General features: G+C 42.7%; 1 protein-coding gene across 4 annotated transcripts; it reads right to left on the reverse strand.

The window, feature by feature from the left end:
• Positions 1 to 35,219: 35,219 nt before the first annotated feature.
• Positions 35,220 to 222,275, reverse strand: SERTAD2 (SERTA domain containing 2). 4 transcript variants are annotated; one of them, XM_060784438.2, is made up of 3 exons: positions 221,922 to 222,275; positions 148,844 to 148,945; positions 35,220 to 36,343 (listed from the first exon to the last, which is right to left on the reverse strand). In XM_060784438.2, the coding sequence occupies exon 3, from the start codon at positions 36,337 to 36,339 to the stop codon at positions 35,380 to 35,382; it is 960 nt and encodes a 319-aa protein (XP_060640421.2). In that variant the 5' UTR covers positions 36,340 to 36,343; positions 148,844 to 148,945; positions 221,922 to 222,275; the 3' UTR covers positions 35,220 to 35,379. The 4 variants fall into 4 exon arrangements, with proteins under 4 accessions (XP_060640421.2, XP_060640413.2, XP_067325686.1 ...); XM_060784430.2 differs by having other exon boundaries at positions 221,771 to 222,275; XM_067469585.1 differs by lacking the exons at positions 148,844 to 148,945; positions 221,922 to 222,275 and adding exons at positions 63,034 to 63,205; positions 84,418 to 84,798.
• Positions 222,276 to 288,358: the final 66,083 nt, after the last annotated feature.

Raw genomic sequence — 288,358 nt, forward strand, 5'->3', positions numbered from 1 at the left:
TGTGGGACATCTTGCAGCACATTTTGTTATGATCTTTCAATAAATATCTCCTAGAGCAGTGTTTCTCAACCTTTCTAATGCCGCAACCCCTTGATACAGTTCCTTATGTTGTGGTGACCCCTAACCATAAAATTATTTTTGTTGTCATTTTGCTCTTGTTATGAATCATAATGTAAATATCTGATATGCATTATGTATTTTCACTCACTGGACCAAATTTGGCACAAATACCCAATACGCCCAAATTTAAATACTGGTGGGATTCGGGGAGGGGAATTAATTTTGTCATTTGTTAAATGTAATTTCTGGGATTTATAGTTCACCATACAATCAAAGAGCATTCTGAACTCCACCAGTGATGGAACTGAACAAATCTTGGCACACAGTTCTCCCATCACCAACAGAAAATACTGGAAGGGTTTGGTGGGCATTGACCTTGAGTTTTGGAGTTGTAGTTCACCTACATCCAGAGAGCACTGTGGACTCAAACAATAATGAATCTGGACCAAACTTGGCACAAATCCTCAATATGCCTAAATGTGAACACTGGTGGAGTTTGGGGAAAATAGATCTTGACATTTGGGAGTTGTAGTTGCTTGGATTTATAGTTCACCTACAATCAAAGACCATTCTGAACTCCACCAGCGATGGAACTGAACCAAACTTGGCACACAGAACTCCCATGACCAAGAGAAAATACTGGAAGGATTTGCTGGGCATTGACCTCGAGTTTTGGAGTTGTAGTTCCCCTACATCCAGAGAGCACTGTAGACTCAAACAATGATGAATCTGGACCAAACTTGGCACGACTCCTCAATATGCCTAAATGTGAACACTGGTGGAGTTGGGGAAAATAGACCCTGATATTTGGGAATTGTAGTTGCTGGGATGTACAGTTCACCTACAATCAAAGACCATTCTGAACCCCACCAAGGATAAAGTTGGGCCAAACTTCCCGCACAAAACCCCATGACCAACAGAAAATACTGTTTTCTGATGGTCTTTGATGACCCCCTCTGACACCCCCTCGTGAGCCCCCCAGGGGTCCCGACCCCTAGGTTGAGAAACACTGTACTAGAGTTTCAACTAATTCAACATAGCTTGTGGCAACCACAAAGACAATGTTTCTGGAGTATAACAACTACTTTCAAAATAAGTACTACACAAATAAACAGGAAATAACAATTTCAACACAGGAACAGAAACTTTTTCAACTTTTGTTACATAGTGTAATTGAACACTCAAACCACTACACCACACTGGCTCTTAAGGGGTATCTTACTGTTTTCTGAATATGATTCCTAAATGAAGAGAAATAGCAAGGTTTCAGCTGTTCTCATCAGTTTTTCCCCCCATAGCCAAAATTTGCATTTGTTAAGAATGATCCTAATCCAGTTTCCTTCTTTTCCTTACTGTATCTTTAACTCCCTGACAAGGAGACATTCTTATTAATGTTTCTCACCTGGGAAGCTGGAAGGGCCTTAGTGCACATTAAGCTTTTTTAGACAATGAAAAAAAGGCCTGGTCTGCTTTTTTCTTCCCATTATAGGATCTTTGACTTGAGCTCAACTATGACTTCTTTCCCTGCATCTTCATGGATGAAGCTTGCATAGGTTTTCAGTTTGTAGCCCCCAAAATCAGGTAAATTTTTATTTATTTACTAGCTGGAGTACCTGGCATTGTCCGGACATTGCCTAGACCTCACTACCTCTGAGGATGCTTGCCATAGATGCAGGTGAAACGTCAGGAGACAATGCCTCTAGAAGATGGCCATATAGCTCGAAAGAACCTACAACAACCCAATGAATCCAGCCATGAAAGCCTTCGACAATACATTGCCCAGGTTATTTGAAAAAGTCAATCTTTAATTATACAAAATGCAGAAGGTTGTGGGTGAATGACAACTCACATCATGCCAGGTTAACCGCAAAAAAACCTCCATCAGTACTTAAAGTTTGTTATTTTGGGCAAGTTTGCTCTAGATGCAACATCGGTGTGGGGTTTAATGGGCTCTCTGGCTGTAGGGTAAACTACAACTCCCACTATGGTGAGTCAGTCCCCTCAGACCTCCTGAGTTAGTCACAGGGATCCTGTATGCTAAGTTTGGTGCAGGTCCATCATCAATGGAGGTCACAGTTTCTCTGGTTGTGGGTGAAGTACAACTTCCAAAAAAGGAGGTCAGTTTTCCCCCAAATCCCTCCAGTAATCAAATTTTGGCATATCAGGTATGTGTGCCCAGTTTAGTTCAGATCCTGGCATGTAGCCGGGTGGGGATTTGAGGGGCTTCAGCCCCCCCGCCCCGAAATTCTCATGGTGGTCCGCGAAAAGGCCTTTTTTAAACTGTTATGTTTACATTATTTAAACTGTTATGTTTATTCATATGATCTGATCACCATGCTCAATATATCCCATATGCATGGGGGTATTGGGGTAACAATACAAAAAGTTTTCTAGGGTAGACCCTCTTTCACTCAGACTCAGCCCCCCCCCCCCCCCCCAAATCAAAATCCTGGCTACGGGCCTGTCCAGATCCATCGGTGTTTGGGTTCACAGTGCTCTCTGGATGTAGGTGAACTACAACTCTCCCAAATGAAGGTGAATTTTCCCCAAAGACCTCCACTATTTTTTGCTAGTCATGGGGGCTCTGTGTGCCAAGTTTGGCCCAATTACATCTTTGGTGGAGTTCACAGTGCTCATTGAATACAGGTGAACTATAAATCCAAATACCTACAACTCCAAAATGTCCAGGCCAATTCTCCTCAAAACCTACCAGTATTCAAATTTGGGCATATTGGGTATTCATGCCAAGTTTGGTCCAGATCCATTGTTGTTTGGTTTTGTAGTGCACTCTGGATGTAGGTGAACTACAACTCCTCTAAATCCCTCCAAAGACCTCCAGTATTTTTGTTGGGCATGGGGGTTCTATGTGCCAAGTTAGTTCCAGGTCCAGAGTTCAGAGTGCTCTTAGATTACAGGTGAACTATACATCCCAGTACCTACAATTTCTATAAATCATGGTGAATCATCCTCAAACTCTAGTATGTTCAGTTACTGATCAATTCCTCTATTTGCTGTGTGCCATAGAAAAGAATAGGAAAGGGTTATGGGAGAGGCAGTGGGTGGGGTCATGCAAATTCCACACCAATGGAGAGAGTCAGAAATACTGGGATGCCTGTGGTGGAGGAAAAACTGAAAATCTAGGATGAAATCGTCCCTGTATGAAAGCCTTTAACTTGGATGGTGGGCAGTATGGTGGACATTGGCAGGGCTCTTGACATGTTCACGGCACTCACTATAAACTATAATGCCACTGGAGGGGGAGGGCCATTGGTGTCTCTTGAGAAGTGGGAGCTATAGCTGTTTGTGGAGGCAGAAGCTTGTCTGGGAAAGTGGACATCCCAGCCAAACACATATGGATTTTGGGTTGTTGTAGGTTTTCCGGGCTATATGGCCATGTTCTAGAGGCATTTTCTCCTGACGTTTCACCTGCATCTATGGCAAGCATCCTCACTACCTCTGAGGATGCTTGCCATAGATGCAGGCGAAACGTCAGGAGAAAATGCCTCTAGAATATGGCCATATAGCCCAGAAAAACCTACAACAACCCAGTGATTCCAGCCATGAAAGCCTTCGACAATACATACATATTTTCATGTTTATTTTGTGTATAGATATATCTGAAACAAAAACTCATCCAAGTCAGATGGTGTTTTGTTTAAAACTAACTTTGGGAGCGTGTAGCATGTTTAGTGTTCCAAAGTACAACGCTTGGGATGGAGAATCTGGTTGTCCAACCATTCCTGACTGCTTACCACGCTGCCTGAGCAGAACTGATGCCCAACAAGATGCGGAAACCCACAGGTTTCTTTTCCGCTGTTTCCCTCCCAGTTATTGTGGTAAGGACTACATTTCCGATTATGATCTGCTGATAGGTTTTGTATTTGCACCCGCTGCCCAGTGTGTGTATAAATAGCTGCCAAATGAGGCTGTGCTCCATGGTATCTGATGAAGTGGGGTTGCCACTCCTGAAAGCTGATGCCAAATAAAGCTTGCTGTTAAGGTGCCAAAAGAATAACATTGGCATGTTGCCTCTGGTTATCTCTAGTTTATAATCTTCTGTTTCAGTTCATTTCCATTAGAGGCCACTTCTGATGTATGCCAATTAGTAAATATACTTGTGCGTGTATGTGTGCCTCGGGTCTCATGTTGACTACTGGTGACACCATGAATTTCATAAGAGTTTTTAAAATCTAGGAATACTCCGAAGTAACTTTACTGGTTCTTTCCTTGGAGATATAGCTTCCAGTTCCTAATTTATATAATCTTATTGGGCTGTTGTAGGTTTTTCTGGGCTATATGGCCATGTTCTAGAGGCATTTTCTCCTGACGTTTCGCCTGCATCTATGGCAAGCATCCTCAGAGGTAGTGAGGTCTGTTGGAAGTAGGAAAATGGGTTTATATATCTGTGGAATGACCTGGGTGGGACAAAGGACTTTTGTCTGCTGGAGCTAGGTGTGAATGTTTCAACTGACCACTTTAATTAGCATTTAATGACTTGGAAGTGCCTGGGGGGAGTGATTGTTGAGAGTGATTTGATGTGCCTGATTGTTTACTCTATGTTGTTTTGCTGTTGTAATTTTTGAGTTTTTTTTAATACTGGTAACCTCTAGAACAAAATGAACAAAATCTGGCCTTAAGTATTTTCTGTAGCTCATGGGGGTTCTGTGTGGGACGTTTGCCAATATTCTGTCGTTTGTGGGGTTCAGAATGCTCTTTGATTGTAAGTGAACTGTGAACAGGGGTGGCTCAACCCATTATGCAAAGTAAGCATTTGCAATATAGTTGATTTTGCCCAGGGGCGCTCTTGGGTGAAAATAGACCTTGACATATGCGAGTTGTAGTTACTGGGATGTTTAGTTCACCTACAATCAAAGAGCATTCTGAACTCCACCAATGATGGAATTGAACCAAATATGGCTCACAGAACTCCCATGATGAACAGAAAATATATATCAGTGATTGGTTGGGGGGGGGGGGGCACCAAAATACGGTTTGCTTACCGTTGAAAATTACCTAGGGCCACCTCTGACTGTGAATCCCAGTGACTGCAACTCTCAAATGTCAAGGTACTTTCAAATGCCAAGGTCTATTTCCCCCAAACTCCATCTGTGTTCATATTTGGGTGTATTGAGTGCTTGTGCCAAGTTTGGTCCAGATCCATCATTGTTTGAGTCCACAGTGCTGTCTGGATGTAGGTGAACTACAACTCCAAAACCAAAGGTCAATGCCCACCAAACCCTTCCAGTATTTTCTGTTGGTCATGGAAGTTCTGTGTGCCAGGTTTGGTTCAATTCCATCGTTGATGGAGTTCAGAATGCTCTTTGATTATAGGTGAACTATAAATCCCAGCAACTACAACTCCCAAATCATAATTTTTTGAGTGATGGTCACTGCTTCTGTTGTGAGACGTTTTGTTGCCAAATTTGGTGTGATTTCATTCATTTGTTCTTTTGTTTTTAGGGTACTCATTATACACAGATCACTGATAGATAGATAGATAGATAGATAGATAGATAGATAGATAGATAGATAGATGATAGATAGATAGATTGATAGATGATAGATAGATAGATAGATAGATAGATAGATGATAGATAGATGATAGATAGATAGATAGATTGATTGATTGATAGATGATAGATAGATAGATAGATAGATAGATAGATAGATAGATAGATTTGTGATTACAATATTATCGCTCTTGTTTGGAACCCTCATGTTACGCTTTGTTTCAGATCTGGGGATGATGCAACCAATGACACTGGACTGCAACTCCCAACATTCCCCAACATTAGTTGCATTGGTAAGCCTGACGGAAGTTGCAATCCAGGTCTGCATAATTCCCACCCCTGATTATCATAAAAAGTTCTGAGCAAGAGGTCAGGCTAGGCAACAGATCTCCGCAGGAGCATCACTCTGACCTACTCCACCCATTTCCCTACCAGTGGAGTTCCCTTTCTTGTTGTGCATTTTTGCCATGCCCTACCACCCACTCCTAGGCCTCACCCACTTCCCTCGGGCCAGGAAGCAGGAGGAGGAGGAGGAGAAACAGCAGCTGCATATGTAAAGCAGAAAAGCCAGGAGAGCAGCACCCGGGAGAGGGTGAAGGAGCAAACAGGATTTCTGGAATCGCTCCTTTGCTTCATTTCCTCACACGAGAAAGTCATGTTTTGTATTCGCAGAGTTGTTTGTATAGGTTGAAAAATGAATTTTCACTAAAGCCACACTTGAAGGACCAGCACTATGGAGACTATTGTACAGAAAGGCAAGCTAAGTATACAATATATATCCAAGTTTGTTGTTGTTCATTCGTTCAGTCGTTTCCGACTCTTCATGACTTCATGGACCAGTCCACGCCTGTCAACCGTCACCACCCCCAGCTCCTTCAAGGTCAATCCAGTCACTTCAAGGATGCCATCCATCCATCTTGCCCCTGGTTGGCCCCTCTTCCTTTTTCCTTCCATTTTCCCCAGAATCATTGTCTTCTCTAAGCTTTCCTTTCTTCTCATGATGTGGCCAAAGTACTTCATCTTGGCCTCTACTATTCTCCCCTCCAATGAGCAGTCAAGCTTTATTTCTTGAAGTATGGACTGGTTGGATCTTCTCGCTGTCCAAGGCACTCTCAGCAAGTATCCAAGTATATATTGTATCCAAGTATACAATATATATCCAAGCTAAGTAAGCCCCTGTGGCGCAGTGGGTTAAAGCGCTGAGCTGCTGAGCTTGTTGACCGAAAGGTCACAGGTTTGAATCAGGAGCGCGGTGTGAGCTTCCGCTGTCAGCCCCAGCTTCTGCCAACTTAGCAGTTTGAAAACCTGCAAATGTGAGTAGATTAATAGGTACCGCTCCGGCAGGAAGGTAACGGCGCTCCATGCAGTCATGCCGGCCACATGACCTTGGAGGTGTCTATGGACAACGCCGGCCCTTTGGCTTAGAAATGGAGATGAGCACCACTCCCCAGAGTCAGACACAACTGGACTTCATGTCAGGGGACAACCTTTACCTAAGTATGCGTACTAAATGGCCTCAATTGAGGGGATCCAGCAGCCCAAGCAAAACTGTAATGCAAAACATTGAGAAACTCCAAATGGAGACAGCACAAAAAGGGAATGTAAGGTAATAAGTAAGGAGCAAATAGCAAAGTAACTCACAATAGTGAAGGTGATTCAAATAGCCAACCAGCTTGTCTGCAATCTAGATTTTTTCAGTACTATTTTCCATGTGGACCTATGGGAACAGGTGGGGGAGATCACTCCAAACTAGTGAGTCTGATTATGGCCTTGACCAAAACAAAACAGATCCTTGCAGGTGCTAGTGATAAGGAAGCCCAAATCTGTCTGAGAAGCTTGTAGATAAAAACAGTTTTCATGGCAGGGTTCACTTTACATTCCTGTGTAGGGTCAAGATCTGAAAAAGCTACGTTTTTGGACTACACATTTCAGAAGGAATCAGAGTTGTAGTCCCAAAAGGAAGTGTTTCCAGGTTCTGATGTTTCCAAGATGTACCTATTTCATCTTCTTCCTTTTTGTGTTGTTTTTGGCTTCATTCATTAACTGGGGCTTTTTTGTCCAGTGTATGCATGAATCATAGACTCATAGAGTTGGAAGAGACCTCGTGGGCCATCCAGTCCAACCCCTTGCCAAGAAGCAGGAAAATTGCAATCAACATACCCCCGACAGTTGGCCATCCACTCTCTGTTTAAAAGCTTTCAAAGAAGGAGCCTCCACCACACTCCGGGGCAGAGAGTTCCACTGCTGAACGGCTCTCACAGTCAAGAAGTTCTTGTTAATGTTCAGGTGGAATCTCCTTTCTTGTAGTTTGAAGCCATTGTTCCATGTCCTAGTCTCCAGGGCAGAAGAAAACAAGCTTGCTCCCTCCTCCTTATGACTTCTTCTCAGGTATTTATACATGGCCCTCAACATGTCTCCAGCTTGTCAATATCTCCCTTCAATTGGGGTGCCCAGAATTGGACACAATATTCCAGGTGTGGTCTAACCAAGCCAGAATAGAGCATGGGTAGCATGACTTCCCTAAATCTAGACACTATACTCCTATTGATGCAGGCCAAAATCCCATTGGCTTTTTTTTTCTTTTTTTTTTTGCCGCTGCATCACATTGTTGCACTCACGAGGACTCCAAGATATTTTTAACACGTACTGCTCTCGAGCCAGGGTCCCCCATTTTGTATCTTTGCATTTTATTTTTTCTGCCTAAGTGGAGTATCTTGCATTTGTCCCTGTTGAACTTCATTTTGTTAGTTTTGGCCCATCTCTCTAACCTGTCAAGATCATTTTGAATTATACTCCTGTCTTCTGGAGTATTGGTTGTCCCTCCCAATTTGGTGTCATCTGCAAACTTGATGATCATGCCTTCTAATCCTTCATCTAAGTCATTAATAAAGATGTTGAACAGGACCGGGCCCAGGATGGGACCCTGCTTGTGGCACTCCACTCGTCACTTCTTTCCAGGATGAAGAGGAAGCGTTGGGGAGAATCACCCTCTGGGTTTGACCATTTAACCAATTACAGATCCACCTCACCATAGTTTTGCCTAGCCCACATTGGACTAGTTTCCTTGCCAGAAGGTCATGGGGGACCTTGTCGAAGGCCTTACTGAAATCCAGGTACTCTACATCCACGGCATTCCCCGCATCTACTCAGCTTGTAACTATCGAAAAAGGAGATCGGATTAGTCTGGCATGACTTGTTTTGATAAATCCATGTTGACTATTAGCGATGACCGCATTTGTTTCTAAGTGTTTGCAGACCACTTCCTTAACAATCCTTTCCAGAATCTTGCCTGGTATTGACGTGAGGCTGACCAAACCCAAGATCCAAAACATGATAAGTCATCCAAAAGAGCCCCAAGCTGTAGCACGTTTCAAATATTGCTCCCAACAAAGACCAAATCTAACCTGCCACTCTTTAGGTCCCATAGCACAAGTGCTCTCACCTGTTGGCCATTCTCTGTGCCAGCCGGGCAGATCAGTGCAGCTGAATAGCATGAGCCTTCAGTTGCAGTCTTTCTGGGATACTTAACTCTGCCTCATTGATCTCCTGATCCTGAGTTAACTCAGGACTCCCACTTGCCTGAGGCACTTGGCCCTGCACTGCAGGAGTAGCTTCCTCAATGCCAGGCTGCAGCTGTTGTTATTCCCTGCTTGCTACTGACTCAGATGCTGGGCCTGGCAGCCCTTCACCTTTGTCTGTATTGCAGATCCTGATGTGTGAGTAGATCAGTAGGTACCAACTCGGTGGGAAGGTAAATGATGCTTGATGCGGTCATGGCAGCCAGATGACCAGGAGGTTATTTATTTATCGTGTCATCAACAACATACCATTGTATTACATTTCTAACAGAACAAAACAAACAAACAGAAAAAAGCACAAATTTTGCAAACTTGGTAGTTGATTAAATGTCCTTTGACCAGTATCTGGCCACTTGGAGTGCCTCTGGTGTTGCCGCAAGAAGGTCCTCCACTGTGCATGTAGCAGGGCTCAGGGTGCATTGAAGCAGGTGGTCTGTGGTATGCTCTTCTCTGCACTCGCATGTCGTGGATTCAACTTTGTAGCCCCATTTCTTAAGATTGGCTCTGCATCTCGTGGTGCCAGAGCACAGTCTGTTCAGCGCCTTCCAAGTTGCCCAGTCTTCTGTGTGCCCAGGGGGGAGTCTCTCATCTGGTATCACCCACGAATTGAGGTGCTGGATTTGAGCCTGCCACTTTTGGACTCTCGCTTGCTGAGGTGTTTCAGCAAGTGTCTCTGTAGATCTAAGAAAACTATTTCTTGATTTAAGTCGTTGACGTGCTGGCTGATACCCAAACAAGGGATGACCAGGAGGTGTCTGCGGACAAGGCAGGCTCTTCGGCTTGGAAATGGAGATGAGTACGACCCCCCAGAACCAGAGATGAAGGGGAAGGCTTTACCTTTATCTGTGTTTCTGTATTTCATTGTTTCGAGGCAGTGAATGAGAGTCCCCTCGGGGAAATGGGGCAGAATACAAATAAAGTGTTATCTATATAAATAAACATGTAATGTTTGTTTGTGGGATTAACATAACTCAAAAACCACTGGACGAATTGACACCAAATTTGGACACAAGACACCTATCAGACCAATGAGCAACCATCACTCATAAAAACACTGAAAAACACAGTGGAAGGGACTTAAAAAGCCAAAAACACAAAAAGTAGCTACAGTGCATGTGCAAAAACAACTCCCCTGGCAAACAAAACACACGATAGCACATCCACATTCTCTTCCAGACTACAGCTCCCAGCATCCCCTACACCAGGCCCTTTAGTAGAGGAGGATGATCCAAATGCACTGCTTCCAAGCTGCAAGCTTTCTTTTCCTAGGATTTCTTTGATAGCATCCCAATCCCTGCGTATTTCCAATTTCCTATTCCCGGACTGCAACTCCCAGGAATCCTCCAGATAGATAAGATAGATAGATTAGATAGAGATAGGTAGGTAGATCTATCAGGAAGACTGCTGGAAGTTGCAGTCCAATAATAGGTGGAGAAGGAAGAAAGGGGAGAAAGAGGAAGGGGAAGGAAGGGAAGAGGAAGAGAAGGAAGGAAGGAGAGAATGAAAGAATAAAAGGGAAGGAAGGAAGGAAGGAAGGAAGGAAGGAAGGAAGGAAGGAAGGAAGGAAGAAGAGAAAGAAAGGAGGAGAGAAAAAGTGAGGAAAGGTTGGCCACAGCAATGCATGGTGGGTACAATATTAGTTATTAATATTGTTGTTATTATCATTATTATAAGGGTGAGAATGACCACTAAGGGGGACAGTGGCCAGCATTATATTGGTGATATACATACAGGTAACAGTGTTATGCTTGATTTTTTTTTTCATCTATTTTAAGTGAAGTGTATTTCATCTAGGCAGGTAGCAACAGCCAGGGTGTTATTGAGAGTAGTTCTATCTTCCTGGCCCTTTATTAGCTGTGAGCAGGCCTGTAGCCAGGGGTGGCGGGTTTAGGGGTTCAACCCCCCCCCCCGACATTTTTTAGGTTAAAAAAAACCCCTGGTTTACGCATGAATTTTAACTGGTTAACCAAATCCCCATGCTAAGTCTATGAGACGCAAAAAATTAAGAGTCCCTCCAGAACTGCAAGCACTATCTCGAGCAAATATTGACAATTTATTCACACTGTCATTACTTGCAGCAATAGCTGATGTAGCGAAGCAACCAGGTTGGGGTGGTGGTGTTGAATGCTCTCATTAAAGGAGGCCAGACTTGGTGGAGGTGGTTGACAGGGGCAGAGCTGCAGGCTATTGAAGGCTGCTCTGCCCCTGCTGTGCTCTTTGCTTCAGCATGACCCTAACACCCTCCCCCCCCCGAAAATTCTTTGCACATCTCGGCACTGTCAAAATGCTGCCAGCACAGAGTCCCCCGGAGCCCACCAAGTGACCCAGGGCTACTTCCGGCAAGGCTCTATTGGGCTCCCTGCCTGCACCACGCTGGCAGTGTTGACAAGCAGACCCCAGAAGAGCTAGGTATACATCCATCTCGTCATAGAAGAAGCTGTGGAAGGAAGCCAGGGACAGCAGGGAAGCATCGGTAAGGACACAAAGTTTTATGCTGTCCTTCGGCTTCTGGACCTCAATGAGATGAGGTCCCCAGTCTCATTCCAGCTCCTCTTGTGGCCGAAGTGGAGGCTGCTCCTTTTTCTTTCCATGTTCAGCTGGAACAAGTCTGGGAACACCATGGTTCTCAATGTTTAGGGAATGGGAGCTGTGCCCACCAGATCCTAGCTGTGTATATGTAGACTTGTGCAGCCAGTTTCTAACACTCCTCTCTGTGAAGCTCTCAATTTGAAGTCTACAGTGTAGACAAAATCAATTTATCTGCACATATCACATCCCTGCCAAACAGGAGGCAGCAATATTATTCCTGTTTTGTGAATGAGATAATAAGAGGCCAAAGAGGATGTATCTTGTTTTCATGAATCACCATGGGAGCGAATACCTATGGAATTTTTGTTACCTTGAGAGCATTCTCTTTTTTTACTTCCTCCTGCTCACAGCTAATAAAGTGCTATTAACACCAGGTGAAATATCCTGCCTGTCCAGTGTTCTGATCTCGTTTTGTTGCTTGCTGTGAGGGCCCTTTTGCTTGGAAAGTGGAACATACAGTTTAACAAATGAATAAATTGAACATAAAGAACAATGGCTTCAAACTACAATAAAGGAGATTCCATATGAACACGAGGAAGAACTTCCTGACTGTGAGAGCCGTTCAGCAGTGGAACTCTCTGCCCCGGGAGTGTGGTGGAGGCTCTTAAACAGAGGCTGGATGGCCATCTGTCAGGGGTGCTTTGAATGCAATATTCCTGCTTCTTGTCAGGGGGGCTGGACTGGATGGCCCGCAAGGTTTCTTCCAACTCTATAATTCTATGATTCTAGGGATCATGGAACCAAAGTATAGTAACAGTTGAAAACAGCACCTTTTCCATCTGCGACACATACAAAGTAGCCTCAGAACTTAGAAACAATGTACTTTAGGCTTTGTCTCTTGGATGCCTCACAGTTAAATGCTAAGAAACAAGTTGTTAAATTTGTTTCTGCAATGATTATATACATATATATATATATATATATATATATATATATATATAGTCAGTCTCAGCTTCTGCCAACCTAGCAGTTCAAAAACATACAAATGTGAGTAGATCAATAGGTACCGCTCCGGTGGGAAGGTAACGGTGCTCCATGCAGTCATGCTGGCCACATAATCTTGGAGGTGTCTACAGAAAACGCCGGCTCTTCGGCTTAGAAATGGAGATGAGCACCACACCCCAGAGTCAGACACGACTGGACATCATGTCAGGGGAAAACCTTTACTATATATATATATACACACACACACACACACATACACACACACACACACATATACACACACACACACACACACACACAAGCTGTCCCCTGCCACGTGTTGCTGTGGCCCACTTTGGTGGTCATGAGGGTTCTGTGTGGGAGGTTTGGCCCAATTCTATGGTTGGTGGGGTTCAGAATGCTCTGTGATTGTAGGTGAACTACAAATCCCAGCAAATACAATTCCCAAATGTCAAGATTCTATTTTCCCCAAACTCCACCAGTGTTCACATTTGGGCATATTGAGTATTCTTGTAGAGTTTGGTCCAGATCCATCATTGTTTGTGTCCACAGTGCTCTCTGGATGTAGGTGAACTACAACTCCAAAACCAAAGGTCAATGCCCACCAAACCCTTCCAGTATTTTCTGTTGGTCATGGTAGAACTGTGTGCCAAGTTTGGTTCAATTCCATCGTTGATGGGATTCAGAATGCTCTTTGAACTATAAATCCCAGCAACTACAACTCCCAAATGACAAAATCAATTTTTTTTGAGTGAAGGACATACATTGGGTTGTTAGGTGTCTTGAGTCCAAATTTGGTGTCAATTCGTCCAGTGGTTTTTGAGTTCTGTTAATCCCACAAACAAACTTTTTATTTTATTTTATTTTATTATTTTTATTTTTATTTTTTATTATATTTTATATTTTATATTATTTATTTATTTATTTATTTAGAGAGATAGAGGGATAGAGAGATAGAGATGTATATATAGTTCCAGAAGTGTATATATTACACTTCTGGAAAATGGACAGGTATGCCAAAATTCCTGTCCTCAAAAGATTTGAAGGCTGAAATGTCTAAGTATGAAATGATGTTAGTCGCAAAGGGAGAGGAAGACTAAAGTATAAAATTTCACAACATCCCTCCTAGAAACAGCTTTGTAACTTGGCTCTTTTGATTGCTGAGATTTCCTCTGGGATGACAGTGTTTTTTTCCTACAAGTCAACTGAGAACAGTGCTCCTGGCTGCTAATCTTGGATTTGTACTCCCTCCCAGCACCTTTGTATCCCACTGATTTCCCCAAATTTACATTTTCTGCCATTTCTAGGGGAGATTATCAACATGCTTGGGGAATTACGCTACTATAAGAATGTTTTTTGAATGAGTAATCTCAGCAGCAATTAGGGCTGGCCTAGATAATGCTCACCTTTAATTTGGAGGCAATGAACAATATAATCCTGTATGTGTTTATTTAGGGATAAAAGACCTACCTTATCACATTGGAATACAATCAATTTGTATCAGTACGCATCCCATTTTTTTTCTAGAACTGGCTGCATACTGTATTGAGACAGGTTGCATATTCTACTCATCGCACATCATTATTATGATTCTTAGGATTTGAAAATACTGCGTTTTGACTCATTGCGACGTAAAAGGTTGGCTCCTCCCAATCCATTCAAATACATCACGTTTTCCCCACAATATTGCACAGTGACAAGACCTAGAAGTGTTAAACTACCATGCATTGCTCATGAGATTTTAGCAGACTGAATGTATACTGGTTTTCCAATCACACATAAGAACAGCGCCACAGCAATGTATAAAATCATAGTAAATTAAATTTTATGTCTAACTAGCTATACCCTGCCACACGTTGCTGTGGCCCAGTCTGGTGATCTGGAAAAATAAAGTAATGAGAAAGTGTCGATTTCTAATATATGTAATTTCTTTATGCTTGTGGGTAAACAGTATTTTTTTCTGATTCTTTGTCAGTGTTGATGTGGAAATTGTCTGGTTTGCCTACTCTGGAACATGCAACATATAATTGTCCTTCTTTAGGGCTCCCTTTCAAATCTATACTATATCTCTCTGTGTGTGCATCATATATATCTATATATATCTATGGCTGGATGTCTTTTTATCAGGAGGGCTTTGATTACATTTTCTTGCCCTGGTGAAGGGTTTTGGACTGGGTGGCCTTACGTATTTTCTGTTGGTCATGGGGGTTCTGTGTGGGAAGTTTGGCCCAATTCTCTAGTTGGTGGGGTTCAACATGCTCTTTGATTGTAGGTGAACTATAAATCCCAGCAACTACAACTCCAAAATGTCAAGGTCTGTTCCCCCCTAAACTCCACCTGTGTTCATATATTGGCATATGGAATATTCGTGCCAAGCTTGGTCCAGATCCATCATTGTTTGGGTCCACAGTGCTCTCTGGATGTAGGTGAACTACAACTCTCAAACTCAAGGTCAGTGCCCACCAAATCCTTCAAGTGTTTTCTTGAAGGGTTTGTTTTCTGTTGGTCATGGGAGTCCTGTGTGCCAAGTTTGGTTCAATTCCATCGTTGGTAGAGTTCAGAATGCTCTTTGATTGTAGGTGAACTATAAATCCCAGCAAGTACAACTCCCAAATGACAAAATTAATATTTTGAGTGATGGTCACTTGTTGGCTTTATAGGTGTCTTGTAGCCAAATTTGGTGTCAATTCGTCCAGTGGTTTTTGAGTTATGTTAATCCCACAAACGAACATTACACTTTTATTTATATAGTTTATTTTGGGGGTTTGAAGTCCGTTCTGATGGGGGTTTTTGTGTGTGTTTTTAGGGGTAATGGACACTCATTGGCCTGATAGATGTATTGTGTCCAAGTTTGGTGTCAATTCGTCCAGTGGTTTTGGAGTTATGTTAATTCCACAAACGAACATTACATTTTTATTTATACAGATTACTCCATTGTTGATATCTGTGTGTGGTTTGGTAACTGCACAATGAGAGATAGGAAGGCACTCCAAAGGGTCACCATTTCTGCACAGCGAATCATTGGTTGCTTTCTCCCCTCTTTGGAAGAACTTTGTAAGTCCCACAGCCTTAAGAAAGCTCAGAGCATTCTTGGGGATCCATCTCACTCCGCATATTCTTTTTCTGAAATATTGCCATTTGGCAGATGGTACAGGGTGACAAAGACAAGGACAAACAGACTGAGAGATAGCTTTTATCCAATGGGCGGCAGCCAGATTACTAACTGGAGCAACATACAGGGAACATACCACCCCCCTGTTATGCCAGCTCAACTGGCTGCTGGTCCATCTCTGAGCTCAATTCAAAGTGCTGGTTCTGACCTATAAAGCTCTATATGGTTCTGGCCTAGCTTACTTGTCTGAACGCATCTGCCTCTACATCCCACCTCATAATTTAAGATCATCCGGAGATGCCCTGCTTTTGCTTCCGTCAACATCGCAAATGCGTTTGGTGGGGACGAGAAACAGGGCCTTCTTGGCTGTGGCCCTCTGCCTATGGAATGCGCTCCCAAATGAGATAAGATTGACTCCATCCCTCCTGGCTTTCAGGAAGAAATTAAAATCGTGGTTTTGGGACCAGGCTTTTGGACAACAGACATAATTATGACTTTAGTTGGACATTGACTGGAATGGCGTTACGGCTGATGATACCGTGATACTGTTTTAATTAATGCTGTATGTACTGTTTTTTAATGATTGTTTTATGTATTTAATTGTGGTTATACTACTGTAATTGTTATGTAGCGACATCGTATTGTTACTAAAAGTAAGCCGGCTTGAGGAGAGAAAAGACGGGGTAGAAATACCAGAAATAAATAAATAGTAGAGCTGTCTGAATCTTTCTTCATTTACCAATATTTTGTTTGGTTAATTGGAGTAACCTAGCTTAATCCTGTCTTAATTAATTGATTCTAGTAGCTGTCATGTATAAACAAACTCCAGTTCAGGAAACAGAGTTCTCAAACATCGAAACTTTATTTAAAACGACAGAGTTGCTCACCATACCGCGGATGTTGTTGACTCCAAGGAATGATAACAATATAATATGTTTCTAGGTAAAGTAATTCAAATATTCCATGGGTTTTCAACCCATTTATCAATAGGCAATGCCAGTCCCTTTCACCCGGCTTTCCCCCACATCTATATAAATAAAAATGTAATGTTCATTTGTGGGATTAACATAACTCAAAAACCACTGGACCAATTGACACCAAATTTGGACACAATACTCCTATCAGGCCAATGAGTGACCATCACTCATAAAAACACTGGAAAACACAGCAGAAGAGACTTTAAAAGCCAAAAAACAAAAAATACATTACAATGCATGCTCGAAATCACATATATGCACAAACACACAAATATAGACACACACAAAACACATATACACAGACTGGGCCACAGCAACGTATAGCAAGGGACGGCTAATAATAATAATAATAATAATAATAATAATAATAATCTTTTGGAGTCTCCTATGGAGAGAAAACAGCAGGGTATAAATAAACATTTTGTTGTTGTTGTTCATTCGTTCAGTCGTTTCTGACTCTTCGCGACCTCATGGACCAGCCCATGCCAGAGCTCCCTGTCGGCCGTCACCACCCCCAGCTCCTTCAAGGTCAAATAAATAAACATAATAATAATAATAATAATAATAATAATAATAATAATAATAATATGGCAACGGCGGCGAGAATGGTACTAGCCTGGAAATGGAAAAATAGAGATACCAACGGGGGAAGAATTGATGCTCAAACTTTTAGACATAATGAACATGGATGTACTAACACAGTGCGTGAAAAACAAACAAATGATTGGTGTAAACAAGACGGACTGGTTCCCAGTTAAAACATTCTTCAACATTACCCAGATATAGACACGCGAAAGACAAGATAAGAAGACAACACTAATACTAACAATGCTATAAGGGGTAAAATCAGTAATTAAAAGTACTAACTCTCCCCGCACCAAATTTCCAAACCACTACACACCCCTTCCCCCCTCCTCCTTTCCCTCCCTTTCTTCCTTTTTTTCTCTCCCCCCCCCCCCCCATACTTTCCATACCCCCGAAACCTTACCCAACTTACCTCTTTGGGCTCTGTTATTTTTAATTATAAGATATGTCGATGATTGACATCCCCTCAATGTATCCCTTACTCAAAAAATCTTCAATAAAAATTATTTAAAAAATAATAAATTTTCAGAGACAAATCACAGACACTTGGACCTAATGTGCATGTGCACTGTATTGTTGTGTATGTGTAAATTAATAATAATTAGAATAACATACATTCTAATACTAATATTAGATACATTGCCGCTTTGAGTCTCCTGATGGAGAGAAAAGCACAGTAATAATAATAATAATAATACTTTCTAATACTAATAATAGAAACCTAGCTTTGAATGTCCCGATGGAGAGAAAAAGCAGGGTATAAATAACAACAACAACAACAACAACAACAACAACAACAACAACAACAACAACAATAGTCTTCCTTCCTTTGGGTTGGGAAAACAAGGTTGACATTGTTGAAGGTGTATTGCTTCAAAACTTATATAGACAAGCATCTTTGCTGGCACTTACTCCTGCCTTTGATGTGTATGGGATCCACTAGTTAACGTATAAAACTGAAACCATACAAACATCTTTCCACTCCAGATTCTCCTGAGAATGGCCTTGGAGATGTTTGCCAGTTGCTACCTCCCTTTTGCAGCTGCAGCCATAAATCTATTTGGCATAGATAAAGGCTTCTTAGTTTTGAGAGATTCTCTAGCAGCCCCCCAAAATACAAGCACATATCAGTATGGACAAAGCATAACAATGTCCATCATCCAGTGCAGACATGCATACTTCATACAAACAAGTACAGGCAATCCCTGAGTTGCAAACATCCAACTTACAAATGACTCATAGTTAAACACAGGACAGACACAACTGGAAGTGAGAGAAGGAAATTCACTCCTAAAAGAGTTACCATGGAGGAAAGGTGTCTCCACTTAAGCTTTCTCACCAATCCTTGATTCCACAACAAGCCGAATGTCTGAAAATCCATTATCACAGGGACAGAAAGTAAAGTGAAATCTTCTGAACAAGGGAACAGACAGCAAAGCAAACACCACAGGGGTGTTCACACTTCCCTATGTTATCCAAAACTACATAGACTAACCCTAACCCCAACCCCAACCCGCAGTCTTAGTGGATAGCTGAAATCAATCATCATCAGCATCTAAATCATTGACCAAAATATTGAATATCATCTACCCCAAGACAGGAATTAACTGAGTCTAAAATGAACATTTTTTTTTAAAAAAAATGTGGCTTTCTTGGTGTAAAGGATTAGCAAAGTTTATAGTTTTCTACTTGCAATTGGACAGGGTTTATGCTATCCTTAGAGTTTACTACGATGCACATTTCAGGCAGATGTGTGAAGGAGAAGGAGCAGGAGGAAAGGAGAAGAAGGAGGAGGAGGATGAGGAGAAGGAGAGGAGGAGGAGGAGGAGGAGAGGAAGACGAAGAAGAGGAGGAGAAGAAGACGAAGAGGAGGAGGAGAGGAGGAGGAGGAGGAGAAGAAGGAGAAGGAGAAGGAGAAGGAGGAGGAGAAGAGGAGGAGGAGGAGGAGGAGGAGAGGAGGAGGAGGAGGAGAAGAAGGAGAAGGAGAAGGAGGAGGAGAAGAGGAGGAGGAGGAGGAGAAGAGGAGGAGAAGGAGGAGGAGGAGAAGGAGGAGGAGGAGGAGGAGAAGAAGAAGAAGAAGAAGAAGAAGAAGAAGAAGAAGAAGAAGAAGAAGAAGAAGAAGAAGAAGGGAAACTTACAACCATTTTGTTTTCTCAAACATGGGTTGACAAGTGATTTAGATGTTTGCTTCTTGATTAAGGTTGGAATCCACAACAGATCAGATTAGTTCTGAATTGATCTGAAAATCAGGGTCAGATTTTGGTCTTGGAATCAAAATTTGAGCAAGAGGTGGAAGACACTTGCAAAGCCCCAACCTTGTAGGCAGGCCCGTAGCCAGGATTTCGATTTGGGGGTGGGGGGAGGCTGAGTTTGTTTTGGGGGGGGGGGGGGGCTGAGTCTGAATGAAAGAATGAAAGAGGGTCTACCCTAGCAAACCCTAGCAATATATGGGATATATTGAGTATGGTGATCAGATCATGATATGAATAAACATAACAGTTTAAATAATGCACCAGTAAGGCCTTTTCGTGAACCACCATGAGAATTTCGGGTGGGGGGGGGGGGGGCTGGAGCCCCTCAAGCCCCCCCCCCCTCCCCCGGCTACATGCCTGCTTGTAGGTAAAGGTAAAGGTTTTCCCCTGACATTAAGTCTAGTCGTGTCTAACTCTGGGGGTTGGGGCTCATCTCCATTTTTAAGCCAAAGAGCCAGCATTGCCCATAAAGAAATCTAAAATTAGGAGAGTAAATAAATAGGTAAAGGTTATCCCCGGACATTAAGTCCAGTCATGTCCGACTCTGGGGGTTGGAGCTCATCTCCATTTCTAAGCCGAAGGGCCAGCGTTGTCTGTAGACACCTCCAAGGTCATGTGGCCAGTATGACTTCATAGAGCACCGTTACCTTCCCACCAGAGTGGTACCTATTGATCTACTCACATTTTCATGTTTTTTGAACTGCTAGGTTGGCAGAAGCTGCAGCTAACAGTGGGAGCTCACCCCCTCCCTTGATTTGAACCACCAACCTTTCAGTCAGCAAGTTCAGCAGCTCAGCAGTTTAACTCACTGCATCACCGGGCTCCCTTAATCTTGTACCATATCTAAAATGATGTATTGCTCTCGCATTCTAGGCTATAATCCCTCTTTCTTGGGATGAAGATCTCGGAGTAAATGGTTTCCTGAACAACCCCCCATAGAAAGCAATTAGTGGAACTTAAATGCACAAGAATAAATTAGCATTTGATTTTCATTCAAGCTATAAATATGTCACTGATAATTGTAGATCCAGTTGCTTGTAAGTCTGTTTGGTCACCAAACTATTTTTTGTTGGATGTTGAAAAACTCTAACTTGTTTCCTTGTGACCGTTCGTTAACCCTGTCCATATTAAATTGATTTTTTCTTAAATAATTAATAGTATTATTAATTATATTATTAATAAATAATTAATAAATAATTATTAATATTAATACTTATATTATTGATAAATAATTAATTTTTATTTATTTATTTACCGGGGAGCCCACGATGGCGCAGTGGTTTAAAGCACTGAGCTGCTGAGCTTGTTGACTGAAAGGTTGCAGGTTCATAATGTGGGGAGTGGCGTGAGCTTCTGCTGTCAGCCCCAGCTTCTGCCAACCTAGCAGTTTGTTTGTTTGTTTGTTTTTGAGATATGGGGTGGCAAAAAAAAACCCATTAAGTTTGCTTTGTCTGCTGCTGGTTTGTCTGGGACTTTGCTTATCTCAATTAGACATGTGGGCAACAGCTTCCCACAGTGGGCCCAGCTTGGATTTCTGAAACAACTCAAAGATTAAATGGCAGACTCAACCTGTCATAACTTGTACGTTGCTCTGTTGACTTGCTCTGCTCAAAAATCTGGCTCCTGGAATTCTGTGTGTCTGAGGCAGACAAGTTCTGCTGCTGTGTGTGGGGTGTGTAAATTGATACCTGTCTGCTGCTTGGGAATTTGAGGCTGCAAACCTACAATAGCAGCAGTCCAGAAGTTGACTGGAAGGAGGGAAAGGAACAACATTTCCCTGAAAGTAGAGTAGTACACAGATGTTTACACACAATGAGTAAAGAAGAGATTACCTACATTTTGTTGTCGAGGGCTTTCATGGCTGGAATCACTGGGTTGCTGTGAGTTTTCTGGGCTGTATGGCCATGTTTCAGAAGCATTCTCTCCTAACGTTTTGCCCCCATCCTCAGAGGTTTTGATTCTGTTGGAAACTAGGCAAGTTGTGTTTGCATATCTGTGGAATGTCCAGGGTGGGAGCAGAGGTAATTTTCAACAGTAAGCAAACAGTATTTTGGCACCCCCCCCCCCCCCCCACCAACCAATCACTAATATATATTTTCTGTTCGTTGTGGGAGTTCTGTGTGCCATATTTGGTTCAATTCCATCATTGGTGGAGTTCAGAATGCTCTTTGATTGTAGATGAACTATACATCCCAGTAACTACAACTCGCATATGTCAAGGTCTATTTTCCCCCAAGAGCGCCTCAAGAGCGCCCCTGGGCAAAATCAACTATACTGCAAATGCTTACTTTGCGTAATGGGTTGAGCCGCCCCTGGGTGAGAGAAATAATTCTTGTCTGTTTGAGGCAAGTGTGAATGTTGCAATTGGCCACCTTGATTAACATTGACTGGCCTTGCAGATTCAAAGCCTTGATGAGTGCTGTCTGGGGGCATCCTTTGTTGGAAGGTGTTAGCTGGCCATGATTGTTTCATATCTGGAATTCTGAGTGTTGTTCTTTATTTACTGTCCTGATTTTAGAGGTTTTTTTTTTTTTAAAAAAAATACTGGTAGCCAGATTTTGCTGATTTTCATAGTTTCCTCCTTTCTGTTGAAATTGTCTACATGCTTGTGGATTTATTATTTATTTATTTATTTATTTAGAGCTTTTATAACCCAGTCTTCTCGACCTCCGAAGAGGGACTCAGGCCGACTAACAGCAGAAAATTCAACATAAATATAGTAAACTTAATAGCATCATAATATATTAATACAAAACACATTAAAATACAGATCATACAATATCATACAATTACAAAAGCCAGGTCGTCAGAATAAAACCACAAATTCATCGCCATCCGCCGGTGTGGTCAGCCGTTATTGACTCGAGCATCATTCTGCAAATGCTATATTCCAAAGCCAGGTTTTTACCAGGTTTCTGAAAGTCAGGAGGGAAGAGGCAGATCTAATCTCCAACGGGAGAGAGTTCCAGAGCCAAGGGGCCACCACCGAGAAGGCCCTGTCCATCGTCCCCACCAGACGCGATTGTGAAGGTGGTGGGATCGAGAGCAGGGCCCCTCCAGAATATCTTAACAACCTTGATGGTTCATAGGGCAGAATCCGTTTGGACAGTGGTCTAACCAAAACAGAATAGAGGGGTAGCATTACTTCCCTAGATCTAGACACTATGCTCCTATTGATGCAGGCCAAAATCCCATTGGCTTTTTTTGCTGCCACATCACATTGTTGGCTCATGTTTAACTTGTTGTCCACAAGGACTCCAAGATCTTTTTCACATGTACTGCTCTCGAGCCAGGCATCCCCCATTCTGCATCTTTGCATTTCGTTTTTCCTGCCAAAGTGGAGTATCTTGCATTTGTCACTGTTGAACTTCATTTTGTTAGTTTTGGCCCATCTCTCTAATCTGCTAAGAAGTAATGGTCATCTCTATTCTGCTTTGGTTAGACCTCACCTGGAATACTGGAGCCCCCGGTGGCGCAGTGGGTTAAAGCCCTGTGCAGGCAGGACTGAAGACCGACAGGTCGCAGGTTCGAATCCGGGGAGAGGCGGATGAGCTCCCTCTATCAGCTCCAGCTCCTCATGCGGGGACATGAGAGAAGCCTCCCACAAGGATGATAAAACATCAAAAATCATCCGGGTGTCCCCTGGGCAACGTCCTTGCAGATGGCCAATTCTCTCACAACAGGATGCTCCTGACACGACCTGGAATACTGTGTCCAATTTTGGGCACCACAATTTAAGCTGGAAGATGTCCAGACTAAAATGATCAAAAGTCTGGAGACCATGTCCTGTGAGGAGCATCTTAAAGAACTGGGTATGTTTAGCGTGTAGAAGAGAAGGTTGAATGGAGACATGATTGCAATGTATACATATGTGAAAGGGTGTCATAAGGAAGAGGGAATAGGCTTGTTTTTCTGCTGCCCTTGAAAGTAGCACTCAATGGAGCAATGAGTTGATATTACAGGAGAGGAGATTCCACCAAAACATTAGGAAGAACTTCCTGATTGTAAGAGCTGTTTAACAGTGGAACTCTCTGCCAAGCTCATTCCTTGGAAGCTTTTAAACAGAGACTGGATGGCCATTTGTCAGGGATACTTTGATTGTGCTTTCCCTGCGTGGGAGGGGGTTGGACTAGATGGCCAATGTGGTCTCTTCCAACTCTATGATGTATTATTCTAAGGACCCTCTGCATTCCTACCTTGCAGATGGATCTTACACTATCCTAGAGGAGGAAAAAAAAGGACACAGAGAAGAAAGTACTGGAAACTTTCCTTCCATTAACTTCCTCAAATTGATTCAACCTAGCAGTTAAACGGTATGCAGAAGTACATATGCTGACCTTTTAAAAGAAAGCACCCAGTCCTTCATTGTAGAAAAGTTGGCACATTGTATATGTAGGTAATTTATGCTGTAAAATAAGCGTAAGAGGGCCGAAAGCCCTAACACCACATTAGATGATGTTGATAATTTCTATATTTGTGTTAAAAGATGTTTAGTACTACCAGAACATTGGCCGACCATGTAATTAATATTTCATAAATGCAAACTTCGGGTTAGCGCCTTGTACAACTACAGTACTGTAATTCACTATCCCTAATGGCCAACAGTTGATCTCTAAGGACCAAGTGAAAAGATGAAATGCAGAATCTTAGGCACAAGTGCTGGTAGTGGAAAACATGGTTGATAATCACTAGTATTGACTCCTTTTAAAGATCAGTTGTGAATTTTAAGTTTAGGGCCAGCATCTAGTTAGTGACATTTTTTTTTGGTCGTGTCAGGAGTGACTTGAGAAACTGCAAGTTGCTTCTGGTGTGAGAGAATTGGCTGTCTGCAAGGTTGTTGCCCAGAGGATGCCTGGATGATTTGATGTTTTTATCATCCTTGTGGGAGGCTTCTCTCATGAGGAGCTGGAGCTGTTAGAGGGAGCTCATCTGCCTCTCCCCGGATTCGAACCTGCGACCTGTCGGTCTTCAGTCCTGCCGGCACAGGGGTTTAACCCACTGCGCCACCGGGGGCTCCAGTTAGTGACATACACTGGCATCCTTTATTTGGAGAGAGGAAATAAATAATCACTTCCCTCATTCAATAATGCCTAAGGTTTTCCCTTGACATTAAGTCTAGTCGTGTCCGACTCTGGATGTTGGTTCTCATCTCCATTTCTAAGCCGAAGAGCCAGCGTTGTCCGTAGACACCTCCAAGGTCACGTGGCCAGCATGACTGCATGCAGCGCCGTTACCTTCCCGCTGGAGTGGTACCTATTGATCTACTCACATCTGCATGTTTTCAAACTGTTAGGTTGGCAGAAGCTGGGGCTGACAGCGGAAGCTCACGCCACTCCCCAGATTCGAACCTGAAACCTTTCGGTCAACAAGTTCAACGGCTCAGTGCTTTAACCCATTGCGCCACTGGGGGCTCCAGTGCCTAACCACCTTAAAATTTACATGGTTCCTAGAGAGGGCCAACAAGGCCTTAGTGCAGGGGTCCTCAAACTAAGGCCCGCGGGCTAGATACGGCCCTCCAAGGTCATTTACCTGGCCCTTGCTCAGGGTCAATCTAAGTCTGAAACGATCTGAAAGCACACAACAACAACAACAACAATCCTATCTCATCAGCCAAAAGCAGGCCCACACTTCCCATTGAAATACTAATAAGTTTACATTTGTTAAAATTGATCTTTAATTATTGTATTGTTTTAAAGTGTGTTTTGCACTACAAATAAGATATGTGCAGTGTGCATAAAAATTCATTCACTTTTTTTCAAATTATAATCTGGCCCTCCAACCGTTCAAGGGACTGTGACCTGGCCCTCTGTTTAAAAAGTTTGAGGACCCCTGCCTTAGTGGTTGGAGAGTGGAGGACAGCTGAGAAACATCCAACGATGTCCTTATCATGGGCCAAATAATAACTTGGACTTCCAAAAAAATGTAGTGTTGTGGGAATCCTGCAAAATGCCTTTGCCATTACATATCTTTGCTATACAGGCATAGCTGGTCATTTCTCCAAGACAGATGCAAATCTGTTATATTCTATAATGAAACAAATATATTGTAGTGTGACCTCACTTCTCTTTGTCTTGACTTCTATTTCCATTTGACAAAGGAAGGAAGTGATGGGGTGGGGAGTAATGTATCTCGGCAAGCTATCTGTTAGGTCCGTAGCCAGGATTTTGATTCGGGGAGGGCTGAGTTTGAGTCCGAGTGAGAGAGGATCTACCCTAGCAAACCTTTTGTATCATTATCCCAATACCCACATGCATATGGGATATATGGAGCATGGTGATCAGATCATTATATGAATAAACATAACAGTTTAAATAATGTACCCGTAAGGCCTTCTCGCGGATCACCATGATAATTTGGGGTGGGGGGTGGGGGGCGGCTGACCCCCCCCCCCCCCAGCTACATGTCTGGTTAGGTATATATTTCATCCTTTCACCACTCATCCGGTTTCATGTAACACTTTAGAATCAGGCTGAGAAATGTAAATTTGGAAAGCTGTGCTCCTAGTCTTCATGGCAGTGTGTGTGCACACATGCTTGAAAAGTCAAAACTCTATGCATTATGGCCAAAAAAATATTGATGTGGGAAAGGAAAGCAAGAGGATGTTCGCACAACAGTGGACTGTTGTTTATTCGTTCAGTCGCTTCCAACTTTTCGTGGCCAGTCCTTCAAGGACACCATCCATCTTGCCCTTGGTCGGTCCCTCTTCCTTTTTCCTTCCACTTCCCCAGCATTATTGTCTTCTCCAAGCTTTCCTTTCTACTCATGATGTGGCCAAAATACTTCATCTTTGCCTCTAATATCCTTCCCTCCAATGAACAGTCGGGCTTTAATTCCTGGAGTATGGACTGGTTGGATCTTCTCGTGTTCCAACTCTCAGAATTTTCCTCCAGCACCACAACTCAAAAGCGTCTATCTTCCTTTGCTCAGCCTTCCTTATTGTCCATCTCTCACATCCATAGTTTACTACGGGGAATACCATTGCTTTAACTATGTGGATCTTCGTTGCCAGTGTGATGTCTCTACTCTTCACTACACTCTTCCCTTCACAGTGGACTGACCCCCGCTTGAATTATCATGATTCCCTCCTGAATAATCTCAGGATGTATAGTTTAAGGGGCTTAACATTCTATGCTATATTTATTTATTTGACTTGTATACCACTACTCCCAATTTGGCTCGGAGTGGTTTACAGCAGATTAAAACAATACAATTAAATTTAAAATACAGTAAAACAAGAACAGACATAGTCCTGAGTTATTCACCCATCGAAAGCTTGTCGGAAGAGAAAGGTTTTACAGGCTCTCCGAAAAGCAAGTAGGTCTCGGATAGTTTGGGTTTCAACTGGCAAGGCATTCCATAAACAAGGGGCTACAATTGAGAAGGCTCTCTGCCTAGTAGAGGACAGATGATAAGTCCGGATGTTGGGGACTTCAAACAAATTTTGGTCAGAATACCTGGGCTAGAGAATTCCAAGTTTTCAGTGAATTACACATTTCAAGATGTCCTAGAATGGAGTTACACCAGTTGAATGCGTATCAATGTGCTATAATGGCAGTGTGTGGACAAAGCTGAGGATGGTGCTTGCTGGCCTAGACCTTTTTTAACTTCAGTTGGTCCAATTGTCTACTTTCTGTGTGATCCCAATCCAAGAAAGCTGTGTGTGTGAGCGATCTCAGGTTTCTTCTATAGGCTCTGCATACAAAGTCCCAAAAACGAATGTACAGAGGCAGCAGTTTGGGTAATGTATGGAGCAAGCAGGATCCCTTCCCACCCGTCTTTCTTCGGCAACCGTGGCTGTATGGCATGAATGTGTTCTATCTTTGGATACTGAAGCAGCTGTAGCTGCTCGCTTCTCTGTCCCAGTTTGCTGAGAAGATGCCTGGGTGTATTTGTGGCCGATTCTGCCCCCATCTCTCGCTCACCCTCAGTTGCCTCCCACCCCATTCTCTGTTGTATGCTGTGTAAGCTCTCCTCATTCGGTGGGTCTTTCTTTTTCACCTAAAACGCTACTTAAAAACTGAACCAGAGACAGCTTTGTTTCTTTTTTTAAACTGTTTATTGTATAATATAAAACTACAAAAGTAAGACTGCTCATTTCCATGTAATTTGCCCAACTGTATTTTTGATTACAGCCCATACCTACAAGTGAATACAGTAATCTGGTTTCAGATGTATATGTCTGTAATATTGCATAGAAAAGGCACAGCTCTAAGGTCTGTGGTTGGGAGAGGGGGGAAAGGGTGGGATGGGAGAAAATACAGCCTTCTTTTTTTGTTTTAAAACTATGCACCAAACGTATCAGACTATTTACACCTTCTTGCTTTCCCACCCCGCCAGAATCTCTGCCTTTAGAGAGTCCGGTATGGATTACACCGTTAAGCATCTACAAGATTTAATTTATTATTTTCCAAAATCCCAAATTCACATAATAGCAAAAATGAAAAAAAAAAGCTATAGAATGAGCTAAAATTTCCAAAAATAATTTAGCTGTAATATTATAAGCATGGAAATCTTAATAACAGCAAGATCCTGTTGACTTCTGTTGTTGTTTTTAAGAGACACAATTATATTCAACCCCTCTCTCAAGGGAGTGGAGTTTATATTTTTAATTTTTTTCCAATTGTAAATTTACAATTTGCATGTAGGAAAAATGATACGAGTACAATTTATTTTCAAACTGGCAATAATTTATTCTCAAGCTGGTAACTTTGAATAGTTGTGTAGACATCGGCAGCCAGAGCGAGTAAAGGTAATTTATGGCATCCACTTTCTATGCTGGAGTCTCCCTCCTGCAATGGCACCGGCTTTGGTGACTGGGCTCCCCACCCTACAAAGTCCCTGGAGTGCCACATTTGTGCCCACCAGCCAAGTATGCTTGAGCACAGTGTTGGAAGGCATCTGCACAGCCTGTTCCAGGCAACAACGTATAAATCAGAGGGCACAGATGGTGCTACTCTACAAATGGATAGTGATGTGTACCAGCTGTCATGCCTTCCCCTAAAAAATCCTGCAAATCAAACAGTGGTGAGGGCCCCGAGAACCACTTCCCACACAGAACGACTTCTCCAGGAAGAACGTATGCCTCTCTGTGTATGTCAACGTGCCATAGTGAATTCGGGTTCTGTAGCGTAAATACACAATTTTCCATCTTTTTGTCCCCTTTTTGATCAACTGCTCTTTAAAAGGTTGAAAAGATAGAAAATTATGAGCGGATTGAAATTCAGCCTAAGGAAGAGTTATGTTTGTCAGCGCTATTTAATCCTGCCTCAAAACTCACTTGAGAAAGCCACTGGAAATTTTGTCTATTTTTCGTATTTTAAATAGGAAACCCCAAATTTATACCAGCCTTTTAAATTGGGGACAAAGCGGTGTAAAGGGAGATACTCCTATGTCCAATGGGGACGTTGTTTGCTTGCTGAAATAACTTTTGTTCAATATTACCGTATTTCTTCAATTATAAGACAATACAGATTCTGAGACATACCCCAATCTTAGTACCGTCACCACCACCCAACAAAAATATGTAAAGATACACCTGTGATTCTTAAACACACATTTTATAGAGTTGTTTATATAGGGAAAAAGTGTATCTTAGAATTGAAGAAATACACTATCTCTGACTCATATAGGCTCCCTTGACCACAGGTCTGGAAGAGACCCAAGTAGGCTTGCAGTCCCATCTAAAAGGGGACAGATCTCAAAATCCCTGTGCCGGACACCTTTTCTTTTCTTTCCTATCCTATCCAACAAAACTATGTGAAGATACACCTGTGATTCTTAAACACACATTTTGTAGAGTTGTTTATATAGGGAAAAGGTGTATCTTAGAATTGAAGAAATTCGGTATCTCTCACTAACATAGACTCCCTTGATCACAGGTCTGGAAGAGATCCAAGTAGGCTTGTAGTCCCATCTAAAAGGGGACAGATCTCAAAAACCCTGTGCAGGACACCTTTTCTTTCCTATCCTGATTTTTATTACACTGCTCAGTTGCCAGACGTGAGAGTGGTCCACAAAGAGATGCACCTGCACTAATATTACACACGATTTTAAAAAGCCTTCTCAAGAAAATACTCTTTTGAGGCATGTCATATTTGTTATCCTGCCTTGGGATGGTAGGAGATGAAGGCTCACCAACTTATTTGTTTTTATGTGCAAGGTGAATATAACCGTGTCAAAGTCCTCCTTTCCAATGTAACTCCCTAACACAGTGGTTCTCAACCTGTGGGTCCCCAGATGTTTTGGCCTTCAACTCCCAGAAATCCTAACAGTTGGTAAACTGGCTGGGATTTCTGGGAGTTGTAGGCCAAAACACCTGAGGACCCACAGGTTGAGAACCACCGTCCTACCAATAATGGGCGACATTTTGTGATTCATCTGAGAAATGGAAACCAAGCCCCCCAGTGGTGCCAGTCCAACTGAGGTGCACAGAGTCTCCTAATCCCAAAGTCTGCCATTTTTCATTGGCTGCAACATGAGATTATTTTGTCACATGAGGAACTTAATTATGTGGATTGGAAACTGGCATGAAACTGGCTCGCTTGCCCTGCTGTACCCTGTTGACTGGGAAGCTGGATTGTTCTGTTGGGTCTTGCTGTGTCTTTTTGTGTGTGGTACCCAAATCTACTGAGATGGAATCTCAAACTACAAGAGAAGAGATTCCATCTGAACATGAGGAAGAACTTCCTGACTGTGAGCGCCGTTCAGCAGTGGAACTCTCTGCCCCGGATTTTGGTGGAGGCTCCTTCTTTGGAAGCTTTTAAACAGAGGCTGGATGGCCATCTGTCGGGGGTGCTTTGAATGCAATATTCCTGCTTTTTGGCAGGGGGTTGGACTGGATGGCCCGTGAGGTCTCTTTCAACTCTTTGATTTGATTCTATTGGCACGCCGTGGCAGGAGGGAGAGAAAGGCTAAACATACCCAGCCTGTTTTAAGGGGATCCCCGACACCATTCAAGCTACCAGTTGTTGAAAACACATTGCTTTAGGTCTCTAAGGCTGCAATCCTAGAATTGCTTACCTGGAAATAAATCTCACTAAATTCAGTGGGACTTGTTTCTGGCTGAGCAGATATAGGATTGCATTGAAGAAAGGTGATGTCACTAAAATAAAGGCTATATTTTGTTGAGCAAAATAGGATCTGGCCATTTTAAAAGACACGAACAATACAAAATAGCTTTGTTTTTACAACTAAGTTTATAAACCTTTTTTTTGCATAAGTCTTATCCAACCAGATCTACTCATAGGAGAGAAAAGTGGACATGGGGGGGGGGGGGGGAAGTGATCTTGCAAACGGCATGTATCCTAAACAGAACCCAGTTAATATCTCCAAACCTTTCACACCCCTCTTGAAAGGATTTTACATTCCTACAAGAGAATACATTCCTACCATACATTCTGTACATGTTACAATCCAGATGTTGTTAGCTTCACAATAAAATAAATATATGTACAACAGGAAAACAAAAAAAGGAATAAATAACTTATGGAAAACAAAATGGGAAAAAATCACTTCAAATTCCAAAAAAAAAAAAAAAAAAGCTCATTTTAATTCTGCTCTCCTCTTGTCACTTCATTGCACGTGAGTGTCAATAACATTTCCACAACATTTGTGTGCTTGGGGATGGGAGGACAAGGAAAATTTGTAACTCTGGTGGACAATTGTGACAAAAAGTTACATTGCCTGCCACAATTATCACCAGTGTGTCCCAAAGGATGTGCTAAGATGACTGACTGCGACTTCAACGCTCCAAATGGATTTACTATGCAGAGTTAGGCTAGTGCCTGAAAAACAAACTGGCTGATTTGCTCTAAAATGGTGTTTGTTTGAACACTTGCCCAACATATGGTACTTATTTAAACGCTCAATTGGCAAGTCCAGAGGAGAGGGCAATTGTTTTTAAGTTAAGTGTAAAATCGGTTTCTAGTGACTGTGAAAGTATGGTGCTTGCTTAAACGTTTTTCTTACCAGTTTTTGCAACTGCACAAACTTTAGAGTGCAAATACATATTTGAGACACTGTGGAGCTGCGTAACAGCCTGATACTTACTAGGACTGTGGTTAAATATCCTATACTATCAATACCAACATGTAGAACTAGGACCTTGCCCATCAATATCCCTGCTAACTGATCTGGAAGAAGACACTTTGGAAACTAGAAGTGAGTTGTATTGTTGAAGGCTTTCATGGCCGGAATCACTGGGTTGTTGTATGGTCATGTTCTAGAGGCATTTTCTCCTGACGTTTCACCTGCATCTCCTGACGTTTCGCCTGCACCTCTGAGGATGCTTGCCAGGAGAAAATGCCTCTAGAACAGTGTTTCTCAACCTGGGACCCGTGAGAGGGTCGCGAAGGGGTGTCAGAGGGGTCGCCAAAGACCATCAGAAAACACAGTATTTTCTGTTGGTCATGGGAGTTCTGTGTGGAAAGTTTGGCCCAATTCTATAATTGCTGGGATTCAGAACGCTCCTTGATTGTAGGTGAACTATACATCCCTGTATCTACAACTCCCAAATGTCAAAGTCTATTTTCCCCAAACCCCATCAGTGTTCACATTTGAGCATACTGAGTATCCATGCCAAGTTTGGTCCAGATCCATCCAGAGAGCCCACAGTGCTCTCTGGATGTAGGCGAACTACAACTCCCATACTCAAGGTCAATGCCCACCAAACCCTTCCAGTATTTTCTGTTGATCATGGGAGTTTTCTGTGCCAACTTTGGTTCAATTCCATTGTTGGCGGGGTTCAGAATGCTCTTTGTTTACATGTTAACTATAAATCCCAGCAACTACAACTCCCAAATGACAAAATCAGTCCCCCTGCCAACCCCACCAGTATTCAAATTTGGGCCAAATTTGCTCCCGTGAATGAAAATACATCCTGCAGATCATTATTTACATGGCGATTCATAATGTTAGGGTTATGGGGGTCACCACAACATGAGGAACTGTATTAAGGGGTCGCGGCATTAGGAAGGTTGAGAACCACTACTCTAGAACATGGCCATATAGCCCGGAAAAACCTACAACAACCTAGAAGTGAGATTTTTTTTATTTCCCATTTAGGTCACTGTTGTGTTTCATGTTATGAACACAGGTATTGGGGAGGGGGGGGGATTTGGGGAGTAGGCATGGCAATCGGCACCACTACAAGGTCTTTATGTGATAGGGTGTTTCACAATGACAGTTGGCGTCAAAGTAACACAGAAGAACAAGTCCCTGCACATAGTATCTGGCAATCTATATAAGTTACTACACCTTGCGATTAAAAACACTGACTTTTCTCTGCTCCACCTTCTCCAACACTGTAAATGGACACAAAATGTTCTCAAATAAGGACAACTTCAAAGATTCCTTTTGTGAGCATGCTGCTACATCAATGAGAGACTTTTCACTGATGAGCAATTCTCTAATTTTCACAAAGGTTTGTATAGGAATGAGGAGTTGTGTGTGCCTTACGCATAATACATTACATGTATTTAAATAAATAGATATATGGCCTGTTCTAAAGTGCCAGTTTTATACAGCTGCCTACCTAGAGGCAGACAAGACCCAATCTTTTTTTTTTAATCCATGACAAGAAGTGAGCAGAACCGACTGAATATTGCCAAATTACATAAAACATAATTTAAAATTTCTTAAATAAATATAAAAGTTATTCCTAAAGAAGCCATATGCATATCAACAATATAGTTTGTAACCTGCACTCAATTAAGTACCATTTAAATTCATATGCCATAACAGTTTCAGCAACAGGCATGATAACATTGCAAGTTTTCGTTAAAATAAATGTACATCATAATGAATACAGAAGGAAAAAAAATTGGCAACAGGTGCAGCAATGAGAAGACTTCGGCGGGAAGGAAACATGCATAGAGAGTTGCAGTTGTCTATACATTGTAAAATAGGCCTTGTAAAGTGTAAAGCAGGTAACACACTTGAATCAGGAAACCAACCCTAGAGAAAATACCAAGTGTCCAGAATGTGACCGGCTCCAGTTCTGACGGCAATGGATATTCGAGTGAGTCCATCCAATGCCAAAAAGAGATGATTTCACTGCAATAATACTGAAGTTGCCTTTTTTTCAGCACTCGTCAACACAGTGAGTAGTGATAATAACAATAACAATAACGTCCCAAGAAAAGAGCAAGGGTAATCATAAGACTAAATCAAAGGAACAAAGTATGTTTGCATTATACCAGAAGGGAGAGGGGAAGAGATTTCTCCTACACCTCAATGCATTTCCCTGGCAGGAAACTCCACACTCAACGCAACTTACTCTTAAGCAAGGCTGGCCAATACACAGCCAAAAGGAAATGGGACTTTACTTTGAGACGAAACACAAAACAAAAATTTACTGCTGCAGCCATATGGTATTTACGCTGACGCTGAAATCAGATTACTATTTGCTGTATCATGACATTCTAAAACCAGATGCAAATACAATGGCCACATCCCAAAAAAGAGTTAAGTATGCTTAAGGCCACTGATTTCTCCGGGCTGAATCCTAACTTTTCCTGCCGTAGACAGGAAGAGGGTTGCACTCAAAAAAGGGGATTTCCATGACCGCAACCCTCCCACCATGTAGAAGGCAAAAAGTTAGGATCCGAACCAATACACGTGGAGGGGCACGCAACGTTGTGCTGCGCTGTGGCTGAAGTCTTATTTTTTGTATTTTCTAAAGAAACTTCAGAAAAGGAGTCTTGGTAATTGTAGGATGGGAGAAAGAAGGAGGGAATATCATCGTAATGAAGTTTCACAGCTATTTCCTGCCAACTGTTTGACATCAGTGTTGGAATATACATGGCTCTAAGGTTTTTTGTTAATCACAGTAGTATGCAGCAGGGAGTAAATATTTGTGAAACTGGTAAGAGGAAGAGCCCTTGGCCTTTTCCTTCAAGTGCGTGTGTCTCCGTGAGGGAGGCCAACTGCAGACTGATTTGATCCAAATTTCTCTTTGCACCATTATACGCGTATAAAACACTACAAGTCTGTATAAAACTACAAGCAGTTCTTGTACATCAGAAGGTGTATGCAGGAACTGGGTGAGCAAATCCTACCAAAATAGCTATTTCCTTTTTGTTTGTGTGTGAGAGAGTATAAACAGCATTTTCTTTTGTTTTTATTTTATTTTCCTTTTTTTAAGAAAAGACCCCTCAATATCATAAATTGCAGAATCTGTACAAAAATATAAAATAAATTTGGATAGCAGTTTTCTAAAGAGCCATGTAAATGCAACATTTAAAGAGGAATCGTTAATACCTCTAAAAAGGCTGAATTGCTAAGTCAATCTAGAGAGGGCTAAAATGCCAAAAAGGTACTGCGATTATCTAAATAATATTTTAACCTCTTGCAATAAAACTTATAGAAAAAATAGACAAATATGCACATGCAATTTACAGCTTTTCCCCAACATAATCCTTGTGCTTAGCTTTTACATTTTTTCTTTCTTTCTTTCTGTCAATCATATCAATATTGTTTACAATATGCATTTTTTTCCTATATCAGGATTTCATGTCTCCCTTGAGGAACCACTTTCAAAAAAATATTTAAAGTGGTCATAAATGGATGAAGGCACTCCAACTCTGCTTGAAGCAAAAACTAGTGTGATCATTAAAAAAAAAGAAGAGAGAGAAGACAGGCAAAGATTCATGCTTGGTGGTGTGTGGGTGTGTCTGTCTGTCTGTCTGGGAAGGTCTGCAAGGAAGGGGGCGGGTGGCTGTGAAAATACTACCAAGTGTTGATACTGGTACATTTTAAGAAGTTGCTATATTTTTAAGACCCAACAAGCACCTCCATTATATGATCCAGTTCTGTAAGGTCCATTTTGAAAGGCTGATTGGGGGTTACTGGCTGGGTGCTGTAAGGAGCCAGCGTCTTTAGGAGGTCATCTGCGGAGACAGGAGCCATTTTTGAGGCAGCCCCAGTAGAAGATGTGCAAGGATCAAAATCATACATAGACGTATCAATGTCAGCAAAGAGAATGTCATCCAAGGTCAAGTCTGTAAGGAAACCTGTAGATGTCGTGATCTCAAAATTACCAGGTAAGGAGTCCATCAGTTTAGGTTCGTTTACTCTGCTCTCCTGGACGCCCTCGGACTTCTGAATGCAGGATGCACTGACGTTCTCCTTAGCGTGATCTGATGCCGTCGTGTCTGCTGTTACTGCAGCTACTACTGCCTCAGCGGAGGTAGGTGTTGGACAGAGCTCCTCAATTTCGTCCAAGGCCGAGGAGAAGCTGTCCTTTACTGGTTGGACAGTTGGAGGTGGTAGTTTCATAGGACCATCGTGGGGGATAGTCTGGGAAGTGCAAAAAGTGTCATCCTCAAGCAGAGAGGCAGGGGTGAGGCAAGACTCCAGTGGTGTAGTGCTTGCTGAGTCAGTGGGGTGGACTGGCGGCGAGGCCAGATGGCTAAAGGCAGGCTGAACCTCTCGGAAGTTGTCTCCCAGAGGATCGGTAGGCTGCGAAGGGGCGATGAACACAGGCCTCAAGCTGCCTTCCTGTTTGAGTTCCTCCTGAATTCGCCTCAACATGTTGTTAATTAAAACTGTCTTTTGTAGGCTTGGCTCCGTTAATGGCCTGTGGTTATAAAGTTTCATAAGGGAAATGTTGAAGATAGTCTGGCGCTGTAAGGTGTAAGACACCTTAGATGGACCATCAGTCGGAGACACCACTTTGCCTTCCAGCCCATCTTCATGCTCATCAAACTTCCGCTTTCCTCCTTTCCCCAACATATATCTGAAAGCAAAGAAGAGAAGAAAGTTACAGCTAATTAAACTGACATGCTTTCTTTTCCTATCTCTTCCAAAAAGAATTGTCCAGAAACTGTGTAGAATTGTCCAGTACATAATCTTTTTAGAAGCTGGTAGTATGTGAGGTGTTTGGAACTTCATCTAGTGCTGGAGTCCTCAAACTAAGTCCCGGGGGCCAGATACGGCCCTCCTAGGTAATTTACCCGGCCCTTGCTCAGAGTCATCCTAAGTCTGAAACAACTTGAAAGCACACAACAACAACAACAACAGCGCTATCTCATCAGCCAAAAGCAGCCCTACACTTCCCATTGAAATACTAATAAGCTTATATTTGTTAAAATTGTTCTTCATTTTAATTATTGTATTGTTTTAAAGTATTTTTTGCGCTACAAATAAGATATGTACACTATGCATAGGAATTAATTCATGTTTTTTTCAAATTATAATCCGGCCCTCCAACAGTTTGTGGGACTGTGACTCTGTTTAAAAAGTTTGAAGACCACTGATCTAGTGAAAGGAAAATTCTCTTCCATATTACAAATGTGGGGTCTGTAAAGTAAAGGCAAAATATTGTCGAAGGCTTTCATGGCTGGAATCACTGGGTTGTTGTAGGTTTTTCCGGGTTATATGGCCCTTTTCTCCTGATGTTTCGCCTGCATCTATGGCAAGCATCCTCACTACCTCTGAGGATGCTTGCCATAGATGCAGGCGAAACGTCAGGAGAAAATGCCTCTAGAACATGGCCATATAACCCGGAAATACTGACAACAACCCAGTAAAGGCAAAGGTTTCTCCTGACATTAAGTCTAGTCGTGTCCAACTCTGGGAGATGGGGCTCATCTCCATTTCTAAACCAAAGAGTTGGCATTGTACATAGACACCTCCAAGGTGATGTGGCCAGCATGATGACATGGAGCACTGTTACCTTCTCGTAGAAGTGATACCTACTGATCTACTCACATTTGCATGTTTTTGAACTGCTAGGTTGGCAGAAGCGAGACCTAACAGTGGGAACTCACCCTGCTCTCTGGATTCGAACTACCAACCTTTCGGTCAGCAAGTTCATCAGCTTAGCGGTTCAACCTGCTGTACCACCAGGGTCTGTAATATTTATCAAAATAGTTTCTGTGCCCCACCCCAAATCCCGGCTATGTTAAGTAGCAATTACATGCATTTTCGATTTATCACAAAAATTGTAGGTTTTGCACAAAACAGTCTTCCACACATAATAATTCATTGTGCAGATCATGCTTATTTCGCAACCTGATAGCTAGGTCATCAGATTCTGTTGACAGGGAGATGGACAAGAGGCTTGAAATATTCTTCCTTACCCGGCCTGTAGTAGGATCCACAAGACTAAGGGAAGATTAAAAAGTCTCCTAGGGTCAGATTTTTGCCCCAAGTTAACTTTAAATAACATGTGAGGACAACATCCAAATTATTGTAGGATTCCCCCACTCCCCTGTTGACTTTAACGATATTTGGGACTTTTAAGATTTAATTTATCCTTCAATTCCAACAAAAATTGAGTCAGGAAAGCAAACAGGAATGAAATTATACTTGGGGGTCTTAATCTCAAGATAGCTGATTGTTGTATACATGTTTTGATCCAAAGATATCACAGCCTTTACTTAATAAGAAATCGAGGAGTACAGTTGTACTGTATGGAAAGAGAGTTCAGCCAACTTTTCGTTATCACCAATACCGGCTTCTGATGTGAAAGTCATGCAGGCAGATGCACACGGCAATTCAGTGTTTCTCAGGCTATCTGAGGTACGGATCAACATATATTTATCCCAGGCTGTCATGATTGTGGCACAGCTGGCTGAGTGTCAGTTGCATTAAGATCACTCTGACCAAAAGGTCATGAGTTCAAAGCCAGCCTGGGTTGGAGTGGGTTTCCAACCAATTGTGTGTAGCCTGTTGTCAACCTTTGCAACCCAAAAGACAGTTGCATCTGTCAAGTAGGAAAATTAGGTACCACCTTAAAATGTGGGGAGGCTAAATTAACTGATTTATGAGGCCATAAAGAAGACTCCAGCAAAGCATTCCAGCGGGGAAGCATGCGGGGAATGCGGAAGTGCTTCATCAGCGTCGCAGATGGATGATGAAAGCGACAGCTCCCCTGGCGGCCAGAAAAAGTTAAATAGCCTCTGTGTATGTCTGTATATGTTTGTATGTCAAAAATTGTCATTGAATGTTTGCCATATATGTGTACACTGTAATCTGCTCTGAGTCCCCTGCAGGATGAGAGGGGAAGAATATAAAAGCTGTAAATAATAAAAAATAAAAAATAAATGGATCGGTATCTTATTTGTGTTTTATTTCTAGCATTACTTTAGTACAGAGAACATGAACCTTAGTGAGAAAACCTGCTTTCCAAGTTAGACTATTCAGCATCAGCATCCATCAGAGGACCATCAAGGATATGCCTTGAAATATTAACAAGTCAAATAGTAAGTCACTGTGTCTTTATTATACATACAGTCATTTTTAATACATATGAATTAGTCAGAGGTTGATCAGGGAAGGAGAGGCTCCTGTGGCTTGAATGAGTAGGAGGCAACTGTACAGCTGAAACGTGCAAAGGAGAATAAGGCTTCCATTGTCAAGCACACATGCATAAGTAGATCTGTTGTGTTATTTAATGTAACACAAGAGGAAATTGGAGCAGAAAAGTGCCTTTACTGTGATGGCCAAATCTCATAATCAGATAAGGTGACAATGCAAGAAGTTTGCTATAGCCCATTTTCCCATACCTTCTGCTACTTACAAGTGAGTGTTCATTTAAAGAATAATATGTTTCTAGCTCTGCTAAGGCTGTGATTCTAGACCAGGGGTTCTCAAAGTGTGCTCCATGAAGCCCTTGAGGCTTTGTGAAACATACTAAGGGGCTCTGTGATTGCCTCCTCCTCCTTCCTCCCTTTCTAAGCTTTCCCTCCTTTTTCCTGCTCCCCTACCTCCCTCACCCCCAGAGCTCTTTCTCCTCACCCCCTTGCCCCGAAAAACTTCCCCCCTTGCCACCCAAATCCTTTCCCCCCACCTTCCTTGCTTCCAAAACCCTATTTCCTTGCTTCCAAAACTCAGGAGCTGCTTTGATTGTGCTTTTCCGGCATGGCAGAAGGGGGTTGGACTGGATGGCCTTGGGGTTTTTCCACTGAAATACTGTTAAGTTTATGTTGATTAAAATTATCCTTCATTTTAAATATTGTGTTATTCTTTCTTTCTGACCACAAAAGAAATATCTGCAGTGTGCATAGGAATTCGTTCAATTTTTTTCACAGTTGGTTCACACAAACACTCTCCATACATCTGGTGCTGGCCTGGCACTTCTGTCAAATTCGAATACACGTGCCAAAAAGTTTGCCCATGCCTAATATATATACATTAGAAAGAAGTAACTTTTCCTTCAAAAAGGGCTCAGTTGCTGAAAAAGTTTGAGAACTTCTGATATCAACCTGGTAACCCATGGGGTGGCACTTTTTCACTTGGCACAGGTACTGCCCTTACTTTTGCTAATGGTTCCATGATCCTCTACGACAGTGGTTCTCAACCTGGGGTCCCCAGATGTTTTTGGCTTACAACTCCCAGAAATCCCAGCCAGTTTACCAGCTGTTAGGATTTCTGGGAGTTGAAACCAAAAACATCTGGGGACCCACGGTTGAGAACCACTGCTCTACGACAATCAATTGCCCTTTAGTAGGGTAGTGGGAATGTGCCAAAAACACCTCCTTTAAACCAATGACAAAATTAGGCATGTTATCATGCTTAATATAAAGGAATCAAACCCACCAATAATCACACACAATGGAGGACTGAGGTGAGGCAGAATTTGCCTCTGGCACAACCACACAAACAAGATGGAGGACAAAAGCCAAACAACAAGTCTTGGCCCAAGGCGAGGCCATTAGGGGATCAGAGCACGCACATACTCTCACTCACACAAAGCCAGTCAGTAGGAAACCTCCACTGTATATTATATTTTGCCTTTGCTCCTTCCAGTTATTTATTAGAGATTTCTTTCTTCTGCTGCCACCAATTTATTATTTCATTAGGCCACCTCCTTTAATGGGATTTTCATAGATCCACACAAAGACTTCAGTTGGAATAAAACAGGGAAAATTTGTTTATTTTGAACAGTCAATAAGCTTAATAGTTGCAGATAACTTGTCAGGCTTTTGTTCAATACAGAGGATGGTAGTTATATCTTGAGTTTCTTAGAACAGTTACACACACAGAAAACCAAACAGGAATCTTTTAAAACCTTTTGAAATCTCCCTTCCTTCACAGCACTCTAAAACACTATAGAGGCCTATTAACTACTATTCCTCAAAGAGGTATCTTTCCTATAACCACACAATTCCCAAATCTCTTCCTTCCTTGCCCACTTCACAACTACTGGTCCTTCTTCCCTACCAATCTCCTAACTGCTTCTTCTTACATCCCAAACTTCTAACTGAACTTAAAATAGCTGCTTTCTTCTTCCCTTAGCCTCTGGTCCTGCCTATCTCCAGCTATTGAGCTTTCCCCTCCAATTCTATCAGCCAATCAGGCTGCACCTCTGGCTTAGAGTCTGCCTGATTGCTCCACCGCCCAGCTCTGCAAGCTGGGCCTGGCTTCTGCCTTTTACACCATCCCATATACACCAAGCCTTTTACACACCAACCCTTTAGGGTAGGCCAATCCGTTGCACTTAACTTAATCCCAATGTGAACTCTAGATGTGTAGGCTGCAGAACTAGAAACCAAATTGCTCCAGGCTTTTAGATTCCATATATTGTTCTGAACACACAAAACCCAGGAGGCGGATTTAGCAGATTGGAAGCCTTTGTTGCTTCTTAAAACATTATATAGCAATGTGATACTTGCAACTGAAGGGGAAAGTAGTGATCTGAAGTGTGCAGCTGGTGGGAAAACAAGGGCATGACAAGAGTTTTTAATGCTAAGCCTCACTGCATTACCAGAGCTTACAATTAATTGTTTGCAAATATGCAGGCACTGTAAGTAGGGTGGCCACACCGGACTTTTGAATCTCGCTCGCTCGCTCTCTGCATGTAAATAACACCTCACTTCCCACTTCTGAAGAATACCAACTGCATTGCAAAACAAGAACTGAGATTTCGCTCATTTATACTGCTAACACTTGGGTGAAGCCAGAACCAAAACCCTGTTACTGGAGTATAGGGGACCCTACGAGAGGCACAAATGCATAACCAAGAGGAATACGATCGACTTCATAACATGTAACTTGCATCTCCATTCAATGAACAGAACACTGACTGTCTTCTGCATTTCAAATGCTGCTGCATACTTCATACATGCAGGAATTTCTGTTAAGCTCCAACTTTTGAAACTGTAGGAGTAACAGCCTCTGGGCTGTAGAGCTTTTTAAAAAGCTACTCAAGACCTCGAAGAGTAAGGTACGTCGTCCTTGGAAATGCAGCTGCAAACGTTCTTTTTGGACTTATTCCAAAGCAGAAAAGACAAGCACGCACAAAGCATTCTCTCCTCTGCACACACCCTCATATAAATTAGAAAAGGAATATTTATTAATGGGGTGGCAGAGGAATCGGGGAGGAGACTGATGCAAAAATGAGACTCAGGCTCAGAAATTCTGTTAGTGTTGAATATTTCCCATGCAGTGGCCCCTTTAACATTTCTGGAAATAGAAGTCAGTGTTGGCTGTAGGTTCTACTTTGGGTCATCTCCTTCTTTACTAAAATCTAAAAGTAGATTCTCTGTGGTGCCATTTTGATGTCTCCGTCAGTGAAAAAGTCACCAACACTGAATTGTGCTTGGAAACTGACTGGTAACTCGGTCATTAATGACCTTATGAGCCAGTGCTTGCCACAATCCTCACTGCCATATTCTGCAGCAATTGATGATTTTAAAGATTTTTCAAAGACAGTCCCACAAAGAAGACAACACAATTGAGCTGTAATTAAGGCAGATCAATAGATCACCAAGCTACTCCAAGCCAAATAAGTTGTTGGTAAAGAACAGAGTGCTTACTTTGTAAAAAGAAGATATTTAGATTTAAAAACTCAGAAGGTACAGAATACTAGAACTTTTGGATGAAGGTCAGGAACCCATCTGGGCTCCAGGCAGAGGTGGCCCTAGGTAATTTTCAACGGTAAGCAAACAGTATTCCCCCCCCCCCCCCAGCCAAACCAGTCATTGATATATATTTTCTGTTCGTCATGGGAGTTCTGTGTGCCATATTTGGTTCAATTCCATCATTGGTGGAGTTCAGAATGCTCTTTGATTGTAGGAGAATGATACATCCCAGTAACTACAGCTTGCATATGTCAAGGTCTATTTTCCCCCAAGAGCGCCTCAAGAGCGCCCCTGGGCAAAATCAACTATACTGCAAATGCTTACTTTGTGTAATGGGTTGATCCGCCCCTGGCTCCAGGTTAACCTTTATGCACTAAAGTGGATTCACTATGGTGCCATTTTGAGTTGCAGGGAACTATACAGGAGACACGTGTCTCAGCTGTGTCTGGTGCACCTTTCTGGATAGACTCATGGAGATGAGTCTGGGAAGGACCTCCACTTGCTCTAAATTGTAGTTACAATCCTGCGTGCTATTCAATGTAAAACCACAAGGAAGAGATCACTGAAGGATTGTGTCTGGCAAAGTATTATTTTTACTACATTTATATCCCACCCTTCTCACCCCAAAAGAGGGATTCAGAGTGGCCTTACAAAAAGGCAGCAATTTGATGCCATGCACATACATACAGTAAAAAATAGACATATACGTTAAAACCAAAAACCAGCAGCAATATTAAAACAATTAATAAAATCACATCATCCAGAGTCAAATCCAAGGCCATTCTGTTAGTCCAAACTTTTTAAACAGAGGGCCAGGTCACAATTTCTCAAAAGTGTTGGAGCACCAGATTATAATTTGAAAAAATATATGAATGAATTCCTATGCACACTGCACATATCTTATTTGTAGTTTAAAAAAACCACTTAAAAACAATGCAATAATTAAAATCAAGAACCGTTTTAACAAATATGAACTTATTAGTATTTAAATGGAAAGTGTGGGCCTGCTTTTTGCTGATACGATAGGATTGTTGTTGTTGTTGTGTGCTTTCAAGTTGTTTCAGACTTAGGTTGACCCTGAACGAGGGCCGGATAAATGACCTTGGAGGGCCGTATCCAGCCTTAGTTTGAGGACCCCTGGTGTAGTGGTTTGAACTTCAGAATATGGTTCTGAACCCACTGGGTGGCTTTAGGCGTCATACTCTCTCCGCCTCAGAAGAGGACACTTTGAATAAATTGTGACAAGAAAAGTCTGTGATAGGGTTGCCTTAGAGTTGCTCTAAGTCTAAAATGACTTGAAGTCAAACAACAACAACAACAACAAGACAAAACTTAATTAACTTGACTATCTCATTAGCCAAAAGAAGTGCCACACTTCCCAATGAAATTTGGGTCAGTTTAGCATGTCTAAAATTGTTCTTCATTTAAAAATTGTATTGTTCTTTATTTCTTTCACTACAAGCAAGATATGTGCAATATGCATAGGAATGCATTCATGGTTTCCCCCCCCCCCCCCAGACTATAGCCCACCTCCCCAACAGTCTGAAGGACCATGAACTAGTCTCCTGTTTAAAAGGTTTTGAGGACCCCTGAGTCAGGCTGTTGAGGTTCTAGATCAGTGCCTATCATGGCTTGATTGTAGAGAAATTAGAGACAACACAGATGTATTCCTGGTTAGGAGAAGGTCTAGAATAGGAATTCAGCCTGGTAGGTGTGGTAACTCCTACCAGGAGTTTACAATATGCATGTACTCTTGGGTGCTTTCATTAGCAGTTAAAGTCACACTCACAATGTCAATTCTGACAAGAACAATTTGAGGAAAGCACAAACTACACTTGCACTTTGCATGTGCCCAGGGGCACTGCTAATATATTTCATCCAGAACCATCATTGGCTATGTCCAGTGAACTATGACAGCAGGGCATGTTGGTAGCCAGTGATCTGTTATCCAGGCAAAGGAACCAGTGTGAAATGAGATGTTAGATATAGGCAACACTGGCAGGTGTATGTTAGGGCTCCACATTTAAAACTGGACCCATGTGCAATAATAACACAACTAGACTGGATTTTCTTGCAGAGTTATTTCTTAATGTACTAGTTTTCCCAACCCAATGTGACATATGCTCAAAATACATGGGCTTTTCTCTAGAAAACCTTAAGGCAAGGCATTTTTGCCATTAAAGTTCCCCACAGCTTGTGGTCCAACGCCCACCGTACAGAGTTCAACCAGAAAACATTTCCATATTATAGTGTGATTGCACAATCTCCAGATTTCTTTAAAACCACCACATAGTTTAAGAATAATGTCCGTTGGTCACTTTTTACACCTTCTTTAAAAAGACTGACTCAGTTCCTGAAGAAATTTTGTGCAGTCCTACTTAGGAAGACAAGGGGAAAAAATACCAACGAGGTAGAAGACAGCTTGTGCAGAAGAGATTAGGAAGCAACAACTGACCGAGTTACAACACTTTGGGAAAGTTTCAGGGGAAAAAAGATATTTCATAAAATTCACAGCCTTGCTTTCAGGAGAGAACAAGACAATTTTCATGTACTTAACTCAAAGCATAAATTAGAGCAAGCCACAATTAAAATACAAAGCAGGCCTACTTAACTTGTGGCTCACTAAGGCAAATGCAGGACAAAATGTGCTCAGCCCTTCTGCAAGGAAGCAGCAGTTGGGAGGCCACAAAACTTGGTTAATGTGAGACAATTCTTTGCAAGATAGTTTGGATCGGTTTGATGTTATAAAACATAATTATAATCAATCTTTTATGAAAAATATAAAACCAGAACTTCTCCTCACATTGATGCATGATATTGAGCATTTCATTAGTTTAAGGTGGGAAATATTTCATCGTAAAGTGTCAATCTCGTTTGGCAGAGTATTTCTTCATTTATCAATGGACAACATTCCAATGCTGTTTCCTCAAAGTTTCCACTTGCGACCAATGTGATTTATTTCCAGTTAAGACAGCACAGGATTGTAGCCTTTAAATTAATGTTCATTATGCTAACGTGTATTTGGGGGGTGGGGGGTGGATATAGCCAATGGGTTTTAAGTGAACCCCCAACATTTACATTGTGTATGTTTGGGAGGTGGTGGGGGGATTGCTTCACCTCTCTCCTGTATTTTAGTTCCTAGGGAATCCCTTTTTCTAACAGTAAATAGTCATCTTCTGGTGAAAAAAAATCCTACCCCTTGGGGTAGTATGGTATGTGTGTTCAAGTGGCACAATTGTCCTTTGCACCCCAGTGGAGGGCATCTGGATGCAAACCTTTTTTGGATTGGGTTGTTGTAGGTTTTTTCAGGCTATATGGCCATGTTCTAGAGGCATTCTCTCCTGACGTTTTGCCTGCATCTATGGCAAGCATCCTCAGAGGTAGTGAGGATGCTTGCTATAGATGCAGGCGAAATGTTAGGAGAGAATGCCTCTAGAACATGGCCATATAGCCCGAAAAAACCTACAACAACCCAGTGATTCCGGCCATTAAAGCCTTTGACAATACTTTTTTGGATTGGTAGTGGTGATGAATGCAGCCTTTCACAATCTTCTTGGAGGCCAGTGTGGCTCCCAACCCCTTACTAGTGGGCCACGGCTAATGTGAAATGGACCTCTCAGTCTGAATGAACCTGGCTGTGCTCTAGGAAGCATTTCACGCCGTATAACTGACTGGTCATCTTAATAAAATGGACCTCACAACAATGACCAGCTAATTTAAGTAGAATATTTGGATCAATGTATTTTGCTCCTGGGTTTATTAGATGTTGGCAACTTCAAGGAAGATTATCATCCATAACCCTTCTCTCTGGCAATCCCTGTTCTATGTCACTGGTAGATTCAAGGGGAACTGCTACAGAGACTGGGACTTGGGAGCTTCACAGAGCAGGAAATGTTTACTTCTGATACTCCTGGTCTATTAGATGGCTAGAGGAGAGAGGGAAGGGTGGGTGAGCTGGAACAGAAAGATTAACCCTTATCTGAATAAGCGGAAGCAAAATACCCCATTCGGACTTGCCTTTAAAAAGTCCAGAGTCTACAAATTAGAAGCTATAGCCTGAGAAAGTCAGAATAGATATCAACCAAGTTTCTATATTCACCGTGAAAAAGCTCAGAGTTAAATTTCTTCCCTGTTTGCATTGTGCTGACCAACTTTACCCGCTTGCTGGTATCAAACCTTCTTGCTGAAATGTATTGGATCTGCTAGTACAATGTAGTTCAATGAATGTGTTGCCTTTAGCTTAGTATAATCCACATGAGGTGTGTCAATGTTTCATTCACACGTTGCCCAACTCTAGAATTCCCCCCATTCCTGAACATCTCCAATTTTGCTTTGACAATTTACAGTCAGATGAAAATCCCTTATGTTGTGTCATCCTAAAGATGGCTTCAACACAGATAGCATGGATCTTCTTCTGACTAGTCTTGCCCCCTTATTTTTGCTTTCCCTTCTCCTGTCCATACAAATGAGGGTGCATTGTTAGCACCCTCATTGTGGCGTAACTGTGAAGGTATCAGTCCTGGGATAGTGGAAAGTTTCTCCCCTTCCCCCCAAAATATCTTCAATTATTTGCTTTTGTGATGATTATCCCAGGATACATGATTACTAATCCCGAGATAACAAAGACGCAAGTCATACGCCCAATTTTTTTTTTGCCATGGACCATAGCCCTTGGAGCATGAAGCTAAACAAAGTTCCACCAGCCGACACATATACGTACAATACAACACTATCTCTGTGAATACTTATGGTTTTCCACAGCAAAAATTTAAAGCACGGGCAATGCATACATACACTTACACATATCTTGAAGTACAGGCTTAAACAGTGATCCTTGATGTATTTTGCATTAGTGAGGCTGAAATTCAGGTCTGGTATTGACCCTGAGTCTGCCTGACAGATGACCTATATTAGAAAATGGGGAACATGCAACCTTATTGATTCCTATGGAATTGTGACTTGATATTATCAGTCATAGTATTTTCCTGGATGGGCTGCCTAACTAGAAATAGGGTGGATTTTGTTTCATTGATCCTTTGATTCCAGGACATGGTTCTGGGGGATAAAGAGACCCGGCTGGGTTCCACTCTGTCCCACTACAAGGATGGACAATTTTCTGACCCTAAGTATCACTTGTGGTGCTGGTTGAAGCACTGGGCCCCATATATGTTCATGCACATCTCATCAATATTTTTTCCTTGCTGGGAGGGAGAGGACAGATGTCTTTCCACTATCTACAAAAATCCCTCGGTTTAGAAAGAGTGGCTTGTATAAGCATCCCTGAGAAGATGTAAAGGAGAATCCCTAGTCCCATCCCAATTTACTCTAGCAGCAGCAGAGGAAAAAAGCAATCTGTTTGGAACCACTAAGTAAAGGAGGGACTTTTAGCAGTATAAGAGGGATCAAATCTACGTGCTCAGATCTACAGAATCTGCTCAGTAAAGTTGTCTGGAGATTTGTAGACACGTATTATCAAGATGTGTAATTCTACTTCATCTAATTCAGGTGAGAAAGTTGCTATGTTCAGCCAGGACCCGATCTCAGTGAAAAAATGGATGATGAGAACCAATAACATAAAGCTTACTACAGAAAAGATGGCGACACTACTAACACATGTTTTGGGACAGCAATACTTCTGTTTTATAAGGTCTGTAGTGTTCTTCTGCCAAACAGTGCTACAGCCTCATTAAACTATAACTTCCAGTATTCCATACAGTTAAAGTGGTATCGAACTGTATTCATTCTACAGTTCAGATACACCCAAAGATAGCTTTAACTCAGATATCCATGCTCTTATATCATTCAAGTTGGACTACCTGAATGCAGTTTAATGGGGATGCTGCTTTTGAAAATAATTCAGAAATTCCTGTTACTACATCACAAAAACTGTTAGACTATCTAGGACAGTGTTTCTCAACCTGGGGGGTCGGGGCACATGTGGGGGTCATGAGGGGGTGTTAGAGGGGTCGCCAAAGACCATCAGGAAACATAGTATCTTCTGTTGATCATGGGGGTTCTGTGTGGGAAGTTCGGTCCAATTCTATCATTGGTGGGGTTCAGAATGCTATTTCATTGTGGGTGAACTATAAATCCCAACAAAGACAACTCCCAAATGTCAAGGTCTATTTTCCCCAAATTCCACCAGTGTTCACATTTGGGCATATTGAGTATTTGTGCCAAGTTTGGTCCAGATCCATCATTGTTTGAGTCCACATTGTTCTCTGGGTGTAGGTGAACTACAACTCCAAAAACTCAAGGTCAATGTCCACCAGACCCTCCCAGTATTTTCTCTTGATCATGGGAATTCTGTGTGCCAAGTTTGATTCAATTCCATCATTGGTGGAGTTCAGAAAGTTCTTTGATTTTAGGTGAACTATAAATCCCAGCAACTCCAACATTCCCAAATGACAAAATCAATCACCCCCATCCCACCAGTATTAAATTTAAGCATATTGGGTATTTGGGATTTGAAAATACATCCTGCATATCAGAGATTTAAATGGCGATTCATAACAGGAACAAAATTACAGTTATGAAGTAGCAACAAAAATAATGCTATGGTTGGGGGTCACAACAACAAGAGGAACTGTATTAAGGGGTCGCGGCATTAGGAAGGTTGAGAAACACTGATCTAGGAAGAGTTAGCTGTATGATATTGCAGATCCAAAACTGGATCCATGATTATTTCAAAGCCCAAATCAAAGTGCTTTAAAGTCCATCACAGTTTAGAAATACAGAATTTGAAGGAACGTGCTTTCTCAATAACTTGCCTATCATTTGAGGGTATATTTACAGAATGCTCTTCACGTTGGTTCGCTTGGTGGTTACTCAATCTTCTTTCAGCACTAGTCATAAAAACTTTTGTGTTTCCTGTGCATTTAAAATGTCAGTGGGTTGCTTTCTGCTGGTTTGTGAGAAACGGTTGTTGATTAAAATATTGATATTTTAGTTCTATTTTACTGTGTTTGGCTGAAGAGTGGGGTGAAAACAGTTACAATACATAACATACACCAAGTCTGTATTAACCACATATTGGGCATGCCTTGTATATAAGACTCTCTCTCTCTGTGTGCACACTAATGTAAAAATGTGGACCTGATGTAAGAATGGAAGATTTAAAGTTGTTTGGAGGCAACAAATTGTGTAAACCTGATTGAAGTAGTTGGAATGTATTTGTGTTCACTGCTGGGTGTTTTTGTGCAGCATTGTATACAGTCATCCTATTTGGGTGTTACTGCCTCTCTGCTACCAAACTGAATATAAGAAACCCTCCTACCAGGATCCCAAGCTTTCCCCTATTTTGGACTCTCCCACAGCTTCCTTTGGTGGCCATGGAGATGCTTTGTTCTGTCATTTCAGAATAAAGCATCTTAAAGTTGCTTCAAGCAGCTGCGATTCAATTTCTTAAGAAAATTCAGTGTTGGGATGGGCAGGGAGGAGAGATTAAGGGTAATCCCAACAACATGAACTTCCTCAATCCAACATAAAATGGCATGCATGTATGGGGACACCAATTCTGGTACTACAGGAGATACTTGTGATGTTCATCATTAGGTCTCCATCTACCACCACTATCATCATTATCATACCTTTAATCCACTTTTGGACTGAAGGCTGCTTACAAACAATTCAAAAAAAGTTAAAAATTGAAGTTAAAAAGTGATCAAACTATCTAAGAAAAAGAAGTCCAGTTAAAAACAAGGAACTATAAAAAAAACATGACCATCAACACAATAACATAAAATCCAGCACATAGTACAAGGCCCATGCTGTCTAAACAATCAGTCTTCAAAGGGCTATTCACACAGAAAAGTCTTCACATGTTTATGGAAGAAGATGGGGAAGGATGACAGCCTAACCCAGGCATGGGCAAACTTCAGCCCTCCAGGTATTTTGAACTATAACTCCCACAATTCCTAACAGCCAGTAAGATGGCTGTTAGGAGTTGAAGTTCAAAACATCTAGAGGACCAAAGTTTGCTCATGCCTGGTCTAGCCTCTATAACTGTGGTTCTCAACCTGTGAGTCCCCAGATGTTTTGGCCTACAGCTCCCAGAAATCCCAGCCACTTTACTAGCTGTTAGGATTTCTGGGAGTTGAAGGCTAAAACATCTCAGGACCCACAGGTTGAAGGAAGAGAGCTACAGGCTTGGAAGCAGCCATGGAGAAGACTTCCTCTTGTGCTCCCATCAGATATGTCTGGAAGAGTGGTGGGACACAAAGAATGACGTTCATAACAAGGCTCAAATCATGAGCTGGTTGATAAGCAATGACATGCTGAAATAATTTGGACCTGAGCTGTAATGGGCTTGCATGTTACTCATGCAATTACATGTAATGGGACATCTTCAGGCAATGTACTAGAAAAGACAAGCTGACATAAAAGACTGAATTAATCTACTCACCAATACATACGTGATACAATACAAACTAGGATTTACCCAATATCTGGTATTCTTCAATACTATAAACAAATTCTTTATTATGTACGTTGCTTTTTCTTAGCAATGAAGCTGCATTATTTATCAAGGTTTTTTTTTTTTTTTGAATGACATCAAAATTGGCTCCTTTTCAGTTCTGGGAAATAACTAGGCAGCCAGAGAACAAAGGCTTGTTTAGTGTTCACTGGTCCTCACTGCAAAGATGTCAGTGCTGCAAAAAAACACGTTGCAGAGATCTGCTGCTTTACATTTAAGACAAACCTATTTTCACCACTTGCTTTCATGTAAATGACAAGTGGGTGCACAGGTTAATCAAACAGAAGTCAGCCCCCCCCCCCCAATATATAGACCAAGCTTCTCATTCCCAAAGAACATTATCTGCAGGCACAAGTCCGTGCAAACACGTTGCTCTTCAGAAATGTCTGTGGTTTGGGCAGCAAGTGTGGGCCTTTTACCAGAGCTAAAGGTCACACATAGTTATTTACTTGTGCAAATCAATTAAATAAAATTCAGGAATACTCAAAGACTTGGATTCTGAGCTCACTCAAGGGAAATTCTGTTAGTGAAGGAACCCCCCCCCCCCCCCCGGCCATTCCTTGCAGCTTCTAATGCTCCTGAAAGTCTGCTAAAGGGTTTTTTGAAACAAGGGATCCACAACAACTGCATTCATTCCCCTCCACTGGAGACCATCTTCCTTTTAACACAACGGTGTCTATAAACGGGACACAATGTAATGATTAGGAACTGTTAACCAAAGGTCTAGGTTAAAACCCCCACTAATTTTAAATGCTATGTGCCAAAATCAGCCCTGCTTGCTTCAAACTGTATTTAAAGAGATGAGACATCAACTCAGAGCAAAAAAAAAAAAAAAAAAGAAGAAGAAGAAGAAGCCTACTGTGAATTCATCTAAAAATACTCCAAGAGTTTCTCTTGCAATGGACAGAACTCTGACAATGTCCTGGGCCCAATTCTTCCTTACATTAACTGGATTGTGGTAAAGTATTTCCAAATAAAAGCTTTAAACTGCATGCCTTTGACTCTACTGATTCCAAATTAAATGGGAGAATGGCTATAGTGCAGACATAAATAAAATAAAAGTGAAACTATTCACTTTTACTCCGGCCTCCCTTTTTCAACCTGCTGATTTGTTTCAGATGAACGTTGCTGCATACAAAGGTTAGCTCAGTAGTTTAGTAATACAGGCACTGCTGCCATAATGCCCACACTTCACAGCAATGTCTATAAAAAGAAAACTACGGAGTTCCAAGGTCTTAGGTAACATCCATGTTAATTGGGAAGAAAGGGGGAAAGCCTTTCGTAACAAATAAGCAACACAATTATACGGCAAGTCAGCAGCATAAGCCAGCTAACGTGCTCCAGTGATATTTTGAAACTGTAATCTGATACTACTGTTTCCATCCTCGTGCCTCGCCTGCACTCCCTTGTTGCACACTGTACTATTTGCGGCCCAGAGGGCAAAGCCAGTGCTTGCTGTTTATTAATGATCAGATGTTGCCCTGCAAGGCTGAGCCGTGGGGGGTGGGATGGGGTGGGCGAGGGAGACTTAGGGGGGAGGTGAGTTCCTGCTCTTCCCACATTACCTTCCCCTCTGCAAGTTTGAAACCACAAAACTACGGAAGACCCAACTGTATCAAGCAAAGCCCACTTTGCTATCTCTTCCCAGCCAGATTTACTGTGCTCAAAAAGTCAAAACAAAACAGGAAAAGCCAGAGTCCAAGTTGGCCTGTGACTTCTGCAGCTTCCATGTGCTATGCAATCAGAAGCAGTTCCTAGTTCTGTGACCTCACTACCTCTGAGGATGCTTGCCATAGATGCAGGCAAAACGTCAGGAGAGAATGCCTCTAGAACAGGGGTCCCCAAACTACGGCACTTATCCGGCCCACGGAGGAGAAGCGCCCCCCCCCCCCACACACAGTGCCCCTCCCTTGGCTGGCTCACACTAAGGTTTTCCTCTGACATGAAGTCCAGTCGTGTCTGACTCTGGGGTGTGGTGCCCATTTGCATTTCTAAGTCGAAGAGCCGGCGTTGTCCATAGACACCTCCAACGTCATGTGGCCGGCATGACTGCATGGAGCACCGGGGCAGCCTCACTTGGCTGGCTCACACTGCCCATCGGGCCCGATGGGCAGCGTGAGCCAGCCAAGGGCAGCTGCTCCGCGTGGCCTACTCACGCGTAAAGCACCTTGCGAGGTGCTTTACTCGCGAGTAGGCCACCCAAGGCTGCTCCTCCCTTGGCAGGCTCACGCTATCCGTCAGGCCCGATGGGCAGCGTGAGCCAGCCAAGGGAGGCTGCCCCGGTGCTCCATGCAATCATGCCGGCCACATGACCTTGGAGGTGTCTACGGACAACGCCGGCTCTTCGACTTAGAAATGCAAATGGGCACCACACCCCAGAGTCAGACATGACTGGACTTCATGTCAGAGGAAAACCTTTAACTAGGAAAATTGTGGAAGATCCAAGATGGGAGAAAGAACTCTTGTCTGTTGGAGGTAGGTATGAATGTTTCAGTTGGCCACCTTGGCTACCATTTCATAGCCTGACAGTTTTTAGGGAGAATCCTTTGTTGAGAGGTGATTAGCTGGCCCTGATTGTTTCTTGTCTGGAGTTCCCCTGTGTTTGAGTGTTGTTCTTTATTTACAGTTATAATTTTAGAGTTTTTTTTAATACTGGTAGCCAGATTTTGTTCAGACTAGAAATAGGAAGATTTCCCATTCTCTGCTCCTGGAATTACTGCCTAAAGAGGGCTAGAAAGAACACAGCAAAACTAAGGGCCCTTCCACACAGCAAAATAAGATATGTACAATGTGCATAGGAAGTTTTTTATTGATTTTTTTTAAAAAAAAAACTATAGTCCGGCCCTCCAACAGTCTGAGGGATAGTGAACTGGCCCCTGGTTAAAAAAGTTTGAGGACCCCTGCTCTAGAACATGGCCATATAGCCCAAAAAAACCTACAACAACCCAGTGATTCCAGCCATGAAAGCCTTCGACAATACATATTTCCTAGTTCTATTAGTTGCGAAAGGGGTGGCCCTCCTTCGTCCCGGAGAAGAGGACCCTTTTCCCGTTTTGACAAATTGGGCTATGTCAAATAAAGCTGGGAAACTCTTAACTAAATATGTCCTTTAGAATAAATTAACACCAACATCATATTAAAAGAGGAATACACAAAGCGCAACCAGACCGTCCTGCTTCAGCTTCTTAAAAGTACTAATCAAGTTGCATTGAATGAATGAGACTATATTTCATATAGGTTCACAGAGTTTAAAGAAAAAAACACTATTAAGGCTGAGATCAAGAATAAGTAATTCTGAAACAGTTAAACAGCTAATGGGTTAAATGTTTTCCCAATGAACTGGTACACAAAATATTCATACAGGGGAAAATGAAGTGGGGCAAGGAGTTCATTTGGTATGAAATCAATTCTAAGCCTTCCCTTTATGTATATTCTATCTTGCACAAAAACTATTCAAACTTTTGAAACTGTGACCTGAAAACTGTTTTATGGTTTTAATAATTGTTTGATACTTGGTGATGTACTGTGTTAGTATGATTTATGTGTAATGTGTGGTTTTTACTATTGTAGTTGTATGGCATTGAATTTTGCCATTATCTATGTGTAAACTGCTTTGAGTCCTCCTAGGGGTGAGAAAAGCAGTATATAAATACTGCAAGTAAATAAATAAATAATAAATAAAATGCAATGTATAGAAATAATATGGCAGGACTTTCCTATTTACTGTCACTCATAAAAATGTTCAACACTTGGCCTTTGACCAACATTATTTTACAGTAGTTTGGATTGCTGAGGACCACTATTTTTCTGGTATTAGAGAAGTAATCGTAAACTTATTTTCCGCAAAGTGTTTTTATAGCAGTGTATGTGCACATAAAACTCAGGGTATCTACAAAGACATTTGTCTTAAAAAAATTGTTGGTCTGGAGGTCATACACACAGCACACACCCTTGAAAGAAATTACACACTCCCCGAGTTACAAACACCCAACTTACAAATGATTCATAGTTATAAACAGGGTGGGACAACAGGAAGTAAGAGAAATCTACCCCTCGGATGGGAAATTCTCTCTTGAAAGAGTGATCATGGGGAAAAGGTGTCTCCATTGAAGCTTTATCACCAATCCTTGTTTCCACAACAAGCCAAATTCTTCAAAATTGAATTCTCACCGGGACAGAAAGAGAGGTGAAATCTTCTGAATAGGGACCAAACAGCAAAACAAACACCACTTGGGTGTGAATCCTTTCTTATGTTATCCAAAATTAAACAAACATATATAGTTTTGGCTCTTGTTATACTTAAAAATGTACCTGTTACAACTTACAAACAAAGTCAACTTAAGAACAAACTTAGAGAACCTATCTTGCTTATAACTTGGGGACTATCTGTCCTGGCTATATAACCCCAAGTTGAATAGACGTACCACACAGCAGTGCAAAAGGAGAGGTCTGCCAAGACAACTGCTTACACACAATCCAGACTTTGTGGAAATCATGCCAAATCCTTTTATTATGGCAAGGCCAGTATTTCTGCATGAAGGAACACAAAATGGGTAAACAACATTTATCCAAGTGACTTAACGATCCATGCAGGCAAAATGATATGAAACTTATTTTCAATGCTGCTTTGGATCCCATTCTGGGATAAAGATGACATACAAATGAAACAAATAATAAATAAATGAATAAGTCAACTTTTAAGGTGATTCTTAGAAAGCTTGTGATCATTTACAATCTGGCTGGTAGAAAATTATTAAAGGTGTGATGGCTTAATAATGCACAGAGAAGACAGTCACTCTTTTTAATAAGGGAGAATTTAAGAGAAAGTATATTCAGGAGTAAGCTGTGTTGGCCAAACAGGAATACTCAGCAACCTCCCAAATACACAAAATAGTAATATCTTCGAGGTCAACCAAAATTGCACAAAAAGCATCATGAAAGGTTTTGATGCTTCACTGGCATTTTAATCCGGCAAAGGTGTTAAAAATCATAATTAAGAGGAGTAAGAAAAAATATGTTTGAGCCACAGGCCTACAGTTTGTCAAGATGTTGATTTGTTGTTGTCAATTAAGATGGTCCAGAGGATTATCAATGCAAATCACAAATTAAATGAAGAATCTGCAAAATCTTGAGGGATTAACCACACGAGCAAAATTGTGTTCTTTGGTTTTAAAAATGTCTGTGAAGAACAAGATGCTGGAGCAAAGTTTAATTGTTCCACTTACTTTAATTGTTCTATAGTACCCAAGTAGAGCTTTCTTTGCTATTGTGTCACTTTTTGTTTGGTGTTGTTTTATATGTTTACTAGCTGTATCCACCATGCATTGCTGTGGCCAACTTTCCCTCCCTTTCTGCCTTCCTTCCTTTCTCTCCTTCCTTCCCTCTTTTTCTTTCCCTTCTTTCTTCCTTCTCTACCACCTGTTTTTTCTCTCGCTTCCTTTGCTCTTTGGTTCCATCCTTCCTTGTCTCTTTTCTTCCTTCTTTCTCTCCCTTTCATTCCTTCTCTCCTTCCTTCCCTCTTTCACTTTTTCCTTCTCTCCTTCCTTCCTTCTCTACTTTTCTTTCTTTCCTTCTCTCCTTCCCTCCTTCTTTTCCTCTTTCTCTCCCTCCTTCCTTCCCCCTTTCTGTGTATATGTTTTGTTTGTGCATATATTTCCGTATATATTTGAGTATATGTGTATATATGTGTGTTTGTGTATATATGTGGTTTTGCGCATGCGTTGTAATGGGTTTTTTTTGCTTTTTAAGTCTCTTTCACTGTGTTTTTTCAATGTTTTATGAGCGATGGTCACTTTTTGGCCTGACAGGTGTATTGCTTCCAAATTTGGTGTCAATTTGTCCAGTGGTTTTTGAGTTATGTTAATCCCACAAACGAACACTACATTATTTATATAGATATGAACTTCAGCCCTCATTCTCTCCTGTAGATGTGCATTTCAAATAAAACTTAATGACAAATTTTGATGAGAGTGTCCCCACATCTCTCCCTGCATTATAAGAGATGATTTCCCCCCTCTACTCATCATGAATAATGACTTGGCCAGAACCTCTATTTTCAACTGTGTAAAAAATCAATTCCCTAAAGGTACCTTGTTTTTCCCCTTGCTCTGTAGACCCTTAAAAATACACAGGGGAGATGGAGTTGACACATTTTGACTGAAAATTCAAAGCTCTGTTGAAAAAAAGCAACAGAGGGGGAGCAGTTGGCCATGATTGCAACCTAAGCTAATTATTTAGAAAAAAAAACAGTGCCACCAATGGATTTCTGGGATTCACTTCTAAGCAAATGCATTAGGGATCATAGCACCAATTAACCAGAAAGGTAACAGGATCCTGCTCCCTCAAGGCCGAGAGAAACAGTAACTGTTAACAAGCTTCTCTAGAACTCTCTAATAAATTTTATTGTTTAGATTTTTTTTGTCTTTGTACAGAACACAGAGAAACTGGTTTCCAGTTAGCAAGGGAGTCAAGCAAGGCTGCATTTTATCACCCCATCAGTTTAATCTTTATGATGAACATATCACATGTAAAGAAGGATTAGGCTTTGGAGGAAGGAGATGTGAAAACTGGGAGAAAGGAATATCAACAATTTCAGATACACAGATGTCACCATAATACTAGAAGAAAATAGGAAAGATCTGGAGAAATTACTGAAGAAAGTAAAGGGGGAAAGTGCATAGGCAGGTTTGCATATTAAGTAAACAAAAATAATGACCGTGGATGATTTATATAAGTTTAAAGTACAGGATGAACATACTGAAATAGTTTACGTTTTTACTATAACAAGCTCAGTCATCAACCAGAACGGAGACTGAAGTCAAGAAATCAGAAGACTTTGAAGGGCACATATGACGGAACAGGACACTATCATGAAGTATGAAAATACATAATTGAATACTGAAGTTTGGATTGTTTCCCTTTTCTATGTATGGCTGTGAAAGATGGACAGCTGACAGGAAGAAAAGCGACTAATTCCAAGTGTGGTGCTAGAGAAGATTCCTACAAATACCCTGGACTGCTAAAAACAAATAAATGGGTCCTAGAGCAATTCATGCTAGAAGACAAGGTTACTAAACTGAGACTTTCAGATTTTGGGCATGATAAGAGAAGATTTGACTCATTAGAAAAAACTATAATGCCTGAAGTAGAAGGCAGTAGGAAAAGAGGAAGACCGCATCCCAGATGGATGGATTCAGTCCCACAGCCCTGAGTATGCAAGACCTGAGCAGGACTGTTCTGGATAAGATGACCTGGAGATCACCATACGTTGAAACTGATTCTATGACAATTGATAACAACACCATGAAAGTATTTCCAGTGATATCATTTTGCTCAAGTATTTATTTGACACTTGAGGAGTTATTTTGAACATACTTGCCTCTAGATGCAATTTGCAGTAACATTTTACTGGACTAATTGAAAGGGTATAGACCCCTTTCTACTGGAAAATGCCAGGAGAATCCACATTTAAAATGTTTGCAACTCCCATCCCCCTGCACTGCTTAATGTTATAAATTACTGCTGTTTGTCAAACCAGAAATTGGTTTCTTGTCACTTTGAGGACTTTGTTTTTTGAACCAGTTCCACTTTTAAGATCTTTAAGGGACACTTTACACCAGGGGTCCTCAAACTATGGCCCAGGGGCCAAATACGGCCCTCCAAGGTCATGTACCTGGCCCTCGCTCAGGGTCAACCTAGGTCTGAAATGACTTAAAAGCACACAACAACAACAACAATCCTATCTCATCAGCCAAAAGCAGACCCAAACTTCCCAATGAAATACTAATAAGTTTATATTTGTTAAAATTGTTCTTCATTTTAATTATTGTAATGTTTTTAAGTGTTATTAGCACTACAAATAAGATATGTGCAGTGTGCATAGGAATTCATTCATGTTTTTTTCGAATTATAATCCAGCCCTCCAACACTTTGAGGGATTGTGACCTGGCCCTCTGCTTAAAAAGTTTGAGGACCCCTGCTTTACACCTTTGGAGAAGACACAGAAGGAAGCCTTGTTGGTGGCCGCTCCTAGGCTGTCAAACAGGCATCCTCCAATGGTTTGAGATGGCCCTCCAGCTGTTTGGGCCTCCAACTCCCAGAATTCCTGACCATTTAACTAGCTGGCTAGGCAGGGCTTTAGAGTTGGGGGCCCAAAACAGTTGGAGGGCCTTCTCAAACAGTTTGAGAATGCCTGTTTGACAGCCTAGGAGCAGCCACCAAGAAGGCTTCCTTCTGTTTGAGAATGCCTGCTGTAAAACTTTCTGGCACAGACTTTGCTTCCCTTCTACCATCAGGTAAAACTTTTTTATCTGAACAGGTATTTGGCTCTAAGTGGCTATGCAGAAAAGACTTACTGGTGTATTTGTGTGCATTAATATCTGTAGCACTTTTACTGTAACTACAACATGTCTTTAACTGGTTTTATACTGATTTAAAATATTAATGTTTTAGTATGATAGTTTATTTAAATGTTCCTAAATTCTTTGTTATTGAGTCTTAATTTATGTATTTTGCTTAAATCAGTGTAGTGAGTCATCTTGGGTTCCATTAGGGTGAAACATATTAATTAGTAATAAAATTTAAAAATTAATGTGGAAGTTTTGGATATTTTTGGATGTCTAGGCAGAACCCCAAGGAGAGAAAATTGGCCTCCAGACCTGCTGCAGTCGCTTCCCCATTTTAGACTATTCAACATGCTTCACATGCATTATCTTTTGGCAGTCTTTACAAGCAACAGTTTGACTTTTTAGCATTACTGTCTCTGCACTGCAGGTAGTTCCTGGCTGAGGCAGAAATCAAATCTTTCTTTACTACGGTCATAGACCAGCATAAAAAGAGTGGGGTACAGTCTGATAAAAGCATAATACATTAAAATCTAGGCTAAATGCTAAAATACAAAGGTATATTAAAAAGCTAAAACACATGATACTAATTAATAAGAATAAATTTAAAAGGAAATGCAAAGGGAAGAGAGTCTGGAGGGAAGGGTAGGGGCATTCAGGGAATATGAGCGAGCATAAGGAGGGAGGGGGACAGTCAGGTACAGGACTAGGAGATAAGGAGCAGGAGCATTAAATATATCTATAGTTACAATTTTCTGATAAATCAGGATGCGAACTTGTGGTACCAGTCATCATCTGGTGAATGTTAACTGCTGCCATGCAAAACGTAACAACATTATAGGTTGTAACAGAGTTTTCTTGGTTTGCATCTCATCCTAGCTGCAATCTGAGAGCAACAGGGTGGTGTAAAACTGTTCTGATCACCCTGGGTGTTTGTATAGCAATGGTGAGATGAGTCTAGTTTGAATGTCTCTGTAAAACAGGCACTGGAGGAGCACATGTTCAGTTGTTTCTATGTGTTTAGAGTCACAGTCTCTCCAGACAGGGGGTATTCCAATATCGACCCTCGAGTACAGCTGATGGGAGGGCATGACATCGCACCAGGGTAAAGGCCCTCTGATGGTTGGGTACAGTGGCAGAAAGCATAGAGCCTATGGACATGTAACAGATTGCAGCTAGGATGAGATGCAAACCAAGAAAACTTTTATAATCTGTAGGACCAAACTGAATCAAACTTAAGGGAGTCACAGTGGCGCAATGCCCAATACCGAAATTAATATAACAACAACAACAACAACAACAGGCCCTAAATGAATTGCGAGCATATTTGCTGCTATTCCACTACCACTATTTTTCCCATTAAGAACAATATATGGGTATTGATACTCAACAGCACTTGGGAAGATCTCAGTAGTAACTACTTGAATGCGATTTTCCTGCTTCTTGGCAGGTCTCTTCCAACTCTATGATTCTATCCCTATATACCCATGTGTATACATCTAGAAATATTAGTTAAAAAAATATCAACACCAAAAACTGGACTAACTAATACATGAGTGAGTGTGAGTACTGTACTTTAATCTTAATTTTAAAAAAGGCATCACCCACTTCCCTGAGCAAAATGGCAAAAGGCACACACTTAGTACATCTCAGGAGAACCTGAAAGATGCACTGACACCTTCTACTCCTGAGACGTGCTATTTCGGGCCTTTTTGAATGCCTGGGTTGGGAAATGGTGATAGTGGCCAAGAGCAGCTGGCCCCCCGAGGTTGCACTGGTGCCTTCCCCTCTCTGTGGGTTGACCCTCGACTTGTTCACCAATCATTTCAAAATCCACAATTTTGGCAGCAAAACCTACCTTCAGCTTATTTATGAGGTCAACTTATATATGAGTATATACTCACATATAAGTAATAATTAAAATCATTACTTTTCCCAGTTGCTGAAGTATGTCTACGGGCACCCTACACTTCTTTAACAGTTAAGAATAGAGGAAATAGAGGAAATTGTTATAAACACAAATACTGTATTGTACGCATAAATACATTATTATAAATACAAACACAGTATAAAAGAAACACAGAGTAGAATTTCTAAGAGATGCACCACAAATAACTTCTATATTGCACACTCTGAATGCAAGTGTACTGAATTAATTGGGAGAAAAAAAGTAGCGTATGGTTGCAAAAGTATTGTGCAAACATAGTGAAAGAGCTAAATTAAATATCTCAGATGGACAAATTGTCTGTACTGTTTAAGGAGAAATCTTTGACTAACTTTCAGAAAGATTGGAACTTCTTAATCACCTTTTCAGAACAATGATGTGGATATTTATCAACAGAATTAGTACAATGTGTCCAAAATTATATGTGTGATATATTATTATTCAAAGAGAGAAAACTAATAAAGACAAAACAACCATCAGATAGAGAATGGGAAGTACTGTATGAACTTAAAAAAAACCCCAATTATTTATTTGTACTGGATAGTATGTAATTACGTCATTTTGGTAGTTTTATACATCTAAAATGCTTCAGATTACTAAAAGTTTTTTTAATGCACACTTTCCCTTAGCACCACAGTTCCAACTCAATTCAGCCTGTGACTGCTTTTGGAAGAACTGTAGAAAAAACTGAGACATTGAATCACAGATTTCAATGTCCATAGTATGACAGTTCAGTCCTTTCCCAGTTCATTACAATTCTTCATTGATAAGAGACAGTATAAGTGTATGCATGCACACAAACTTAGACTAACATAGTTGGTAGTGAACTATGCATAATTCACGGATTTCTATAATGGTAAGCATACTTTTTAAAAATATGACAAAAGAAAGTGCTTTTATTTTAATACTAATTGTTACAAGCATGAAAAAATCTACTAAGTAGAGACAGAAAAAGAAGAAAGTAGAGACAGAAGAAAGTAGAGACAGAAGAAGAAGAAAATTTGTTATCTAAGCATTAAGTAATGAGAAACAGGCAACTGAAGGGTTTTTCAGTGCAATGTACACTACAGCTCTTTCCACTATTTGACCCATGGTACACTTGCAACTTTGCTTGAGATACATTTTGGATTCTCTTATAGAGATCTTTGGCCACAGTTGATTGATGACAATTGAGGCTTACAAACTGAGTACAAATATTTGGATATGAAGGCATACTGGTTTCTATGGCAAATAGTCTGGATTAGTATGGGGCCTTAGGTCTTTAAGGAGAGCTATGTAGTTGAGCTGGTTCTCAGCAGATCATTGCCACCTTGGGCAAGGTAAAATGCATTCATTCACCTAAGATGTGTCTCATCCTCATCCCTCAATAATAAAAACAAAACCAAGACAATTTTGGCATTGCCTAATTTATTAATACTTTCACAAAACAGTAAGCATAAGTATACCCCCATTGGGAGAATACTTGTGGAAGGCTGGAGAAGCACTAGCTTTCAGTGTTGATTTTCAGCACCGTGACTGAGGTAAACAATACAATCAAGTCTCAAGTAGCAAAGAATGGGATTCTACTTTAGCTGATCCTACTGTAGCCACGAATAGCTCTCTGCAACAAGCTAAGAAAGCACCAGCTTACCCCAGAAGCCCATACTGAATCCACATGAACAGCAAAACAGAGGAAAAGGGGAATAACCCTCCCTCATCAATTACCCCCAATATATTTTAAAAGGGTAGAACTGTAGGTTTGGCTACCAACATGGAAATTGTAAGGCAAGTGAAATAAAATAGCATCATTCCTAGGTGCCTTTTGGAAGTGGTCTCCCAAAGGTTCAAAATGGTTTTGTTTACTTATGCAAGACTAACCTGACCTGGTTGTTTCATTTCACATGCATGTGTTGATAGTCCGCTGAAACTTGTTCACCTGTTCTACTTTGGGGCATAGGAACCCATCCTTCTCCTTTCCATGTTATTCTTCCCTCTGATACCAAAGAACATAAAGCCCAGGAACACATCTGCTTCATCCATTGATGTATGCCTGTATATAAATGACAAGTGTGGACCATGCTGCAATTCCTTTTTTTAAAAGTACGTATTTAAATTATAAACAACAGCCCAACCTCTCCAAATCAGAGGCCAACAATGACCTTTGCAGAAATCGCTACCAAATATGTTGGACTACAACCTTAGATATGCAGATGACACCACTTTGATGGCCGAAAGAGAGGAGGAGCTGAGGAGCCTTCTAATCAAGGTGAAAGAAGAAAGCGCAAAAGCTGGGTTGCAGTTAAATGTCAAAAAAACCAAGATTATGGCAACAATTATTGACAACTGGGAAATAAGAGGGAGAAAACATGGAGGCAGTGACAGACTTTGTATTTCTAGGTGCAAAGATTACTGCAGATGCAGACTGCAGCCAGGAAATCAGGAGACGCTTACTTTTTGGGAGGAGAGCAATGTCCAATCTCAATGAAATAGTCAAGAGTAGAGACGTCACACTGGCAACAAAGATCTGCATAGTTAAAGCAATGGTATTCCCCATAGTACCTACGGATGTGAGAGGTGGACCATAGGGAAGGCTGAGCGAAGGAAGATAGATGCTTTTGAACTGTGGTGTTGGAGGAAAGTTCTGAGAGTGCCTTGGATTGAAAGAAGATCCAACCAGTCCATACTCCAGGAAATAAAGTCTGACTGCTAATTGGAGGGAAGAATAGTAGAGGCAAAGATGAAGTATTTTGGCCACATCATGAGAAGACAGGAAAGCCTAGAGAAGACAATGATGCTGGGGAAAATGGAAGGAAAAAGGAAGAGGGGCCAACCAAGGGCAAGATGGATGGATGGGGTCCTTGAAGTGACTGGATTGACCTTGAAGGAGCTGGGGGTGGTGATGACCAACAGGGAGCTCTGGCGTGGACTGGTCCATGAAGTCACGAAGAGTCTGAAACAACTGAACGAATGAACAACAAGTCCACTGTGGCTGTGGGAAACGGCCTGGGGAAGAAAACATTTGCTTGAACATCTATCCAGCAGCAGAAATGCTGGGGGTGAGGGGAGGTGACAAGGCTGGGACACTCATGGTTCTTCCAGATTGTTTTAACTCAGTTTTCATCATCCATGGTTGGGCATATGGGAAACTTCTTGAGGGCAACTGCAGGGGAGAACAATTGACTTTTAGAGGGGTTAAATATTCTCCTCCTGATTTCCTCCTCTACAGAAGTACCCATAGGAACATCACTTGGGCAAAGATGATTCTGGGTGCATGTGTTTGCCCAATGCATGGTTCCACCTGGATAGGCTCTCTTTCAGCCAATTGGACGAGGGAAACTTGAGGAATATTTTCTCTTTCTCTGGGTGTATTCTGTTTTCATAGACATTCCATGTTAGAGGCAATGTAGTATAGTGGTCTGAGCACTGGACAATAGCTTCTGGAGACCAGAGTTTGAATCCTGCTCAGCAATGGAACCCCCCTGAGTGACTTTGGGCAAGTCACATTCTCTCAGCCTCAGAGGCGAAGGCAGCCCCTTTTTGCTGGAAAATAAAACCCATGTGTTGTCTTCAGTAAGAAAGAAGCTGGCTGCGAACAGCAGCAACAACCACCAAGTCCTTCAAGAACTTCTAAATGCAAAATAAGAGGAACTACAGTTTGAAGCTTTTAAAACACTGTTGCAATGTTAGTCATGCATAAAGACTGTCTTGCACCTTTCTGATGTTTTTCACCAACAGCATATTGTTTGTCAGAAAGCAGAATATTGAGACCGGGGAAAAATAGGTTATATATCCAAGTCAGCCATGCTTTCAAATGGGATCTGGGGCAAGCTGTACTCTTGGAGGCATGCATACAAAAACTGGCTTCTCTCACACACATTTGCTGTGAGGCTGAATATCCCTTCTTCATAATGTAGAATATCACTTATTTTTTGAAATCAAGCTATTTGTTCTGTGCTTGAATCATCCTTCATATTGACTTCAACACCAAAGAATCTCCTTGACAGAAGTTCTCTTCTCTATCCAAACTTGGTCCTCTAGGTGTCATGAACTTCAGCTCCCAGAATTTCTAACCACTGGACCAGGTGACTGGAGCTTCTGGGAGTTGAAGTCCAAAACACCAAGAGAATGCAAGTTTAGGAATTACTCTGTTAAACAATAAAAGCAATAGATTTTTTTTTGGTCGTGTCAGTATCAACTTGAGAAATTGCAAGTCGCTTCTGGTGTGAGAGAATTGGCCGTCTGCAAGGACGTTGCCCAGGGAACGCCCAGATGTTTTTGATGTTTTTATCATCCTTGTGAGAGGCTTCTCACATGTCCCCGCATGAGGAGCTGGAGCTGATAGAGGGAGCTCATCCGTGCTCTGTCGGTCTTCAGTCCTGCTGGCACAGGGGTTTAACCCACTGCACCACCAGGGGCTCCAATGAGCAATAGATGAAAAGGGATTACTATGTTGTTTAAGGGGGAGATGGAAAAGATGATGGAAGTGAAGACTAGGATAGTATCTTTCCTAAATAGCCATAAGGAGAATAAAAGGTGCTATGGAGCATTTCTCTGTTAAGACACATGCAAATTCTACCATGAGTCTATGCAAGAGAGCAACAACATGAATGACTCACTTTTCCCCCTCCTTATTTTCTCTGCGCTTTTATTTTTTCCAACTTTATGAATCAACTCTTAGTTTTAAGGCATTGGGGGGGGGGGGGGAGGTGGCGAAGTAAGAAGAAACTAAAAAACAGAATCACAAGAATGCATCACATGTACGATATTATATTCACACTAAGAGCGAGAGGCAACTACTTGAAGAAATAACATTAAAATAAAAATAAGGGATATACTTTAGTTCAGGGACTCTTGTGCATTGAGAGACTGGTCTGGAGAAGGAAATCACCACAAGACACCAGCTTTCCAGACAGATGAAGGAAACATAATCAGGCTCTGGTTAAAAGAAAAAAGGATTGCCCTTTTTTGGGGTGAGTGAGCTTTGAAACCTTGACCACTGCATACACAATGCAGTAGATCTTTTCTGAGCTACCCAGTGACAGGAGCCTCCTAACACTTCCATGTGAAGAGTGCTGAGGAAGACATCAAAAGCAGAATGTGTGGATCACCCTGCATGCTTTCAGGGTTTTAAAATGCCCATTTAATAAACGTGGTCAAACTGGATATTCAATTGTGCATGCTCCTTTTGGCAGAAATTATGAAGATGTGCCACTCAAAGCAAAAAACCAAACAAACATTAGAAAAGTTAAAATTATCAGGCTATTTTGTGTGGCTCTTAAAAAGAAAGAATATTCTCCTTGATTATTCCCCCTGTAAAAATCTGCTGAACTTTTTTAAGGATAGACCCATTACCACGGTACTATAATAACAAACTGTATTCCGCAGCTACTTGTGCTTTATTAGGACAAACCTGCCCCAGGGCATTTCAAAACTAGTCAGACCTGCTGACAGACTGGCTGTACAGTCTCCTTAAAGTAGGCCCTCTTTTGAATCCCTGCCACTGCTCCATCTCAACATATCTGTATAGTTCACCCATTACCATGGGTGTTTCTATATTGCTGCTCATGTACAGAGTCTTGATGAAAGGGAAAGAACATATTTTACACTAGCCATCCCCTGCCACGCGTTGCTGTGGCCCAGTCTGGAGATCTGGAAAATAAAGTAATGAGAACGTGTTGGTTTCTAATATATGTAATTTCTTTATGTGTGTGGGTAAACAGTATTTCTTGCTGTTTCTTTGTCAGTGTTGATGTGGAGAGTGTCTGGTTTGCCTACTTTGGAATATGCAACATATCATAGTCCTTCTTTAAGGGTCCCTTTCAAATCTATGATACTATATCTGTGTGTGCATGTGAATCGTATCTATCTATCTATATTTATGACTGGATGGCTCTTTGTCAGGAGGGCTTTGATGACGTTTTCTTGCCCTGGTGAAGGGAGTTGTACCGGATGGCCTTAAGTATTTTCTGTTGGATATGGGGGTTCTGTGTGGGAAGTTTGCCCCAATTCAGACGTTCGTAGGGTTCAGAATGTTCTTTGATTGTAGGTGAACTATAAATCCCAGTAACTACAACTCCCAAATGTCAAGGTCTATTTTCCCCAAACTTCATCTGTGTTCATATTTGGGCATATGGAATATTCGTGCCAAGTTTGGTCCAGATCCATCATTGTTTGGGTCCACAGTGCTCTCTGGATGCAGGTGCACTACAACTCCCAAACTCAAGGTCAATGCCCACCAAACCCTTCTAGTGTTTTCTCTTGGTCATGGGAGTCCTGTGTGCCAAGTTTGGTTCAATTCCATCATTGGTGGGGTTCAGAATGCTCTTTGATTGTAGCTGAACTATAAATCCCAGCAACTACAACTCCCAAATGGCAAAATCAATTTTTTGAGTGATGGTCACTCCTTGGGTCAGTAGGTGTCTTGTGGCCAAATTTGGTAGCAATTTGTCCAGTGGTTTTTGAGTTATGTTCATCCCACAAACGAACATTACATTTTTATTTATATAGATTTTGCAATTAACGTCACAGTTGCCACCATCTGCTGATGATCCTGTTGCTTTCCAATACTTACTGGAATATTGCAGAAGACTACCTGGGATTTACAGGAAAATCTCACCTAACATTTCCCCCCAGTTCAGATAAAGATTTCCTTATTGGAATTTGTGAAAAACAGGCCAGAACAAGACATTCTGCTGCCTGAGGCAAAGCAGAAGATGGCACCCTCTCAACATGGCTTGTACTGGAGTTGCCTGGACCAGCAGTTGACTCTTTCAGCGCAATGTCCTTTAGACTTAAGGAGCAAAACTTTGCGTAGAGGGCCTCAGACAGTTCGTATGGCATACACAGCTCTGTCCCACAACAGAGGGAACTAGGGAAGAAAAAGTCTGCAGCTAACATTGCGATCGCCTTCCTCTGCCTAGCAAATGGGCCAAACCCAACAGAAGTACAACCCTCTAAGTGGTACAATCCAGTCTGATAAACCCAAACAAAAAATAGAAGCACTTTTTTTGTTTTTAAAAGGCTATTTTGTTTAGAATATATCCTACTCTCAGAAACAGTATCTCATATTATTGAAAGTTTCCCAAACATGCTAAAAAGTCTATAACATTTGTAAACAAAACTGATTTTTCTCAGAATCTTAGTAATTTTGATGCCATGAAACATCACTCCTGCAACCACCCCCACTGAAACCAAGTCTTTAACACGAGAATAAATACTTACAGGATTATACTATAAACAGATTATACTTTAGAGATATAGACCTATGTGTACAGGATCCTGCTGTCCTGTTATTTCCTACAAAATGAACAATTTAAGGTTATGGAACAATTCATTTAGTTCATACAAACACAGAACATAAATTGTTTCCTATAGATAACACTAGTAACTTGCCAAACAGAATAAATATAAATCATATATAAACTACAATCAGAAGTTATGCATTGCTGTGGCTATGGTCCTGATTGTTTGGCTATCAGAAACCTGAACACAAGTAACTTCTCTTCTAGCTCTATTCATATGACCATATAAAAACGTGGGCTGTTATTTAACCATCACCAACCAAACAGAAACCTGAGACCAATATCCTCTGCAGGAGTGCACTCCTAAGTTTATCAGTCCCCATTTTAAGTGTAACAGATAAAGATTCTGTATTTGGTATATAAAGTTTAGTGCACAGGAGAATCATACCAGATCTCCTCCCAAAAGCAGCTTCAACTCCTCTCATAAGCTTTGCTACCATCATCTCCTTCCAAGAAGGCCTGGTCTGGCATTTAGAGGCACCCTGAATTTGAATTATTTTATGATTCTATGAATCCTTCATCATCTGATTAATATTTTTAGTCTCAGAGTGACCCAATAAGGACCAGATCATGTGATTTAAAATCAAGACTGGTTAGGAGGCCATATATAATATGATGGGCAATGGTTTGTCAGCCAAAACCTTTTTTTTTATCTGGGGGGAGTGGGAAGAAAAGCCGACATCATTCTGGGCTGAAGAGGGATCTGGCTATGTAACTAATGACTACTTTGTCACACGGTCACCAAGAATGGCGAACTCACTCAACAGCCATCCTGGCCTTCAGTCACCTGACTCAGTTTGCCATGAGTTTTCAGAAACAATTAAGAAACCAGCACCATGAACATCAATAAAGATGTTTTAGATTTATAAGCCACTAGCTGTCCCCAGCCACGCGTTGCTGTGTCCCTGCTGGTCGAATGGAAAAGAAAGCAAAGAGAAAGAGCATTTAATATATATTTATTTGTATTATTACTATATAGACCAGGAGTATTATTACTGTATATACTCGAGTATAAGCCTAGTTTTTCAGGCCATCTTTTGGGCTGAAAAAGTCCCTCTCAGCTTATACTCGAGTCAAGGTTATTTATTATTTTACTCTGTTATAAATACATAATAAATGTTTTATTGTTATTATTACATTTATTATTTCACTCTATTTTTATTGGAAGGGTATGCAAGTTTTATGTAAAAATTACAGTTTTATGTAAATATTCAATAACATTTAACCTCCTGATGCTTCAATTAATTTAATTTTACTGGTATCTATTTTTATTTTGAAGTTTACCAGTATCTGTTGCATTTCCTACCCTCGGCTTATACTCGAGTCAATCTGTTTTCCCAGTTTTTTGTGGTAAAATTAAGTGCTTTATTATCATTATATAACAATATACAATTGAAAAAGGAGGATAAAGAAGCAATAACAAACTTAACAATAGCAAGACTGCTCATAGCAAGGAACTGGAAAAAAGAAATAAATATACAAATAGAGGAGTGGTACAAGGAAGCATGGAAACTGGCAATAAATGATAAGCTTACATGTCTATTAAAAGTTAAAAAAGGTATATGGAAACAAAGTGATTTTGATGTTGTATGGGGAAAATTTGTTGTAAATGGTTTAAAAAATAAAGAAGGAAAGTTACCGCCACAAGAAGAATTGAGATTTTGGACAGATGATATGTAAAAGTTGTGGCTTGATATGGGGGGAAGGGAGCACAGTGGTGGGAAAAAAGGAAAAAAATGCTTAAACAGAATAATAAGCCTAGTTTTTCAGGTCTTCTTTTGGGCTGAAAAAGTCCCTCTCGGCTTATACTCGAGTCAAGGTTATTTATTATTTTACTCTGTTATAAATATGTAATAAATGTTTTATTATTATTATTATTATTATTATTACATTACATTTATTATTTTACTTTATTGTTGTTATTATTACATTTATTATTTTACTCTTTTTATTATTATTGTTATTATTACATTTATTATTTCACTATTTTTATTGGAAGGGTATGCAAGTTTTATGTAAAAATTATATGTTAAAGAGTGTGTTGAATAATATGTAACTGCTATAAACAAATGTATAACAAATGTAATAACTATGATAGAACAATAAAAAAAAATTTTTTTAAATTAAGTGCCTTGGTTTATATTCGGGTCGGCTTATACTCGAGTATATACGATATTATGATGATTATTATATAGACTATTATCTATAGAAATAAAAATGTAAATGTTTGTTTGTTCAAAACCTAAAATCTTCCAAAATTAGAAACCTGCTCTTTCTCTTTGGGCCCTTGGAATATTTTTATATTAATATTAATATTAATAATAATAATAATAATAATAATAACCCGTTCTTTTTCTTTGGGCTTTTCAAAAAAAATTATTATTATTAATAATAATAATGGAATATTTTAATATATAATAACCATCCACCACCCCCTATCCAAATGAGACTCAGTTAAAAGAAAACTTTGCTTATTCATGTTTGTTCCAAGTGCTTGCTATTTCACTCAACTTTACCAAAGGGATGTCACAGAACTGGCTTCAGGTATTGGCAGGTTCTTGGTTCCTTTGGACTCCCGTGTTGTTGCAAATTCCCAGGGCCTTTTATACAACACCATTACAGTGCTACAATTCCACTTTAACTGCCTCCTGTCCACCCTACAAAATCCTAGTAAGAGTTCCTTGGCTGAGAGCATGCTACATGTCCCTACAATTGGAATCCCAGGATTCCACAGGTCAGAACTAGACTAGTTCAAGTGGAATCACAGCACTACAACTACCTAGTGGGAAAGGGCTCCATCCAGTCCATCCGTTCCACAGAAAACCCCTCTGGGTTCTCAAGAGAGCTTTGGAACAGGGAAGTGGACACCTCTACTGAAATGAGAGCCTATAAGGGTGGAGGCAGATGATCCAACCATTTAGGAAGGTGAATAAGTGATCCTCTCTGTGGTCCCATTCCATTGTGATCTCTGGTAAACAGGTTTTTAGTATTGCTTCAAAAACCCTGTAAAGCCTGTTTGATCAGAGGCAACAACAATGGCACAAAGAATGTGCACAAACACCATAGGGAGGAAAACCACCATCCACAGGCTTTCAAACCTCTTAAGTGGAACATATTGGCATTTGTTACATATCTATCCAACTGTTCATCCAAACAAGCTCAAGGAAGTCTTATCACTGGTCTGTTTAGCCATGCTACAGCAGCAAGCGTTTGGAAAAGTGTGCTGCAGGACAATTTAACTGCAAAGGATATAAACTAGTTAGCCTGAGAGCCTATTCTTAATTCCTTAAATGCAATCCTTCCTGAATCCAGCTTCTGAGTTCGCTGCGATGCCAGTGTCCAAGGTTGGGACCTGAAATTCCCAAAAACATCCTGTGAGGGCCGGAAATTTTTTTTGTTAGGTTCGCTCAAAGGCAAATTACACATAGAAGAGATATGAGGGCCGGAAATTTCAATTGGTTCAACGGGTGGCAGCCAGATTACTAACTGGAGCATAGGTTTTTTAAATCCTTGCATGTTATTGTTTATATGTGAGTTATATTAATTGTATTGTTTTTTTATCATTGCTTTTTGTTTTATTGATGTGTTGTTGGACTTGGCCTCATGCAAGCCGCTTGGAGTCACTTGGGGAGATGGTGGCGGGGTATAAAAAAAGTATATTATTATTATTATTATTATTATTATTATTATTATTATTTATAGGGAGCTCCATTGGCTGCCGTTCATTTCCGGTCCCAATTCAAGGTGCAGGTTCTCACCTACAAATCCCTGAATGCTTTGGGACCCACCTACCTGTGTGACCGCATTTCTATTTACGAACCCACACAATCTCTTTGATCGTCCGGAGAGGCCCTGCTCTCGCTCCCGCCCCCCTCCCAGGCGCAATTTGTGGGTATGAGGGAGAGGGCTTTCTCTATGGTGGCCCCCCGACTCTGGAACTCACACCGCAAGGACATCAGGCAAGCCCCCACATTGGCAGTCTCTAGGAGGAGCTTGAAAACATGGCTGTTCCAATGTGCCTTCCCTGAATAAAGAAAACAATACCCTGATTTGACCAATTTTCTGCAAAATGTCCCCTCAAGCACTTTATCTGCCCGTTGGAGTAATTCCTACATTACCCTCAAAAAACCCCTGTTTAGACATACTCTACTGCTGTCACACACACCCCGTGTTTAAAAAATTTAATTTATTACATTTGGCCCTGCCCACAGTGCTGGATTCTTATATTTTAAATTTTCTGTTTTACTGCTTCTATATTATCCATGATGTTTTGTATTGTATTGTATTTTGCTGCTATGGCGTTTTTACTGATGTATTATTTGTTGGGATGGCCTCATGTAAGCCACCCCGAGTCCCCTTGGGGACCGCAACTCTCAGCAGTCCTTCTGATCTATCTACCTACCTACCTACCTACCTACCTATCTCTATCTAATCCAGTGGTTCTCAACCAGTGGGTCCCCAGGTGTTTTGGCCTACAAGCCAGTTCACCAGCTGTTAGGATTTCTGGGAGTTGAAGGCCAAAACATCTGGGGACCCACAGGGTGAGAATCACTGATCTGGAGAATTGCTGGGAGTTGCAGTCCAGGAATAGGGAATTCGAAATACACAGGGATTGGGATGCTCTCAAAGAAATCCAAGGAGAAGAAAGCTTGCAGCTTGGAAACAATGCATTTGGATCATCCTCCTCTCCTAAAAGGCCTGGTCTAGGGGATGCTGGGAGATGTAGTCCGGAAGAGAGTGTGGATATGCTGTTGTGTGTTTTGGTTGCCATGCGCTGTAGAATTTCTTTTGGGTTTTTTTTTGTTTTTTGCTTTTTAAGTCCCGTCTGCTGTGTTTTTATAAGTGATGGTCACTTGTTGGCCTAATAGGTGTCTTTAGTCCAAATTTGGTATCAATTTGTTCAGTGGTTTTTGAGTTATGTTAATCCCACAAACAATCCCACTTCCCGGTGGCGCAATGGGTTAAACCCTTGTGCTGGCAGGACTGAAGACTGACAGTATGGAGTTTCGAATCCGGGGACAGTACAGATGAGCTCCCTCTGTCAGCTCCAGTTCCGAATGCGAGAATGAGAGAAACCTCTCAAAAGGACGGTAAAACATCAAAATATCCGGGCATCCTCTGGGCAATGTTCTTTAGACGGTCAGTTCTCTTCACACCAGAAGTGACTTGCAGTTTCACAAAAAGAAAAGAAAAAACTAAGCTCAGTTTGTGCTGGGTCTCTGACACCTGAGCTTCACCGTTCTGGATGATAGAACCTCACCATAATATAAGGTTTTCTCGATCACCCACCCCTCTTTTATTTCTGACCCACCCACACCTCTTTTCTTTCTGTACTTCCAATGCAACCGTCAAAGTATAGTGGTCCTTCCCAACCACCAGTCTCTCTTGCAATGAGGAAGGAGGCTGCTTATAGGAGAAGTTGGATCAGCTGGCACTATTGCTAGCCTACAGCTGCTTGAACTGGACCTTGCTCTCTCCCTGCCCCCTCCCTTTCCTTTAGTGCATTAAATGATCTTTGGACTCTGTAATCAGAGCCTGCTGTTTCTGGCACAATTTCTTTTCTTTTCTCTCCCTCTCCTCTGCCCCTCCCCCTTGCCTCTTTTTGGCCAAGAATCTGTTGCAACTGGAGCTGTCTCCATTTATGTTATCTTTTTTAGACAGAAATTGTGCTTCCAAAGGAGGCACTGAAGAGAAGAGCCCTTATAAGTGGGTCAGAGGAAGACTGCCTACACTTTTGAAATGACATAATATCACTTCTGATGCACTGCATTCCCATAAATACACAGGCACGCACACAAAAGCAACATTCCCTCTCAACTACTAAATAACACCTGCTGCATATCAACCCCAGCTACTTCTGAAATATACAAAATATAAACTTTTTCAAATTAAAGGATGAAGAAATAGCATAATTGTTCCCAACACAGTAATTTAAATGGTTATTAACATAAGGTGTTATGGATATGAAATTTTAAACTTTCCACACCTATAGAATCATAGAGTTGGGCCATCCAGTCCAACCCCCTGCCAAGAAGCAGGAGTATTGAATTCAAAGCACCACCGACAGATGGCCATCCAGCCTCTGCTTAAAAGCTTCCAAAGAAGGAGCCTCCACCACACTCTGAGGCAGAGAGTTCCACTGCTGAATGGCTCTCACAGTCAGGAAGTTCTTCCTAATGTTCAGATGGAATAGTTTTGACAACTTTTGGGGGGGAGTGGGAGAGGAAGGTATGTTTTAATAAATCTGGCATCTGCATGGTTTATATGTAGTAATGCACTCTACGTGGGGCTGCCCTTGAAAACGGCCCGGAAATTTCAATTGGTACAACGGGCAGCAGCCAGGTTACTAACTGGTGTGACTTACAGAGAGCTCCACTGGCTGCCGTTCATTTTCCGGTCCCAATTCAAGGTGCAGGTTCTTACCTACAAAGCCCTGAACGGTTTGGGACCCACCGATTTGCATGACTGCATTTCTGTGTATGAACCACACGACCTCTTCTATCATCTGGAGAGGCCCTGCTCGCGTCCCCACCTCCTTCGCAAGAGCGATTGGGAGGGACGAGGGAGAGGGCCTTCTCAGTGGTGGCCCCTCGACTCTGGAGCTCACTTCCCAAGGACATCAGGCATGCCCCATCTCTGGCAGTCTTTAGGAGGAGCCTGAAAACATGGTTGTTCCAGTGTGCCTTCCCAGAATAAGGAAAATTCTCAGCAATATGCCCTCAAAATGCACTTTACCACTTATTTAAGACTGACTGTGTCCCCTCATCTCTCTTGAAAACCTTGTTCATGCCCAGTGGTTTTTTTAAAATTTTAAACTACTACATTTGGCCCGGCCATAGGTTTTTTTTTTAATGCTTGTGTGTAACTGTTATGGTTTATTGTTGTGTGATTTATATTAATTGTATTGTATTGATTGTTTTGTTATTGCTTTTGTCTATTGATGTACTGTGGGCTTGGCCTCATGTAAGCCGCACTGAGTCCCTTGGGGAGATGGTGGCGGGGTATAAATAAAGTTGTTGTTGTTATTATTATTATTATTATTATTATTATTGATTCATTACTGCATGTTGCTTCTCCAAATTTGAGGGAAACTACTTTTTGTGAAAAATAAAACAACTTTAATGTATGTGATCCAATACGCATCAGATGTAATTATTGCTCTCACTTCTAAGTAAATGTTAAGCCGACTGCAGCTTAAGCCCGGCAACTTGTTAGTCTTATGATCTGGTTTGCCTTAAACATCTTACCTAAACATGGTTGTATTGAAACAACAAGTTTTCACATCTATTTAAACAACTTCAAAGAAGGTCATGCTCCATTACACACAGCTTATGATTCAAAACACAGGCGTGGTGCAAAATTTTAGTACGTCTGCTTGTATTTCTTTTTTTAAAAAAAACATTAAATTTGTTTCCTCCGAAGTCATGCAATAGAGTTAAATGAAGTCCGATCAGACACGAAAAGGAAGCAATTCTTTGCAGCTGTTATGCTAGATGTTACAATACTTGTCTGGACAACGAACGTGTTCCCTAGGATACAGACTCCGGTACCTGTCTGGCACCACAAACTGCTAATCCTTCTCCCATCTCCAATACACATGGAGAATAACTAGCTCTTCAATGTAAAATTGGCTTCGGCGTTCTTTCTTTTTTAAAGAAATCCAGATTCTTTTCTCAGCTACAAAAGGAAGGAAATAATATCACCAGTCTCTAGGGAATTTCATTCAAGTTACTTGGAAAAAATCTCGACAACAATGCTTTGTCGAGTCCATCACTGCTAAGGAATCACCGTGTATTAAAAATGTCAACCCTTTAAAAAACCACAAAGGTGTTTTTTTTTTAATTATCAAGTTTGGGTTGCTTTCAATATTGTTCAACTACCAGTGGCATAGGTGGAATAGGTACATATCCTCTGGAACACGTGTCAAACTCAAGGCCTGCGGGCTGAATCTGTCCTGCTATGTCCTTTTACATGGCCCTCCAAATGCTGGACTACAACTCCTGTCTTCCTCATCATTAGGCATCATGACTAGAGCTGATGGGAGTTGGGATACAGTAACATCTGGAAGGTTGCCATTTGTTCTGTTTTATCAGGAGAGTGGGATTTGAATTTAGATACAAGGCTTGCGGGTATCATGCTTTAGCCTTTCCCCAACCTCAGAGCCACAAGCATGTTGGGCTGCAATTCCCATCATCTCAAATAATCAAAAGTGATTTCAATAACATCTGAGGACCCAAACTGGGTAGAAACTGAAGATGCTGATCACTATGCAATTAGATAGATAGATATTTATTTACTAGCTGTCCCTGCCACATGTTGCTGTGGCCCACATGGGGGATCGGGGTGAGAGGTTTGGCCCAATTCTATTGTTGGTGGGATTCAGAATGCTCTGTGATTGTACGTGAACTATAAATCCCAGCAACTACAACTCCCAAATGTCAAGATTCTATTTTCCCCAAACTCCACCAGTGTTCACATTTGGGCATTCGTGTAGACTTTGGTCCAGATCTATCATTGTTTGAGTCCAGTGATCTCTGGATGTAGGTGAACTACAACTCCAAAACCAAAGAACACTGCCCACCAAACTTTTCCAGTATTTTCTGTTGGTCATGGAAGAACTGTGTGCCAAGTTTGGTTCAATTCCATCATTGGTGGGGTTCAGAATGCTCTTTGATTGTAGGTGAACTATAAATCCCAGCAACTACAACTCCCAAATGACAAAATCAATTTTTGAGTAAAGGACATACATTGGGTTGTTAGGTGTATTGTGTCCAAATTTGGTGCCAATTCATCCAGTGGTTTATGAATTCTGTTAATCCCACAAACGAACATTACATATTTATATAGATTTATTTATTTATTTATTTACTTCATTTATATACCGCTTTTCTCAGCCCTCAGGCGAGAAAAGCGGTATATAAATGAAGTAAATAAATAAATAAATAAATACTGTATTTATATACCCCGAAGGAGATCCAGAGTGGCCTTACAATCGGCAGCAATCCAAAGCTATATCAACAAACATGGATTATAAAATAAGCATATACATTAAAAACATAAAATTAAAAAGCAATATAAACATTAAAACCCATTATTTAAACCAAGCAATCTGAAGACACATTTGGCCCTCTGTATCTCCGGATTCGCTGTCCATCCATTCAATAGCAACCATGATGTGACCTTTAATGAAAATGGGGGCCCCTTCCACATGGCTGAACAAAATTCCATATATTTGAATTTGAATATATGGACTCAGATAACCCAGTCCAATGAAGATATTGTGATATTTTCTGCCTGGATATTCTGGGTTATATGGCTGTGTGGAAGGACCTGGAGTTGATATCTTTGCTTTGGAGGACATGAGAGACTGGCACGCTGGTGTGTGTGTGTGTGTCCTAAGTCACAAAAATATCTACCCTGCTCCAAAACCATAATGAGTCTAGGGCAGACTTGACAAATCCCAAGCCAAAGAAAAAGCCAAGGCAGGTTTGCCCTACTATACACAGCTTGATTGTTTCCTGTTTTGAATGTTGGCAAAGTGATATCCATTTCTATGCTTCCTCCTTTTCTTACAGCAGGCAGCAGGACCTGGCTGTAAAGACCTTGAAACTCTGGGTTGCTGTGAGTTTTCTGGGCTGTAAATAAATCATAGGGTTGTTGTAAGTTTTTTGGGCTATATGGTCATGTTCCAGAAGCATTCTCTTCTGACATTTCGCCTGCATCTATGGCAGGCACCCTCAGAGGTTGTGAGGTCTGTTGGAAACCAAGCAAATGAGATTTACATACCCGTGGGATGTCCAGGGAGGGAGAAAGAACTCTTGTCTGCCTGAGGCCGGCGTGAATGTTGCAATTGGCCACCTTGATTAACACTGAATGGCCTTGCAGCTTTGAAAGCCTGGCTGCCTGGGGAATCCTTTGTTGGGAGGTGTTAGCTGGCCCTGATTGATTCTTGTCTGGAATTCTCCTGCTTTTTTAATGTTGTTCTTTATTTACTATCCTTATTTTGGAGTTTTTTAAATGCTAGCAGCCAGACTGGAACATATAATCATATAGTTGGAAGAGACCTTGTGGGCCATCCAGTCCAACCCCCTGCCAAGAAGCAGGAAATTTGCATTCAAAGCACTCCTGACAGATGGCCACCCTGCCTCTGTTTAAAAGCCTCAAAAGATGGAGCCTCCACCACACCCTGTGACAGAGAGTTCCACTGCTGAAGAGTTCTCACAGTTAGGAAGATCTTCCTAATGTTCAGGTGTAATCTCCTTTCCTGTAGTTTTCTTTCTTTCTTTCTTTACTATATTTATATCCCGCACTTCTCACCTCCCCCCCCCCCCCCCCGGGGTGTGTGTGACTCAGGGCAGCCTCACAAAAGCCAGAATCATAAAACATTAAACAATACTTTAAAAATATTAATACAGATTAAAACACGCTTATTAAAAATCAAAATTCAAAATCCAAGTCTGGGTCAGTTCATCGTCAAAAGTTACTTAAGTCTTTTTCACTTGTTGCCATTTCAGTGGTCGAACGCTTGGCCCCATAGCCAAGTCTTAAGTTTCCTTCTAAAGGACAAGAAGCAGGTGGTCAGTCTGATGTCCTTGGGGGGAAGCGTCGACATACAGGGGGCCACTGCTGAGAAGACCCTGTCCCTCGTCCCCATCAGTCGTGTTTGCGATGGAGGTGGGATCGAGAGCAGGACCTCTCCAGATGATCTTAAATTTCATGTTGAAGCCATTGTTCTGCGTCCTTGTCTCCAGGACAGCAGAAAATAAGCTTGTTCCCTTTTCCCTATGACTTCCCCTCACATGGAACATGAAAATGGGCTAAAATCGGGATACCTGTATTAAAAAAACTCTAAAATTAGGAGAGTAAATAAATAGGTAAATGTAAAGGTTATCCCCTGACATTAAGTCCAGTCCTGTCCAACTCTGGGGGGTGGTGCTCACCTCAATTTCTAAGCCGAAGGGCCAACGTTGTCTATAGCCACCTCCAAGGTCATGTGGCCAGCATGACTGCATGGAGCACCATTACCTTCCCACTGGAGCGGTACCTATTGATCTACTCACATTTGCATGTTTTCGAACTACTAGGTTGGCAGAAGCTGGGACTGACAGCAGAAGCTCACTCCGCTCTGCTCGGTCAACAAGCTCAGCAGCTTGGTGGTTTAACCCACTGTGCCACCGGGGGCTCCAGTAAATAAATATCAACACTAAAAAAAGGGGAGGAATTCCAGACAAGAATCAATCAGGGCCAGCTAACACCTCCCAATGAAGGATTTCCCCCAGGCAGGAAGCAGCCAGGCTTTGAAGCTACAAGACCATTAAATGCTAATCAAGGTGTCCAATTGCAACAGTCAGACTTGTCTCAAGCAGACAAGAGTTCTTTCTCCCACCCTGGACATTCCACAGATATATAAATTATATTATTATAATGTATAATACTATTAATAATAATAATAAATTATTATTATTATTATTATTATTATTATATATTTATATTACATGTAATATTTCTAATAATATTACAATAAAATGGTATAGTACAATATGTACGGAGCCCCCGGTGTTGCAGTGGGTTAAAGCGCTGAGCTTGTTGACCAAAAGGTCGCAGATTCAAATCCGGGGAGCGCCGTGAGCTTCCGCTGTCAGCCCAGCTTCTGCCAACCTAGCAGTTCGAAAACATGCAAATGTGAGTAGATCAATAGGTACCGCTTCGGTGGGAAGGCAATGGCACTCCATGCAGTCATGCTGGCCACATGACCTTGGAAGTGTCTACGGACAACGCTGGCTCTTCGGCTTAGAAACGGAGATGAGCACCAACCCCTAGAGTCGGACACGATTGGACTTAACTTCAGGGGGAAACTTTTACTTTTTACAATATAGTAATATATAATACTGATACTGTACTACGCTATAAATATAATATATTGTATGGCCCATGAGGTCTCTTCCAACTCTATGATTCTATATCAGGGGTCCTCAAACTAAGGCCCGAGAGCCAGATACAGCCCTCCAAGGTCATTTATCCCGCCCTCTCTCAGGGCCAACCTAAGTCTGAAATGACTGGAAAGCACACAACAACAATAACAATCTCATCTCATTAGTCAAAAGCAGGCCCACACTTCCCATTGCAATACTAATAAGTTTATATTTGTTAAAATTGTTCTTCATTTTAATTATTGTATTTTTTTAAGTGTTTTTTTTTACACTACAAATAAGATATGTGCAGTGTGGATAGGAATTCATTCATGCTTTTTTCAAATTATAATACGGCCCTCCAACAGTCTGAGGGACTGTGACCTGGCCTTCTGTTTAAAAGGTTTGAGGACCCCTGATCTATAGCTTTTAAACAGAGGCTGGATGGCCATCTGTCAGGGGTGCTTTGAATGCAATATTCCTGCTTCTAGGCACGGGGTTGGACTGGATGGCCCATGAGGTCTCTTCCAACTCTATGAGTCTATGTATATATATCTTGTAAGCCACTCTGAGTCCCCTTCGGGGTGAGAAGGATGGCATATAAATGTCGTAAACAAACAAACAAACCAATAAACCTCACTTGCCTAGTTTCCAACAGACCCCACAATCTCTGAGGATGCCTGCCATAGATGAGGGTGAAACATCAGGAGAGAATGCTTCTGGAACATGGCCATACAGCCTGGAAAAGTCACTGCAACCCAGTGTTTCCGGCCATGAAAACCTAGGACAACACCTTGAAAATCAGTTCCTTGTTGCTTTGGCCATAGAAGGCAAGAAGCAGCTAGACAACCGCTGATACAGGGACCAGACCTTCATGGCAAACATTTATGAAAACTACAAAGCAACTTGAAGGGACTTCCCTCTGGTGTGCAGGGGTGGCCTTGAGTTGGATTGAGCCAACAATGTGATGCGGCGGCAAAATAAAGCCAATGGGATTCTGGCCTGCATCAAGAGGAGTCTAGTGTCTAGATCCAGGGAAGTCATGCTACCCCTCTATTCTGCTTTGGTTAGACCACACATGGAATACTGTGTCAAATTCTGGCCACCACAATTCAAGAGAGATATTGACAAGCTGGAATGTGTCCCGAGGAGGGCAACTAAAATGGTCAAGGGTCTGGAGAACAAGCCCTATGAGGAGCAGCTTAAAGAGCTGAGCATGTTTAGCCTGAAGAAGAGAAGGCTGAGAGGAGACATGATGACGTCCATGTATCAAGATGTGAAGGGAATCATAGGGAGAAGGGAGTAAGCTTGTTTTCTGCTGCCCTGGAGACTAGGACGTGGAATAATGGCTTCAAACTACAAAAAAGGAGATTCCATCTGAACATTAGTAAGAACTTTCTGACTGTGAGAGCTGTTCAGCAGTGGAACTCTTTGCCCCGGAGTGTAGTGGAGGATTTTAAACAGAGGCTGGATGGCCATCTGTTGGGAGTGCTTTGAGTGCAATTTTCCTGCTTCTTGACAGGGGGTTGGACTGGATGGCCCATGAGGTCTCTTCCAACTCTATGAGTCTATGATTCTATCAAGGGTCTGGAGAACAAGCCCTATGAGGAGCAGCTTAAAGAGCTGAGTATGTTTAGCCTGAAGGAGAGAAGGCTAAGAGGAGACATGATGAGAGCCATGTATCAAGATGTGAGGGGAGTCATAAGGAGAAGGGAGCAAGCTTGTTTTCTGCTGCCCTGGAGACTAGGATGTCGAATAATGGCTTCAAACTACAAAAAAAGGAGATTCCACCTGAACAGGCCTGTAGCCAGGATTTTGACTGGGGTGGGGGGTGGGGGGCTGAGGATCTACCCTAGCAAACCTTTTGTATCATTATCCCAATACCCCCGTGCATATGGGATATATTGAGAATGGTGATCATATCATGATATGAATAAACATAACACTTTAAATAATGTACCAGTAAGGCCTTCTCGCGGACCACCCTGAGAATTGGGGGGGGGGGGGGGCTGAAGTCCTTCAAGCCTCCCCCCTCACCAATATCTGAACATTAGGAAGAACTTCCTGACTGTAAGAGCTGTTCAGCAGTGGAACTCTCTTCCTCGGAGTTTGGTAGAGACTCCTTTTTTGGAAGCTTTTAAGCAGAGGCTGACTGGCCATCTGTCGGGGGTGCTTTGAATGCAATTTTCCTGCTTCTTGGCAGGGGGTTGGACTGGATGCCGATGAGGTCTCTTCCAACTCTGTGAGTCTATGATTCTATCAAGGGTCTGGAGAACAAGCCCTATGAGGAGCGGCTTAAAGAGTGGAGCATATTTAGCCTGACGAAGAGAAGGCTGAGAGGAGCCATGATGAGGGCCATGTATCAAGATGTGAAGGGAGTCATAGGGAGAAGGGAGTAAGCTTATTTTCTGCTGCCCTGGAGACTAGGATGTGGAATAATGGCTTTAAATAATGTACCAGTAAGGCCTTCTTGCGAATCACCCTGAGAATTTTGGGGGAACTGAAATCCTTCAAGCCTCCCCAATATCTGAACATTAGGAAGAACTTCCTGACTGTAAGAGCTGTTCAGCAGTGGAACTCTCTGCCTCGGAGTTTGGTAGACACTCCTTCTTTGGAAGCTTTTAATCAGAGGCTGACTGGCCATCTGTCGGGAGTGCTTTGAATGCAATTTTCTTGCTTCTTGGCAGGGGGTTGGACTGGATGGCCCACGAGGTCTCTTCCAACTCTATGAGTCTATGATTCTATCAAGGGTCTGGGGAACAAGCCCTATGAGGAGCGGCTTAAAGAGCTGAGCATATTTAGCCTGACGAAGAGAAGGCTGAGAGGAGCCGTGATGAGGGCCATGTATCAAGATGTGAAGGGAGTCATAGGGAGAAGGGAGTAAGCTTATTTTCTGCTGCCCTGGAGACTAGGATGTGAAATAATGGCTTTAAATAATGTACCAGTAAGGCCTTCTTGCGAATCACCCTGAGAATTTTGGGGAGACTGAAGTCCTTCAAGCCTCCCCAATAGCTGAACATTAGGAAGAACTTCCTGACTGTACATGTCCAAAACTTTAAAACTTGTGTTGTCGAAGCCTTTCATGGCCGGAATCACTGGGTTGTTGTGTGTGTTCTGGGCTGTATGGCTATGTTCCTGGGGAACTCTCTGCCTCGGAGTTGGTAGAGTTCTTTGGAAGCTTTTAAGCAGAGGCTGACTGGCCATCTGTCAGGGGTGCTTTGAATGCAATTTTCCTGTTTCTTGGCAGGCGGGTGGACTGGTCTCTTCCAACTCTATGATCCTGCAGAGCCATTGGATGGCAGGTCCTGAGGTTCTGGCTTGGGAGGGCTGTGGGCCAGTCCCAACTTTTTTAAAGGGACATCCCAAGTGCTTGAAGAGGAAGGCTCTTCTTCTTCTTCCAGCAAGAAAAGGAAGCACACATTCCACAAGAGGGGACCCAACGCCTTGCAACTAAAAATACCCCCAAGCAGCCATGGAAAGAAAGAAAGGAGCACCCTGCATGGCTCCAAGGAAAGCCTGTACTTTCAGAAAAGGAGCAGGTTGGAAGTGAGGGGTTTTGGAGCAGGAAGTGTCAACGTCTGCAAGGCCAGAGAGGAAGAGAGAGACCCCAATGGTGCTTCCTGGGTCCCTCCTTCTGCATGAAAGCTTTCCAAGACTCGACTCATAAATAAATCTCCCCTTTTCTCCTCCTCCCTTAATTTGTTTGGAAAGAGAGACACCTACGCCTTTTGGGATCCGAAAGAAAGCGAAATTACAGGGTCGGGGAGCGCTTTCCACACTCATCTCGGGATCCAAACCGAGACAGAAACTTATCCGCGCCCGCAAAACAATCTGGGTTTGGAGGATGAGGGGGGGGGGGATAAGTAGGCATGCAAATGGATCCAAAAAGGGGGCACACCTGCCCTTAAAGATCTCCCCCCCCAACAAAAAAGTCCCTACCCATTGCTCTCAATCCCACAAGAAAGGGGGGGGGGGCAGACGGACGGGCAGACACTCCACCATCGCACCCTCCCTCCTTTCCCTCCTTTGGGGAGACTCTCTCTCTCACTCACCCCATGCAGTGGCTGCGGAGAACTACAGCATCGGGGCCCCCGTCGCGGTCGGCGCGGCTCCCTGCTCTCCGTCCTAATCTTGCGGCGGCTGCTGCTGCTCCATATGTCGCCCTCCTCGCCTCGGAGGAGCAGGAGCGGGGCGGGGAATGCAGCGCCAGCAGCAGCAGCAGCAGGAGGAGGAGGATTTAAGCCTCCGCTCTCCTCTGGCTGCGGCGATCACGAAGCATTATACAATGGAAGAGGGAGGGAGGGGGAGGAGGAGCAGGAGCCTCCGCCTGCAGCCCTTGCCAGGCGGAGCGAGTGACGACCAGGAAGGCGAGCAGGAGGAGGAGAGGAGAGGAGGCTCCTGCGCGCGCTCCTTCTTGCCCTTTGGCTCCCCGCGGAAGCCCCGCCCCCAAGGCCCCCGCCGGGCACTCTCTCTCTCTCACTCACTCACTCCTCTCCCTCCCTCCCTCTTGTTCTCCTCCTCCTCCTCCTGCAGAAGGCCGAGCCCTCCTCGCCTCGCACAAGCTCGCTCTGCCTTGGCTGGGCGGCCCCCGAGGAGAGGCGGGGCCCTTTTGTCCCGGGAGGCCGGCCAGGCCCACGAAGGCTTCTGCTCCTGCTGCTGCAGGAGGAGGAGGAGGCGCAGAGGGAGGCTGAGGAGGGGCCAAGGAGGCGGGGAACGGGGCTCCCTGCCTGCCTGCCTCTCTCTCCATCCTTCCTGTCTCTTGGCTTCCTCTCTCTCCTTCCTTCCTCTCCTTACTATCTTCTCTCTCTCCTTCCTTCCTTTCTCGTCATACTTCCTGTCTCATTCCTTCTTTTCTAGCTTCTCTCCTTCCTTTTCTCTCCTTTCTATCTTGTTTCCTTCCTTCTCTTTCTTTCCTTCCTGTCTCTTTCCTTCTTTCATCCCCTTACTATCTTCTCTCCTTCCTTCCTCTTCACCCTTCCTGTCTCTTTCCTTCCTTTCTCTCTTTCCTTCTCTCTCCTTCTGTCTTTTTCCTTCCTTTCTATCTTGTTTCCTTCTCTTTCTTTCCTTCCTTTCTCTCCATCCTTCTTGTCTCTTTCCTTCTTTCATCCCCTTACTATCTTCTCTCCTTCCTTCCTCTTCACCCTTCCTGTCTTTTTCCTTCCTTCCTCTCTCTTTCCTTCTTCTCTCTCCTTCCTGTCTTTTTCCTTCCTTTCTATCTTGTTTCCTTCCTTCTCTTTCTTTCCTGCCTTTCTCTCCATCCTTCCTGTCTCCTTCCTTCCTCTCCTTACTATCTTCTCTCTCTTCTTCCTTCCTCTCTCGTCATCCTTCCTGTCTCTTTCCTAGCTTCTCCCCTTCCTTCTTTTCTCTCCTTTCTATCTTGTTTCCTTCCTTCTCTTTCTTTCCTTCCTTTCTCTCCATCCTTCCTGTCTCTTTCCTTCTTTCATCTACTTACTATCTTCTCTCTCTCCTTCCTTTCTCGTCATCCTTCCTGTGTCTTTCCTAGCTTCTCTCCTTCCTTCTTTCATCTCCTTACTATCTTGTTTCCTTCCTTCTCTTTCTTTCCTTCCTTTCTCTCCATCCTTCCTGTCTCTTTCCTGCTTTCATCTCCTTACTATCATCTCTCTTTTCTTCCTCTCTCTCTCCTTCCTCTTCACTCTTCCTGTCTCTTTCCTTCCCTCCTCTCCTTACTATCTTCTCCCTTTCCTTCCTGTCTTTCTTTCCTTCTTTTCTCTCCTTTCTATATTGTTTCCTTCCTCGCCATCCTTCCTCTTTCCTTCCTTTCTCTCCTTCCTATCTTCCCTCTTTTCTTCCCTTCTCTCTCCTTCCTCTTCACCCTTCCTGTCTCCTTCCTTCCTCTCCTTACTGTCTTCTCTCTTTCCTTCCTGTCTTTCTTTCCTTCCTGTCTCTTTCCTTCATCTCTCTCCTTCCTTCTTTTCTCATAATCCTTCCTTTCTTTCCTTCCTCTCCTTCCTTCCTGTGTCATTCTTTCCTTTCTCTCCACTCTTCCTGATGCTTTCCTTCCTTTCTCTCCTTCCTATCTTCTCTCCTTCCTTCCTCTCTTTCCTTCCTTCCTGTCTTTTTTCTTTCCTTTCTATCTTGTTTCCTTCCTCTCTCTCCTTCCTTCTCTTTCTATCCTTCCTTTCTCTCCATCCTCCCCGTCTCTTTCCTTCCTACTTTTTCTTCCTATCTTCTCTCTTTCCTTCCTATATTCTCTCTTTTGTTCCTCTCTTCTCTTCCTTCCTTTCTTTTTCTATCCTTCCTCTTTCTCCATCCTTCCTGTCTCTTTCCTTCCTTTCTCACCACTCTTTCTGACTCTTTCCTTTCTTCCTTTCTCTCCATCCTTGATGTCTCTTTCCTTCTCTCCTTTCTCCTATCTTCTCTTTTCTTCCTCTCTCTCCTTCCTTTCTCTCCATCCTTGATGTCTCTTTCCTTCTTTCTTTTCCTTCCTATTTTCTCTTTCCTTCCTCTCTTTCTTCCTTCATCTCACCTTCCTTCCCCTTTCCTTCTTTTCTCTCCTTCCTATCTTCTTTTTCCTCCCTCACTCTCTCCTTCCTTCCTGTCTCTTCCCCTCCTTCATTTCATTCATATCGTCTTCTCTCTTCCCTTCCTTCCTCTCCATTCTTCCTGTCTCTTCCCTTCCTTCCTCTTTTCTTTCCTTATCTCCTTCTTTTCCACACTTCCTATGTTCTTCTCTCTTTCTTCCTCTCACTTTCCTTCATTCCTTTCTCTCCTTCCTATGTTCTCTCTCCTTCCTGCCTTTCCACCCTTCCTGACTCTTTCCTCTCCTTCCTATGTTCCTTCCTTCCTTGCCTGCCTCTGACTGAGGGACCCCTCTCCAGCCTGGCAGGGCTTTCGCGCCAAGGCTGCACGCGCCCGCCGGACGGCGCGAGGCCCCCACGGATTGTGCGCCTGACGGGGCGGTTCGGGAGCAGCCCAAGGGTCCCGCGTGGCCCTCGTCTCGCGCCAGGCAGGCAGGCAGGCAGCGCTAACAAGCTCCCCTTCCGCGCGGAGCCAGGCGCAACTCTGAGCAGCACGCGAGCTATTGATTCGACAACTTGGAACTGGTGGCGAAAGAGAAGGAGCGCAGTTGCCCCTCCCCCTACAACTCTTCTCGCGCCTCGCCCCGCCCCCTCCCCGTGGCATGACGTCAGGGGCGGGAGGGGCAACCCAGCCCAGAGCGCGCGCCCCCCTGCCCTGACCCCAAGGAAGCGGTGCTGATGGAGGAGGAGACGGGCATCCCCAAGACCGGCCCATTGAGACTGCCTTGGGATCCCTTCCGCTTTTCCTTCCTTTCCTGGTCCTCTTTGCAGCCTTCCTTCGTAGATTCCAGCACTTTGCAGATGATCCAAGCAAACAGTCCACCTCCCCCTCCCAACTCTCTCCCTCATTTGAGCGCCAGAGCAATTCATAGGTGCAGATGGTCAGTGGAAAGGGGGGAGGAAGGTTTTTCCCCTTCTTGCAGCAACATGGGTTTGTTGCTTTGGGGCTTTGTTTTCATGATGCCTTGGAGCATCACTTAATATTAGCTCTAGTTATTATACCTACCACCCGATCCTCAAAAGTTGGATTTAAAAGTAGTATAAAAGACCACAGCAAAGCAAACACAACCCAACCAAAAGTATATATATTCTTCTTGGTGTTCCTGGGGTTTTTTTGAGGTGCAGATTCAGAAAACAGCATCCTGGAATCAGAATTATAAACAGTTCTGGTTCAATTTACATGTCCTAAATGGTTCTGGCCCAACTTACATGTCCGAACGCATCTCCCTTTATAGAATCATAGAATCAAAGAGTTGGAAGAGACCTCATGGGCCATCCAGTCCAACCCCCTGCCAAGAAGCAGGAATATTGCATTCAAATCACCCCTGACAGATGGCCATCCAGCCTCTGTTTAAAAGCTTCCAAAGAAGGAGCCTCCACCACACTCCGGGGCAGAGAGTTCCACTGCTGAACCATCTTGGACAGGGGTCCTCAAACTACGGCTCGGGGCTCAGTTACGGCCCTCCAAGACCATTTACCTGGCCCACACTCAGGGTCAACCTAAGTATGAAACGACTTGAAAGCACACAACAACAACTATCCTATCTCATCAGCCAAAAGCAGGCCCACACTTCCCATTGAAATACGAATAATTTTATATTTGTTAACATTGTTCTTCATTTTAATTATTGTATTACTTTAAAGTGTTTTTTTTTTGCACTACAAATAAGATATGTGCAGTGTGCATAGGAATTTATTCATTTTTTTTTTCAAATTATAATCCGGACCTCTATCAGTTTGAGGGACTATAGATCTGTAATAATATCCATACATCTGTTGCCCGTTTTTGGTCAAACAATATTTAGCCTTGTGCTCCTTCTATTTTTTATCAGTTTTATACTAATTTATGCAATGCTTTTGATACGAAATAAATAAATAAATAAATAACATCTGTAATAATACCTATAAGCCTATAATAATAATATTTGTGTCGATAATAATAATAATAATATCTATATGCCTATAATAATATTTATACTTCTGTAATAATAACAATAATCTATATAAATAAAAATGTAATGTAACTCAAAAATCACTGGGAGAATTGACACCAAATTTGGACACAATACACCTAACAACCCGATGTATGTCCCTCACTCATTAAAACACTGAAAAATATAGCAGAAGGGACTTAAAAAAACCCCCAAAAGCTAAATGATGAAAAGCTAAGTAATACAGAAAAAAGGAAAGAAAGAGGGAGGGAAGGGGAGAAAAAAAAGAAAGGAAGGAAGGAAAGAAAGAGAATGAAGGAAAGGGAGAAGGAAGCATGGAAGCAAAGAAAAGGAAGGATGGGAAGAGGTAGAGAAGGAAGAAAGGAGAGAAAGAGGGAGGGAAAGAAAAAGGGGGAAGGAAGGAAAGTTAGAGAAGGAAGGAAGGAAGGAGAGAAGGAAAGAAAAAAGGGAAAGAAGGAAGGAAAGATGGAGCGAAGGAAGAGGGAATGTAGAGAAAGAGGGATGGAAGGAAAGAGAGACAGCAGAAGAGAAAGAAAGGGGGAGAGGAAGGAAAGAGATAGAGAAGGAAGGAAGAAGAGAAGGAAAGACGGGAGGGAAGGAAGGAAGGAAAGATGGAGGGAAGGAAGGAGGGAAGGAAGGAAGGAGATAAAGAGGGAAGGTTGGCCACAGCAAAGTGTGGTGGGTACAGCTAGTACCTATATAATATCTTTGAACTGAGTTATATGGCAGTGTGGACTCAGGTAACCCAGGGTCCTTCTTCACATCCCTATAACCCTTTGGCCTCGAGGACACTGAAATGGGCCTATATTAGGTTGATATTTTGCCACTTCAGTTGTGTATTGATAGCTTAGAAATCAGCTCTTCCTCTTTTCTTTCTTTCCCATTTCTCCACAATGGGCCACAGCAATGCGTGGCCGGGTACAGTTAGTCATTAATAAAGATGTTGAACAGTACTGGGCCCAAGATCGAACCCTGACGCACTCCACCAGTCACTTCTTTCCAGGACGAAGAGGAACCATTGGTGCGCACCCAATAATATACAAACCCACCAGCCCTCTTTAAAATGTTGGCTACAATCCCCCAAATCACCTCAAATAATTTTGGCCTTTAATCGTTCACAGAGTCGGGACAATAAAGCTTTAAGACCCACTGTAAAGTTGATTCTTAGTCATTAGTTGCATGACTGGCTTGGGCATTGCAGATATTCTGTAACGATTCGTAATCAATCAAAGGGATGGTCTTCTTGCAATTAAACTCCATTTTTAGAGAAAGTACAGAAGTCTTATCTGAAAAGTGAGAGTCAACTGGAAGTGTGGTTCTATCGAATGGCTTTGGGAAAGCCATTTAAATGTAGAATGACACATTACGAAGAAAGTCGGTTCCAACTACCTATATAAATGAAAATGTAATGTTAGTTTGTGGGATTGACATAACTCAAAAACCACTGGACGAATTGACACCAAATTTGGACACAAGACACCGATCAGGCCAACGAGTGACCATCACTCATAAAAACACTGAAAAACACAGCGGAAGGGACTTTAAAAGCCAGAAAAGCAAAAAGATGCTATAGCGCATGTGCAAAAATGACTCCCTTGACAAACAAAACACACAATAACATATAATAATAATAATAATAATAATAATAATAATAATAATAATAATACTTTATTTATACCCCACTCCATCTCCCCTAAGGGACTCGGTGTGGCTTACATGAGGCCAAGCCCATCAATGCAGTACATACATAATACAAAAACATAACAATAACCAGAAAATAAAATACATAAAATGCAAAGAAATATAATAGATGACAACAGACAATATAAAACATGCAATTAATAACAGAGGATTTCACTGGGCAGGGCCACCTTCACGGCTAATTTTTTTTTAAAAATTAAAAACTGGGAGATAGGATGGTGCTGATCATCAGGATGAGGATCCGAGAATGAGGGAGGATTCCAATTGCACAAACTATAAATAAAGTGCTTCTAAGGACGTTTAGTGCAAAGTTTGGTCAGGGAGTTTCTTACATTCAATCACTGAAGGCACATTGGAATAGCCAGGTTTTCAGGTTCCTCCTGAAGATTACTAGCGTGGGGGCTTGCCTAATATCTCTGGGAAGTGAGTTCCAGAGCCGGGGGGCCACCACAGAGAAGGCCCTCTCCCTCGTCCCTGCAAGTCACACTTGAGATGCGGGCAGGAGCGAGAAAAGAGCTTCTCCGGAAGATCGAAGAGATCGTGTGGGTTCATAGATGGAGATACGGTCATGCAGGTAGGTTGTGCAGGTAGGTGGGTCACAAACCGTTTAGGGCTTTGTAGGTCAAGACCTGCACCTTAAATTGAGCCCGGAAAATAATCCACACTCTCTTCCGGACTATTGCTCCCAGCATCCCCTAGACCAGGCCCTTTAGGAGAGGAGGACGATCCAAATGCACTGCTTCCAAGCTGGAAGATTTTTTTCTCCTTGGATTTCTTTTAGAGCATCCCAATCCCCTGCATACTTCCTATTCCTGGACTGCAACTTCCAGCAATCCTCCAGATAGATAGATTAGATGGAGATAGGTAGGTAGATAGATCGATCAGGAGGACTGCTGGGAGTTGCAGTCCAAGAATAGGTAGAGAAGGAAGAACAGAAAGAAAAGAGGGGGAAAGGAAGGGAAGAGAAGGAAAGAAGGAAAGAGGGAGGGAAGGTTGGCTACAGAAACGCGTGGCAGGTACAGCTAGTAACAACATAAGAAGCAACACACCATAGATTCCAAAGGATCCAAAGAACAGCTACTTGAACATAAATCCCACCATCTTCAGGGGCATTAACTCCCTGGTGAGAGCTCTTAGTACCACGACAGCCCTACTATAATTTGCTTTGCAGACCCTCATGGCAATATTTTACAGCTCAACGCAGACCCAGAAGTAAGCCCCTCTGAATTTAAATATATATGTACATAAGACTGTCTCCTGGCTTTAATCCTAAACATACCAGGGAGCGCCTCCTCTTTGAGCTTAATTCATACTTTGAACTGAACTGCATGGCTTTCAGTGTGAAAGTGAAAGAAACGGCTTTCCCCTTGCCTTCGAAAGTTTTTGAGCTTTGTCTCTATGGCCAAGGTTATGCAACTAGGATTGAACATTAATACAAAATGAAGGCATTTTCAAGAAGTGTGGAATTTATTCTCAGTGTTGGCAGTTAAGATTTGACTGATTTGGTTTCTTTGGAGAAGAACTGGGGCATTTTTGGAGAGAAATATCAAGCACCACAAACAGCCCCTGCTTACTAATTTATGCAAATCATCAAATGAACTATAGGGTTTGTCTTTAAAAAAACTAACACCAGACACAAACTCTCCACATTAGGTCTGCATCACCAAATTTAGAAACAAAGCAGCTGCCAGAAAACAACATGGGAATGTCAGATGTAGCCTAAGCTCCCATTTCCATTCTGTTCCATTACAAGAAAGTGCAAGGCCCAGTTGAATGAGCTGATGAATAAGCAAGAGACATACTGTACACTTCCATGCATTTCTCTCAAAAACAGTGCTACCTTAAAAATATATATTCTAAGTCAGTGGTTCTCAACCTTCCTAACGCCGCGACCCCTTTATACAATATAATACTAGTAATAATAATTCAATATTATAATTATAATTATATATTTACATTACATGTAATATTACTAATAATATTACAATATAATTGTATAGTGCAATATAGTAATATATACTGATATTGTACTATGCTAATAATATAATATATTGTATGAAAATATATATTGTAAGCCGCTCTGAGTCCCCTTCGGGGTGAGAAGGGTGGCATATAAATGCCGTAAATAAATAAATAAATTTATATAGATCCTCATGTTGTGATGACCCCCAACCCTAAAATTATTTTCGTTGCTACTTCATAACTGGAATTTTGCTACTGTTATGAATCGTCATGTAAATATCTGATAGGCAGGATGTATTTTCATTCTCTGGACCTTGGGAGTTGTAGTTGCTGGGATTTATAGTTCACCTACAATCAAAGAACATTCTGAACTCCACTAGAGATAGAATTGACACACAGAACACCCATGACCAGCAAAAAATAATGAAAGGGTTAGGTGAGCATTGGCCTTGAGTTTGGGAGTTGTAGTTCACCTATCTCCAGAAAGCACTGTGGACTCAAACAATGATAGATCTGGACTAATTTTGGCACGAATACTCAATATGCCCAAATGTGAACACTGCTGGGACCTTGACATTTGGGAGTTGTAATTGCTGGGATTTATAGTTCACCTACAATCAGAGAGCATTCTGAACCCCACCAATGATAGAATTGCCAGACTTCCCACACAGAACTCCCATGATCAGCAGAAAATACTGTGTATCCTGATGGTCTTTGACGACCCCTCCAACACCTCATCGTGACCCCCTCAAGGGTCCCGACCCCCAGGTTGAGAAACACTGTTCTAAATGGAATATCTGTTTTTCCCCTTAAGTTCATCAAAATAACTCCTTCAGACTGTGCCATGGTAAAATGATAAATAACCTTCATAACAACAATTATCTCAAAAAATCAAATCCACAAACTACTCCAATGGTGCAGCTTTTGTGCTTGCTGGCATTTTGATGCAGGTTCTGCACCCTAGCAAATGAACATTGTTTACCAACAGTCTATATCAGTTTATACAAGGAATGGGACCCATTGTAGATCTGTTCTAGCAACTTGTACAAAGCATACATAACAGAAATTCACAATGTGTGGGATATCCCACAAAAGAAAATTTGAGTTTAGAGATTTGGCTTTGATGGCATTGGTTTGAATGGCTTGTTCTTGGGCTGCCAGAATCAGGGCCTCCTTTGTCTCCTTTTTCAAAGTCCCATTTGTGAGCCACAGCCATGTTTTTTCTTTGTCAATTTGGCTCTCAATTTTTGCCAGGAACTGTCCATGGAGAGCCTTCTTTTGCCAGTTTTCTCTTCTGCTCTGGATTGTGTTTTTACGGTATTTACTCTTTGTCTTATGCACTTGAAGCAGTTTACTACTATTGACTTCCCTCAATGTTGGTTCTTGACTGTCTTTCACATAATCTGCCAGAGCATATTTCTCTTCTTCTACCATTTGTTTCACTTGCAGAAGCCCTCTGCCTCCTGATTTTCTGGGCAGGTAAAGTCTATCGACATCACTACGCGGATGTAATGAGTAGTGGATTGTCATCAGTTTTCTTGTTTTTCCATCCAGATCATCCAGCTCTGCTTGTGTCCAGTTCACAATTCCAGCAGTGTATATTATTTATTTATTTATTTATTTCGTGTACTTCTACCCCACCCTTCTCAACCCCCGAGGGGGGACTCAGGGCAGCTTACAAAAAAGCACAATGCGATGCCTACACAATAATACAGATAAACGTATAAAACAGCAATTTAAAAAGTTATAACAGTTAAAAACAATCAGTATATATCACAGTCAGTAAACCAGTCTCAAGCTCCGCGTTCGATAACTCAGAGTCCATACTTCATTCTACATTGTCTATTCCTACCAGTCATCGTAGTCCTTTATTTATCTGCCAGGTTGCCCAAACGCCTGGTCCCAAATCCAAGTTTTTAATTTCCTTCTAAAGGAAAGGAGGGATGTCGCTGATCTAACTTCCCTGGGGAGTGAATTCCACAGGTGAGGGGCCATTACCGAGAAGGCCCTGCTCCTCGTCCCTGCCAATCTCACTTGAGATAGAGGCGGGGCTGAGAGCAGGGCCTCCCCAGAAGATCTTAAACTCCGAGGTGGGACGTAGAGGGAGATCCGTTCGGACAGATACGCTGGGCCGTGATGGTCAGCCTATGACACGCGTGTCAGCACTGACACGCATGGCTATTTTTGATGACACGCAGACACATGTGGCCACATACAGAGAAATACACCTTATAAGAGCCAATCTAATTCCTTAAATTTGTAAAAGGCTCTACAAATTTAACATCTGCACGTTTGAGCATTATTCACTCCATAACTCAGCATGGATTATACATTTTTCTTATTTAAACTATAAATATTGCAAAATTATGGGTTTTTTAAGGAAACTCCCAGCAATATGTCCCTAAATGCACTTTATTATTGATCTAGGTTTGTCTGCTCGTCCCATCCCTCTCCGAAAATTCTATCCTAGTTATATTTCACCTGTCATGCTTAGCATTATTTTTAAAATTTTAATTATTACATTTGGCCCAGCCATAGGTTTTTAAACATCGTTGTGTTATTGCTTATTTTCTGCTTATGAATTTTATTTATTGTTTTGTATTAGTGTTGTTATTGTTTTTACTGTTGTATTGTGGGCTCGGCCTCATGTAAGCCACACCGAGTCCCTTGGGGAGAGGGTAGCAGGGTACAAATAAAGTATTATTTATTTATTTATTTATTTTTGAAGTGACACTCCACCCAAGTTATGCTCAGGTTTTTGGCAAATTTTGACACACCAAGCTCAAAAGGTTGCCCATCACTGGTATAGGGTTTTGTAGGTCAAAACCAGCACTTTGAATTGTGCTTGGAACTGGATTGGCAGCCAGTGGAGCTGACATAGCAGAGGGGTGGTATGCTCCCTGTATGACGCTCCGGTGAGTACTCTGGCTGCCGCCCGCTGGACTAATTGAAGTTTCCGAACAGTCTTCAAAGTCAACCCCACGTAGAGTGCGTTGCAGTAATCTAATCGGGATGTAACAAGAGCGTGGATAATGTCGGTGATGGTCCAGGTGTTGATAGCCTTGATTGTATTCCCTCCTTTTAATTTGCTCTTCAATACCTTGTTGTTGTTGTTGTTGTTGTGAGAGCCAAATTGACAAAGAAAAAACATGGCTGTGGTTCACAACTGAACTTTGAAAAAGGAGACGGAGGGCCTGATTCTGGCAGCCCAAGAACAAACCATTAGAACCAATGCCATCAAAGCCAGAATTGAATGTTGTTGTTGTTGTTATAGAACAAATGGAAAGGAAACCTGACAAACCTTTGGGTTTTATGGTGTAGTTGATACTGTTGTATTTTAATTACAGAAGAAACCCATTGCTGTCTACTGGAGAATATTATTTGCCTTGTGTTCAATGTTGGCCCTCTCTGAAGCATAGCAAGTCTTCCTGTGGTGCCCTCTCCTCTTGGTCAGTGTGGGCTTGGTATCATCTGAAGAGAAGGCCTCTGAGTTCCATGGGCATCATTCTAAGGGAAGCCTCTTGTTTTCAGGGAAGCAAAGCAAGGGGATCTGTTTGAACTGAGCCTTCAGAAGTTGTAATCGCGCTGTTCCTCCCTGCCTGCCTCCCTCCCCCTCTCCAACTAGCAGTTGCTGAGTAGCTAAGGTGGTTCTAAATAAAGAACTGGAGTCAACAACAGGAAATAACTCCCACAGAAAAAGAGAGCGAGCGCGAGCAAGAGAGCGGAATACAAACTCTCCCCAACTCTTGTACATAGCTGACAAGGGGCTTTTTGTTCTCTGCACACTGGATCTGAAAACATTGCTTTTTACAGCATGCCTTTGCCTTTTTATCCAAACAGTGAAACCTGCCTTTTGCACAGAAGCAGCCGGGCTTCCTCTCACAACTGCTGCTGTGCAAAGTCCGACCCTTCAAGCTCCACCTCACCCACCAAACGCCTCCCACTTGCCCACCAAAGTCTTTTCCAACATGCCCATATTGTTGCTATCATGTTTTCCCCTTCCTTCCCTCCTCGACTTACACTTTTGTGTTCGAAATACAAAAGCAAATAAATGAATATTCTATTTTTTTAAAAAAGATGTACAAAGACTTCTTGAGAAATCCTGTGATGTCTGACGAAGAAAAGCGCAGTTAGCTCCACACAAGTCGTCTCTGGTTGCTTCTGGATCGAGAGAATCGGCCGTCTACGAAGACGTTGCCCAGGGGACGCCCGGATGTCTTGCAATCCTGCGAGGAGGCTTCTCTCATGTCCCCCGAGCATCCCGAGCTCTGAGGATTACCTGGGAAGGGATCCCACTGGAGCATTGCAACACACCCAAATACCTGGGAGTCAGGCCTGTAGCGAGGGGGTGGTTTTAGGGGTTCAACCCCCCCCCCCCGAAATGTTTCAGATTTTTTTTAAAAAAACTGGTTTACTCATGAATTTTAACTGGTTAACCAAATCCCCATGCTAAGTCTATGAGAACTCCAGAACTGTAAGCACTATCTCAAGCTAATATTGACAATTTATTCACACTGTCATTACTTGCAGCAATAGCCGATGTAGTGAAGCAACCAAGTTGGGTGTGTGTGTGTTGAATGCTCTCATTAAGGAGGCCAGACTTGGTGGAGGTGGTTGACAGGGGCGGAGCTGCGGGCTATTGAAGGTTGGTTCTTGTGGGGGTTTTTTTGGGCTATAGGGCCATGTTAGAGGCATTTCTCCTGACGTTTCGCCTGCATCTATGGCCTATGCCTCTAGAACATGGCCCTATAGCCCGAAAAAACCCACAAGAACCTAGTGATTCCAGCCATGAAAGCCTTCCACAATATATTGAAGGTTGCTCTGCCCCCTGCTGTGCTCTTTGCTTCAGCATGAGCTAGGAGGCAAGTTTCAACCTCCCCCCCCCCGGAAATTTTCAACCCTCCCCGAAATTTTCAACCCCCCCCCAAATTTTCAACCCCCCCCTCCCCACCAAAATTGTCAACCCTCCCCGAAATTTTTTTCTGGCTACGGCCCTGCTGGGAGTCACTTTGGACCGTGCTCTGACCTACAAGAAGCACTGCCTGAACATCAAGCAAAAAGTGGGTGCTAGAAACAACATCATACGAAAGCTGACTGGCACAACCTGGGGATCACAACCAGACACAGTGAAGATATCTGCCCTTGCGCTATGCTACTCTGCTGCTGAGTATGCATGCCCAGTGTGGAACACATCTCACCACACTAAAACAGTGGATGTGGCTCTTCATGAGACATGCCGCATTATCACAGGGTGTCTGCGCCCCACACCACTGGAGAAATTACACTGCTTAGCCGGTATTGCACCACCTGACATTCACCGGGAAGTAGCAGGCAATAGTGAAAGGACCAAGGCAGAGACATCTCCAGCTCATCCCCTGTTTGGGTATCAGCCAGCACGTCAACGACTGAAATCAAGAAATAGTTTTCTTAGATCTACAGAGACACTCACTGGAACACCCCAGCAAGCAAGAGTCCAAAAGTGGCAGGCCCAAACCCAGCACCTCAATCCATGGGTGATACCAGATGAGAGACTCCCCCCTGGGCACAGAGAAGACTAGGCGACTTGGAAGGCGCTGAACAGACTCCGCTCTGGCACCACGAGATGCAGAGCCAATCTTAAGAAATGGGGCTACAGGGTGGAATCCTCGGCATGCGAGTGTGGAGAAGAACAAACCACTGACCACCTGCTGCAATGCACCCTGAGCCCTGCCACATGCACAATTGAGGACCTTCTTGCGGCAACACCAGAGGCACTCCAAGTGGCCAGATACTGGTCAAAGGACATTTAACCAACTACCAAGTTTGCAAAAGCTGTGTTTTTTTTTAATCTGTGTGTTTGTTTTGTTCTGCTAGAATTGTAACACAATGGTATGGTTGCTGATGATACGATAAATAAAATATAAATAGCTCCACACAGGACAGAGATATACTGGGTTGGACTGGATGGCCCTTGTGGTTTCTTCCAATTTTATGATTCTCTGCTTCTATGATTTCAAAGGAAGTTATTTCTTGTTGTCAACGGAAACTGAAATGTTATCCTCTGTTGCTTTTTGTCCTGCGTCTAAGAAAGGGACCTGCCTCTGCCTGCATTAAGATCCCTCCAAACCAAATAAGCTACAATAGAAACGACATCTGAGACAAAACACAGGCCTTTGACTCTAAGTTCATTGTATTTCTTCTTCTGGATGATTTTTAACACCTTGCCTGATGGAACTTGGAAAGCTTGCATTTTGGTTGACCATTAAAGGTATCACTCTTTTGCGTTTTGATGGTATTTTGTTGTACGGTCAACATTACAACACCTAAATATATCCCTATTTTCAGAAACAGAAGTAATTGCCAATGAAATGCAAAATGAGATACCATCCTCAGCCACACAGGTTAACAGATACAATCCCTCAACACAGGGATGGGTAACTGGCAGCCCTCCAGATGCTGTCAAACTCCAGCTCTCAGCAGACAGACAAAAACATCTGGAGAGCTACAAGTTGCCTACACTTGCATTTGATGATCCATTATAAGATAATACATTTTGAATAGTAATGGTAATAAGAATAATAATAAGAATTTATTTATTTATTTATTTCGAGCATTTCTACCCCGCCCTTCTCAACCCCCGAAGGGGGACTCAGGGTGGCTTACAAAAGGCACAATTCGATGCCAGCAATACACATAGCAAGATAAAATACATAGCAGCAACAATGATAAAATAATTAAAACAATCCAGTTATACAATCCAGTTATACCATACAACTAATAATAATAATAATAATAATAATAATAATAAGCGGCAACAACTGGAAAAGCTTACACAATACGAGGATTTAAAGATAGAATTGCAAAGACTCTGGTACACATCAGTAAAAGTAGTCTCAGTAGTGATTGGCACACTGGGTGCAGTGCCTAAAGACCTTGGCCTGCACTTAAAAACAATCAGCGCTGACACAATTACCATCTGTCATCTGCAAAAGGCCACCCTACTCGAGTCTGCATGCATTATTCACCGATACATCACACAGTCCTAGACACTGGGGAAGTGTCTGATGTGTGATCCAATACAAAAGCCAGCATAGTGATCTTGTTTGCTATGTACTAATCTTGTTGTGTTTCTGATAATAATAATAATAATAATAATAATAATAATAATAATAATACAATAATAATAATAATAATGGTAAAAGAAGGCTCTCCATGGACAGTTCCTGGGAAAAATTGAGAGCCGAATTGACAAAGAAAAAACATGGCTGTGGCTCACAAATGGGACTTTGAAAAAGGAGACGGAGGGCCTCATTCTGGCAGTCCAAGAACAAGCCATTAGAACAAATGCCATCAAAACCAGAACTGAAAAGTCAACAACAGATCCCAAGTGTAGAGTCTGCAAGGAAGCAGATGAAACAACAGATCACATCCTCAGCTGTTGCAAGAAGATCGCGCGGACAGACTACAAGCAGAGGCATAACACCATTGCTCAGATGATTCATTGGAACTTGTGCCACAAATACCATCTGCCTGCAACAAAGAACTGGTGGGAACACAAGCCGGAAAAAGTTACAGAAAATGAAAACGTCAAGCTCCTCTGGGACTTCCGGATTCAGACAGAGTTTTGGAACACAATACTCCTGACCTCACGATCATGTTAAAGAAACAGAGTGTGGATCATTGATGTTGCGATCCCAGGAGACAGCAGGATTGAAGAGAAACAACTGGAAAAGCTGACACAATATGAGGATTTAAAGATCGAACTGCAAAGACTGTGACACAAACCAGTAAAGGTGGTCCCAGTGGTGATCGGCACACTGGGTGCAGTGCCTAAAGACCTTGGCCTGCACTTAAACACAATCGGTACTGACAAGATTATCATCTACTAGCTGCAAAAGGCCACCCTTCTCGGATCTGCATGCATTATTCGCCGATACATCACACAGTCCTAGACTCTTGGGAAGTGTCCGATATGTTATCCAATACAACAGCCTGCAGAGTGTCTGCTGTGGACTCATCTTGTTGTGTTTCAAATAATAATAACAATAGTAATTTATGTATAATCTGCCATATCTCCCTGGGGGACTCAGGGTGGTTTCCAGCAAAATAAATACAATGGCAAACATTAAATGCCAAAACAACAATAACAAATCCAACCAATGGGTCAAAAACAGATTCAATAAAAAATATAAAATAATATGATACATCACAAACATTTATAACATGACAAGCTCTTAAAACTCTTTTTAATTTTCATTAAAATATTGAGGACAAGATGGGCTACAACTTCCAATGAGCGAAAATAGGTGTCCAACAATGTGTAAGAAAAAGACAATTCAAACACAGGGTATGTATAAAGATCTATTAATCTTCCTCCTCTCCGTAAGCTAGGGTACATAGGTGGGTTTTTAGAAGCTTTTGAAAGGAAAGGAAAGGAAAGAGGGTCCTCTATTTAGTTCTTTAGGAAGGGAGTTCCAGAGGAGGGGAGCGATCACGGAGAAGGCTCCCTCTCTCGTTCTCACCAACCACGTTTGAGATGGGGGTGGGACTGAGAGCAGGGCCTCCTCCACAAACTGCGGTGCTCCTGCTGGTCTGTATGTGGAGATTCAATTTTTCAAATAGTCTGAGCCTGAAACCGGAAGAAAAGAAATACAACTTGAGTCACTATTATCTAGAATGCTAACATCTGAAATGCTTAAAAATCAAAAACTATCTACATTAGTGGCTGAGATAGTGACACCTTTGTTTTTTGGTGGTTTGGTGTACACAAACTTCATCTCATGCACACAGTTATTAAAATTCTATAAAATTACCTACAAGCTATATGTATAATTTATTTGCTTAATTTGTATTACATCATTCTCCTGTTGTAGGAACTCAAGGAAGTGTTTAGATTCGAGTCCCACCTCCAAGTTTTCCCATTATGTATAGTATCCATATGCAAATGTAGGTATTCTAAAATCTGCAAAAATATGAGATCCAAAACACTTCTGATCCAAAGCATTTCAGATTTTTTGGTCGTGTCAGGAGCGACTTGAGAAACTGCAAGTCGCTTCTGGTGTGAGAGAATTGGCCGTCTGCAAAGACGTTGCCCAGAGGACGCCTGGATGATTTGATGTTCTTTTATCATCCTTTTGGGAGGCTTCTCTCATGTCCCCGCATGAGGAGCTGGAGCTGATAGAGGGAGCTCATTCGCCTCTCCCCAGATTCGAACCTGCGACCTTCAGTCCTGCCGGCACAGGGATTTAACCCACTGTGCCACTGGGATACTCAACCTGTAACACATTCATGTAGAAATATTTTTTAAAAATATAATATAATGTAATATAATATATTGTATATACATATAATATTAATAATATAATATAATGTAATGCAATATATTATTATTATATATTTATATTACATGTAATATTACTAATAATATTACAATATAATGGTATAGTGCAATATAGTAATATTTAATACTGATATTGTGCTATGTTAATAACATAATATATATATTGTGTGCGTCTATCTATCTATCTATCTATCTATCTATCTTGTAAGCTGCTCTGAGTCCCCTTTTGGGGTGGGAAGGGCAGCAAATCAATGTTGTAAATAAATAAAAATAATAAAGAAAGAAAAAATATAGAAACACCAATCGATTAATTATAAATGCATTTGAAGTAATTTAATGTAGAGGATGATTTGGAGGAGAACACATTTAATTGAAGTTGTGGCTTTTACAGAACTCCAAAAGTGTCTCCCTCTTCAGGCAAAACAACCTGAGTATACCTAAAAATACAGGCCATTTCTGTACCTTAATGTGTAAGGAAAAGACAATTCACACACAGCATGCTAAGTAGCTAGTCTTCAAAAGACAAGTCAAGCCATTAATTTGAGAGGCTCTTAAGACAATCTTGGAGAGGTCTGTTAAAAGTCTTCCAAGGCCTCTCAAGCCATGTTCACACCTTTGGTATAAATATGTACTTTTAAACCACTGAATGCTTTTTATATCTGCACTGAAGGGGAGCTTTTTTCCTTTTACTTCAGCAAAGTGGATGCTTTATCGCCTGAACATCCATGCCATTCAGGAGAAGGAAAGTACAGTAAGATGACTTGTAGATCAGAACTTTAACACCTATTCAGATACACCTAAATGGGTGTAAGACAGACCTCATCATACTAGAGAATGAATCTACTTTAAATTTGAAAGCTGTTCAGCAGTGGAATTCTCTGCCCCAGAGAGTGATGGAGGCTCCTTCTTTGGAGGTTTTTAAATAGATGGATGGTCATCTGTCAGGGTTGCTTTGAATGCAATATTCCTGCTTCTTTGCAGGGGGTTGGACTGGATGGCCATGAGGTCTCTTCCAACTCTATGATTCTATGATTTTATGATTCTATGGTACAAGTACTCGAATAATCCTCTTCCCTTCAAACCCTTCTAGCCAGTAATAATGAATGATATTCTCTATTGTGGCCCCTTTTGAACACAAAAGGCCAAAGAGAGTTGAGCATCTAGATCAGGGGTCCTCAAACTATGGCCCGGGGGCTGGATACGGCCCTCCAAGGTCATTTACCCGGCCCTCGCTCAGGGTCAACCTAAGTCTGAAACGACTTGAAAACACACAACAACAACAACAACAACAACAACAATCCTATCTCATCAGCCAAAAGCAGGCCCACACTTCCCACTGAAATACTAATACGTTTACACTTGTTAAAATTGTAGTTCATTGGTCAATCTGGCCCACCTATAAATTAATTTATTTATTATTTACCTTACTTATATACCGCTGTTCTCAGCCCGAAGGCGACTCACAGCGGTTCACAACAAATACGAACAGCAAAAATTCAGTGCTACAGTATAGAAACAGTTAACAACCTAACACATTACACAATTAATAAACAGTTACTACAATACCTATTCACTGTCGTCTCGTCATCAAAAACATGTTCCAGATTCTTCGTTCATTGTTCCATTCCAGTGTTCATTAACCAATCATTGCACTAATTATTGGAACGCCTGCTCAAACAGCCAGGTCTTCACTTTTTTGCGGAATACCATTAGAGATGGTGCTAGTCTAATGTCCGTAGGAAGGGCGTTCCACAGCCGAGGAGCCACCACCGAGAAGGCCCTATCTCTCGTTCCCGCCAGCTGAGCTTGAGAAGCAGGCGGGATCGAGAGCAGGGTCTCCCTGGAAAATCTCAAAGTCCTGGTGGGTTCATAGGCAGAGATGCGGTCGGATAGGTAGCTTGGGCCGGAACCGTTTAGGGCTTTAAAGGCCAATGCCAGCACTTTGAATTCAGCCCGGTAGCAGATCGGTAGCCAGTGGAGTTGGCGCAACAGGGGGGTTGTATGCTCCCTGCGCTCCGCTCCTGTTAAAATCATGGCTGCTGAGCGTTGGACTAGTTGGAGCTTCTGAGCTGTCTTCAAAGGCAACCCCACGTAGAGAGCGTTGCAGTAGTCTAAACGGGATGTAACCAGAGCGTGGACTACCGTGGCCAAGTCAGACATAAAGACATCCTTATCAAAAAAGATGGCTCCACACAACTGAAAACAAGGGAAGAAATTGCCCAAAGATTCAGCATAGTCTCTTGGTTCCAGTTTATACAACTAAAGGAATACTACAAAAAAGATAGAGAAACAGGCTTCATGGGAAAAGATGACTTTCAGGATAGGCTTTTAATGAAAGAAAAGAAGATCATAACCAAGATTTATAACAAACTGCTGGACTGGGCCACGGAGACAGAGATGGTCAGGGAATGTATGATCAAATGGGCATCAAATATTGGAAGAGTGATAAAACTGAATGAATGGGAAAAGTTGTGGAGAAAAAAGATCAGATATACCTATTCGACAGATATGAAGGAGAACTGGATAAAGATGTTCAACAGGTGGTACATGACCCCTCAAAAATTGAGTGTAATGTATAGAAACACCCAGAGCAAATGCTGGAAATGAGATACGCAGGTCAGAACATTCTATCACGCCTGGTGGTTATGCCCCAAAATGAAAGCCTTCTGGAAAATGGTACAAGAGGCATGCGAAAAAATATTGAGAATAAAGATCCAGCTGAAGCCGGAATATTTTTTGTTGGGTCTAACAGACGAAGAAACTGAAAAGGACCGAAACAAGGATATTCTATTTACATACCTCTCCACTGCCGCCAGAATGATAGTAGCAAAAAAATGGAAACAAAGGGAATTTTTTTTTTTTTGTCGTGTCAGGAGCAACCACTCCTGTTGTGAGAGAATTGGCCGTCTGCAAGGACGTTGCCCAGGGGACGCCCGGATGATTTCTGATGTTTTGTCATCCTTGTGGGAGGCTTTTCTCTTGTCCCCGCAAATAGCAACGAAGGATGAATGGTTAAATAAAATTCAAGAAATTTTATTAAAAGAAATAAAAGAGGCGGATAAATTAATTTTTGCTTTAAAAGAATCTTACGGAAGACCGATGCTAAAGACAAATTGGAGAATAGTAGATGAATACATCATGGAAGAAAATAGACTAAAACATTAATAAAAAGGGAAATAATAATAATAATAATAATAAATAAATAACAAAAAGAGACTATGTTAAGTGAATGCAATATGGAAGAGAAAGAAAAGTAGAGAAAGACACCATCAGATTACGATATAAGTGAAAAGGGAAGATGCACTAAAAGTAAATAAGGGAACAAACTGGCAATGTATATCTGGAGAAGAAGATTGGAAGTTGATGTGTTTACCCCTCTCCTCTCTTCCCTACACCCATTATACCCCTCACATGTTTACTTTCTTTCCTTTCCTTTTTTTTCTTTTCTCTTTTCTTCAATCCCTATCCTTGTGTATCATATACCTATATACTGTTTTTATGTATAATCAATGAGAAAATGTATTTAATAAAAATTATTTAAAAACAAAGAAATGGAGATGAACACCAAAAAAAATGTACTTCATTTTAATTATTGTATTGTTTTTGTGTCTTTTCCAATACAAATAAGATATATGCAGTTCATTTATGCTTTTTTCAAATTATAATCCGGCCCTCCAACAGAGTTTGAGGGACTGTGACCTGGCCCTCTGTTCAAAAAGTTTGAGGACCCCTGATCTAGATTAAGCATGCTCTAACTAGCTGACTAGTGAGCTGATAGTTCCACGAAGTGAAGCCTTTCAATGCATTTCATTATCCTGGTAGCCAAAGATCTGCCGCAATACAGAAGATGCCTATCTTTCCTTCAGGAACAAGATCTTTGGAAAAGGAATACCAGTTTTGAGCCAACCTAACTGAGAGGAGCCAGCCTCAATGGCTAGCCTTGCATACTTGGAAAATTTACAAAGAAGACCAAGCCAGTTTTATTTGGTAAACAGGAATTGGCTGCTAGGATTAGCGCAAAAAATAAACACCAACTCAGGAGGAGGTAAACCTTGGTAGTGGCAAATCCCTCTGGAAAACACTGCTCTACAGGCCAAAATCCCAATACAGTCTTTGTCTCAGTTGCAAAAAGGCTGCTACTGGGAAGGCCGGCAATATAACTAAATGAGGACTTTTAACTCTACTAAGCAATTTCCTCTTTTTCCTTTCTTTTTAGCAACTCAGAATCTAGGAAGAGATGCAGTAGCACTCTGGACTTATTAGTAAGAGGCCTTCAGAGAGGCAGCACACAGAGAGGGAGAGAAACAGAGAGCGCGTGCATACGACAAGAGTGAGTGAATCTGCAGTGTTTACAAGCTGGCAGCTCATTAGCTGCAACTCTTACATTTGAAAAAAGCACCGTGTTCCTGCCCACTTGCGCTGACACACACACAAAGCCTTAACAACAGCCATGATTCACGCTCGACTCCAGTCATGCTCACAAGTGATGTGGCACATTCTCGGTGCCTCCAGTGTTTGCGTAATGGAGCTTCATTTGCTCTGCCCCCAGCCTGCGTGGAGTGCCAAAAAGCAGCAGTGTCATCCGCCCCCAACTCCTCCTCCTACCTGCCTGAAGGATGAGGCACACAGCACGACTCACTCCGGATGAATAAGGGAGAACATTAAGGACGACAAAAGGGGTGTTTGGTGATCAGAAAGAGCTTTCTGACCTATCTTCCGAATCCGAGAGGGGAGTGAGGGTGGGAAAAGCACAAGAGGCTTTTAATCATGAATAAGTGTCTTTAACGCACGCAGATAGTATCATAAGAATGAGTCTGTTCTGACAGCATAAAGCAATCCGATCTTATGCATATCCTACTGAGTTCAATGCAAGCTACTACCTAGAATTGTAACTTGTGAATTTGGAAAGACGAGACACTCAGAACTTCTTGGAGGAGTCTTCTTACAGTTATCTGTCCTCAGAGGCAGGGTCACCTATGGATCTAAGACAACGGTTCTCAAGCTGTGGGTCCCCAGGTGTTTTGGCCTACAACTCCCAGAAATCCCAGCCAGTTTACCAGTTGTTAGGATTTCTGGGGGTTGAAGGCCAAAACATCTGGGGACCCACAGGTTGAAAACCACTGGGCTAAGATCTCTCATTGATGCCTGTACTGGCACAGCTGTGCCAGGAGTTTTTAATTTCTTTTTCTTGCACTGTTAGTTTGAATGAATCGATTCGGGCTCTGCATTTTGCAATTGGGTAGCTTTCCCCAGGTTGCAATCATAGGGCCAACAACCTATCAATCATCATTAGAGCCTTTAGATCCACCCCTTTCCCCAGGTTTTGGAGGGAAAGGGGGACTTTCAGTTCAGTCTCACAGTTTGAAGCCTTACAGTAGGATGTGTGGGCTTCTCTCTACCCCACCTGTAAAAAGCTTTGCTTCTTATAGCTCTGCCAGGGCAAAAGAAATAGATCTACAGCCAGCTTTGCTGAGGTTAAAGATATAGATTTACAGCCAGGTTTTGCTGAGGAAAAAGGAAAACCTCTACAGCTTTGCTGGAGAGTAAAGTTACAGTTCCACAGCCCTCGTGGAGAAGCTAAAAGGACACCAGCTTGGCAGATCTGCAGCAACCATTGCCTAGTAAAGGACCACTCGGGCTATCCATAACGCAGCTTGGAGCCGGGAGTTGGGGCCTCACGCCAGCAGGGTTAACAAAGATTGCCCAAGGAGTGGTCGGAAGGCTTCCCTAAAGAGGAAAGGAACAGTTTATCAAGCAGGTGCCTGTCCCTTGTTGGCAGATCGAGAAAGCTACCAGTTTTTCAAGATTATATGCATTTTATTTATTTGTTTGAAGATTTAAGCCAGGGGTCCTCAAACTAAGGCCTGGTGGCCGGATACGGCCCTCCAAGGTCATTTACCCGGCCCTCGCTCAGGGTCAACCTAAGTCTGAAATGACTTGAAAGTACACAACAATAACAACAATCCTATCTCATCAGCCAAAAGTAGACCCACACTTCCCATTGAAATACTAATAATTTTATATTTGTTGAAATTGTCCTTTATTTTAATTATTGTATTGCTTTTAAGTGTTTTTTTTGCACTACAAATAAGATATGTGCAGTGTGCATAGAAATTCATTCTTTTTTTTTTTCAAATTATAATCCGGCCCTCCAACAGTTTGAAGGACTGTGACCTGGCCCTTTGTTTAAAAAGTTTGTGGACCCCTGATTTAAGCCTTAATAAAGAACTTTGTTGGACTTATTCTGAGCCTCTACAAACTTTGTGTTGGGAAACCTAAGGGACCCTTTAGCTGAGGCACCCCGGCGTCCCGCTGGGCATACAGAAAACACATCCTATAAACAGACATTGTCACAAGCCCAGCACGCGACAGCACAATGCCATTCCTGCCTTCTCTTAAAGTATCTCAAGAGATTGACTCCACAAACATCTCCTGGCAATGGGCATTATGTCCCAACAGGGCTTTGTCAAGCTCTTGATGAAGAGACCTATCCATCAGCTCCATCTCCTTCACAGTGCAAGAGGTGAGCAAGTGAAAGGCTACTGCATATGTTAGTGGAAGTACTGCTCATCTCCCTCTGAGGTGGGGCCCTTAAGGACACACACACATTCCACTGCAGGTTTCTGGGAAAAGTTTTAGGAAAATGTGAGGAATATAAGGCAAACCAACAGTACTCTGCCACTGCAGAATTTACCCACAAAATCAAAGGAACAAAGCACTCTGCAAAAAATCACTATAAATTTCTGGGCTCTTGGCAAAGGACCGATTATGTCATGAATGACTTTTCAATAACTTTAAAGCATAGGTTCATTTTATTGCAATTTCCAGTGTGAGAGGGTACATCAGATTGCAGAAAAACATTTAGATATAGAGAGACATTGGACATACAGATTATATGCAACTACATTGGATTCACAATCACATGGCTAACAAACAAACAAAGGGGAATTACATTCTCACTCAACATTCACACCACATTTACACGCATTCATCCTCAGGCATTCAGATATTGCCATATCATTTCTCTCTCCTTGGAAAAGCACCTGTTAGGCCAGACCCTGCTTTCCTGCAGCCTGTCAATGCATAGTTCCATAACGCCAAAATTTCAAAATGCTGAAATGCCAAAACTTCTTTCCCTAAGAACAATGCCAAGAACCAGATCTCTGTTTTCCATACAGAAAACTTGACTACCTGCAGAAAACCCAAGGCTCCAAAAGCGAACTTCTTCCTCTTCCCTTGAGAAAGAAGCCCCAAAGTGACCAGACTGCTCCCTTGCAAATCTGCTACTGTCCATAGGTACACTCAGGCATGTAGCCGGGGGGGGGGGGGCCTTGGGGGGCTTCTCATGGTGGTTCGCGAAAAGGCCTTACTGATGCATTATTTAAACTGTTATGTTTATTCATATCATGATCTTATCACCATACTCAATATATCCCATATGCATGGGGGTATTGGGGTAATGATACAAAAGGTTTGCTAGGCTAGACGCTCTTTCACTCAGACTCAGCCCCCCCAACCCCCCCTGAAAAAAATTCAGCCCCCCCCCCCCCGAAACGAAATCCTGGCTACGGGCCTGGGTACACTATCTCTCTCCTTCCCATGGAGCAGAACATAGTGGGTGGAACAGACTCCTCAGGTCAGCCACACTTTGAGCATTATTAGATTGAGTCTTTTGTAGGAATATTCTGCTGATGTAGTCCCAAAGTTGTAAATTAATGATAGACACCTTCCATCCTGGATCCATCTCAGTTTCCTGGCCAGATGTTGATCTTCTTGATTGGTGTTGATCTTATGTTGACTTCCTTCTTAACATTGTAAACATATCTGTTATCACTGTCCCAATTCTTATCAGAGTTTACTTTTCAATTCTTATTAGCAGGTTTTAATCACAGTCCAGCAAGCAGGTACTTAGTCATTGCAGGCCTTACTATTATACTGGTGTCTCCAAAATTATTAACTCCATTTATATATCTTTCCATTCTTGCATTCATATTAAATTCACATTTATCAAATCTGTACATTATTTTTTTGTGACAACCATACAGATCTACTGCACTGGCTATCCTACATTAAGATTGTCACTGTTAATATGTTTTTTTCTCTAATAACCAGGGTTTAGGTGTCAATTGTATGTCTACAGCTATATGCAAGTTGGATGAGTACCATTGTATCATTGAGATATCAGCCCCTATGAACTGCACTCTTAACAATGGACTCGTAACAATGTATTCTTAGATACACACATTTCCTACACTATCCACATAGCAGACTGCGTGATGTTTGAATTAGTTATCTAAACTGAGTGTTATTGTTGTTATGTTCATTTATATCCTGCTTTAGCTCTCTAAAAAGAGACCCAAAGCAGCTAACAAAACTAAAAACAAAACAAAGTTGTGAACAGAATCCTATGACATTCAGCTCCACATGTGCGGTATGAAGTTGCTCACAGTCTCATGTTGCTTTAATAGGAAGAAAGGGAATGGAGAAAGCATGTCATCATAACATGCTACTGGTCCATGACACTGGTGACAAAGTGATGCACTCTGACGCACAGGCTTTCACCATGACAGTCTTCCTATTCCCACCCATTTTTCTGTATCAAGAGAAAAGATCGAGCAATTTCTATCACCACAAGCAACAAGTCTTTCATACTGCTTGTGCACTTTACAGCCCCCTTTTAAAACCAAGCCACTCCAAAATATTTTACATAACAACAGAGATAGCTGAAAACTGCATTATTGCTGGAGAAATCTACTCCATCACTCTCTCACATCCATTCATTTATGTACATTTACACCCCAGCTATTATAAGGACTGAAGCTAAACTCAAGACTCCACCTGTACTGTAGAAATTTGATAGCACTTTAACAGCCATTGCTCAATCCTGGGATTTGTAGTTTGGTGAGGTAGCAGCATCCTTTGGCAGAGAAGGCTCAAGACCTTGTAAAACTACAACTCCCAAGATTCTATAGCATTGAGCCAAGGCAGTTAAAGTGCTGTCAAACTCAATTAATTCTACAGTGTAGATTCCACATCAGCTGGAGGTTTAAAAAAGGCAGATGATGTAATTATTCCTGTTATTCAAAAAGTCTTCTCACTTTGTCCCTGTGAGCGCTGCCTCCACCAATAACACCTTTGCGGTTTTGTGCCTTTCAAGTCATTTCTGACTTATTGTGATCCCAGACAACATTTATTCAGAGGAGATTTGACATTGCCTTCCTTTGAGTCTGAGGTGTGTGACTTTCCCAAGGCGACCCAGTGGGTTCCATGGTTGAGCATCAATTTGAACCTTGGTCTCCTAAATTCTTAGTCAAACAATCAGACTACTATGCCATGCTGGATTTCCTGCATGCCACTAACTGGGCCTCATCAGAGGATCATGGCAAGAAAGATAAAAATACATGGACCTGCGTCAGCTGAAGTGTATGCTGACTATGTTTTGTGAGCAGTGTTGTTGCCAGATTCTGTAGTTGCTGCAAGTCACAAGAGCAATATTGTACACACTGAGTTTGGAATCTCGAGAATTTCAGCATTATTTTTAACATAAGAAGTTTCTAGCCCTTAAGGCAGGGATGGCAAATATTTGATCCGTTGAATATTGTCAGTCTGCAACTCCTAAGTATTCCTTCTGATTGCACTGCTAGCAATTCATCAACCCCTTCCTTGCAAACATGCAGGGTTTTATATGTTTGCAAGGACTGTCCCTGTCGAAATCTTTGGTGGTATGACCAGAGCAGTAGATGCAGAAATAAGAAAGTCTATGCTAAATTGTTTTGGTTTGTACAACTTGACTTTTTTAAATTTTATTTTGGATATACAATATACAAGGACTGTTCCATGAGAACTGGAAGCACTGAAATAATATATTCTGTAAATAAAGGGTATGTTTCAAGTTTGTTCAGATTCGACAATATATTACTTCCTGTACTTTTGCTGGGTGCAAACATAATAATAATAATAATAATAATAATAATAATCATCATCATCATCATCATCCTTTATTTGTACCTCGCTACCATCTCCCGAAGGACTCGGTGCGGCTTACAAGAGGCCAAGCCCAAATACAACAATAAAACAGCAGCAACAACAACACAATAACTCAAAAACAAAGCAATAACAATTAACAACACCCAATGACGCAATTAAAAACAATCCTTTCCTTAAGCAGTTGATTCTTGCTATCATTCCTGCTCCAATCCCACTCTTATTTTCCTTAAACGTGGCCAGCTTCTATGCCCTTAACTCATAGGAGATGCATTCCAAACCTGCTGTTGTGGTAGGTAAGTAAGGTTTTCCCCTGACGTGAAGTCCAGTTGTGTCCGACTCTGGAGAGGGGTGCTCATCTCCATTTCTAAGCCGAAGAGCCAGCATTGTCGATAGACACCTCCAAGGTCATGTGGCTGGCATGATTGCTTGGAGCGTCGTTACCTTCCTGCCGGAGTGGTACCTATTGATCTACTCACATTTGCATGTTTTCAAACTGCTAGGTTGGCAGAAGCTAGGGCTGACAGCAGAAGCTCACGCTGCTCCCCGGAATTGAACCTGTGACCTTTCGATCACCAAACTCAGCAGCTTACCGCTTTAACCCATTGCGCCACACTGATGTTGTGTAGGTACATGTACCATATTTGTAAAAAGGCCTGAATCAGCAGTTGATGCATGATTATATGTGCTCATGCACATGCATACACCATCTCATCATACAATTTATTTAGGTAGGCCATCACTTGAATTCCTGGCACCCACAGACCATCAGATCACCTTGACTGGCCTCCTAAAAATGGGGCACTCTCTATCCTACATAGTTACTGCTGTAGGATTCAGGTTGAACGTTCCTTATCTGGAATTCTAAAATCCAGAATACTCCAAATGAGTGGCTGAGAAAGTGCCACCTTTGTTTTCTCATCCTTCCATATAAACAAAATTATATATTTAATTATATCAAAATATTATATACTTTCAGGCTTTGTGTATTAGCTGGATATGATACACACATTCACTTTGTCTTTAGACTTGGGGCCCGCCTTTAAGCTATCTCACTACAAGCAGTCCTTGGGTAACAAACAAGACAGGTTCTGTAGATGAAATTGTATGTACCGTAAATTGGAACAGGTACATATGTGCGGGGCTGGATGAATGCAAAGCTGGGGTGAAAATTGCTGGAAGAAACATTAACAACCTCAGATATGCAGATGACACCACTCTGATGGCCGAAAGCGAGGAGGAGCTGAGGAGCCTTCTAATCAAGGTGAAAGAAGAAAGCGCAAAAGCTGGGTTGCAGCTAAACGTCAAAAAAACCAAGATTATGGCAACAAGAATGATTGACAACTGGAAAATAGAGGGAGAAACCGTGGAGGCCGTGACAGACTTTGTATTTCTAGGTGCAAAGATTACTGCAGATGCAGACTGTGGCCAGGAAATCAGAAGACGCTTACTTCTTGGGAGGAGAGCAATGTCCAATCTCGATAAAATAGTAAAGAGTAGAGACATCAGACTGGCAACAAAGATCCGCCTAGTCAAAGCCATGGTATTCCCTGTAGTAACCTACGGATGTGAGAGCTGGACCTTAGGGAAGGCTGAGCGAAGGAAGATCGATGCTTTTGAACTGTGGTGTTGGAGGAAAGTTCTGAGAGTGCCTTGGACTGCGAGAAGATCCAACCAGTCCATCCTCCAGGAAATAAAGCCCGACTGCTCACTGGAGGGAAAGATACTAGAGACAAAGTTGAAGTACTTTGGTCACATCATGAGGAGACAGCAAAGCCTGGAGAAGACAATTATGCTGGGGAAAGTGGAAGGCAAAAGGAAGAGGGGCCGACCAAGGGCAAGATGGATGGATGGCATCCTTGAAGTGACTGGACTGACCTTGAGGGAGCTGGGGGTGGTGACGGCCGACAGGGAGCTCTGGCGTGGGCTGGTCCATGAGGTCACGAAGAGTCGGAGACGACTGAACGAATGAACAACAACAAACATATTTAAAGTGTAACTAGTCCAGTCATATTTTTAAAGTTTTGGATAGCAAAGAGAAGGATTAACACTCCTGTGAAGTTTGTTTTGCTGCCTGTGTCCCTGTTCAGAAGATTTCACCTCACTTTCTGTCCTTGTGACAACTGGATTTTGAAAATTTGGAGTTGTGAAAAAAAGCATTTGGTATCCATTTGGTGCATACACATTTTCCCCATGATAATTGTTACAGGGGTGAATTTCCTTTTCTAGGGCAGATTTTCTCTCACTTCCTATTGTCTCACCCCCGTTTGTAACTAGAACTTGTATGTAAGTCAGACACTTGTAACTTGGGAGACTGCATGTACGTACATATTCCAAAATCTGAAAGATGGAATACTTCTGGTCTCAAATATTTTGGATAAGGGATTCTCAACCTGTCCTGTTATGACTCCATCCTATGGTTTTGAATTATCTTGTTGGCAATGGTTTTCAAATTTTGGTCCTCCAGAAATTTGAGACTTCAGTTTCCAAAAATTACAGCTATGAATTACACAAGTTAAAGGGCTAAACATCTGATGGATTAGAATTTGAGAACATTTGTACTTCTCTTACAGGATTTGAAGAGGATTCTAAGAGCACGTCACCAAACTAAAGCCCTTAGGAGTCTGTAGATAGAACCACGGCAGTTCAAAGTGTTATCAAATTGATAAAGCTTCACTTTGTTGTTGTTGTTGTTGTTCATTCGTTCAGTCGTTTCCAACTCTTTGTGACCTCATGGACCAGCCCACGGCAGAGCTCCCTGTCGGTCGTCACCACCCCCAGCTCCTTCAAGGTCAATCCAGTCACTTCAAGGATCCCATCCATCCATCTTGCCCTTGGTCGGTCCCTCTTCCTTTTTCCTTCCACTTTCCCAAGCATCATTGTCTTCTCTAAGCTTTCCTTTCTTCTCATAGAGCGTCACTACAGACATGCTATTTTCTCTATTCATGATACAGACATGATTTAGTTTTTAAACTATAAACTATTGTAGAAACGAAACCAATTAACTCTAGCTTTTAATTTTCTTTGACAAAATGGAAACTATGGTACTTCTTTTAGTTTTACTTTCATCTTCGACATGGCACATCCACTTCTATTGAACAGAAACAGCATAGCTTCCACCCACCCAGCACCTTCCAGCTATGTGGAACTACAACTCCTAGTATTATACTGGTCAGAAAGATGAGAACTCTAATACAACTCTGTTGGAGGCTCTGTGAGAGAAAGCTGGGATAGTGGAAACAAAACAAAACAAGTTAGGGAAGTTAGAGTTATAAGAGATTACCAGTCTGAGAGATGCATTCCAAACTGCAGACCTGCCAAATAAATGTAATATGTCATAGTGATGCTTAGAAATGAATACCCCATAGACACCACATCTCATCTGATCTTGAAAGCGAAGCAGGGACAGGTCTGGTGAGTACTTAGATGGGAGACCACTGAACAAGTTGTGCTGTAGAATATATTTCAGAAGACATAACTGGCAAAACCACTTCTGGTTATTCCTTGCCTAAGAAATCCTTGTGATTTCCTATGGGATCATCATAACGCAACAGGCAACTTGATGGTACACACACAATAGTGATGCTTACATTTTTGGTAACACCTGCTCTCATCCCAAGGATAAAGGCCTCCTTTTTTCAAATTAGAGTTTACAAAAGACTGCTCTAACTGATATACGTATAATTCATATACTCTGAAAAAGTATCACAACATATATTGGTTTCTAAAATATGATGCTCACGGTTTTTAAAGGATATTTCATCTCACAATGGATCTGATTCCAATCAAGGCTGGGACATCTTGCCTTTCTGTATGGAAATATATGTATTTGTGTGCATATTTTTTTCTGAAGTGCATTTATTTTTCTCATTATTTATTATCACTATTTGTAACCTGATTAAACACTTTTTCAAAGTGTTTCACACTCTTCTTTACTGCAGATTTCTGCATATATTTTGCACCAAACTAAAATAGCATATCTGTGGACACATCCCTCTCACTGAAATATAGTGAAGCCCCCAAATCTATGGTTTTTGAGTCAATATGTGTTCCATCCCAATACAGGTGTCTAGAGGTACAACATGGACATTTGCCATGAAATGTGATGTATGGTTTGAATGGAACTGTGTGAGAGATGTTTTGTTGGGGTCTATATAGTCTAGAGATGCCCTCCTAAGATTGAAGCCTGGAAAACTACAAGCAGGAGGTGAAGAATTCATGGACTATAATTAAAAGTTGCTGATCGGAACTGTGACAATGATTAACTGTTGAACTTTTGGTGAAAAACATGTATAAATTATCAGAGGAAATTGCTCTTTATGTTAAGGAAATGTTTATAAGGTTCCTCACATTAAGAAGGAAGTCAACATAAGGCTCCTTACATTTACCAACACCAATTAAGGAGAGTCAACATCTGCCAGGAACTGAGATGAAGCTAGGATGTTTCAAACTGGGAAAACATCTATCATTCGTTTTCAACTTTGGAACAACATCAGCAAGAAATATTGCTATATAAGATATCTTATAACGATTCCAAAATTGTGGCAGACCAGAGGAGTCTGGCCCATCTGCCACTCTTCTCCTTGGGAAGGAGAGAGATGGTGTAACCTTTGGGAGTGGCAGATCTGCAATGAAACACAGTTTGGTCACTTGCTCCTTTTCTCAAGTGAAGTGAAGGAGTGTGATTTTGGAGTCATGATATGTTTGCAGGGAGTCGGTTTCTGCTGTAGGGAAAACAGAAATCTGATCCTTGGCATTGTTCTTGGGGAAAGAAGATGCATTTTAGAAGTTTTGGAAGTTTTGAAACTGTGCATTGGCAGACTGCATGGAAGCAGGGTCTGGCTTAAGCAGGTGCTTTTCCAAGGAGGGCTTTTAAACAGAAGCTGGATGGCCATCTGTCAGGGGTGCTTTGAATGCAATATTCCTGCTTCTTGGCAGGGGGTTGGACTGGATGGCCCATGAGGTCTCTTTCAACTCTTTGATTTGATTCTATGGCACGCCGTGGCAGGAGGGAGAGAAAGGCTAAACATACCCAGCCTGATTTAAGGGGATCCCCGAAACCATGAGGTCTCTTCCAACTCTGTGATTCTATGATTCTATGAGGGAGAAATGATATGGTAATATTTGGATGAATGAAGATGAATGAACGTGTATGGGTAATGTGAATTCAGAATAAAAATGCAATTCCCCTTTGTTTGTTAGCCATAGCCAATACAACTGTAGGTTGTTTGTGAATTTAATGTAGTTTACAGAGAGTCTCTATGTCTGTATGCCTAAAGGTTGTTCTGTAAAAGTTCTGATACCCTTTCTCATATTGGAAAATTGCAAGAAAAAGAACCTATGCTTTAAAGTTTATTTATTTATTTATTTATTTATTTATTTATTTTTGTTATATAAAGTTATTGAAAAGCTATTCATAACACATTTCCGTAAGGGAGTACAAACCCAACAAAGTTTCTTTTCTATCTCTGCCTCCACTAAGGATCCAGCGCATGTTTTTTTCGTATTGTTCACCAAAATGTTCTGACAATTCATCTTTTATATATATATAAAAAACTAGCTATAATGTCAGATTTTCTATTCCAAGTCATACAATTCAGATCAGAAAGCTTTGTCAACGTACAAAAAGGTGAGTCAGTTTCAGCGTCAGTCAAATTACAGGTGGTTCACAACTTGACATTGACAGAGATCACCCATAATGGTGACTTGGCATTTCATTTTATAATAAAACAAAGTCCGAGCTCCATTTTAAAGCATCTGATCTAGTTAGGAAAGAGGGCATAGTTAAAGTGATTTAACAAGACATATCGTAACTGGCCAAACTATAAGGGCAGCCCAAAACATTTTGCTTTCTGAGGCAAAACAGTAAAGTAGTATTCAATCAAGGTTACTTTTTCTGGCACTTGAGGCAGGAAATTCCACGAAAACCCCGCTACATCCTTGAACATTAAATAAATAATTGACTATAATGAATTAAATGTCTGACAAGTGGCTCTTCTATGTGATATGTCAAATCAGTTGCCTGACAGAACAGTCTCAATTTACTACATGCAAGGTCAGAGAAAGCAGACAAGCAGAAGACTGAGATAAGCAAAGGTATATAGGAACTCCCATGAAAATATAGGAACCATACTGAAGTTATGGATCTTCCATAGCTGCATGTGAAGGTTTGGAGATTCATTTTTCCTACTGTATATGGAACTTCTCAATTGATTCTTAGCATTTGTCTTCATATTCAAAATCAGAGCTTTTCAAACAGTGTGTTGTGACACGTTAGTGTTTCAGCTGTAGTGTTGTGCGAACGTGATGGGAAACCTCTGGGTTTCTACGTGAAATAAGCAATAAACCATATATTTTAAAAATACATAAATGAAAGGCTTTAATGAGATGTTGTGTCCCCATATATTTCGTCATTAAAATTTGTGTATGTGTCCATATCTCTCATAAGAGGTTGATTTAACCTTTGGTTTGCTGTTGTTGTTGTTCATTCGTTCAGTCGTTTCCGACTCTTCATGACCTCATAGACCAGCCCACGCCAGAGCTCCCTGTTGGCCATCACCATCCCCAGCTCCTTCAAGGTCAATCCAGTCACCTCAAGGGTACCATCCATCCATCTTGCCCTTGGTCGGCCCCTCTTCCTTTTTCCTTCCATTTTCTCCAGCATCATTGTCTTCTCTAAGCTTTCCCTTCATGATGTGGCCAAAGTACTTCATCTTGGCCTCTACCATTCATCCCTCCAATGAGCAGTCAGGCTTTATTTCCTGAAGTATGGACTGGTTGGATCTTCTCGCTAGTAAAACTGAATTACTGCACGTATAAAAAGGTGCCACCAACATGAAATATTTGGAAACCTCTACTCAAAATAAACTTTGAAGCGGATACTCCATCATTTTACAGTTGGATGTCCTACCATCTCTAGCACTCTAAGCATTGCATATTAATACAGAATTATGAGAAGATACTCCGAGCTTCCACAAGCACATTGTATAAAGAAATACCAACAGAATTTCTGTATATTTCTTGTCATTGCGATCGGAACATCAAAAAAGAAAAAATGATATTAAGGGCAAGACCCAACTCTTATCACCTCTTGTATGAACAGAACTCAATGGATCCTGCCCAAGTAAGTCTGTGAGGATTAGGAATCCTATTCATGTATTCACAATGAGGGGACGAGAAGGGATAAAACCCTACTCTTACCTTCTTCAAGGAGGGAGAAAACCTTACTCTTATCTCCTCTTACCTCACTGTTCTTCATATGTGGAGAGAAATAGCTTGAAGAGGACAGACTCCTCCATGCTTGGAGGCTTTCAATGGGCCCCTTCACTAGAAAAGGTTGTAAAGGTTGTTCCTTGACATTAAATCCAGTCTTGTCTGACTCTGGGGTGTGGTACTCATCTCCATTTCTAAGCCGAAGAGCCGGCGTTGTCCACAGACACTTCAAAGATCCTGTGGCCGGCATGACTGCATGGAGCACCATTACCTTCCCCCCGGAGCGGTACCTATTGATCGACTCACATTTGCATGTTTTCGAACTGCTAGGTTGGCAGAAGCTAGGGCTGACAGCAGAAGCTCACGCCGCTTCCCAGAATCGAACCTGTGACCTTTCGGTCAACAAGTTCAGCAGCTCAGCGCTTTAACCCTTCATTATACAGTTGTAGAAATATGATTCCATCTTAACTACCATGGCTGCATCCTAGGGAATTCTGAGTTTTGTAGTTGGTAAGGAACTTGAACTCCCTCACTAAACATACTAAGCAACCCTCCCTAAACAGCAAATCCCAGAATTCCAAAGGATGTTGGCATGGCAGTTATGCTGAGATCATAACTGTGTCATGTGAAAGGGTCCATTGTCAACATGAGGACCAAATGCCTTCCATATGAGAATGAATAAGAGACAGCAGGTATAGCAATCTGCCCTCCCCAGGCATTCATTGAACACATGAATAGAGTTCATGTTTGTTCTAAGACATCACCATTCAACATGTGCAACATTTGCAAACTTGAGTAGAAAATATACATATTTGGCCCTGGTTTCCTTTGGTAGCCAAAGAAACATGGCAGGTTAGATTCTCTGGAAAATCTGAGCTAACCTGCTTCCACTCAGACTATAAGGTGCCAGTGGTTAGGCCTCCAGAAGTAATTTATGCTGTTCAAGATGGCAAACTGAGAAACATTTGAAACACCACACATGCCTTTCATTAATGCATCACTGCAGAGTTGTTTTGACAAAATATACCTTTGTTTTCATACCTGAAGTTTAACATTGACTTATAACATGAAATCAACAAAAAAGGGGACATGCCGCATTATCACGGGGTGTCTGCGCCCTACACCACTGGAGAAATTACACTGTTTAGCTGGTATTGCACCACCTGACATCCGCCAGAAAGTAGCAACCAATAGTGAAAGGACCAAGGCAGTGACATCTCCAGTTCATCCCCTGTTTGGGTATCAGCCAGTACGTCAATGACTTAAATCAAGAAATAGTTTTCTAAGATCTACAGAGACACTCGCTGGAACACCCCAGCAAGCGAGAGTCCAAAAGTGGCAGGCTAAAACCCAGAACCTCAACCAATGGCTGATACCAAATGTGAGACTCCCCCCTGGGCACACAGAAAACTGGGCGACTTGGAAGGCGCTCAACAGACTGCGCTCTGGCACCATATGATGCAGAGCCAATCTTAAGAAATGAGGCTACAAAGTGGAATTGATGACAAGTGAGTGTGGAGAAGAGCAAACTACAGACCATCTGCTGCAATGCAACCTGAGCCCTGCTACATGCACAATGGAGGACCTTCTTATAGTAACACCAGAGGCACTCAAAGTGGCCAGCTACTGGTCAAAGGATATTTAATTCACTACCAAGCTTGAAAACTTTATGTTTTGTTTGTTTGTTAAAAAATGCAATACAACTGTTTGGTTTGCTCCTGACACGATAAATAAATAACAAGAAAGGGCAGTAGTTGCAAACAGAAGACTAGGAATACATGGGTTCCATTTTTTAAGCACCTATAGTATGTACTTGTCTAGAAATTTCAGTCAAAAATCCTGGGTTGATTTAGTCACAGATCAATGTAAACACCAGCCTTTGTGCTTATTGAAAATCTCCCTGGGTAGGGTGGTGAAAAGTGGGAGTTTAGTTCATCTTAGGAGAAGAAGCACCAACTCTCTCTATTCTTTCCATGACAGTGCCACTTCTAGCCTTTCCGAATGCCTTGGTGGAGAAATGGCAGGGGTGGTGGCCAAGGGTGGCTGGTCCCCATGGTAGGATTCTCTTCCAAGATCAGTGTACTGCCGGTGGATCCATAGGTGGCTGTGGAGCCCTATTCTTGATCTGCATGTTCTCCAGCAGTGAGGGCATTGGTTTCCAGCTGGAAGGCAGTCCCAGTCAGGGTTGGCTTGACACGCCTTCCTCTTGGCACGTTTCTCTCTTTCACCTCCATTTGTGCCTCTTCAAATTATACAGCACTGCTGGTCACAGCTGACCTCCAGCTGGAGGTAACATTGGCCCATGGATCAAATAAAAACCATTATGATTCCCCCAAAGCCTGCTCTGAATGTTGACATCAGATTGACTTATACTTGGCTTGACATTCTTGCAGCAGTTTGACACAGTGTTGTTGTGAGACTACCCACAGAACCTTTGATAGTAAGATGGGCCATAAATATGGTTGATTTGGGTGTCCTCCTGGACTCATCACTGACGCTTGAAGCTCAGGCGTTGGTGGTGGCCGGGAGGGCCTTCGCACAACTAAGACTCGTACGCCAACTGCGACTATATCTCGTGAAGGTGGATCTGGCCAGGGTGGTCCATGCCTTAGTCACCTCCAGATTGGATTACTGTAATGCACTCTACGTGGGGCTACCCTTGAAAACGGCCCGGAAATTTCAATTGGTCCAACGAGCGGCGACTAGGTTCTTAACTGGTGCTCCTTACAGAGAGAGGTCAACCCTCCTGTTTAAGGAGCTCCATTGGCTGCCATTCATTTTCCAGTCCCAATTCAAGGTCCAGGTGCTTACCTACAAAGCCCTAAACAGTTTGGGACCCGCCTACCTGCTTGACCGCATCACTGTGCACTAACCCACACGATCTCTTCAATCATCTGGGGAGGCCCTGCTCGTGCTCCAGCCTCCATCGCAAGCGCGACTGGTGGGGACGAGGGACAGGGCCTTCTCGGTGGCGGCCCCTCGACTCTGGAACTCACACCGCAGGGACATCAGACATGCCCCAACGCTGGCAGTCTTTAGGAGGAGCCTGAAAATGTGGTTGTTCCAGTGTGCCTTCCCAGAGTAAGGAACTCCCAGCAATATGTCCCTAAATGCACTTTTTAGTGATCTAGGATTGTCTACATGCTCTATCCCTCTCCAAAATTTCTATCCTGTTTATATGTCACCTGGTCATGCCCAGCATTATTTTTTAAAATTTTTAATTAGTACATTGGCCCTGCCATAGCTTTTTAAACATCGCTGTTATTAATGTTTCTGTTTATGAGTTTATTTATTGTTTGTATTATTATTGCTATTGTTTTTGTTGTTGTATTGTGGGCTCAGCCTCATGTAAGCCGCACCGAGTCCCTTGGGGAGATGGTAGCGGGGTACAAATAAAGTGTTGTTGTTGTTGTTGTTATTATTTTAAATGTCTCAAATATTTTAATTATCTTTACCATTGTGCTCCATGATAACAGTGATCCCAAATATGTGAGATACACATTTCGTTGACAAGAAAGGCCTCTTTTCCTTGCAACACTCCCTTCTCCCCACCCGCACCCCGCCCAGGAATGAACGCCAGGCTCTTGAGCACTGATTGACACTTCCAGAAATTGGTTCTAATTAGCCAGCTCATTCATGGAAAATTTGCATGTTGAGTCTCCCCCACCATCAAAGTTTACTGTTTACTAAAATGGCTGACATTGTTAGATGATTAGATCACAGTCTCCTTATGAACAGGCGGATATAAAAGAGAGAGCGTTAACTTGCTAAATTAAGCCATCACTTCCCCAGTACAGAATAAAAATTTCACTACTAGAAGGCAGTCATTGAAATCTACAGGCACAGAAGTCTACGTGCAGTTAAGTCCTGGCAGCTTAAAATGGACAATATTTATATAGCATCCATATGTACTACATCTTAGGTGAAACAAGATCTATGTGAAATGGCGAGCACCATTATTTGTTTGGCTAGGGTAAGGATGGAAATGTATTTATGGAAGGGCAAAAGGAGTGAAAGAATGGTGATTTTCAAAATATACACTGAGATTGTTTGTCTGTCTTGCCTTCTTCTGCAATGCAGAGACCAACAAACAAACAATGACATAATATAGCAAGATATAACTTAAATTCAGTATGAAAAAAAAATGAAAGCATGTGTTTTGTACCGTTAGCCCTCCATGTCCATGGATTCAACGATAGCATGTAAATATTTTTTTAATCCAGAAAGCAAATTTTGATTTTACTATTTTATATAAGGGAATCCATTACTACACCACAAGATTTGAACATCCAGGGATTTCGGTATCCACAGAGGGTCCTGGAACCCAAAACCAACAGATACTAAGGTCCCGTTACACTAACTTTCAAGTTATTTTTAAATAGTGTGTTAGATAATGTTAAAGGCATTGTGCCAGGCACGTAGCTGGGGGGTTCTCACGATGGTCCGCGATGGTCCCTAAATTCTCATGTCGGTCCGTGAGAAGGCCTTACTGGTGCATACCGGCCCAAGATACCTATCCGACTGCATCTCTGCCTATGAACCCACCAGGACTTTGAGATCTTCTGGGAAGGCCCTGCTCTCGATCCCGCCTGCTTCACAAGCACGGCTGGCGGGGACGAGAGATAAGGCCTTCTCGGTGGTGGCTCCCCGGCTGTGGAACGCCCTTCCCACACACATTAGATTAGCACCATCTCTAATGGTATTCCGCAAAAAAGTAAAGACCTGGTTATTTGTGCAGGCGTTCGAATAATTAGTGCAATGAATGGTAATGACATAGGAATGGAACAATGGATGACGAATCTGGATCATGTTTTTTTAGTGATGAGACGCTAGTGAATGGTTATTATAGTAATTGTGTATTAGGCTAGGTTGTTAACTTTTTATATTGGTGCATTGAATTTTGCTGTTCTTGTGTGTTGTGATCCGCTGTGAGTCGCCTCCGGGCTGAGAACAGCGGTATATAAGTAAAGTAAATAAATAAATAAATTATTTAAACTGTTATGTTTATTCATATCATGATCCGATCACCATACTCAATATATCCCATATGCATGGGGGTATTGGGGTAACGATACAAAAGGTTTGCTAGGGTAGACCCTCTTTCACTCAGACTCAGCCCCCCCCCCCCGAATCAAACTCAGCCCCCCCAAATCAAAATCCTGGCTACGGGCCTGCATTGTGCATTTATTTCTTCACATATTGTTATTGTTTTATCAGTGGCCTGAAAACTTACAAAGCAATGGCTAATACAATCTATATAAATAAAAATGTAATGTTCGCTTGTGGGATTAACAGAACTCAAAAACCACTGGGGGAATTGACACCAAATTTGGACACAATACAGCTATCAGGCCAATGTATGTCCTTCACTCAAAAAAACAATGAAAACAAAAAGCAGAAAGGACTTCTAAACTGCATGTCCACCAAGGAGAAACTGCAAGCCCAGAAAGAGACCCATGGCCACACCCCCTTCTCCTCGCAGGGAAACAGCCGGCCGTTAAAGTATTAGGAGTCACACACACACAGAGAAGCGAGAGTGGGCACCATGGGAGTGGAGGTGGAGGCTTGCTGCATGGAGCCCCTTTTCTTTCCCTACTATGTCAGGAGGGCTGTCTCCTCCTCCTCCTTTCCCTGTTGGATGAGGAAGGGGCGGATGAGTGGCAGCAGCAGAGCCCCCAGGCAAGGAAGAAGGGGAGGAGGAGGAGGAGGCAAGGAAGGTCGACGGTGCTTGAGTGAAGGACCTTCCTTCTCTCCCTCACTCCCCTTTTCTTCTTCCTTCTCCTTCCTTTCCTTCATTCCCTCCTTCTCTTCCTTCCTGTCCCTCCTTTCTTCTTCCTTTCCTTCCTTCCTCCCTTCCTTTCCTACTTCTTTCCCTTTCTTCATTTCCTTCCCCTTCATTTCCTTCCCTCCTTTCTTTATCCCCCTCCTTCCTTTCCCCCTTCCTTCCTTCTTCCTTCCTTCCTTCTTTCTTTTCCTTCCTTCCCTTCCTTCCCTCCTTCCCTCCCTCCCTTTCTTTTTCCTTCCTTCCTGTCCCTCCTTCCTTCTTCCTTTCCTTCTTTCTGTGTAAGATATAAATACAATATTAAATGGGACAGTCAAGAAGTGACGAGAGAAGGAAGGAAAGGGGGAAGGGAGGAAGGAGAGAAGGGGGAAGGAAAGAAGGAAGGAAGAAAAGAAAGGTAGAGAAGCAAGGGGGGAGAGAAGGGAATAAAAAAGTGAAAGAAAAAAGAGAGAGAAGGAAGGAGAGAAGGAAGGATGCAACCAAAGAGCAATGAAAGGGAGGAAAGAAACAGGTAGAGATGGAAGAAAGAGGAGAAATAGGGAAAGAAAAAGAGGAAAGGAAGGAAAGAGGGTAGGAAGGAAAGAAGCCCCAAAGTGTCCAGAATCATGCTTTCCCATAGCATATCTGCCACTCTCCGAATACACCATCTCTCTCCTTCCCATGGAGTAGTGCATGGTGGGTGGAACAGACTCCTCAGTCTGCCACACTTTGAACATTATTAGACTGAGTATTTTATAGGAATATTCTGTTGATGTAGTCCCAACAGAATTATAGACTTATTCCATCCTGGCTCGATCTCAGTTTCCTGGCCAGATGTTGATCTTCTTGATTGGTGTTGACAAACACAAGGCTTGTGTTGACTTCCTTCTTAACATAAGGAAGGTTGCAAAGATTTCCTTTATCACTGTCCCAGTTCTTATAAGGGTTTCTCATTAGCAAGTCCAGCAAGCAGGTAGTTAGTCATTGCAGGCCTGTCATTTCTTCATTGGTGGAATTCAGAATGCTCTGATTGTAGGTGAACTATCAATCCAAGCACTACAACTCCCAAATGTCAAGGTCTATTTACCCCAAACTCCACCAGTGTTCAAATTTGGGCATAGTGAGTATTTGTGCCAAGTTTAGTCCATATCCATAGTCATTTGGTTTCACAGTGCTCTCCGGATGTAGGTGAACCACAGCTCCCCTAAATTACTGTCAATACCTCCCAACCTCCTCCAGTATTTTCTCTTCGTCATGGGAGTTCTATGTGCCAAGTTTGGTCCAGGTCTGTCGTTTGTGGGGGTCTCATTGGGCTGTGGAAGTCAGAGCTGAATCGGTTGAAGGTACTTCCAATCCGTTCATCCTTGTCCATACTCCCCCAAACATATTGTTTTTATCATTAATCACTATGCTTTAATTATGTTCATAGAATCATAGAATCAAAGACTTGGAAGAGACCTTATGGGCCATCCAGTCCAACCCCCTGCCAAGAAGCAGGAATATTGCATTCAAATCACCCCTGACAGATGGCCATCCAGCCTCTGTTTAAAAGCTTCCAAAGAAGGAGCCTCCACCACACTCTGGGGCAGAGAGTTCCACTGCTGAACAGCTCTCACAGTCAGGAAGTTCTTCCTCATGTTCAGATGGCATCTCCTCTCTTGTAGTTTGAAGCCATTGTTCCTCGTCCTAGTCTCCAAGGAAGCAGAAAACAAACTTGCTCCCTCGTCCCTGTGGCTTTCTCTCACATATTTATACAGGTTCAGTTTGTAACTATGAAAATACATCCTGCATATCAGATACTTACATTACAATTCATAACAGTAGCAGTTATGACGTAGCAACAAAAATATGGTTGGGGGTCACCACAACGTGAGGAACTGTATTTAGGTGTCACGGCATTAGAAAAGTTGAGAACCACTGCCTTAAATGAAGAAACAGCTTTCTAAGATCTACAGAGATACTCGCAGGAACACCTCAGCAAGTGAGAGTCTAAAAGTGGCAAGCTAAAACCCAACCTCAGCCCATGACTGATACTGGACAAGAGACTACCCTCTGGGCACACAGAAGACTAGGCGACTTGGAAGGCACTGAACAGACATGCTCTGGCACCACCACGGGATGCAGAGCCAACCTTAAGAAAATGGGTTACGAAGTGGAGTCCATGACATGCGAGTGTGGAGAAGAGCAAACCACAGGCCACCTACTGCAATGCAACCTGAGCCCTGCCACATGCACAATGGAGGACTGTCTTACAGCAACATCAGAGGCACTCCAAGTGGCCAGCTATTGGTCAAAGGACATTTTGTATAATGCCATGTTTTTAAAAACTTTCTGTTTTTAAAATACATTACAACTGTACAACTGTACAACTGTGTTTGTGGAAGGGCATACGAGCAGACTAAAAAAATAATATGTAACGTGCTTTGGAGGACAAAGTGCTATGGGGTCATTATTCTGGGAAGGCACACTGGAACAGCCACGTCTTCAAGTTCCTCCTGAAGACTGCCAAAGTTGGAGCCTGTCTGATGTCTTTAGGGAGTGAGTTCCAGAGTCGAGGGGCCACTACTGAAAAGGCCCTCTCTCTCGTCCCCACCAACCGCGCCTGCGATGCTGGTGGGATCGAGAGCAGGGCCTCTCCAGATGATCAAAGGGATCGTGTGGGTTCGTACACAGAGATGTGGTCATGCAGGTAGGCAGGTCCCAAACCGTTTAGGGCTTTGTAGGTAAGAACCTGCACCTTGAATTGGGTCCGGTAGATGAATGGCAGCCAGTGGAGCTCCTTGAACAGGAGGGATGACTTCTCCCTGTAAGGAGCCCCAGTTAACAACCTGGCTGCAGCCCGTCGGATCATCTGAAATTTCCAGGCCGTTTTCAAGGGCAGCCCCACATAGAGTTATAGTTATAGTTTTGGAGTTATAGTTTACCTACATCCAGAGAGCACTGATGCATCTGGTCCAAACTTGGCATGAATACTCAATGTGACCAAATGTGGACACTGGTGCAGTTTGGGGAAGATAGACATTTGGGAGTTGTAGTGGCTGGGATTTTTAGTTCACCTATAATCAAAGAGCATTCTGAACTCCACCAATGATAGAATTGGCCCAAACGTTCCACACGGAACCCCTCACGACCAACAGAAAATACTGTGTTTTCTAATAGTCTTTGGTGACGCCTCTGACACCCCCTCGCGACCCCCGTAGGGGTCCCGACCCCCAGATTCTGAAACACCGATCTAGTGTAAAGGGCATTAGAACTGCTCTGATGTAGTCTGGGGCTGCCCCCATGACTTTCTTTCTTTGTATTTTCTCCCCCCTGCCTGCCTGCCTTCTTTTTATGCTGCAAAAGACGAACATAGCTATTTTTCGAAAACTACCACAGAGTGGCAAAGAGAAAGAGAGGTGGTTGTGTTAGTCCAGTGTCCTTCCTGTATCAGTTTCTGCCTTCCATTCTGCTCACCAGCTTGCAAGCTGATGAAACACCAAGCCAGGGAACAGCTGCTTGAATCCATGTCAGACTGCATCTGGCACCCATCTATCTTCCAACCAGCTATATTCACTGCTGAAATCATACCAAAGAGCCAGCCACACAGTTCCCTCCTGAGCCACTATAACACATCAGCCTTTGTCCCACTATTACACTTCTTGCAGCAATGTATCTGTTGAATTTGACTTGTACTGTAAGTTTTTTTTATTTTTAAACAACAAAAAAGTCAACGAATTCAAAAATATCTGGCAACCTGTGTGTGTGGGAGGGGGAAGCTGAGTCCCCATCCTACAAATAAAGTCCTGTCAAGCACTCAGAGGCTCTCATTAAATCCAGTTTTGGCTGAAACAGACTGTTTAGGGTTTTCCAATGGAGACATTCTGGTGCCTGAAACTTTCAGGCAGGGAGGAGAGCCTGCCGTACAATTCTCAAATTGTTGTCACAGCCATTAAGTAAGCTGTAATAGAAATATCCAACAGGGTTGAAGGTTTGCTACGTGCTGGCTCCAGAGGGATACTTAAAAATAAAAAGGCTTACTAATGAAACATATAAACTGCTCTTGCCCAAATGCAAAACTCAGAACCTCAAGATATTAAAATCTATTCTTTAGGCATGTGTTTTATTTAACATTAAATATACTTCACATCTATCGTTCCTATTTAGGAGCTTGGCTCTCTCCAAAGTCTTTGGAAAAGCTCCTTTCCAACTTTCCCGAGAGGATAGAAACAGCTGAGTTAGACTCTGTACCTTGCTATCATTTGCACACAAGGGGAGTAAGCGGTACATGAGTCAAGCACATTACCAGGCCTTTGGGGAAGGAATGAACATCAGTGCATGGTTAGGGTGCTAATCTGTGGACAGCCTGTACTACACAAAAGAACCGAGTGTTCCTGGTTTCACAAAGAACGTAGGTTTCTGTATGTTAAGGTGTGCATTGTGTATCTGATCAGAATAATAAACCCCCCTGAACCAGTATTTTAACCATGATTCATTTGTTATTTTATTGTGCTGTGTTTTTATGATTGTGTATGGCATTGAATGAATGAATGATTGACATTTTAATTATCCCGCCTTATCCTGCACCAGGACTGTGGCACAGCTGGCTGGGAGTCAGCTTCATTAAGATCACTACTGACCGAAAGGTCATGAGTTCGAAGCCAGCCCAGGTCGGAGTGAGCTTCCGACCAACATTGTGTAGCTTGCTGTTGACCTTTGCAGCCCGAAAGACAGTTGCATCTGTCAAGTAGGAAATTTAGGTACCGCTTATGTGGAGAGTTAAATTTAACTAACTTACGAGGCCATAAAAATCTCCAGCAAGCATGCAAAGAATGAGGAAGTACTTCATCAGTGTCACAAATGGTCGGTGAAGGGGCAGCTCCCCTGGTGGCCAGAATACCCTCAAGAAAAGGCTGGAATGTTAAATTGCCTCTGTGTATGTCTATATATGTTGTGTGTCTATAGCACTGAATGTTTGCCATGTATATGTACATTGTAATCTGCCCTGAGTCCCCTGCAGGGTGAGAAGAGCAGAATACAAATATTGTAAATAAATAAATAAATAAATAAATCTCCCCAAGGGGACTCAGGATGGCTTACAACAAATACACAGTGACAAAAATTCAATGCCAACAACAATAATATATAACGAATATTTGCCCTTTGTCTTGGAAGCCACCCTGAGTTCCTCCAGGGAGAGAGGGTGGGTTAGAAATAAATTACTACTACTACTACTACTACTACTACTAATAATAATAATAATAATAATACAATCTGATTAGAAATCAGAAAGGCACAGTTTTATTATTATGAGTAGTACAGTGCTGGTCTGGCACAATGAATGGCTCCTACAACCAGATAATCCACCTATCTGCACACGTGCATACTTTGCAGTGACAGATGTAGGATCCATACGCATGCAAAGCCTGTGTAGCTTCTTGCCTTTTGGGCAAGTATGTCTTATCTACTCTAATCGGGGCTTGGCATTATAGCTACGTTTACCCTTTAATGCAGTGGTTCTCAACCTGGGATCCCCAGATGTTTTTGGCCTACAACTCCCAGAAATCCTAACAGCTGATAAACTGGCTGAGATTTCTGGGAGTTGTAGGCCAAAAACATCTGGGGACCCCAGGTTGGGAACCACTGCTTTAATGTGAGCCCAAATGGAAATGAAGGGCAAGCAGGCTCCCACATAACCACATGCCATGCCACTTAATTTGAAAAATGACAGAACTAAATTTTACGGACCAAAAAATCTGCCATCAAAACTGGAGAGGATGGGAATGCAACAAAATGTGATTGCTAGAAGATCTTTGTAGATGCTTAAAATATTCCCTTCAAGATGTAAAAGTGAACCCTGTGAATTCACAGGATGGGTGGTTGGGGAAAATCCATTCTCCCCTTTGATTTGTTGGAGGAAAGATCTGAGAGTGCCTTGGACCACCAGAAGATCCAACCAGTCCATACTTCAGGAAATAAAGCCCAACTGCTCATAGGAGGGAAGGATAGTAGAGGCAAAGATGAAGTACATAATGAGAAGACAGGAAAGCTTAGAGAAGACAATAATGCTGGGGAAAATGGAAGGAAAAAGTAAGAGGGGCCGACCAAGGGCAAGATGGGATCCTTGAAGTGACTGGCTTGACCTTATTTATTTATTTATTTATTTGGGGTTCTTTTACCCCGCCCTTCTCACCCCGAAGGGGACCCAGGGCGGCTTACACAGTAAGGCAACAAATAGATGCCAATATCACAACAATCATCACAACAATCATCACACTTACAGTAAAATTTCACAGTTAATAACGGCTTCATGCATTATTCCAGTAAAAATTTTTAAAATCAATAAAAACAATACAAACCTAAATTCCTCCCTTACATTGTCAGTGTTTGCTGTCTCATAGTTCCGCTTTTAATACCATTTTGTCCATCCTGCTGGTCTTTAATTGCCTGGTTGCCCAAAGGCCTGGTCCCACAACCAAGTTTTCACCCTCCTCCTGAAGGAGAGGAGGGATGGTGATGCTCTGATTTCCCCGGGGAGTGAGTTCCACAGGTGAGGGGCCACCACTGAGAAGGCCCTGCTCCTCGTCCCCACCAGCCTCACTTGTGAGAGTGGTGGGGTCGAGAGCAGGACCTCCCCAGATGATCTCAAGCTCCGAGGTGGGACGTAGCGGGAGATACGTTCGGACAGATACACTGGACCGGAACCGTACAGGGTTTTATAGGTCAAGACCAGCACCTTGAATTGTGCTCGGAACTGAACCGGCAGCCAGTGGAGCTGGCATAGCAGGGGGGTGGTATGCTCCCTGTATGTCGCCCCGGTGAGCAATCTGGCTGCCGCTCGCTGGACTAGTTGAAGTTTCCGAACAGTCTTCAAGGGCAACCCCACGTAGAGAGCGTTGCAGTAGTCTATTCGGGATGTAACAAGAGCGTGGACCACCGTGGCCAGATCAGACTTCCCGAGGTACGGGCGCAACTGGTGCACAAGTTTTAATTGCGCAAAAGCTCTCCCGGCCACCGCCGAGACCTGGGGTTCCAGGCTCAGCGGTGAATCCAGGATCACTCCCAAGCTGCGAACCTGCGACTTCAGGGGGAGTGTAACCCCATCCAGTACAGGCTGTAACCCTATACCCTGTTCGGCCTTACGACTGACCAGTAGGACCTCTGTCTTGTCTGGATTTAATTTCAATTTGTTAGCTCTCATCCAGTCCGACACAGCAGCTAGACACCGGTTCAAGGTCTGGACAGCCTCCTTGGTGACAGGTGTGAAGGAGTGACAGATCTGGACATCATCTGCATAGAGATAACATCGCAGTCCGAAACTCCGAATGATCTCTCCCAACGGCTTCATGTAGATGTTAAACAACATTGGGGACAGAATTGATCCCTGAGGGACTCCACATGACAATGGCTGTGGAGCCGAACAGGTGTCACCCAGTAACACCTTCTGGGACCGTCCCTCCAGAAAGGACTGGAGCCACTGCAAAGCAGTACCCCCAAGTCCCATCTCTGTGAGGCGTCCCAGAAGGATACCGTGATCGACGGTATCGAAGGCCGCTGAGAGGTCCAGCAGAACTAACAGGGACACACTCCCCCTGTCTAGCTCCCTGCGAAGATCATCTACCAAGGCGACCAAGGCTGTTTCCGTTCCATGTCCCGGTCTAAAGCCAGACTGTGCCGGATCAAGATAATCAGTGTCTACCAGAAACCCCTGGAGTTGTGCTGCCACCACACGTTCCATGACTTTGCCCAAATAGGGGAGATTGGAAACTGGCCGATAGTTGTCTAATTGAGTGGGGTCCAGTGATGGTTTCTTCAACAGCGGTTTGATAATAGCTTGTTTTAAGCTCGCTGGAATCTTGCCCTCCTGCAAGGAGGCATTAACCACCACCTTCACCCACTCTGCCAAACCCCCTCTGGCTTCTTTTATCAGCCAGGATGGACAGGGGTCTAGGATGCATGTGGTGGGTCGCACCTCTCCAAGGATCCTGTCCACATCCTCAAGCTGAACCAATTGAAAAGAATCCAATAAAACCTGACAAGCAGATGCTCTCGTTACATCCTCAGAGACTGCAGGTAAAGTGGCGTCGAAATCCGACCGAATCCGCCCAATTTTATCTGCGAAGAATCGAGCAAACGCTTCACAGCGAGCTCCCGAGCCGTCAGGGATCTCGCTTTTCGGCGGATTTAACAAACCCCTGACAACTCGGAAGAGCTCAGCTGGACGATTCTTCGCAGATGCAATATTGGCGGCAAAGGATGTTTTTTGTGCTGCCTCTATTGCCACACCGTAGGACCTTAGAAAGGCATTCAGATGTGTTTGGGCTGATTTAGTCGGATTCTTTCGCCACACGCGCTCTAGCCACCTCTTCTTTCGCTTCATTGCCGCCAGCTCCTCAGTAAACCAAGAGGCTGGATTGGCTCGGTTACTCGAGAGGGGGCGTTCCGGAGCGATTGTGTCAATTGCCCTAGTCATCTCGGTGTTCCAATGAGAGACCAAGGCATCGACAGAGTCGCCAGCCAGGGAGGTGGGAAATTCCCCAAGAGCCGTCAGGAAGCCATTTGGATCCATGAGTCTCCTGGGGCGGACCATTCTAATGGGTCCACCACCCCTGCGGAGGTTAGAAGGAACAGTCAGTCTAAACCTAATCAGGTGGTGATCGGTCCATGACAATGGAGCGATGGTCAGCTCCTCCGCCCCGACACTATCACCCCATCCCTGAGAAAAGACCAAATCCAATGTGTGTCCGGCCGTGTGGGTGGGACCAGTTACTAGTTGGGACAGGCCCATGGTTGTCATGGCGGCCATAAAGTCCTGAGCTGCACCTGAGAGAGCGGTCTCGGCATGGATATTGAAATCCCCCAGGACTAAAAGCCGCTGGGAGCTCAACGCCATGTCCGAGACCACTCCTGCTAGCTCAGGTAGGGAGACTGTCGTGCAGCGGGGTGGTCGGTACGCTAACAGAATCCCTATCCTGTCCCGGTCACCTAACCTAAAGCCGGCACACTCAAATGACGATGATTGTGGGATGGGGCACCTGATCAGGGGAATGCAAACCTTATAGACGACTGCCACTCCTCCTCCCCGCCCTCCGGATCTTGGCTGGTGCTGGACAGAGTACCCTGGCGGGCACAGTTGGGAGAGGTTCACCCCTCCCCCCTCGTCCAGCCAGGTCTCTGTTATACATGCCAGGTCGGCTTGTTCCTCCTGAATTAGATCTCGAATGATGGAGGTTTTTCCATTTACCGACCTGGCATTGAACAGCACCACCCTTAACCCAGAGGGACCACCATCCTGGCATCTCAGCTGTATCTTGTCAGGAGAATTTTTTGGAGTTGCCAATATATTCCTATTGTTTTCGAGCCGAATCGTTTGTAAAGTTGTAGTATAAGTAATCTTTGGAAATGCCAATGTTCTATTGTACTTTTTGGGCCGGGTTTGTTTTTGTCTTGCATCCTTAGAATGTTTTGAATTCGCCAGATTATTGTTAGAAATTTTGGGTCGGATTGAGTGATTTGTTCTCCCTTTCCCGTATCTCCCTCTACCTGTCACCACCTCTATAGCAGCCCCTTCACCTGCAGAACCACCCACCCCGGGGGGAATTCCTCCAAACTCCTCATTTGCAGTATCAGGTGTTGATGCATAATAGTGGTAGACATTGTTGTAATTGTATAACTCTGAACCCCTAGGGTCCTCCTCCACCCCCCTGCTTCCAACTCCTTCCCATGTGTTGGAGAACCTAAAGTGCATTTGAGTGAGACTGGCGGGGAAGGCTGTCAATAGTAACAAAATTGACAAAGATGGTAGCATCAGTCAATTACTGGTAGTTCGTAATGTGGAGCTAGGGTCGGACTGGGGGTACAGGGCTGTCTAAAGTGCTATAGTGCCAACACCTCAATAGCAGCTTATTGGTTTGGGACCAGTTGATAGCTTATAATGACCCAGGCGTTCTAAAGTGCAATAGTGCCAACACCTCAACAGCAGCTTATTGGTTTGGGACCAGTTGATAGCTTATAATGACCCAGGCGTTCTAAAGTGCAGGAATTAAAGTGCTAGAAATTAAAGTGCTAGGTGGTTTTCTATGGTTCAGATTCTAATAGTACCATAAAGTCTCAATGATGGACTAAAGTGCTCAATAGTCCAATAACTCAAAGTCAGTGCCCACCGAAAAAACCAGATGTCATTCACTAGGAAGGGCAATTAGAACCATAGGGCCCAGCTTCTAGGGCCCGTGGACAGCAAGCCGGCACCCCTTGGCCTGGCCCCTAGTTCTTCTTGGCCGTCCCGGTGAGAAGCTAATGAAGCTTAGTGGGTTGGTCTTGTATATTGTAGGCAGTGACTCCAAGGAGACAATTTCTAGCAGCTGTATGGAGAGATATTAATTGCACCTCCCGCCAGAGGGGGCGATGTTGCAGGAGGTAACAGGATTTCTGTTGCTATGAGTTCTGGATGGTAGCAGCAACACTGAGCTTCTAGCGGGTAGGCCTTCCGGTTGTTGCTTGGGCCCCCACTAATGGAGGAGTGGTAATGTTTATTCCGGACGCTAGTGGGCGCGATGGAAATGTCCCGTGCTGACGATGAGATCCAGATGGCAGGGGAGCAGTCTTTGATGGAATTCCACTGTTGGTGGCACAGTTCAGCCAGCAGAGGGCCGCTGCTGTTGACAATGGAGGGGCCGAGCCGATACAGTACAATGGCGGCGCCAAGCCAACACAGCTCCTGCATTCAGGCCCCCACCAGATGGAAGCGCGGAGGGATCCGAGCAGCGCGTTTTCGGCGGGTCCCGCAGCCAGGGCTGGAAACGCGGCCCGAGGATGTAGTGCTGGGAAGCCCTGTAGCCGGCGAGCGACGAATCCTGTGGTCCCCGTGAGCCCAGCTGCCCGGCACAAATGTCGGGCCCAGGCCCAGAAGGTGGTGATCCGCGCGGCGCCGGCGGCAATGGCGGCTGCTGCTCAGCAAGCGGCGTGGAAGCCTGGTGGTAAGGGCCGGGGGGTGGGGGTTGTAAAGGAGAGGGAGGGGGCGGCGCTGGCCTGTCTCGTACGGCCAGGATGTTATGGCCCAGAGTCCAAAAAGTTCCGGCCAAGAAGTCCGAATTTACCGCCGCCGGAGCCAGCTGGACTCACAGCCAGGCAATGCCGGAGTGGTGGTAATGGCGGCCGCGATGGAGGTTCCCTCTCACTCTCCGCTGGCCTGGTGGGATGGTGGTGACATCCCACCAGGCCAGTGGTGGTGACCTTGAAGGAGCTGGGGGTGGTGGTGGCTGACAGGGAGCTCTGGCATGGGTTGGTCCATGAAGTCACGAAGAGTCAGAATCGACTGAACAAATGAACAACAACAACCCCTTTCATTGGCCGAACATCCCCAAACCCTTGCAAACCAAAGGGTCTTGGGAAGATAGGCTAGTATTTGGAAGGGCAAGATGGCTACATAGCATCACCACATAATGCCTGATGAACTGGTTGCTACAAGTGAGTTTGGTGTTTAAGGACTAAAATCATTCTTTATTCGCATGCGAACCTCAGTTATCTCTGGCCATGCCTCTACACTGGAAACCCTAAAGAAGCAACACATAGCAATGAAGAATTCTGTGGCATTTCTGCTTTGAAAGTGGCACCTGATATAGAGAAGTGCCAGAATAATGCAATCAGTTCAGAGCAGATGGACGATCTTAGTGATGGGTCCTTGTTTACTAGAAGGTCTCAGGTTGAATGCTTGGTATCTCCAAGGTGTTGGGGTTCAGCCTGTGTGTGAACCTGAACCTGATTCTCTGATTGTATTTCCTGATGTCAATGTAGATGTCAATGTGAATTCTGAGGCCAATTTAGATGATGATGGTTTGAGTAGTGAAAATCCTACAGCCTTGGAAAGTGAAAGTCAAAATTCCCATGAGAACATGCATTCCGAGCCGAGCAGAGAAGTTTCACTCCCTTTTCCTCCCAGTTTTAGTTCTCCAGATAATCTGACACCTGGTCTGCCTAATGGGGATAGGCGGGGGCAGATTTGGCAGAGCCAGGGAGAAGCACAAAGTTTACGTAGGTCAGTTAGATTGAGAGAAATGCAAACAAAAACTTCAGGCATGTCTCACAAAAGGTTTCTTGGCCTTCAGTATGCCTGGCCTGAATGCAGCTTCAGACCAGGCATCGTTCCAGATCATGTGCAAGCTTTTGCAGGTCTCCTGATCCAAGTGGCCTTGTTTCTCGGAGGCTTTCTAGTTGTTCCAAGTATGGTTAGTGGATTGCTAACAGGTTCCAGGATTCAGCAGTTTTGCTGTGGGTTTTATGATCTTGTTCATGGACATTTCTTGTTGCTGATTTTTACTGTGACTTTTTACCTTTGCATATTTCCTCTATTTTGTATTCATCTTTCATCAATAAAAAATGATTGTTTTCCTGAAGTCAAGTGTGGTGGATTGTTGTCTGAGGGTCCAGTTTCCTGCTTTGGGTTGCAACACAAGGGTCCTATTACACTACATATACTACACTTCCACTTTAACCACCACAGCTACATTTTATGAAGTCCTGAAATTTGTAATTTGGTGAGAGGCATCAAAGGAGCTGCCTGGCTGAGGATCGTAAAGGCCAATCCCAGAATTCCACAGAAGACTGTCGTATCAATTAAAGTGGAATCACAGTATTACAATTGTGTAGTGTGAATGGGCTCTTGGAAATGCTGGGAAAGGTCTCTGTCCACAATCCTGGAGATACCAGTCAGTGTAAATCAGGGGTGTGCTGACTTCAGGCATGCAAGTTCTGCTTTTTTAAAAAAACAAGAATTACGAAGGTCCTCTAAGGTGAGCCAAGTCTACCATAGTGGCTCAAGCATGAATCAGTAAATATAATTAAGGAAGAATGTGTCTGTGAATATATGGCTCTGAACAGGAAAAAGAAATCTAATACTGGTCTCCTTCAACCCTTTTCTTTCTTTCAGAATCTTTAATTTAGAGCAGTGGTTCTCAACCTGTGGGTCCCCAGATTTTTTGGCCTTCAGCTCCCAGAAATCCTAACAGTTAGTAAACTGGTTGGTATTTCTGGGAGTTGTAGGCCAAAACACCTACGGATGTGAGAGCTAGACCATAAGGAAGACTGAGCAAAGGAAAATAGATCTTTTGAACTGTGGTGTTGGAGGAAAGTGCTGAGAGTGCCTTGGACTGCGAGAAGATCCAACCAGTCCATCCTCCAGGAAATAAAGCCCGACTGCTCATTGGAAGAATAGTAGATGCAAAGATGAAGTACTTTAGCCATATCATGAGAAGACAGGAAAGCTTAGAGAAGTCAATGATGCTGGGGAAAATGGAAGGAAAATGGAAGAGGGGTCGACCAAGGGCAAGATGAAGTGACTGGCTTGACTCTGAAGGAGCTGGAAATAGTGACGGCTGACAGGGAGCTCTGGCGTGAGCTGGTCCATGAGGTCACAAAGAGTTGGAAGTGACTGAATGAATAAACAACATATAGAGAGTGAAAGAGAGAAACATGCCAAGAGGAAGGCATGTCAAGCAAAACCCTTTTTTTGTGGCCACCTTTCATTTTCGTTTTCATTTTTTTCTCTCTACCATGTTTTTGGTTTTTTCAAAACAAATCAGAAGATCTTCAAAGAATAGATGGAAGTCCAACCCCCCCCCCCCCTTTTTATTTTTATTTTCCCAATTTTTTTATGTCAAATTTTTATTTTTCGTGTTTATTTTTATTTTTTACTCTTATTTTTACTCCCTTCCCCCCCTATTTTTTTTCTCGCTTTGCCTCACCTCCCTCACAATGCCCTATGTCTAGTATTATTTCCTACTTTTCTATCTCCTCCACAATTATTCCCCCACTTTCCTTGTAACTACACTAAAACGCAATAAAAATGATTTTAAAAAAAGAAAAGAAATGTCCTCAATATGAAAAACCATACAGATCTAGATAGGTCTTCAGAGTCATTTACAAGAAAGGAGATTCCATCTGGACATTAGGAAGAACTTCGTGACTGTGAGAGCTGTTCAGCAATGGAACTTTCTGCCCCAGAGTGCGATGGAGGCTCCTTCTTTGGAGACTTTTAAATAGAGGCTGGATGGCCATCTGTCAGGGGTGCTTTGAATGCAATTTTCATGCTTCTTGGCAGGGGGTTGGACTGGATGGCACACGAGGACTCTTCCAACTCTAGGAGGGTGACTAAAATGATCAAGGGTCTGGAGAACTAGCCCTATGAGGAGCGGCTTAAGGAGCTGGGCATGTTTAGCCTGAAGAAGAGAAGGCTGAGAGGAGATATGATAGCCATGTATAAATATGTGAGAGGAAGCCACAGGGAGGAGAGAGCAAGCTTGTTTTCTGCTTCCCTGGAGACTAGGACACAACACAATGGCTTCAAACTACAAGAAAGGAGATTCCATCTGAACATGAGGAAGAACTTCCTGACTGTGAGAGCCATTCAGCAGTGGAACTCTCTGCTCCGGAGTGTGGTGGAGGCTCCTTCTTTGGAAGCTTTTAAACAGAGGCTGGATGGCCATCTGTCAGGAGTAATTTGAATGCAATATTAACTTTATTTATACCCCGCTAACATCTCCCGAAGGACTCGGTGAGGCTTACAAGAGGCCAAGGCCAACACATCAATAAAACAACAGTATAACAAATACAACAATAAATAAACTCATAAAGCAAAGCAATAACATTAAAACAATAGCAATAAACATTAGACAATAACACAGTGATGTATTTAAAACTGCGGCCGGGCCAAATGTAATGGATAAAATTTTTCAAAATGCTGGACATGACAGGTGAAATAGATAGGTTTTTGGAGATAGGTGCAGTGTGCAGACTTAAATCTCTAGTAAAGTGCATTTGGAACATGATGCTAGGAGTTTCCTACTCAGGGAAGGCACACCGGAACAGCCACGTCTTCAAGCTCTTCCTAAAGACTGCCAATGTTGGGGCTTGTCTGATGTCCTTGGGGAGAGAGTTCCAGAGTCGGGGGGCCACCACAGAGAAGGCCCTGTCCCTCGTCCCCACCAAACATGCTTGCAACGCAGGTGGGATCGTGAGCAGGGCCTCTCCACATGATCGGAGAGATCGTGTGGGTTCGTATACGGAGATGCGGTCACGCAGGTAGGCAGGTCCCAAACCGTTTAGGGCTTTGTAGGTAAGCACCTGCATCTTGAATTGGGAGCGGAAGATGAATGGCAGCCAATGGAGCTCCTTAAACAGGAGGGTTGACCTCTCTCTGTAAGGAGCACCAGTTAACAACTTGGCCGCTGCCCGTTGGACTAGTTGGAATTTCCGGGGCAGCCCCACGTAGAGTGCATTGCCGTAGTCCAATCTGGAGGTGACCAAGGGGGTTGGACTGGATGGCCCATGAGGTCTCTTCCAACTCTTTGATTCTATGATTCTAGGATTCTAGGATTCTAGGATTCGCTACTAAGACCCTGCCTCTGGAAGACAATCATACTCGACCATGAGTGATCGCTCATGATATTTTTACCTTTAGATAAAAAAGTGAGAAGTAATTAAAAAGTCACCAGATCCCAACTGCTCTTGGAAGTTAAGCAGGGTTAGCTTTTAAACAGAGGCTGCATGGCCATCTGTCAGGGGTGCTTTGAATGCGATTTTCCTGCTTCTTGGCAGGGGTTCCACCTATGATTCTAGATCTGGTTAGTACTTGGATGTAAGACAACTAAGGAATAGCAAGTGCTGCAGGTTATACAGTATTTCAGGGAAAGGAACTGGCAAACCCATCTCCGAGTATTCCTTGCCTAAGAAAATCCTATGAAATTCATGAGTCTACCATTAGTTGACAGGTGGCTCGAAGGCACCAGTATACACACACACACCATTTCATCTAGGCACTTGCTCAAATGAGCAGTGTCAGAGCAGAGTAGAAGGCACTCTCTCCTCGGGTTATCTATAAATCAGAACTGGAATAGGATTCTGGAGAAGAGCACTGCTCTTGCTCTCTTTGCAGGAACTAATAAATAAATATTAGCCTGATAATAATAACAAAGCTCTGCCAGTGAGTGAAAGGGACGAGCAAGGAGGGAGAGGTGGGGGGAAAAAAATCTAGAGATTGAGGCTACGTGGAGTTTTGTTGTGGAGTTCTGAGCTGCAAGAAAAGAGGACTGGACAGATTTCCTTTGACTTGGCTACTTTAGGGAAGTGGGGAGAAAACAAAGGCTGACTTGGCCTTGCTGGAAGGAAGGGCTTCCTTTGTCTGCTTAGAAGGGGAGGAAGAACTTCAATCTTGGCACTCTTTGAAAGAGAAGTCTCCTTTGCTCTCTTCGAAGGGAGGTGTGAGAAAGGGGAAGAAACTGGAATCTAAGATTTTTGATATAGCTGGAAGGGCTTTCTTCTGGTCGCTGAAGGTAGCGGGAGGTTGTGCATCTTAATTCTGCTTTCGTCACTCAGAACTCTGCTGAAGAAGGCACAGCGCAAGAACAGTTTCTAGAAGCTGCTCTGTGTGTGAAGAGGAATGGCGTGCCAGCTCACCCAAGACAAGCCTCTTTGAGATCAGAAACTGCAGCCTCTTTTGCTCCCTCTGGAAAACATCTGCATATTTCTCTATCCTGAGAATGGTAGGCTCTGATGTTTTAAATCTATTTAAAATTGGGGATGACTCCAGCCAATCAGCTCAAAGCCGGCAAGGGGGCGGGCAGCGGGAAGTTTGAATCCGATAACTCTGTATTTCCTATAAATTGTACCATTTTCTGCCCTGCCAAACATGTCGACTTTGGCAAGGGATTGCGGTTTGACATCCGTACCAGCTGGGATGAAATAAAGACAACTCGGTTGCTTTTCTTCAACTTGGTGAGACTTTTATTGGGAAAAATTAGGGAAAACTCTTTGGGTGCTTCTTTGCTGTCTCGCCAGGGTAAACGGGCTCTCCTTCTGAGTCTGCCTCCTGGCAAAGACTTCCAAATTTCTGCTCGATATCAGTGGGTTGACTAGAATTCCTAACTTAGTGCTTATTCAGCTCTGTTCCTCAATCTCCAGTGATTCCCTTTAGACCTGGTTCTCCCTATTTACATCCATTTCAATTTTCACACTTCCATTGGTGCATTATTCCATTTTCAAAATTTCATTACTGTTTTTGGGGGTTAGAAGAAACACTCTACAACATTTACCATAAGTACTTATATTTTTGCAAAACTAGTATCTATATCAGGGGTCCTCAAACTAAGGCCCGGGGGCCGGATACGGCCCTCCAAGGTCATTTACCCGGCCTTTGCCTCAGGGTCAACCTCAGTCTGAAATGACTTGAAAGCACACACACAACAACAACAACAACAACAACAATCCTATCTCATCAGCCAAAAGCAGGCCCACACTTCCCATTGAAATACTAATAAGTTTATATTTGTTAAAATTGTTCTTCATTTTAATTATTGCATTGTTTTAAAGTGTTTTTTGCACTACAAATAAGATATGTGCAGTGTGCATAGGAATTCATTCATGATTTTTTCAAATTTTAATCTGGCCCTCCAATAGTTTGTGAGATTATGACCTGGCCCTCTGTTTAAAAAGTTTGAGGACCTCTGATCTATATAAATAAAAATGTAATGTTCATTTGTAGGATTAACATAACTCAAAAACCACTGGGCGAATTGACACCAAATTTGGACACAATGCACCTATCAGGCCAACAAGTGACCATCACTCATAAAAACACTGAAAAACACAGCAGAATAGACTTTAAAAACAAAAAAAAATTACAACACATGCACAAAACCACATATATAGACATGTACACACACACACACACAAAACACATATACACAGACTGGGCCACAGCAACACGTGGCAGGGGATGGCTAGTATTTTATAAAAAGACAATCCTATGCAAGCCTTGCTGAATATGCTAGGACTTGCTTCCATATAGAGCAGTGGTTCCCAACCTGTGGTGGGTGACCAGTGGTCCGCAAGACCTGAAATATAGTCTGTGGACTCACCGTTACTACACCATTGCAACGAGAGCGACTGGTCTTGCGAAACTCTCTTATAGTGCTGAGGCTTATTAAATATGGTTTTCTGTGGGTGAACAAATTGGACTACTGGATGGCATATGTTCTGTATCAGAAACTAGAGCTGATGTGGTCTATTCAATTTTCTGAATCAGCACCCCAAATCACCAAACCGAATCTAAATTTGACCAATAACTGCCCCCAGTGGAGCAGTGGGTTAAAACCTTGTGCCGGCAGGACTGAAAACCGACAGGTCTCAAGTTTGAATACGGGGAGAGCATGGATGAGCTCACTCTATCAGCTCCAGCTCCCCTTGCGGGGACATGAGAGAAGCCTCCCACAAGGATGATAAAACATCAAAACATCCGGGCGTCCCCTGGGCAACGTCCTTGCAGACAGCCAATTCTCTCACACCAGAAGCGACTTGCAGTTTCTCAAGTCACTCCTGACATGAAAAAAAAAACTGACCCGTAACTCTTTTGATACTAATGTTGGAGAGTCGTCCCTGGTCAAAGTGGTTCCTGGTCAAAAAAAGGTTGGGAACCACTGATGTTGTTGTTGAAATTTAATGTGCAGATTTTATAATTGTGGGTTTAATATGATTTGTGGAAGAATGAAAGGATGTATGGAGTCAATAATTTTGGAAACACAAGTATAATATTAAGGCCTGCAATGACTAACTACCTGCTTTCTGGACTGTAATTAAAAGTTGCTAATAAGAGCTGAAAAGTAGAATCTGATAAGAACTAAGACAGGGATAACAGAATGTTTACAATGTTAAGAAGGAAGTCAACATAAGATCAACACCCATCAAGAAGATCGACATCTGGCCAGGAAACTGAGATGGATCCAGGATGGAAGACGTCTATCACTAATTTACAACTTTGGGACCACATCAGCATATAAAAGACTCAATCTAATAATGCTCAGAGTGTGGCCGACCTGAGGAGTCTGTTCCACCCGCTATGCTCTGCTCCATCGGAAGGAGAGAGATAGTGTACCTATGGAGAGTGGCAGATCTGCATGGGAACAGTCCGGTCACTTTGGGGCCAGAGGAGGAAGAAGTGCACTTTTGGAGCCTTGGGTTTTCTGCAGGGAGTCAAGTTTTCTGTATGGAAAACAGAGATCTGGTCCTTGGAATTGTTCTTAGGGGAAGAAGTTTTGGCATTTCGGCATTTTGAATTTTTGGCGTAATGGAACTATGCATTGACAGGCTGCAGAAAAGCAGGGTCTGGCCTAACAGGTGCTTCTCCAAGGAGGGAGAATATCTGGGTGCATGAAGATGAATGCATGTACATGTGTGTGAATGTTGAGTGAAAATGTAATTCCCCTTTGTTCGTTTGTTAGCCATATAATTGTAAATACAATGTAATTGCATAGCATCTGTATGTCTGTATGTCCAATGTCATTCTTTGTCTAAATGTTTTTCTGTAATCTGATATACCCTCTCACACTGGAAATTGCAATAAAAAGAACTTATGCTTTAAAATCATTGGAAAGTCATTTGTGACAATATATAGTAACAGCAGTAGCTGCTTTATAAAAAAAATTACTCTGACAAATGGTACATGCTGAGAGTCAGTGGGTCTGTTTAGGATTTCTGGAACCTTTGACAGTCAACATAAGGTTCTTTCGGGCACCCAGAAGTCACTTCCACAACTACTGGTTTGTTTGTTTCTTTGCTCTCTCTATCCACAGCATCCCAAAAGAGGTATTTTCCTATGAAGTCAGGCAGGGATGCGCAGGAAATTTCACCCTTTCCCAAACATAAGGTCACACGTGCTCCACGGGACTCATGATTTCCACCCTTGGATGAAATTACAGTTTCATGGCACATGCCCAAGCCCTGGACATTCATGTTCTCATTTCCCCAGCCTCCTCTGGCCTGCCTGTATTGTTTCCCCACGTGAGGCAGCCAGTCTCACTGAGGTTGAGGCCGATTCATGAAATGCTAAGCCAGGATTTAGCCTTGCATTTGGACACAATCCTCCTCATTTTTCCCTGTCTTTCCCTTCCTTTCCTTTCAATGAGGCTTCAAGAATTCTATAACCTCTGAAGTGCCATTTAGGCACTCACTACTTCTGGGATTGTGATGTCAAAGGCTTTCATCACTGGGTTGTTGTGAGTTTTCCAGGCTGTATGGCCATGTTCCAGAAGCATTCTCTCCTGACACTTCACCCACATCTATGGCAGGCATCCTCAGAGTTTGTCAGGTATTGTTGGAAACTACGCAAGTGAGGTTTATATATCTGTGGAATGTACAGGGTGGGAGAAAGATTCCCCCAGGATTCGCCTGGCAGGAAGCAGCCAGGCTTTGAAGTTGCAAGGCCATTAAATGCTCTGTAAGGTGGCCAACTGCAGTTACAGTAAGTCGTAGCAGGATCAAGTGTGTGTGTTAAAGAAAAACCTTATGATGTTAATTATTATGTGCAGCTGGTAATGTAGGTCAGCCAGCATGTTTGGGCCATAAGCCCTATGAGGAGCGGCTTGAGGAGCTGGGCATGTTTAACCTGAAGAAGAGAAGGCTGAGAGGAGATATGATAGCCATGTATAAATATGTGAGAGGAAGCCACAGGGAGGAGGGAGCAAGCTTGTTTCCTGCTTCCTTGGAGACTAGGACGCGGAACAATGGCTTCAAACTACAAGAAAGGAGATTCCATCTGAACATGAGGAAGAACTTCCTGACTGTGAGAGCTGTTCAGCAGTGGAACTCTCTGCCCCGGAGTGTGGTGGAGGCTCCTTCTTTGGAAGCTTTTAAACAGAGGCTGGATGGCCATCTGTCAGGGGTGATTTGAATGCAATATTCCTGCTTCTTAGCAGGGGGTTGGACTGGATGGCCCATGAGGTCTCTTCCAACTCTTTGATTCTATGATGGGGTATAACTGTATGGATTTTAGAATACAGTTTGAAGATGCAATATTCTGCTCTCAAGGAGATGCAATATGCTGTAATGCTGCTATGCTCTAACAGTGATGCTCTTTGCTATGATGGAATAGCTATTTACTCAAGGTTTATGTTTTGCTCTCTCATTTGAATGAAGATGAAGAAGCCTTATTCTGCGTTACTTACAAGGACTATGTAAGTTTGTTGCACTGTTTTGTATGCAACACTGCAAGTTTATATTTTGCCTCTGCTGATAAGAGTAAAGTTTTTGTTCCTTTTGTCCTCTTGCTTGTGTGTCTTTTGCATTGGACCTGGCTAAAATCTGCTTCTGCACAACACCATTCACACTTGCCTCCAACAGACAAGAGTTCTTTATCCCTCGACATTCTACAAATATGTAAACCCACTTGCCTAGTTTCCAACAGACCTCACAACCTCTGAGGATGCCTGCCACAGATGTGGGTGAAACATCAGGAGAGAATGCTTCTGGAACATGGCCATACAGCCTTGAAAACTCACAGCAACTTCTGGGATTGTTGGCCAATTTCAAAAATGCACTGAGTTGGATTGTCGATGAAGTATTTTGAAAGGGTTTGATTCAACTCTTTTCTAGTGGGGCAAAGTAATGGGTGAAGAAGGAGAGCAAAATGTTAACCAAACGAAGGGCATAACCGGAAAAAGGCAGGAAGAGGAGAAGCCAGGGAAAGGGATTTGGAGAGAGGAGTAACAGGCATCCAGGACAGCAGGAAACAGTGGTAGCTTTTGCAACAGCTCTTTGGGAAGATTAAAGAGAGCAGAGGTGGGAGGTCAGGAGGCCCCAGAAGGGGAAGAAACTTTCTGCGGGGGAAACAAGAGATAATCATAGTACAGACAAGGATTATTAGCAGAAAAGAACGATGTAGAAGAGGCATGTATCTCAGGGCTAAAACCCAGGATTTGGGTGATTAGTTCATAATAATAATAATCTATATAAATAAAAATGTAATGTTCGTTTGTGGGATTAACAGAACTGAAAAACCACTGGACGAATTGACACCAAATTTGGACACGATACACGTAACAACCCAATGTATGTCCTTCACTCAAAAAATTGATTTTGTCATTTGGGAGTTGTAGTTCCTGGGATTTATAGTACACCAACAATCAAAGAGCATTTTGAACTCTACCAATGATGGAATTAAACCAATCTTGGGACACAGAACTCCCATGACCAACAAAAAACACTAGAAGGGTTTGGTGGGCATTGACCTTGAGTTTGGGAGTTGTAGTTCACCTACATCCAGAGAACACTGTGGACTCAAATAATGATGATCTGGACCAAACTTGGCACAAGCACGCAATATGCCCAAATATGAACAAACATGAAGTTTGGAGGAAATCGACCATGACATTTGGGAGTTGTACTCACTGGGATTCACAGTTCACCTACAATCAAAGAGCATTCTGAACCCCACGAACGACAGAATTGGGGCAAGCTTCCTACACAGAACCCCCAACAGAAAATACTTAAGGCCATCCAGTCCAACTCCCTTCACCAGGGCAAGAAAACGTAATCAAAGCCCTCCTGACAAAGAGCCATCCAGCCATAGATATAGATAGATATGATTCACACACACATATAGTACCATAGATTTGAAAGGGATTCCTAAAGAAGGACAATGATATGTTGCATGTTCCCGAGTAGGCAAACCAAACAATCTCCACATCAACACTGACAGAGAAACAACAATAAATACTGTTTACTCACAAGCATAAGGAAATTACATATATTAGAAATCAACACTTTCTCATTACTTCATTTTCCAGATCTCTAGACTGGGCCACAGCAACGCGTGGCAGGGGATGGCCAATGTATATAAATAAAAGTGTCATGTTCGTTTGTGGGTAACTCAAAAACAACATAACTCAAAAACCACTGGACAAATTGACCCCAAATTTGGACACAAGACACTTCTCAGGTCAACAATAAACTTTATTTATACCCCGCCACCATCTCCCCAAAGGGGACTCAGGGCGGCTTACATGAGGCCAGGCCCAGACAACATATTACAGCAAATTAAAACGAAAACAGTAGCAACAAGCAACTACATCATAATTACATAAAAACATTTGAATACATTAACAATATAACTTTACAATAAACACAATCACAGTGACAGTAGGCGGGCCACATGAGCAGGATAAAATGTTAAATAACAAACACACACATATACACATATACACAAATATATAAACACACATATACACACACAACATATATACACAGACTGGGCCACAGCAATGTGTGGCAGGGGACGGCTAGTTCTATATAAATAAAAATGTAATGTTTGTTTGTGGGATTAACATAACTCAAAAACCACTGGACAAATTGTCACCAGATTTGGACACAAGACACCTCTCAGGCCAACGAGAGACCATCACTCATAAAAACATTTTTTAAAAACTCAGCGGAAGAGACTTAAAAAACCAAAGAATAAAAATACATTACAACGCATGTGCAAAACCACATATATAAATGCAAACACACATATACACAAATATATATACACAAAAAACACATATACACAGACTTGGCCACAGCAATGAATGGCTGGGGACTGCTAGCATAAAATGAATGGACACCAAAAATATGCAGCTGGCATATGTAGAACAGAAAAAACCATTAGCTTCGTCTATATTAGACCGATATAAGTTGTAAGGACATCACAGTAATTTAATTTTTAAAAAGCGTATATCAGGTTCACACAACAAACCTTAAATGTGAACAATTGAAGTGCTTTCCATTTTAAACAGCCTGACTGTATATTTCCAATATAGAATTACAGAGGACCCTTGGTATCCACCTGATTTTGGTTCCAGAAACCCACTCTGAAACCAGAATCCATCCAATTAGATGCAATGTGCTGTGAAATGGCATCCCTTACACAAAATGCAAAAAAAAAAAATAGATTTGCTTTTTGGAATTTTTTAAAAGTTTTCAAACTGTGGATGGCTGAATCCGTGGATACAGAGGACCACATCTGCAAATGGCTAGTGTAAATCAACTGTGTTAATTTGCTGATTTAACTCCAAAACTTTTCATATCTTGCCCATTTAATTTGACCTAAATAGGCAGAAATATCTTTTTGGTTTTTTACATTTACAAAAAAGTGCAACGCAGGATGTTCCCAATTCACACAGAACAGAAGCCCACCCACTAAGATGAAATTATCACAGCCCACTGGTTTTCTATGGAGATCTTTTTTATCATGCAGTATTGGCTCACCCTCACTTCCAGCTGCTTCTACAGATGTCAAAGCTCTTCACCGAAAACAGCCTTAGGACAAGAAAGTGCGGACGGAAGGAAGAGAAGTTCGGACATCAGGATCTACAATAAAAACCAGAAGAAGAAGAGTTGGTACAACTCCTTTCACCATTATATGTAGTCAATTGGTTAAATGGAAACTTTCCAACAAATACAAAAAAACCAACAATCCCACAACCCCAGGATATATGGTAGATCTAGAGGGCTGGTTTACCAGAATGACTCGGGGCTGGCAGGAGTCTTAGGTGCATTTGCACTATGCGTACCAGTTTGATAGCTGTTCAATGGTCATGACTCCAACCAAGGAATTCTGAAATTTGTAGTTTGATGAAATACTTCATGCTCCCTACTAGAGAGCTCAAATTCTTACTCTTGAGCTAGAGTAAATCAATTTAATTCCGTAGTGTAAATAGGCATTACTTTTGCTTTTACTGTCTTGAAATTTCTACAATTTAGATCACTGGTTGATCCCAGATTCTAGTATTACAGTGGTTCTCAATCTTCCTAATGCCACGACCCCTTAATACGCTTCCTCATGTTATGGTGACCCCCAACCATAAAATTAGTTTCGTTGCTATTTCATAACTGTCATCTTGCTGCTGTTATGAATAGTAATGTAAATATCTGATATGCAGGATGTATTTTCATATACTGGACCAAATTTGGCACAAATACCCAATACACTCAAATTTGAATACTGGTGGGATTGGGGGAGGGTATTGATTTTGTCCTGTGGGAGTTGTAGTTGCTGCGATTTATAGTTCACCTACAATCAAAGAGCATTCTGAACTCCACCAACAATGGAACTGAATCAAACTTGGCACACAGAACTCCCATGACCAACAGAAAACACTTTGGTGGGACCTTGAGTTTGGGAGCAGTAGTTCACCTACATCCAGGTAGAGCACTGTGGACTTAAACAATGATGGATCTGAACTAAACTTGGCATGGATACACAATATGCCCAAATGTAAACACTAGTGGAGTATGGGGAAAATAGACCTTGACATTTGGGAGTTGTAGTTGCTGGGATTTATAGTTCACCTACAATCAAAGAGCACTCTGAACTCCACCAACAATGGAACTGAATCAAACTTCCCACACAGAACCTCCATGACCAACAGAAAATACATTATTTTCTGGTGGTCTTTGGTGACCCCTCTGACACCCCCTTGCGACCCCTCCAGGGGTCCCGACCCCCAGGTTGAGAAACACTGTAGTATTATTTTATAATAACTAGCTGTACCCACCACACGTTGCTGTAGCCAACCTTCCCTCGCTCTTTGTCTCCTTCTTTCTTTGGGGGGAGATGTAGTGTATGCACACACACACACGCATACACATATGGGTGTGGATAATATGGTAATGCCTATGTTGAAAGGAAGTTGTGGAGAATACCTACATGGATGTTAATTTTACTATATTTCCTCAACTCTCCCCTCAAATACACACAGTCATACAGGAAATAAGTGGCTCTACTGGAGTGCATGTCTTGAGGGGTTATTGTGGGGATGATCTTGCATGTGCATTAATTCCACTATATTTTCACAACTCCACACACCCATACGCATATGTTTAATTCCGAGTTAGCGTGAAACTTGCTCAGAATGACAACAGAGTCGAATGCAAACATGAAGTTCAGACATCAGCTCAACTAGGGAAACTAGATTCTCTTTACAGTCAGAAAAATGTCTGGAGAATTGTACGATGGCATATGGACTATGACCATCTAACTGTATCCAAAAGACTAATTGCAGGGTGGAGTGCACTAGCAAACATTCATTGCTGCTATGAAGGATTTCTTCTCCTTTATTTTAATGTGCTGCTGCCGCCATGGCCAGGAAATGGTTTGGGGTGAGGATGGGGAGACTGGTGAATGACAAAGTCAGGAAACCGACTTGGCTAAAGCTGTGGAAAACAGGAGCAGAGCATGAAATACCATCAAGCGTAGCACACAACACTGAAAACTATTTCCGCTATCAGGACTCACAGCAGACACCAACTCTAACTAGCTAAAAAGGATGCTATTAGAAACATAACTTTTGGGTCAGAAATTAGTTTAAGCTTTGACATTACGAAACTGATGCAAGAAAATGCCCCGTGGGCTTTTCCCAAGTGGCCTAGAGATCTTCTGAATTATAGAAGTTGTGTATAAAGGGGAAACACACCAATAATTTCCATTTTACCAGGGTCACACAGGAAAAATCCTGACCAAACAAGCATGACATGTCTTAACACGTCTGTACAACAACTCAGATACTAGGAAGGTGACAATGTTTTCACAAGAACAGGACAGATACTTCCAACTTACAAACTACCAGCAGCTGCTTTGTAGAGAACTTATCCCAACATTTAGAGTGGAGCATGATTTTCAAGGAAGGATTTTGGGTATAAGGAAATAATGTTTGGGATTAATCGACCAATTTCTGGGCAGTTTAATTTTCATACTTTCAATTTTTCTTTTAAATAATCTCCTAATATTATTGACATTTGCATTTTCTGTCAAAATGTATATTGGAATGCATATTTTGGTACAATTAGGTGCAATCAAGTGCAACATTAGGAAAAGAGCAAGATCTGTTGACAAGCTGGAATGTGTTCAGAGAAGGATGAATAAAATGATCAAGGGTCTGGAGAACAAGCTCTATGAGGAGTGGCTTAAAGAGCTGGGCATGTTTAGCCTGAAGAAGAGAGGAGACATGACAGTCATGTATAAATACGTGAGAGGAAGTCATAGGGAGGAGGGAGAAAGCTTGTATTCTGCTTCCCTGGAGACTAGGATGCGGGACAATGGCTTCAAACTACAGGAAATGATATTCCACCTGAACATTAGGAAGAACTTCCTAACGGTGAGAGCTGTTCAGCAGTGGAACTCTCTGCCCTGGAGTGTGGTGGAGGCTCCTTCTTTGGAAGCTTTTAAACAGAGGCTGGATGGTCATCTGTCAGGGGTGCTTTGAATGCAATATTCCTGCTTCTTGGCAGAGGGTTGGACTGGATGGCCCATGAGGTCTCTTCCAACTCTAGGATTCTATGAGGAAGGAACTGGCAAAACCACTTGTGACCTCACTACCTCTGAGGATGCTTGCCATGGATGCAGGCGAAACGTCAGGAGAAATGCCTCTAGAACATGGCCCTATAGCCCGAAAAAACCCACAAGAACCTAGTGATTCCAGCCATGAAAGCCTTCGACAATCCACTTGTGATTATTACCTGCCTAAGAAAACCCGATGGAATTCATGAGGTCCCCATAAATCAACAGGTGACTTGAAGACACATGTACAAACTCAGTATTAAATCAAACCCAGAAAACATCTGGGTCAGAATGAAAGAGCTATTTCAGGCAACATCCACTTCTAATGGTGAGAGATTCAGGAAAAGTGAAGAAAGCACAGTGCCTGAAATATTCCAGATCAAATGCATACATAATCTAGAGACTGGCGGGAGCAGCATCTTAGTTTCTTCAGAAATCAGCTTGTGGGCCATGAAAGAGCCAGCTTGTAACTGGCCTGCTTTTATGCAGAAATCCTTTTTGTGATATTGCTGATGATAATCATGAGGAACAAGGGACTACTTCAAATTACAGCAGCCGCTCTTAAAATATGCACCCAGCAACACACACACACACGTATTTTCCTAAAGGAATATACCAAACGCTTGCACATTTCAAGCTCTGTGACAAGACTCAATTGTTTCTAGCGGGATTCTGTTTTGGAGCTGTGGCTGTCGGCAGCGTGCCAACAGAAGGAGCTGCTTGCAGCGTACAGATAAGACTGTACTGTGTTCGCTGTGTCCGGGAGGTCTGACCGAACAAGCGTGCGTGCTTTAACACGTCTGTACAACAACTCAGATACTAGGAAGGTGACAATGTTTTCACAAGAACAGGACAGATACTTTTCAACTTACAAACTACCTGCAGCTGCTTTGTAGAGAACTTATCCCAAGATTTAGAGTGGAACATGATTTTTAAGGACTCTTCAAGGAAGGATCTCAAGCATAAGGAAACAATTCAAGCTCTTTTACTAAACTTCATACCATAAAATTAAAATTAAATAGATTTGTTTCCAGTGAGCAAGGGTTGTCTCAAAGAGTAATCTGTTTCAGGAAGCCGGTGTAAGTTCAAAGGGCAGCAGATGTTTTATGCAAAACAGCACCGAAAGTGTTATAAAAGTCTATGCATCTGTTAGGCCTGTGCGATCAATGAAAAAAATGTTTCAGTACTCATTACAAAATTAGGGAGTGAAGGGAAAATATTTTCTAAAGTGTTTCCGAAATTGGATGGGATCTGTATTGTAAATATAATGAGCTAACTACTTTTTCGTTACTTTTAGTTAAGTAACTATGCCAATGGAGAAACTTCAGGGACTCATTTCTCTCTTATTCTTAGAGTTATTGGCATGAAATTTGCTACGATTATAGAACACATTTACCACCGTTAGCCCATCAAGTTTCAGAATGTTTCAGAATGGAAGAATGGGAAACAAAGCTCATGGATGTAAGAAATATGGACAGATTAAGTTATTTAATGCAGAAAGACAAAGGACTACCAGTGAGAGAAACAGATTGGACATTGATAAATGAATATTTTAGATAGGAAGAAAAGAAGAAAAGAAAGGAAAAAAAGTAGGAGAGAAATACGAATCTTCTACATCATAACCCCACGAAATCTAGAGACAGCAGAAAGGAAAGAAAGATACTGGAAGAAGAAAGAAAAGGAAACCTCTTCAAAGACACCGGGAAGTCAGACTGAACGAAGGGGGAAACCTCAAGCTTTGTTTTAGAATGTCTTTTTTATCCACACTTTTCTCTCTCTTTTTTTCTCTTTTCTTCTCTTCCTTCTCTCCCTCCCCCTCAAGTACACACCGATTCCTCCACCGCTTCCTCCCTTCCCCACTTCCCTTTCTATTCTTCCCTTTGATCTCACTCTTCTTTTCTTCCTATCGCTTTTAAATATGTATTTACAGAAATGCTAATAAAGATATATTCAAAAAAAGTTTCAGAATGTTTCACTCATCCATGGTTTTTTGGGGAATTTTCAAAGTTTTTACAAACAACTTTTAAAATAAAACTAGTTATTGCCTTGAATTTTCTATACAATGACATAAGAGAATAGGGACTCATTCCTCCCAAGTTTCAGAAATATTCATACATTCTACTGATTTTGGGGAATTTTTAAAAATGTTTTTGACAAAAAAGTTTTTGATTGTTTTTAACCAGGGGTCCTCAAACTACAGCCCGAGGGCCGGATACGGCCCTCCAAGGTCATTTACCCGGCCCTCACTCGGTGTCAACCTAAGTCTGAGATGACTTGAAAGCACACAACAACAACAATCCTACCTGATCAGCCAAAAGTAGGCCCACACTTCCCATTGAAATACTAATAAGTTTATATTTGTTAAAATTGTTCTTCATTTTAATTACTGTATTGTTTTTAAGTGGGAGTTTTGGGGGTTTTTTGCACTACAAATAAGATGTGTGCAGTGTGCATAGGAATTAATGTGTTGTTTTTTTTTCAAATTATAATCCGGCCCTCCAACAGTTCGAGGGAATGTGACCTGGCCCTCTGTTTAAAAAGTTTGAGGACCCCTGTCTTTAACCAATAAAATTTCAGTTATGGGATTTCTTCCCAGCCCAGAACAGATTTACTTACTAGTATTGAAGTATCAGTCAGTTCTCCTCTTTGTAGATTCAAAAATTTATTGCAACTCTTCTGCAAGCAAGGAGAAATCACTCCCCTATCCGAATTGGGGCTTTCTAATGCTGAGCAGAATTCTAGGAAATGTAGTTTAAGGCACAGCCTTATGATTTCCCTGTCATAGGGCTCCTCGCCTTCCCAAACTACATTTTCCAGAATTCTGTGCTCTCTCTGTCTCTTTCCCAGCTCACTCAGCTCATCCCGCCCTGCTGTTTTCCTCTCCTCATGGCGAGAAGCAGCCCATCTCTTAATTTAAAGAAGAATGGCAGCCTTTTTGGCTTTGCCTCGCTTGTGCTGAAAATGAAACTGACTTCCAAGCATTATAGAATTCAAGCAAAAAAGTATTAGGTGAGTTTTGATTCTTAAGTCTGTGTGTGGGTGCACCCCTCTGGTGTTTCTTAATATCTGTTTGTATATACAAAACTTATGAATTAGCTACGATTTACAAATTAAAAATGAAGATTTGCACACCCCTAGTATCTATGTATGTAGATTGGTTGATACATTAGTACCACAAAGGCTTCTACATGGTTTGATGGATCTAGACTAAACTCAGCACACACAATATTCATTATCCAACTTAAAATAATTGAGGGATTTGAACTAAAAAGAACCCCCTACCCTTTTCAGCCCAGAGCAGAGAAAAGGAAAAGGAAAAAAGCAAATTGACTTGTTTGCTTTCAAGTTGTTTCTGCTTTGTTCACTGTTGTTGTTCATTCGTTCAATCGTTTCTGACTCTTCGTGACCTCATGGACCAGCCCACACTAGAGCTCCCTGTTGGCCGTCACCACCCCCAGCTCCTTCAAGGTCAATCCAGTCACTTCAAGTATCCCATCCATCCATCTTGCCCTTGGTCAGCCCCTCTTCCTTTTTCCTTCCAATTTCCCCAGCATCATTGTCTTCTCTAAGCTTTCCTTTCTTCTCATGATGTGGCCAAAGTATTTCATCTTTGCCTCTACTGGTTGGATCTTCTTGCGGTCCAAGGCACTCTCAGAACTTTCCTCCAGCACCACAGTTCAAACAGTGGATGTGGCTCTTAATGAGACATGCCGCATTATAACGGGTTGTCTGCACCCTACACCACTGGAGAAATTACACTGTCTAGCCGGTATCGCACCACCTGACATCTGCCAGGAAGTAGCAGCCAATAGTGAAAGGACCAAGGCAGTGACATCTCCAGCCCATCCCTTGTTTGGGTATCAGCCAGCAGGTCAATGACTTAAATCAAGAAATAGTTTTCTGAGATCTACAGAGACACTCACTGAACACCCCAGCAAGCGAGAGTCCAAAAGTGGCAGGCTCAAACCCAGAACCTCAATCAATGGCTGATACCAAATGAGAGACTCCCTCCTGGGCACACAGAAAATTGGGTGACTTGGAAGACGCTGAACGGACTGTGCTCTGGCACCATGAGATGCAGAGCCAACCTTAAGAAACGGGGCTACAAAGTGGAATCCACGACATGCGAGTGTGGAGAAGAGCAAACCACAGACCACCTGCTGCAATGTAACCTGAGCCCTGCCACATGCACAATGGAGGACCCTCTTGCGGCAACACCAGAGGCACTCCAAGTGGCCAGATACTGGTCAAAGGACATTTAATCAACTACCAAGCTTGCAAATTCCTTGTTTTGTTTGTTTGTGTTAAAATTGTAATACAAATGTCTGGTTGCTGATGACACGATAAATAAATAAAAACCACAGTTCAAAAACATATTTCTTCCTTCGCTCAGCCTTCCCTAAGGTCCAGCTCTCACATCCGTAGGTGACTATGGGGAATACCATTGCTTTAACTATGCGGATCTTCGTTGCCAGTGTGATGTCTCTACTCTTCACTATTGAGATTGGTCATTGCTCTCCTCCCAAGAAGTAAGCATCTCCTGATTTCCTGGCTGCAGTCTGCATCTGCAGTAATCTTTGCACCTAGAAATACAAAGTCTGTCACTGTCTTCATGTTTCCTCCCTCTATTTCCCAGTTAACAATCATTTTGTTGCCATAAACTTGGTTTTTTAATGTTTAGCTGCAACCCAGCTTTTGCGCTTTCTTCTTTCACCTTGATAAGAAGGCTCCTCAACTCCTCCTCACTTTCGGCCATCAAAGTGGTATCATCTGCATATCTAAGGTTAATGTTAATGTTTCTTCCAGCAATTTTTACCCCAGCCTTGCATTCCTCAAGCCCCGCAAATCACATGATGTGATCTGCATACAAGTTGAATAGGTCGAGTATACAACCCTGCCGTACGCCTTTCCCAATCTTGAACCAGTCTGTTGTTCCATGGTCAGTTCTGACTGTTGCTACTTGGTCCTTATACAGATTCGTCAAGGGAGAGACAAGCTGACTTGGTATGCCCATACCACCAAGAACTTATGGCTACCCTAAGGCAAACCTATTACAAGGTATCCTTGGCAACATTTGTTCAGGGGACATTTGCTTTCCCATCCTCTGAAGCTGAGAAAAGGTGATCTGCCCAGGGTCACCAAGTGGGTTTCTGTGATCAAAGTGGGAAATTGAACCTTGGTCTCCAGAGCTATAGTTCAACACTCATGCCACTATACCACGGTGGCTCTCAAACAGTACTAGATGGGAAAACAATGTCATTTCTAAGAAAAATAAGAGAGAAGAGAGAAAGTAAAATTGTTCCTCAAATTTCCCTTTCCCAATGGGCTGAAAAACAAAAATCTAGAGTTTTGGGGGGGGGGGGGTTTGCGCTTGCAACACTATAGTTTTTTAAATGTTGCGGACATGTGGTTTGTGCAATAGGTCAGTGGCGAACAACTATCCAAATATGGAAGAAACCCTCTCTATCAAAAAGCATAGCCTAGCTCTACAACTGTTGAAATCTTCATCAGAAAGAATTTGAGGTAAATCAAAGCATTATTATCTTTTCATGTGATACGGTGTGGAAAGATTATTGCCGCAATACACTTTGTATAAATTATAGTTCATTTTTAGGCGCTGAACATCTCTCTGATTTTTTATGTGGCTGTTTCCGGAGTTAAGGCCATCCACAGTTCACCATATGAAGAATGCACTCACATTTAGAGTCAGGAAATGGAAACTGGGAATGGAGTGCTCTACTTACAGTTCTGATGTTAATGGAGAAATGAATTTTGGATGGAAAAAAGAATCCATACGTTAGCACAGTGCACACTAGCCTCACCCAAAGTGGTGAACATGGTTTATATTTCCTCAGCCAAAACAATGGGCATATTCTAGTGCAGAGCTTCTTAAACCTTTTCCACTTGCAGCCCCTTTCCACCCTATACATTTTCCCGTGACCCTGGGTATATAGGTATATAAAATAGCTATAAAAACCAAAACATTTACTGATAAGAAATCAGCATTTGCCAAAGTTGCTAAATTGGTTGGTTTTCCTTTTTGTGTAGTATAAATGTGAATGTATTTATTTATTTATTTCTTGTGTCAGGAGTGAACCAAAACAGTTGTATTACATTAAATAACAGACAGACAAACAAACAAACAAAACACAAAATTTGCAGACTTGGTATTCTATTAAATGTCCTTTGACCAGTAGCTGGCCACTTGGAGTGCCTCTGGTGTTGCTGCAAGAAGGTCCTCCATCGTGCATGTGGCAGAGCTCAGGTTGCATCGCAGCAGATGGTCTGTAGTTTGCTCTTCTCCACACTCACATGTGGTGGATTCCACTTTGTAGCCCCATTTCTTAAGGTTGGCTCTGCATCTCGTGGTGCCAGAGTACCGTCTGTTCAGCGCCTTCCAAGTTGCCCAGTTTTCTGTGTGCCCAGGAGGGAATCCCTCATTTGATATCAGCCATTGATTGAGGTTCTGGGTTTGAGCCTGCCCCTTTTGGACTCTCACTTGCTAAGGTGTTCCAGTGAGTGTCTCTGTAGATCTTAGAAAACTATTTCTTGATTTAAGTCGTTGGGATGCTGGCTGATACCCAGAGGCGGCCCTAGGTAATTTTCAACGGTAAGCAAACAGTATTTTGCCCCCCCCCCCCCGAACCAATCACTGATATATATTTTCTGTTTGTCGTGGGAGTTCTGTGTGCCATATTTGGTTCAATTCCATCATTGGTGGAGTTCAGAATGCTCTTTGATTGTAGGTGAACTATACATCCCAGTAACTACAACTTGCATATGTCAAGGTCTATTTTCCCCCAAGAGCGCCCCTGGGCAAAATCAACTATACCGCAAAGTTTAATTTGCGTAATGGGTTGAGCCGCTCCTGCTGATACCCAAACAGAGGATGGGCAGGAGATGTCACTGCCTTGGTGAATAAATGCAAATAAATGTATTTTTGGCTAAACTGGGGTGTACTAATACAGATATACTGACATGCAAGTACATGGCCCTACCTTTTTTTAGGATATTAAAACTGAACCCAGCAAAGAACCACTTCCCTGTGGGAAAACTTAACTCCCACCAACCAGTTCTGCCAACGACTAAATCCTCTCCAATGAATCAATGGAAGAAAAAATTCAGGCATTATCCTGCCTTTGGTTTGAAGAGAACTAAAGTTTCTCAAACCTCTAATATGAATAACAAGCTGGCTACTTTGCACTATAAATTAGAAAAGTTTATAGTGCACAATCCATTCACTTTTAGTCAGTGCTATAAGATACCCTTTCCTTTTCCTTAGGCTACTTATCACTTGCTTTTAGCATTAAAGATTATGTCTTCTTCATAAGTACTGCAACTGAAGTAGACGTTTTCCACACCCACATGATCCCTAAACAAACATCAAGGAAAACGTTGTGCTCTGGCACAATTATACTGAAAACCACTTCACTGACCATCAGGAGCTCCTGAATTACAACTCGAAGCAGCGACTGAGTATATGCTCAGCAGTGAAGATGGATACAACTGCTCTAAAGAATGGAAGTGATTTAAATACATGTGCTGCAATCCCATATACAACTACCTGAGGAGTCCTACAAATGCAGTGAGACACAATTCTGGTAGGATAGGATGGAGCTGTTGAGTGTACAATGCTATATACATACAAACAGGAGTTAGAGCTCCCTCCTTTCTTTCTCATTTGTGACAGCTTGACTTCATTGGCAACTTAAAATGATATGAATGATGAGGAAAAATCCACAGCTGAAAGAGACAGCCTGCAAAACTAGCTATATAAGGAATCACACCCAGGTTGGTAGAGACTTGAGGATAGAGGAGAAAAAGCAACATTGGCAAAGAGAAGACCTCAGGCTTACCAAAGGAAAAGAGAAAAGGAAACTAAAGTTGTTCTGGTAGATCATTACATAGTGGGGTCAGAGTTGTAGTTGCTGGTATTATAGTTCAAAGAGCATTCTGAACTCCACCAATGATGGCATTGAACCAAACTTGGCACACAGAACTTCCATGACCAACAGAAAACTCTACAAGGGTTTGGTGGGCATTGAGTTTGGGAGATGTAGTTCACCAACATCCATAGAGCACTGTGGACTCAAACAATGATGGATCTGGACCAAACTTGGCACAAATATTCCATATGCCCAAATATGAACACAGATGGAGTTTGGGGGAAATGGATCTTGACATTTGGGATTTGTAGTTACTGGGATTTATAGTTCACCTACAATCAAAGTGCATGCTGAACCCCACCAACGACAGAATTGGGCCAAACATCCCACACAGAACCCACATGAACAACAGAAAATACTTAAGGCCATCCAGTCCAACTCTCTTCACCAGGACAAGAAAATGTAATCAAAGCCCTCCTGACAAAGAGCCATCCAGCCATAGATATAGATAGATATATATGATTCACACACACACACAGATATAGTATCATAGATTTGAAAGGGACCCCTAAAAAAGGACTATGATATGTTGCATGTTGCAGAGTAGGCAAACCAGACAATCTCCACATCAACACGGACAAAGAAACAACAAGAAATACTGTTTACCCACAAGCATAAAGAAATTACATATATTAGAAACCAACACTTTCTCATTACTTTATTTTCCAGATCACCAAACTAGGCCACAGCAACGCATGGCAGGGGATGGGTAGTGTGATATAAAAATCAGCAATCTGACTCCTCCCAGTGCAGCCAAATGACTTCTGCCTGCTGATGTTTAAGTTTGAGGACCACTGATATTATAAAGCAATGCCTATAAGGTGCTCAATCTTTTGTATGGCTTTTGTGACTCTCAGGAATGGGCAGTTAAGTGCAGGGAAGGGACTTCTTTTTTACTCAGTATTTTGATCATTTCCTTATGATAAGCAGGGCTGGCACATAGGAATGTGAGGTTGCAGACGAACTGAGCAAACCACTGACACAATTTCAGACACTTTACCAGTGTAATTAGGAATTGTATTAGATTCTGTGCAGGGAACATTGTGCCTGCCAGGAGATACATTAGAGATGTTAAAGGGTCAGTTGTGGGTCTTGCACTTGTGAGAAGGCCAGCTTTAAGGAGGGATAGGTTTTACGGGGTCACCTGAATTTTGCTTGGAAGGTGATATCCCCAAGGAGAGCCTTCTGTGCAGATTGACATCTGAGATAAAGTTGCTGCACCGCTGTTTCCAGAACAATCAAGCGGTCAAGGAAGGCCTTGAGTAACAGTTGGAGTTTCTAGAAGGCAACAATCAGGTCTCACTGTGGCAAGAACCAGGTGAAGGGTTACCTGGCTTGCTTTCTGTCTTTCTTCCTTCCTTCCTTCCTTCCTTCCTTCCTTCCTTCCTTCCTTCCTTCCTTCCTTTGGTGATCCCTCACAGTCTGAGGATGATGGTCCTCCAAGTGATGGGTCTTGGCAGTGGGTACGCAGGTGGCTATAGAGCCCTATTATTGACCCGCATGTTCTCCTGCAGTGAGGACATAGGTTTCCAGGTGGAAGGAGGTCCCGGTTGGCTTGACGTGCCTTCCGCTTGGCACATTTCTCTCTTTCATTCTCCATTCGTGCCTCTTCAAATTCTACAGCACTGCTGGTCACAGCTGACCTCCAGCTAGAGCACTCAAGGGCCAGGGTTCCCCAGTTCTCGATGTCTATGCCTGAATGCTGCAGGGGGCATTGAATTTGGGGTGTACTTTCTGGTCACTAGTGTGCCCAGGTTAGCTAAAAGGGAACATTGTTATAGACCTCTCTTTTTAAAAATCACTTTCTATACTGGTGGCAGCGTCTATCTGATCTCTTTTTTCGATAGAGTTACAAGCTGGGTAGATGCGGGAAATGCCGTGGATGTAGCGTACCTGGATTTCAGTAAGGCCTTCAACAAGGTCCCCCATGACCTTCTGGCAAGGAAACTAGTCCAATGTGGGCTAGGCAAAACTACGGAGAGGTGGATCTGTAATTGGTTAAATGGACGAACCCAGAGGGTGCTCACTAATGCTTCCTCTTCATCCTGGAAAGAAGTGACAAGTGGAGTGCCACAAGCAGGGTTCTTTCCTGGGCCCGGTCCTGTTCAACATCTTTATTAATGACTTAGATGAAGGGTTGGAAGGCATGATCATCAAATTTGCAGACGACACCAAATTGGGAGGGATAGCCAATACTCCAGACGACAGGAGCAGAATTCAAAACAATCTTGACAGATTAGAGAGATGGGCCAAAACTAACAAAATGAAGTTCAACAGTGACAAATGCAAGATACTCCACTTAGGCAGGAAAAACGAAATGCAAAGATACAGAATGGGGGACAATGCCTCGCTCGAGGGCAGTACATGTGAAAAAGATCTTGGAGTCCTCATGGACAACAAGTTAAACATGAGCCAACAATGTGATGTGGCGGCAAAAAAAGCCAATGGGATTTTGGCCTGCATCAATAGGAGCATAGTGTCTAGATCTAGGGAAGTCATGCTACACCTCTATTCTGCTTTGGTTAGACCACACCTGGAATATTGTGTCCAATTCTGGGCAACACAATTCAAGAGAGATATTGACAAGCTGGAATGTGTCCAGGGGAGGGCGACTAAAATGATCAAGGGTCTGGAGAACAAGCCCTATGAGGAGCGGCTTAAGGAGCTGGGCATGTTTAGCTTGAAGAAGAGAAGGCTGAGAGGAGATATGATAGCCATGTGTAAATATGTGAGAGGAAACCACAGGGAGGAGGGAACAAGCTTGTTTTCTGCTGCCCTGGAGACTAGGACGCGGAACAATGGCTTCAAACTACAAGAAAGGAGATTTCATCTGAACATGAGGAAGAACTTCCTGACTGTGCGAGCCGTTCAGCAGTGGAACTCTCTGCCCTGGAGTGTGGTGGAGGCTCCTTCTTTGGAAGCTTTTAAACAGAGGCTGGATGGCCATCTGTCAGGGGTGATTTGAATGCAATATTCCTGCTTCTTGGCAGGGGGTTGGACTGAATGGCCCATGAAGTCTCTTCCAACTCGATTCTATGATTCTATCTGGACTGAGAGTTTCAGGGATAAAGGGATATCTCTCTGGTGCAACAGCAAGGCAGTCTTTAGTGTTATTAACAACCAGTCGTCTCAATCAGGAAGAGTCATGAAACCGGTAGGGAGGTTTGTGTTGGTATGCATGTCTGCTAACATTACATTCTCAGCACAAAATGTTCCAGGCCTAGACGTTGTAGATTCATTGTCTCAATTTCAGGAAGACAGGTTTCGTGCTTTGGTGCTAGAGACAGATCTGTGGTCGACAACTTTCTGAGCTTGTGATTCAGGGAGTGTTGAATTCAGTAGAACTCAGTGCTTTAAAATCTTATAATGGAGCTATGGGCAAGTTTGTAGATTTCCATTGCGGTGAGGTTATGAGGTTACCTGATCAGCTCCTAAGCAACAAATAATTCACAACCTGACTCAACTATGGGACATGGAGGAGTCCATGTCAATTCATTTTGTGGGTACTTTATTATTCAGCAAGTATTGGGGGGGGGGTTGAGTACCCTTGGTCATCTTTCTTGGTAAGAGGGGCCTTAGAATGAGTTAGCACCATGGCCAGCAGACTGCAGAAGGCCTATTGTATTCTGGCTCTTGCAGACGCTGGTGACAGAACTGAAGCATATTTACCAATCATATTTTGAGGCAGAGCTTTCATGGCTGCCTCTTTCAAAGCACAGAGGGTTTTGGAACTTGTAGCAAGTCCAAGTTGGATAAGGTAGAATGGGCATTCCAGGTGGGGAATATTAAGCTGGTGACAGATGGTATCAGCATCCTCATCAGGCAGTCCAAGTGCGATCAGCCACAAAAGGCATCAGCTCCAGGACCCGGTGGTAAAGGACGTTCGTCTATCCAGGCATTAAGTAAACATTTCAGCATGTAACCTCATGGATTCAGCCCCTTCTTTCTCCCCTAGGACAGCATGCTTTACACCCAATTTCAGCTCCAGCAGTGCTATATATAGCCCCAAGTAGGATGGGCAGCCAGCAGCTGAGTATGGTAGTCATTTCTTCAGTACAGGGATGGCCACAGTGGGGATGGAAACCATCAAGTGAATTGTGGCACAGCTGGCTGGGAGTCAGCTGCATAAAAATCACTACTGACCAAAAGGTCATGAGTTCGAAGACAGCCCAGGTCAGAGTGAGCTTCTGACCAATTTTGTGTAGCTTACTGTCAACCTTTGCAGCCCGAAAAACAGTTGCATTTGTCAAGTAGAAAAATTAGTTACCGCTTCTGCGGGGAGGCTAATTTGCAATGCCATAAAAATCTCCAGCAAGCATGCAAAGAATAAGGAAGTACTTTATCAGTGTCGCAAATGGACGGTGAAGCGACAGCTCCCCTGGTGGCCAGAATAACCTCATGAAAAAGCTGGAATGTTAAATAGCCTAGTTAAATAGTGTCTGTCTATATATGTTGTGTGTCTATGGCATTGAATGTTTGCCGTGTATATGTACATTGTAATCCATCCTGAGTCCCCTGTGGGGTGAGAAGGACGGAATATAAATACTGTAACCTAGCTGCCCCCTGCCACGGGTTGATGTGGCCCAGTCTGGTGATCTGGTAAATAAAGTAATAGTTTCTAATCTATGCAATTTCTTTCTGCTTGTGGGTAAACAGTATTTCTTGCTGTTTCTTTGTCAGTGTTGATGTGGAGAGTGTCTGGTTTGCCCACCCTGGAACATGCAACATATCATTATCCTTCTTTAAGGGTCCCTTTCAAACCTATGATACCATATCTCTGTGTGTGTGAATCATATCTATCTGTCTGTCTGTCTGTCTATCTATCTATCTAAATCTATGGCTGGATGGCTCTTTGTCAGGAGGGCTTTAATTACATTTTTTGCCCTGATGAAGGGAGTTGGACTGGGTGGCCTTAAGTATTTTCTGTTGCTCATGGGGGTTCTGTGTGGGAAATTTGTCACAATTCTGTCGTTTGTGGGGTTCAGAATGCTCTTTGATTGTAGGTGAACTAGAAATCCCAGTAACTACAACTCCCAAATGTAGAGGTCTATTTCCCCCAAACTCCACCTGTGTTCATATTTGGGCATATGGAATATTTGTGCCAAGTTTGGTCCAGATCCATCATTGTTTGAGTCCACAGTGCTCTCTGGATGTAGGTGAACTACAACTCCCAAACTCAAGGTCAATGCCCACCAAACCCTTCTAGTGTTGAGTGTTGGTCATGGGAGTCCTGTGTGCTACCTTTGGTTCAATTCCATCATTGGTGGCGTTCAGAATGCTCTTTGATTGTAGGTGAACTATAAATCCCAAGAACTACAACTCTCAAATGACAAAATAAAAAAAATTGAGTGAAGGACATACATTGGGTTGTTAGATGTCTTATGTCTAAATTTGGTGTCAATTCGTCCAGTGGTTTTTGAGTTCTGTGAATACCACAAACATACATTACATTTTTATTTATATAGATAAATAAATACATCTTGGGATATATTCAGCTGGAATAGCATATGGATATGCGTTAAGATTATTATGATTCAGGCACAGGGAAAATAGGTAAGAGACAATGTAAGGAAGCAGTCAACACTGGGCCTAACTCCAGTGGGTAGCCAGCGGAGGTTGGTTGATGTCTGAATACAGACCCATGTGTTTGCCAACCCTATCTACAGCTGTAACCAAAATAAAGTTGTATCCTAATTCTGGTTTATGGTTCACTATGCAGAATGGGTCTTGGCCCTGAACACATAACATTATGATAAGCTCAGTAATATACAACCAGATTTGCCACATTCACACGCAACAATTGTAGATGTAGATATTCTAAGTTAACCAAGAGTTATATTAATGCATTAAATGTATAGGTACATATAGAACATCTCTTTACTGAACAGCACAACATGTTTGGTTTGTACTGTCAAGTGATCCTTTTGGAATTTACCTCTATTTACATCACAATCTTCTATTCCCATAACTATTTGTAAAATGCAACTGTGGAAGAAGGCCAAAACACAATGAGAAGTTTGTATAGGAAGCACACATTTAATTCAGAAAATTCAAGAGAAAATTCAAATGAAAATCAGATGCTTTAAACTATATTTCAGAGGAAATATAGCCTAAAGAAGGGGTCTTCAAACTATGGCCCGGGGGCCAGATACGGCCCTCCAAGGTCATTTACCCGGCCCTTGCTCAGGGTCAACCTAAGTCTGAAACAACTTGAAAGAACACAACAACAACAACAACAACAACCCTATCTCATCAGTCAAAAGCAGGCCCACACTTCCCATTGAAATACTAATACATTTATATTTGTTAAAATTGTTCTTCATTTTAATTATTGTATTGTTTTTAAATGTTTTTTGAACTACAAATAAGATATGTGCTGTTGTGATGGAGTCTTCAAGTAGTGATACTACTGGGAGTATTAGGAGGGGAAGAAAGACTACTCATGAGCAAGACTCCGATGAGGAGCAACAGAGAAAGTGGATCCGGGTAATACTTATGGAATCCAGTGATGATGAATCATTTGAGGGCTTTGCAGGGAATAATGGGTCTGAGACTGAGGAGAGTGGTATGGCAAGTTCAGAGGATGGAGAAATGGACTGGACTAAAGTACGGGAGGTTCAGAACGTCTGTGAAGAGCCCACAAGTAGTGGCACATTTGTGGGGTTCTCTGGTTGACACAGTGGGGATCTGGCTGAGTCTTGGGGAGTTATGGGTCTGGACAGAAGATGGAGAGACTGGAGGGATCAGCAAAGGGCTTCAGCTAAAAGGAGGTCTGGTGGGGCATTGTCTGATTCCAGTTCTGAGGAGGAATTGGGGCAAAGGGTTTCAGCTGGGAACAGGGTGTTGGCTGGTTCCAGTTCTGAGGATGATTTGTGAATAAAAGTGGGGTTGGGAGATAGGGTTCCTTGCAGTCAGCAAGGTGTTGATGAGTATTCGTTGATGGGTATTCGTTGATGGCTGTCCTTGAGAGCTGTTTGGGAAGACGTGTTTGGGAAGACTTCTGTGGACCTGCTGCGCTGCCGTTCTTCGTTTTGGCTCTGTGTATGACCTGGACAAATATGTATAGATATGTGAGAGGAAGCCACAGGGAGGAGGGAGCAAGCTTGTTTTCTGCTTCCCTGGAGACTAGGACACGAAACAATGGCTTCAAAATACAAGAGAGGAGATTCCATCTGAACATGAGGAAGAACTTCCTGACTGTGAGAGCCGTTCAGCAGTGGAACTCTCTACCCCGGAGTGTGGTGGAGGCTTCTTCTTTGGAAGCTTTTAAACAGAGGCTGGATGGCCATCTGTCAGGGGTGATTTGAATGCAATATTCCTGCTTCTTGGCAGGGGGTTGGACTGGATGGCCCATGAGGCCTCTTCCAACTCTTTGATTCTATGATTCTATGACTGGATTACCATGTTTGTTGCCTTCTCCCTCTTTGACCCGGATTGGATTCACAACGACGAGTACACCACGTTTCGACTGACTTCGGTAGACGACTCCAGCCTTTCTGTTCGACCCTTCGTACTCACTGACGTCCTGCTGCGGATTGGAGTGCTTTTTTCCTGCCGATTGCATAGCTTTAAGTTTAAACCGGATTATATTCCTGTTTAATCCAGGTTATTTTCCAGGTCCTGTTTTTGGGTTAACTATGGGTAATACTGTGTTTCACACTGAAGAATAAGTGTTTTGAGCCTAGAATCATAGAATCATAGCATAATAGAATCAAAGAGTTGGAAGAGACCTCATGGGCCCTCCAGTCCAACCTCCTGCCAAGAAGCAGGAATATTGCATTCAAATCACCCCTGACAGATGGCTATCCAGCCCCTGTTTAAAAGCTTCCAAAGAAGGAGCCTCCACCACACTCCGGGGCAGAGAGTTCCATTGCTAAACAGTCAGGAAGTTCTTACTGATGTTCAGATGGAATCTCCTTTCTTGTAGTTTGAAGCCATTGTTTCGCATCCTAGTCTCCAAGGAAGCAGAAAACAAGCTTGCTCCCTCCTCCCTGTGGCTTCCTCTCACATATTTATACATGGCTATCATATCTCCTCTCAGCCTTCTCTTCTTCAGGCTAAACATGCCCAGCTCCTTAAGCCACTCCTCATAGGGCTTGTTCTCCAGACCCTTGATCATTTTAGTCGCCCTCTTCTGGACACATTCCAGCTTGTCAATAACTCTCCTGAATTGTGGTGCCCAGAATTGGACACAATATTCCAAGTGTGGTCTAACCAGAGCAGAATAGAGGGGTAGCATTACTTCCCTAGATCTAGACACTATGCTCCTATTGATGCAGGCCAAAATCCCATTGGCTTTTTTTGCCGCCACATCACATTGTTGGCTCATTGGTTTTTTGGTTTGTTTTTGGACTCTCTTGGTTGTGAACTAATAAATTATTTATTTATTTATTTATTTATTTGCTTTATTTCTATACCGCGTTTCTCAACCTAAATTAGGTGACTCAATGCGGTTTACACACTATTAATTAACATAGCAATAACAGTTAAAACACATCATACACAGAACAAACACACAACAATCATACATAATGCCTCGATCACAAATGAAATCCAATCTCATAATCCTTGAGCCGTTCCTATGTTCAGTTTACCATCATCCTATGTTTAATTGCGCTGATTAGCCAAACGCTTGCTCAAAGAGCCAGGTTTTAAGCTTCTTCCGAAATGCCAGTAGCGAAGGGGCCTGTCTGATGTCAATGGGTAGGGCGTTCCATAGCCGAGGGGCCACCACCGAGAAGGCCCTGTCTCTCGTCCCTGCCAACCGTGCCTGTGACGCAGGCGGAACCGAGAGCAGGGCCTCCCCGGACGATCTTAATGTCCGTGTCGGTTCATAGGTGGAGATACGTTCGGAGAGGTAAGTGGGGCCGGAACCGTTTAGGGCTTTGTAGGCTAGCGCCAGCACCTTGAATTGTGCCCGGTAGCAAATTGGCAGCCAGTGGAGCTGGCTCAACAGAGGAGTGGTGTGCTCCCTGAGAGCAGCTCCTGTTAGCAACCTGGCTGCTGAGCGCTGGACCATCTGAAGCTTCCGGGCAGTCTTCAAGGGCAGCCCCACGTAGACTTTACTTTTACTAAATTCTGGTCTGGCGCTTCAAGGGATCTGTCTTGCAACATGTTCAGTGTGCATAGGAATTCATTCATGTTTTTTTCGAATTATAATCTGGCCCTCCAACAGTTTGAGGTACTGTGACCTGGCCCTCTGTTTAAAACGTTTGAGGACCCCTGGCCTAATGTATCCCTTGCATAAGAAAACCCTATGAAATTCACTGTAAGTCAACAGAGAAGACATACACAGACTTCCCACAGAAAGGGATGCCTTACTTAGTCAAGTGACAAGTGCTTCTTCCCAAGCTACCCAGTGTTGAACAAAAGGGCTGTAACTCTATTACATGGACAATGTTTGAATTCACCCACATTTTAAAGACAAGGTGGTTCCAACTCAGGCAGGAGGCTGTGTGCTTCTGACTCACTTCTCACTATTCTTCAGCGCAACAGAGATCTTCAGTGTCCACAGCAGCCTAGTCAATTTGGCTCCACTCCTCATCTCTCAAAAGCCACCCTTTGCCAAAATAAATGCCTTACTATTAATAGACAAAAAGCACTGCAGCATTTTATTGAGGCCAAGATTCTGCACACTTTTAGCACAGCCCAGAAGAGGGGCCTGCGTCATTACTCCGGTTCCTACAAAGCACAAAGTTGATCACCACCCAGTCCACCAAGTCAGGCATGTGAGAGGGAAGCACCATGTTTGTCTGTGTGTATGGACATGCGTGTGCACACTTGTGAACTGAGTCATCACACACAACTTCAGAGAAAATGCAACTATGTAGGAAGAGGCCCCATGGACCACCAACTCCAACTCCTGCTCAATGCAGGATCTCTAGCTAAAGCCCAGGGCAAGCTGAATTTGCATGTCATTCGTATGCAGATTTAAACAAACTTAGTGAATGCATTAGTTGATTAGAAGTCTTCAAATTACAGACAGCCCCAAATTAAAAACTGGTTTGATGAAGGAAGCTAGGTTTCTTTTGCTTATTTTAGTGCTCTTTGGAGGCTGATGATTCAGCAACACTTCCCCAGGTGAAATTTAATGTTGTTTCTCTTGTCAGAAACAGCATCCTTACTACAGACATCCTCTTGACTCCCCCTCGTCAGCTCCAAAAACTGGGATGACTAAACTCTTTGAATCAGATTTGAAGGCCAGAACGGAGATTGGGCCTTATAACAAGAGGAAGGGGAAGTCACTGTGTAGTAAATACCAAGTAAGGTAAAGGTAAAGGTTTCCCCTGACATTAAGTCCAGTCGTGTCTGACTCTGGGATTGGTGTTCATCTCCATTTCTAAGCTGAAGAGCCGGCATTGTACTTAGACACCTCCAAGGTCATGTGGCCAGCATGACTGCATGGAGAGCCGTTATCTTCCCGCTAGGTAAAGGTAAAGGTTTTCCCCTGACATGAAGTCCAGTCATATATGACTCTGGGGTTGGTGCTCATCTCCATTTCTAAGCTGAAGAGCCGGCATTGTACTTAGACACCTACAAGGTCATGTGGCCAGCATGACTGCATGGAGAGTCGTTACCTTCCCGCTAGGTAAAGGTAAAGGTTTTCCCCTGACATGAAGTCCAGTCGTGTCTGACTCTAGGGTGTGGTGCTCATCTCCATTTCAAAGCCGAAGAGCTGGCGTTGTCCATAGACACCTCCAAGGTCATGTGGCCAGCATGGAGTGCCATTACCTTCCCGCCGGAGCGGTACCTATTGATTCAAATTTGCATGTTTTCAAACTGCTAGGTTGGCAGAAGCTGGGGCTGACAGTGGAAGCTCCTGCCGCTCCCCAGATTAGAACCTGCGACCTTTCAGTCAACAAGCTCAGCAGCTCAGTGCTTTAACCCACTGCACCACCGGGGGCTCCTCTACCTTCCCGCTAGAGCAGTACTTATAGATTTACTCACATTTGCATGTTTTTGAACTGCTAGGTTGGCAGAAGCTGGTGCTAACAGCAGGAGCTCACACCACTCCCCGGATTCGAACGTGCGACCTTTCGGTAAGCAAGTTCTGCATCATTGGGGGCTCCTCAAAAATACCAAGTATCAATAGGATTTTAGAACTGAACCAGAATGGTACATAAGCCAGCCTGGAAAATAATCACCTTTCTAGAGGTCCAGATCCCAATGGAATGCTTTTTTAAAAAGTTTTTTTGTATGTACATGTGCGTATAAGTTATCTGTCAACTTATGGCAACCCCATGAATTTCACTTGGTTTTCTGAGGCAAGACGTTCTCAGAGATGTTTTACCTGTTTACACTCTCTGAAATAAGTAAAATAAAAAATTTCTGATTCATACAATGGGTTTTATTAAGTTATGAAAAAAGGAAGTTATGCTGCCTTGCCCTGCATTATTATAGAAAACTAGATGATTCCTTTAAGGTGGGATTCATTTAGGGTTCTCTCCAATGTTTGGAAATGATTTGAGGATTGCAAAGTCCATCACTCCTCACTGCTGGGAATTGCAATCCAACAGGACTGGAAAAGAAAGAATAATTTCTGCCTACAGCACCCTGTTATTTCTTGGCAGTCTCCCATCCAAATATTAACCGCAGCCAATCCTGCTTAGCTTTTAAGTTCAGAAACAATCTGGGACCTTTAGGGCAGTGTTTCTCAACCTTCCTAATGCTCCGACCCCTTAACGCCCAAATGTTAATACTGCTGGGGCTGGGGATTGATTTTGTCTTTTGAAAGTTGTAGTGGCTAGGATTTATAGTTCACCTACAATCAAAGAGCATTCTGAACTCCACCAATGATGGGATTGAACTAAATTTAGCACACAGAATTCCCATGACCAACAGAAAATACTGGAAGGGCTTGGAGGTCACTGTCCTTGGGTTTTGGAGTTCTAGTTCACCTACATCCAGAGAGTACTGTGGACTCAAACAATGATGGATCTGGACCAAATTTGACATGAATACGCAATTTGCCCAAATGTGAATACTGGTGGACTTTGGGGAAAATAGACTTTGACATTTGGGTGTTATAGTTCACATACAATCAAAGAGCATTATGAATCCCACCAACAATAGAGTTAGGGCCAAACTTCCCACATAAAACCCCCATGATCAACAGAAAATACTCTGTTTTCCAATGGTCTTTAGCAACCCCTCTGACACCCGCTCACGACCCCCCCAGGGGTCCCGACCCCCAGGTTGAGAAACACTGCTTTCGGGTATTTAGCCTGCATTCTTGTTTGTTGACATGATCCCAAGGAAGCTGAGTGCACCAATTGCAAGTAAGAGAACTAAACACATAGCAAGGGACCATGTGCTGAAATACCATATATTCTGGCATATAAGATGACTGGGTGCATAAGACAACCCCCAACTTTTCCAGTTAAAATATAGAGATTGGGATATACTCGCCGTATAAGACTACCCCTCTTCCAACACACACCAAATAAAAATTTAAAAAAACATCAGATTTGATTTCAATATGGTAATTTTCCTATTACTGTACCTCCTTCTCTGCCTCTCAGATCTTGCACATGCGCACCTGCAGCACTTCACTGCAGTCTTCAAGAGTGAGATCTGAGAGGCAGAGGAGGAGGTACGGTAATAGGATACAAGGGCGGGCCAGACAGGTAAAAGAGTTGTGTTTTTCTGGGCCCAGAGCCATCCTAACTCTTTTTTCCATACCCCGGGTGCCCCGGATGCCTGCAGCTTGCTCCGCCCTTCACTTACACCTTCCTGGTGAGGCGCCCCTTCACCTCACTATCGGGACCGCATTAAGTCCACAAATCCTGATGAATGGATTTTCTTCTACCATACTTGTACAGCGTCACCCTTAATACTTTCATACAGTCGCTGCATACAGTACGGACGCGGCCACTGCCATTTTTGAGCTCCCCCCACAATATGCGCCAACCACAGATTCTCCAATCCGGATTGGAAGTTTCAGCACCTGCTCTATAAGATGACTCCCGGCGTATAAGGCTACTCCAGCGCATAAGATGACCCCGTGTATAAGACTACTCCTGTGTATAAGACTACTCCCGCATATAAGACAACCCCTGACTTTTGAGAAGATTTTCTTGGGTTAGAAAGTAGTCTTATACACCAGAATATATGGTAAATAAACTTTTCTCTCCCCACAGACCCCTCCTTTCCTCCTTCATTTCTAGACAGTGACATCCACAGGCCATGCACATTCCTCTGCTTCCCCAAAAAAAGGAACATACTTTCGAAAGGGGCCACGGCTGTCATGTGTTGTTTGCTGTCATGTGCAGATGACCAACCCTGCAGCAGTCAGCAAAGACACACCCTCCTTAGCTTGGCAAATAGTAGGCCTTCCAACTCCCTTCTCCTGCTTCTGGTCCTCTCTCTACAACTCAACCTCCAGAAAGCAAATCAAAGGGGAGGGGGGCTTTTGGCCACTGAGGGGGGAGGGAGCATGGTGAGAGGAAAGGGAAAATACTATGACTTGCTTTCACATCTGGGAAAGGATTCCCCAATCCCCTCCTCTCTCTCACACACACACACATGCTCTGGCCTCAGATCTTTTATTCCAAATTGCGGTGGAAATTACACATATTCAGGTTCAAAGCAGCTTCTTTAATAGTCCCTTCAAGCTTTTTATTATGCCACACAATTAGGCCAGTATTTAAAATGTAATATGATTTTAGGAAATATTTGATGGTTTTTCAAGGGATTGCTGCAATTGCAAGCTTCCTTTCTCATACAAGGCACTCCAGCAATGGGGATGGCAGTCTCACTGCAGGAACAGTACAATGGAAGTTTACTTGCTGGGACCTTTGAACCACATCCTATATTGCAAGTGACTTTTCATAAAGAAAAACATACTGAATTGTATGCTGCAAAAGAGGCCACATGCACCTGTATTCATACACGTAATATACATGTCCAGTTTGCCTGACCTGGAAGTCCAATATTCAAATATACAGCACCAAAACCCTCTTTTATAGACTTCCTATGTTGTGGAAAATGTGTGTTTCCTTGCTGAACAGCAGTGACATAACTTTAGAGCAGTGGTTTCCAACTTGTGGTCCTCCAGGTGTTTTGGACTTCAGCTCCCACAATTCCTAACGGTTTCCAGCCTGTGGTCCTCCAAGTGTCTTGGACTAAAGCTCCCACAATTCCTAACGGTTTCCAACCTGTGGTCCTCCAGGTGTCTTGGACTTCAGCTCCCACAATTCCTAACGGTTTCCAGCCTGTGGTCCTCCAGGTGTTTTGGACTTCAGCTCCCACAATTCCTAACGGTTTCCAGCCTGTGGTCCTCCAAGTGTCTTGGACTAAAGCTCCCACAATTCCTAACGGTTTCCAACCTGTGGTCCTCCAGGTGTCTTGGACTTCAGCTCCCACAATTCCTAACGGTTTCCAACCTGTGGTCCTCCAGGTGTCTTGGACTTCAGCTCCCACAATTCCTAACGGTTTCCAACCTGTGGTCCTCCAGGTGTTTTGGACTTCAGCTCCCACAATTCCTAACGGTTTCCAGCTTGTGGTCCTCCACGTGTTTTGGACTTCAGCTCCCACAATTCCTAACGGTTTCCAACCTGTGGTCCTCCAGGTGTCTTGGACTTCAGCTCCCACAATCCTAACTGTTTCCAACATGTAGTCCTCTAGGTGTTTTGGACTTCAGCTCCCACAATTCCTGTTTCCAACTTGTGGTCCTCCACGTGTTTTGGACTTCAGCTCCCACAATTCCTAACGGTTTCCAGCTTGTGGTCCTCCACGTGTTTTGGACTTCAGCTCCCACAATTCCTAACGGTTTCCAACCTGTGGTCCTCCAGGTGTCTTGGACTTCAGCTCCCACAATGCCTATCAGCTGGAAAGCTAGCTGGGATATCTGGGAGTTGAAGCTCAAAACACCTAGAAGACCAAAGGTTGGTAACCATTGCTTTAGAGGGAGCAAGGTATGCTGCAGCCCACCTTGTTACAACGTATGGCAAGGTGCAGAAAACAGCATAGGATATGTAAAGAACCCTTTGTGTAAATAATAATAATAATAATAAAACTTTATTTATACCCTGCCACCATCTCCCCAAGGGGACTCGGAGCGGCTTACATGAGGCCAAGCCCGACAACATATCAATAGAACAAAAAACAATAAGCAAAAGCAATACAATTAATATAACTTACATATAAACTGTAACACACAAGGATTTAAAAAACTTATGGCAGGGCCAAATGTAATAGTTTAAAATTTAAAAAATAAACGCTGGGCCTGAACAGAAGTAGGATGTATCTGATAGGAGGGTTTTAAAAGAAATGAAGGGAGAGCAACCCAACGAGTAGTTAAAGTGCTTCTAGAATCATAGAATCATAGAATCAAAGAGTTGGAAGAGACTTCATGGGCCATCCAGTCCAACCCCCTGCCAAGAAGCAGGAATATTGCATTCAAATCACCCCTGACAGTTGGCCATCCTCAAAATGTTCTGAGGACATTTTGCTGGGGATTATTTCCTTATTCAGGGAAGGCACACTGGAACAGCCACGTTTTCAGGCTCCTCCTAAAGACTGTCAATGTGGGGGCTTGTCTGATATCCTTGGGAAGTGAGTTCCAGAGTTGGGGGGCCACCACAGAGAAGGCCCTCTCCCTCGTCCCCACCAATCATGCCTGTGAAGGGGGCAGGAGCGAGAGCAGGACCTCTCCAGATGATCGATGAGATCGCGTGGGTTCGTACACAGAAATGTGGTCACGCAGATAGGCGGGTCCCAAACTGTTCAGGGCTTTGTATGTAAGAACCTGCACTTTGAATTGGGACTGGAAAATGAACGGCAGCCAATGTGTACCCTTCAATTGTTCAGGCTTGGCAGGAAATGTCCAAATTAATCCTCTGTTTGAGGACCGGGACATCCGTAGGGATACCAAGGTGCTTGTCTATAAAGCTATTGTCCTCCCAACCCTGCTCTATGCCTGCGAAACATGGACTGTCTACAGATGTCACATGCAACTCCTGGAACGATTCCATCAGCGCTGCCTCCGGAAAATCCTGCAAATATCTTGAGAAGACAAGCGGACAAACGTCAGCGTGCTGGAAGAAGCAAAGACCACCAGCATTGAAGTGATGGTCTTCCGTCATCAACTCCGCTGGACCGGCCACATTGTCCGGATGCCTGACCACCGTCTCCCAAAGCAGTTGCTCTACTCTGAACTTAAGAACAGAAAACGGAATGTTGGTGGACAGGAAAAGAGATTTAAAGATGGGCTCAAAGCCAACCTTAAAAACTCTGGCATAGACACTGAGAACTGGGAAGCCCTGGCCCTTGACCACTCCAGCTGGAGGTCAGCTGTGACCAGCAGTGCTGCAGAATTTGAGGAGGCACGAGTGGAGGGTGAAAGAGAGAAACGTGCCAGGAGGAAGGCGCGTCAAGCCAACCCCAACCAGGACCGCCTTCCACCTGGAAACCAATGCCTTCACTGTGGGAGAAGATGCGGGTCAAGAATAGGGCTCCACAGCCAACTAGAAACCCACAAAAATAGTCATCAAGGAAGACCATCTTACTCGTCTAACGAGGATTCGCCTAAGTAAAAGGGAAGTAAGTAAAAGGGAAGGATTCAATTGACGAAAACTGAGATGAAACCTCTAATGTATGTGTTCTTTCTCATTAATAATGTCTGCCATCTTGCCTGGCACAATGTGTCCCAGTTTTCATTTGTGAAATGTCGAAGGAAATGCTAATGCAACTTATTGTTGTAAACTGGAACAAATTGTTCTTCAGTAGAGGTTTACAATTGAGGTTTAGCTGTCGCTTGGAGCTACTCTGGAACACCTTGCTGAGAAGCCTAACAATAAACTCCCTATCTCCATGTATTTAGGAGGCTGACTATGAGCTTCCATCCCAATTCTCAAACTTGAGTGTGAAACTGAATGGACTACACATCCCAGAATCCCAAGTCAGCAAGGCAAATGGACACACTTGCAAAACAGTCTGGGATTTGAACCCCCCCCCCCCCCCCACACACACACACACACATATACACACTCTTTTCCCAGGGTTTGGGCTCTGATGGACAACACTGCCCATTCTTTTCCCCCAGAGTTTCCTTTTATTTTGATGGTTCTGGATGTATCATTCCCTTCTAATAGTCTGCAAATACTTTTAACTATTTAAAAGCATACCTGTAGCTGTGTGTGTATGTGTATGTGAATGTGTGTGTGTGTTGGGAGGGTTCTTTGATTACTTTTGACTGCAACACACATTATCCTCAGAAGAAAGAAATAACATTTTACGGCATGCAAAGTAAATTCAGTGCTGCTCTACATCAAGGGCTAAAAACTTTCAGAAAAGCAAGTTTTAGCACATTTGTCAAAGAGGTGAAGTACACATAAACCAGATCCCCAAATATTAAATGTTTTGAACTGTATAAACAAGAGTACTTACTCCAATCCATGAAATATTTATGAAATTTCAACTTTAGACAGGCAAATAGATTATTACACATAAACTGCCAACCTCTTGAAAGGGTAAAAGCTGTAAGTTTTTCAATTTTTTCTAAACGACAACTTTGGTTCTAAGTCAACAAGGGCTAGATTTGTCTGCTTACCCATGGCCTGTAAGGATGACAGTTAAAGAGACCCTACTCTTCAGCAATGTAATTTACAATACTGACAGGGGTTTACATATTAGGGCACGGATATCCTGAAATAAAATAGCCAATACAAGGTTGAAAGGGGAAATAAATCTGTCCCCTTTAAAAGCTTACAAAATAATATATGTAAATTTTGTTTTGGGTACATACTTCAAAGTATGTGTGTGGTACAAAAATGTCCATATGTAGTAAACACCGCTCTATACTTCATGAGCTATACCATACCAGATTCATCTCAGGAACTCTCCCTCTCAATAAGAATTAGTTGTGGTTCAAGACATCCTTGCTAAAACTTAAGGAAAGGTAGCAACCAGCAATATTTTTGTGTTGTTGAAGGCTTTCATGGCTGGAATCACTGGGTTGTTGTGAGTTTTCAAGGCTTTATGGTCATGTTCCAGAAGCATTCTCTCCTGATGTTTCTATGACAGGCATCCTCAGAGGTTGTGAGATCACTTGCCTAGTTTCCAGCAGACCTCACAACCTCTGAGGATTTCTGCCATTGATCTGGGCGAAACATCAGGCTATAATGCTTTTGGAACATGGCCATACAGCCCAGAAAACTCACAGCAATGTATTGTCGAAGGCTTTCATGGCCGGAATCACTGGATTGTTGTAGGTTTTTCGGGCTATATGGCCATGTTCTAGAGGCATTCTCCTGACGTTTCGCCTACATCTATGGCAAGCATCCTCAGAGGTAGTAAGGTCTGTTGGAACTGGGAAAAAGGGTTTATATATCTGTGGAATGACCAGGTTGGGGCAAAGAACTCTTGTCTGTTGGAGCTAGGTGTGAATGTTTCAACTGACCACCTTGATTAGCATTTGATGGCCTGGCAGTTGTTTGGTGTGGCTTGTTGGTGCCTGGGGCAATCTTTTGGATTTTTTGGATTTTAATATTGAATGTAATGTTAAAATGTTTAATATGCATTAATTTTAATTCAATTGATTGTAAGATTAAAGTTTGTGTGTATTTAAGGCATTGAATAATTACCATATGTAAGCTGCCTTGAGGGTAGAGGTAATAAACAAACAAACAAACCAATCAAATCCTTTCTGCCTAGGATGAAACAGCACCCAACGAATGCAAACTTGCATTCTTTTTTAATAAACTAGCCATCCCCTGCCACGCGTTGCTGTGGCCCAGTCTGTGTATATGTATTTTGTGTGTATATATGCATATATGTGTGTATATATTTGTGTATATGTGTGTATATGTGGTTTTGTGCATGTGGTGTGATGTATTTTTTGTTTTTTGGCTTTTTAAGTCCCTTCTGCTGTGTTTTTCAGTGTTTTTATGAGTGATGGCCACTTGTTGGCCTGATAGGTGTCTTGTGTCCAAATTTGGTGTCAATTCATCCAGTGGTTTTTGAATTATGTTAATCCCACAAAATAGCATTACATTTTTTAAAAATATAGATAGTGTCCAGTTTGGACCTTAATTGCAAGAAAACAAACAAACTATTGCTTCTCTCACGGCAATCAAAAACTTTTCATACTTAAGCCTTCTGATCTATGTTCATTCAGCTTGCAAGAAATCTCCTTAACCTCAGAGGAACATGTTTCTGAGTAAACACACATGTGATTGCGCTGTTAGAACCTCAGGCATCAATACCTTTAAATTTTTTAGTCATTTTGACAGGCACAGGGAACAAACCATCACCAGTTCAGACCATCACCATCAGCAATGGTTATAAAACAAGTTCCAGTATGTAACAAACACAACAAACTACTTCATAACAACCATACATTTCTGTGGCTGAACTTAGTACGAAAGCTACGTTGCATAAGTGCTTCATTACCACTCTAATTTATGAAATGCTGCAGTTGATGGCAGTATGAAAACAATAAACAAATTGACAAAGACATGATTGAAAAAGAAAAAAACATGAAATTAATTTGACCTTTGACAAAGAAAGACATAAGTGAACAAGAAAAATCATGAAATTAATTTGACCTTTAACAACAAAAATTAGCAATGTAGTATTTTAAATCCAATTATTGCACTTCCCGAACAAATTAAATGATATGTAAGAAGAAAGATCAATTATGGAAGAATATTTATGAAATGGGGGGGGGGGGCAGGGAGTAACCCTCCTGCTCTAAACACAAACACACAATATCAGGAACTGGTCTATTGTTTCTGTCATTAGCCAATCTATTTTTTCCCCTGGCTCCTCTAAAGCACAGCCAAAGATTATCAAACCAATGATAGGCTTTCAACAGCTTGTCCAGCTGAAAATCTCTGAAGTTGTGCCGCTATCAGCCTTGCATGAGCTGACGTCAGACTGTTGTTTACAAGAGATGGGACGCTGCCAATTTCCACTGAGCTGAAGACAGTAGTGCCCTGCCTCTTTTGGCTGCAGGGAAGCAAAGAACAAGTTTCTTTTGTGCGCGGTGCTACAAACACACAGAAATTCGAGTCTTGAGCGCTGCCAAGAAGATCAAGTTTTTCAAATGTCCCTTTAACAACCAAACTAGATAGCGAGCTGTTAAAAACAAAATGCTTCCTTAAATAAACTACTTGATAAGTTTGAGGGCCCTTCCACACAACCGTGTACCATATTTTCTGGTGTATAAGACTACTTTTTAACCCAAGAAAATCTTCTCAAAAGTCAGGGGTCGTCTTATACACCGGGAGTAGACTTATATTATGGGAGTAGCCTTATATGCTAGGAGTAGTCTTATACGCCAGGAGTCATCTTATATGCCAGGAGTCGTCTTATAGAGCGGGTGCTGAAACTTTCAATCCAGATTGGAGAATCTGTGGTTGCTGCATATTGTGGGGGAGCTCAAAAATGGCAGTGGCTGCGTCCCTGCCATATGCAGCGACAGTATGAAAGCATTAAGGGCAACTCTGTACAAGTACGGTAGAAGAAAATCCATTCATCAGGATTTGTGGACTTAATGCGGTCCCGATGGTGAGGTGAAGGGGCGCCTCATCGGGAAGGTGTAAGTGAAGGACCCGGGGTATGGAAAAAAGAGATAGAGTGGCACTGGGCCCAGAAAAACACAACTCTTTTACCTGTCTGGCCCACCCTTGTATCCTATTACCGTACCTCCTCCTCTGCCTCTCAGATCTCGCTCCTGAAGACTGCAGTGAAGTGGTGCAGGTGCGCATGTGCGAGATCTGAGAGGCAGAGAAGGAGGTACAGTAATAGGAAAATTACCATATTGAAATCAAATCTAATGTTTTTAAAATTTTATTTGGTGTGCGTTGGAAGAGGAGTAGTTTTATACAGAGAGTATATCCCAAACTCTATATTTTAACTGGAAACGTTGGGGGTCATCTTATATTTATTTATTATTTATTTACAGTTTTTATATTCCGCCCTTCTCACCCCGAGGGGACTCAGGGCGGATTACAGTATACACATATATGGCAAACATTCAATGCCAGTTTGACAGACAACGAATACAGACAATACACAGAGGCTATTTAACTTTTTTCTGGCTGCCAGGGGAGCTGCTGCTTTCATCGTCCATCAGCGACACCGATGAAGTTCTTCTGCATTCCACATTCCCCGGAGTTTTCTTTATGGCCTCATAAATTAGTTAATTTAGCCTCCCACACAAGGTGGTACCTTATTTTCCTACTTGGCAGATGCAACTGTCTTTCGGGTTGCAAAGGTCGACAGCAGGCTACACAATGGCTGGACACCCACTCCAGCCCGGGCTGGCTTCAAACTCATGACCTTTTGGTCAGAGTGATCTTAATGCAGCTGACACTCAGCCAGCTGCGCCACAATCCCGGTGTATCTTGTATCCCGGTGTATCTTTGTAAGATGCCCAGTCATCTTATATGCCGGAATATACAGTATATAACCCAGAATATCAAGGCAGAAAAACCCACAATATCTGCTTTGAACGGGGTTATCTGAGTCCACACTGCCATATATTCCAGTTCAATGAAGATAATGTGGGATTTTATTCAGCCTGAGATGCCAAAGTTTGATGTTTTAGATGTTTGGTTTTTTATAAAAGCCTTTGGGTTTTTTTTAGTCAACTAGTCACCAGCAACAAAAGTTGTAAATTGAAAATATAACTGCTAGCACAGACTTTTACAGGAACCCCTTAAAATGAAGCTGTTTCCTCTTCTAAAGACCAGGAAATCCCCATACTGGCAGTACAAGGGCAGACAGAAATCTACAGGAGGAAGTTACTTGTGATTCCTTCAGAGAAAGACCTCCTCAAGTCCTCAAGTTGTTGCTTTTCTGCTCCAAGCTGCAATGGAGTTGCAAAGGACTTTGTATGCATAATGTACTATTGTTAGAAATCAGAGCTAGAAAATGTCTTGTGACCAATTTGATGGCAATTCGTCCAGTGGTTTTTGAGTTATGTTAATCCTACAAACGAATATTACGTTTTTATTTATATAGATGATGATGATGATGATGATTATTATTATTATTATTATTATTATTCAGAGGCTGTTGTTTACAACTGGTTTGCCTCTGAGGTTGAGTGACTTGCTCAAGATCACCCAGCTCGTTTCCATGGCTTGAACAGGCATTCAAAGTCTGGTCTACCATAGTTCTAGTCTAGCACTGAAACCACTACACTGAAACCACCATGTGTTTCTGCACCTTTTTTGGTGTCCATTCTACATACCAGTGACATGAAGCATAAGGGCATAGAAGAGAAAAGAAGAATTAGGCCTCTCTTTTCCACAGAGGCTCTCTGCAGCAGGGAATGGGTTGCAGCGTCCTTTCCATAGTTGAAACTGAGAAGGATGGAAATAGCAAAAAAGACCCTAGATTTTCCCAGACTCAGGCAGGCCTTCAAATGCTAATGATGGTGATCAGCTAAACATTCACACCTAACTGCAGCAGGGAAGAGCTCCTTGCCCCACCCCAGCCATTCCACAGATATATAAACCCATTTTTCCTACTTCCAACAGACCTTCTCAACCTCTGAGGATGCTTGCCATAGATGCAGGCGAAACGTCAGGAGAAATGCCTCTAGAACATGGCTCTATAGCCCGAAAAAACCCACAAGAACCTAGTGATTCCAGCCATGAAAGCCTTCGACAATACATAGACCCTACATTATCTTTTAAAACCCTCCTGCTTAGATACATCCTACCACTGTTCATGCCCAGTGTTTATTTTAACATTTTTAATTTATTACATCTGGCCTGGCCATAAGGTTTTTAATTCTGTGTGTTTTTACTGATGTGTTGTTAAGCTTGGCCTGATGTAAGCCGCCCCGAGTCCCCTTGGGGAGATGGTGGCTGAGTATAGATAAATATTATTATTATTATTATTATTATTATTATTATTATTAAAAGCAATGAATGACATTGCAGCTCCATCCTACCCTTCACAAGTGAAATGGTCTGTGTTTTCTTTATCTCTTAATGTACCATGATTTTAAATGGAAAAATCAGTTTTGTGATTGCTAAAGGAAGCTACAGAACAAAACCAACTTAATTTTAGTTTGCAAACATGTCGATGGCAAATTTTTGTGAAGACAGGATGAAAACCCAGCCAGGGGAGCAAAGCAATACCAGCATCCAAGCTACAGCTGAAATCATCCTCAGTGTAACATATTGTAGATCAAGTGGAAGAAAAATGTGCTATTTCGCCTGATCAAGGTTATCCTTCTTTGCTGTTATTTTCCATATTCAAATAGCCAAAATAGAACTGAATAAATGTGACAAATGCAGTTTCTTACTTGTCGTGAAATGTTTTCTGAAATTAAAAAATTGTTTTGTTTCGTTCTTGTTTTTTTTGCGAAGGAAGCAGGACTCCATTTCTCCTTTTTAAGCTGATTTTTCTGTCACAATTGGAGTACCTGTTCAGGTACGTTTGACTTCTGCTAAAAGGCTTAGCAGGGCTGGGAGCTGACAATGAGTCACTAGAGAATTAAAGGAAATAATGAAGAAATGTCATTGCACCTTTTAAAAAATCTACTATGTCTCACTTTAAACAGGTTTAACTAGTATTTTTATTTGCTTGAAGGCTTATCCTGAGCAAAACACAGCGAGGGACTTAAATATTCAAATACTGCATCATCAACAAGTGAGAATGGATTTGCTGGTTCTCCATAGATGTTCTGCTGCTGCAACTGATTGCGCCTGCCACATTTCTTCTGATTCAAATCTATTGTTCGACCTATTATTTGGGTCCCTCAGCCATTGATTATGGGACCAGAACTATTTTCTTAAGCTTCTGAGGGGGTAGTTTTTAATCAGGCCAGCAAGCGGATGTACTTCTAATGGATGAGCTGGAACAAATAACTACCAGTATTTTTGCCTTCCGTGCCCTCCTAAAGGAACTCCATCTTTTTAGCCTCATAGCAACTCATAAATCTATTCGGAGCTAAAGTTGCTAGTCCAGAGCCATTTAATGCAATTCATGACTAGAAATAAATTTAAACCTGATTTTTCCACATCAAAAGTATATTACAGTAGAAGCCTGCTCACCATACAAGAGGTGGGCAATTAACAGTGGAAAGAGCCCCACCCCTCCAAAATTTATTTATTATTATTTGAATTACAGTATTTATATTCCGCCCTTCTCATCCCGAAGGGACTCAGGGAGGATTACAATGTACATACGAGGGGTATTTTTTTAAGTAAGGTCAGTTTTGTTGTAGACACTAGTAGTTAGCGCGCATACCGCAACGAGCACATGCGTCATGTACCAGCATGCCTCGGGAACAACTGTGCTCAGTTTCCGCTCTGTAGCTAACCTGAACGGTTCTGTTCTGTGTTTTAAAAATGTTTAAGACTATCAACTCACCCGCCGCATGTGAAGTTCGCTCAGTGATACGGTTTTTGTCAGCAAGGAACCTGCCTGCTGCAGAAATTCATTGACAGATTTGTGAAGTGTACGGTGATACTGTTACGAGTGAAAGCAAAGTGCGTAAGTGGGTACGACAATTCAAAGATGGCCGTGACAACGTCCATGATGAGGACCGTTCCGGTCGCCCTTCTTTGATTACAGACGATTTGGTGGCTTCAGTTGAAGCGAGGATTCGTGAGAACAGGCACTTCACAATAACAGGTCTCTCAAATGAATTTCCTGATGTGTCGAGATCAGTGCTTTAGAACATTGTTTCTGAACACCTAAAGTTTAGGAAACTGTGCTCCCGTTGGGTCCTGAAACTCCTAACAGAGGATCACAAAAACCAAAGATTTGAGTGAACTCTTGGTTATCGGAGCAGGCGGCAAGTTTTTATGAAGAGGGTATTTAAAAATTGGTTCAGAGGTATGATAAGTGTTTGAACAAACTTGGCAACTATGTCGAAAAATAGTGAGGTATGTACTTTCTGAAAATAAATTTACTTTTTTGAAATAAACTTTCGTTGTGTACTTATGTTTAAACGGACCTTACTTAAAAACTACCCCTCGTATAAATGGCAAACATTCAATGCCATAGACACACAACATATATAGACAGACACATAGAGGCTATTTAACTTTCCAGCTTTCATGAGAGTATTCTGGCCACTAGGGGAGCTGTTGCTCCACTGTCCATTTGAGACACTGATGGAGTACTTCCTCATTCTTTGCTTGTTTGCTTGCTGGAGATTTTTATGGCGTCGCAAATTAGATAATTAGGCCTCCCCGCATAACCTACATTTCCTACTTGACAGATGCAACTGTGTTTCAGGCTGCAAAGGTCGACAGCAAGCTACACAGAATGGTCGGAAGCTCACTCCGACCCAAGCATTGAGTTCTCCCCAAGGATTTGGAGGACTGAACCTCATGCCACATCACTCCCCCACCTTCAAAAATATTGTCCCACATGTCCTACCACCCACTAAGGCAGTGGTTCTCAACCTGTGGGTCCCCAGGTGTTTTGGCCTACAACTCCCAGAAATCCCAGCCAATTTACCAGCTGTTAGGATTATTGGGGGGAGGAGTCACACATGCCTGAGCTGTTTTACACCCCAAGAGAGACCTTTCTTCCAACAAGAAGTGAAGCATAAAGCAAATTCCAGTTCATTGCCTATAGTTAAAAAAATAGGTATTGTGTGTCTGAAACATCCCCCAAAGTGACAAACCTGTCCCCCTGCCACCTAGGGGAAATAATAGGGTTTTGGAGGCAAAAAAAATTAAAGGAGAGAGAGGGGCAGTTTGTGGACCACAAGCTACACTTTTCCAACCACTGCACTGAACAATGTTGTCATTCACAAGTATGTCTCGAGCCAAACTGTGGCATATGAAGAGTAGAGCATTCTTTCTATGTCTAAGTCATTGGGAATAGCTATATTTTCATACATTTCCAGAGCTGATTGGGAAGTGGATTTTTGGATAATGATCCACATGTAGATGGGCAAAATGGCCAATTCTGTAATATGATGGCATTCGTTGTTCTCGAGTTTAAAATGATACGTTTACCCAAATTATGGAAATGCTCCTCTGAGGAAAAGGGTGGAAGGGGAGGGGTGGCCTATGTTTGCTACTTTAACAGGTGTGTCCCCCCCCACCCCATTCTGCCTTATTGATCACGGATGGACTGCGAATCATGGGATTTGCAGTACTTTCACCTCCTTTGTATCCAACTTCAATAGAACACTGCGATCCCTATGATTGACCAAATTGGACTAAACTTAGCACAGAGAAGCCCACTGACCAACTAAATATACTGGAGAGGATTGGGGGGAATTGACCCTGATTTTCAGGAGTTGTAGTTCACCTGCATCCAGAGATACTGAGACCCCCACCGCCAATGGACTGAGACCAAAATAGACACAGAGAAGCCCCATGACCAACTGAACATACTGCAGGATTTTGGGTGGAACTGACTTTGATTTTGGGGAGTTGTAGTTCACCTGCATCCAGAGATACTGAGACCCCCAGCACCAATGGACCGGGACCAAAATAGACACAGAGAAGCCCCATGAGCAACTGAACATACTGCAGGATTTTTGAGTGAACTGACTTTGATTTTTGGGAGTTGTAGTTCACCTGCATGCAGAGATACTCTGTCCCCCACCAACAATGGACCGGGACCAGTATAAGCACAGAGCAGCCCCATGACCAAATTAACATACTGCAGGATTTTTTTTTGGGGGGGGGGGGGACTTACTTTGATTTTTGGGAGTTGTAGTTCATCTGCATGCAGAGATACTGTGACCCCCACCGCCAATGGACCAGGACCAAACTAGGCACAGAGCAGCCCCATGATCAACTTAACATACTGCAGGATTTTGGGGGGAACTGACTTTGGTTTTTGGGAGTTGTAGTTCACCTGCATCCAGAGATACTGTGACTCCCACCGCCAATGGACCAGGACCAAACTAGACAGAGAGAAGCCCCATGACTGACTGAACATACTGCAGGGGTTTGGGGGGAATTGACCTGATGCTAAAGCTGTATTTCTGCATGTTCACTAGTGATGCATTGCAAACCTAAAAAACATTATTAGAATCATATTTGTGTCTATACTCAGGTCCTCTTAGTGGAGAAGGATCCTCAGGGGAAGCGGGAGAGAATAAATCATGTCAATTCAAAGCCTAATAGCTTCATTCCCAATTCGTATCGAGTGATTCCGACTGATAAATCTGATGGACCGGCAAGCAAGCAAGACTAGAAGCCTAATTAGTCCAAATTAACAGGCATGTTGAGTGCTATTTAGATGAGATAAGGCCTATATATTTTTGCCGGAGCTACAGACATTTTAAAAACAATAGCACATCCTGCCAGACAATGTCTAGCCAGCTTTTTTAAGTTTCAAAAGACAAAATTAGCTAATGTGAATCTTTGATAAGTTTTCAAGTTTCTGAAAAGCAAAGAGGGAGTAGAAAGTAGAATGTATAAAAGGCTAAAAAGTACTGGAATAAGATTTATTAAAATTTACCTTAACCTACTTTATTCTTGTAGTAAGTCCCATCCTGAGGTGGGAAAGGAATTTTCCACATGTGTGCATGTCAGAGCAAGTGTGCATGTACAGAACATGAATACTAGTTGGAAGCAGACCCATATTTCAGTACCTGCTTATAGTGAGGAACCAGGTGAGGAGCCCTCGAGGCATGATATGGTTCTTATTGGTTTCCAGGACACCTGCTGGCTGTTTGCATGTGTTTGCTACAGAGTTAAGGCCTGCAGTTTCCTCAGTTTGAAAGCATCTCGGCTTTCCTGTTCTAATCTCAGAGAAGAGGGACAGGAAAGGAACCATGAAAAAGGTGGAAATTTCTTCAAAACCCTCCCCGTTGTTATTACAGCCTTGAAACATACATCCATACAGGACTCTACACACAGTGCCTGACATTCCTTCTCCAAAGTGATGCTGCAGCTATGGACTCATTCTGCTGCTTTTTTTACACCACTTCATATTTCAAGTCAATTACTTTCCAAGGAAATTAATGCAAATAACTGGCTAAAAGCAGGCCAATTTCAAATTTTGAAAATGAGTCCAAAGCAGCATCTGATAGGGCTGTGAATTGGTAGGTATGTGTAGGCTTTCACATAATGGTTCACAATAATGTACTGTGCTGTCGCACGCTGGGCCTGTGCATAAGACTATAGACAGGACATAAATTCAGTGTGCCCAACGGGACGCTGGGGCTGCCTCAGATTAAAGACCCTTGGATTTCCTTAGAACAGAGTCTTTAGATTGCTTAAAGGTTCAACAAAGTTCTTTATTAATGAAAACAAACAGGTACTTTAAGGCTTTCTTATCAGTCTATTGGCTCTCTCTCAATCTTGTCCACAGGGAACAGGCACTATCTTCTTAACTGTAACTAATGAGGAAATCCTTAACTACTAATCTGGGCAGTCTGTCTTTGCCTCTGTTGGCGTGGAGCCCCTGCACCCGGTACCAATTACTTCTGGCTTCCGTGAGTGACCCTTACCAAGCAGAGCTTTGTAGACTTCCAGGGGAAAAGAACTCAGGTTTCCGTGATGGCTGAATGAAGTCCTTCAGCAAAGGAGATGTAGGGCTGTATAACCCCGGCCAAGCGGAGGGCTGTATATCTCCCCGGCCAAGCCGTAGAAGACGAAGCTTTCTACAGGAGCTCTTGGTATTATGTCCTGCATGGAAAGCTTCTCTGTGTGGACTGAACCCAAACTGGCTCTTATTCCCTCCAAAACCCAAAAAAGGGGGCGGGATCAGGGAACCTAACTATAATTGACAGGTGGCTTGCCCTATGATTGCAGACAAAAGAAGCCACCTATCTGCAGAGTCCCTGAAACTTAGGACTATAACAAACATTAAATGCAGAGCAAACAAAATTGGAGCTCCTGGTGCAGTTGTACCTGCACATGTACCTTAAACATAATGGAGCCAGTGCTTACCTACTAATCTGTAGAATGAATACAGCTCAACATTATTTTAACTATGATAGCTCAGTGCTATGGAATCCTTCACTTTGTCTGTAAATAAGTGCTGGTACCTCACCAAACCACAAATCCCAGGACTACATAGCATTGAGCCTTGGCAGTTAAAATAGTGTTGAACTGCATTCTATAGTGTAGATGTACCCAAAAGAATATGTTTTTGTTGGCAAGGACAATGGAATCCCCTCCCACTTCCAAGTTCACCTGTTTCCTCTGAACTTGGCTGGAGAGTTCAAAGTAACTGAAGGAGGATCAATGTATTGCTGAAGGCATTCATGGCCATTATCACTGGATTGCTGTAAGTTTTCCGGGCTGTATGGCCACGTTCTAGAGCAGGGGTCCTCAAACTACGGCCCAGGGGCCGAACACGGCCCTCCAAGGTCATTTACCCGGCCCTCGCTCAGGGTCAACCTAAGTCTGAAACAACTTGAAAGAAGTTGACCTCACTACCTCTGAGGATGCTTGCCATAGATGCAGGCGAAACATCAGGAGAGAATGCCTCTAGACCATGGCCATACAGCCCGAAAAAACCTACAACAACCCAACTTGAAAGAACACAACAGCAAAAACCCTATCTCATCAGTCAAAAGCAGGCCCACACTTCCCATTGAAATACTAATAAGTTTATATTTCTTAAAATTTTTATTCATTTTAATTATTGTATTCTTTTAAGTGTATTTTTTTGCACTACAAATAAGATATGTGCAGTGTGCATAGGAATTCATTCATGCTTTTTTCAAATTATAATCCGCCCCAATATATTCCCATCGGCACCAGTCCCCCTCGCTTGGATGGAACAAAGGAAGATACAAAAAACAGACTAACTGCCTTTAAAGCTTTTTTATTTTAAAATCTCCAACTCAGTTCATCCTCCTCCTTCTCTTCTCCTTCCTCATTGTTACTGGCTGTCTACTCTGCTTCTCTCTGACTGCAAAGCATCCTACGAAGGGGCAGCATGGGGCAGCCACCCCCTTCCCTTCTTTAGATGGAGTCAAAATATCTAAACACTAATGGGTGACAAGCAGAAGTTCCAATAAGTTCCTTTGAAAAGTAATGAATTACTTTCCGGGCCATTACAGGCCAAAAAAGTAACACTGTTTATTTTCATTGCTGTAAAGAAAAGACTATAAATATAACACATTTTAATTTATTACAGTGGGACCTTTGTATCCACTGGGTTAATCGTGGCTTGTTCTTGGTCTTGCAGATCTTCTGATGTCTGAAGTGGAGTATCCTTTGGCCTGTAAAGCCCAGTTTAGATGGGTCAGTTCATTTTGGAGGAGGTGGGGTTCGCAGATTCTTTTTGCATGGTGCTTTAATGGTGCTTCTTCTTTTTACTTGGGTGAAGGGTGATGGTTAGAGTTTTTATGTAGGTATCTATCAGTGTGTGCAGATTTTCTGTAAACTGTGTGACCCAACTGTTGATCTGGTTTGCGGATGACTAGGACATCTAGAAATGGCAGTTTCCCTTCATTTTCTTTTTCCATGGTGAACTGGATGTTTGGGTAGATGCTGTTAAGATGGTCCAGGAACTTGTTTAGTTCTTCTTCTCCATGGCTCCAAATGGTGAAATGTCATCCACATATCTGAACCATGTAGTGGGCTTTTTGTTGCTGTTTCCAGGGCTTGTTTTTCAAAGTGTTCCATGTAGAAATTAGCTATGACTGAGCTGGGAGAGCTCCCCATAGCTACTCCATCTTTTTGTTCATAGAATTCATTGTCCTACTGGAAGTAGCTTGTGGTCAGGCAATGGTGAAACAGACCTGTGATGTCTTCTGGGAACTTCTGGTTGATTAGGGAGGATTGATTTCTTCAGCAACAGTACATTGTTGTGAGCTATTCTTGTTATAACGTAATATAATCTATTTGGGGGGGGGGGGGTGCATGGGTAATATTTACAGAAGATCTGCTCCTGGTGGAGAGGGAAAATACAATATTGATTTGTTTATATGGATCAATACAGATGCCTACAGTTTGGACTTTTTTTAGCAGCCTGGTTATGAGGACTATCATGATGAGTGTCTAAGTTCCCATTTCCTTCAGTACCAGTAACAATTGGTTTCCCCTGTTTTAGCAGTTAATAATAATAATCATCATCATCATCATCATCATCTTTATTTATACCTCGGCACCATCTCCCCAGAGGGAACTCGGAGAGGCTTACATGAGGCCAAGCCCAGCGATACATTACAGCAAAATAAAATACAGAACCTCAAAATAACATCACAATAAAATAAATAAAACATTCAGGTAAAATAAACAGTGCAAAATAACATAATGGAAAATCAAATGCAGTGGGCAGGCCAAATGTATGACATAAAATGATAAAACTCTGGATGAGATGATGATGATGATAATAATAATAATAATAATAATAATAATAATAATAATAGAACTTTATGTATACCCTACCACCATCTCCCCAAGGGGACTCGGAGCGGCTTACATGAGGTCAAGCCCAAAAGGTATATTTGTGGGGAAGGAGCTCGTAGGGGACGGAACAGTGGAGTTAGGCCTTCAGTAAGGTGTGCGCGGGGGGGGGGGAGTGCAATATGAGGACAACACTGTGGGTGAAACACAGGAATGAAATATATGGTCTATCTCCAAAGGTACATCAGAAAAATCAAGTTTTTAGATCTTTCTTAAAAGCTGCTAGAATAGGGGCTTTGCAGTTGCTTTGTAGTTACTGATAGCCAAGTGAGGGAAAGTTTAAAGATACACAATAATAATTGAAGATTATCCCCTATTAATGTCCTCAATTTAAGCCACACTTGCCCAACCATCAGCATTCCCCCTGGATTCTAAGGGTGCATCTACATTGTAGAATTAATGCGGTCTGACACCACTTTGACTGCCATGGCTCAACATTATGGAATCCTGGGGACAGCCTTCTATAACATAAAGCCATGGCACAGATTTTTATTTTATTTTTTGCAGAAAAGGTATTGAGTCTTTTCGGCCAAATAGTGAGGAAGTTCACCAAACTACATCTCCCAAGATTCCATAGCAGCTAAATTGGGTGTCAAATTGCAGCGTAGGTCTGTGATGGCGAACCTATGACACGTGTGTCAGCACTGACACACATAGCCATTTTTGATGACATGCAGCCGCATACAGAGAAGTTTAGGACTGCATGCCAAGAAGGACATTTCATCCTCAGCTCCTGCACGACCAGGTGCAGAAGCCGTTGATGAAACATTTGCTGCAGTGTAGTGTAGACACTCTGTGCCAGAGGTCTGTAGGCAAAACAACAGAACTCCGGGACAGAGCGTCTATTTCTGGGACTTCCGGTGAGGACGTTAGGGGATCTCTAACCTCGCTTCCGGCCGGCAGAGCAGGGAGCAGCAAAATGCCGCAGGGGACGCATCTCTGGGAGCCCTGTGATCACCATTACCAGCAACCACATAACCACAGCAACCATCATCCAATCTACTGTTCTGGATTGTCATGGATTTCTAATTCCTCCAGGGAGGACCTGCTCTCCGTCCCACCATTGTCCGATTGGTGGGGACGAGAGACAGGGCCTTCTCGGTGATTGCCCCCTGGCTATGGAACTCCCTTCCTGGTAAGATCAAATCAGCCTCCTCCCTCCTGTCCTTCAGAAGGATGGTAAAAACTTGGCTGTAGGACCAAGCTTTCGGGACAGGGCCAATAAAGCAGCAATAGGAAAGATTACCAGGCCAATTAGAATTGACGCAGATGACCAAGACGGTTTTAAATGGTGTATATTAATATTGAGATAAATGTTTTTAATGTTTATGTATGCATATATGAATTATTGTCCCGGGACTGAATGTTTGCCGTATATATGCTTTGTTCCGCCCTGAGTCCCTTCGGGGTGAGAAGGGCGGAATATAAATATTTTAAATAAATAAATAAATAATAAATAATTGACCATCATTACTGAGATAAGTGGGGGGGGGTGGGGTGCTGGGAGAGGCGAGGGGCTGAGTTATGGGTGCCATTTCCCACCATATATTATAATTATACATTTTTAAAATTTAAACTATAAATATCGCAGCTGCTGAGCTTGTTGATCGAAAGGTCGCAGGTTCGATTCCGGGGAGCGGCGTGAGCTTCCGCTGTCAGCCCTAGCTTCTGCCAACCTAGCAGTTCGAAAACATGCAAATGTGAGTAGATCAATAGGAACTGCTCCGGCGGGAAGGTAACGGCGCTCCATGCAGTCATGCCGGCCACATAACCTTGGAGGTGTCTACAGACAACGCTGGCTCTTCGGCTTAGAAATGGAGATGAGCACCACACCTCAGAGTCAGACATGACTGGACTTAATGTCAGGGGACTACCTTTTTTTTATAGGTTTTTTTTGAAGTGACACCCCACCCAAGTTATGCTTTTTTTTTTTTGGCGAATTTTGACACAACAAGCTCAAAAGGTTGCTCATCACTGGCGTAGGTGCACCCCTAAATTGCCACCTACTCACTTAGCTATCTTTCCTCTGATAGTAATAATGAGTTTTTAAAACGTTCTGCTTAGTATTTCAGCTCTAAGAATTAAGCTTTACACAATGCTCCTTCTTGTTAAATGAACTTATCATTCACGTATTCAAGCCATGATGTGTGCTTATTTCGTTACGGCGCCCCATAATAACTCATGATTCCCTGGACTTCGCTTCCGTGATGAATGGGAACCTATAACATATGCTTCTTAGCAGCTCTATTTAAACTAGCCCCACAGTTGAAACAAATCATTCCAGCAGCAGTTTTGAATTATGCATGGCACCATTCAGAAGCTAAAGGCAGGATATTCTTCGGCATTCACAGTGCTTAAGATCTTCAGACAAATTACTCAAAGCTGATGCAAGCTCTCATTATTGCCAAGTCAAAGATCTACCGAGGGAGGGAAGAAGAAACGCACAGACCTTAAGAACAGTGGATAACCAAGGATCATTTGGACACTTTAGTCTCAGGCAGGATGGGGAAAAGAGATCAAAAGATCAGGGCGATTCCTAATTTTTCATAATCAACAAGCCTAGAGCACACAGACATTGTGCATAACCTCAGCTTACCCAGTTTCATTTCTCTTTGCTTATAAAACATTTGGCTTTATTAGATCATGGTCTGCATTTCATATGTCCCTGAATCCACACTCCATTTTCTCAATTAAATGCAGGCATATATCTGGAGCCCTGCTATTACCACTGAATCTTGACATTTTGGGAATCGCCAACACCTTTGAGAACCCCCTCTCCAGAAAAACATGCAAAAGCATAGAAATGTAAACATTTTGCATACATCTTATTTTATTGCACTGGGTAGTTTATTTATTTATTTACTGTATTTGTATACTGCCCCTCTCAGCCTTCCGGTGACTCGAGGCAGTTTACAAGGCAAAATTCAATGCCACCAAAAACACAATTACAATATAAAAACGTTAACATATAACATATAAAAACGTTAACAATAAAATCATGACAACTGTAATAAAACATAATTCAATAAATACTCATTAAAACAATGTCCAGTCCTATCATGTAGTTGTTCCATTCCTATGTCTGTTACTCAGTATTTGCAAATGCTTGCTCGAATAGCCATGTCTTGAGTGTTTTCCAAACTGCTAGAAGCGAAGAAGCCAATCTGATCTCCCTAGGAAGGGCGTTCCATAGCCAAGGGGCCACCACTGAGAAGGCCCTGTCTCTTGTCCCCGCCAGCCATGCTTGTGATGATGGTGGAACCGAGAGCAGGGCCTCTCCAGACGATCTTAAAGTCCTCGAAGGTTCATAAGGGGAGATGCATTCGGATAGGTAAGTTGGGCCAGAACCATTTAGGGCTTTATAGGCCAAAGCCAGCACTTTGAATTCTGCCCAGTAGCAGACTGCCAGCCAATGGAGCTGGTGCAACACAGGAGTTGTATGCTCCCTGAGAGCCGCTCCAGTTAGCAACCTGGCTGCCGTCTGTTGGACCAGTTGAAGCTTCCGGACAGTCTGCAACCTCACATAGAGAGCATTGCAGTAGTCTATATGGGATGTAACAAGAGCGTGGACTACTGTGGCCAAGTCAGACTTCCCAAGGTATGTGTGCAGCTGGCGCACAAGCTTTAACTGAGCAAATGATCCCCTGGTTACCGCTGAAACCTGGGGTTCCAGGCTCAGCGATGAATCCAGGATCACACCCAAGCTGCGAACCTGCGTCTTCAGGGGGAGTCTGACCCCGTCCAACACAGGGTGTAACCCTATGCCCTGTTCGGCCTTACAACTGACCAGGAGTACCTCTGTCTTGTCTGGATTCAATTGCAATTTGTTAGCCCTCATCCAGATCATCACAGCAGCCAAGCATCGGTTCAGGACCTTAACAGCCTCCTTAGTAGCAGGAGGAAAGGAGTGACAGAGTTGGACATCATCTGCGTACTGATGACACCGCACCCCGAAACTCTGGATGATCTCCCCCAGTGGTTTCATGTATGTGTTGAACAACATGGGAGACAGTATTGAACCCTGAGGAACCCCACAAGACAATAGTTGTGGGGCTGAACAGGTGTTTCCTTCACAGTCTAGAATGGAGACAATTATGATGAAAGTACTACATTTTGATCTTAAAATTCACCATGATAATAAAAATTCCATGAGTTAAAACAAAGAAGGGGAAAAATAATTTGTTCATCCAGTTCATGGACTCCCTAAGATCCACCCACATGTCCATCCACTTTCCAGAGTCCAAGGACCCTCAGATAAGAACCCTTTTCACTAAGCAGGATGAGCTTTCAGGCAGCAGGTTCTTGGAAGTGGCAGCAAGGTGTCAGGACAGACCACCATGTGCCACAGAGCCTTTTGTCTAAAACGTAGTGAAGAATGCTCTCCCACTGCCGACACAGTAGAAAAAGATTACCAATTCAGTCAGCTTCCATCCACATCATTCCTTGAATAGCAAGATATCTAGAGACTGTGTCTATGCTGGATGGGGTTCACACTCCCCTCCCTTCCCCAAATCTCAGGGCTATAGTTTGGATGTTCTTCTGGACTTCAATCTGAGCCTGGATGTCCAGATATCAGCAATAGCCAAGAGTGCATTTGCACAGCTAAAACCAGTGTCAGCTACACCAGTGCCTTGAGAAACCAGGTCTGGCTATGGGGACACATGCCTTGATTACATTCCATTTCGACTACTGCAATGCACTCTATGTGGAAACAGTTGGGAAACTTCAGTGGGTTCAAAACACTACAACCAGAATGCTGACCAGAATCTGTTATTGGGAGCATATAAAAGCCTTGTTAAAACAGCTTTGCTGACTACCGGTATGTTTCCAAACACAATTCAAAATGCTGGTCATAACCTATAGAGCTCGCAGTGGCTTAGATCCAGACCACCTGAAATATAAATTAAATTTCAAATAAATAAATTGTCATCTGTGTCTACACCATCCGATTGTGCTCCTTGTTATGTTTCTAGCTTACTGGGCTTTTAAAAAACCTTTCAAGGCAGCCCCTCTATACTGATTCAGGCTCTAAACATTGCACAAAATTCTGTATATTTTGGGGTACAAAATTAGTCCATAGTCCATAGAGGCTGCTGAAAAAGCTCCTGCTACCCAGAAACGGAGGGTTGTGAGCCACCATCCAAAAATGGTCAGAAGCTTCAAAGGGCTCGTGCATCACCCTAAGGCAGGGGTCCTCAAACATTTTAAACAGAGGTCCAGGTCACAGTCCCTCAAACTGTTGGAGGGCTGGATTATAATTTGAAAGAACATGAATGAATTTCTATTCACACTGCACATATCTTATTTGCAGTGCAAAAACACTTAAAAACAATACAATAATTAAAATGAAGAACAATTTGAACAAATATAAACTTATTAGTGTTTCAATGGGAAGTGTGGGCCTGCTTTTTTTGTTGTTGTTGCTGTTGTGTGCTCTCAAGTGGTTTCAGACTTAGGTTGACCCTGAGCAAGGGCTGGAAAAATGACCTTGGAGGGCCGTATCCAGCTCCCGGACTGTAGTTTGAGGACCCCTGCCCTAAGGCAACAGCACCTTTGTACCTGTCTCCTCATTTGTCTTTGTTGGAGAACACAACCAGTCTGAGGATTGTATCAGAAAGTGAGAGAATTGTTCATATATCAAACAGACAATTTATTTGGAATCCCAGATCAGAACAACATATTTTATGCGTGGCCAAGATCCCAAAATCTCTATATATATAAATGCTCTGTGCATAATGAGTACTTTAAAAACAAAAGAACCAATGAACGAAATCACACCAAATTTGGCAACAAAATTTGGCAACAAAATGTCAACACAAGGAGTGACCATCACTCAAAAAATTATGATTTTGTCATTAGGGAATTGTAGCTGCTGGGATTTATAGTTCACCTATAATCAAAGAGCATTCTGAACTCCACCAACGATGGTATTGAACCAAACTTGGCACACAGGACTCTCATGACCAACAGAAAATACTTGCAGTGTTTGGTGGCCATTGACCTTGAGTTTGGAAGTTGTAGTTCACATACATCCAGAGAGCACTGTGGACTCAAACAATGATGGATCTGGACCAAACTTGGCACGAATATTCCATATGCCCAAATATGAACACAGATGGAGCTTGGGGGAAAATAGACCTTGACCAACAGAAAATACTTAAGGCCATCCAGTCCAACTCTCTTCACCAGGGCAAGAAAACATAAAGCCCTCCTGACAGAGAGCCATCAAGGCATAGATATAGATAGATATGTATGATTCACACACACACAGAAAAAGCATTATAGATTTGAAAGGGACTCCTAAAGATGTTGCATGTTCCAGAGTAGGCAAACCAGACAATCTCTACATCAACACTGTCAAAGAAACATTAAGAAATACTGTTTACCCACAAGCATAAAGACATTATATATATTAGAAACCAGCACTTTCTCATTACTTTATTTTCCAGATCACCAGACTGGGCCACAGCAACGCGTGGCAGGGGACTGCTAGTAACATATAAAACAGCTCTTTTTTTAACCAAAGCAATATGTCTAAGAACTACATATGCGGGGCCAATTGGGGTAAATTGTAGGGGTGATGCAGAAACATGATGTATATATTCAGTTTTATCATACTTTTTAGTGTATTGTTATAAGTGTTTTACTTACTATATTAATCAAGTTTTATCAAGCCTTTTTGTTTGGTTTGGTATTGTGATATGGCCTAAGGGCTAATCAATAAAATTTACTACTACAACCAGTCTGAGGCATATATTACGTTGCAGATGTGCACATGCTCTCTGACTAGAAAGGGGTTCCTTGAAAAAAACTGACAAAAGCATCAAGATAACCTCTTGCCCTATCTTAAGTGTGTGATCACACCAAAGATTACACCAGGGTGCAATCCATACATTTAAAAAACCCTGTTGTAGAGGGGAAACCGCCTGAAAAAAAGGCAATACTTCTTTTTCCCCAGATTTAATCCTCTAGAGAAGGAGGAAATGAGGGATTGATCTGGGGTCAGAAAGCACCATCTCACATCAACACAGAGCGAAAATATGTTTGGCCTGCTATAGAATAACCCTTTGGCAGATCCAGCCACAGTCAGCACAAAGACAGGAAGTACAGTTGTCCCTCTGTATCCATGGATTCTACATGCATGAATTCAATCGTCCATTAACTGAATACTGATTTTGCCATTTTACATAAGGGAACTATTTCACTATATAAAGCAGTGTTTCTCAAACGTCCTAATGCCGCGATCACTTAAGACACTTCCTCGTGTTGTGGTGACTCCCAACCATAAAATTATTTTTGTTGCTACTGTTATGAATCGTAATGTAAATATCTGATATGCAGGATGTATCTTCATTCACTGGACCAAATTTGGCACAAATACCTAATACGCCCAAATTTGAATACTGGTTGTGGTGAAGTGTGAGTTTTGATTTACAGTTATGTATAATAATAGGTGTTTAAAAGGATAAGTATTTAAATTAGCATAATTGGGGGAATGGTAGCCAGCTCAACTCACTTTGAGCTGAGTTGCCATGGAAAAAGGGGCAGAGCCAACTGCCACTTGGCAGGGCAGCCATTTTAAAACAGTTAGTCTGTAGTCAGCGAACTACAGGGAAGGCTGGTTCTGTTGTGTGTTGAGAACCAGAAAGGTAGTCTGTAGTCTAAGAACTACAGGGAAAGGCTGATTCTACTGTGTTGAGAATCAGGAGGGTTTAGGCTTTTAGCCTGTGTAGTTTAGATAGGTCGAGTTGACTTATTTATATTATTAGTCAGTGTATGAGTAAAAAGGGGGAGAGAACCCTAATAAGAATCTTTACTGCAACAGAAATAACATAAGGAAAAGATAAGCTTGTACCTGAAGTAATCTGTTAAAGAAAGAAACACATTTTGAAGGAAAATAAGTTTGAAACCTGTTTAGTGGAAGAAATGGTCCTCTTAAGAGTTGGTTTATGAAATGTTATAAATGTAACCTCTGAAGATATGTGCCTCTAAGAGTTAAGAAACATTGAAACCATCAAGTTTCTTCAATACTTCAATAAACTTGTTACAGTTTCTTCTAAAGCCAAGTCTCTGTTACAAATACTTTCAAGCTAAGCCACGCTACACATTGAAGAAAGAGCAAATAAACATTACAAGCTATTAGTTGTGTTATCAATTTAATAAGTCCTTACAAAGTGGTGGCTCCTTTACAAACCATTACAAATTGGTGGCCTCTTTACACTGGTGAGGTTGGGGGGGGGGGTTGATTTTGTCATTTAGGAGTTGTAGTTGTTGGGATTTATAGTTAGCCTACAATCAAAGAACATTCTGAACAATGAAATTGAACCAAACTTGCCACACAGAACTCCCATGTCCAACAGAAATTACTGGAACTGTTTGGTGAGCATTGCCCTTGAGTTTTGGGCTTCCGGTTCACTTACATCCAGAGAGCACTATGGACTCAAACAATGATGGATCTGGACCAAACTTGGCACGAATACTCAATATGCCCAAATGTGAACACTGCTGGAGATTGGGGAAAATAGACCTTGACATTTGGGAATTGTGGTTGCTGGAATTTATAGTTCACCTATAATCAAAGAGCATTCTGAACTTCCTACACAGAACCCCCCTGCCTTGAAGGGACTCACTGGCGCGAGCCTCCCCCTGCCTCTAAGACGCTCTCCCTTGCCCGCACATGTGCACCACGCTGCCATGCGCTGAGCATGCCTGCTCTCCCCACCCCCGCTTTGAGTCTCAGAAACAGCCCTCCCCTTGGCTGAGAGGCTGGGCAATCACATTGGAGGAAGACTTTTGGTGGGAGGATTTGCTATCTGTTTCTAAAAAGGAAGAAAAGGACAGCAGAGAGATCTTCAGCCTTCTCTGCAAAAGGGTTCTTAAGACCATCAGAAATATATGTTTTCTGATGGTCTATAGCAGGGGTCCTCAAACTTTTCAAAAAGAGGGCCAGACCCTCAAACTGTTGGAGGGCCAGATTATAATTTGAAAAAAAATGAATGAATTCCTATGCACACTGCACATATCATATTTGTAGTGCCAAAAACACTTAAAAACAATACAATGATTAAAATGAAGAACAATTTCAACAAATATAAAATTATTAGTATTTCAATGGGAAGTGTGGGCCTACTTTTGGCTGATGAGATAGGATTGTTGTTGTTGTTGTTGTGTGCTTTCAAGTCATTTCAGACTTAGTTTGACCCTTAGCGAGGGCCGGGTAAATGACCTTGGAGGGCCACATTCGGCCCGCGGGCCTTAGTTTGAGGACCCCTGGTCTATAGCAACACTGTGGAAACCCCCTTGTGACTCCCCCCAGGGGTCCCAACCCCTGGGTTGAGAAACGCTGATATAAAGCCTCCTCCCTAAACTACAAACTCCAGAATTCTGCAGGAGACAGCAACCGGATTTCATGTGGATTCACTCTCTAGTGTGATGAAGTAGTATGTCACTGTTTATAATGGGTCTTGCGCATCCATTGATTTTGACATCTATAGCAGGACCTGGAACAAAACCCAGTGGATACAAAGGGCTCACTGTAATAAATTAAAATGTGTTATATTTATAGTCTTTTCTTTACAGCAATGAAAAGAAACAGTGTTACTTTTTTGGCCTGGAATTTCCCGGAAAGTAATTCATTACTTTTCAAAGGAACTTATTGGGACTTCTGCCTGTCACCCATTAGTGTTTAGATGTTTTGACTAAAGAAGGGAAGGGGGTGGCTGCCCCATGTTGCCCCTTTATAGGATGTTTTGCAGTCAGAGAGAAGCAGAGTAGACAGCCAGCAACAATGAGGAAGGAGAAGAAAAGGAGGGAGATGAACTGAGTTGGAGATTTTAAAATAAAAAAGCTTTGAAGGCAGTTAGTCTGTTTTTTATATCTTCCTTTGTTCCATCCAAGTGAGGGGGACTGGTGCCGATGGGAATATATTGGGGCGGCAGGGGGTAGAGGATTGCTTTGCTCGGATGGTTGCTCAAAATAGCAGTCTCCTCAAAATCTTAGGAATTGCAAATTTTATCTCATCCCCATTTGGATTGTGTGCGGGAGTTGTACCCCAAGGCACCTTGGAAAGAAGGTACTAAGGTAGGACGGTTTTGTATTTTTCTCAGAATCTTCCAAGGGACAATATCCGAACACACTACCTGGCAGAATCAAAAAACATTTTCCTATATTTCTTGTATTTTTCAATGGCACAAATCAGAAACAGAGCTGAAAGGAATTTTCAGCTCTGTGTAGATTAGCCGTCAAATCCTGGTATCCTATAGTCCCGCCTATTCTGCCATATAATCCAGTTCAATGCAGTTCAACTAAGACTGGCCATATTCAGCATAAATCTAGGAAGTAACTGATTTTAAATGATATAAATAACTAATTACTCTGAGCTCACAATGGATACTCTATAAGTTGACTGTTAACCGCATTTTGGAAAAGCTAGCAATTTTTTTTTGTATTGTCGAAGGTTTTTATGGCTGGAATCACTGGGTTGCTGTAGGTTTTTTCGGGCTATATGGCCATGTTCTAGAGACATTCTCTCCTGACGTTTTGACTGCATCTATGGCAAGCATCCTCAGAAGTAGTGAGGTCTGTTGGAAGTAGAAAAATGGGTTTATATATCTGTGGAATGTCCCGGGTGGGGCAAAGGACTCCTGTCTGCTGGAGCCAGGTGTGAATGTTTCAACTGACCACCTCAATTAGCATTTGATGGCTTGGCAGTGCCTGAGGCAATCTTTCATTGAGAGGTGATTAGATGTGCCTGATTGTTTACTCTCTGTTGTTTTGCTGTTGTAATTTTAGAGTTTTTTATATTGGTAGCCAGATTTTGTTCATTTTCATGGTTTCCTCCTTTCTGTTGAAATTATACACATGCTTGTGGATTTCAATGGCTTCTCTTTGCCACACCTGAGTCATTCCACAGATATATAAACCCATTTTCCTACTTCCAACAGACCTCACTATCTCTGAGGATGCTTGTCATAGATGCAGGAGACAATGCCTCTAGAACAGGGGTCCTCAAACTAAGGCCCGGGGGCCGGATACGGCCCTCCAAGGTCATTTACCTGGCCCTTGCTCAGGGTCAACCTAAGTCTGAAACGGCTTGAAAGCACACAACAACAACAACAACAACAACAATCCTATCTCATCTGCCAAAAGCAGTCCCAGACTTCCCACTGAAATACTAATAAGTTTATATTTGTCAGAATTGTTCTTCATTTTAATTATTGTACTGTTTTAAAGTGTTTTTTGCACTACAAATAAGATATGTGCAGCGTGCATAGGAACTCATTTATGCTTTTTTCAAATTATAATCCAGCCCTCCAAAAGTTTAAGGGACTGTGGCCTGGCCCTCTGTTTAAAAAGTTTGTGGACCCCTGGTCAAGAGAATCAGCTCAGCCTCTCCATTTCCAGGAAATATCTTTGAGGGGTGGCCGAGACTGATCTTGACATAAATCATATGTTATATGCACATATAGGGATAGAAATAGCATTAAAATATACAAGGTAGACAGAAAGTTGAAAGAAAGATACATTTTATTAACAGTTTGGAAACTTGGGTCATTCCACAGATATATAAACCCATTTTCCTACTTCCAACAGACCTCACTACCTCTGAGGATGCTAGCCATAGATGCAGGCGAAACGTCAGGAGAAAATGCCTCTAGAACATGGCCATATAGCCCGGAAAAACCTACAACAACCCACTATTCTCTGTTCCATAGCCAGGTCTGAAACCAGATAAAATGTTCTTTGGGATGCCAGGTGGATAGGCAACTGGGGAATCACAACCTTGGTCAGATGGCAGGTAAATGGACCTTCAGGCTGTGAGACTTGAGGTTCAAAACCAGAGCTTCATCTCTCTAACATGCTTTTTTCAGGGCTGCCCCTTTTCTTAAAGAAGCAGGACCTAATGCAGACAACAACAAGCCATCTGGCAGCCAGAAGAAAAAAGGATCAGAAGCTACTGCCCCCTGACCTATAACAACAAAAATGCACACCCATACACGTGTGCACATACAAACAAGGCAAGACTAGAGAAAGAGAAAGAGGTCCAGTCCCTCCAATGTGGGGCTACATTTGAGGCATCACTAAATCTCTTTGTAAAAAGGGGACAAAGATTGCATTGGAATCACCAGTGCCACAGTGCTGTTTTCTTCTAGAAACCAGAGGGAATATTTAAGCTCTCCACATGTCAAGCAGCTCTCCCATTTCGCAGGCCAAATCAGTGCTACAGTCAAGAGCATTTAAAGGCACACGGGGAAGCCGCCCAAGATGGCCATGCTCCAACTTGCTTGTTCAGAATTCCAGTGTGACGGGAGGCCCAGCAGGGAGAGGGGTGGAAAGAGAGGCAGCAGACACTGCCCAACCAACCAGGGATGGGGATATTCCAATATTATATTATTTTAAAGCTTTTTTTATTACTCCTTGGCAGCTTCCCTCAGCATTACAATCCAGCTTTTTTTTCTTTCATAAAGGAGATCACAAAGCAACAAGCAGAAAAGAGAGTAGGGTGGGAGTGAAGGGAAAATATGAATAAAGGTCTCACATGAATCTCCTTTCCTGTGCACACAAAATAACAACAAATTCAGGTATTTGTATTAATTTGTAAATTGTGTGCTTCATAAAAATGTAGACACTGATCTTAATCAAATTAATGCCGCTCCCATCCCTTTGGAAAGGATAGGCCTGTGTGTGTTTCAGAGCTGGGATCCTTCTCTCCAGTTTTCGAGTCCATGAGCATATTTGTAAATTTAAGGACTATTAAAATGTCATTGATAAATACAACAAAGTAACCATTTCAACCATGCAATGTCAGTGACAACACACATGACCAAGAACCTGAGTATAAGGCAAAAGGCTTGCCCCCTCCCATGGGAAAGCCACCCTCAACTGATTTGCCCTTCTGGACCAATCCCCATCATATCCTTCCCACTAGTGGGAATCCCTGCCTAGAGGCGGCAACATCATCAAAGCGCTGGCCAATCAGGAAACAGATCCAAAATGCCATCTGGCTACCAATAGTGCAAATGGGAAGAGTTTTTCACAAGTGAGCTCACACCAAGGTGAGTTCACCCAAGATGCACATGTGGCTGCTTAAGAGGAACTCACCACTGTGTTTCCAGTGCTAACAATGCTGGGTTAATGTAAATTGGGAAAACATGGGTGTAAATACGAATTTTTCCTCCCAGATGCAGATAGGCTTCATTTTCTTACAGTGGCAATTCTAAGCCAGTGAAAGAAAGAAAGAGAGGGAAGAGGATGCATATGTGTGCCAGTTTTGCAAGATTCATTAAAGCACATTTAAAAAATGTGATCGCAAATATATGCCCCCAGAGTTTCACCTTTTAAAGTCTAAGCCATCTCTTTCCTCATAGATCATGCACAGATGAATAGTAGCAGAACCATTTCAGTTGACTTAGGGCTCTGAATTTAAATTATGAATAGCAGCACTGCCCAGACACCCCAGAGGACTGTGAAAGTATAAAATGAAACAAAAACATGCCTCTAAGGACCTCACAGTCTACCTTTGAGATTGGAAAGTCCCAAAACAGCTACTGTTTCCACTGACTTTCCCATGTATCAGTTAAACTCTTTCAGATTTAGCCTGAAATTGACATTTAGACTTGGGGGGGGGGGGGGTGTAGTGCCCAAATATTAGTACAAAAGACGTTTTTCTGGACCTAGTTGGTTAAAATTGTTCTTCATTTCAAAAAAGTAAAAATACTTTTCTTTAATATTCCAATATGGGTTGAAATTTTAGTCTGTTTCATGATGAAACTCTTCTAAGGCATTGGTTTAACCTGCACTTGGTAGTAAAACTGAAATATCATGTCGTGAAAGGAAGTCTAAGAAGTGTATCACCAACATGAAAAGTTTTAAAAGTTCTCAATCAGGGTAAAAGGAAATGAGTTGTCTGTGTCTTGCTGCCAGGCAGCCTTTGTTTGTGGGTGCGGAGGGAGTGCTTTTTCATGTGACACCCCTGTGAACTACAGGCGACACACTACTATTGTTTATTGTTGTATTGTGACTCGGCCTCATGTAAGGCGCACCGAGTCCCTTGGGGAGATGGTAGCGGGGTACAAATAAAGCTTTATTATTATATTATTATTACTGTGTCCGGACACAGTTTGGAAAGCTCTGTCCTAATCGAACTCCCAGGGTTGTCATGAGGAGAAAATTAGGAGGAAGGCAGCCAAGTTCACCACCTTCAGTTAATGTAAATAAATGTAGTCATTTAAAAATCAAATAATCACAATATATTTGCGATGGTCCTCTGCCATCAACTCCGCTGGACCAGCCACATTGTCCAGATGTTATAGAACTCCAATATGTTATAGAACTCCAATATGCTGATGACAACATCGTCTGTGAGCATTCAGAAGAAGACCTACAAGCTACTTTAAACACAGAAGCATACGAGAAGCTCAGCCTGTCATTGAACATCGAGAAAACCAAAGTGCTCTTCCAGCAGTCACCAGCCAATCCCTCTCCAATGCCGGAAATACAGTTTAATGGTGTAACATTAGAAAATGTTGACCATTTCCGCTACCTTGGCAGCCACCTCTTCACCAAAGTCAACACTGACAATGAAATACAGCACCGCCTGAGCTCTGCAAGTGCAGCATTTTCCAAATGAAGCAAAGAGTGTTTGAGGATCGAGACATTTGTAGGGATACCAAGGTGCTTGTTTATAACGCTATTGTCCTCCCAACCCTGCTATAAGCCTGCAAGACATGGACATTGAAGTGATGATCCTCCGCTACCAACTCCACTGACCGGCTATGTTGTTTGGATGCCAGACCACCGCCTCCCAAAGCAGTTGCTCTACTCCGAACTCAAGAACGGAAAACGGAATGTTGGTGGGCAGGAAAATTTTGCACAATTAAAACTTGTATGCCAGTTGCGCCCGTACCTTGGGAAGTCTGATCTGGCCACAGTGGTCTACGCTCTTGTTACATCCCGAATAGATTACTGCAATGCACTCTACGTGGGGTTGCCTTTGAAGACTGTTCAGAAACTTCAATTAGTCCAACGGGCGGCAGTCAGATTACTCACTGGAGTGTCATATAGGGAACATACCACCCCTCTGTTATGTCAGCTTCACTGGCTGCCGATCCAGTTCCGAGCACAATTCAAAGTGCTGGTTTTGACCTACAAAACCCTATATGGCTCCAGACCAGCGTATCTGTCCGAACACATCTCCTTCTACGTCCCGCCTTGGAGTTTAAGATCCTCTTGGGAGGCCCTGCTCTCGACCCCACCTTTATCACAAGTGAGGTTGGTGGGGATGAGGAGCAGGGCCTTCTCGGTGGTGGCCCCTCGCCTGTGGAATTCACTCCCTGGGAAATTAGGTCATCGACATCCCTCGTCTCTTTCAGAAGGAAACTAAAAACATGGATATGGGACCAGGCCTTTGGGTAATCTGGCAGACAGACAAAGGACAATGACAACTAGAGTTGGAGAGGATTATGACAATGCGGAATGAACTTACGGATTTTGAACTTGGCAAACTTTGAACACTAGACTGGCTTTTATTAGTTATTGGATAATTGAATTGTTTTAACTATTTATAATTGTTGCTGCTATGTATTTTATCTTACTATGCGTATTGCTGGCATCGAATTGTGCCTTTTGTAAGTCGCCCTGAGTCCCCCTTCGGGGGTTGAGAAGGGTGGGGTAGAAATGCTCAGAATAAATAAATAAATAAAAATAGTTTTAAAGACGGGCTCAAAGCCAACCTTACAAACTCTGGCATAGACACTGAGAACTGGGAAGCCCTGGCCCTTGAGCGCTCCAACTGGAGGTCAGCTGTGACCAGCAGTGCTGTAGAATTTGAAGAGGCACCAATGGAGGGCGAAAGAGAGAAACGTGCCAAGAGGAAGGCGCGTCAAGCCAACCCCGACCAAGACCGCCTTCCACCTGGAAACCAATGCCCTCACTGTGGGAGAAGATGCAAATCAAGAATAGGGCTCTACAGTCATCTATGGACCCACCAGAATGCTGACCTTGGAAGACCATCCTACTCGGACATCGAGGGATCGCCTAGGTAAGTAAGTACCTTTTCCATTGCTCAAAGTAAATGTCAAGACATCAAATTACACCAGTAGATGCACAACTTCAAAAAACAGAAACAATTTTCTGTAGTCAGGTCCCAACATTGGTCCACAACTACCCACAGCATCAGCAGTTGCAAAATCTAGTAGCTGCCTCATCCAGAACACCCTCTTGAATGTCTACCACAAGTCTAAGCAATTCCTTCTTTTCTTTCAGAAAAGAAGACTGTGCTTCACCACTACATTTTCTCCAGGCCACAACTGAAACCAAAAGTAAGTTCAACTGAGGTGAAACATGCAGCAGGTGGCAAGGTGAGTTTAGCCTTGTAAAAATGATGCACGCTCAGTTTCCTTTGCGATTACACATATCCAGTTTATAAGAGATACATCATATCAGTCACATCATATCAGACATATTTTGATATGTAAAAAAAAAAAGATGCAAAAGAAACAAAAAAAAGCCTGTGCACAATTTTGCATCTGGAGCATCAAAAATGTACTTGCATTTTCCTAACACGCTGAGTCTACAGGGCAGTCTTTATTGACACTATTTGTGGGATGGCAGAAATCCAGCAAAAGTATTTAAAAAGCAAACAAGACCAACACCAGGATATGTTTGGATACAGATGTATGCATCAGGGATGCATCTGTACACAGACCTATCACGGTAGAAATTAGTTTTCTTCTTCAATAGAAGTTCCTTCTGTGATTGAAGAGAATATTTAAGTTCTCCAGTTTGAAATCCTATTGGTTCCTGAAGCACTTTGCAAATGGTTCTATATATCTGCAGTTTCCCCAAGATCAACAACCAGATCTTTTACAGAGGAGATGCAACTTGCAAGAAAGTGATTCCTGTTTTTTCATCCACTAAAGCCACTGTACGGTTAACTCTTCAGATGTGGTGTTTCTAAGAGCAGCGCACAACATGAGCTGTTCATAAAGAGAGAACTCCATATCCATCTAACCCAGTGGTTCTCAACCTGTGGGTTCCCAGATGTTTTGGCCTACAACTCCCAGAAATCCCAGCTAGTTTACCTGTTACTTTGCCAGGACTCTGCCTTATTCAGAGGCAGAGATGAACCAAACACAAACTCAGTCTGTATAAAACCATTTATCGTATATACTCGAGTATAAGCCGACCCACTTAATTTTATCACAAAATACTGGGGAAACGGATTGACTTGAGTATAAGCAGAGAGTGGGAAATTCAGAAGCTACTGGCATGAAAATAGATACCAATAACATTACATTAATTGAGGCATCAGTAGGTTAAATGGTTTTGAATCTATCTATATATATAAAAATGCTCTGTGCATAATGAGCACCTTAAAAACAAAAGAACCAAAGAACGAAATCACACCAAATTTGGCAACAAAATGTCTCACTACACAAGGAGTGACCATCACTAAAAAAAAAAATGTGATTTGGTCATTTGGGAGTTGTAGTTGCTGGGATTTATAGTTCACCTATAATCAAAGAGTATTCTGAACTCTACCAATGATGGAATTGAACCAAACTTGACACACAGGACTCCCCTGACCAACAGAAAATACCAGAAGGGTTTGGTGGGCATTAACCTTGGGTTTTGGAGTTGTAGTACACCTACATCTAGAGTGAACTGTGGACTCAAACAGTGATGGATCTGGACCAAACTTGGCACGAATACTTAATATGCCAAAATATGAACACAGATGGAGTTTGGAGGAAATAGACCTTGACATTTGGGAATTGTAGTTACTGGGATTTATAGTTCACCTACAATCAAGGAGCATTCTGAACCCCACCAAGGACAGAATTGGGGCAAACTTCCCACACAGAACCCCCATGACCAACAGAAAATACTTTGTTTTCTGGTGGTCTTTGGTCACCCTTCTGACACCCCCTCGCAACCCCCCCTCCAAGGGTCCCAAATCCCAGGTTGAGAAATGCTGCCTTAAGGCCATCCACTCCAACTCCCTTCACCAGAGCAAGAAAACATATAGCCCTCCTGAAGAAGAGCCATCCAGCCATAGATATAGATAAATATATATGATACACACACACATATGTTTATGACAGATCACCAGACTGGGCCACAGCAACGCGTGGCCCCCCACCTCTGGAATGCCCTTCCAAGGGAAATAAGGCAGGCTCCATCTCTCCCCTCCTTTTGTAAGAGCTTGAAGACTTGGTGGTTTCAACAAGCCTTTGAAAATGATCAGTTCTAACTCAGTCTTACACATTGTCGAATACGGCCTTATTCTTCCTACCAATTACCCAGATCACTTTCTCTAATCGGCCCCTGAATGAACAGCCACAGACCTGAACCTAATATTATTGTTGCCTGCCATAGCATTGCACTTAATTCCCGGGCCCCCTAGAATTTTTGGGCTTGCACAAATCTTGGCCCGGCCATTTAAATTTTTAAATTGCCTTGAATAGGCAGGATTACTTGTAATATTTGTGTGTTATGGCGACAATTTTTATGCTTATATTGTTTTGTTAATCTTATGGTTATGTTGTTTTACTCTGTATGTTTTGTGATGTTACCTGGGAACCGCTCTGAGTCCCCTTGGGGAGACAGAGCAGTATATAAATAAATTATTATTATTATTATTATTATTACTACTACTACTACTTGGGGTCATCCTAAGTCTGAAATGACTTGAAGGTACACAACAACATTCCTAAGTAACTTGACTATCTCATCAGTCAAAAGCAGGCCCACACTTCCCATTAAAATACTGGTAAGCTTATGTTGGTTAAAAGGTTCTTTATTTTAAATATTGCATTAATGTTTTGTGGTTTTGGTCGTGTCAGGAGCGACCTGAGAAACTGCAAGTTGCTTCTGGTGTGAGAGAATTGGCCATCTGCAAGGACGTTGCCCAGGGGATGCCCGGATGATTTGATGTGGTTTGTTTGCATTACAAAAAAAAATTGTGCCATGTTCATAGGAATTTATTCATGTTTTCTTTAAAAAAAGCGATAGTCCCACTTCCCCCACTCTGAGGCCCTCTACTTAAAAACTTTGAAGACCCCTGCTCTAAGACAAAATATATTTACTACAGATCAGCTTGAGCTCAGTAGAAGAGATTATGTCAACAGGAGAACACACAGCACTACACTCTTGGGCACTTGAGAACACTTCTCAGTGTTACCTGAATACAAGAATAACCATACTCTGCTCACTTCAAGTGGGATTGAAATCTTCAGTATGGCCTCTGAAGGTGAACCCTCAAATGAATGTGTGCTTTAGGTACAAGGCAAAGGAGGAGGATGCAAGCATTCCAAGGCTGAGCTGTCTGGCTGAGCTAGAAATGCAGGCACTGAAGGGAAAGCACACAAGTGCAAGTGAATAACATTGCATGCATGTTTGGAGTGGACCGAGAGATCATGACAGCATACAGTAATCCTTACTGCCAGGGATTGCCCACCCACCCACCCCAAAAAGACAATGTAATGGTTGCTATGGGAGCCACAACTTTGTAACATCTTAGATTTATGATGCAATCTCTGATGACAACACAGTAACACTATTCTATGTTACATGTTATCAATGCTGCTTTTCTTAAATTCTGCATTTTACCTTCTATAAATGTACATATTGCATAGATATTTTCACTGAGTCCACGTACAGCATAGAAGATGTTACTATGTAACACAATTTTAGTTCTGGGGTTATAAATATCATTTCCTAATTGGTTCTATCATCAAAACATGGAAAATAATAATAATAATGAACTTTATTTATACCCCGCCACCATCTGATCCAATGGGGACTCGGAGCGACGTACATGAGGCCAAGCCCAAACAACAAAATTACAATAAAATAAGACCGAAAACGCAAACTGAAAATGCAAACAAAGCACAACATCATAAAAAGTTCATTAAACTACAAAAAGTTAATTAAACTACAAAAATTTCTGTGTGTTTTGGAACAGACCTCTGAAGATGCTGGCCACAGATGCAGGCGAAATGTCAGGAGATAATGCTACTGGAACATGGCCATACAGCCCAAAAAAACTCTCAGCAATCCAGTGATTCTGTCAGGAGCGACGTAAGAAACTGCAAGTCGCTTTTGGTGTGAGAGAATTGGCCGTCTACAAGGATGTTGCCCAGGGGACGCCCAGATGATTTATGATGTTTTATCATCCTTGTGGGAGACTTCTCTCATGTCCCCACATGAGGAGCTGGAGCTGATAGAGGGAGCTCATCTGCCTCTCCCCAGATTCTGGCTGTGAAAGCCATTGACAACACAATCTGCAAAACCTACAGCACATTTTGCTATAGTTTTCAATGACAGTCTCATTGAGGGTCAGCTAATTCAACATACCATAGTTTGTGGGAGTCACAAAAACAACGTTTTTGGAGTATAACAACTACAGTGATACCTTGACTAAAGAGTTTAATTCATTTATTTATTTATTTACCTTACTTATATACCGCTGTTCTCAGCCCGAAGGCGACTCACAGCGGTTCACAACAAATACGAACAGCAAAAATCCAGTGCTACAGTATAAAAACAGTTAACAACCTAACACATTACACAATTAATAAACAGTTACTACAATACCCATTCACTGTCGTCTCGTCATCAAAAACATGTTCCAGATTCGTCATCCATTGTTCCATTCCAGTGTTCATTAACCAATCATTGCACTAATTATTCAAACGCCTGCTCAAACAGCCAGGTCTTCACATTCCATGATTGAGCTCTTAACTCAAAATGCTCTTGTCTCAAATTGAATTTTCCCATTGAAATGCATTGTAATGCTATTAATCCATTCCAGCCCCCCAAATCCCCACTCCAATTTTTGTTATGTGTTTTAAAATAAATAAAATGAACTTTTTAAATAACAAAGAATGTATAAATGCACACTCACATGCAACAGTTAAAAAAAGCAAAATATTAACTTTTAAATGGTAGAAGCACAAAGTTGTGGCAAGGAAGCACATTACAGGCAACACAATGTGTATTGGCCAGTGTATGCCTGCTATAAAGTATATCTGAATCATATATTAATTTTGTGTTTAGACTTGTGTCCCATTTCCCAGAAATTACATGATGTACATATATGTAAATACAACAGTAGTTCTCAACCTGTGGGTCCCCAGATGTTTTGGCCTTCAACTTCCAGAAATCCTAACTAGCTGGTATTTCTGGGAGTTGTAGGTCAAAACACCTGGGGGCCCACAGGTCGAGAACCACTGAAATACAAGTACTCGAAAATCCACAAATCCAAAATCTCAAATGCTTCTGGTCCCAAGAATTTTGGATATGGGATACTCGACTTGTATGTTTTTTGCTAAACAGAAACTGTTAGAGATGCTTTAGGTATATTACAGGATACAGAGAAAATCATCAGATCTTCCTGATGTCTTTGGACTGCAGCTCTTAGCCAATGAGAAGGAATGTGGAAAGTTTCAGTTTGAAAACATCTGGATAGCCTCATGGTTGCCACACATGATAGGTGTCCGATCTAACCGTCTGACTAGTAAAGAGTTCACTGGGTATCCCAAATTCTAGGTTAATACTATCCATATTTTAAAATAAAAAAAAAACATAACTTCTCAATATTTACATTGTGATGATTATATTATTTAAATACTAGTCTCATTCCAGGAGGAAAAGAAGGGTGAATTCATATGTATGCTGAATTATCTGGGTTGGGATTTGGGATTGTTGGGGTTTTGTTTTGCTTTATTTATACTGTTGCATTTAGAAATCTGTGAAAATATATATTATTTTCAAAACCACAAATAAGAGACCATTTTGTGCATTCTGAAATACATTAAAGATACTGCTTTAATAGTTTAACAGTTTAATAGTTGAGGGGAAGCTTCCCACCGGAGTGGAAATCATCTGTCAGACAGATGGCAAGCTGTTTAACCTCAGCAGACTGAAAGCCAAAAGCAAGGTTACAACAACATCTGTTATAGAACTCCAGTATGCTGATGACAACGTCATCTGTGCACATTCAGAAGAAGATCTACAAGCCACTTTAAACACCTTTGCAGAAGCATACGAGAAGCTCGGCCTGTCATTGAACATCAAGAAAATCAAAGTCCTCTTCCAGCAGTCACCATCCAACCCCTTCCCAATGCCAAGATACAGCTTAATGGTGCAACATTAGAAAATGTTGACCATTTCTGCTACCTTGGCAGACTCCTCTCCACCAAAGTCAACATCGACACCGAAATACAACACCGTCTGAGCTCTGCAAGTGCAGCATTTTTCCAAATGAAGCAGAGAGTGCTTGAGGACTGGGACATCCGTAGGGATACCAAGGTGCTTGTTTATAAAGCTATTGTCCTCCCAACCCTGCTATATGCCTGTGAGATGTGGACTGTCTACAGACGTCACATGTAACTCCTGGAACGATTCCATCAGCGCTGCCTCCGGAAAATCTTGCAAATCTCTTGGGAAGACAGGCGGACAAACGTCAGCATGCTGGAAGAAGCAAAGACCACCAGCATTGAAGTGATGGTCCTCCGCCATCAACTCCGCTGGACCGGCCATGTTGTTTGGATGCCTGACCACCGTCTTCCAAAGCAGTTGCTCTACTCCGAACTCAAGAACAGAAAGTGGAATGTTGGTGGACAGGAAAAGAGACTAAAACTCTTAAAAACTCTGGCATAGACACTGAGAACTGGGAAGCCCTGGCCCCTGAGCGCTCCAGCTGGAGGTCAGCTGTGACCAGCAGTGCTGCAGAATTTGAAGAGGCACAAATGGAAGGTGAAAGAGAAAAACGTGCCAAGAGGAAGGCGCGTCAAGCCAACCCCGACCGAGACCGCCTTCCACCTGGAAACCAATGCCCTCACTGCGGAAGAAGATGCAGATCAAGAATAGGGCTTCACAGCCACCTACGGACCCACAAGAATACTGATCCTGGAAGATTATCCTACTCGGCCAATGGGGGATCACCTAAGTAAGTAAGTCACAAACATATGAGGGGAAGAGGGTCTGCTGTATATTAATACTTCTTCTAGGAAAAACAGCTACTTGTTTCATAAGTGTTTCCTCTCATGTATTGTTGAATACACAATATTAGTAGAGATGAATTTTAAGAGCTTTTTGTCTTCTTTACTAAAGTGGAGTTTCACTAGAATCCTAAAACAGAAGAATTTTGTTTACTATACAAACCATTTGGCAAAATCAAGACTCAAAGGGCCCCTAAAGGCACGTTAGTCTGTATAATTAATGTTAATAACTAAAACATCCCCATGAGTGACATGAAGCATAGCAATGAGCAGCCAGTGATTCAAGCAAGCGGAAACATGACGAAACTAATAGCAAGCAAATTCCCTTCATTCCAAGAGCTTCAAGACATTGAAAGAAGCAAGCATTGATGCAAATGCACTGCAACTAGACGCAACACCACCCTGTGAGGCAGGTTGCCTTTGAGACAATGTGTTCAAGGCTTGAGTTTTCTGCCGAGACGAGCAGCAACACAGAGCTGTGAACGCAAAGAAGAGTATCAGCTTCCAACAACATCAGATCTAAGTTCCCATCTGTCTTGCTTGCATGACAGGTTACATGCGTGATTCCGTTCCACAAAGCCTATGGCAAAATCTTGGTGCCATTGTACAACCTCACCTTTCTGTAAACAACTAGCCTAAAAGAATGGTAAGCAGAATTCCATTCCTTGGAGCAAAATTTCAATGTATTGTTTTAAAATGAAGGCAGCATAATGAACAGCTCTCTTACTTGAGAACAATATGTGCAGGAGGAAAGACCAAACTTCTTCATTATTTTACTTATGGTGCAGGAAGGATTCAAATAATTTTTTCCTCTCCTATCATTCATTTTCTTGGAGCCCCCGGTGGCGAAGTGGGTTAAACCCCTGTGCCGGCAGGATTGAAGACTGACAGGTCGCAGGTTCGAATCCGGGGAGAGGCAGATGAGCTCCCTCTATCAGCTCCAGCTCCTCATGCGGGGACATGAGAGAAGCCTCCCACAAGGATGATAAAAACACCAAATCATCCAGGCGTCCCCTGGGCAACGTCCTTGCAGACGGCCAATTCTCTCACACCAGGAGTCACTCCTTACACGACAAAAAAATTCATTTCCTCGGTCAATATCATTCAAAAAGGATACTTTATATAGTGCTTCATTTGTGTGGTTCTGGTAGCAAAAATGAGATAACATTCAAATTACCCCTTCAAGTCAAAAAACTGCTTACAACATTTTGAAGGTCTTGTTTTTGTGACTTATGGTCAAATGTGAATTGGTTCAAACACAGCACATGAGCACAACAGGGTTTTCCTAACTGATCCTTTTCATGACTGCCCCTTTCCCATTCCCACTTAGTTTGAAATAAACAATCCTAATAAAATTACAGGCTCTTTTGGAGGCTACAGACAATGCCATTGCTGTTGCCCGTTTTTGGTTAAAAGATATTTAGCCACCTGTGCTCCTTCTATATTTTTAATTGGTTTTAAACTAATTTATGTGATGATTTTGATACAAAATAAATAAAGTAAAATAATAATATATTTATTAATTTCCTGCCACTGAAGGTGTTCCACTCGTCAACGTGAAATCAGGTCTTTCCCGGGTTGTATGGGAAGCCTCACCTGCTAAAAATCTGTGGTTCTGCACAATCGTGAACAGAAGTTCTCTCCAATTTTATCATTATGACTAACTTGTGTAGACGGCGGTGCCCAGGTTATTTGAAAAAGGCACTTTTTTATTTTTGGACGTTATGAATGGAATGGACCTATTAGAAATTGGTGCAGATCCATGACTGATGGGGTTTGCAGCAGTCTCTGGATGTGAGTGAAGGTACTGCAAATCCCATTGTTGTTGGTCCATCCTCCCCCAAACCTCACCAGGACTTAAAGTGGGTCATGGCAGGTTTGTGCCCCACATTTGGTCCAGATCAATGACTGATGGGGGTTAGTGATAATAATAATCTCTGGATGTGGGTAAGGTACTGCAAATCCCACCATCCCTGGTCCATCTTTCCCCAAATGTATGTATTTATTTATTTACAACATTTATAGCACGCCTTTCTCAACCATATGGCAACTCAAGGCAGGTTACAGATTGGCACAATTCAATGCCGTGCATTCATAAAAGTGCAATTAAAAACATTCAACATAACAATATAAATATATATATATAAACCTTTAAAACATGTAGTCACTGATGTCATCTTATTAAAATCGATTTCCAGTAACATTGTCTGGCCAATCCAAATCACACCGGGACGTAAAGTGGGTCATGGGGGGGGGGTCTGTTTCTCAAGTTCGGTCCAGTTCTGTCATTCGTGAGGGTCGCAGTACTCTCTGGAGGTAGGTGAAGGTACTGCATATCCCATTGTCCACAGTTCATTCTCCCCCAAAACTCTCCAGGATGTATTTATTTATTTATATATATATTTACAGCATTTTTACCCCACCCTTCTCAACCCCCAAGGGGGGACTCAGAGCGGCTAACAAAGGCAGCAATTCGATGCCACAAACAATAACACAGTATAAAACCATAAATACATACAGAGTTAAAACAATAGCACTTAATTATAACCAAATTATCATAAGTCATTAAAACAATACTCAGTCCACAAACCCACCGACAGAACCATAAAACCATGTAAAGTGCATCATGGGGGTTCTCTGTGCCAAGTTTGGTCCAGGTCAATTATAGGTGGGGGGGTCACAGTTTCTCAGGAAGTGGGTGAAGGTACTACAAATCCCATTCTGTGGTCCATCCTCTCCAAACCTTCCCAAGACTTAAAGTGTGTCATAGATAGTCCGTGTCACAAATTGGGTTCAGGTCTGTCATTGGTGGAGGTCGTAGTGGACTGTGGAAGCATGTGAAGGCACCTGTGCTCCTTCTATTTTTATCAGTTTTTTACTAATTTATGCAATGCTTTTGATACAGGTTCTTTTCATTTATTTTTTTAAAAAATCATGAATACTTTGGGATGAGTCTTCCTTTTTTCCACAATTCCAAAATGTGAAATACTCCAAAATCCACATGGATGAATGAGATGGTGGCGCCTTTACTTTTTGATGGTTCAGTGTAAACAAACTTTGTTTTATGAACAACATTATTTATACCATTGCATTATATTACCTTTGGGCTATGTATATAATGTTTACATCTCTAAGGTATCTCATTACGTAACTTATTTATTTATTTATTTCCTATATTTATACCCCGCCTTTCTCAAAGGGGGACTCAGGGTGACCTAACAAAAGCATCATATGATGTTAGCATCATAAAAACAACCACAATACAATCAAAATATTAAAAATTAAAACAACAATTAAAGCATCAATTAAATTCGAAATCCAAAAACCAGTCCAGGTCAATTAATTGCCATAAGTTGTGTGATCTTCTTCCACTTGCTGCTCACTGATCAAACACTTGGTCCCATAACCAGGTGTTGATTTTCCTTCTAAAAGACAAGAGGGAGGTGGCCAATCTGATATCTCTAGGGAGGGCATTCCATAGGCGGTGGGCCACTGTTGAGAAGGCCCTGTCTCTCATCCCCATCAACCGTGTTTGTGATAGTGGTGGGATTGAGAGCAGGGCCTCTCCTGAAGATCTTAAACTTCATGATGGTTCATGGCAAGAGATATGTTCAGACAGGTAGTCTGGGCCAGAACCGTTTAATTCAAATTAATTCATATACAAGTATTCCAACCTCCAAAAAATCAGAAATCCAAAGCACTTCTAGCTACAAGCATTTTGGATAATGCTTGTAGCTAGGATCCGCAACACATACATGGCTTTTCTGCACCTAAGGATCCGCAACACATACATGGCTTTTCTGCACCTAAAACGTAATCATTGAAAGAGGCAGTGTGGAAGAGTGATTTGGCTGTTGGACTGGAACACCGGGAGACCAATGATCCTTGCATGACTATGGAAAACCTCTAGAAGCCTTTCCACACAGCCCTATATCCCAGAATATCAAGGCAGAAAATCCCACTATATCTGCTTTGAACTGGGTTATCTGAGTCCACACTGCCATATATTCCAGTTCAAAGCAAATAATGTGAGATTTTATTCAACTGTATGGAAGGGGCCTAGGTGACCTAATGGAAGACATACTCTCGCAATTCTGCAACAAACGCACACACACACACACACACCGTGTGATAGGTTCACCTTAAGAATGCCATAAGGCAGAAATGACTTGGAGGCATACAGCAACAAATAATCATGAAATACACCAACAGCAACAATGTATTTCATGATTATTTGTTTATACTGGCAATGTTTATCTATTTATGGCAGAAATAATGAAGTTAGGAATTTCTGTTTAACTCTATACACACGAGAACACTAAATAAGATCACTTAATGAAATACTACATGCCCACAGTTTTTGAAAAACAACTAACATTTAATTGGACAACAATATTTCACTATGACACAAAAACAAAATATTCATTCTACAACTGAAATAATAAATATAACAATAAGACCATTTACTGTGTCACATAATATCTTTCTCCTCAAAACATCGCAGTTTTTTTGCAGCAGATTTTACATCAAAAGCTGGTTTCGACTCCGTATGTTTGACAGAAGAGCGCAGGTTCTCTAAAAAATTCAGTATGATTCCTTTTAGTGTACAGTTAAAAGAGACAAAATATAATTTGCTTTAACAAAAATCAATTTAAAATGTAAATGTCAATAAAATCACTGTTGATATATACAGCCTGGTTGGCTAATACTTCTTTATGTCATCTGTTAAAAGGTTAAGAATAGAAAGGAGCAGTGATTTCAGTCCACAATTCAGATTACCAAGAATAACCTATAAAACCCTATACGGTTCTGGCCCAGCATACCTGTCCGAACGTATCCCCTTCCATGTCCCACCTAGTAGTTTAAGGTTTTCTGGGGAGGCCCTGCTCTCGGTCCCACCTCTGTCACAAATGCACTTGGTGGGGACAAGGGACAGGGCCTTCTCGGTGATCGCCCCCCGTCTGTGGAATTCACTCCACGTTGAAATTAGATTATCAACATCCCTCCTTTACTTTAGAATAAAGGTAAAAATGTGGATGTGGGACCAGGCCTTTGGGTAATCTTGCTGACAATGACAGTGACAATGATGGCAATTGCTATGGAAATGGACTATGGACATGTTTGATGGAGTCTCTAACGACAAAATTCGGCTCAGATAAGGCCACAAGGCTGTTATTGCAACAGAAACAGGTTTTAATTAATTAATGTGATTTAATGTTTTAAATGTATATAATTATTAGATTTTGGAGAAGAGCAAACCACTGACCACCTGCTGCGATGCAACCTGAGCCCTGCCACATGCACAATGGAGGACCTTTTTGCAGCAACACCAGAGGCACTCCAAGTGGCCAACTACTGGTCAAAGGACACTTAATAGAATACCTAGTCTGCAAACTTTGCGTTTTGTTTGTTTGTTTGTTTTTAATGCCATACAACTGTTTTGGTTCACTCCTGACACGAAATACCCACAATATCTGCTTTGAACTGGATTATCTGAGTCCACACTGCCATATAATCCAGTTCAATGTGGACTATGTACAGCTGTGTGGAAGGGGCCTCAGAATTAACCATTCATACCTAATGTGGGTGCTACACAATTCCTGTCCTCTAAGTTGACATTTTCCCATTTCACACAGCACATTGAATGTACGGAAACTCCACAACGTGGAGACTATACTTGGACATACATGTGGAGTTTCTTTCCAAGAGGGACCAAGTCCCCCAAAATTGGGGTGGGGAAAAGTTGTTATATTTGGCAAAACAGTATTGGCAACGAGTAGGATATCAGCTCCACATCTAAAACGATCATAGAATCCTAGAGTTGGAAGAGACCTCCTGGGCCATCCAGTCCAACCCCCTGCCAAAAAGCAGGAAAATTGCATTCAAAGCGCCCCCGACAGATGGCCATCCAGCCTCTGTTTAAAAGCTTCCAAAGAAGGAGCCTCCACCACACTCTGGGGCAGAGAGTACCACTACTGCAGTGTTTCTCAACCTGGGGGTCGAGACCCCTGGGGGGGTCGCGAAGGGGTGTTGGAGGGGCCGCCGAAGACAGTCAGAATATACAATATTTTCTGTTGGTCATGGGGGTTCTGTTTGGGCCCAATTCTATCATTGGGGAGGTTCAGAATGGAAATATATAATACCAATATTGTACTATATTAATAATATAATATACTAGCTGTCCCCACGCATTGCTGTGGCCCAGTCTGTTGATCTGGAAAATGGCCTTGGATGGCCTTAAGTATTTTCTGTTGGTCATGGGGGTTCTGTGTGGGATGTTTGCCCCAATTCTGTCGTTTGTGGTGTTCAGAATGCTCTTTGATTGTTGGTGAACTATAAATCCCAGCAACTACAACTCCCAAATGTCAAGGTCTATTTTCCCCAAACTCCACCAGGGTTCACGTTTGGGTATATTGAGTATTCTTGTAGAGTTTGGTCCAGCTTCATCACTGTTTGAAAAAGTCCACAGTGATCTCTGGATGTAGGTGAACTACAACTCCCAAACTCAAGGTCAATGCCCACCAAACCATTCTATCATTTTCTGTTTGTCATGGGGGTTCTGTGTGCCAAGTCTGGTTCAATTCCATTGTTAGTGGAGTTCAGAATGCTCTTTGTTTGTAGGTGAATTATAAATCCCAGAAACTACAACTCCCAAATGACAACATCAGTCTCCCCCCCCCCCCAGGCCCATAGCCAGGATTTCGTTTTGGGGGGGGTGTGTGGATTTTTTTCAGGGAGGTTTCGGGGGGGGGGGGGAGCTGAGTTTCGGGGGGGGGCTGAGTCTGAGTGAAAGAGGGTCTAGCCTAGCAAACCTTTTGTATCATTACCCCAATACCCCCATGCATAACAGCCTAAATAATGCACCAGTAAGGCCTTTTCGCGAACCACCATGAGAATTTCGGGGGGGGGGGGGGGCTGAAGCCCCTTGAGCCCCCCCCCCCCCCCCCGGCTACATGCATATTTGTGCAAAATTTGGTCCAGTGAATGAAAATCCATCCTGCATATCAGATATTTACGTAATGATTCATAACAGTAGGAAAATGACAGTTATGAAGTAGCAACAAAAATAGTGTTATGGTTGGGGGTCACCACAACATAAGGAACTGTATTAAGAGGTCGCGGTATTAGTTAGTTTGAGAGCCACTGCACTACTGAACGGCTCTAACAGTCAGGAAGTTGTCAAAGGCTTTCATGGCTGGAATCACTCAGTTCTTGTGGGTATTTTCGGGATATATGGCCATGTTCTAGAGGCATTTCTCCTGACGTTTCGCCTGCATCTATGGCAAGCATCCTCAGAGGTATCACCTCTGAGGATGCTTGCCAGAGATGCAGGCGAAACGTCAGGAGAAATGCCTCTAGAACATGGCCATATATCCCGAAAATACCCACAAGAACTGAGTCAGGAAGTTCTTCCTAATGTTCAGGTGGAATCTCCTTTCTTGTAGTTACAAGATCACAATAGATCACAATGGATCAAGTGGCATGATTATGGCCAGAGTATACACACGTTTCCTGTAAAATAAGAGAGATGTGGTGCCTTTGGGAAACAGGGAAGGAAAAGAAGACAAATCAAGAGTTGATTCTCTTCTACTCACCCTTTTGGGAAGATTTCAACAATCCAGGTTGACAAAGGAAAGGGGGAAATGAGAGGAATGAGTTCTTTTGGGGGGGAGGGGGACTCAGGAGGCGGGAAGAGGGGGCATCCAGGTGGAGGGTGGCTGAGACAGCAGAGTCCTTCCTTTTTACCTTCCTTCACTCCTTCCCTCCTTCCTTCCAGAGGTCCCGTCTCTATCCCATCACTTTGCTGCTGAGGAGGAGGAGGAGAGGGACCCTAGCTGGGAGGGAAGTTGGCCCCACGGCTGAGGAGAAGGATGTGACACTGTAACAAGTCCAACCAGCTCGCCATGGAGTCGCCGAAGGAGGCTGCTGAGGAAGGTGAAAAAGTGCTGCTGGTGGAGGTGAGGAAAGAAGAAGAGAAGGAGGAGGAGGCGACAGCGTCCGACTGCCCGCGCGCCCGCCCGCACAAGGCAAGTAATGGGATTGATGGTTTGTGCAGAGCCCGGGTGACTCACAGGCTTGGGAGCGAGTCCCACCCCTCTCCAGGGAGCCTATGTCCGAGCCAGCCGGACCTGAGTGGCAGCCGTCGCCACCAGTCCCTGGGCGGCTCCTTCCTTTCCCCCCCTCCACAGGCCAGGCCCCTCTTTCTGCTCACCAATAAGGAGTCCTCTGAGGACACCGCGGGCGGGGGGAAAGGGAAGGGAAGGGAGGTAAACACTGAGACATATTAGACACAAGGCACGCGCATTCCCTTGGTTTGTACGCAGTGGGCCAATCCAGTGCGGGCAGGAGTTTGATAGGCAAGGACGGACGAGCCAATGGGAGAAGAGGCAAGGGCCGAAAAACTCAGGGGAGGGGAAGAGGGCGGGGCTAGGGTGTCCTCTGTCTCTGTCATGCCCTGTTCAGCTGAAGGCGCGAGCCCTGGCGGCGCGAGGGCTTTGCTGGTGAAGGGAGAGTCATTGGACTTGTAGGGTTACTACTAAGGAGTGGAACAATTTTTTTTTCAATAATAATCTATCTTCTAGAATGGCCATCAGACTGGGAAAAAAAACATATATCCCTATACCAAAAAAGGGAAATGCTAAAGACTGCTCAAACAATCAGGCACATCACATCACCTCTCAACAAAAGATCCCCCCAGGCACTTCCAAGCCATTAAATGCTAATCAAGGTGGTCGGTTGAAACATTCACACCTAGCTCCAGCAGACAAAAGTCCTTTGTCCCACCCTGGTCATTCCACAGATACATAAACCCATTTTCCTACTTCCAACAGACCTCACTACCTCTGAGGATGCTTGACATAGATGCAGGTGAAACGTCAGGAGAAAATGCCTCTAGAACATAGCCATATAGCCCGAAAAAACCTACAACAACCCATTCTAAACTCCATCAATGATGGAATTGGGCCAAACTTAGCACACAGTTCTCCAACAGAAAACACTAGAAGGGTTTGGTGGGCATTGACCTTGAGTTTGGGAGTTGTAGTTCACCTTCATCCAGAGAGCACTGTGGACTCAAACAATGATGGATCTGGACCAAACTTAGCGCAAGCACTCAATATGCCCAAATATGAACACAGATGGAGTTTGGGGGAAATAGACCTTGACATTTGGGAGTTGTAGTCACTGGGATTCACCTACAATCAAAGAGCATTCTGTACCTCACCAACTAGAGAATTGGGGCAAACTTCCCACACTGAACTCCCATGACCAACAGAAAATACTTAAGGCCATCCAGTCCAACTCCCTTCACTGGGGCAAGAAAACAATCAAAGCCCTCCTGACAGAGAGCCATCCAGCCATAGATATAGATAAATAAGTAAGGTAAAGGTAGTCCCCTGACATTAAGTCCAGTCATGTCTGACTCAGGGGTGTGGTGCTCATCTCCATTTCTAAGCCGAAGAGCCGGCGTTGTCCACAGACACCTCCAAGGTCATGTGGCCGGCATGACTGCATGGAGCGCCGTTACCTTTCCGCCGGAGCGGTACCTATTGATCTACTCACATTTGCATGTTTTCGACTGCTAGGTTGGCAGAAGCTAGGGCTGACAGCAGAAGCTCACGCCGCTCCCCAGAATCGAACCTGCGACCTTTCTGTCAACAAGCTCAGCAGCTCAGTGCTTTAACCCACTGCGCCACCGGGGGCTCCTATCTATCTATCTATCTATCTATCTATCTATCTATGATACTATATCAGTGTGTGTGTGTGAATCATATCTATCTATCTATCTAGATAGATAGATAGATATGATTCACACACACACACACTGATATAGTATCATAGATTTGAAAGGGACCCCTAAAGAAGGACTATGATATGTTGCATATTCCAGAGTAGGCAAACCAGACAATCTCCACATCAACACCGACAAAGAAACAGCAAGAAATACTGTTTACCCACAAGCATAAAGAAATTACATATATTAGAAACCAACACTTTCTCATTACTTTATTTTCCAGATCAACAGACTGAGCCACAGCAGCGCCTGGCAGGGGACAGCTAGTCTATATATATATAAAATGCTCTGTGCATAATGAGTACCTTAAAAACAAAAGAACCAATGAACAAAATCACACCAAATTTGGCAACAAAACATCTCATGATTTTGTCATTTGGGAGTTGCTAGGATTTAGAGTTCACCTATAATCAAAGGGCATTCTGAACCCCACCGATGGAATTGAACCAAACTTGGCACACAGTTCTCCCATGTCCAACAGAAAATACTGGAACGGTTTGGTGGGCACTGACCTTGAGTTTTGGAGTTGTAGTTCAGTTACTGTGGACTCAAACAATGATGGATCTGGACCAAGCTCTCCACAAATACTCAATATGCCCAAATATGAACACTGGTGGAGTTTGGGGAAAATAGAATCTTGACATTTGGGAGTTGTAGTTGCTGAGATTTATAGTTCACCTACAATCACAGAGCATTCTGAATCCCACCAATGACGGAATTGGGCCAAACCTCCCACATAGAACCCTCATGTGGGCCATGAAAAATGTAATGTTTGTTTGTGGGATTAACAGAATTCAAAAACCACTGGACGAATTGACACCAAATTTGGCCACAAGACACCTACAAACCCAAGGAGTGACCATCACAAAAAAAATGATTTTTGTCATTTGGGAGTTGTAGTTGCTGGGATTTATAGTTAACCTACAATCGAAGAGCATTCTAAACTCCACCAATGATGGAATTGGGCCAAACTTAGCACACAGGATTCCCATGACCAACAGAAAACACTAGAAGGGTTTGGTGGGCATTGACCTTGAGTTTGGGAGTTGTGGTTCACCTACATCCAGAGAGCACTGTGGACTCAAACAATGATGGATCTGGACCAAGAACTGGAAATTAAAATAAAAATAAAAACACAGCAAATTATATTATTCTGAAATGTTGGCCCTTTGCAAACCTGGCTTTTGATACAACATTATCACCCCGCATTGGATAGAGCATGTCAGCTCTAGATTATTAAATATGGTTTTCTGTGGGTGAGCAGATGGCAACTATTGGATAGTATATGTTCTGTATCAGAAACTAGACCTGAATTTTCTGAATCAGCATCCCAAATAACCAAACCAAATCTAAACTTGACCAAAGACTGATTTGTAACGCTTTTGGTACTAATGTTGGAGAGTGGTCCCTGGTCAAAGTAGTCCCTGGTCAAGTGGTCCCTCGTAAAAAAAAAGTTGGGAACCACTGCTTTAGAAGAACAAATATTCAGAATGACATGATGTAAAATCTTCTTATTTTAGTATAGGATTCCACCTAAATGTTAGGAAGAATGTCCTGATGGTAAGAGCTGTTGGCAGTGCAATATACTGCCTGGGAGTCCGGTGGAATCACTTTCTCTGGTGGTGTCTAATCAGAGGCTGAATGACCATCTCTTGGAGGTGATTTGATTTTGTGTTCCTGAATGGCAGAATGGGGTTGGCCTCTTCCAATTCTAGGATTCCTGTTGAACAATTAAGCTTGGTATTCTCTACTTTAAATAAATATATATTGTAAACACTGGAATAATGTCAATTTAAGTAACGATTTCATAGTACAAACAGCATATTAGTCACTTAATTTTCTTAACTAATTCCATGTTTAATTTCCACAAGTGTCTAAACAATATTACTCCGCTCCCTTCTCCCTCCCCTTTCCGGAAACAATGCTTTCCTTCGTTAAAATATTATTTTAATTGTTCAATTGTGGAGTGTATGGTTCAGTTCTTTGGATTTTCCTTGTCCTTTATCAATCTCCCGCATTTCATAGAATCATAGAGTTGGAAGAGACCTCATGGGCCATCCAGTCCAACCCCCTGCCAAGAAGCAGGAATACTGTATTCAAAGCACCCCCGACAGATGGCCATCCAGCCCCTGTTTAAAAGCTTCCAAAGAAGGAGCCTCCACCACACTCCAGGGCAGAGAGTTCCACTGCTGAACGGCTCTCACAGTCAGGAAGTTCTTCTTCATGTTCAGATGGAATCTCCTTTCTTGTAGTTTGAAGCCATTGTCCCACGTCCTACTAGTCTCCAGGGCAGCAGAAAACAAGCTTGCTCCCTCCTCCCTGTGACTTCCTCTCACATATTTATACATGGCTATCATGTCTCATTTCAGATCCCACTTCTTCTGGATTCAACCTGATGTATATTTGGGTCTTTCAAGGATGTAATCCTGGAGCATAAAACCTGCTAAATATTCAAACCATTTTTTAACTTCCCACTTTCTCTGCTGTTTTAAGCCCAACGCCACAGTTGTCTGGGCGGCGACTGTCATATATTTTATAATTTCGTCCCAGTCTTTAATGCTGTCCTTCCTATCTACTTTCTGGGTGAAGAATTCTTTTATATTCTCCACTCTTCAAAAATGAAGAGCTACCATAAGACGATTTCAAAGTCTAGATCAGGGGTCCTCAAACTTTTTAAACAGAGGGCCAGGTCACAGTCCATCAAACTGTTGGAGGGCCATATTATAATTTGAAAAAAAAAAACCATGAATGAATTCCTATGCATACTGCATGTATCTTATTTGTAGTGCAAAAACACTTAAAAACAATACAATAATTAAAATGAATAACAATTGAAATAAATATAAACTTACTAGTATTTCAGTGGGAAGTGTGTGCCTGCTTTTGGCTAATGAGATAGGATTGTTGTTGTTGTGTGCTTTCAAGTTGTTTCAGGCTTAGGTTGACCCTGAGCGAGGGCCGGGTAAATGACCTTGGAGGGCCGCATCCGGCCCCCGGGCCTTAGTTTGAGGACCCCTGGTCTAGATTGTGGTGATATCTTTATAAGGCCAGCCCAAAAAGTGCAAAGATTCATTGCACAAGCTTGAGAATCTCACAGGTTGGGTAGAGATGTCCAAAAACATACAACAAAACGTTGGTGGTGGGAGGAGGGAATAAAAAGCAATTGGGGGGGGGGGGTGTCCATAGGAGAAGGGAGAGAAACACAGAAAGTGTGTGTTGGCTTTGAATGAGATAGGGAAAAATTCAAAAAGTCTTGCTGGGAGCAAGTAGGCTTTCTTTTGGCAGAAACACAACAGGGCTGTGTCTTTGCACGGAGAGGGAGAAGGAGCGTCTCTCAGGGCTATTGCTGAAGTCAAGAAACAAGCACTGCAAGGAACTAGGGATGAGGTGGAGGAGGATGGGAGAGAGAGCCAGACAGAGTTGTGTGTGTGTGTGAAAGACAGAGGGGGGGGGGGGTGGTCTGCCTTGGAAATGGGCTGTGGGGGTAGGGCGCCTTTTCCCTGCCGAGAAGAAAAAGTAGGCTGTCTCGGAGCCTGTAGTGGCCTGGAAGGCCTGAGGGAAAGAAGCACTAGCAAAGCATGCTTGAGAGACACAGAGAAAGAGAGAGAGAGACCGAGCAAAGCGTGCGCATAGGGTGGGGGTGCGGTTTTTCAGAGAGTGAGCATTGGCAGGGAGAGGCTTCTTTGCTGCCAGGGCTCCCTGCTGCTTTCACAGAAAAGGAGGAATAGAATACAGACCCTTTCCTGGCTCGCGGATTGTGAAATGATGTGGGGTTTGCGATGGGTGTAAAGCAAATTGCTTACTAATTGTTGAAGTGTGCAGGCTGGAAACAGATTTTTGAAGTATTCACACTTTATTACACATCTAATACACGTGGGATGATAATATCTGAACTCCGAACTTCTACATTTGTCTACATCAATACTCTCTACCTCTTTTTCTTTCCTAGTTATAAAAAGTATTGCTATAAAGATTATTTACAAGGCTACGTATTTTGCTTTCGGTATGCATTACAGGTTCAGTAATGGAATTAAAACAGCACCAGAAACAATGATATCTGAGGCTTCTGGGTGCAGTTGGAAGCTAGAAGTAACATCCAGCAGGGACAAGTTGCTTGTTGGAGCAAAAAGTCATAAATAACTCCAATTTATTTCAGGAACAGACATAGGACGCAACACTGAAAATTCTGTCAAATGCAATAAAGATGTGTTGGAGAAAAGCATTAATATATAAGTAAAAGGGAGTATTAATATATGAAAGGGAGTATTAATATATAAGTGAAAGGGAGTTAAAGCAATGGCAGGCATGTAGCCGGGGGGGGGGGGCTCGAGTGACTTCTCGTGGACCCCCCCCCCCCCCCGAAATTCTCATGGTGGTCCACGAGAAGGCCTTACTCTTGCATTATTTAAACTGTTATGTTTATTCATATCATGATCTGATCGCCATACTCTATATCCCATATGCATAGGGGTATTGGGGTAATGATACAAACGGTTTGCTAGGGTACACCCTCTTTCACTCAGACTCAGCCCCCCGAATTAAACTCAGCCCCCCCCCCCCCCAAAATCAAAATCCTGGTTATGGGCCTGATCAATGGTATTCCCCATAGTCACCTACGGATGTGAGAGCTGGACCTTAGGGAATGCTGAGCGAAGGAAGATAGATGCTTTTGAACTGTGGTGTTGGAGGAAAGTTCTGAGAGTGCCTTGGACTGCGAGAAGATCCAACCAGTCCATACCTCAGGAAATAATGCCCGACTGCTCATTGGAGGGAAGGATACTAGAGACAAAGTTGAAGTACTTTGGCCACATCATGAGAAGAAAGGAAAGCTTAGAGAAGACAATGATGCTGGGAAAAATGGAAGGAAAAAGGAAGAAGGGCCGACCAAGGGCAAGATGGATGGATGGCATCCTTGAAGTGACTGGATTGACCTTGAAGGAGCTGTGGTGGTGACGACCAACAGGGAGCTCTGGTGTGGACTGGTCCATGAAGTCACAATGAGTCGGAAACGACTGAACAAATGAACAACAACAACAAAAGTGAATATTAAAACTAGAGCAGTTACACTGGAATTGTTCACACATATTCCAAGGATTTAACCTGTTGTGGTGGCGAAACGGGTTAAACTGCCGAGCTGCTGAACTTCCCTCTTGACTTTTAGAAGAAAGGTAAAAACCTGGCTCCCCCCTCCCCCCAAACATGGCATAGTTATACGAAATAATGGAATTACTTGATGACATAATTGAACAATGACTTGATATAAGACGCTCACGACAATGTTTTAAGGCTTGTATGGTTTTATTTTTTTTATATTATCTATATAAATAAAAATGTAATGTTCGTTTGTGGGATTAACAGAACTCAAAAACTACTGGACGAATTGACACCAAATTTGGACACAAGACACCTAACAACCCAATGTATGTCCACTCAAAAAATTATGATTTTGTCATTTGGGAGTTGTAGTTGCTGGGATTTATAATTCACCTACAATCAGAGAGCATTCTGAACCCTACCAATGATGGAATTGAACTAAACTTGGCACACAGTTCTCCCATGTCCAACAGAAAATACTGGAAGGGTTTGGTGGGCAGTGTCCTTTGGTTCTGGAGTTGTAGTTCACCTACATCCAGAGATCACTGTGGACTCAAGCAAAGTTGGATCTGGACCAAACTCTACAAGAATACTCAATGTGCCCAAATGTGAACACTGGCGGAGTTTGGGGAAAATAGAATCTTGACATTTGGGAGTTTTAGTTGCTGGGATTTATAGTTCACCTACAATCACAGAGCATTCTGAACCCCACCGACGATAGAATTGGGCCAAACCTCCCACACAGAACCCCCATGTGGGGCACAGCAACCCGTGGCAGGGGACAGCTAGTATGTTAATGTTTTTAATAGTTTTTAATGATTGTTATACTTTTTAATTGTTATGACGGTTGAGGCACCGAATTGTTGCCATTTGTAAACCGCTCCGAGTTACCTTCGGCCTGAAAGGGGCGGTATATAAATATAGTAAATAAATAAATAAATAAATAAATAAATAACCTTGCTAACCAGAATGTTGGCAGTTCAAATCCGTGAGACGGGGCGAGCTCCTGCTGTTAGCCGCAGCTTCTGCCAACCAGCAGTTCGAAAACATGCAAATGTAGGTAGATCTATAGATACCGACTCAGCGGGAAGGGAATGGAGCTCCATGCAGTCATGGTGGCCACATGACCTTGGAGGTGTCTATGGACAACGCAAGCCCTTCGACTTAGAAATGGAGATGAACACCCCCCCTCAGAGCCAGAAGGGGAAGCCTTTACCTTTATCTGTGTTTGGTTGTTTCTAGGCATTGAATGTTTGCCTTTGTGTTTGTGTATCCTGTAATCCACCCTGAGTCCCCTCAGGAAGATAGGGCAGAATACAAATGAAGTGTTGTTGTTGTTGTTGTTGTTGTTGTTACTATTATTTGAAACACAACACTCTGCTGGCTGTTGTATTGGATCACACGTCGGACAAATTCCAAGTGTTTGGGACTGTGTGATCGGTGAATAATGTGTGCAGATCCCAGTAGGGTGGCCTTTTGTAGCTGGCAGCTGGTAATTTTGTCAGCCCCAATTGTGTTTAAGTGCAGGCCAAGGTCTTTAGGCACTGCACCCAGTGTGCCAATCAACACAACGACCTTGACTGGCTTGTATCGGAGTCTTTGCAGTTCGATCTTTAAATCCTCATATCGTGTCAGTTTTTCCAGTTGTTTCTCTTCAATCCTGCTGTCACCTGGGATTGCAACATTGACAATCCATACTTTGTTTTTTAACATGATCGTAAGGTCAGGAGTATTATTATTATTATTATTATTATTATTTACTAATCTAGAATTTTTAGTTAAAAAATCAACCCTAAAAAAAATTAGTTAAAAATCAACCCTATACAAGCATACAGGAAAAGCTCTATAAGCTACATAAATTGGACCACTTTCTTTACTAGTAATTTTAGTTGTCTCCCATTGAACTCAATTGCCTGCAAATTCATTGTTGCAGCCGGGGAGTCTTTGTGGACAGATGAAGAGAGTGCCTGTAGGAAATAGCCACTGGCATCCAGAATTAGAAGAGTGAGAATCAATACATTTATGAGAAGCTGATGGTGTACGTGGTCTCTTTGAACATTCACATCTAGTTCAGGCATACACAGTCATCTGATGACTTTTGCATTAAGAGATATCTTGTATGGGCTAATGTGCTATTAGAGATCTAACACAACAAAACATTTCCTTCACCCAGTGCTCTACAATGGAGGCAATTTACCCATTCAGCTGTGTGGCGTATAAATATTGTATACAGGGATAAGTTGAAGTTATACACCTGTGTGTACAGGCAGCCAAAAAATCTGAACTGCTTTGAGTGAGAAGTGATGTGATGTTATATGCGGCAAATGCTCAGAACACGGAGTGTCTGAAAAACACTCATACCACAAGGAAGGTGTTGATTTTAAAGTGTCACAAGGTTCCATGTTGTGTTTGGTGTGACAAATATAATGTGATCTCTTCTGTGGGAAAGCTGCCTGGAGTCACCTTCGGGTTCGAGAAAGGTGGGATAGAAATATCATAAATAAATATAAATAAATAATGTGCCATCAAATATAATGCGCACCTCAATTTTGAAAGTGTGCATTGTAAAAAAAGAGAGAGATGTATGTGCGGCTGTGAAAAGGCTGCACTTTTCTTTCAGTCTTGGTGGGAAGATAGTAGTGGCCATGAAAAAGCGGGCAAAAAGTCCACAAAAAGGCTGGAAGGGAGCAGTTTTGGCATCCATTGCCACCTCTCTCTCCTCTATCCTTAGTCAAGATCTCTTGCTCATTGGCACAGCTGGGTTTATATGCGTGATTCTAATGTACCATAGAATCTAATGCGCACCTCCATTTTGGGAGTGTAATTTATTTATTATTTATTATTTATTTATTTACTTCATTTATATACCGCTTTTCGCAGCCCTTAGGCGACTCAAAGTGGTTAACAACAGCAAAAATTCAATGCTAAACATCATAAAAACAGTTAAGGGACAGTTAAAACAGTAGTATAATAAACAATTAAGCATCAATATAACAAATCATTAGCGTCTCATCAGTAGAATCAAGATCCAATCTCATCATCCGTTATTCCGTGTTCCTATATTCATTACACTGCCTAATCAAATGCCTGCTTGAACAACCAGGTCTTCACTTTCCTCCAAAATGCCAATAGGGAGGGGGCCGATCTAATATCTGTAGGAAGGGCGTTCCACAGCTGAGGAGCCACCATTGAGAAGACCCTGTCTCTCATCCCCGCCAGGCGTGCCTGTGTTTCAGGCGGGACTGAGAGCAGGGCCTCACCAGATGATCTTAATGTCCTAGCTGGTTCATAGGAGGAGATGCGTTCGGACAGGTAAGTTGGGCCAGAACCGTTTAGGGCTTTATAGGCTAATGCCAGCACTTTGAATTGTGCCCGGTAGCAAACTGGTAGCCAGTGGAGCTGGCGCAACCGAGGAGTTGTATGCTCCCTGAGTGCCGCTCCTGTTAGCATCCTGGCTGCTGAGCGTTGGACCATTTGAAGCTTCCGAGCAGTCTTCAAAGGCAACCCCACGTAGAGAGCGTTGCAGTAGTCTATACGGGATGTAACCAGAGCGTGGACTACTGTGGACAAGTCAAACTTCCCAAGGTAATTTAGCCAAGAAAAATAAGTATTAGATTTGAGCAAATGTGGTAACTCATTTGGGGTTCAGGGGAATGCACACACCTTAGAGCACTGTTTCTCAACCTGGGGGTCAGGACCCCTGAGGGGGTCACGAGGGGGTGTCAGAGGGGTCACCAAAGACCATCAGAAAACACAGTCTTTTCTGTTGGTCATGGTGGTTCTATATGGGAGGTTTGGGCCAATTCTATTGCTGGTGGGGTTCAGAATGCTCTTTGATTGTACGTGAACTATAAATCCCAGCCACTATAACTCCGAAATGTCAAGGTCTGTTTTCCCCAAGATCCACCAGTGTTCACATTTGGGCATATTGAATATTCGTGTAGAGTTTGGTCCAGATCCATCATTGTTTGATTCCATAGTGCTCTCTGGATATAGGTGAACCACTCCCAGTGGCGCAGTGGGTTAAAGCACTGAGCTGCTGAGCTTGTTGATGGAAAGGTCGCAGGTTTGATTTCGGGGAGCAGCATGAGCTTCCGCTGTCAACCCTAGCTTTTGCCAACCTAGCAGTTCAAAAACATGCAAATGTGAGTAGATCAATAGGTACTGCTCCGATGGGAAGGTAACGGCGCTCCATGCAGTCATGCCGGCCACATGACCTGGGAGATGTCTACGGACAATGCCGGCTCTTCGGCTTAAAAATGGAGATGAGCACCACACCCCAGAGTCAGACATGACTGGACATGTTGTCAGGGGACAACCTTTACCTTTACCTTTACCTTTACCTTACAACTCCAAAATGCAAGGTCAGTGCCCACCAAACCCTTCCAGCATTTTATATTGGTCATGAGAGTTCTTTGTGCCAAATTTGGTTGAATACCATCATTGGTGAAGTTCAGAATTCTCTTTGATTGTAGGTGAAATATAAATCCCAGCAACTACAACTCCCAGATGACAAAATCCATCTCCTCCCCAACCTAACCAGTATTCAGATTTGAGTGTATCAGGTATTTGTGCCAAATTTGGTCCAACAAATGAAAATAAGTCCTGCATATCATATATTTACATTACGATTCATAACAGTAGCAAAATTATAGTTATGATGTAGCAATGAAAATAATTTTCTCATTGGGGGTCACGACAACATGGGGAACTGTATTAAGGGGTCGCGGCATTAGGAAGGTTGAGAAACACTGCCTTAGAGACAAACTAATCTAACAACAGCCACAACAGAGTGCAAGCTAACAATAGTGCCTAGACTCCTTTTACAGTTATTGACAGCAATTCTGTAAGGACTGTCAAGGAGCTGTGTGCGTATGTGTGGTTGTATAAGATGTTCTTTCTGTGCTCTCCACTCTGGGCAGCAGTTAAGGGCTGGCCAGAGACCAACAAGGATGCATCACGTGCTCAGTAGAAAGAAAAAAGGGAAAACATTGTGGGGGTAGTTACCAGCTGGAGCAAAAGAAACCCTGAGCAGCACCCAGATGCCAAGTGGCCGCACACTGCTGCAGCTGCTGGTCTCTGCGGCATTTAAAGGACAAGCGATCAGGAAAAAATGCTGTCTTGGAAATGTATTGTCTGAAACAGAAACTTGCTTTGCATTCGGCATCAATCCTGACCATTTCTCAACATTAAAAAAAACAGACAAACTCAGAAGGAAATAATATTTTCTAGAGGTCAAGAGGAGGGATGTTAGCTTTTCGATTTCCAGACAGTGGATTCCAGTTGGGGTAAACATGTGGCCCTCTAGATGTTGGAGTTCAATTCCCATCAGTCCTATTATTTTAGTAATATTTAAAGTATTTATATATTGCCTCTCAGCCCACAAGGACTTCTAAGGTGATGTAACAAATAAAAGTCCTAAAATTACAACAGCAAAATAACAGAGAGGAAACAAACAAGGACATCTAATCACCTCTCAACAAAAGATTGCCCCAGGCACTGCCAGGCCATTTATTTATTTATTTATTATTAACTTTATTTGTACCCCGCTATCATCTCCCCAAGGGACTCGGTGCGGCTTACATGAGGCCGAGCCCAAACACAACAATACAAGCAATTAAAAAACATAGACAATAAGATAAACATTATCAATAAAACAACACACAATTAAAAACAGAGGGGGGGCAAATGTAACGTTAAAATTGGAAATATGCTGGGACATGAACGGAAGATGATACTGGTGTTTGTAGAAGGGCATACGAGCAGACTTAGAAAAGTGTAAAATGCTTTGGAGGACAAAGTGCTATGAGATCATTATTCCGGGAAGGCACACTGGAACAGCCACATCTTCAAATTCCTCCTGAAGACTGCCAAAGTTGGAGCCTGTCTGACGTCTTTAGGGAGTGAGTTCCAGAGTCGAGGGGCCACCACCGAAAAGGCCCTCTCTCTCGTCCCCACCAATTGCACCTGCGATGCTGGTGGGATCGAGAGCAGGGCCTCCCCGGATGATCAAAGGGATTGTGTGGGTTCGTACACAGAGATGCGGTCACGCAGGTAGGCAGGTCCTAAACCATTCAGGGCTTTGTAGGTAAGAACCTGCACCTTGAATTGGGTCTGGTAGATGAAAGGCAGCCAGTGGAGCTCTTAAAACAGGAGGGATGACCTCTCTCTGTAAGGAACCCTGGTTAACAACCTGGCTGCCACCCGTTGGATCATCTGAATATCTGGGCCATTTTCAAGGGCAGCCCCACGTAGAGTGCACTGCAGTAATCAAGTCTTAAATGCTAATCAAGGTGGTCAGTTGAAACATTCACACCTAGCTCCAGCAGACAAGAGTTCTTTGTCTCACCCTGGTCATTCCACAGATATATGAACCCTTTTTCTTAGTTCCAACAGACCTCACTACCTCTGAGGATGCTTGCCATAGATGCAGGCGAAACGTCAGGAGAGAATGCCTCTAGAACATGGCCATATAGCCTGAAAAAACCTACAACAACCCAGTCCTGAAACCAATAGAAGGACCAAAATCTTTTAAAACTTAAAATACACCTTGGTTGCCTTAGTGGATGATCTACGCCAGGAACTGGACAGAGAGAGTGTTGGTTCTGCTGGGCCTCTCATCAGCCTTCGATACCATAGACTAGGGATCCTCAAACTAAGGCCCGGGGGCCAGATACGGCCCCCCAAGGTAATTTACCCATCCCTCACTCAGGGTCAACCTAAGTCTGAAATGACTTGAAAGCACACAACAACAATCTTATCTCATGACCCAAAAGCAGGTCCACACTTCCCTCTGAAATACTAATAAGTTTATATTGGCTAAAATTGTTCTTCATTTTAATTATTGTATTGTTTTAAAGTGTTTTTTGCACTACAAATAAGATATGTGTAGTGTGCATAAAAAATCATTCATTTTTTTTCCAAATTATAATCCAGACCTCCAACAGTTTGAAGGACTGTGACCTGGCCCTCTGTTTAAGAAGTTTGAGGACCCCTGGTATAGACTCTTGATCCCTGGACTTTGTTCATTGAACTCTCAGCATTTGACCACTGGACTGCACCCTTTCACTACAATGTAGCATTTGCTATCAGTTTTGTTTTAGATACCTGAGTGGTATCTTTATGTTGTATATTTTGGACTATTAAAACAGCCGGAAAGTAAGTGCTGCTTTAATTAAACTGTTTGATACAAACTGGGTGTTTGTTTGATTCACCTCTGCCTGAATACCGGCAGAGCCCTGGCTTCGTGACAGTCCGTAGATGCCTCCTAGGTCATGAGGCCGGTATGACTGCATGGAGTGCCAGGGCAGTATCTATTGATCTACTCACACTTGCATGTTTTTGAACTGCTAGGTTGGCAGAAGCTGGGGCTGACAGCAGGAGCTCACCCCATTCCATGGGTTTGAACTGCCAACCTTCTGGCCAGCAAGTGCAGCAACCCCTACTGTATACTTTAAAGTTATGTAAATAATATATGGTTATTATTTCTTTCTTACTGTTCGACCATAATATTCCCTTTGTACTTTCTTCCTAGTGTTTCTTCATTGGGCCTTTCAAGTTTTTGCTATTTTCTGGTATAGTATGGTGTCATTTCCATATCTTAAATTGTTGATGCTTCTTCCTCCAGATGTCATGCTTCCTTCCTCTGAGTCTACTCTTGCTTTACATATGATACTAGCCATCCCCTGCCACGCATTGCTGTGGCTCAGTCTGGTGATCTGGAAAATAAAGTAATGCGAAAGTGTTGGTTTCTAATATATGTAATTTCTTTCTACTTGTGGGTAAACAGTATTACTTGCTGTTTCTTTGTCAGTATTGATGTGGAGATTGTCTGGGTTGCCTCCTCTGGAACATGCAACATATAATCGTCCTTCTTTATAGGTCCCTTTCACATCTATGATACTATATCTCTGTGTGAATTATATATATCTATCCATATCTATGGCTGGATGGCTCTTTGTCAGGAGGGCTTTGATTATATTTTTTTGCCCTGGTGAAAGGAGTCGGGCTGGATGTCTTTAAGCGTTTTCTGTTAGTCATGGGGGTTCTGCGTGGGAAGTTTGCCCCAATTCTGTCGTTGGTGGGGTTCAGAACGCTCTTTGATTGTAGGTGAACTATAAATCCCAGTAACTACAACTCCGAAATGTCAAGGTCTGTTTTCCCCAATCTCCATCTGTGTTCATATTTGGGCATATGGAATATTTGTGCCAAGTTTGGTCCAGAACCATCATTGTTTGTGTCCACAGTGGTCTTTGGATATAGGTGAACTACAACTCCCAAACTCAAGGTCAATGCCCACCAAACCCTTCTAGTCTTTTCTGTTGGTCATGAGAGTCCTTTGTGTCACCTTTAGTTCAATTCCGTCATTGGTGGAGTTCAGAATGCTCTTTGATTTTAGGTGTACTATAAATCCCAAGAAGTACAACTCCCAAATGACAAAATAAAAAAAATGGTTAGTGAAGGAAATACATTGGGTTGTTTGGTGTATGCTGTCCAAATTTGGTGTCAATTTTCCCAGCAGTTTTGGAGTGAATACCACAAACGAACATTACATTTTTATTTATATAGATGATCTGCATACAAGTTATTTAGATACGGTGATAAAATATAATATAGCCTTGCTAATTTGAAACCATTCTGTTTATTCATATTCTGTCCTAACAGTGACATCTTATCCTGTGTACAGGTTACACATTAGGATAATCAACTGTTGTGCATAACCATTTCTCTAAGAATGATCCATATGTTTTTTTTTTAGCTATCTAAACAGTTAAAGGATTTGTTACTATCTATAAAGCACAAGCTGTTTTTCTTCTGGCATTCTTTGGTTTGCTCCATTGCCCAACATATGTTCACAATATGATCCCTCGTGCCTCTACCTCTTCTGAAACCAGCTTCGATCCCGGTCATTTCTCACTCCACATATAAGTCGTTGTACAATTTTGAGCCTCACTTAGCTTGCATGGGAGGTCAATGCAATGGGCCTGTGATTGCTGCAATCTCTGGTGTCTCCTTTCTTGGAATTTGGAGTATATTTTGAGCATTGTCAATCTGTAGACCATTATTTTATTTTTCGTATTTGCTGACAGGTTTTAGTAGGAATTTGAGTGGATTCTATCTCTGTTGCTTGAAGCAGTTCCATTGGTATGCCATCTGTTCCTGGTGAGTTATTTCTCCCAAATGCCCTGAGTGTACTTCACTTTATAAAATTGGATGTTCATCTTCAAATGCTTCTTCCTTTAATGAATTTGCTATCCTATCATCATTTTGTAGAGTTCACTAGTATATTATATTAATAAGTAAAGGTAAAGGTTGTTCCCTGACATTAAGTCCATCGTGTCCGACTCTGGGGGTTAGTGCTCATCTCCATTTCTAAGCCGAAGAGCCGGCATTGTCCATAGACACCTCCAAGGTCATGTGGCTGGCATAGATGCAGGTGCACCATTACCTTCCTGCCAGAGTGGTACCTATTGATCTACTCACATTTTCATGTTTTCGAACTGCTAGGTTGGCAGAAGCTGGGGCTGACAGCAGAAGCTCACGCCGCTCTCCGGATTCAAACCTGCGACCTTTCAGTCAACAAACTCAGTAGCTCGGTGGTTTAACCCACTGTGCCACCCGGGGCCCCCTATTATATTATATTATATTACTAGCCGTCGTCTGCCACGCGCTGCTGTGGCCTAGTCTGGTGATCTGGAAAATAAAGTAATGAGAAAGTTTTGGTTCCAATATATGTAATTTCTTTATACCTGTGGGTAAACAGTATTTCTTGCTGTTTCCTTGTCAGTGTTGATGTGAAGATTGTTTGGTTTGCCTAGTCTGGAACATGCAACATATCATTGTCTTCTTCAGGGGTCCCTTTCAAATCTATATCTCTCTGTGTGTAAATCATATATATCTATCAATATCTATGGCTGGATGGCTCTTTGTCAGGAGGGCTTTATGTTTTCTTGCCCTAGTGAAGGGAGTTGGACTGGATGGCCTTAAATATTTTCTGTTGGTCATGGGGGTTCTGTGTGGGAGGTTTTCCCAATTCTGTCATTTGTGGGGTTCAGAACGCTCTTTGATTGTGGGTGAACTATAAATCCCAGTAACTACAACTCCCAAATGTCAAGGTCTATTTCCCTCAAACCCCATCTGTGTTCATATTTGGGCATATGGAATATTCGTGCCAAGTTTGGTCCAGATCCGTCATTGTGCTCTCTGGATGTAGGTGAACTACAACTCCAAAACCAAAGGACACTGCCCACCAAACCCTTCCAGTATTTTCTGTTGGTCATGGGAGAACTGTGAGCCAAGTTTGGTTCAATTCCGGTGTTGGTGGGGTTCAGAATGCTCTTTGGTTGTAGGTGAACTATAAATCCCAGCCACTACAACTCCCAAATGTCAAGATTCTATTTCCCCCAAACCCAACCAGTGTTCATATTTGGGCATATCGAGTATTCGTGTAGAGTTTCGTCCAGATCCATCATTGTTTGAGTCCACAGTGATCTCTGGATTTAAGTGACCTTCAACTCCAAAACCACAGGACAATGCCCACCAAACACTTCGAGTATTTTCTGTTGCTCGTGAGAGAACTGTGTGCCAAGTTTGGTTCAATTCCATCGTTGGTGGCGTTCAGAATGTTCTTTGGTTGTAGGTGAACTATAAATCCCAGCCACTACAACTCCCAAATGTCAAGATTCAACTACAACTCCCAAATGACAAAATCAATTTTTTTTAGCGAAGGACATACATTGGGTTGTTGGGTGTATCGTGTCCAAATTTGGTGTCAATTCCCCCAGTGGTTTTTGAGTTCCCACAACTCACAAACATTACATTTTTATTGATATAGATATTATATTATATAATATTAATATATTATATTATTTCTATTACCCTTTTATTTCTTCATCATGCAGTGTGAAAATGTGAAATGTCCCTGGTGGACAAAGAGTTTTTAATTTTTTATTTTTTGGAACTTAAATTCCACCTTTCCTCCAAATTGGGATTCAAAGCAGCTTATGATGATTTTAAAAGTTCAAACTAAAGCATGAATTTACAAAAGTTAAAAATGAATTCAACAATAGGATTAAAACAAGATTTAAAACAAGTAGAAAGTACTTAAGACGTATTTAAAACATTTATGATATCATCATTCTTCATTTAAGTTTCCCTTTCATTGGGTTGTTGTAGGTTTTTCCGGGCTATATGGCCATGTTCTGGAGGCAATTTTTCTCCTGACGTTTCGCCTGCATCTATGGCAAGCATCCTCAGAGGTAGTGAGGTCTGTTGGAAATAGGAAAAATGGGTTTATATATCTGTGGAATGATATATAAACCTTCGACAATACATTCCCTTTCATTGCTCAAATTTTGTGAAAGAAGTGTCTTGCTCTTTCTTTTTTGTTGTCATCTTCTGTTTCTCTTCATTTATTGCTACAGTATTTCTCTTTGTCAATGTACACAAGTTGTTGAATAGTTGCAGAGGTCTGGCCCCATTTCTGTCACTTTTTACTTTCGTTGAACAGCTTGAAGAGTTTCATCTGTCATCCATTGAGGCTTCTCTTCATTTTGGCTGCAGATTCTTTTTTCATTCCTCCTTGACAGTGTGTCTGGCTTTGGTCCAGAAGTCTTCTGGCTTACAGACAATTCAACTTAATAGTAAACTCTATTTTTATCTTATCTTTAAATTCTACAGGAATGTTCTTCAGGTTGTATTTTGGCACAATGGATGATTTGGTGTTCTTCTTTAGCATTGTACTGGGCGATATTAGCAGTTCATGGTCTGTACCACAACCTATCCCTGGTCTTGTTTTTGCAGAGTGGATGGAGCTTCTCAATCTTCTGTTTCCAATAATACAATCTATTTAATTTCTATATTGGTCATCAGCAGAGGCGGCCCTAGGTAATTTTCGATGGTAAGCAAACAGTATTTGCCCCCCCCCCCCCCCCCACCAATCACTGATATATATTTTCTGTTCGTCGTGGGAGTAGATGTGATCTTTACACTATGGTGAGAAATACGACTGATACTCTCCATAACATGCTTGCTGACATGACTTTCAAACTTACCACCATCCCACATCTATATACAATATAATAAAAGTATCTATATACAATATAATAAAAATCAAATCCATTGTTTTGAATAAGCATAAAGAAACAAATACAGTAGAATCTCGCTTATCCAACATAAATGGGCCGTCAGAACATTGGATAAGCAAAAATGTTGGATAATAAGGAGGGATTAAGGAAAAGCCAAGGAAGATAGATGCTTCTGTGGTGTTGGAGGAAAGTTCTGAGAGTGCTTTGGACCGCCAGAAGATCCAACCAGTCCATACTTCAATAAATAAAGCCCAACTGCTCATTGGAGGGAAGGATAGTAGAGGCCAAGATGAAGTACTTTGGCCACATCATGAGAAGAAAGGAAAGCTTAGAGAAGACAATGATGCTGGGGAAAATGGAAGAAAAAAGGAAGAGGGGCCGACCAAGGGCAAGATAGATGGGTGGATGGCATCCTTGAAGTGACTGAATTGACTCTGGAGGAGCTGGGGGTGGTGACGGTCGACAGGGAGCTGTGGCATGGGCTGGTCCATGAGGTCACGAAGAATTGGAAAAAACTGAACGAATGAACAACAACAAGGAAAAGCCTATTAAATGTCAAATTACATTATGATTTTACAAATTAAGCACCAAAACATCATATTTTGCAACAAATCAACAGAAATAGCAGTTCAACACATGGCAACGTTATATAGTAATTACTGTATTTACGAATTTAACACCAAAACATCACAATGTATTGAAACATCTGTGGATCTAGGCGGGAGGCAGACTGCATTGGATAATACAGAACATTGGATGAGCAAAGGTTGGATAAGCGAGACTCTACTGTATTCAGTTTATCATTTTGACATACATAACATAGGTCACCTCACAGGGAGGGAGGGAGGGAGGGAGGGAGGGAGGGGCAAGCCCTTCAAAGATCCCATAAAGCCGAAGACTCTCAACATGTTGATCCAGAATGCCTTAGGTTACATAATAGACAAAAATAGTGCATTCATCCTCAATCATTCACCATGGGTTTTCATGCTCCTAGACTAGTGAAGACAATTATGCCTAGAGAAGACAATTATGCTGGGGAAAGTGGAAGGCAAAAGGAAGAGGGGCCGACCAAGGGCAAGATGGATGGATGGCATCCTTGAAGTGACTGGACTGACCTTGAGGGAGCTGGGGGTGGTAACGGCCGACAGGGAGCTCTGGCGTGGGCTGGTCCATGAGGTCACGAAGAGTCGGAGACGACTGAACGAATGAACAACAACAACAACAAGACTAGTGGTTCCCCCCAGATGTTTTTGGACTTCAACTCGCAGAAATCCTGGAAAACTGACTGGGATTCCTGGGAGTTGTAGGATCCACAGGTTGAGAACCACTGTCCTACACACAAGTTGAAAGGCTCTCAGCTTTTTTAATGCAAATGTATGCTAAGAACCCAGAACTTAAAGATCCTATTTTCCAAATCATGCACTATCCTAAGGATACTTTGTCGCATTCTCCTATCAGCTGTACTAAGCAAGCCTTCCTTTAGTAAAATGAAATGGATGGAAGAGCTGCCAAAATCTCCCTTGACAAGTTGACAAGTGTTTGTCATGAAAGGAAGGAGTGAGTTAAATACTAGATTACCTATTTGATTATCAGATAACTCATTCATTATTGTAAAACAGAGGACTTTTCATTTGGATTATGGGAACGTTTGTTGATCATTTTTGTCTTCCTTCCAGACAGGCCCGTAGCCAGGATTTTGTTTCGGGGGGAGCTGAGTTTGATTCCGGGGGGGGGGGGGGGCTGAGTCTGAGTGAAAGAGGATCTAGCCTAGCAAACCTTTAGTATCGTTACCCCAATACCCCCATGCTTATGGGATATATTGAGCATGGTGATCAGATCATGATATGAATAAACATAACAGTTTAAATAATGTACCAGTAAGGCCTTCTCGCAGACCACCATGAGAATTTCGGGGGGCTACATGCCTGCTTCCAGATCTCGTTGAAATACATTTGAGAATCTAGTGAATAATTGACATCTCCATTAAATACTGTATAAGAGGTAAAGGAAAACATTTCCCCTGGATATTAAGTCTAGTGAAATCTAACTCTGGGGGTTGGTGTTCATCTCCATTTCTAAGCATGGTCCATAGACACCTCCAAGGTCATGTGGTTGGCATGACTGTATGGCGCGTTGTTACCTACCCACTGATCTACTGATTTGCATGTTTTCGAACTGCCAGGTTAGCAGAAGCTGGGGCTAACAGCAGGAGCTCACCCCATCCTGCAGATTCAAACTGCCAACCTTCCAGTCAGCAAGTTCTGCAGTTTAGCAGTTTAACCTGCTGTGCCACCATGGCTCTACAAATACTGTATATTAAACTGTATATTTATTGAGTCACTAGCTGTGCCCGCCACATGTTGCTGTAGCCAACCTTCCCTCCCTCGTTCTCTTCTTTCTCTCCTTCCTTCCTTCCTTCCTTCCTTCCTTCCTTCCTTCCTTCCCTTTCTTTCTTTCTTTCTTTCTTTCTTTCTTTCTCTCTCACTCTCTCCTTCCTTCTCTTCTTCTCTTCCTCTCTCCCTCTCCCTTTTCTTTTCCTTCCTCTTTCTCCCATTCTTCCTTCTCCACTTATTCTTGGACTGCAACTCCCAGCAATCCTCCTGATTAATCTACCTACCAATCTCTATCTAATCTATCTTCTGTTCAAGGGGCTCCATTGGCTGCCGTTCATTTTCCGGTCCCAATTCAAGGTGCAGGTGCTTACCTACAAAACCCTAAACGGTTTGGGATCCGCCTACCTGCGTGACCGCATCTCTGTGTACAAACCCACACGATCTCTTCGATCATCTGGAGAGGCCCTGCTCACGCTCCCACCACCATCGCAAGCGTGATTGGTGGGGACGAGGGAGAGAGCCTTCTCGGTTGTGCCCCCTTGACTTTGGAACTCACTCCCCAAGGACATTAGGCATGCCCCAACGTTGGCAGTCTTTAGGAGGAGCCTGAAAACGTGGTTGTTTCAGTGTGCCTTCCCAGAATAAAAAATAAGGAAACTCCCAGCAATATGTCCCTAAACCAGTGGTTATCAACCTGGGGTCCCCATATGTTTTTGGCCTTCAACTCCCAGAAATCCTAACAGATGGTAAACTGGCTGAGATTTCTGGGAGTTGTAGGCCAAAAACATCTGGGGACCCCAGGTTGAGAACCACTGCCCTAAACGTTCTTTATTAGTGATTTAAGATTGTCTGAACATTTCATCCCTCTCCAAAACTTCTATTTCAATTACATGTCACCTTGCCATGCCCAGCATTATTATTTTTTAAAAATTAATTATTACATTTGGCTCAGCCACAGGTTTTTAAATGCGTCGTGTTACTGTTAATGTTTATTGCTTATTTTTGCTTATGAGTTTAGTTATTGTTTTGTATTATTGTTGTTATTGTTTATTTTTGTACTGTGGGCTCGGCCTCATCTAAGCTGCACCAAGTCCCCTGGGGAGATGGTAGCGGGGTACAAATAAATTATTATTATTATTATTATTATTATTATTATTATTATTATCTGGAGGATTGCAGGGAGTTGCAGTCCAGGAATAGAAAATTGGAAATATGCAGGAACTGGGATGCTCTCAAAGAAATCCAAGGAGAAGAAAGCTTGCAGCTTGGAAGGAGTGCATTTGGACCATTCTCTTCTCCAAAAGGGCCTGTCGTCCAAAAGAGAGTGTGGATATGTTTTTGTGTGTTTTGTTTGCAAGATGGAGGCATTTTGTGCATGCATTGTAGCGTCTCTTTGCTTTTTTTGGCATTTTAAGTCCCTTCTGTTGTGTTTTATCAGTGTTTTTATGAGTGATGGTCACTTTTTATGAGTGATGGTCACCTATACAGCTCAGGTCCGGCGTATCTGTCCGACCGCATCTCCCTCTACGTCCCACCTCGGAATTTGAGATCATCTGGGGAGACCCTGCTCTCGACCCCACCTCTATCACAAGTGAGACTGGTGGGGACGAGGAGCAGGGCCTTCTCGGTAGTGGCCCCTCACCTGTGGAACTCACTCCCTGGGGAAATTAGATCATCAACATCCCTCCTCTCCTTTAGAAGGAAATTAAAAACGTGGTTATGGGACCAGGCCTTCGGGCAATCTGACAGTTAAGGAAAATGGACGAGTGGAATTGACAGGACTGACAATGTAGAATTGAAACTATGGACTATGAGACGGCGAACGCTGAGTGTTAAACTGGTTTATTGACGTGTTGTAGAACTGAGAACCGACTGTTTAATTGTTTTTAACTGTTTGATTGCTCCTATATTGTTTTATTTTATTGTTGTATTGTTGTATTGATGCCGGCATCAAATTGTGCCTTTGTAAGCCGCTCTGAGTCGTCCCCCCCACCCGGGGTGAGAAGGGCGGGGTAGAAGTGTCTGAAATAAATAATAAAATAAATTGTTGGCCTAGTAGATGTCTTGTGTCCCAATTTCGTGTCAATTCGTTCAGCGGTTTTTGAGTTATGCTAATCCCACAAACGAACATTACATTTTTATTTATATAGACTACTAGCTGTCCCCTGCCACACGTTGCTGTGGCCCAGTCTGTATATATGTTTTTTCTGCCTGTATATATATTTGTTTATATATATGTGCTTGTGTGTATGTATGTGGTTTTGCGCATGCATTGTAATGTGTGGGGGTTTTGGCTTTTTAAGTCCCTTCTGCTGTGTTTTTTTGGGGGGGGGGTGTTTTTATGATTGATGGTCACTCGTTGGACTGATACATGTATTGCGTCCAAATTTCGTGTCAATTCGTCCAGTGGTTTTTGAATTCTGTTAATCCCACAAACTAACATTACATTTTTATTTATATAGATGTCACATGCTGTGTTACCCATTGATAGCAATTGAGGATGGGATATAGAAGAGGGCCTCGGTACTCTTGGCCCCAGAGCCCGGGTTTCTTCAAGAGCTCTTTGACATTTATTGCTGTCTGACGGCAGACTAAACGGAGCCACTTTCAATATCTCCTAACGATGACTTTCTCACTAATGATCCATATTTATAGAATGCACTGGATCGATGGTTCAGGATGCTTTCTTTTGCCAGAGGGGAAATCCCTCACTTTTAAAGGGCCTGCACAACAGAGATGGAGAAACTTCAAACTATAAATCCCATATCTGCTGAATAGACAAGATGGGCATTGACATTCACAAAGGAGTCCCCGCTCCTTTTTATATTAGCTGCTCACTCTTGATGAACAACGGAAGGTGATTCATGCACGGCATGTACATCACGTGTTTTCACGCCATGTATACTGGCTCCATCAAAAAGCATTATTATCATTCTCATTATTAATTCATTCATATCCCCTTTCCTTCCTAATACAGAAATCCAAGGCAGCTTGCAAGGTACTGAAACAAATACAGATATAGAAGAGCTTACATATTTATTTATTTATCCTATTTATACCCCGCCTTTCTACCCAGCTTACATATGGCCATTATTCAATGCCTTAAACACATATAAATATTAAGCTTAAAATCAATGGATTAAAATACATATTAAACATTTAAAAATTACATTCAATATTAAAATTACATACCAAAATATCAATGTGTATGTTTGTGCAGACGTCTATAGTTGATATATAGTTGATATAGAATATAATTAACCTTTAAAGTCCTAAACCAGGAGTCCTCAAACTAAGATCTAGGGGCTGGATACGGCCCCCCAAGGTCATTTACCCATGATGATGGGAGTTGTAATCCACCAACATCTAGGCAACTCTGTGAAGCTCACTGACAGTGCAGCTGGATACACTTGGCACACGTACGCACCATGACCAACTTTAAAGACTGAAGGGGTTAGAGGGGGCTTGACATTGGATGATGGGAGTTGTAGTACACCAACATCTAGACAACTCTGTGAAGCTCACTGACAGTGCAGCTGGATACACTTGGCACACGTACGCACCATGACCAACTTTAAAGACTGACAAGGTTAGAGGGGGCTTGACATAGGATAATGGGAGTTGTAGTACACCAACATCAAGGCGACTCTGTGAAGCTCACTGACAATGCAGCTGGATACACTTGACATATGTACCCAGCATGACCAACTTTAAAGACTGGCGGGGTTAGAGGGGGCTTGACATAGGATGATGGGAGTTGCAGTCCACCAACATCAAGGCGACTCTGTGAAGCTCACTGACAATGCAGCTGGATACACTTGACATATGTACCCAGCATGACCAACTTTAAAGACTGGCGGGGTTAGAGGGGGCTTGACATAGGATGATGGGAGTTGCAGTCCACCAACATCTAGGCAACTCTGTGAAAGTCACTGACAATGCAACTAGATACTCTTGGCACACACACCCACCATGACCAACTTTAAAAACTGAAGGGGTTAGAGGGGGCTTGACATTGGATGATGGGAGTTGTAGTACACCAACATCTAGACAACTCTATGAAGCTCACTGACAGTGCAGCTGGATACACTTGGCACACGTACCCACAATGACCAACTTTAAAGACTGATGGGGTTAGAGGGGGCTTGACATAGGATAATGGGAGTTGTAGTACACCAACATCAAGGCGACTCTGTGAAGCTCACTGACAATGCAGCTGGATACACTTGACATACGTACCCAGCATGACCAACTTTAAAGACTAAGGGGGTTAGAAGGGGCTTGACATAGGTTGATGGAAGTTGCAGTCCACCAACATCTAGGCAACTCTGTGAAACTCACTGAGAATGCAACTGGATACTCTTGGCACACACACCCACCATGACCAACTGTAAAGATTGACAGAGATTTAGGGGGTTTCATATAGGATGATGGGAGTTGTAGTCCACCAACATCTCGGCAACTTTGTGAAGCTCACTGATAATGCAACTGCATACACTTGGCACACATACCCAGCATGTGTGGGGGTCGAAGGTACCTGACATAGGATGATGGGAGTTGTAGTCCACCAACATCTAGGGAACTCTGTGAAGCTCACTGACAATGCAGCGGGATACACTTGGCACATATATCCAGCATGAGATTAGGGGGGTTAGAGGGGGCTTGGCATAGGACGATGGGAGTTGTAGTCCACCAACAACTAGGCAACTTTGTGAAGCTCACTGACAATGCAGCAGGATACACTTGGCACATATACCCAGCATGAGATTCGCGGGGATTGAAGGGACCTGATAGGATGATGGGAGTTGTAGTCCACCAACATCTAGGGAACTCTGTGAAGTTCACTGACAATGCAGCTGGATACACTTGGCACACATACCCACCATGACTAATTGTAAAGATTGACGGGGATCGAGGGGGTTTGATATAGGATGATGGGAGTTGTAGTCCACCAACATCTAGACAATTTTGTGAAGCTCACTGACAATGCAGCGGGATACACTTGGCACATATACCCAGCATGAGATTAGTGGGGATTGAAGGGGCCTGATATAGGATGACGGGAGTTGTAGTCCACCAACAACTAGGCAACTTTGTGAAGCTCATTGACAATGCAGCTGGATACACTTGACACATACCCACCATGACCAACTGTAAAGATTGGCGGGAATCAAGGGGGTTTGACGTAAGATGATGGGAGTTGTAGTCCACCAACATCAAGGCAACTCTGTGAAGCTCACTGACAACGCAACTGGATACACTTGGCACATGTACCCACCATGACAAACTTCAAAGACTGGCGGGGTTGGAGGGGGCTTGACATAAGATGATGGGAGTTGTAGTCCACCAACATCTAAGCAACTCTGTAAAGCTCACTGACAACGCAACTGGATACACTTGGCACATGTACCCACCATGACAAACTTCAAAGACTGGCGGGCTTGGAGGGGGCTTGACATAAGATGATGGGAGTTGTAGTCCACCAACATCTAGGCAACTCTGTGAAGCTCACTGACAACGCAACTGGATACACTTGGCACATGTACCCACCATGACAAACTTCAAAGACTGGCGGGCTTGGAGGGGGCTTGACATAAGATGATGGGAGTTGTAGTCCACCAACATCTAGGCAACTCTGTGAAGCTCACTGACAACGCAACTGGATACACTTGGCACATGTACCCACCATGACAAACTTCAAAGACTGGCGGGCTTGGAGAGGGCTTGACATAAGATGATGGGAGTTGCAGTCCACCAACATCTAGGCAACTCTGTGAAGCTCACTGACAATGCAACTGGATACACTTGGCCCATGTACCCACCATGACAAACTTCATAGACTGGCGGGGTTGGAGGGGGCTTGACATAAGATGATGGGAGTTGTAGTCCACCAACATCTAAGCAACTCTGTGAAGCTCACTGACAACGCAACTGGATACACTTGGCACATGTACCCACCATGACAAACTTCAAAGACTGGCGGGGTTGGAGGGGGCTTGACATAAGATGATGGGAGTTGCAGTCCACCAACATCTAAGCAACTCTGTGAAGCTCACTGACAACGCAACTGGATACACTTGGCACATGTACCCACCATGACAAACTTCATAGACTGGCGGGGTTGGAGGGGGCTTGACATAAGATGATGGGAGTTGTAGTCCACCAACATCTAAGCAACTCTGTGAAGCTCACTGACAATGCAACTGGATACACTTGGCACATGTACCCACCATGACAAACTTCAAAGACTGGCGGGGTTGGAGGGGGCTTGACATAAGATGATGGGAGTTGCAGTCCACCAACATCTAAGCAACTCTGTGAAGCTCACTGACAACGCAACTGGATACACTTGGCACATGTACCCACCATGACAAACTTCAAAGACTGGCGGGCTTGGAGGGGGCTTGACATAAGATGATGGGAGTTGCAGTCCAGCAACATCTAGGCAACTCTGTGAAGCTCACTGACAATGCAACTGGATACACTTGGCACATGTACCCACCATGACAAACTTCATAGACTGGCGGGGTTGGAGGGGGCTTGACATAAGATGATGGGAGTTGCAGTCCACCAACATCTAAGCAACTCTGTGAAGCTCACTGACAACGCAACTGGATACACTTGGCACATGTACCCACCATGACAAACTTCAAAGACTGGCGGGCTTGGAGGGGGCTTGACATAAGATGATGGGAGTTGCAGTCCAGCAACATCTAGGCAACTCTGTGAAGCTCACTGACAATGCAACTGGATACACTTGGCACATGTACCCACCATGACAAACTTCATAGACTGGCGGGGTTGGAGGGGGCTTGACATAAGATGATGGGAGTTGCAGTCCACCAACATCTAAGCAACTCTGTGAAGCTCACTGACAACGCAACTGGATACACTTGGCACATGTACCCACCATGACAAACTTCAAAGACTGGCGGGCTTGGAGGGGGCTTGACATAAGATGATGGGAGTTGCAGTCCACCAACATCTAGGCAACTCTGTGAAGCTCACTGACAATGCAACTGGATACACTTGGCACATGTACCCACCATGACAAACTTCATAGACTGGCGGGGTTGGAGGGGGCTTGACATAAGATGATGGGAGTTGCAGTCCACCAACATCTAAGCAACTCTGTGAAGCTCACTGACAACGCAACTGGATACACTTGGCACATGTACCCACCATGACAAACTTCAAAGACTGGCGGGCTTGGAGGGGGCTTGACATAAGATGATGGGAGTTGCAGTCCACCAACATCTAAGCAACTCTGTGAAGCTCACTGACAACGCAACTGGATACACTTGGCACATGGACCCACCATGACAAACTTCAAAGACTGGCGGGGTTGGAGGGGGCTTGACATAAGATGATGGGAGTTGCAGTCCACCAACATCTAAGCAACTCTGTGAAGCTCACTGACAATGCAACTGGATACACTTGGCACATGGACCCACCATGACAAACTTCATAGACTGGCGGGGTTGGAGGGGGCTTGACATAAGATGATGGGAGTTGTAGTCCACCAACATCTAAGCAACTCTGTGAAGCTCACTGACAACGCAACTGGATACACTTGGCACATGTACCCACCATGACAAACTTGGCACATGACACTTGGCACATGACATGACACTTGGCACATGTACCCACCATGACAAACTTGGCACATGACACTTGGCACATGACATGACACTTGGCACATGGACCCACCATGACAAACTTGGCACATGACACTTGGCACATGACATGACACTTGGCACATGGACCCACCATGACAAACTTCAAAGACTGGCGGGGTTGGAGGGGGGCTTGACATAGGATGATGGGAGTTGTAGTCCACTAACATCGAAACAACTCTGTGAAGCTCACTGACGATGCAACTGCATATACTTGGCACACATACCCAGCATGAGATTAGTTGCAGTCTACCAACATCTAGGCAACTCCGTGAAGCCCACTGATGATGCTGTTGGATACATGCGGCTGGAAGGCACCTCGTGCAGGCCAACGAGGAGGGAGGCGTGGAGCATGGGCCATCCTTCCCGAGCTCTTTGCCCGCCCGCCTGCTTCCCTCCATTGAGCCGCAACAGGGAGAGCCGAGGAGGGGCAGTTCGCGCCTATAAATAGCAGGCGCAGCGTTCTCCTAAGGCGAACCGGGTGCGTCATGAGGCCTCGCGCACTGGCGCGCGACGGGGCTGCTGGAGAAGAAGCAGCAGCAGCAGCTTTTGCACCGACGCGGCTACCTAGATTCCTGGGACCATCGCCAGAAATTTAAAGGGGACGCGCCTCTTCGCCAGGACGCGAAAGCTCTGCTTCATGCATCACCCCAGAACCAATTCTTTTACAATCATTTTTTTCACTCCAGCAATGTAAATATCACTATATTTCTCCCATTCTCAGATCCACTCTCCCTTAGAGGAACATGCCATGCGCCTAAGAATCGCAGGTGTATCTTTGGTTGATACTGAAATTAGTGAGCAAGAACACACTGTCTAGGGCCCCATCTACACAGCCATATTATATCCAGATTATGGTAATAGTATGAAAGTTGGGTCTGGAAGCTCTGAGCATTAAACTGGTTCCGCTTCGCCCCTTCGGGAGTGCTCTTTGCGCAACACAGAACGAAACACAGATATTATAGGAGGAATGTAAGAGTTCTGTAATGGTAAAACCCTTACCCAGGGGTGGCTCAACCCATTACGCAAAGTAAGCATTTGCACCTCTGAGGATGCTTGCCATAGATGCAGGCGAAACATCAGGAGAAATGCCTCTAGAACATGGCCATATAGCCCGAAAAAACCCACAAGAACTTAGTGATTCCAGCCATGAAAGCCTTCGACAATACATTTGCAGTATAGCTGATTTTGCCCAGGGGCGCTCTTGGGGGAAAATAGACCTTGACATATGGGAGTTGTAGTTACTGGGATGTATAGTTCACCTACAATCAAAGAGCATTCTGAACTCCACCAATGATGAAATTGAACCAAATATGGCACACAGAACTCCCACGACGAACAGAAAATATACATCAGTGATTGGGGGGGGGGGGGGAGAGTGCCAAAACACTGTTTGCTTACCGTTGAAAATTACCTAGGGCCGTCTCTGCCCTTACCCGAACCTAACCCTTGCCCTAACCTAAGACTAAGCCTTAACCCTAATCCAAATCCAAATCCTAACCACTAACCCTAATCCTAACCCATACCCTACCCCATACCCTAACCCTAAATCTTACCCTAAACGTTATCCTAACCCTAATCCCCTCCTTTCTATCCTTCCACCAACTGCAACTACGAAGTATATTCCCGCCCTTAGTGTGCTGCTCTCCGCTTCCCTTATTCACAATCGCCATTGCAGTATGTGCGTAACGCTCGGAGCTTCCGGACCCAGCTATCATACTATCACCCAGATTATCTGCTTTGAACTGGATTATATAACACTAGTCCCTCTACAGAGGTTAGAGGAGAATGATATACAAAAGTTTTAAAGACATAAATAATAATAATAAATAATAAATACTTACAATTCTGGGCACCACAATTGAAGAGAGATATTGACAAGCTGGAATGTGTCCAGAGGAGGGCAGCTAAAATTGATCACAGGGTCTGGAGAGCAAGCCCTGTGAGGAGCGGCTTAAAGAGCTGGGCATGTTTAGCCTTCAGAAGAAAAGGCTGAGAGGAGATATAATGAGAACCATGTATAAATATGTGAGAGGAAGTCACAGGGAGGAGGGAGCAAGCTTGTTTTCTGCTTCCCTGGAGACTAGGATGCGGAACAATGGCTTCAAACTTCAAGAAAGGAGATTCCATCTGAACATGAGGAAGACCTTCCTGACTGTGAGAGCCATTCAGCAGTGGAACTCTCTGCCCCAGAGTGTGGTAGAGGCTCCTTCTTTGGAAGCTTTTAAACAGAGGCTGGATGGCCATCTGTCGGGGGTGCTTTGAATGCAATTATCCTGCTTCTTGGCAGGAGGTTGGACTGGATGGCCCATGAGGTCTCTTCCAACTCTTTGATTCGATGATTCTAGAAGATGGATAGATTATTGATTATGTGTTTTAACAGTGTTGTAACCCACCTTGATCTGTGAGGAGAGGCAGGTAAGAAATTGAATTATTCTTATTATTACTTTGTATTTTTGGTTTTGATCTTCAGTCCTGAAATCTGACATGTTCCCTAGTCCTGTTCCCATTGGGCATCTGATTGATCTGAGATCCTTGCACCCAGTTCCTGTCTTGCACATATGGACAGGGGAGGCTCAACCCATTACACAAAGTAAGCATTTGCAGTATAATTGATTTTGCCCAGGGGCACTCGAGGCGCTCTTGGGGGAAAATAGACCTTGACATGAGTTGTAGTTACTGGGATGTATAGTTCACCTACAATCAAAGAGCATTCTGAACTCTACCAATGATGGAATTGAACCAAATATGGCACACAGAACTCACACGACAAACAGAAAATATATATCAGTGATTGGTTGGGGGGGGGGGGGGATATCGTTTGCTTACAGTTGAAAATTACCTAGGGCCGCCTCTGCATATGGACTATTCTTGACTGAAGCTTGCATTGCAGCCATCAGACAACCTGGACAACTAAAGTCATTTGCTGCCACAGGCAAAGAACAAAATGGCACCCCAACTGAATAATCAGCCTCAAATCCAACATAAATATGCTAAATGCAGGGCCATATTCCAAACAGACTGGGACCAATTGGTTCTGCTGCACTGTCACCTTCATTGACCCTCCTATCTGACCATGGACCATCATCCAAATGTCTGGCCACCATGGTTGCTTCTGCTCATGTAAGAATGGGACGCCTCCATGACCAGTAAAAAAGGAGTAGGGTGATCTTCCCTCTTTTTCATTGTCCATATGGGTACAATCATTCTGACATCACAGACAGCAGTAGACAGGCACTGGGGCAGAGTTCTGTGGGCCTTCAGATGATGAGGAGGACCAATAGTAGTATTCTGCCTATACAAGACCATGATCTCACTTAGCTCTCCAGTCCGAACTGTCATGTCCCACTTGATCAAACAGTTTCCAGTCAGCCAGACATGTTGACTCACAAGCTTTTCTATAGTTTCCCAACATTGACACAAGAAGGACTACTTTTCTGAATGGCTCTACTTGCATCCCTTATTTATTTATTTATTTATTTACTTCACTTATATACCGCTTTTCTCAGCCCTCGGGCGATTCAAAGCGGTTAACAATAGCAAAAATTCAATGCTTGACATCATAGAAAAACAGTTAAAACAATTAAAAATAGTAACATAATAACAGTTAAACATCAATATAACATCTCATTAGCGTCTCAAACAAAATCAAGATCCAATCTCCCATCTCTCTCATTGGAGAGCAAGCCCTATGAGGAGCAGCTTAAGGAGCTGGGCATGTTTAGCCTGAAGAAGAAAAGGCTGAGAGGAGATATGATAGCCATGTATAAATATGTGAGAGGAAGCCACAGGGAGGAGGGAGCAAGCTTGTTTTCTGCTTCCCTGGAGACTAGGATGCGGAACAATGGCTTCAAACTACAAGAGAGGAAAATCCATCTGAACACGAGGAAGAACTTCCTGACTGTGAGAGCCGTTCAGCAGTGGAACTCTCTGCCCCGGAGTGTGGTGGAGGCTCCTTCTTTGGAAGCTTTTAAACAGAGGATGCATGGCCATCTGTTGAAGGTGCTTTGAATGCAATGTTCCTTCTTCTTGGCAGGGGGTTGGACTGGATGGCCCATGAGGTCTCTTCCAACTTTTTGATTCTATGATTCTATGATCCGTTGTTCCATATTCCTATGTTCATTACACTGCCTATTGAAATGCCTGCTTAAACAACCAGGTCTTCAATTTTCTCCAAAATGCCAATAGGGAGGGGGCTGATCTAATTTCTGTAGGAAGGGTGTTCCACAGCTGAGGGGCCACCACTGAGAAGGCCCTGTTTCTCGTCCCCACCAGATGCAGGTGGGACCAAGAGCAGGGCCTCCCCAGGTGATCTTAATGTCCTTACTGGTTCATAGGAGATGCATTCGGACAGGTAAGTTGGGCCAGAACAGTTTAGGGCTTTATAGGCCAATGCCAGCACTTTGAATTGTGCCCAGTAGCAGACTGGCAGCCAGTGGAGCTGGCGCAACAAAGGAGTTGTATGCTCCCTGAGTGCCGCTCCTGTTAGTATCCTGGCTGCCGAACATTGGACCATTTGGAGCTTCCGAGCAGTCTTCAAAGGCAACCCCACGTAGAGAGTGTTGCAGTAGTCTATACGAGATGTAACCAGAGCGTGGACTACCGTGGCCAAGTCAGACTTCCCAAGGTAGCTTCAGCTTCTCTAGCTGAAATGCTGCCACCAGCCCTGGTTGCTATTTTCCAGAACTGCATCATCTGTTTTAGCCCTCTGGTTTTATAGCTCAATCAATGTTTTGGTTGCTTCAAGCGAGGCAGCTACTGTAAATTTTGCCTGGAGTGGTTGTGTGATAAGTATCCCCATCTAGTTAGCTACCGAAGCATCCACTAATGAAATGGTTTGTTGAGTGCTTTTTAATTCAGAGGGTTTCTTTGGCAGCCTACTTGTAAGATGTTTATTTTAGCTGTTATCACAGCCTAGTCATCCACTGAAACACAATAGCTACAAATACCATTACACATGATTAATTCACTTTCTCTCCTCGACACAAGTGGCTCAAAAAAACCAAACATTTTGAGCCTGACTCGCCACCATTGTCCCCTCCCATTCAGGAGCTGTTTACACCTGCACAAACGCAACGTGAAATGCTAACCTATTCATGCCACAGAGCGGTCTTGTTCGTCCTCTTTGTTCTGCTACACGCAGGGACCACACAAGTGAAAAGGAGCAGAGCAGGTTAAGTTCACCCATTTTTTTGAGCTGATTTTTTTGTGATCAAAATGTCGAGGCTTCTACATGAGTATCTCCAGTACTTCCAATCCCTGCAGTCAAGTCCAAGAGAATTGCGAGGCCTCCGCCTCTCCCTTGAAGCAGCAGACTTTGGTCTGCGCCTCTCTGCTTTTTCCCTCTTAACAAGCTGGGCTTTCTCTTACATCAATAGATCTGAAACGACAATGGTCTGTGGTGAAGGAGACAATGGTGTTCCTGCGGCATTTCATAAAAAGGCAAGAGATAATGAAAACACAAACTCCATTCATTACACAAAGTGCAGAGTCAATAGCAGCCATCGCTTGTTTACAATAAATATCCGACTAATGCCTCCAATAAATCAGTGGCTCATGGCACCCTGCTTCTCTATTTCCTCCCATGCTACTGCAGCAGTGCAAAGCCATGTGCGATTGCATTTTGGCAGGACAGGAAGCTTTGGGGAAGCTTGGGACATCTATAAGGCTAGGTAATGAAGTCGAGCACAGATTTAGGAGGGTCTCACCCAGGAGGGAGAGACCCTACAGACCCACAAAGAAGGATCTGCTACTTTGGTGAGCAAAAGAAAGACGAAGCCGCAAGTAAAAATTTCCCTAAGTTCCCAAATAAATCTCACCAAAGTTGAAGGAAGCGCCACTGAGTTGATTTTATTGTGATCCAGCTGGAAAGGATGCAAAGCCACAATAATTCGTCAAGCAAGCATACAGTGTACACAAAATAAAGCCTTTTTATACATAAAACAGAGCTGTCAGATTTGAATTTCCCGCTCCCCGCCCCTCTGCCGGCTCGGCGATGGTTGGCTGGTGCTCTACAGCTGGGAGGAGTCTTTGCCACCTCCCAAGCGCCCTAGCCAATAGATGAGCTTCTGCCGCCTTGGCATCTTGGCCAATCAGGAGAGAGGGAGGCGGGACGAGAGGGAAACAACTTGAATTCTTGAGTGCAGCTTTATCATGTATAAAATTGCAGATAAGAGCTATTTTACACATTTTATTTGTTTATCGTGTCAGGAGCGAACCAAAACAGTTGTACTGCATTAAAAACAAACAAACAAACAAAACACAAAGTTTGCCGACTTGGTATCCTATTAAATGTCCTTTGATCAGAAGCTGGCCACTTAGAGTGCCTCTGGTGTTGCTGCAAGAAGGTCCTCCATTGTGCATGTGGCAGGGCTCAGATTGCATTGCAGTAGGTGGTCTGTGGTTTGCTCTTCTCCACACTCACATGTCGTGAATTCCACTTTGTGGCCTCATTTCTTAAGGTTGGCTCTGCATCTCGTGGTGCCAGAGCACAGTCTGTTCAGCGCCTTCCAAGTCGCCCAGTTTTCTGTGTGCCCAGGAGGGAGTTTCTCATTTGGTTTCAGCCATTGATTGAGGTTCTGGGTTTGAGCCTGCCACTTTTGGACTCTCGCTTGCTGAGGTGTTCCAGCGAGGGTCTCTGTAGATGTTAGAAAACTGTTTCTTGATTTAAGTCATTGATGTGCTGGCTGATATCCAAACGGGGTGGGCCGGAGATGTCACTGCCTTGGTCCTTTCACTATTGGTTGCTACTTCCCGGCGAATGTTAGGTGGTGCAATACCAGCCAAACAGTTTAATTTCTACAGTGGTGTAGGGCGCAGACACCCCGTGATAATGCGGCATGTCTCATTAAGAGCCACATCCACTGTTTTAGCGTGGTGAGATGTGTTCCACACTGGGCATGCATACTCAGCAGCAGAGTAGCATAGCGCAAGGGCAGATGTCTTCACTGTATCTGGTTGTGATCCCCAGGTTGTGCCAGTCAGCTTTTGTATGATATTGTTTCTATAATGGGTGTCCTCATATTGTATTGTCTCCTGTCCGTATGAAGGATTGCCACTACTACTCCAGTCTCTTTTACAAATATGTAGGTTTTTATCTTTATCTCAACCTGAGTTTTTATCACTGTATTTTACACATGTGGCCTGCTCCTTGTGATTGTGTTTGATTTTCTATTGCATTATTTTGTATTGTTTTGTTATATTTTATGCTTGTCTTTTTAAAATTTTATTATGATATTGAAGTCGAGGAGGAATTTGGAAGGGTCTCACCCTGAAGGAGAGACCCTGTGGACCCACCAAAGAGGGCTCGCTACTTTGGTGAGCAAAAGAAAAGAAGCCACAGTTTAAAAGATTTCCCTAAGTTTCCAAAAGAATCTCACCAAAGCTGAAGAAAGCTCCACTGAATTGATTTTATTGCAATCCAGCTGGAAAGGACCCGGCTGCAATAATTCGTCAAGCAAAGCATAACGTGTACACAAATAAAAGCCTTTTAAATACAGAAACAGAGCTGTCAGATTTGAATTTCCCACTCCTCGTGCCTCTGCCAGCTCGGCGATGATTGGCTGGTGCTCTACAGCTGGGAGGAGGCTTAGCTGCCTCCTGAGAGCCTTGGCCAATCACTGAGCTTCTGCCGCCTTGGCTTCCTGACCAATCATGGAGGGAGGTGGGACGAGAGGGAAACAATGAATTCTTGAATGGATTATGGAGATATGTAGTGTCCAAATGGCCGACGAGTCCTCAGGGGGCCTTCTAACCAGCCAGCCTATTGTCTTTGGTGGCAATAAACGTTGAAGACTGGCAAGCCTGCCAAAATCCGGATTTCCAAGTTTCCAAAAAGTTTCTAAGAGCCCTTCAGAAGGGAAAAAAGTCCCATAGAAGTTCAAGAGAGTACATAAGTGTAAAGGGAGATGGTTTCTCAGTAATAAATGTGTTACCTTCTGCTATATATGAAACATAGGACATAAAACCTTGATTAAATGTACATGGGAAGGGTCCTTGTTGTTGTTAGTGTCTTGGCAAATTGACCAAGGCTTAACCCTTATTATCCAGTCTGGTGTCCTTGTCCTTACAAAACTATAAGTTATTATCTTTTATGGGGGGGGGGGGGTCATGTTTGGCTTCAATATTGCCTTATGCTTGTTGTTACGGTATTGTAATGCATTTCTGGGCTTGGCCTCATGTAAGCCGCCCCGAGTCCCCTTTGGGGAGATGGTGGCAGGGTATAAATAATAATAATAATTATTATTATTATTATTATTATTATTATTGCACCCACTTTTCACTTGATATTCAGGCAGAGCTTCTTGTAGGTCAGCACACAGTCCAAGGTAACTTCCAGATATTTGGGTGCGCTGCAATGTTCCAGTGGGATTCCTTCCCAGGTAATCCTCAGAGCTCGGGATGTATTTTACGCATGCATGCACTTTAATAGAGGGATGTAACATCAAGTGGCGGACCTGGATGTGCAAAGGGAACTCAAGGAGATCATGCAGCATATAAAATTGTTGTATCGGCTCAGATCATCTCCAGTGAAACATTTTTCAGGGGCACTAGTTCACACATCTAGCTGGTAGTGAATGCATGTACATCTCTCAGAGTACAGAAATCAGATGAGATATATATACAAGTGTGAATCTGGCTTAAGGCTATTGCTTATATCATCCAAACACATCAACATGTATTATGGTAGCTGTACATCTGGTTTGCAGATGGCTGCAAGACTGTACTTTTGACCAAACTAAGTTTATTTTAAACCTCTTGGAATCCCTATAATTATTATTTTGTAACAGGAACGAAACCAAACTTCTTTCTAACATAAATTATGGCTCACAAGAAAAGGAGATTTCCAGATGCCCAGGTTACAAACTACAATATTATGATCGTCAAATTGGGATGTTTAACGTAGCTGTAGAAAAAGCTCCTTTTAAAGCTTCCTCGTCCCATTTTTCCACTGGACCAGAACAGTGCCTAACTGTTTAACTTGTGGTTAAGGATTATTTGTGTAGGGCACTTCTGTAGGTAAAGTGTCATGTATTTGGCAAGGTGCCTACAGAACACTGCACAGGATCTCTGGTTACAAATTGCAGCTGTATAACATAACAGGAAATGTGGGGCTTGAAGTTATTCCACTGGAAAGATTAATTATTTGGAAAAATAGCAATGCAGCAGCCTAATGTATTTCTGGAGCAAAGACAAGCGACACCATTTTAAATTCATGAGACAACAGAACCATTCAGGAATTCACACTTTGAAAGCAACCAACTTCTCTCTTATTCTGCTTTGGTTAGACCACATCTGGAATATTGTGTCCAATTCTGGGCACCACAATTCAAGAGAGATATTGACAAGCTGGAATGTGTCTAGAGGAGGGCGACTAAAATGATCAAGGGTCTGGAGAACAAGCCCTATGAGGAGCGGCTTAGTGAACTGGGCATGTTTAGCCTGAAGAAGAGAAGGCTGAGAGGAGATATGATAGCCATGTATAAATATGTGAGAGGAAGCCACAGGGAGGAGGGAGCAAGCTTGTTTTCTGCTTCCTTGGAGACTAGGACGCGGAACAATGGCTTCAAACTACAAGAGAGGAGATTCCATCTGAACATGAGGAAGAACTTCCTGACTGTGAGAGCCGTTCAGCAGTGGAACTCTCTGCCCCAGAGTGTGGTGGAGGCTCCTTCTTTGGAGGCTTTTAAGCAGAGGCTGGATGGCCATTTGTCAGGGGTGATTTGAATGCAATATTCCTGCTTCTTGGCAGGGGGTTGGACTGGATGGCCCATGAGGTCTCTTCCAACTCTTTGATTCTATGATTCTATGATTCTCCTCTGGTTAAGCGTGTGGTGCACATGTGCTTTGTCCCAGTATGCAGAAATGCATGTGGGGTAGGACTCAACAAAGTTCATCATATCACTTCTTCTCAGTGCTACAGCAAAACATAACAATTAGTAATGCAGAAAATAGCACCTCTGAGCACAGGTAGAGTATCATTTTTCAAGAAGGAGAAATTCCTGATTGCATCAATTCATAAGATTTTAGGATACTCAGGAACAGAATATGTGTCAAACTAAATGAAGCCATTTGGGGGAGATCATCCGGAGTTTCGGGTGTGGTGTCATCTGTATGAAGATGACATCCAACTCTGTCACTCCTTCCCACCTGCTATTAAGGAGTCCTGAACCAGTGCTTGGCCGCTGTGACGGTCTAGATGAGGGCGAACAAATTGAAACTGAATCCAGACAGGACAGAGGTCCTCCTAGTCAGTCGTAAGGCCGAAAAAGACATAGGGTTACAACCTGTGATGGATGGGGTTACACTACCCCTGAAAGCGCAGGTTCGCAGCTTGGCCGTGATCCTGGACTCATCACTGAGTCTGGAACCTCAGGTCTCAGCAGTGACCGGGAGAGCATTCGCACAATTAAAACTTGTGCCTGCTGCACCCATACCATGGGAAGTCTGACTTGGCCACGGTAGTCCACGTTCTCGTTACATCCCATATAGACTACTGCAACACTCTCTAAGTGGGGTTGCCTTTGAAAACTGTTTGAAAGCTTCAAATTGTCCAACGGGTGGCAGCCAAGTTGCTAACAGGAGTGGCACTCAGGGAGCATACAACTCCTCTGTTGCACGAGCTCCACTGGCTGCCAGTTTGCTACCAGGCACAATTCAAAGTGCTGGCCTTCCCTGCCACTGCTCTGCTATTTTTTAACCTGAGAGAATACCTCTCTAGGTTTCTCTAGGTTCTCCAGCACAACAACAAGTAGGAAGTTTAGGTACCGCTTATGTGGGGAGTCTAATTTATGATGCCATAAAAATCTCCAGCAAGCATGCAAAGAATGAGGAAGTACTTCATCAATGTCATAAATGGACAGTGAAGCGACAGCTCCCCTGGTGGCCGGAATACCCTCATGAAAAAGCTGGAATGTTAAATAGCCTCTGTGTGTCTGTCTATATTTGTTGTGTGTCTATTGCATTGAATGTTTGTCATGTATATGTACCTTGTAATCCGCCCTGAGTCCCCTGTGGGGTGAGAAGGGTGGAATATAAATACTGTAAAATAAATAAATGAATAAAACACTGTGGTCAATTTTCACTGGATGGTTCTGTGGCAGGAGGGGATGATAAAGTTGCACTTAAGGACCTAGTAATACTTAAGAAAGCACTTTTTTAGCAAATCAGCAAATAATCAAATCCGCAAAAGCCAAGCATGAAAAGGTGGAGGGCTGACTGTAGTTTATTACAAGTCAACTATATTCATTGCTGTTCTGGTGCAGCTGTACCAGGAGCTCCCAATTTTGTTTGCTTTACATTAAATGTTTGTTTGCAGTCCTAGGTTTGAGGGACTCTGCAGATAGGTGGCTTCCTTTGGTTGCAGTCATAGGGCAAGTCACCTGTCCATCATCATTAAGTTTTGGTCCCGCCCCTTGCTCAAAGCAATTGGGAAGGGAAGGGAGCCATTTTTTTTAGTTAGTCTCAGCTTGGTTAGCCAATGTACAGGACGTGTGTAAACGTCCTCTGTACAAAAGCTTCAACCTTTAAGAATTTCCAGGGTTACAGAAATTCCAACAGAAACAGAGGAAAAGAGTCTCCAAAGACTTTCCAGGAAAACAGCCCTAAAGATCAAAGAACTCCAGCTAAAGAAACTACAGGCCTTGCTGGTAGGTCCACTTGGTGCTCTGAGATGCAGTTCAACCCACATCAGTTAGGTTTAAGTTTCAGTCGGCCTGGGAGAAGTTAAAAAGGGGATTTTCCTTTAAAGAAGAAGTTATTGAAGACAGTTGCCTGTCCTTCGTGGGCAAGATTAGGAAGTCACCAGTTGCCCAAAAGCTTGGAATCATTTACTTAACTTTACTGAAGACAAGAGAAGTTTCTGTTTGTTTGTTCATTAATAAAATACTTTGTTGTACTTCTCAAACCATCTAAAGACTGTTTGTGGTGGAAACCTCTGAGAACTTCTCTGTAGGCCCCCTGGCTTTCCGTTGGGCAAAGGTTGCATGTCCTGTTTTAAAGGCAACTATTTACAGGCCCAGCGTGCAACAGAACAATTGCACATCAACTCTAAGAAATGGAATATTTAAATGTATTTCACCAACGTGAGTGTTGTTTTTCAAAGCAATGGTTCCGTGAGAAGTGTTTGGTTTGAGTCCTCCTGCCCCTTCTGTTTGTGCATTTTATTTCGGAGGTCAGGCCACCCTGTTGCTCTGAGAACATGAAACTTCCAGAACTGTGGAACAGCCATGGTCTGCCGTTCTGCTTGCATCCATTTTAGAGCAATGTAAAAGAAAGCTGTTGCGACGGAGTCCAAAACATTCCTACAATCAGGATTCCTTTTGCATTTCCATCTGCTCCCAAAGGGAATGTGGTTTGGATGAGGAGGGGGAGAGCTATTTTTAAACCAGCACAATGTGCCACTTAACAAAACTTTTCCACCTACAAGTCACTGAGCTGAAGGCTGCTTCAGAAGCAAAAACGTTCACCCACCACTAATGCATTTCCTAGTAGGATGTTGCCGGAGGGGTTTCTGATCAAGAGCTGCCAGCTGAGGTGTTCTTGAACAGGGAAACGTTTTATATCTATCTATATTGTGCGAATTTTGGATGTACTCTGGAGATGATTTTCAGCTGCTGTGATGTCTGCAGACATTTTTCCCCTTTAGGTTTCATGCATTGCAATCTGAGCTATGCTTCCTTCTCAAACTGCAAAAAAAGAAAAGAAAAAGAAAAACAAGAAGGGGGGAAAACAAGGCAAAAGAGAAATATTACTTCCATTTCTGTTATCTAACACAGGGGTTCTCAAACTTTTCCAGCCATGGGGCCCTTTTTGAAGCAAAAGTTTCTCATGGAGTCACAAGAAATGTTTCTATTATATTATATATTATATTATATATTATGGAGCCCCCGGTAACACAGTGGGTTAAAGCTCTGAGCCGCTGAGCTTGTTGACCAAAAGGTCATAGGTTTGAATCTGGAGAGCGGTGTGAGCTTCCTCTGTCAGCCCCAGCTTCTGCCAACCGAGCAGTTCAAAAACATACAAATGTGAGTAGATCAATAGGTACTGCTTCGGCAGGAAGATAACGGCACTCCATGCAGTCATGCCGGCCACATGACCTTGGAGGTGTCTATGGACAATGCTGACTCTTTGGCTTAGAAATGGAGATTAGCACCACACCCCAAAGTCAGACACGACTGGACTTCATGTCAGGGGAAAAACTTTACCTATATTATATTATATTATATTATATTATATTATATGTATATATATCAGTCATGGGCAAACTTTAGGACACACAGGCCGCATTGCATTTAAAAATTTGACAGACTTGCTGAGCCAGTGACAGATGGTTGGAGAGTTTCTGTGAATTTTTTTTAAAAAAATGACCAGATTCCTATGCACACTGCCCATATTTTGTTTATAGTGCAAAACAAAAAGGAACAAAAAAACAATACAATTTTTAAAATGGAGAACAATTTTAACCATCATAAACTTAACAGTATTTCAGTGGAAAACCCCAGAGGCCATCTAGTCCGACCACCTTCTGCCATGTAGGAAAAACACAATCCAAGCACCCCCCAACAGATGGCCATCCAGCCTTTGTAATATTAATAATAATCATAATAATAATAGGAACAACCTCAGGGGTCATCCAGTCCAACTCCCTGCTACCATTCAGGCAAAGCACAATCAAAGCACTACTAACAGATGGCCACACAGCCTATGTAATATTAATAATAATCGTCATAGTAATAGGAACAATCCCAGGGGTCATCCAATCTAACCCCCCTCTATCATGCAGGAAAAGCACAATCAAAGCACCCCCAACAGATGGTCATCCAGCCTTTGCAGTGATGATGATGATGATGGTGGTGGTGGTGGTGATGATGATGATGATGGGTCTTGATGGTGAGAGGATGTGGGGGGAAAGGAGGAGGAGGGAGGTGCGGAGCCATTCAGTATGTCTTTAAGGACACCTGATCTAACATTTAAGGCAGCGTTTCCCAACCTGGGTGTCGGGACCCCCAGGGGGGTCATGAGGAGATGTCAGAGGGGTCACCAAAGACCATCAGAAGACACAATATTTTCTATTGGTCATGAGGATTCCATGTGGGAAGTTTGGTCCAATTCTATCGTTGGTGGGGTTCAGAATGCTCTTTGATTGTAGGTGAACTATACATCCCAGCAAATACACCAAAATGTCAAGGTCTACCTATTTCCCCCCAAACTCCACCAGTGTTCACATTTGGTCACACTATCCGAGCCAAGTTTGGTCCAGATCCATCATTGCTTGAGTCCACAGTGCTCTCTGGATGTAGGTGAACTACAACTCCAAAACTCAACCCACCAAACCCTTCCAGTATTTTCTCTTGGTTATGGGAGTTCTGTGTGCCAACTTTGGTTCAATTACATCATTGGTGGAGTTCAGAATGCTCTTTGATTGTAGGTTAACTATAAATCCAAGGAACTACAACTCCCAAATGGCAAAATCAATTATCCCCACACCCACACCCACCAGTATCCAAATATGGGCATATCGCATATTTCTATCAAATACATCCTGCATATCAGATATTTATATGATGATTCATAACTAGCAATATTATAGTTGTTAAGTAGCAATGAAAATAATGTTATGGTTGGGGGTCACCACAACATGAGGACCTGTATTAAGGGGTTGTAGCATTAGGAAGGTTGAGAAACACTGATTTAAGGTTTTTTTTGTCTTTCCAAAAAGTAGTATCTGGCTTACTTATTTAAAATGCTCTTTTCCCTGCTTTTCCTATACAGTTTAGCAAATGTTTTAATGGTTCCTAGTTCTAAGGGTTCTAGAGCCGTTAGAGGTCAATACAGTTGGTCCTCCATATTTTTTAGGTTTAACATTTGCAGATTGAATTAATGTGTTATTCCTAGGACTCTCTAGGTTCTCCAGCCTGACTGCATGGCTACCTTCCAAGAGAACGCTTCTCTAGGCATTTTTAGATCTTGCAGCGGTGAAGGTTGTCTGTAGGATCTAAAGATAATCTTGCGATTGGGGCCTAGTCTAGGAGACCGTTGGACTGTCCCATCATGACCAGTCACTAATAGTGGGTTCTTGCAAAGTTATCTTGTCTGACATGCTCTTTTTAACAATATCATTTTTTTTTAAAAAATCACTGGATGGGATTTTTTTGGAGAGGTGCACATAGGCCTGGGTAACAACGGAAAAATTTGTTTCTAAAATCGATTCGTTTTTTGGGGGTTTTTGCGTTTCGTTATTTAAAATAATTACAAAATTTTCCTTTTAAAAAGTTCGATATTTACGAAATTTCGTAAATGTGAAAAAAATTACAAAACATTAACGAATCGATTTCTGAAACAATAACGAATCGATTCGCTAATGGCGGATGCGACCGCGAAATACGCTAAAAAACCTCCAAAAACTTCTGAAGCTTCCCTCTCCCTCTGTTGTTGACTGTTGGTGTGATATTATAATTTTTTTTCACTAATTAAACAAAAAACAACCATAAAACTTGCCCCAGACATGCGGAAATAATAACGAAACGACCTCAAAACAATAACGAAACGAATACAATAACGAAATACGAAGCATTTACAAAACGTATTTAAAAATTCGTTTTTTTAAAAAATTGCTCCAGAATGGTTCGTTATCGTTTTGTAATTAAAAAAATTAATGAATTATTAACGAATTACGAATTAACGAAACGAAACTGCCCAGCCATAGCACATATCATTACCTAGGGTTTTTTTTTTTTTTTTGCTTTTTTCACATCCTTGGAAGGCAGTAAAAATCCATGACTGTCTACAACGTTCTTATGAAAAGCACATGTGTACACTAATGTGACAGAGCATTATAATTTTTTTTAATTAATTACAGTCGCTGACACAAATGTGGTCATGGCACCAAGTCTTCTGAAGCAAGACTGTGTCAAACTCGTTCAATCACTAAGCAAATCTCTATCTCTACATTTAGCATTCCAGCCAACAACATTCCAGGAAATACATTTTAAGCCAGCATTATTGTATTGTTGACTGCAAATTATGAAGGTGATGATGATGGCAACAATGAACAGCTGACAAAAATCCCTGATCCTAACAAGGCAGACAACAATTGGTATTTTAATCATTTACAGAGGAACAGTAATCTGAAAAACAGTAATACTCTGCAATCCCTTCCATCTTAACCAATCACTATTTAATTAATGAACATTTAATTAATTTAATTTAATTTATTTAATTAATGAACATTTAAATCTATAGGGACAGGGGCTGTTTTCTCTTAGAAGAGTCCCTCTAGGCTGACAGGAAAGGTTTGTCAGGAGCTCAGTTGCAGGTAAGAAGAGACAAGGACAGAGTTCATGGCATTGCAAGATTGCTACCCGCCTCTCCCATTTTTCCATCTCTTTTCCTCCCTCTCATTATGTCTTTCAATTTAACATGCCATCTCATTGCAACCCCACATATGGCTACATTAGGCCTATGGGACACAGGGTGCTTACTCTATGTCTAACCCACGAAAGGATTGTATAGCACATTTGCCTGATAGAATCCCACATCCTTGTATTGATCCCACATCAATAGAGGGATGAATCTGTTCTGAGTGTCAATGTGAATTGAGTGGGTTGTTGTAGGTTTTTTCAGGCTATATGACCATGGTCTAGAGGCATTCTCTCCTGACGTTTCGCCTGCATCTATGGCAAGCATCCTCAGAGGTAGTGAGGTGAATTGAGCTATCCAAGGAACTGAACTCATTATAGAGATAAAGACCAGATCTTCAAACTGTTGTTTTAATTGTGAGCACCCTTTGTCCCTTGTTTATAAAGCTTGTTTATAAAGCTATTGTGCTCCCAACCCTGCTATACGCCTGCGAAACATGGACTGTCTACAGACGTCGCATGAACAATTCCATCAGCGCTGCCTCTGGAAAATCCTGCAACTCTCTTGGGAAGATAGGCGGACAAACGTCAGCATGCTGGAAGAAGCAAAGACCACCAGCATTGAAGCGATGGTCCTCCACCATCAACTCCGCTGGACCGTCCATGTTGTCCGGATGCCAGACCACCGTCTCCCAAAGCAGTTGCTCTACTCCAAATTCAAGAATAGAAAACAGAATGTTGGAGGGCAGGAAGAGAGATTTAAATATGGGTTCAAAGCCAACCTCAAAAACTCTGGCATAGACATTGAGAACTGGGAAGCCCTGGCCCTTGAGCGCTTCAGCTGGAGGTCAGCTGTGACCAGCAGTGCTGCAGAATTTGAAGAGGCACGAATGGAGGGTAAAAGAGAGAAACGTGCCAAGAGGAAGGCGCGTCAAGCCAACCCCGACCGAGACCGCCTTTCATCTGGAAACCGATGTCCTCACTGAGGGAGAACATGCAGATTCAGAATAGGACTCCATAGTCACCCACCAGAACTCTGATCCTGGAAGACTATCCTACTCGGCCAATGAGGGATCGCCTAAGTAAGTAAGTGTTCTGGTACGGCTGTACCAGGAGCTCCAACTTTATTTGCTTTGTATTAAATGTTTGTTTGCAGCCCTGGGTTTCAGGGACTCTGCAGATAGGTGGCTTCCTTTGGTTGCAGTCATAGGGCAAGTCACCTGTCCATCATTGTTAAGTTTTGGTTCCGCCCCTTGCTCAGGGCAATTGGGAAGGGAAGGGTGCCATTTTTTTAGTTAGTCTCAGCAAGGAAAGCTAATGTACAGGATGTGTGCAAGCTTCCCCTGCTTCAACCCTTAAGACTTTCTGGGGGGAAACAGTCTTAAGAGCAAATCAGAGAACTCCAGGGAAGCCTCCCCAAAGCTTTGAGGACTTTCCGGGGAAAACAGTCTTAAGAGCATCCAAGACTTTCCAGGAAAACAGCCCTAAAGACCAAAGAACCCCAGCTGGAGAGTCTACTGCCTTACTAGTAGGTCCACTCGGCATTCGAGACGCAGTTCGACCCGGTAGCGGAGCACACATCAGTAAGGGTTAGATTACAGTCAGCCTGGGAGAAGTTAAAAAGGGGATTTTCCTTTAAAGAAGAAGTTATTGAAGACAGTTGCCTGTCCTTCGTGGGCAAGATTCACCAGTTGCCTAAAAGCCTGGAATAATTTGTTTAACTTTACTGAAGACAAGAGAAGTTTCTGTTTGATTGTTCATTAATAAAGAACTTTGTTATACTTCACAAAGATGATTTGTGGTGGCAAACCTCTGAGAACTTCTCCTTGGGCCTCCTGGCTTCCCGCTGGGCAAAGGTTGCACGTCCTGTCCTAAAGGAAATTCTTTACAGGCCCAGCGTTCAACAGAACAGTAAGTAAGTAAGTAAGTAAGTAAGTAAGTAAAGTAACCCTTTGTCCCACCGGTGTGAAAGCCAAGAACCTCCCTAAATCTAAATTATGCATGGCGTTTGCCCCATGGAAAAGGAGCAGTGCAGGCTTTGTGCGTATCTAGGCTTATGGGTGGAAGAAGTGAATCATAGCAAAGAACAACGTCCCTGAACTTACAGAGGATCACTTGGCACTACATGATACATGGTATGATTTATAAAGAAACAAACCACAGGCAAACAAACCTCCTTTTATAGCCTGAATGAGTGACATCTAGAATTAGTAAATTTAGCCAAGGTTGACTGTAGATTTTTTTTGGGGGGGGGGGGGAACTATTACTCCCATACTTGGTAAATTGGACTTTCCAGTTATAAACTGGACAACTCAGATTCATTCTGGTGGATGCAGCAGGGCTTGCTCCTTCTTCATATTATTATTATCTAATCCCAAAATGGCAGCTGTGACTTGGATGTGGCACTTAACATGGAAGCCAAAAGCAAACAGGTGTTCTGAAGGTCAACTCTGCCTCTGCTTTTGTTAACAGGGTTCGCTTCCAAGGCGACTGGGCCATGGATACCTATGCTACGCCAGAGAGCCAGATGTTGATGGCAACAGGAAATTAATTTATGATCTGTATTCAGGCTGTCAATCAGAGATCAAATTTGAAAATGCTACATGGCTGAACAGGTGGAAAATTTTGGTGACATTTCTCAAAATATTACAGGAAAGAAAGCACATTCCAGTTATTTCTGGATGTAATATTATGAGCAAAGGTTTTATAGTGGTGTCTATTGGAATAATTATAAAGAGTTTATGTGCTGGTACAGCTGTACCAGGAGCTCCCACTTTATTTGCCTTGTATTAAGTGTTTGTTTGCAGCCCAAGGCTTGGGATTCTGCAGAAGGGTGGCTTCCTTATAGGGCAGGCCCCCTGTCCATCATTGTTAAGTTTGGTTCCACCCCCTGTTCAGGACAATTGTGAAGGGAAGGGAGCCATTTTCAGTCAGTCTCAGCAAAGGAAGTCAATGTACAGGACGTGTACAGACTTTCTCCTGTACAAAGGCTTCAACCCTTAAGACTTCCCGGGAGAGAACAGTTTCAAGAGCATCTAAAGATTCCCAAAGGTTCCCAGGGAAACAGCCTTACAGCCCTGAGGAATTTCGGGGGAATAACAGCTTTAAACATCAAGAACTCCAGCTAAGTGACTACAGGCCTACTGGTAGGTCCACTCGGTTTTGAGATGCAGTTCAGCCCGGTAGTGGATCCACATCAGTTAGGTTTAGGATCACAGTTAGCCTGGGAGAAGTTTGGAAAGGGATTTTCCTTTAGAGTAAAGGTAACAGTTAGAAGCCACCAGTTGCACAAAGTCTGGAACCATTTGTTTAACCCTTTGAAGACAAAAGAAGTTTCTGTTGATTGTTCACCAATAAAAGACTTTGTTATATTTTACAAGCCCTCTAGAGACTGTTTATGGTGAAAATCCTTATGAATTTCTCTTCGGGCCCCCTGGCTTCCCGCTGGGCTAAAGTTACATGTCCTGTAATAAAGGCAATTTATTTCAAGTCCAGCGTGCGACAGAACAGTTTATCATCATATTTCTTTTACTGAGCTTGGATAGCAGGTCTCAGGAATGAAACACAGTTCCTGTTCTTTTGCCAGGTAACCGTGTTCATGGGTTATCATATACCTAAGTGAAGCAGCAAATTAGACAGGTTGTGGATTAAAAGGTTTTCAGATTCTCAATAATATAACAAATGTATAATGCAGGCCAAGGTCCAGCCAAGGGAGTTCAAGCTTTCCTCAACCTTGCAAGACGTATGAGCATCCAGAGGGTGATAACTGAAGCTATCTTGTAATTTATTTAAGGACAGCCACATGTGGTTTGTTCTTTCTGCCTTCTCCTCCAACCTGACCCTGCCATCCTTTATAGACAGGTTCCCAATATTTGGTCCTCTGTTTAGGACTCCATCTCCCAGATGCCCCAGACAGCCTGGCTAACTGTTAGGAATTCTGGGAATGGAAGTCCAAAACACTCGAAGGATCAAAGATTGGGATCCATTGCTCTACAGCAGCGGTTCTCAAAATGTGCTCAGTGGAGCCCTTGGGGCTCCATGAAGTATACTGAGGAGCACCACGGTTCATTTGTCCTCTTCCCTCTTCCCACTCCAAGCTTTCCCTCCTCTTTCCTGCTCCTCCCCCACCTCTCTCACTGCCAAAAGCCTTTTATCCTTGTCTTCCTCACCACCCAGATCCTTTCCCCCTCACCTTCCTTGCTTCCAAAACACTATTTCCTTCCCACCACTCAGGGGGTGCTTTGATTGTGCTTTTGCTGCATGACAGAAGAGAGTAGATCTGGATGGCCCCTGGGGTTTGTGTTGTTGTTGTTATTGTTGTTGTTGTTGTTGTTGTTGTTATTATTATTATTTTTACAACAAAGTCTGGGTGGCCATCTGTTGTGGGTGCTTTGATCGTGCTTTTCCTGCATGGCAGAAGGGGGGCTGGACTTGACATTTTATTATTATTATTATTATTAGTAGTAGTAGTAGTAGTAGTAATATATTGTATTACATTATAATATTATCAATATTATATGTATATACAATAGATTAGATTAGATTAGATTAGATTAGATTATAAGCACAGTGCAGGAGACAAGATGGAACTGCCTTCCTGAGCTGCAGTTGGTGCTGGAGGGGGGTGCTCCCAACCGATGACACTGGAGGCAAGATGGAACATTACATATAATATAAACCATATAAAAGCAATAAAACAATAAAAGCCATAAAACATAAGTCCTTAGCATCTCATCACTAAAATCATTTTTCCCTTGCATCGTCCAGTCGTTCCGTGGATCTCAATTAGTCTGTTACACTGCGTCTGCAAAAACAGCCAGGTTTTGACTCTCTTTCGAAATGTTAGGAGGGAGGGGGGCGATCTAATATCTGTAGGGAGGGCATTCCATACCCGAGGGGCCACCACTGAGAAGACCCTGTCTCTCATTCCCGCCAATCACATCTGCGAAGGGGGCAGGACCGAGAACAGGGCCTCTCCAGACGATCTTAAGCACTTAGATGGTTCATAGGGAGAGATGCGTTTGGACAGGTAAACTGGGCTAAATAAAACAAAACTGAGTAAAATAGGCCTTTCTAAATAGTCTTTGAAATAAGCCTCATGCATTAAAATGATCTGTCTTTAAGATAGTTGGCAGCCAGCAGTATCTATTCACTGTCTAAAGTGAGAACAAAAGGCAGAATGACAGTTAGAACCGTTGGTCTCAGCAGCTAGCCAGAGGCAGCAGCCAGTCAGAAACCTGGCCTCTGGCACACTCAGCCAATTGGCTGCTGACATATCTCTCTCCATTTAACCCAGGGGTCTCCAAACTACGGCCCGTGGGCCAGACCCCCCCCCCCCCCCCCGAGGGCATTTATCCAGCCGCCTCCCCTGCCTTCTCCCGGCTACTCTACTTCAAGGCACCATATTCCACTGCTGAACATCTCTTAACCTCAGGAAGTTCTTCCTAATGCTAAGGTGAAATCTCTTTTCCTCACTCTCTTTTAAAGCACACAGTTCCTATACATTTGTCCTTTTATTGCTTTGTAACCCTGTGGGCAAAGACATTGTTTCACGCGTATGCCATTACACGTTTTTCAGATTCTTAATAATATAACAAATATATAAATCAGCTGTGTCTGTATAATCTGAATTGAAGAAAAATGCTGAAGGCATTTCAGTGTTCACAACCTCTGTACTAACTCTGATGGCTTCCCGCAATCACCCTGGCATGTAGTTTATAAAAGACAGGTGAATTAATGGCTAGTGGAAGACGGGGAAGGTTTCTAGTAATTTATGAAGAGATCCCATTTGGAATTCTTTGAGTTCATGGAAGCAAGTAAGGCTGCACAAGTTCCGGGTTATGTTGAGCCTTCCCCATCCTGGAATTATACTATGTAACACAATTTTATTCCTGGGTTATAAATGTAATTTCCTAATTGGTTCTATCATAAAAACACGGGGAAAGTTTATTAAACTGTAAAAATATCCTGCAGCACATTTTGCAATAGTTTTTCATTGAAGACCTTATCAAGTCTCAACAAATTCAACATAGGGTTGTTGTAGGTTTTTTCGAGCTATATGGCCATGTTCTAGAGGCATTCTCTCCTGACGTTTCGAGTGCTGGACCACTCTAACAACCACCATGTCAGACTACACAGAGAAGCCATTGAAATCCATAAGCATGTGGACAATTTCAACAGAAACCATAAAAATGAACAAAATCTGGCTACCAGTATTTAAAAAAACTGTAAAATTACGACAGCAAAACAACAGAGGAAAAACAATCAGGGACATCTAATCACTCTCAATAAAAGATTGCCCCAGGCACTGTCAGGCCATCAAATGCTAATCGAAGTGGTCAGTTGAAACATTCACACCTAGCTCCAGCAGACAAGAGTCCTTTGTCACACCCTGGTCATTCCACAGATATATAAACCCTTTTTCCTAGTTCCAACAGACCTCACTACCTCTGAGGATACTTGCCATAGATGCAGGCGAAACGTCAGGAAATAATGCCTCTAGAACATGGCCATATAGCCTGAAAAAAACCTACAACAACCCAGTGATTCCGGCCATGAAAGCCTTCAAAAATTCAACATAGTTTGTGGCACAAAAACAAAGTTCCCGGAGGATAGCAACTACCTTCAAAATAAGATTCCTCAGTAAGGTAGCCAGGTATTGTTGTAAAACATTGCCTGGTCAGGTTCTCTTGCAGACATAAGGAACTGCACCAAGCAGAATGCCCTTTTTGAGCAGCTGCTAAATGCAACTCCTAGAACGATTCCAACAGTGCTGCCTCTGGAAAATCCTGCAAATCTCTTGGGAAGACAGGTGGACAAACGTCAGCGTGTTGGAAGAAGCAAAGACCACCAGCATTGAAGCGATGGTCCTCCACCATCAACTCTGCTGGACCGGCCACGTTGTCCGGATGCCCGACCACCGTCTCCCAAAGCAGTTGCTCTACTCCAAACTCAAGAACGGAAAATGGAACATTGGAGGACAGGAAAAGGGATTTAAAGATGGGCTCAAAGTGAAAGTTAAAAAATTCTGGCATAGACACTGAAAACTGGGAAGCCCTGGCCCTTGAGCGCTCCAGCTGGAGGTCAGCTGTGACCAGCAGTGCTGTAGAATTTGAAGAGGCACGAATGGAAGCTGAAAGAGAGAAATGTTCCAAGAGGAAGGTGCATCAAGCCAACCCAGACTGGGACTGCCTTCCACCTGGAAACCAATGCCCTCACTGTGGGAGAACATGCAGATCAAGAATAAGGCTCCACAGTCACCCCCAGTACACCAATCCTGAAAGACAATCCTACTTGGACAACAAGGGATCATCCAACTAAGTAAATAAATAGGAGCCCCCGGTGGCACAGTGGTTTAAAGCCCTGTGCCGGCAGGACTGAAGACTGACAGGTTGCAGGCTCAAATCCGAGGAGAGCGTGGATGAGCTCCCTCTATTGGCTCCAGCTCCGCATGCAGGCAGAGGCGGCCCTAGGTAATTTGCAACGGTAAGCAAACAGTATTTCCCCCCCCCCCCCAACCAATCACTGATATATATTTTCTGTTCATCGTGGGAGTTCTGTGTGCCATATTTGGTTCAATTCCATCATTGGTGGAGTTCAGAATGCTCTTTGTAGGTGAACTATACATCCCAGTAACTACAACTCACATATGTCAAGGTCTGTTTTCCCCCAAGAGCGCCCCTGAGCAAAATCAAGTATACTGCAAATGCTTACTTTGCGTAATGGCTTGAGCCACCCCTGCATGCAGGGATATGAGAGAAGCCTCCCACAAGGATGATAAAACATCAAATCATGCTACAATGGTAGAACAGTTTTACCACCAAATTTCAAAACATTTCACACATCCATGTATTTTTGGTGAATTTTCAAAGTTTTTATAAACAATTTTTTAATAATAAAGAAAATATGTTCCTAGTTTGAAAGTGTTATTTCCTGTTTAATTGTGTAGTACTTATTTTGAAATTAGTTGTTCTACTCCAGAAACTTTGTGTGGCACACACTATGTTGATAGTTTTCATTGAAAAACTATCGCAGTATAGAATGTTGTCCCTTCTACAAAGACAAAGTTTTTGCAGTAAATTAAACTTCCCCCATGTTTTTATGATAGAACCAATTAGGAAATGACATTTACAATCCAGGAATAAAAAATCATTGTGTAGAATATCAACCAATTTATTGGTACTCTGGCTGGCTACAAAGGGGCAAATCTCTCCCTCCGTTGTGAGTGAGATGGTCTCTGATGATGAGGATGATGGGATTCAGATTCCTGGCTCTTTTTCTGTGCCTCAGATCTCTGGGTCTGCTTCTAGGTCTTTTTCTGAGGCTCCCACAGACAGTCCAGAGTCAACTCAGCAGTCCTCAGAAGAAAAGAATTTTAACGAAGGAGACAGCGAACAAGGAGATAGTGAACAGGTGGGGAGGCATTTGCCTCCTTCCCACGCTGATACTGAAAGTGCAGAAAGCCTTGACAGTGACCTGACCCGGCAAGCTCGTCTTGACTTGCGGGTCAGGCGGAGTTCTCGCCTGGCGGGCAGACGAGAAGCCAGCTCGGGGAACGGTCATCGCAATGCTTTCATGTTGGTGAGAGCATAATGTTTTCATGATAGAAAGGTTTTTAGGCTTCTTGTAAACGGAGGGAAAGCGTCAGTTCAATGTAGCTTATTAGCCTGAAAGCTTCATGGAATAGCGATAGCTGGGAAGCAGCACACTTGGGATTTCTTGCATTGCAATTCTTGGGGCAATTGTTTCATTGCTTGTATCTTGGACTCTGTTTTGAACTTTGCCTATTGGATTGTGCCTCTTGTTTTTACCTGAAGATCTTTGGAACTATATTCTGCATTTAACCTAAATCTTTGGAACTCTGCAATGCTTATTCTTTATTTTGACTTGGATTTTTTCCTCAATAAACTATAAAACTACAGCTCTTGTGTGGTGGTGTTTGGAAGCAAAGTGAAGCTTACTCTGAGTTGCAACACCCTCCCTATCCTGATTGGGGCTCTTTCAGATGCTGATGGATTCTGGGAAATGTAGTTTAGGGCAGGGCCTAAGGGGTTTTCTCTCTGTGTGTTTCTCACTTTCTTTCTCAGCCAATAAGAGGTTTGGTTGACTGTGCCCATTCTCCTCCCCTCTTGTGACACGCGCTTGGGACATACATTCCCATAACCCCCTCTTGTTTTTACAATAACATTTTTAAATGTTATGGTAAAAACTTTAAAAAATCTCAAAAATCAGTGGATTGGTGAAACGTTCTGAAATTTGGCAGGCTTGCAGTCAGAAATGAGGCCTATAACTTAGGTAATCTTCATGCTGATATGCCTAAAAATAACAGAGTAACAAGCTGGCACGCAGGCAGCTGAAAATTGCATGGGTTTTTACCAAGTCACACATCCCTACTAATTGGCTCCCACAGTAGAATCTTGCATGAATTCACATTTGTGAACATTTTGTGAAAAATAACCAAGATAATTGTTGAAGCAACTAGTCCCCTCTCCTTCCATTTTGGAACCCGGATTCTATGCTTTATGATTTAGATGTTAGAATGGAGCCAAATTCCCCGACAAAGAGCAAGCTCTCTCTCCCACCCCCTCAACAAAGATGATTGCTGAAATTATTATAAATGACACATTTAAGAATGTGGTGAATAGTACTAATTTGTGTGACTCATGGTTATATCCAGATAATTAGCTTTTTACAGCTCAGCTATAGTGGTGGAACAGGATAACAATGATTGTTCATACAGTGGGAAGTAAGCATGAAAAATTGTGGGCATATACACTTTTGTTTGCAGGATAACATAGGCTATGAAACCAGACGTTCTCCAAGTAGCATAGCTGCACTTGCCGCCTTCGTGCTTATGTACAGAAAGTAGGAAATAAGGAGTCCATGGCTACCAATAAAAGGCAAGTGCAGGTATAACTCAGTAAGGAAACAGGCATGCCCTAAGCCAGGGTTCCTCAAACTAAGGCCCGAGGGCCAGATACGGCCCTCCAAGGTCATTTACCCAGTCCTCGCTCAGGGTCAACCTAAGTCTGAAGTGACTTGAAAGCACACAACAACAACAACAACAATCTTATCTCATCAACCAAAAGCAGGCCTACACTTCCCATTGAAATACTAATAAGTTTATATTTGTTAAAATTGTTACTCATTTTAATTATTGGATTGTTTTAAGTGTTTTTTGCACTACAAATAAGATATGTGCAGTGTGCATAGGAATTCATTCATATTTTTTTTTCAAATTATAATCCAGCCCTCCAACAGTTTGAGAGACTGTGACCTGGCCCTCTGTTTAAAAAGTGTGAGGACCCCTGCTCTAAGCTTTACTTCTATAACAGATGCTTTGGAATCAGAGGTAAATATCGCATAAAAATAACAGGAAAAGGTTCCTATACCAGAAAAATGTTCATCCAAAATTACCACTATGAACATGTGAAATTAAATAACCAGTTCAGATAATTCACTGCTTAAGTAAATAAAAACATTTTGAATATTCTAGAGACTGCTTCTTCCAAAATGCATGCCAGAAAAAAAATTTTTAATTGCAACAGCCTCTACTTTTCTTATGACTTCCACTTTCCTTCCCTTCCTCTTCCCTTCCTTTTTCTTTCCCTTCCTCTTTCCCCCCGTTCTTCCTTCTCTTTCTATTCTTGGACTGCAACTCCCAGCAGTCCTCCTGATCTATCTATCTACCTACCTATCTCTCTCTAACTAATCTATCTATCTGGATGATTGCTGGGAGTTGCGGTCCAGGAATAGGAAATTGGAAATATGCAGGGATTGGGATGCTCTCAAATAAATCCAAGCAGAAGAAAGCTTGCAGCTTGGGAGCAGTGCATTTGGATCATCCTCCTCTCCTAAAGGGCCTGGTCTAAGGGATGCTGGGAGCTGTAGTCCAGAAGAGAGTGTAGATATGCTATTGTGTGGTTTTTGAATTATGTTCATCCCACAAACAAACATTTTTATTTATATAGATAGAAGATTATTACCAAATGTAGAAGTGCAGTTATATACTGTCATCTAAAGGGAGTAGAACAATAAGGGATAAAAATCACCAGGTACTGAGTGTGAGCTCCATAAAATTGACCTTTTGTTTGTTTGGAGATGTAGGCATCAGTGACTTATATATGCTCCTGTGCTGATATCTGGAACGTATTATAGCTTGGAGGTTCCTATGTTCTCAAAAAGCCATTCGCTCAGTGTTGCATCCTACCCATATTATCATCCTCTACATTAAATATGAATTGTAATTAAGTTCTCCAGTCTCCGAGATGGATCTCACCAGGCTACAGAGACTGCATCTCAGTTGGAAATGAAAATCCAGGGCACAGCCCCTCCAGGAATGACTCCAACCAGTTTGAGCAAGAATTTTAAGAGCTTGCCAAAGGAAATAAAATGGAGTTGGGCCAGTTCAATGTCTGGCAATCAGATGTGTCGATCAATATCGAAGTATTCACACTATAAGCAAATGGTTGATTTGTCTTTGGTGTTGGTTTGCTTTCGTTTTCTTGCCAAAGTATCTGACTGTCCTGTGACAGCAACAGATGTACAGCTTAAATAGTGGCAGTCAGGTTCCCATCCGTACTTTAAGATTACAGTAATGCATGAATGAGGATTTTGTAGTCTGTGGGGTGAGTTCCTCCAAGCTACCAACATGTCAAAGAGTCATCTCTCTGTTATCCAGCTCACGACCTTGCACAGTGCTGTTTAGAGGATTTCTCCACTGCAAAACAGCCCCAAAGACCATCAGAGAGATGTGACATCACTTCGTGTCCCAGTTCTGGAAATGGCTGAAATGGAATTGGGTCCTCCAGTACAGGCAGTCCCCAGGTTATGAACGAGATAGGTTCTCTAGGTTAGTTCTTAAATGAATTTGTATGTAAGTTGGAATGGGTACATTTTTAAGTGTTTCTCCAGTTCTGTGTGCTAAGTTTGGTTCAATTCAATTGTTGGTGGAGTTCAGAATGTTCTTTGATTGTAAGTGAACTATAAATCCCAGCAACTACAACTCCCAAATGACGAAATCAGTCTCCCCAACCGCACCAGTATTCAAATTTGAGCGTATCAGGTATTTGTGCCAAATTTGGTCCAGTGAATGAAAATATATCCTGCATATCAGATATTTACATTATGATTAATAACAGTAGCAAAATTATAATGATGAAGTAGCAATGAAAATAATGTTATGGTTGGGGGTCACCACAACAGGAGGAACTGTATTAAGGGGTCGCGGCATTAGGAAGGTTGAGAACCACTGTAATACAGAATGTTGGATGAGCGAAGGTTGGATAAGCGAGACTCTACTGTATGTTTATTTTGCATTGCTCAATACATGGGTGGAGGCAAAGAGGAAATGATTTTTAAAAATGGACAGTCTACTGCAGTGAATACTAGCAAAGTATGTTTTGTCACCTTTAAGAAAGACCGACAGCTTCATGGTATTACATTTTGAATATCTTATGGTGTGGGCAGTGGAGTACATGAAAGCTGTTGCCATATTTTGTTAGACTTTGCGGTGGTAGCTTTGTTATTTTTGTACACTCAAAATTTCATGCATCATTTTCAATCTTTAATAGTTATTCCAATAATGTAATTGACCGACTTGTCCAAATCAGCAAAAATGTGAACAACTTTGTCTAATCAAAGCCTTACTGTCTTTTAGTGATGTCTGTCAATAAATCAATGGAAAGTATAGTCTATTATTCTCATGTTTGACAGGTATATTTGCCCCATCCATTAACAAGACTTGTAGTCAAGGGAACCAGCAGTCTAGCAGTTTGTCATAGAATCATAGTTGGAAGAGACCTCATGGGCCATCCAGTCCAACCTCCTGCCAAGAAAGCAGGAAAATCGCATTCAAAGCACCCCCAACAGATGGCCATCCAGCCTATGTTCAAAAGCCTCCAAAGAAGGATCCTTGTCCACATACTCAAAATCTATTTCGACTCTTTAAAAGCCATACGGTTGTACTCCTTATGCCCATTTCCTTGGGAGTAAGCAATGTGGAACTCAAGGAAGCTGATTTCTGAGTAGATATGTATAGGTTTGCACTGTATATCATCTGAAGCAGGCCCGTAGCCAGGATTTTGATTCGGGGGGGGGGGGCTGAGTTTGATTCGGGGGGGCTGAGTCTGAGTGAAAGAGGGTCTACCCTAGTAAACCTTTTGTATTGTTACCCCAATACCCCCATGCATGTGGGATATATTGAGCATGGTTATCAGATCATGATATGAATAAATGTAACAGTTTAAATAATGTACCAGTAAGGCCTTCGTGTGGACCACCCTGAGAATTTCGGGGGGGGGGGGGGACGGGACTGAAGCCCCTCAAGCCCCCCCCCCCCCCCCGGCTACATGCCTGATCTGAAGTAAATAGTGATATACTCTGAGAAAAGCAGAGAGCTTAGTTCTTGAGAGAGTTTTGGCTTTTGAGACATGAGGGTTTTGTTTTGTTTTGTTTGGAGTGAACTGTACTTAAAAATTTGGCCCAAATTAAGCTCTGCTCATCTTAGTTCCTTGGATGAGATATTGTTTTTATCTATTGTTATTATATGTTAAGATATTTAGATCCCATCCTGAACCTGAAGATCTCAGGGTAATGTACAACAAATTGTGTTTAGAATAGTTTGAAACACCTTTTTTCGGTCTTTCTGCTTTTTTTTTTTTTTTTTTTGTCGTGACAGGAGCGACTTGAGAAACTGCAAGTCGCTTCTGGTGTGAAACTGCAAGTCGCTTCTGGATGTTTGCAAGGACGTTGCTCAGGGGATGCCTGGATGTTTTGATGTTTTTACCATCCTTGTGGGAGGCTTCTCTCATGTCCCCTAATGAGGAGCTGGAGCTGACAGAGGGAGCTCATCCACACTCTCCCCGGATTTGAACCTGCAACCTGTCGGTCTTCAGTCCTGCTGGCACAGGGGTTTAACCCACTGTGCCACCGGGGCTCCCAGTCTTTCTGTTTATAGAAAGTGTTATAGAAAGGTCCCTGTGATCATGGGATTTTGAAAAAAATTGGCTTGTTGTGGAAACAAGGATTGGGTAGAAAGCTTCAGTGGAAACACCTTTTCCGGTGGCGCAGTGGGTTAAAGCACTGAGCTGCTGAGCTTGTTGATTGAAAGGTCGCAGGTTCGATTCCGCTGTCAGCCCTAGCTTCTGCCAACCTAGCAGTTCGAAAACATGCAAATGTGAGTAGATCAATAGGTACCGCTCCGGCGGGAAGGTAACGGCGCTCCATGCAGTCATGCCGGCCACATGACCTTGGAGGTGTCTACGGACAACGCTGGCTCTTCGGCTTAGAAATGGAGATGAGCACCACACCCCAGAGTCAGACATGACTGAACTTAATGTCAGGGGACTACCTCTACCTTTACCTAACTCTTCCAGGAGTGAATTTCCCTTCCTAGGGATAGATTTCTCTCACTTCCTGTTGTCTCACCTCCGTTTTTAACTATAAGTCATTTGTAAGTTGGATGTTTGTAACTTGAGGTTTGCCTGTATTGAAGGACCAGGCAAGGATTCTGTTGACTATGTGGATGTTGACAGAGCAGCAGCTGTTCATGAATTGCTCAGTCATTGTGCTTGGCTGCTTGTGGCAAAAAAGAACCCCTATATGCCAGATTTCAGGCAAATTAAAATGCCATTTAGCTCCGTGGAAATTACTCGTGTCAGGGTGTGTGTGAACAACATGAAGTATCTCCAAAAATAAAAAATCTACATAATCAGTTGTATTAGTGCTTGTTTCATCACACTTTTATCCTAAACTGGTGCATTCTGCAATGCCTCCCTGTGGCTGTCGCTAGTAAAAGCAGCACCAAAGTTGCTCTACATTGCATCTTAAACTTTTTTCCCCTCTTGGCCCCTTTCTGCCCAGGAAATGTTTACATAATCCCAGATAAACAGGTGTATAAAATAGGTATAATAGTCAAACATTTGCTAATAATAAATCTGCATTTGCAAGGCTTGCTAAGGCTGATTTTCCTTTTTGTGGAGTACTGCTGAAGCATTTCCTGCAGAGTCCGCTGTAAACATTACATGTTGTTGCTAACAGATTGGTGTAAAAGACTAATATTCAGAAAATGTTTACTGTTGCCAAATCGAACTCTACTGTCATTTGATGTAATTTTCAATGACAGTAGAGTCTGGTTTATCCGTCATAAACAGGCTGGCAGAATCTATATAAATAAAAATGTAATGCTCATTTGTGGGATTGACATAACTCAAAAACCACTGGACAAATTGCCACCAAATTTGGCCACAAGACACCTACTAACCCAAGGAGTAACTATCACTCAAAAAAATTGATTTTGTCATTTGGGAGTTGTAGTTACTGGGATTTATAGTTAAGAGCATTCTGAACTCCACCAACGATGGAATTGAACCAAACGTGGACCCCCATGACCAACAGAAAACACTAGAAGGGTTTGGTGTTCATTGACCTTGAGTTTGGGAGTTGTAGTTCACCTAGGTCCAGAGAGCACTGTGGACTCAAACAATGATGGATCTGGACCAAGCTTGGCACGAATATTCCATATGCCCAAATATGAACACTGATGGAGTTTGGAGGAAATAGACCTTGACATTTGGGAGTTGTAGTTACTGGGATTTATAGTTCACCTACAATAAAAGAGCATGTTGAACCCCACCAATGACAGAATTGGGGCAAACTTCCCATGCAGAACCCCCATGACAAACAGAAAATACTTAAGGTCATTCAGTCCAACTCCCTTCACCAGGGCAAGAACACATAATCAAAGCCCTCCTGACAAAGAGCCATCCAGCCATACAGATAGATAGATAGAGTCTCCTATTATTACCCAGTGCACCCAGTATTATTTATTTATTTATTTACTATATTTATATACTGTTCCTCTCAGCCTGCAGGCGACTCGGAATGGTTTACAGTTGGTAACAAGACCATAAAATACAATATCAATGCAATAAAACCATCGAACAATAAAAACCATAACAAAATCAGTAAAAACATGAACATTAGAGTCTCCTATTAAAAATACTGTCCAATCACATAATCCAACCATTCCATTTACCTATGTCTGTTACATTGTATTTGGAAATGCCTGCTCAAAGAGCCAAGTCTTGACTCTCTTACAAAATGTTAGAAGGGGGGGGGGGGCTGATCTAATACCCTTAGGGAGGATATTAGACCCTTGTGCTGACAGGACTGCTGACTGACAGGTCAGCGGTTCGAATCTAGGGAGAATGGGTTGAGCTCCTTCTGTCAGCTCCAGCTCCCCATGTGGGTACACGAGAGAAGCCTCCCACAAAGATGGTAAAACATCCAACATCCAGGCTTCCCTTGAGAAACGTTCTTACAGACGGCCAGATCTCTCACACCAGATGCGACTTGCAGTTTCTGAAGTCACCCCCAACACAAAAAACCCTGTTACCTGTCCGTCATGGTGCAAGATATCTAGAATAATAACAACAGGGACTCAAAAGGTTAAGGCACAGCAATGCTTTGGGGCAAGAGCAGCCCAGCAGGAAGTGCTCAGATGTGGAAGAGCAGCATGGAAATCAGAGGGAAGGAAGGAGGACACTTCCTCTTCCAGTCCTTCCTCTTTTCCCCCTTTCCTCCCTCCTCTTGCCTTTTTCACTTATTGGGAATGGAGAGAGAGTTGGGGAGCGCTTCTTTAATTGAAGGAGAAATGCTGAAGGAAAAGGGGGGGTCGGATAAGAGCGTCGGATAAGATGGAATGTCGGATAAGCAAAGGTTGGATAAGTGAGACTCTATTGTATTAGCTATAAACCAACAATTGATACAGTTACTCTGTTACTGTACAGTTGCTGCACTCAATCCATTTTTCCTCCTCCCCCCCCCAAAAAAGTCACCTCTGTTTAAAAGTTATGATTTTTTTCTGAGAATTCAATTAATAAACAAACTTTTTTTTACTTTTCTGTTTTGATACAGTTTTCAGAGATTAGAATTTTTCAGTGCTTGGTTTATTACTCTGACTATCTCAATACTTAGGGAACTTTGTAGCTTAAACAGGTTGAATAACTCTAATCTGAAGTGCTTGGAACCAGAGCATTTTGGATTTCAGTCTATCTATCTATCTATCTATCTATCTATCTATCTATCTATCTATCTATCTATCTATCTATCTGTTATTTTCTCTCCCAAAGGAGACTCAAACTGAACACTGAAAATGATACAATATTTAAATTAAAACCCAAAGCATGCAAACATTATGGAAAAACAAATATATGGGTCCTAGATGAAATGAAGTGTGACTTCCCCACAGAAGATAAAATTATTAAACAGAGACTATTCTACTTCAGCCATATCATGAGATGACACAATTATCTAGAAAAGGTAATAATGCTTGTAAAATGAAGGTAAAGGTAAAGCTTTTCCCTTGACATGAAGTCCAGTTGTGTCCGGCTCTGGGGCGTGGTGCTCATTTCCATTTCTAAGCTGAATTTATTTATTTACAGTATTTATATTCTGCCCTTCTCACCCCACAGGGGACTCAGGGCGGATTACAATGTACACATATATGGCAATCATTCAATGCCAAAGACACACAACAGATGTAGACAAACAGTCAGGGGCTATTTAACTTTTCTGGCTGCCAGGGAAGCTGTCGCTTTCATCGTCCATCTGCGACACTGATTGAGTACTTCCACATTCCCCCGCATGCTTTGATGGAGTGCTTTGCTGGAGTCTTTTTATGGCCTTGTAAATAAGTTAAATTAGCCTCCCCACACATAGGTGCTACCTAATTTTCCTACTTGACAGATGCAGCTGTCTTTCAGGTTGCAAAGGTCGACAGCAAGCTACACAATTGGTCGGAAGCTCACTCCGACCCGAGCTGGCTTCGAACTCATGATCTTTTGGTCAGAAGTGATCTTAATGCAGCTAACACTCAGCCAGCTGCGCCACAGCAAGAAGAGCCGACGTTGTCCATAGACACCTCCAAGGTCATGTGGCCGGCATGACTGCATGGAGCGCCATTATCTTTCCTCTGGAGCGGTACCTATTGATCTACTCACATTTGCATGTTTTCAAACTGCTAGGTTGGTAAAAGCTGGGGCTGACAGCAGAAGCTCACGCTGCTTCCCGGACTCAAACCTGCGACCGTTCGGTCCACAAGCTTGGCAACTCAGCACTTTAACCCACTGCGCCACCGAGGGCTCCCCCGGTTGAAAATGAAAGGCAGTATGAAAATCGACTGTATTAGAGGCTCTTGGAGGCTTCTTATTTGTAGGATCACCATAAGTCAAAGCCAAGTGGGTGGGTGGCAAATAACAACAAAGTCTTCATATTGCATAGTCCTGTGCCCCTTGAACCTCTCTTCCTGCATAGGATGACCCAATGTGAAAAAATCTACATAGGAAAAGAAAGGGAATTTTTGGAAGGTGTTGTTGTGCAGCTGCCAGTTGGAGATGACCGAGAGGTTTTTAATCAGTAATCCTCCATGAGTGGTATAGTCTGACAGAGGAGATGTAATCCAGGGTCCTTGAGCAAATCTCATGGAGTTTTGTTCTTAAGAGAGAAAATGAATGAGGTTAAGCAGGGATTAGTGAGTCGGCGGCACACATCAGGGCTAAGCATGGTTACAATAGTATTTATATGTTGATTTCTATTATCATTATTATGTGAAATCAACATCTTTTTCTAGAGTGATCGTCAATGTCAGTTCTGTACCATTGAGAGATCTGGTTAAAGTACAGTGGATCCTCTATATCCACAGATTCTGGATGAACAGATTGAAGCATCCATGGCTTGGAAATATTTCCTCCCCCAATTCTACCCCCTCCCCACCAAATACTTGGATTTGGCCATTTTATATACAGGAATACACGCATACACACACACACACACACACACACACACACTTACTTACTTACTTACTTACTTACTTACTTACTTTACTTAGGCCATCCCTCATTGGCCGAGTAGGATAGTCTTCCAGGATCAGTATTCTGGTGGGTCCGTAGGTGACTATGGAGCCCTATTCTTGATCTGTATCTTCTCCTGCAATGAGAGCATTGGTTTCCAGGTGGAAGGCGGTCTCGGTCGGGGTTGGCTGGACGTGTCTTCCTCTTGGAACATTTCTCTTTTTCACCCTCCATTCATGCCTCTTCAAATTCTGCAGCACTGCTGGTCACAGCTGACCTCCAGCTGGGGCCAGGGTTCCCAGTTTTTGGTGTCTATGCCAGAGTTTTTGAGGATGGTTTGAGCCCATCTTTAAATCTCTTTTCCTGCCCACCAACATTCCGTTTTCCATTCTTGAGTTCGGAGTAGAGCAACTGCTTTGGGAGACGGTGGTCAGGCATCCGGACAACATGGCCGGTCCAGCAGAGTTGATGGCGGAGGACCATTGCTTCAATGCTGGTGGTCTTTGCTTCTTCCAGCACACTGACGTTTGTCCGCTTGTCTTCCCAAGAGATTTGCAGGATTTTCTGGAGGCAGCGCTGATGGAATTGTTCCAGGAGTTGCATGTGATGTCTATAGACAGTCCACATTTTGCAGGCATATAGCAGGGTTGGGAGGACAATAGTTTTATAAACAAACACCTTGGTAACCCTACACACATACAAACACACACATTTATTTGGTCAGAAGCAAATTGACAAGTTGCTTCTGGTGTGAGAGAATCGACCGGCCCAGGGGGTGTCCAGATGTATTACCATTCTGTGAGAAGCTTCTTTCATGTCCCCACATGGGAAGCTGGTGCTGACAGATGGGAACTCACCCCGTCTCATGGACTGAAACCGCCGACTTTCAGGTTTTGGTGTCCTTGGCCGGGGTGTTATGGGGTTCCTGGAAGCAAACCCCACTCGATATAGTGGGCCCACTGTATCATTGTGACTCTATTTCCTGTGCTGGTCAATGACTGAAATAAATGATTTGATTTGATTTGATTTGAGAGGCTGTTTGATTCCAGTTCAAAAATTCATTTGTTTTGTTTTACTTTGCTGTTTTGTGATGGGAAATCATTTTCACACAATTACAAGACATCCCTATAAACATCTATTTAGAAACTTATGAGTTCCTATACGATGCTGTGACCCCTTAATACAGTTCCATATGTTGTGGTGACCCCCCCCCCACCATAAAATTATTTTCGTTGCTACTTCATAACTGTCATTTTGCTATTGTTTTGAATCATAATGTAAATACGATTCTTGGCACGAATACCCAAATGGCCAAATGTGAACACTAATGGAGTTTGGGGGAAATAGAACTTGACATTAGGGATTTATAGTTCACCTATAAATCCCAGCCCGCCAACGATAGAATTGGGCCAAACATCCCACACAGAACCCCCATGACCAACCGAAAATACTGTTTTCTGATGGTCTTTGGCGACCCCTCTGACACCTCCTCGCGACCCCCCAGAGTTCCCGACCCCCAGGTTGAGAAATACTGCTCTAGAAGACTGTAGGCTATAAGTATAGTCACAATGTTGACTGGAAGTGATGATATGTTACTTCCATTTGCCTTGTGTATGTTGGCTGGGGCATCCCACTTCCAGCATATAATAGCCACAGAAAGGGTTTTTTTAAAGCTTTCCATGGGGGTGAGGTTTTTTGTTTTTTGTTCTGTTTTGCAAAACAGTAACTCTTTTTCTGCCCAAATGGTGGGGAAGCGGTTTGCTAGAGCCTTTGAGTGATTTGTAGACTTCCCTGCTAGAATTCAGGCCAAGGCACAGTCAAGGAAATCCAAGTTTCCTTCCACTTTGCAAGATGGATGAGCATCCAGAGGGTGATAATTGAAGCTGCCTTATAATTTATTCAGGGACAACCATGCATGGTAGGTTCTTTCTGCCTTCTCCTCCAACCTGACCCTGCCATCCTCTACAGCACAGGTTCCCAATATTTGGTCCT

The sequence above is a fragment of the Anolis sagrei genome, chromosome 1 (genome assembly GCF_037176765.1).
Source record: "Anolis sagrei isolate rAnoSag1 chromosome 1, rAnoSag1.mat, whole genome shotgun sequence".
In the NCBI taxonomy this organism is placed as follows: Eukaryota; Metazoa; Chordata; class Lepidosauria; order Squamata; family Dactyloidae; genus Anolis; species Anolis sagrei.